Raw genomic sequence first — 288,358 nt, forward strand, 5'->3', positions numbered from 1 at the left:
AAAGTAATATTATTACAATTTTATTTGATTTAGTGACAATACAAACTTTCAAGATTAGGGAGAGATGTGTTAGTTATGTGGAATAATGGTTAATTCACAACGATATGCTAAGTATGTACTCATCTCATCGTCTGTTGGTGAAGACGAGTGCTTCAAACCATATTCGTCTATAAAAAACAACATGATTACATATAAATATTTCATTTCCAAAAGTATTTCTGCTCACATCTATTTTTGAATTTCTCAAACCAAATTAATAAATTTACTAACATTTGTTGTACAATTTCATATAATACGGTACCAATAAATAACAAACAATAATCATTAGACAATCTAATTCATTAATCCTACCGACTATATAATAAACATCTCAACAAACAGATCCACTGAGGCAGTCTGCCAACTACACAACATAACTCTGGTTGGAGGCCACAATATTAAAAAGATTAAGTGGCATTCGCCAACCCTGACGGCACCGAAGACGCAGAGAAATGGGATTAAATTAATTGTCGCATCAGTCAGGAGGGCGTCGGGGTGTGTTTTTTATTAGTCGAGTGCCTCCCCCCCTCCCGGTCCCCCCCCAACGCCTTGGCGAGTAAATCACGTGGAGGCACGACGTAAGAAATTATTAGGATATGACATTACGTATTAAATACTGTGTTATTTGTAAATGTCTTATTTTTCGTGGATAATTTAGTTTTTCTGACGTACTTACTATTCGATTGATGATAGTTTTATTTTTTATATTCTGTTATTTCCTATATTGACTTTATTTTGTACAAATTTTTATTGTACAATATTTTTTTCTATTCTACAATACAGTATTACAAGCAGTAAATAAATAACGCGATGACTGCGAACAGGGATGAATGGAAGCGAAAAACATATTACGCTGACCCCAAATAAATGGGATAAGGAAGAAGCAGATGATGATGATGAATATAGTATTACAAACAAACGTGCTAAACCACTAAGCCATTGCGACCATCATAGATCGATATATATACATTTTAAAGTTAATAATTGTTATACTACCGCATCCATACAATTCGTGGATGAGCACAATTCCGCCCGACCGATTTGTTCGCGCTTTGATCTCCCGCGGGATTTATCGACATTATTTTTAACGCCAATGCCCCATCACTAGCCCGCTTGAGTGATGGACTCCGCGCGCGATTACGTGTTTTCGTTACATGAACGTGTTTTATCGTTTGTTTTATGTTCTATGTATTGACGCAATTGGTATGCAATTAGTGTATTAAGTTATACGTTGACTATCTTATTAATATTATAAACGAGAAAGTTTGTGAGTATGGATGGCTGTTTGTTACTCTTTCACGCAATAACTACCGAACGGATTGTAACGAAACCTTACAGTAATCTAGCTTACTAACTGTGCTATACTGTGCTTCGCCCGCTCGTATTTTACCCTATTTGTTATTCTTATATAGAAGCTATATTACTGAAAAGTTTCATCAAAATCCGTTCAGTAGTTTTTGCGTGAAAGAGTACCAAAAATCCACCCGTAGTAATAAACTTTCGCATTTATAATATTTATTTATTTACGTCATAGTAAGTGAGCTTTACAGAGTCCCAATATGACGACTGAGGAAGATAATGTACAAATACACACAATTATAAACACTAATTACATACATATACACTAATTACACAAGGAAACAAAAGAGAAAAAAATAAATAATACTTAATCTTAATTTAACATACTACCTAAATAATCTACTGCCATCCTACGAAACTCCAGCAAATTACAAGTAAAAATGTCTAGATCTGGAAAGCGACTAACCACCGTTGAGTAGACTCATTGGCAGAGAAATAAGAGCTTATTTGGCTAGCTCCGTTCTTCTACATGGAACATCATACAGGTTTCGTCTTGCTTGTACGTAATTATTGGGCGCTCTTATAGACACTGATGTTAATACCGCTTGGTTACATTTTACAATATTAATAAGATACATCAGAATAACGTATAGGCTATAAATTTAATGTGAGTAAAACCGCGGGCATAGCTAGTAATTTAATAAAATAAATTATAGCCAACAGTTAACTTGGCTTAGGTACAATAAATTATGGCCAATAAGCCTCTGGAACCGCTCTCCATTCGATCAGCTCAATACAACATTTAAAAATACACTAATATCCCATTATCTCTATTCATGGTATATATATGTTTTTCATTGGTTTTTCACTACATGCATATAAATATAAATACGGTACATACACCAAAATAACATTTTTTTTACAATATTTGTCTCTCTGTCTGTCGGTCTGTTTGTTCCGACTAATCTCTGAAATGGCTGGTCCGATTTTTACGGGACTTTTTTTGGCAGCAGCTGATGTAATAAGGAGTAACTTAGGCTACTTCTATTTTAGAAAAATAAATTTCAAATCTACGCGGAAGAAGTCGATAATAATATAAAAATAGAAAAAAAAATATCGATTCGATAAAAATAAATAAAGAATGTGATATGGTCGAAGTCGCGGGTAACAGCTAGTGTGACATATAACTTGGCCAATGGAAATAGACCCTGTCAGTGTTGGCAGTGCGCAGATTTATCGCATCGCACCGTACATGTTACTCATTCGGCATGTGTGAGAAGAATAAGAAGCTTCATTATAATACAACTACTAATAAAAGTGCTCTTGTCCTGTTGTATATCATTATTAATAATTATATTATTATTATTAATAATAATAATCTCAGAACAATTCACACAGCGCCATCGAAACCCAAGTTAAGGTAATTAAAGCTTGTGTTATAGGGGTACTTGACAACTGATAAAATTAAATAGATTTTTTTAAAATACATACATATTATACATAGAAAACACCCAGTCCTATATAAACAATCATACTTATGAATACAAAAGTTTATGCAGTGCGAGGAATCGAACCCGCAACCAAGACCATAATTATTCAAGTAAGGCGGTGTGCTAAACCATTGGACCACCGCGGCCGTCAAATTTATAAAAACATATAAATTTTATATTGTTAACAACACAAAAATTCTATTTTTCTATGACTTTGTACTTATATTTTGAGCAGTATCATTGTCACTATTATGTTATGTATATAGATTTGTTAATTCTCATTACTATGAGTATAAACAAAGATAACATAGTATTAATATCGCGCATACAGCTATGTCGCGCTCATCATCTACTGCGGCTGCGCGCCGTGAAATATTCTGCATCTGTGACGCGTTACATTTGCGCGGGAAAACTAAAAGACAACAAAATGGCTTCTTCTGCAAACATAATGATAAACTGTTGTACTCCTTGATTCTTAATTATTTTATACTATTCTACATGCTATTTATGACTGCAATTTACTTTTATTTCAATATTCTAATATTACCATCATTATTAACTAATTAATTCTTAACATATTATAAAATAGAGTCGCTGTCGCTGCCTGTCCCTATGTATGCTTAAATCTTTAAAACTACGCAACGGATTTTGAAGCGGTTTTTTTAATAGATAGAGTGATTCAAGAGAAAGGTTTATATATATAACACATGTACACCCGTGCGAAGCCGGCGTGGGTACCTCGTATACAATAAAATAAAACAAAAAATAAAAAGAATAAAAATTGTAAATCCTTTTTATTTCTTGCTTTTATACAAAATGTTAGTAAATTACAATATTATTTTATATATATATATAAAATAATAATATTTTGTTACTGTATTTGTTTATTATTATGACTATTTTTTATTATATCTACATATAAACATATATATGTGTGCACTTATTCAGCTTTTACATAAAACAAACCGGAATATAAATACAGCTTCTAGTATAATACCTAACAGAATCTAAATACAATTAATGTACAAGGGAAGCCACTACACAAGTCTATGCTAACGAGACCTTGTACACGAAATAGTAAAACTTTCCATTCCCATCGCGAACATAGTCTATAAACTCGTCACGAAATGATTTGCAGTTTAACAAGCCCTACACACTGCTACGAACGATGGCGAATCCATTCACGCAGGCAGATGCATCATTCCATACTCATCCATAAAAAAAATACAATTACTAACTTCTATTTACGAGCAGTTCGCTTTAAAGCGTAACATTCATAGGAGTTTAGACGCAAAAAGTTTATAAAATCCACTATGTCCGATAAACCAAAAGATAATAAACGATAAAGTTTTATCAAATTCGGTTGTAGTTTGGTCGCCAAACAGTTAATACTAGGTATCCATATTCTAAGAGGACTGAAACGCAGCGTAGGAAGGCCTCCAGCAAGGTGGACCGACGACCTGGTCAAGATCGCTGGAAGGCATTGGATGCGAGCAGCGCAGGACCGATCGTCGTGGAGATCTTTAGGGGAGGCCTTTGTTCAGCAGTGGACGTCTTCCGGACTGAGATGATAATGATGATCCATATTCTATTCGTATCAGGCAACTGATAAAAGGCCTGGCGTCTTAATTAAATAAAATTAATTTCTTAATTAAATAAATATTTATTTATTTATTTATTTAATTGACACAATATAAACTTACAGCTAATTTAAAATTAAACTTAAAATTATATGATGATAAATATATTCTTATTTTAGTAATTATGGAAGGCAAGGCTATAAAGATTATGGAAAATATCTGCGTATGCTCTTCGAACAGTGCGACCGTGTGTCCGCAAAGTTTTCATCACTGAGCCGTCAAATAAAATACACCAACGAGCTTCGCATATAAAGGGCTGAATATGTCGCTCCTTCGCCTAATGAACTATTTGAATGTAGGCCTTATTGGCCGCGAATAAATAAAGAAATAAATGTGAGCGCCGCGAGATGCGCGTGCGCAACTTAATCTGCTGCTTAATGCCGCATCCATAGTACGGACTACTAGTATAGAATATATTTTATAATTTATTAAAATATACAATTTTTACGTCAATTTATATCGCCCAATTATTTTTTAACTAAATTTCATACTCGTCCGTCTGCGTAGTTTTCGTGAAAACGGCTACAAAGTTTTTGTTTGTCGTATATATTATACTAGCTGTTCCTGCTATTTCGTCCGCGTGGAATTTAACTTTATTTTCTAAAATAAAAGTAGCAAGTTACTCCTTATTACAATAGCTACCTGCCAAAAGAAGTCCTGTTAAAATCGGTCCAGCCATTTCAGAGATTAGCCGAAACAAACAGACCGACAGATAGAGACAAAAATGGTAAAAAATATTATTTTGGTATATGTACCGTATTTATAGTTATATGCATGTAGTAAAAAACGGTTATTTCAATATTACAAACAGACACTCCAATTTTATTTATATGTAGGTATAGATTATATAAAAATGTCTAGAACAATGAAGTTTTCTTTTTTATATATTACAGCGCTGTTTCGTTCCATAGACCATTAATTCTTGCCTTTTTTGTGTTTTGTTTTAGATTTTTTTTTTTTGAGAAACGAAGACTCGGTCTATGAATGAGGCCTAGTAACAAGAAGTAGGTTCCACGTTTGATTGAATGTGAAAATTATACGAAGCGGACGCGATGCGACGCGACAACTGATACGCCCGCGGCCGGACCGCACCTCCACGCACACCGGTTCGATTCCCAGGCGCGACTGGATAATTAATCACTTCACAGTGATGTTTTCATTTGAGACTGGTGATCGTCGGTAAGTTTCTAGTCTGTAACCGACTACAAAAAAGACGGTTTTAAATAGTTAACAGTTTTTTAATGGATGAGACTTAGATATTTAAACTCCTTGGGTAAACTTGATGGTCTAAATGAAATCATTATATTAATACGAGTAGCAAAAACGTTGATTGATAGTAATGTGGACTGATGACCCGACCGTCAGCAATGTACCAAGTCAGGTTGAACTCCAGATGGATCCCCATAGAAAGCATCTTGATAAATTCCTGATGAACTTGCCACGATGGGATAACTGCCCTGCCTTCATGCTCTTATCATCCTCTAATGGTGCCCCTCGAGAGTTTACCGTTTACGCAGGCAATGCACCATTCCATTATCATCAATTAAAAAAACATACCCACCCACACGCTCATATAGTTCTAATATTACATACAAAATAAATAATTCCGAATTAATTCTAACACCTCGTTGTGGCGTGTAACCCTAAACTGCGCCAGACGAGTAAATATAAAAGTTGTAGAGTTACGATCGGACAGATAAACGCACTCGTGTCGTTCGTCGGTAGTAAAATCTGAGTTTTAACTACAGTTTTATGAACTACCCGTCTTGATTCGGGGTCGAGTTACTGCAGTCCACACAGGTTAAGATTGGAACTGATCATTTTAACCGACTTACATATATGATAATTCCTAATTAGATTGTATTAAATAATAATAATAATCTCAGGACAATTTACGCAGCGCCATCTAGACCCAAGTTAAGCCAGATAAAGCTTGTGCTATGGGTACTAGACAACTGATACAAATAAAATGCGACTAAAATAGGTGATACTGACCAACATTTGCTCAAAACTTTATTTCAGGCGTTACTATTATTATTATTGCATATATAAAACTTAACAAGAGATCACCTTAAGTGATTTTTTTACTCAATGAGCAACACGCAAGTTTCTTGCTCATTCTTCTTGTGATGAGTCTGCGTTCCGAATGAATGGTAGAATAAGAAAATATGACTATTCAAAAGTGCGTGTATTGAGTTTATTTGAATAAAGATTATTTCTATTTCTATTTCAAGGAATTACTCCCCCGTGTGTTCTCAGTGAATCCGGGACAGATATAAACGCAGTGTTGTGTTGTAACAACACAGCACTTGGGTGTTTAATCGTCCACATAAATACGTCAATTGTAATTCTGTACGTTAATTTATTTTATTGCCGTTTCGAACATTAATTTACAACTGTTTACGAGACGTGTTCAAACATGTCACGAGTTCATGTTGTACCCAATGTTGGACCACCCTGTACATGTATGTTTAGCCTAATTTTTTTTTATGTTCGGAATCGCAAATACGCTTTCGTCCCGCCTGATGATTCCCAAGTGGCAACTGTCGCCTATGTACATGACAACACGTATGTATATATAATAATATCAATCCTGAGATATATTATATACATTTAAATTATATTATGTAAATGGAATGAAACAGAGCAAGCTATACGTACATTTTTGTTTCGTTTGTAATATAATACTTTATTGTACAGTAAATACATTTAATAATCGTGAGTAATTACATGAGTAATCGTCTATCATGGTATGGACATGTAATGCGTAGGAACGAGGATAATATTTTAAGAAAGGTGTTACATATGAATGTGGATGGTTATAAGGGCAGAGAAAGGCCGAAAAAAAAGATGGATGGACTGTGTGAAAGATGATATGGTAAGAAAGGAAGTAAATAACGCGATGACTGCGAACAGGGATGAATGGAAGCGAAAAACATATTACGCCGACCCCAAATAAATGGGATAAGGAAGAAGCAGGTGATGATGTACAGTAAATACATTTAAAATAACAGGATACAATGATCTTAAGAAATAAGTTGTACAATGGCGAACTTATCCCATATGAGGGATTTCTTCCAGTTAATCTTTGAATGACTGAAAGGAATTGTGGAGTGGTGGAAATATATATACAATACCAACCACCGCCGCGCCATCTTAAACTAGGCTGGGGCCCTTGGGGCCCACACAAGAACTCGAGGCCCTTTTGGAAAATAAAAAAAAGGTATAAGAACATAGGAATAGGCGAAGTAATCGGTATAAAGGCGTAGTATAAGCCTTGTGATAACCTTCTGATAACATAACTGATTTGTGAAAAAGTGTAGTGTGCCCGACAAAAATCTTTTGAGAATAAATGTGTGAGAAGAATTGTCAGTCCTTCGGGAGCCCCCTGAGAACGAAGGCCTTGGGCTCAAGCCCCGTGTACTTTTATGGTAAAGATGGTATTTATACCAACAATATATACACAGGGGGGAAAGGTAATTGTTAGTAATGTGGATTGATTACCCCATTGCTAGCACTGTACCCTGTCTGATTGAGGCGGTTCCCCCTGGAAACCTTTCTGACAAATTCCTGGTGAATTTGTCCTTTTGAATCGTACACTGGTGCCCCGCCAGCGTAAACCGTTAGCGCAGGCGGGTGCATCATTCCATTATCATCTAACTGTGGTCTAAATGTACATGACAATACCAACAATTGGCAAGCGGGTGCACCATTCCATTATAAAAAAACTTACGTAACATTTATAAATTATGTTATTATATATATAAAAAAAATCTATTAAAAAGAGCAACACACAAGTTTCTTGCTCATTCTTCTTGTGATAAATCTGCAATCCGAATGAGTGGTAGAATCAAAATAGGACTATTCAAAAGTGCTTGTAATGAGTTTATTTGAATAAAGATTATTTCTATTTCTATTTCTATGAATCCATATTTAAACATCATAAAATACTTAGCAAGATATAGTAATAATATATTACCTACCTTTATTACTAGCTACTATTAATTATAAAGCATTAAGTAGCAAATGATTATCATTGGATCCGGTCATCTCGTATCTACAGATTTAATGTACTGGTTTTGATTTAGTGTAATTTATATTTAATGACAGTGTAGTGTATTTTTATAATCATCATAACTTCACGTGAGTTGTGATGATGATAAAATAAAGATCTACTTGTAAATTATTAGAAATAGAAATAATCTTTATTCGAGTAAATTCAATATAAGCACTTTTGTATAGTCATATGTTTTCCCCTCCGATCGATCCCCCGACCAATTCAACGGGGATCGACGTTACGACGGCCTGAGCCGAGGTTCGAACCCCTAGTGGTTCCCTCAGACTAAAGTCGTATTCGTCAGGCGGGAGTTGGCCTTCAGCCGCTCTATAAGTCCTTCCGCGGGTTTGGAATACCATCTGCACTCGCCCCCTATCGTCCGGTGAAGCTGTAAAGGCCAGCTGCGCACAACAGCATTAGAGAATACTAGTCCGAAAAAAACAATTTTTTTCTCTACCACTCATTGGAAACGCAGACTAATCACAAGAAGAATGAGCTAGAATGTTGCTTGTTGTTCTGTTCAGAATTATAATTTTAAGATTCCGTGAGAATAAACTACCAAATAGAATAACAAATTAATAATCAATCATATAGATTCTTGACTAAATAAAAAATATTTAGTAGAATATATAATTTTCAAAAAACTATACTATTATATCAAGAATCTCATGAGAAATGTTTCTCTTATACAAAGGGTAATGCACGATACAGATTTATTTATGACCTTGCAATTCTATGGCATATTAAAAACTCTGTGGTATGTTACCCAAGCTACCAAAAGTTACCAAAGCTAATATGACGATCGCATTGCTCGGGAATATTATATTATCTGTGGCTCGGGTCATTGGGCTCCCTAAAATATGGTTGAGCGCAGTGATGGCTAGCTCGTACATCATACTCGTGAACGAGTGCTGCTTGTAGGGACTGGTCTGCTCTAATCACTACGACTGATTTAATCCTATTGTGTATTTAATATCTGACCCTAATAAATTAGTGCTAGTTGGTGGTTTGTATTCGCACGTTTCGAATTGAAAATGTAAAGTTACAATTATTCAAAAGAGCAACAAACAAGTTTCTTGCTTGTTCTTGTGATGAGACAGTTTTCCGAATGAGATGTAGATTAAAAAAAATATAACTATGATTATTAAAAAGTGCTTAAATTAATTTTAAATGAATAAATTCTTTTCTATTCTATTCTAAATCCACCTTCCATATAGTATAGATTATACATATAAATAAAATTTGATAAAATTGTAATATTGAAATAATCGTTTTTTACTACATGCATATGAATATAAATACGGTACATACACCAAAATAACATTTTTAACAATTTTTGTCTGTCTATCTGTTTGTTCCGGCTAATCTCTGAAATGGCTGGACCGATTTTGACGGGACTTTTACGAGGTAGCTGATGTAATAAGGAGTAAGTTATGCTACTTTTATTTTAGAAAAATGAAGTTAAATTCCACGCGGACGAAGTCGCGAGTACAGCTAGTCATTACTATAACCCTACATTATCAGTACAACAAAATCCTACATAGATGACACTGTGAAACATCAAGGGTACTAAAAATTCACCAACCGTCAGCGAAACGAGACTTGAGCACGATTATTGGGCCCACCATACCCCGGCCGCATCCAAACTGTTCAATTACACTGAACACAGGGTTGGGAAAGCTGGTGATTGTGTAATAAGCCAGGTTATAGTGGATGATTGCTGAGTAAACGGTTACTGCTGCATAGTCGATCGGTTTCGTGTGCAGATTACACCGGGTTGGAGGTAAATTGTGGCCGGTAGCAGTTTAGGATTGATCGAATTAAGTGATGCAAGAATGCACCATTGTTTGTTGATGGCAGTCGCGTTTGTAAAAGGTTATTACACTGTCATATACAGGTAGTCCTTTATATGATAGTGTAATAATCCTTAAGTTAATTTTATTTAAAGTTAATTATGATATTTAAAGTTATAATAGTGTAATAAGCATATAAAATTTATAAAATATCTAAAATAAAAGTTGCATATATTAATATGCTTCTTATAACGTTAGCTATCTGATAGTGAAAGTCTTGTTTAAATATATTGAACCATCACTGATATTAACTAGAACAAACACGGATTCTATATTTATTTTTTATGTATTTAGTTAAAATCCGTACATATATAAAATACTATATCTGTTAATTTGATGTATGCAATATTATCTTATCTGTGATTTAAAATTACAAACAGACACGTCAATTGTAATTGTTTGTATAGATATATGTCTCGACGGCATTGGTGGTATAACTGTTTAGTACACCGCCTTCCGATGGTCGCGAGTTCGATTCCTCGCACGCTGCAACATTTGTTTTCATGATCATTTGTGTCGGTCTTTGTGATCTATAGATATATTTTATGTATACAAAAAATATATATATCTAAGTATTTTTATCAGTTGTCTAGCTAACACGAGCTTTGCTTACCGTGGGACTAGATGGGGCTGTGTTAATTGTCCAGAATTTATTTATTTATGCTTTATACTTTTTAATACTAAAATCAGCGTACCTAATACCATACGGCAGGATAGTTACGGTTCAGTTATAATGAAATCACCAATAATATGTTAGCATCTATTTATCATGATATCATAAAACAATACAACAATAATGGGTAAGTATAATTTATTACTCAATAAATCGTAATTACCGCATTAAATAATTATTATCATAACTCAATGATAATGTTGAGCAATTCATTGATGCTCGTAAATATAATGAGCACTATACTAGAGTATTGCTGCGACTCTCCTCGAATAGCGTTTTTAAACATACATATAGATAAAATTGGAGTGTCTGTTTGTAATATTGAAATAACTGTTTTTTACTACATGCATATGAATATAAATACGGTACATACACCAAAATAACGATTTTAAAAATTTTTGTCTGTCTGTCTGTTTCTTCCGGCTAATCTCTGAAATGGGTGGACCAATTTTGACGGGACTTTTTTTGGCAGGTTGCTGATGTAATAAAAATAATTAAATAAAAATATACAAATTTGGAATCATAAGTTAGAATAAATTTAAAAAACCTTTTTCAGATGTTTATGATTTTGTTTATTGCCATTATTTTTTGTATAACTCAAATGTTATGACCTACATTAAGACACCTGAACCTCCGTGACCTCGTTCGAACGTAACAAATAAAATCAATATCAAATAATATTTGATCTTTGATGTAATGTTGATCGATTTTAAGTTTATTTGTTTTTATTTACGCTCGTACAAGGTTATAGAAATTACTTTATTATATTGGTACCGTATGCACAACATTACCCAAATTCCTAATTCAAATATGACGTAATACGTCATTCAAATGTCAAATACGTGTTCTTTTTCATAAAAAAAGTTCTTTAAAATTCGAATATGTGAAACATGCCAGCTGCGTTCTTAATTCAAACACATGTTTAATATTTTTTTTGTCTAAAATTGCCGCCAAAAATAGATACTATAATTATTTTGATGTTGTTTAAATATTTTCTATGTATTAAAGTAATGTCAACAACATTGCAACACCTGACAGGATCTATCGCTTTAGACATATCGATATATCGTATTGTAGTGTTTAAAGTAATTTATAATTAATGCAATAAATATTCATAGTGTATTACAATATAAGTGCGTTATGATGATCATAATACCTTTTTAAATAATTGCCTATGTTATTCTTATACATAAGCTATATCTATTGTAAAGTGTCATCAAAATCCGTTCAGTAGATTTTGCGTGAAAGAGTAACAATCATCCATCTATCCATACTCACAAATTTCCTCGTTTATAATATAGCAAGTTTTTTTTTAACAATTCACACAATGTAACCTAGTCCCAAGACACACAGAGCTTGTGTTAGTGAGCTGTGTGTTTTGTGCTGTAAAGTTTCATCAAAATCCGTTTAGTAGCTTTTATGTGAAAGAATAACAAAGTTTAAAGACTGCTTTAAGTTAAGTTGGTGTCCCTAAGTATCGTTTAGAAAAAGTCAATAGGTCTTTTATGGGAATAGATATAAAAAAATTCAATGAGATACCAAAGGATATACTGGAATTACCTTTAAACAAATTCAAAACATCTGTTAAATCATATTTACTTGAATGACCAGCGCGCATAGCAATAGTTCCTGCACGGGATTTTCATTTCATTTAATTAAACTGGCTTTAAAAAAAATAAGTAATTCAATTGTGATATTGCCAGTTCTTCTCAATTGGATCTATATCCATTCTCAGTTTTGTTTTGCGCGTTTAATATTAGTGAGATCTATTCATATAAGTGTTAAATGATTAATCTATTCAAATTCAACCGCGCCTCGCACTTAGCACTCCATTACATATGAGTGCAACTTAATATTTAATTGTTAGTGGAGACAGTGCGCGCGGAATGTCAATGAACAGACCACCGGCTTCGAACCGCCACTCGCCACTGGAATGCTAATTATTACCACATCACCACCGAGGTCGACATCACCAGAGAGCATTTTCAGAAATTATTCCTTTCGTGGCTGCAATTAAAACTCATCGTTACAGGATTTATTTATTTGCTTTAAATAGGTTATGTTGTTCTTATTTGATGGGCTTATTCTTTATTTTAAAGTAATTTATAACCGCTGTGTGATTCTGATGCATAAGCAAATAGAATTATAAATCGTGCATTCATGTAGGATATTTTATGAACATCAAGATTTTTGTATTAATATTTCTCCCTCCAGTTCAGTTTAGTACACAGATTTAACTTAGAACTGGCAAGAAACTCAACTAAATTTCTTTCTTTCGCTATATTTTTCGATGCAACTCTACTTCAGCCCAAGAGCGGATCCAGCTTTGGCGCCAGGAGGGGGTCACATAGTCGTGGTCAAGTCAAGAACTCATAATTTGATTTTGATAACAATAGATACAAGTAAAAAGTAGGTATTTTAATAATGTTCAAAGTTATTATATTACATTAAATTAATTAAATATTGAAGGTTACAAAAAATCTGTATGGTGTCAAAATATATAAATAAAATCATTATGTTCAATTAGTGGTCCACCTAAGTCCTGGAACCAGCTCAGAACTCAGGGGGGATTATGACCCCCATGACCCTCTCCCACCCCTGGATCCGCCGTTGCTTCAGCCTTACTCAATAAATGGCTACACGACTAATACAATTTTCAATATTTGTTCTGTAGGTCCACAGATTACCTCCTACAACGTAACCCAAATTTAAACATCAATCTGAAGATTTTGTTTAGCAGAAGAGGAAACGCCACTGCACATCATATGTGGTTGTAGCCCTCTCATGCATAAACGAAATATCTCCTTTGGAAAGTATACACTCTATCCTGAGGGGATAAAAACCATCGCTCCTGAGAATATCCTTCAATTCTTGTCCCTTACGGGTCTAGGTAGCGAACCTTAAATAAGGTCAAGCACAATAGATCTATACAGATCGCAGTGTTACAGGCCATAATACAGGCACCTGATTATAGCCCAAACACACCCATAAAAAAAAACAAAATTGAACAAAACCATTGCTAGCAATGTAACATATCAGATTGGCGCGGTCTTCCACAGGGTTCTCCCGGGAAATTATCTTGATAAATTCCTGCTGAATGTATCACGATGAGTTAACTGACCTGGCCTCATGCTCATCTTATTCACATGCACACTTCTATTATTATCCAATTAAATCAAATACTTTGTGTATTTATAAACAACAATAAAAAAACTATCGGGCTGATTCTCCTAATATACAGAACTAATCTGAGAGACAGCAAAGATCACTGCCACGTTTGATCCAAACATACCGGAAGAAATATATAAAACTTTGACAGTGCCACAGACTAAATAGAGCAGATATGGTATGTGATAACAATCTTGATTATTTATATATATATATATATATGTAAAAAGCTACTTACATTCCACTATAGTGATGCCTCACCAAGATAAAACATCACTAAAGATTCCCATATATTTTTATTTACTAGTGACGTGCAACAACTGCGAATTAGCGAAATACCGATACATACCGATACCCGATATACACGAGCACATCCGCCGCAAATAATGAGGACCACACACCGACGGAAGATACCGATCTTTATAAAGATACCATACTGTTGGGACTGCATTGTGCTGCGTACGTGTCACTAATTGTATATAAGATTGCACGCACGGATTCCAAGACAAGCGCCGGTGAATATGGTGCCTTTAACCTTTGTTTAAATATTATTATCGACTATTATTTTAACAAGACAATAACAAATACATTTGTACGCATTATACAAATGAGATATTTACTGATGTAGTAGATTAATAGACCCGAAATACGTGGTCGGATCCAGAGGGCACAAAAAGTAATGATTTTTGACTTAAATTTATTTTCAACACTCGTAAAGTGGGTCTAATTTTGCCGGTTTTCGATATATAAAACAGCTCATAAAAGACGAGTGCATTATAAATGCCAATACTGAAGTTATACTCCATAATTGCACTATTTCCTTTTTTTTATTAAATTTTGAATTGACCGCCCAGGCGGCAACAGCCAATGGGAAGCGCGCTGATTTAAAAAGGATAAAACAGCGGGAAAGTAACACAGTTTTATAATTAAGTTTATATAAAATCAAGTATATTTAACACGTCGTACGATATACCTGCGTATTTAACACACTCAGCTTTATTACACCATCGTCTGCGGCTCGGGCTGAAGTTCCGTCTTGTGTCTTATAAACATCATAAAGCAGTTATTTGTAGGTTTGTGAGTATGGATGCTCTATACTCTTGCACGCAAACTACTGAACGGATTTTGATGAAATTTTACAATAATATAGCTTATGCATTAGAATAACATATAGGTATGGATTTTCGTTACTCTTGCATGCAAACTACTGAACGGATTTTGATGAAACTTTACAGTAATATAGCTTATGCATTAGAATAACATATAGGCTATATTTTTTATTGAAATTTAAGGCAGGTGAAACCGCGGGCACAGTTAGTATACTATAATAAAATAGTACATTTTTCGCAACAGATTGATGACACCATATCTCATAACCGTTCATTCCAATTTCGCAATAACCTAGTAAGCACTAGAATTATGTCTAAACCATAACCGCTAGTATTACCACATGAGTAAATACAGTCCTGTGGTATTACTATCTCATAAATCACGATCGCGACTAAAACAATGGGTTTCAGATACCAATTGCCATGGTACCGATACCGTAATCTTGTCGATAAAGCGATTTAACGCCCACCTCACTGACGCGGTAATTTCCATCAATCATTTTTGAAATTGTGCTCTATTCTTTATATTTAAAAAGAAAGGGAGAGTGTCATGGTCTAGTGATTTACTACCCCGAGTTATTATGATATAAATACTCAAAGCATGCAATAATTGTGTCAGTTTAAATATCCCACTTACTTTCCGAGATTGGGAGTGTTGGCGACCGACCGACGAACTCTTTTGATATTTCTATTATTTTTAAATTTATATTTTTGAAGAGTTCTTATTTATGTGTCATGTTATTTGATATGCTTCAATTTATTGTATCATTCTCTTATTGTCTTTCGTATAGTTCGTAACTATTTTCTAATATATATTATTGTCATACAAACTACGCGTTTTCCTCATTTAGACACCCATACAGTCCACCGATCCATTACAGGGGGGAAGAGGATTAAGTAATGAGGACTGATTACCCCTTGAAATATACTATAGCAGGTTAACCTCTACGCGATTTACCCTGGAAATCAATATAAATTCCTGGTTCCTTTCACTGGTACCCCGCCCTCGTAAACCATTAGCGCTAAGCTAACGAAAACGCTAAAAATACTTTAGTAATGGAAACTGGTGATACCATTCCTAACAGATTATGGTGTCAGGTCGATCTCCACGTGGTTTCCAATGGAAACCATCGTGATGAATTTCTGGTAAATTCACTATGATGATCTAACTCACTTTATGGTTATTTTCATCATACACTGCTTTGACTGCTTAAAAAAAGATGGTCCTTATTTCATATTTACAATCCACCACTGCCCCAAGCGTGTAAAAAAATCAGCCAATATGTTCCAGAACTCGACATAATCTTGGAAAAATGTTGACTATCAAATATTTTACGTCCCATCTCATTCACCAGCAAGTGTCGCCGGTTAAAGCAACATCAAAGGCGTAAATCGAAAACTGCTTTCCCGTCCCATCATTCAGTTGATACAAAACATTCAACAAAAACATCACCAATTCTAATTTGAAGCAATTGCTTAAACACGTCGAGTGCACAGTCATTGCCTCTCAAACACGCCGCTTTCCTGTTCGCCCTGCGACTCCCGGGCAATCAATTCGTAATACACGAGTCAAAGGGGCCGATCATCGAATCAACTGGACAAGCGATGCCGCTCGTGGTTAGGTTGCGAGCTCCCGTTGCGATATTACTCAGTTAGTTCCGTATTAGGTTATATTTAAACTATGAGCAGTTGTGGTATAGTAGTTTAAGAATTAAACCCTAATAAGCAATCATGAATTCGGATCTGATATAAATCTTTGTATAAAATCTATAATAATAATATAAATGAGTAAAGTTTGTGATTTATTTCTGGATCAACTGAACCAATTTTGAAAATTCTTTTAGTGATCAATAGCCAATTTTTTTTAGGAATGGCATGGTGCACCCGCCTACGCTAACGGTTTACGCTGACGGGGCACCAGTGGAGGATCAGGTCAGTTAGCCCATCGTGACAAATTCATCAGAAATTTATCACGATGGTTTCCAGGGGAACCGCGTGGAGGTCAACCTGACATGGTACAATCCCCTTCCCCCAATAGCCCATTTATCGAGCAAGAGTTATATTACGCACAACGACCAATAGGATGCTGCAATAAAATAAATATGTTAAAAAAAAGGCGAAACGCGGGTCAGCTAGTATATACCTACCTGTACTCCTAGGATAATATTTTAAGAAAGATGTTACAAATGTTAATATAACGAACAATGAAATTTATAGGTAAATAATTTATTAAACAAAAAATATAGTAAATTTACACCTTACACTAATATGTATACCTACATAATTAATATAGATAAACGGGAGTTAACACAAATAATTTTATGGTAAATAAAGGTTTTAGTTTTTTAATTTACCCCTCTCGACCTTTCGACTCGTTTACACTAGCCGTGGTCACAAGCTGACTAAAGAAGTACGTTAGACGAGTATTCGAAAAAACCTTCCTAATCAATTGTATCTTTTAATTTCACCCCTTTAGTTTCAGTTAATGTCAGTGTAAATCCAGCAGCTATGAATGGCAAAACAGCAAACACCATAGAAGCTATCCAATGCGGATGTAAATTAACTATAAAAGGTGCTAACATTGCACCAACTTTAGCTCCAGCAGAGCTCACGCCAAAACCCATATTTCTTAATGGAGTAGGAAATAACTCATTAGCCTGGACATAAATAACTGCAAATAAAATAGTTGCTGCTATTAAACCGGCTAATGCGAATACTGTGCTCGCCCAGTGATCATCTGGTATAAAGATCAGGATTGTCATGGAAACTCCGATGGATACAAAAGCGATCAATGATGAAATCTTCCTTCCAAACATCTTGTTAAACATCATGCCTACGAGCGTTGCTGGTATCTGTAATGTAAATGCAAATTGTTAGTTTTTTACCACTTTGTCTTCATAATAGTACTATTTGAGAGTATAACTGGCAATTTGGCACACCGCACGGTTTTACGTCCGACGATCGCAGGCTCGATTCCTTGCACGGTGCGACTACTTGTAGTCATGAATATAATTGTATTGATCTGGGCGTTTTCTATGTATAATATGTATATATTTACAAAAAGTTGTTTTGTACCAGGCGCTGGTTAGCTTGGGACTAAATGACACTATATGCATCATTCAAGATTGTTATTATTATAATTATTATTATAGAATAGTACAGTAAACACTCTACATTAGAGTAGGTAGATGATTATTCTGTTTGTTATTTCAGTTAAGTAAAAAATAAGTAATCAAGTTACACTTATACATCTTAACTAGTGTTGCATAAGAATATTTAGAACATATATATCAAAAATCACAATCATATAAAAAAAAATTTAATCACACAAAGAAGATTAAAAATAATATTTATAGTGTTAAACTAACCTGCACTAAGCCACTGATAACAACTACTAAATATAAATTACTTGTTCCCAATACTGTCACGTATTGATTTATACCAAAGTAAGACACCCCGCCGATTGTCCAAATGATTACGGAATTGACGGTTGTTAAAGCTAATTCCTTTGTTCGGAACAAATCCATAAAAGTAGTTTTAAGTGGTTCCTTTTGTTTGTCTTCGATATCTTTTATACATTTTGTAACGTTTTCTTTGATATCGTCAGTATTTAATTTATTCCTGAAATTTATATAAGAAATATAAACAAATTAACTGAATATAAACGCTTTTGAATAGTCATATTTTTTATTTATCTCACCACTCATTCGGAAGAATAAAAAACTTCTGTATTGCTCTTTTAAATAAGTGTTGTTCAGAATTACATTATTAAGAATTCCGTTTCTAAGTATCGTTTCAGAAAAATACATTACCTATTTTATAGTGTAGACATACAATTTTATAATAAGATACCAAAACATATTCTACAACTACGTTTAAATACATTTAAATAACACCTATCACTCACTAAACAATTACTTAAATGACAAATTTACATGGCAATAGTTCATGCAGGAGATTTTCATTTACTGAGGCACCTAAATGAGTAAACAATATTAAAAAAAAGGCTTTTAAAAAATCTGAGTTTATCGCCAGTTCTTCTTAACGAACGTTTGACGCAATAATGTTTGTTTAACTTCCTAATATGTTATTAATTAAAACACCGGTATAGATTTGACGTATCTGTATTAAAGACTGACTTTACAACAATCATAATTAAAAAAAGTAAATCAATCACCTAACACTAGAGCGCCATCTATGTTGAAATATTGTAACTAATTTTAGCCAAAGCGCAATAAGCGAATAAAATGTCCTGTCGAAAATTTTTGAATATCAATTAATATATTGTTTAAAAATTACTTACAAATTCGCAACAGTCGTCATCAGCTTAATAGCTTTATCACTTTGTCTATTCGCCACCAGCCATCTTGGTGTTTCAGGTAAAAATATTATTGGTATCAATATTAACAATGAAAGTATTGCATAAGAAAGTATGTAGATATTCCAAGTTGAAGCATAGTACGCGCAGATTGCCAAAACTGATTGTGATATTCCATCGCCTAAAATACTGGCACCGCCTGCAAATTCTTTATGTTCCGGTCCGACTACTTCCAATATTATAACTATGGTCGTAGCCATTATTCCACCAGATCCCAGTCCAACAATAAATCTTAAACCGGTAAAACTCCAAATGTCGGTGGTAAAGGAAGACGCTATTGTGAATACAACTGATATAACTCCGCTCAATATAATAGCGATTTGGCGTCCGAATCTGTGAAGGTTGTAAACATGTTATTTTCAAGGACATGTATTGTCAACTAATGCAAATTCTAATTAAAATTAGATAAAGGAGTAACAATTTAATGTAACACCACTGAATTTTATCAAGAAGATGTAGTTTAGAAACGACTAAGGGGAACAAACAAACATTATGTAAAGGAAATATTTAATAAAAACTACGCTAAGGCGTATGGTGAGAGTAAGAATATGAGTTAAAGGAAAGCACCTAGCAGTGGTCCACAGTTCCCGTTAGTTAGACGATTTATATTCATACAATGACGAGGATGTAGAATTTGAAATTAAAAAAATTTACTAATTTGGAACACCAACTTACATTTCCTGAAAAATACAAGCCGTAAAGATACCGTTTAACTTAATGGTAAATGGATATCTTATTACTCACTTCATCTTAGGTCTCGCCATCATTTTCCATCAGGTGAGGTGAAAAAATGCGCAATCAAATTTATAATAAAAAATATATAATAATAGCCTTCAACATATCAACAGAAGCGTACCTAGATAATATTAGGATGACAATATACTCTAATACTCTATACTTCTAAAATATAAGCATTATATATTTTTAATTAGATATAGACACTAAAAACTTACCTATCAGAAATCCATCCTGTTACTGCCACACCAATTAGCACGCCAAACATTAATACTGTCTGCACAAGACTCGCAAGCCAAGATTTCTCACAAATTAAACCAAACTCCGATATTATATTTGATTTAAATACATCATTATAATATTCGTATTCTAAACAACTTTTATAACATGTCGAATCCTCTATTACGTCTGGTTTATCTCTAAATTTAAGACATCTGAATTTTGTGGTAGATGTTAAGAAAAGTATTGATGCTATATTCCATATTAATATAGATCTAGCACTCATAGATATTATGCATATTATTGCTTGCCAAGTACCGAACGCTCCAATGGATTTAACGACGTAATCGACTTCTGAGCTTGTCATATTTGGAGATGATTCCGAGACTACATATTTCTTGATATTGGATTTATATTTCATTGTGCTGTCCACAACAATTCAGATTTTCTTTTATAGTCTGCAGGCTCTGAAATAATAAAAATACATATAAATTTATAGCTGAGTATAAAACACGTAAGCTCCCCAATTCGACTATTTTATTTGATGTCTATTAACACTATACTACACTATACTATACACTTTCTAATAAATCTAATAATTGTATTCATGAGTATGATTATATGTATTGGTCTGGGTATATTCTATGTTCCAAAAAATAAAAGTACAAAAAGTCTGTATATTTATATCAGTAGTCCAGTACATATAACACAAGCTCAGCTTAACTTGGGACTAGATGGCGCTGTGTGAATTGTCCTAGGATATTATTATTATTGTAGATGTATGTTTCTTACAATTACGCATAAACGCCAAGATGGGTTTCAATAGAAGTTGGAATACAGATAGATCACATCCTATATTGACATGTAGTTTCTGTCTGTATTTGCCCGGAAAACATAGCAAAATACAACTTATATTCTCCATCGACAAGATTGGATGAAACATGGATTATATTGTATTAGTACTGGAAAAGTTTCTTCCATAAAACTTTATGAAACAAAGATAAACAGTCATCCAAAAATATCAAAGGTTATCGAAAATAATCAAACGGGGCCGAGACCCCATCGTCATTTACGACTGGCCGTAACACAAGCTATTTCGCCTATAATTTCTGAGTGGCCACGGGGCTGGCCATCGAAGGCAGGTCGTAGGCACTGGCTAAACACCAGAATTACGCCTCTCAGTCCACTTTACTCCAAATTTATGGTCCCCTGGAGCGAGGGACTACCTATTAGCTTGATTTGCCGCTTGTAATTTTGTTCCTGGGAAAATTGTGGAACAAACTCGTGCAGTGTGATCTGCCGATTATAAAGTGCCTATTACAAACTGTTTAGATGGATGGAGTCGCTTGATGAAATCATCTGCGATTTTCAATACTATTATTATGGTAATAAGTGTAATATTACTGTACTAGTAATGATTTATTGTAATAATTACATATTCGTTTATAAATTTAGGTTGTTGATATAAGCCGCATGATACTCCTTCATTCGATGTGTTATTTTTTTATTAGATACTTATGTGTATATTAAATTATATGTTTAAATGTCCAATATTTTATTTGAAATTAATTATATTATTATACTAAACGTATTTATATTTTGCTATTTGTTCTAGTAGTATCATAACGAAGAAACTAACATTTTTCTTATAACATTTTCTATTTCGACAATAATATTTACATATAAATATAAATTATCTAAGTATATATATATGAAAATATACGTATCGATTACATTTAATCATTTTCTTAATTAATCTATAGATTGTTTGAACTAAAAATAATCTAAACTCAAATAAACTTTATATAAACCCTTATAAATTGTACTTTTTGACTGTATTATTATTATATACCAGAGATCTCAAAGAGCTCCGTAACCATAACCGAAACTATCGGATATCCGATATAAAAAAATATCCGTTACCGTAACCGAATCCGAAATAAATGTTTCGAATAATATCGGATAGGGACAGAGCCTAATTGAGACATGTTATGTAACCACTTTATTAGCTACTTGTATTTTACTTTTGAAACTCCTTAAAAAAATAATATAATAAACCGAAATTATCAGAAACTAACAGATAATCCGAAATAATTTCATATCCGCATCCATATCCGTATCCGGTATAATAATCATTCCTATATCCGAAACCTATCCGTACCCGAAATTTCAACCCTTAAGAATATAAACTGAAAATTACCGGTTGCTCGTTTAAACTAATGTTAATCAAGTTATGAATATTAAATCTGTCTAAAGGCTCGAATTCATCTTAATAAAATCCTAATCTTAATAATAATATTATAAAAGCGAAAATTTGTAAGTATGAATATTTGTTAATCTTTCACGTAAAAACTACTAAACTGAGTTGGCAGTACTATAGCTTATGCATCATAATAACATGTATGTGAAACTTGTACATTAAAATAAAAACATGTACGGGCACCGCTCGTATTAAATATATACAGTACTTGAGTAAAATGAAATCAGATATAGTGAGTTATAACAATATACACATATCTTCGCCACAGAGCAAATAATCACGTAACACCTCCAGTCTGTCAACGCAATTTCTATCACTACACTCAAATATTCCACCACTGTGGCGACTACGTACTTTTTATTCCTTATTTAGACGTCAGCCATTACTCACTCGTCAAAAACACAGACACTCGAGTCGATATTGAAAATTCGGAATTTATAATTTATTTTCTTAATTTGCCGCCGGATTCGAAACGATGCGGACGACGGGCCCTTTCTTTTGTCGTCGTAAATTTTTCAAAAGAGTTTTTAATCAGTCTTCAAGCATTTACAAATTAAACAGGGCCGTGTTATGAAGAAATATCGCGGGCTTGATATGTGTGTTTCCACAAACAATCCGAGATTAAGTATACATTCTTTTTATTTGGTTTGCGACTTTGGATGTCCGGAGTTATCTTAGATATTTTTAACGTCATATAGAAGAAGTAGGTAATAATTATTATGATAAAAAATATATTTCTAAAGAAATATCGACTTACGATTACTCAATGAAAATTATTAAACTCGTTTATGCATTATTTTAAACTAGCTACTCGCCCCGGCTTCGCCCGGGTATACATGTAAACCCGGTTATACATATAAACCTTCCTCTTGAATCACTCTATCTATTAAAGAAACCGCTTCAAAATCCGTTGCTTAGTTTGAAAGATTTAGGCATACATAGGGACGGACAGATAGCGACAGCGACTTTGTTTTATACTATGTAATGATAAATAAAAATATTATTTATATAAAACAATTTATTTATTTAGTTCATTGAATGGGGTATTAATAAATAAATAATTTTACAAGGAACCCCTTTGCCGACTTACATCAACAGTTACCTTCCTCGCTCATATTTCTCTCCCTGCCCAACCAAACCTGGCAGGAGACTGCTAATGCAGCTTTTGATACACTTTCTAAACATTCACCTAATTAATAAAAATTACTATAATTTGCGAGCAGCGCAGGACTGATCGTCGTGGAGATCTTTGGGGGAGGCCTATGTCCAGCAGTGGACGTCTTCCGGGCTGCGAAGATGATGATGGCTATAATTTGCACACGCTGATCAATGTATTCATCCCAAACCTTTTAATAATTTGGATAATTATGTATTACTAGCTGTGCCCGCGGTTGCACCCGCCAGAATTTTATAGCCTATGTTATTCTGATGTCTAAGCTACATAGTTTATACATCAGTATAACATTTAGGCTGTAAAGTTTCATCAAAATCAGTTCAGTAGTTTTTGTGTGAAAGAGCAATTAATATGCATCCATTCTCACAAACTTTTGCGTTTATAATATTAATAAGATTTATTATAATGATGTACAATTTCATTTAAAAAAAGTGAAAAAAAGTCTCTTATCAGTCCTTCTTGGCTCGACATACTTTCAGAACTGATGTTAGATTTGATTATCATAAGTATCTATAATAACTTCTACGTAGGAAAGATGACTTTATTTGGTAGACAAATAGTCCAAGTGCAAAATATTCCATTAAAAAAATAAATATCGTGCCGTAACAGACAATGGAAATGCGCAACAAACAAGAAATATAACCGGCAAGGATCTCTCCGCAAAAAGCTCGCAAATTTCCTCATCAATTATCATTATTAGGGAGCGAAGGCGAGCTGAGACGCGAGTAATTGAGTTTTATAAATGGCGACGGGTGCCGTCGACGCGTCTGTCATAAATAGCGGGGCGCGGCGCGGCGCTGACGTGACGCGTCCACAGATAATGGAAACAGACAACGCTCCACTGATAATGCCATTATGAACGTTATACGACTGTTTATAATAACTATTAACTTTTTAATTATCCTAATTAAATATAATAAATAGATTTGTTATTGTTTGTGAACGACGTGGATTAGTTATTTGTTAAGCTATTTGAACTGGAAGGTCGTGAGTTTGAATCTGAACGACATTATTTTTTACGTCAATTTATAATTTATATTACTCACTAACTTTCTGGTGATGGTAATATCGATAACATACTACTTGGCGGTAGGATTATATTTGACAGTTTTGTTTTTGTGATGGATGATGATGGAATGGTGCTTCCGCATGTGCAAACGGTTTACGTTGGGGGAATACCTGTGGAAGATGATAAGATGAGCATGAGGAGGTTTTTTGGACTGTTGATTAAATATGCTCTTCCAGGGGGTAAAAACAAATGCTATCTAATCTATCTACATTCTATTTAGCTGCAATTTTATTGCATTATCGATAAGATCATTTGACAAATATGTATTTATCTAAGAAAGAAAGTAAAAATATTTATTCGGTGTTTCTCAGTTACAATATAAACTAATCCAAACAAAAAACAAGATAAAATAAAATGTAAATATTATTAAACTTAATGTGTATATAGATAATGAAAAATATTGTATGTATAGAGGAATTAGCTGCAATTTTATTGCTTTAGTCATTGTTCTCAAGTTGACAGCCACGGACGTCACTCGCAGCTTCCGTGAGAGAATGTCACTCGTAAATCATTCAATTTGCTTATGTACCTACTGGTACTCGTATACAAGTGTTGTAGAGGTCGTTTGTCACACAGCACCCATTAATTCTGCTCTGCATTTAGGCATTGCATCCGTTTTGTATGTTACTTTATAGCAGAATACCTGGCCAATTTGCTTCGTTCAGCATTTTGTTGTAAAATTGTATTTTTCAGAGAATTTTTGTATGAATAGAGTTTGAATTCGAATTTTAAATTAGTCTGTGCAACATTATAATTATAATAATATTTATTGCAGTTAAAGGTTGTGTTACATAATTAAGTTGGACATAAGAGTCAATAATTTTAACATACAAGTGTAATTGTGCCATCTGAACTAGTATAAAATTATACTGTATCTCAGATGTCACATACCTTCCCAGGGTGCATATTATTTCATTTATTAACATTTACTTTTACACAGCACAAAATCATACATACTACTTAACATAACATTTCTTCTAACTTATAAGTAATTCGATAAGTCGTAATATGACAATTCCTTACGAATATTATAAATACGAAAGTTACTCTGTCTGTCACGCTAACACGCCAAAACTACTGAACCGATTTGGTACACAGATCGTCTAGACCCTAAGAAAGGACATAGACTACTTTTTAATGCGAAGAAAGAGTTATTAGGGATTGAAAGAGAAGATGAAAGGTTGTATGGAAGTATCGTCAAATTTAAAGCGTGAAACTTTTATTGCTTTAGTTTAGTTGCTTCCGTAGGAGAATATTACTCGTAAATCATTCAAATTGTTTATGTACCTACTGATAATCATATACAAGTGTTGTAGAGGTCATCTGTCATACTGCATCCATTAATTCTGATCTGCAATTTTGGCAGTGCATCAGTTCTGTATGTTACTTTATAGCAGAATACCTGGCCAATTTTGCTTCGTTGATCTTTTTTTTTTTTGTACAGTTGCATCTTTTAGAGAACATAATAATCCAGAAAGGTTATTGTTTTGTAGTATTATCGAGATATTTCGTATAGTTGTATTTTTGTAGAAATCTTTTAATGAGTTTGCATACTTTTTTATATATTTTTTAATCTGTTAAAAATCTTTATTAGAATTAAATCTGTATAGTATACAAAAAATACTAAAATTCGTAATAAAAAATACAGTATCTGAACTACAAAACTATATGGATAGCTCGTCACCATAGTAATATTGTCTTTAGGAATTACACCAATATAAAGATGATAAATATTATTTGTAAATTTAATAAATTATAAAGTGAACCCTTATCTAAATACAACATTGAGACAAATCGTTAGTGCAGTTTACAAGATACACACAATGTATACATATACTTACAAATGCTTTGTTTGTTTGTACACAAAAAAAATCAAGCTACTCGCCCCGGCTTCGCCCGGGTGTACATGTATTATACATGTAAATCTTCCTCTTGAATCACTATTTAAAAAAATCGCTTCAAAATCCGTTGCGTACGTATAAAGATTTAAGCATACATAGGGATGGACAGACAGCGACAGCGACTTTGTTTTATACTATGAGTGATGATACAATGAACCTAAATGAATTCGAACAATGACGAACTTGTTAACGGTCCTAAATAGTAGGATTTCGTCCAGTCAGCCTTTGAAAGACTGAGAGGACTTGCGGAATGTTGGAAACAGGTTCAATGAAGTAAATATAGTTAGTGAACCATAAAACTATCATTATATATACAGAATCCAAACATAACAAAAACAGACATTTAGTTTTCAAATAACTGTTGGAAATCTGACTAAAACTGTATAAAACCGCAAAGAACTGAATATATCCAGACAAATATTAATGTGCAATAAATCCACGTCGTTAGAGATGATAGTACACGATGCGTAAACAAAACAATACACAAGTACTACCGATTAATGTAATAACTCTCCACTATCTCGGCCGTTTCCTTTGAAATCTTCCAAGTTGGACGGCATTCATAAATCTTCTTTAACGTGCGCCACGAATCGTCACCGCTCACCCAATAGTATAGAGGTGACTTGAGGCGTCATGATTATTTAACTACATTTGAAGAATAGAATATCAACTAACTACTAAACTAACTTAATTTAAGCACTTTTGAATAGTCATAAATTTTTTTTTTTAATCTACCGTTCATTCGGAAAGCTCATCACAAAAAGAACGAGCAAGAAACTTGTGTGTTGCTGTTTTAAATAATCCTTATAAGTTCACATTTTAAAATTCGAAACCTATGAATACAAACTACCAACCAGCACTAATTTATTAGGATCAAATATAAAAACACAATAAGATTAAATCAGTCGTAGTGATAAGAGCAAACGAGCAGTACTTGTTCACAAGTATGACGGATGAGCCAGTCATCGACCATATTTTAGGTCGTTTGTCAAAAATTAACATCAATACTAGTATTATAAATGTAAAAATGTCTATCTGTCTCAATGTTTGTTTGTTACCTCTTCAGGATGAATCAACGAATCTATTGTAGCACTGGAATATAAATTGCAATTTTTCAAATTCAAAATATCTTTATTCATGCAGGTCTATTACAGACTCTTATGATATGTCAAATCTACAGTCAGTTCGGAATGAGTATTCTTCTCAAATTAATGTTATGCAATATATACGTTTTGCCAGTTTTATTTGGTACGAAATAGAAATAGAAATAATATTTATTCGAGTAAACTCAATATTGTATTGAGTATATTTGAATAATTGTATATTACTTTTGAAGTCATACTTTTTTTATTCTACCGCTCATTCGGAATGCAGATTCATCATAAGAAAAATGGGCAAGAAACTCATTCTTAATGCTGTTTTTAGCATTAGATAGAGTAATTCAAGGGGAGGTTTATATGTATTATACATGTACACCCGGGCGAAACCATGGCGGGTAGATAAGTTATAACTAAATTGTATGGTTGCTGGCTATTCACCATTGTTAATACAATTTTTTTCATAAATATTTGTATTATTTTAATACCTTTTTTATATGTCACTTTTGACTTCTTTGTAAGCCCTCTTAGAAAATATACATACACATATTCCAGCTTTTAATTAGATATTTGTAGTGTAATTGATCCCGCTCCAGTCACAAATATAATTCGTGCCTCCTTCAACGTCATTTTATCAAACGCGCGACATCCCCTCACAATAATCGTTAATTTTAACGTTTGAAACAATAACAGTTAAATTTACAACGTTATAACCATTAAACGGAAGGACAAGGTGTCTTGTGAGCAGTAAATCGTAGACCAGACCGTCCGATAACAGGCCACGACGTTATAATTGTGACAAGTAACTGTTATTGACCATATTTATAGCTGTTACCGACGTGTAACCGATTATTATTTAGTGCTGTGTAAATAGAAACAGTAAATAGTATTACTATATGTTTAGTTATGTGGAAAATCACTGCAGCTCCAATGGGATGGTTTGTCAATTTGTAAGTAATAATAATAATAATAACGGTTGGGATTCCGGGGCGGCTCACTCCCGGGAAAGATGCAGAAAGCGGTGCTGTTAGATTCTGCCCGCATTGTACGCCGGTTTCTCTCCCTGGGGCCTGAACCCCGGCCGACTGTGCTTCTGCCGGGGGTATGTTGCTATCTCCTTTCCTTAAGAGGGGAGATGAGAATATTTGGAAAAAAAAATAATAATAATAATCTCAGGACAATTCACACAACGCCATCTAGACCCAAGGTAAGCTAGCTAAAGCTTGTGTTATGGATACTACATAACTGATACAAATACATAGATATTTTTTTTCGTGAATACATACATATTATACATAGAAAACACCCAGACCGATACAAACAATCATAGTCATGAATACAAATGGTTGTCCCATGCGTGGAATCGAACCCGCGACCATCGGTTGTAAAGCGGTGTGCTAAACCGCTACACCACCGAGGTCGTCAAATAATTAATAATCTTATGATGACTTCACATAATAATTGATTCGTAATTAATATAAGTAAAAGGTTTAATTCTAAAAAAAAAGGCTAGTGCAATAGATACTTGTAGGTCGCAGTGCTACAGGTCTAAACAAAGCCCAAAACTTATTAATATTATCAAAGCGAAAGTTTGTGAATATGAATGGATGATAGATGGATGAATATTTGTTGCTCCTTCATGCAAAAACTACTGAACGGATTTGGATAAAACTTTACAGTAATATAGCTCATAGTTCAGAATAACACATGGCTATAAATTTTATCAGAATACGAGCTGAGTTTCTGGTCAGTTCTTGTCATCTCTAAATCACTCCAAACTGACGGTAGATTTAACATATCATAAGAGTCTGTAATAGACCTACATGAATAAAGATTTGAATTATGACTTATTATTTATAAAAAAAAATCTAACATATTTATTATTATATAATATATTTATTAATTGAAGTAGATTTTCTTTATTATACTTACAGATTTCTAAGATGTTTCATTCCATTCGTTTATTAATAATTGGTATATTAAAAACAAATCGCCAACAAAGCGTAACATCAAAAGATCAGAAACTCAATTTGTTAGTATTAATAAATCAAGCAAATGAATTCGTAACAGACAAACGGATATTAAATATGAAACATCAAACGCTAATTAAACTACGCGATGATATTTGAAGAGGAGAAAAAAACATTTATGACAATGAAAAATTGCCCGTCGGGTTTCGGGATATTCAATGAAATTAATTCTTAAGGGTGAACAATTTGTCTCGGCCGGGCAAGATTAAGAGCGCTCGTGAAAAAAGTGGCGGCCGGGCATTCGCTTCAATTAGGGTTGCCATCTCTAAAATTTGGTAAACAGGACAATACATGCATTGCATGAATATTATTGAATATGTCTTATTATGTGGGTGGATCGAAAATAAAGCAGTTTTTAACAAGCTATCTCATAGTTTACATCATGGTGACAGCGGTGGGATACGAACCCACGCCCTTTCGGACTGGTGGCTAAAACTACACCACCGAAACACCGGATTTTAGAGCCCAGAACCCGGATATGCCAACAGGTTTTTTTAAACATAGTCAGTGTAATAAATAACAGCTAAGAATGTCATAAATCACCTTTTTATTTATATTCCTGACCTTAAATTTAAAAGTAGTAATTTTTAATCATCAATTTAAATGTACTTAATAAAATAGAAGCAGTCCGAATTAATTGTTCCAAAAATATCACACAAATCAACACTCTAAACTAGGACAAATCCGTGGAAACCCGCCCGGATGGCAACCCTAGCTTTAATAGCTTAACTTTTCATCTGGCAAACAAATTAACAAGGGTGCTGCCTCTTAATGCAAATAAACACTGATTAATTGGCCACATTATTTTTAAGGCTTCACGGTTTCTGTCTAATGCTTGAACGGAATGACAGTACTGATGAGGGACATTGTCTTAAGATGAATGCTGCGTTTTGATGTATTATTTTGTTACGTTACGGTATACTCGTGGAACAGTACTTGTAGAAAAAACTCTGTGGATTTATTCGTGAACAGGTGTTGTTCTGCTCTAATCACTATATAATATATTACAATATGGTATGATACGATACGATACGGTACGACACGATACGACACGACACGACACGATACGGTACGGTACGGTACGATACGATACGATACAATACGGTACTATACGATACGATACGGTACGATACGAAACGATACGACACGACACGACACGACCTGGTACGGTATGGTACGATACGATACGATACGATGTGATATGATATGATATCATGTGATGACAAGTTAATGCTGGCTAAAGCTTGTGTTATGGGTACTATTATAGATAACTAATACAAATACATAGATATTTTTATTGTAAAAACATATTATACTTAAAAAAGCCCCAGACTGATACAAAGAATCATACTTATGAATATAAATATTTGTACCTTACAAGGAATCGGAAATAAGTTCTGTCAAAATCGTTCTAGCCGATTCAGAGATAAGAACAAACAGACAGACAAAAAATATTTTTTTAAGTGCCACATATTCTTTCTGTTATAAAAAGCTGGTACTTTGAAATTACAAACAGACACTTCCATTCATTTGTATAGATGTTAAATGAGAAATAATTCTTACAGTAATTTGAAACAAGGGCTAAGAATTTAAAAAGAAACAACCACATTATCACAAAACATAAAGGCAACACGAAAACCTCGTAAAATTATAGCGACTATTACAGTCTCGTCATAAATCACTCCATATCATAATATTCTAAATACAACGATAAGGGGCACGAGAAAAACTATTTTATTCGTTCTGTCAGCGACACCGTAAATTATTGGCGCGATAGTCGACATAAAGTTCACGCCGATAACTTGTTACTATGATAAGCAGAGATTTACGAGCGCTGAAACTTCGATAACGTAACTATTACACAATAATAATATTCAATGTCTGATATTTAGAGACAAGTTTATACTAATTAAATTGTAGGTAATATACATCAACTCGTTGAAAAGAAATAAGTGCTGTTAACTTACAATAGGTCATGTTTTATACACTTCTCTTTTGCCCCTCCGATCGATCCCCCGTCCAATTCAAACGGGGATCGAAATTACGACGACCTGAACCGAAATTAGAACCCCTAGTGGTGCCCTCAGACTAAAGTCGTATCCGTCAGGCGGGAGTTAGTCTCCAGCCGCTCCATAAGTCCTTCCGCGGGTTTGTAGTGCCATCTGCACTCGCCCCCTATCGTCCGGTGAAGCTGTAAAGGCCAGCGGCCAACAGAGTAGAGTAGTCCGAAGTAATAAAAAAAACTCTTCTCTTTTTAGTTATGAAACACATTTTTTATATCATTATTATTTTTATTTTAGTCAGTTTCAATCTTTAAATATTACATAGATATCGTTTAAGGAGTAACACATTTTAAACATAAAATCCCTTGTCTCAACAACTAATACCATACAACTTCGCTTGCCAAATCGTTTACAGAATAATAAGATTTTATTCAATATGTATTTCTTAATATTTTTTTTAAATTCATATCTTGCTAGATCCAAAATATCTTTTGGTATTATACTGTATAATTTAATGCCCATTCCCATAAAAGACCTATTAACTTAAATAAACAAAATTTGGGAACTGTAATTTTATATTTGTATCTAGTGTTAAAGTTATTAATTTATATTAAACTAGCTACACAGGTGTGTACAGGTATTATACATATAAACTTTCCTCTGGGATCGCTTGTTTTGTTTCTATTGCAAAAAACTGCATAAATCCGTTGCGTTGTTTAAAAGATTTAAGCGTAGATTAACAAACAGCGGTAGCGACTTCATTTTATACTAATTAAAGATTATTAATTTCACTGTCATACTCTTCAGACTAAAATAAAGATTAGCGGCTACTGTGTGGGTACATTTAACCAACCTCTTTCAGCCGGCAAGCTGTTAAAAATCACACAATCCAGACGTAACTTTCCCTAAAAGTGCTAATCTATTTTCATTAAAAAGCGACATTTTAATTAAAAACACTCTTTTGTCTCGTCAAGCGAAAGAAAGTGCGTCGGCGTCAGAATAAATTCCGGCCGGTGTAATATTTCAGCGAGTATATTTGTGCGCCATAACTAGGGTTGCCATCTCTACAATTTGGAAACCAGGACAAGACGCGTGAAAACCCCGAATTTTGAGTCCAGAATCCGGACATGATATGTCCGGATTCTGGACTCAAAATTCGGGGTTTTCAGGTTTTTTTAAACATAGTCAGCGTAATAAAAAACAGTTGAAAATGTCATAAATCACCTTTTTCATTATTTTTCTAACCTTAAAATTAAATGTAGTAATTTTTATCGTCATTTTAAATGTACGTAACAAAACGGAATCTTATTACAGTTTGTTGCAGATTATTTTCATAATCAGTTCGATTTATTTTCTTAAAATGAAACATCTAGCATACTTTAGTATTAAACCTAAAAAATTACATTACCTCCCCGGATGCCGTCTAAACTGCTTTTAAAGTAGACTGTCCCATTCTAAGACACTGGGTGGGACAGGTAATATGTTAAAAGTTACATTTTTATTTTATTATATATTTTATTACTAACATAGGATAAGTTATGTCATTAAGCTGTTACTAACACAATGGATCATGTTGTCTGAAATAAAAATTATTATTATTATTATAAACTAGGACAAATCCGAGAAAACCCGGACGGATGGCAACCCTAGCCATAACTCATGAATATCTCGGCGGGGGCGGGCCATTTAACGTGAGTAACGACCCGCCGCGACAGATTTCATAAAAGTAAGACCCGCGTGCTCTCCGCTGCTTTATTGCTAATGATATCTCTTACGGTTCGTGTTTTTTTCGAAATGGATATCATACAACTTCATATAATCCTAAACTAAGCAGATATTATCATAATTTAGTCTAGCTATCGTAACTTTGTACAAAGTTGTCTTCATTGGTACCTATTTATGTATTGAATCTTTTGCGCACAAAATTGTAAACATGGCGGACTTAATGCCTGATGGCATTCTCTACCAGTCAACAGTCGCGTTGATCAGAGATAGTATGTCGGTGCAATTTAATAAGTGGATAGTATTAGAATACTAGATAGTACATTATATATAAATACAAATACATACATATATACTAGCTGTCCCGGCAAACGTTGTTTTGCCATATAAATTAATAACGCTAAAAAAATAGGGGTTGATGATAGAAGGGTGAAAATTTAGGATTGTATGTATTTTTGTATGTTGTATCATAAAAAACTAAAAAAATTGTCTAAAAAATAAAAAATAAAAATTTAGGGGTGGACTACCCCTAACATTTAGGGGGATGAAAAATAGATGTTGGCCGATTCTCAGACCTACTCAATACGCTCACAAAATTTCATGAGAATCGGTCAAGCCGTTTCGGAGGAGTATGGGAACGAAAACTGTGACACGAGAATTTTATATAAAGTTTCTGCGCGTTACGAATTTAATTTCAGAATTTACAAGAAAGCACTAATTTCAGTAAGAAATATTCGTCGTTCCTCGTTCTAGCGTTCAACTCACTCGTTATTTTTTTTTTTCGGACTACTCTAATGCTTTTGGCCGCAACTGGCCTTTACAGCTTCACCGGACGTTAGGGGGCGAGTGGAGATGGCACTCCAAACCCGCGGAAGGACTTATGGAGCTGCTGAAGGTCAACTCCTGCCTGACGGATACGACTTTAATCTGAGGGCACCACTAAGTTCGAACCTCGGCTCAGGCCGTCGTAATTTCGATCTCCGTTTGAATTGGACGGGGGATCGATCGGAGGGGCCACTCGTTCATTCGTTTCCCTTCAGTTATATATCCATTCTCTCGTCATTCACGTTTCAATTCATGCATACATCATTCAGTTAACACAGTCGTTCCGTTACGTACCAATCCCATATATATAATTATATATACAATGTGTTATGTATTTTACAAACACCTTTTTTATGTCAAATAATATACACAATTATGTTGCTCTGAAAAGAGGTTATATTTATTACAAACAATTGTTTTTAACAATTACAATAGCGCATTACTAATAGTATCAATTTTAAACAACTCAACTGAAAAGAGAAACAACATCTTACGCTATTAATTAAAAAAATTATCAACTCAAATTATAATCAATTATACACATCTCATTCAGCAAAAACTGTTAGCAACATCTAGAAACTTCCTCGACAAATGACATATGTCATTCTGACGTTTAAATTTAATTCAACTACAAATGCGCGCCAAATTCAAATAATAAATGTCAAAGACTTTTATTTACATGTATTACCAATAACTAATGTTTTTTTTAACATTTCTTGTAATAGCAAGCGTTGAGACAAATAATTCTCACAAATGGACCTCCACCCGACCGAGCCGATGTAACGAACCACCGCAATGTTTCAACATAAGCCTTAACTTTTATGAAAGCTGCCTCCCACCATAGTATTTCATGTTAAATGGCGTAGCTTTTTGTCGTTAAATTTGTAAGTTATTGGTGGTAGGCTGAACACGCGCGCCGATAATGCACAGATATCCCTGAAAAGATGTAGTGTTATGTTCTTTTGAATTGAGGATATAGTGTGTTTGTTCGTTGTTTATTTATTGTATGTCAACTGTTATCATATTATAACTTTTATGTGACTTTGGTGATGAATTTTTTGATAAAAATGGGACACAGTTTTCTAGAGACTGAGTTTCACTACCGTACCACCCGCCAGAAACTAAAATACTATACTGATCATCTGGATGAATGGCGGTCCTCCACAATGCAACTTTCTAAAATCTTAGACAAATAAGCAAATCTAGAACCGAGCAGCCAGAATCATTGGTAATCAACGCCTTTATGACAGACCCGACTTTGCTCCGCGACGAGATATTACATCTCTATACATTTTTTACCGCATATATGACGGTGAGTGTTTAGAGGAATTGTTCGGATTCATACCAGGTGTTGAATTTCACCATCGTACCACCCGCCAGAACCTAAAATACCATCCTCATGATCTGGATAAATGGTGGTCCTACGCTGGATGATTTTCCCGAAACTTTTTGCTGCGCAGAACCACATTGTGGAATCACTTTCCAGCAATGGTATTTCCGTACCGATACGACATCGAAACCTTCAAGAAAAGAGCTTATTCCTTCTTAAAAGGCCCGCGACGCACTTGCAATTCCCCTGGTGTTGCGGGTGCTCATGGACAGCGGTAACCACTTACCATCCGGTGAGCCACAAGCTTGTTCGTCCCCCATGCTACAAATATGTCGTAGAAAAGAACAGACAATGTCACCAATCAATACATGTAGAATTTAAGATTAAGTCACAATTTGTTTTTTTTCCTTTTAAAATATATTTTATTAATGTCGATATTCATTCATTCATTCATAATTTAAGAGCTGTGCCCTTGTCGGTGGAGCTCCCGCCACCCTCCACGATCTTCTGTCAATCCTTTTAGCTGTTGATACGACACGACTCCAGCTTTTTCTTTAACTTGCTTGATATAGCTGTGTCTTGGTCTTCCCCTTCCACTCTTTCCATCTATTTTTCCTTCAATAATGTTGTTAATTAGTTTGTCGCGTCATATCAAGTGCCCCAATATTTTTCCCCGCCTATTCTCAATAATATCTATGATCTGTCTCTTTTCTTTAACCCTTTCAAGCACTTCTTCATTCCTTATTTTATTTTCATAAATTCAATAATGTCACACAAATGTTTTTGAAGGTAAATTAAATGAAGTAGAGTAATTTAATAAAAGTAGTTTAATAAGATAGGAAGAATATAGACAGTTTCAAAAGAGTTAGTGATTGCACCAATAAAAGCTTACGTAACAATAACAAACTGATTTTACCTAAATGTCGTTTGGCTAAAGTTAGTAATTCGTTTTATGGCAATTGCGTAAGGTTTTACAATAAAATACCAGAGTCTGTTATAAATCTGCCAGAAAAAAGATTTAAATGTCAAATAAAACAGATCCTTTGCAAAAAAGCTTACTATAAAAATGAAGAATTCGTTAACGATAATAATGTTTTTATTGTAAAACTTTAAATCCATAGCACTGACTATATTATCTAATTACATTAATAATGAGTGCGTAGTGATTTCTATGTTGATTATCGCATGCCTCTTACTTGTTATACTATAATTATTTATATAAAAAAACATCTCTTAAAAAGAGCAACACTCAAGTTTCTTGCTCATTCTTCTTGTGATGAATCTGCATAGCGAATGAGTGGTAGAATCAAAATATGACTATTCAAAAGTGCTTGTAATGAGTTTATTTGAATAAAGATTATTTCTATTTCTATTTCTATAGAAGGATCTTAATTTAGAAAATTTAAGGTCCTTGACTCGTAGAGTTCATATCTGCTTATTCCAACAGCTTCAATAGTAATAGAAGCTGTTGCTTCTAATCTGAAAACAGTACAGATTAGAAGCTGTTGGAACAGCAGACGAGACTTCCGTCCCATTAATTATCGAGTATGTGGGACGCGCACGCAGCATCCATCAGTAAGACAATATCTCATTTGAGCGGCATTTCCCTGTCGTTCGTGTACATCATTTGTAAACTGCATTTAGTTTGTCAACGAAAACAAAGTAAGTATAAGTGCTATAATTTGTTGATTTAGTGTGCTATAAAATTTATTACTAGCCTCGATAAAACTAAAATTAAACTAAACTAAATTTATTTCTAGGGCTCTATGCACATATAATGAGTAACAGTGCCTATGTTACTCATTATATTAATATGTGAAGTAAAAACTTTGTAACCGTTTTTACGAAACTTACTTGATCGGAGGAATATGAAATTTCGAACACATATAGTATAGTATATCTTATATATAAAATTCTCGTGTCACAGTTTTCGTTCCCATACTCCTCCGAAACGGCTTGGCCGATTCTCATGAAATTTTGTGAGCGTAACGTCTGAGAATCGGCCAACATCTATTTTTCATCCCCCTAAATGTTAGGGGTAGACCACCCTAAATTTTTTTTTTTATTTTTTAGGTAAAATTTTTAGTTTCTATTTTTTTATGATACAACATACAAAAATACATACAATCCTAAATTTTCATCCTTCTATCATCAACTCCTATTTTTTTATAGCGTTATTAATTTATATGGCAAAACAACGTTTGCCGGGACAGCTAGTATACATACATATAATATATATGTAAGTTTTGCAGAATGCTAATTTGTTTTTATTTCCCTCACTTATATTTATATGGATAAGGAATGCGGAATGCTAATATTTTTATTTATTGTCCAAAAAAATAATTAAATCAATAAAAAAACATTACACACTCTACCATGTATTTGATATACACGCATATATACTCTTATATGGCACACCGCTTTACTTCCAATGGTCGCAGGTTCGATTCCTCACACGGTGCAAATATTTGAATCATGAGTAGGAGTGTGTGTATCGGTCTGGTTTTCTATGTATATTACGTATGTATTTACAAATAAAAAATATCTATATATTAATATCAGTTGTGTAGTACCCATAACGTAGCTCTGATTACCGTAGGCCTAGATGACGCTGTGTTAATTGTCCAGGAATATTTATTTATTTGTTTACTAGCTACTGACTCCGGCTTCGCCTGGGTGTACACGTTTTAACCTTCCTCTATAATAACTCTATCTATTAAAAAAAAAAAACCGCTTCAAATCCGTTGCGTAGTTTTAAAGATTTAAGCATACATAGGGACGGACAGAGAGCGACAACGACTTTATTTTATACTATATAATGATGTGGCAAAAAATTCGTCTAGTACATTTTTAAAAATTATTATTGTTTGTCTACTCAGTAAAATAAGATAAAAACATAATTTCTGGCTATCCCATTCTGTATAAATTAGGGTAGCACAGTATCGGCCTGTAAGTTACAATTTTTGCCTCAGCTACGGCCTCGCTCCGGCTTCGTAAATTGCCCACTTCGGCCAAACGGTTAAAAAATGGCCCATCATAAAATCAGCTTACGTTGGCTCTGTTATTTAATACAAGCTATGTTTCCGACAATACCTTCTGCATATAAATTTATTTATATAGTTTTTATAAGTGGCTAGATCTTAGTGGTCTAGCGGTTTAGCAGCGCTTTACTTCCTATAATAGCAGGTTCGATTCTTAACGAGATTGCGATGTCAACTATCCTGTAATTTTTCTTTTTGTAGTCTGCCTCTATATGGTGGTCTAGGACTAAGACCTCAATGGTTTAGCGCTTTAACACACCGCTTTACTTCCAATGGTCGCGAGTTCGATTCCTCGCACAGTGCTAATATTTATATTCATCCTTAATGTATATACCTAAGTTTATCTATCAGTTATCTAATACCCATAACAGAAGCTCTGCTCAGTTTGAGAGTGACGCCATTCACTCTCAAACTGAGCAGAGCTTCTGTTGAATTGCCCAGGGCTATTATTATATAAATGACTCGCGGATAAAACTGCATATTTCACTTAGTTCATATATTGTAAAGTGGCTATATCTGTTACTGTAATAGTAACAATATTTAAACTTTCGCACAGCGAGCGATGGAGAGAGCTATGCTCGGAGTTTCTCTAAGAGAGATGATCCAAAACGAAGAAATTCGACGTAGGACCAAAGTCAAGACGACATAGCTCTCAAAGTATGTCAGCTACAGTGGGCTGGGCATATCAGCCGAGTCAGCAATGGTAGATGAGGAAGAAAGGTTATGGAGTGGAGGGCGCGTATGAGTCGAGGGAGTATCTTGCCCTCCTGCAAGATATACCGACGACATCACCAAAGTCGGAAGTGGTTAGACGCGGAAGGCAGAAGATCGCACATGGTGGAAGTCATTGGAAAAGTCTTATATCCAACAGTGGATAGACATAGGCTGAAATGATGATTTAGAATTATTAATAATTTAAATGTATACTTACATTTAGAACGCGTTTCATAAACATTCAATAGTACCTATTCACTCAAACCGTAACAGCTGAGACGAGTGACTACTGATATAATAAGAAATATAGCACTAAACATGTACTTATTTATTTTTATTGTCACAGACTAATTATAGGTGAATATAGATTAAACAAGCCAACTATGTACAAACCGGCACTCAACCTTGTCTCCACAAAGTGACTACGTCAATACCAGACAGATAAACACTTCGTTATTGTTTGTATTAGCATTTCGTTTCACACAATTAAATACTTTTGAAACTGAATACAGTCTTTAAATCATGAGTTTATTTTTAAATTAGCAATGCCAATTTGTACCCGTACAATTTCTTTGTGTGTAAACCAATTCGAATGAAAAAAAACAGAATTTTAAGCGAAATATTAGACAATACATTCGTGAATACCGCATCCAAAACGATTAAACCGTTTCTAAGTTTAGCGCGTGTTAGTGCGGTTTAAACTTTTTTTTTTTTATAACACAGGCGACAAACGAGCATGCGGCTCATCTGATGGTAAGTGATTACCGCCGCCCATGAGCACCTGCAACACCAGGGGAATTGCAAGTACGTTGTCGGCCTTTTAAAAAGGAATAAGCTCTTTTCTTGAAGGTTTCAATACCGTATCGGTTCGGAAATACCATTGCTGGAAGGTGATGCCATAATGTGGTTGTGCGAGGCAAAAAGTTTCTAGAAAACCGCTCTGTGGAAGACCGCCATTCTTCCAGATGATCAGGATGGTATTTCAGTTTCTGGCGGGTGGTACGGTGGTGAAACTCAGCAGCTGGTATTAATCCGAACAATTCCTCAGAACACTCCCCCTGATATATGCGGTAGAAAATGCACAGAGATGCAATATCACGCCGCAAAGCCAATGGGTCGAGTCTGTCACATACACGTTGATTACCAATGATTCTGGCTGCTCGGTTCTGAATGCGGTCAAATGGAAATAGCTGGTAATCTCAAATCTATCACAGAAAATCTCACAAAAATACTAAGAACCATTGCTTTGGAATCTATTACTTTACCAAAATACCACTTAGTAGAAATCTGCTGAAGTTACTCTATATATTTTTCATCATCTACTTCTTCCTTATCCCATTTATTCGTGGTCGGTGTAATATGTTCTTCTCTTTCATTCTTGGTGGTGTGTTTAATTCTTGGTGAATTCAACACAATGAGTGAACTCATATGACCTAGTTTCATGTTCATCTTATCATCCTCCACTGGTGCCAGCGTATGCCGCTAGCGCAGGCGGGAGCACCATTTCATTGTCATCCTTTAAAAAATATATATATAGCTATAAATAGTACAGTATATAAAATGTATAATTTCTAGTTCCAACCTATAATAAAGACGGTTATAACAGGCTGTGAATCTTGATATCCATTCAAGGACTGACGGACGCCCATCAAAACGCAATACAATAAAAAAAACATCAATTTTATCTAACAAGGTATCGGTTAGCGATTCACGCGAGCCATTTTTACTTACAAATTACACTTGGGACCCAATCATTACGGTTACCGTGTATTATTTGGGCATACCCTAATTATGTATAATACACGCCGTTTACAAATAATAACACACAGTTGGGCGATGTGAAAAAATAAGAAAATTATAGTGCTGAATAAGGACTCTTCCAAACTGACGGGACGCGTGACTGAAATTTATTTAACTATACTAATACTAGTTGACTCGCCAAACGTTGTTTTGCCATATATATTGATATCGCTACTATGGGGGTTGATGAAAAAAGTTGATGAAGGGTAGGTGAAAATACGAATATACGAAATATTTCTTTTTGGAGTTGGCCACTTTAATCACTTAAAGGTATAAAAATAGATAACCTACTTTGAAACCTACAATGTATACATATAAAGTTTTAAAAAAATCGGTTAAGCCGTTTTAAAGAAGTATGGCAACTAACACTGGAACATGAGAATTATATACATATATGTATATTATATATCATTATAAAGGGAAAGAGTGAAAGTAAAGGCAAGAACTACTGCTCCGATTTGAGAAATTCTTTGGAAGACATATTATTTAAGATCTCCAGAAGAATGCCAAAAACTCGTAACGATAGCCTGTATACATCCTAGTGATTCAGTCTATTTTCTTAATTTTCATTAAGATACGTTCAGTCTTAAAAGGTGACGAATAGATAGATAGGCAGACCAAATTTTTCATTTACAATAATAGTATGGAAATATAAAGTTAAAGTAAAGCTAGGGCGAGTCAATAGTTGCCGTGTGAAATATTGTTCTGCTGCATTCTCTTTTGGTATGAATAGATCCTTAGTGTCATTGAAATCCACTGATATTTTATATAGTAGACAGATAATATTGGCATGTTTTTGATTATGATTTGTTAATATGTCTATGCGGTTACAATCTAAATATATATAACTCAAAGGTGACTGACGTAGTGATCTACAAACGCACAGCCCAAACCACTGGACGGATCGGGCTGGAATTTGGCATGCAGGTAGATGTTATGACGTAGGCATCCGCTAGGATTTTGATTAATGCTACCCCTAAAGGGATAAAGTAGGGGATGAAAGTATGTATGAAACTTTTTAAATTTTAAACCGATCGAGCTGAGCCTTTGCATGCGTAAAGCTACTATGTAAGCATCCCATAAGAAGGTATAAATTAACGCGAGCAAAGCCGCGGGCAAAAATTAGTTTAAGATATAATTTACAGTTGTGTCATAAAATTGCATTGCGTGGGCTTTGTTGTTTTTAATATTGTGCAAGCCAGTGTTTATATGTAAATTCACTCAGAGACTGATTTAGGCTCGCACCATGCCGGGGATACAATTTTTTTGTTTACTGAATGATACTATAATTTTTTATTTTATTTATTTACTAGCTACTGGCCCCAGCTTCGCACGGGTGTATATGTATTATACATATAAACTTTCCTCTAGAATCACTCTATCTATTAACAAAAACCGCTTCAAAATCCGTTTCGTAGTTTTAAAGATTTAAGCATACATAGGGACGTGACTTTGTTTTATACTGTATAATGATATATACTATAATAGCAGCGAAGTAGTGATGCCTACATCAGATAGTAACATGTTGTTTGTCAAAACTTATGAAAGACTGCCCCCAAATAATAATGTAGAATTACATACAGTTAACCGCAAGTAAACTAGTGTTACAATAACATTCACAAAGAAAATAACACAATAGGCTGTAGACAGATGCAGAAATATTCAATTACAATATTACCTAAAATATAAAAAAAATTGTTATAAAGATTCGCATCCAGTGCAAGCTATATGCTTAAAACGAACTGAAGCGATATTAAAACTATAAAACGTATCAAATCAAATCAACATGTAAATTATATAATAATCAACGTAATACACTCATTATGCTGTCCCAGTGTGCTGAAGGCAATTGCTTGTAAAATAGACTGTCCCATTCTGAAACTATATGGGACAGGTGATACAGACAGGGCTTGTCCCACAACAAATTATTATTATTACATACTGAAAGATGTAAAAACACGCATAACATTATCTCTATACATATTAGAAATAAAGACCATTAGAGAACTAAAACAATTACAAGAATTATTTATTTATTACTTTTGCACTTATAAAATTGGATTTTTGTTGTCTGACAATAAATTATTATTTTTACTATGTATCCAAAGACGTGAAAATACCTATAATATAAGCTCCGTAATAACATGAGCTCCGTACAAATGAGAAATTGTTTCCATTAGAGAACTAAAACAACTGCAAGAATTGTTTATTTATTCGTTGTTGCATTTATTAAGTGGCGTGTTCAATGCCATATGGTGGTCTACCAGCTAAAATATTGGTAAGAACAGTTAGTGGTTGATGGAGAACGGTAGGAAAAGATAACCCTTATAACTTGACAATAGTGAACGGATGCTGCATGTGGGGACTGGTCTGTTCGGTTTACGAACAGTGATTGCACTATTTTTGACACACCCTTTGACAAAATTTGAAAACCATATTTGAAAAGAATACGAGCTGAGTATCTCGTCAGTTCTTCTCATCTCGAAAGCATTCCGAATTTACGGTAGATTTGACATATCATAAGAGTCTGTAATAGATCTACATAAATAAAACTATTTTGATTTGATTTGAAAAACTCTTTGAGAGGTGAGCAGTATGAGAAATAAGCGTAAACGTAGAACGAACTAATATGCTTTAAACTCATTTAGCTTCAACTTATTTTTAAGTACTACTATGTAATATTATGTTATCTGTGGTACTACTATTTGTGTACACAATCCTAAGGGACCATATTTCAACCAGCTTGTCCATTGACAAATGAACATTGATATTTGTGCAACCAAATTCTATAAATATAGGGATTACCCTAATCTGTGCCCATCACTATTATGTCACTTGATACCTCATATTGTCGAGTGCTTGTTAACTACTCTGCATTTACTGTGACATTATTTCTATATTTCAACGGAATATAAACCTTAATTCTAAAATTTAGAATTGGATTTACTTTGCAAGTGAAAATAACAAAATTACTAACGATCAATTGATAATACTGAAGCTATACTTATGCAGTTGTTCGAGTAATGCGTTTGTAAATAGAATTAAGAAAATGTGTTAAAGATTTTGAAGAATTTTTGTTGGTTGTCGATAAGAACAGAAAAAAAAAATTACAATAGATAAGAATCAATGAATGAATAAGGTGAGGAATGATTAATAATATTTTCGTGTAGTTCCTTAGAAAAATGTTTTTCTAAAGCTTGCTTTTTTAAGTTTCGCCCTTATTTTCCATAAACTGAAGGTTCATGTACTTTTTTTATTTTATTTTTATGTCCATTCCTTTTTCTTTTTTTCCTCGCTTTTCTTGCTACGCGAAAATGTGTATTGCGGCTTCCCGCAGATTACCTTACATAAATATATGGTTCATTTTTTTTTATTTATTTTTTTACTAAAGTTAGACACTTGGGCAGTAAAATTACAGGATCAGTGGCGTGACATCTTAGTCTTCAGGAGTTTAATATCAGCTGCTGAATTTCACCATCGTACCACCCGGCAGAAACTAAAATACTGTCTGTAGTGCTGTTCATGATTACAACTATCGATTACCAGTTACCTTCATTTGGACGGTCAGCTTGTTTGGTATTCAAATAGCATAAAAACACTATACCTTACAGCAGGGAATGTAGATAATATAGTTCCACCTTATATATCTGTAATTATCTGAATATCTGTATAAGGTGTACAATATTTTTAGTTATTTTTTTCCCAATTATATATATTTAAAATACACTAGCATATAATTACCATATGCAGTAATATTGTCAGCGTGTTACTAGTGCATGTTGATTTATTGGCACGCGATCCAAATCTTTCCTTATTATACAAACATAACATTAAGGTTGAAAAACCTACAACTAAATTGTATGCCTCACACGCGATTATACACTGGTCAATAATTAGTCAGTTAAATATACAACTGTAGATCTATTCCGTTTTTCTAAGACCAACTAAAACTAAATACATAATCCCGGCATGGCTTGACAAAATTGCAATAGACTACATCCGGACTATAAGCAACCTGACATTGAGGGTGACGTAGTTGGAATCGAGCCACAACGCGAGCTTCAAAGCGTTCGTGGCCCGGGTCCCCACCAGCATGCTGCCCACCATCATGAAGGAGGACTACTGGCCGATGGGGGTGGTCTATCGGCGCTACCGTGGCAGATTGCCGTCGTCAGTGCCGTGACCATAGAGACAATTTTATTTTTCATATTTTATTATTATTTCTTATGTATGTTAGTCTATAAGGTATTTATAATATGGGCCATGTAGCCTGAATTAAATAAATAAAATATGCTGGCGGTCACTCTATTCTCCCAAAGAATTAAAAAAATAATCTGTATTATTGTAAACAATATTTGAAAAGTTTACGAGTTAAGTTTCTTATTATCTCTCTGTATTATTATAAACATGTGGAACCTTATTTGAAAAGAATACGAGCTGAGTTTCTTGTCAGTTCAGTTCTTCTCATCTCGAAATCATTCCGAACTGACTGTAGATTTGACATATCATAAGAGTCTGTAATAGACCTGCATGAATAAAGATATTTTGATTTGATTTGATTTGAAACTTGTAAGAATGGTTGGCAATCGTCTAAATTCACACATTTCAATTTAAAAATGTAAATTAACAACAAAATTATTTAAAAGAGAAACACGCAAGTTACTTGTTCTTTCTTCTTGTGATGAGACAGCTTTCCGAATGAGCGACAGATTGAAAAAAAAGTGATGACTATTCAAAAGTGCTTCAATGTAAGTATATTTGAATAAATTATTTTCTATTCTATTCTATTAAAAAAAAATATAAAAGAACAAGGAACTCGAAAATTTTTAAATATGCAAGAGTCCCGCCTCAGTATTAAATAATATGTCAAATATCTTTTGAAGTTTAGTTACGCAAAAAAATTCTGACAATCGTAACCGTTAGGTTTTTTTGCGTAACTAAACTTTGTATGTGGAAATAAGATAGTTGTCTTGTATTTTCCATGCAATTTCTTCATATTTTCTCAACAATTAGGTACACCTTCCTTCGAGTGCTACAAATATTTCAAAACCAAAATTAGCCAAATCGGTCCAGCCGTTGTCGAGTTCTAACGAGAATAATAAACGTCATAATATTAAAAGATAAAATTAAAAATTCAAATTTGGAAATCAATATTATAAAAATTGAGCGGGAATGTTTTGAATTAATTTGAAAATTTAATTTTCGAACTTACTATTCTAGAATAATGATTATCATCATCATCATCATCGCAGCCCGGAAGACGTCCACTGCTGGACATAGGCCTCCCCCAAAGATCTCCACGACGATCGGTCCTGCGCTGCTCGCATCCAATGCCTTCCCGCGATCTTGACCAGATCGTCGGTCCACCTTGCTGGAGGCCTTCCCACGCTGCGTCTTCCGGTCCGTGGTCGCCACTCGAGGACTTTACTGCCCCAACGGCCATCTGTCCTACGAGCTATGAGCTAATGATTATGTATTCCATTTATTTGAAAATTATATTAATTAAAAAATCAATTTTCGAATTTCTGATTCTAGAAACGTTACAATGATGTGTTCTATTTATTTGAAATTCGAACGGGTCGATTTTCGCCCTGGGCATATGCGTCACTAGGAACAAAATATTTTTTATTTGATTCTGTGTTCAATGTATTTTTAAGACAGCATATTTGCAACCAAATGTTTACGTAGATTCATTGTTATGGCTCGGTCCACATGTGCATACCCGCCTGTACTTGAACATATCATTTTTTTGTATGAAACTGTGCAAGTTTTTCTTTCTTACAATCATTGTAGTTTATTAAATATATTATTTATTGATTATAGACACTATTTTTGAACCAGAAAGGTATAGCAAAGTACAGGAATATATTGAACGGTTCAATTCTCATATAGCCAACCAACTTCACCACTACATAGTATAAAACAAAGTCGCTGTCGCTGTCTGTGCGTCCCTATGTATGCTTAAATCGTTAGAACTACGCAACGGATTTTGAAGCAGTTTTTTTTAATAGAGTGATTCAAGAGGAAGGTTTATGTTTTTTTACATGTACACTCGTGCGAAGCCGGGGCGGGTAGCTAGTATAATATAAAATATAGTATTAATTGCTCTGTGTTTTTCCGACGAAATATGTAAATATCCAGATTTTTCTAGAAATAAATTCTGTAGAAAATCGTCTGCGTTTCTACGTCACGCACATCAACCAACCGCAAAACAGCAGTGTGCTTCAGTTTGAGGGTGAGATATGGCAGTGGAAATATAAGGTACCGAGTCATAACATCTTAATCTCACGGAATAGTAACGCATGAGAAATACTATGGATGATGAGGTGATGGATGATGGAGTGTGTGGCATCATGTATATATGCAACGGTTGCCATTCGGACGAAAGATAATTGTTAGTAATGTGGGCTACCGATCCCATTGCTATCAACGTACCATGTTAGGTTGACCATGCGGTTCCCCAGTTGACAAATCACCAGGAATTTAGGAAAAATTTGTCAATGGACTGACTTAACTGTACTGATGCTCATTTCCTCATACTCCAATAGTGCCATGCCAGCGGCAGTCGGGTGCACCATTCCATTATCATACATAAAAAAAACCCTAAAAATAAATCACAGCTTATGTAAAGTAGTACGATTATGTCGCGCGAGATCGAGTTTGATAACCAGACAAGCCTATTTGATTTGCCAGCAACTATTTCCCAAAACCCAATCCGATTTTAAACTTTACGCTATATGCAACAAGAATTAATTCTCTGTAACAATAGTGGGTAATAAGGTTGTTGATACACAGTGAACAGTATTGGAACGTGTGATGATGACGTCACGGTTTAGAAAAATTCATGAAGGTAGCACGTCTATATCCATAAATTTTCAACCAACATCGAAAAAAGGAGATATATGGTATCAAATCAAATCGCTCTAATCATAAACGAAGATTGTTAATGATCTATTGAAGTGATTTTCCTGAATTTGCAATAAGTGGTAACGGTTACTCTTCGCATTTAAGAGGCCTATTACAAAATGATGGCGCTCAACTTTAGGTTTAATCGCATGGATTTACGCACACACACAGTAGTACACGCACACAGACGCAAATAAACGTGTAGCTCAATCGGTGTGGATTTAGTATGAACCATTTTGATCCTTGCAATATTTTAATTAATAATGTGATATGTTTCTACTTAACTGAGTAACATAAACTACTTATTGGATTTTTTTAAATAACGTGATTTATCTTAATTATCAAAGTGCTAATAATGACCATATTTTTTTATGATATTATTTCTAGAGGGTTGATGTCAGGATGCTGGCCGATTGTACAACTAAAAGCCAAAACCTTAAGTAATATAAGTAACAAATAATTGGGATAAGGACAGGAAGATGAAATTACTATAACATAAATTTACTAATTAATTCTTCTTACCTATTAATTCAGTTTATTTATTAATAGATACAATATAATTTATTATAAGAGTCGGATACATTATTGCCATATTCACTTGTTCTAAATATTATACTTAGCAAATAATTATTTTATTTATATATAATAGTTGTGTTTTCAAGGCTTTGTTTTGATTTAAAGGTCCCATCTAGGGTTCATTCCCGGGAATTCTCGGGAAATTCATGGGTTTTGTTGCCGGGAAATCAAGCTCGAGAAAAGTCGAGAACTCGAGAAATCATGTACCTATATAGAAATTAAATTGCCCTTATTTTGTTGCGAGGCGGCGCAATAATTTAAGATATTAACGTTTTTGTTTTCTTTCATGTTATTTTTTTATTTTGTAGAAACTATTTTTGTTTACGTTGTTTTTTTTTCTAAATAAGCAGCCAAAAATGGTGCTGTCTTTATAAATATAAGCCCGAATAATTAGGTCCTAAAAAATTTAAATTGGCGTTTTGTAAGGGAATAACCTGAAGTATTTATTTTCAATATATATATATATATATTTAATCAAAGTATGTGCCATTTCTATTTATGCACTTTTGCCTTTTGTTTTTGCACTTTGGACTGCCCCATCGGAGTTTAATTTTTTCCCTTGCAAGAAGTTATCCAAATTTCGAAAAAAATGGTAATTTTTCCAATTGAAGCTCTTCTAATTTTGTAACTGTCTGTTGTGCAGTATGTGGTCAAGCGTTCTTGGCGATTGACCAGCCTCGGCTGTTTAGCAGCTAGCTTTTCCATCATGGTTTCTCAATTGCTGACAATACACATTTGCCGTAATCGTCTAGCCAGATTTAAGAAAGCTGAAGTGAACAACACCGGAAATAGTCCACCAAACGTTCACAAGTAACATTTTTTAAGCCAACTTTCGCTTGGGGCAGGATTAGGTTAGTTGGGGCGACGTGGTCGGACAACCTCCAAGTATGGGCCATCCATTGGGAGGCTTCCCCATCCTCGTGGATACGTCCGCGGGGAACGGTGGCCGAGCAATGGTTTGGTTCTGGTGCGCCCTGGGCGGGATAGTAGTCGTTCCTTCGGGATACTGCTACTATGTCGGCCGATAGTCCGGCGAGTAGGAGTAGGCAAATCTTTCTCTTTGACTTTGTCTGTCTTCGTCTTTTCAGAAAGAGGGAGCGTCCTATGCGAATATCCTCAGGGAGGCAAAATCCAAGATTGACTTGGGGCCCCTGGGGATAGACGCTCTCCGGTTGCGAGTCGCCGTGACGGGTGGCCGCATTCTGGAGATCCCCGGCGTTGACAGCGGGGAAAAGGCGGATGCCCTAGCGGCGAAGCTCCGGGAACTTGTCCCGGAGGAGGTGGCACGGGTCTCCAGGCCCACTAAACAGGCGGAAATGCGTCTAATGGGTCTGGACGACTCCGTTGGCGTTGAGGAGATTGCCGCTGCCATTGCTAGCGCCGGGGATTGCCAGGTCCAGGACGTTAAGGTGGGGGACGTTCGCAGGAATCCTACCGGTGCGGGGGCTTGCTGGGTCCGCGCCCCAATACGTGCGGTGAAGGCCATCACCACCGCGGCGAAACTTAAAGTTGGCTGGGTGGTTGTTCGGGCTGAATTGCTCAGACAGAGACAGCTGCGATGCTTCCGCTGTCTAGAAGAGGGTCATGTGCGCGCCCAGTGCACCAAAGCGGAGGATCGCAGCGGTCTCTGCTATCGCTGTGGGGAGAGCGGCCACAAGGCGGCCTCATGCGCGTCTGCGCCGCGGTGTGCGGTGTGTGCCTCTAAAGGCAGGCCGGCAGACCACTGGGTGGGGGCGAAGAACTGTTCCCCGCCCAAGGGTAAAGGTGTCGGCAAACGGTAGGGCCCCAAAGCCCCCAACCGTGAGAGCGGGCCGAGCAGGATGGACTCCGCCCAATAAGGGTGGCTCCATCCAAAGCGATCCGAGGTGGAGGGGCGCATGGGCACCTCAGATCGCCGCAAGGGCCTGAGATGTCACCGCGGGGGCGGTGGCATCTCCAAGAAAAGCCCGAGAAGGTGGCGCGCGTATCCCCACGCGCCTTGGTTTAGCCATTGCAATGAGCGTTTCCGATTATCGTACAAGATCCACTCTCCATCACAGGAAATGATTTGATTTAATATCCCTTCATTATTATGCCGGTTGATTAATGTAACGCAGCAGGCTATGCGCGTTTGTCGATTTACTACATTGAATTCATGAAGGACCTACTTTTCAAGCTTTTTCACCTTCCCAATTTGCTAAAGGATTAAAACAGTTTTGTCACTAACACCGCAGCCTGCAGCTAACTCGGACGGGTTTGCGATGGATGCGCTTCCACAATAGTCTTCAATTCTTCATTATCAACCTTGGATTCCAGCCGCCCACAGAGATTGCTTTGCAGGTCGAAATTTCCAGAACGAAAACGTTGGAACCAAAAATGCACGTGTTTTCTTTTGCGAGACCACTGCCATACACATCATTAATACTTCGTGCCGTTTAGCACCGTGTAGCACTGGTGCCACAGCGGAACTCGTACTCGTAAATAACGCGATATTTTAAGTTTTTCATTTTGTATGCTGTGAGTGACCCAAAGTGAATAGCTGTATAAATTTGGATATGGAATTCCTAACCAAAGAGGAGATATTTAAGATCAAAGTGGCCAGTACGACAAAACGTCAATTTCATATGTAAGGACCTAATATTATTTCTCTATTAAAAAAAAAAAATATTCATATTATTAATGCTTTTAAATATACTCAATAAAAGTTTAATTTGATACTGTTATTTGAGACAAAAACCACTGTATTTTTTGACGGTATTGGAACCAAATAATATGAGAAAACGTACGTAAATATAAATTTCTCGACAACCCGAGAAGACCCGAGAAATTGACCTCGAGAATTCTCGAGACCCGAGAAATTGAAAAGCTCGAGAAATCATGAACCCTAGTCCCATCCTTATATGTATATTAGGTGTGTCCGCGACTTCGTCAGCGTGGTATAATGAAATTGACCAAATAAAGAAATATGTTTAGATTATAACCTAAAAAAGTTTCTTTGTTTCACTTAAACAATGACGATACTTTTATACAACCTTTCATCTCCGCTTTTAATCCCTTACAATACTTTTTTCGCACTATAAAGTAGTCTATGACCTTTCTCAGGGTATACTATCTGTGTATATGTATATCTATCTATATAGACTACCTGTGTATATATATGGTAGTGAATTTACAAGGTACAGGGGAATAACACCCGAGTTTTCAGGAATGGCAACGCATGGGGGTCTCATGGGGGAAACAATATGCTGATATGAACATGGTACTGCTCATGTCTATAGGCGACGGTTACCCCTTTCCATCAGGAGAGCCGTCAGCTTGTTTGCCATTCTAAGTTGTAAAAAAAAGCTTCAACTGCTATCATTGCTGTTCCTGCATCATTGACGTCGCCGCATGATATTGGCTGATATTGCAGCTTCTCGTTCTTGGTTGGCCGATTCTTGATTCTTGATAAATAATTAATTGTTAATGTCAAACCTTTTTATAAATTATTATAAGACGCCTCATTGATTATATGTAATGAAATCACCATGAGCTATAGAGATTTTGGACAGAACCTTAAAAGACTTAGAAACACCTCTGCTCTCATTGGCGGGATTACTTTTATACTTTTGCTGGAGATTTCTGAAAGATTCTCTGTGTCATTAACATCGTCTCCCTTATGGACTTTAATTGAAAGTTTAAAACTACTGACAAATTTGAGAGCTCATTTATATGGAAGCACAGATAGGGATTTCCCACACTAACTGCTCAAACTTGAGAAAGGAATTTCTCAAAAGCATGATCCAGTCATGAAATTTAAGCCCGCCGAACATGTGCAATGGCGTCCCATTGGATATATTGCTTACTAAAGAATTGAAAGACAATTTAATTGTAGACCATTATAACCGGTACGTTAGCTGGGCAACCAGCTTATATACCAAGAATACCGATGATTCCAACTGATCTGCCAATACCATTTTAACGGCTTCAATTTCCGGTTAAAATATCATCTACACATGTAATAGATCTATGTATGTTTTGATCTTAAAAAACTACGCAGATTTTGATTCGTTGTTATTTAATAGACAGAATAGATAGACTCAAGAGGAAGGTTTATATATAACGTCCCAATACTGTACACGGATCTTTAAACGCGCGATAACCTATATATCCCATATTCACGCGGGCGAAGCCGCGAGCTAAAAGCTAGTCTCTAAATAAAAACATTTATAATGTTGTTGACTTTTCACCCAAACACGCATAATTATTTGACATAACTGTACAGTAATGAAAGTCCAACGAGTATAATAACAGAATAGCTGCAATTTAGAAATATCTGTATTGTGTAAAATAAAATAAAATTGGATAAAATATCTCTAAACATTAAGGAATATAATTTATATATAATTTGGTAATTTATTTACAATCCACATTGCATACTAGGTGATATAACACAAAACAAATGTACGTAAAAATAATAATGGTATTTTTATAAACAATAACCCTATTTTAATTTAGAAAAAAACTACAAAATAAACATAAAGTAAAATTGGTTTACATTTTTCTCTCAGATAAGCGTTATTTTTAAAAATACTAAAATGTTCTCTTTTTTAATTTTAACAATTAATTGCCATTAGTGTGACGAAATACCATGCTCTTGTGCTTTTCATAGTCCAGCAGGGTAGGTAGGTTTTATTTGTAGCATAACTGTACTTTTGTCTTGGCATGCTAAAATAAATATTATATATATTTAAAAACAACTTTAAATTAATATTCGTAGAAATAAGTATATATTAGCAAAATTAATTAAATATTACTTAAATTATCAAAATTGTTTAGTCGCTCTATACTAATGTTCACTGACGAATGTCTTATCGTAGCGGTGTTGTAAAAAATGGCATAGGTCCTACTTCGACGAGCGCTAGCGCAGCACTGAGAATTTACTTTTGGCGCAACGGAATTTATACAACTTTAAATTATTATTATTGTTTATTTTTTTCTTAGAAACTTATTTTTTTTTTTCATATTCCTAATTTACAAGTATATTAACTTTATTATTATGTTTTTTTTATGCAAAAATTTAGTTGTATTTATGAGAAAATTAGAAATGATTATGGCAAAGTTTTGTTGAAATTTCGGGTTTAATTATGATCAATTTTTTAGATATTTAAGTTGAAAATGAAAAAAAGGACGATGCTGTCTCAATTTATAAAGTAATTATCAAGTTTTAGTAAAGATATCATATTAATTTATGTTTGTTTATTAATGAACGGCGACCCCAAACTTCTGTCATTTAGCGTTTTTGAATAAACTATTTTAGAAATTAGGAAGACTAACAAAGAGAAAATTAACATTTCAAAGATGTTGTTTTTAAGATTAGATATCTATCTATATAATTCAGGAATCAAAATGTATATCCGACTCTTAATTTCTTAGAACCAGAACCCCAAAGACCCTGCTTTTAGGCCAAAAAATGTGAAAGGCCTCTTAACCTTTCATCTGGGTCGTTGTGCGTGTAGAGCCGAAACTCTCCAGAAGCGCAGACCCCACCTGATATCTTCACAGACTTCACGGAGCGACCGCACTGTTCCGAGGATTTGTGTGCGTTGTCGAGCCACTGCTACGCACTCCAGGATTACGTTCAAAGTAGCCCCGACAAAGAGGACTGTCTGTCCTATTGTTTACAAGTGTTTATTCAATTGTTGTGGCCTTATTATTATTTTAAGGTTTTAGGTTTTGTAGATGTTTTGTTAGTTCCATAATACTTATAATATTCTTTTGTAGCTCTTTTATTGCACTGAATAAAATATTTTTCTTTCTTTCTTTTAGCTCTGTACATATCACGGCAAAGAAGAATCGCAAGGCGTATAACCTCTAAAATGATCAGACCAACAGAACAGTCTGGCATCTTTAACACTTTTATTCCAAACCCAATCGCTCGTGTCTGAAACATCCACCGTGGCCATTCTCCCTTTATGTTTGTTTGCCGCAGACCCGTCAAACAGGGACTATTCATGCGCGTAATTATCGGCCGTCACACGACAATATATGATTTTGTTGACAATAGAACGTGTTGTGAATAGGGGCCCCTAATCCGATTTTTTATTAACTGACAGCTCAGATCTAAGTACGTATTGATACAGTGCCTTTCAACGACATATTCAATTTTTTTTCTCGACATTGCATCAAATGTACAACCATACAAACACCTTTGTGGCAAATTGGAAATAGAAATCGATGTTTGACATGCTTTATTTGATTTTATAGAAATAATTATTTATAAAAAAATTTTTTTTTTTTTAATATTAATTAAAAAATCCAAAACCGAATTATTAACTATTAGCTGTACCCGCGGTTTTGCCCGCAATAAATTTATAGCCCATATGTTATTCTGATGTTACTGTAAAGTTTCATTAAAATCCATTCAGTAATTTTTGCATGAAAGAGTAACACAAACAGTCGTCCAATCCATCCATCTATTCATACTGACAAACTTTCACGTTTTTGATATTATTAAAATTTATACAGTTTACTTTATTAAATGTTACTAAAAAAAGTAAATTAGAAACCTTTATACGGCGCCCCGAAAAACACTGCTGCCAATTCCTAGAGATTTCAGCAGTAACACCGTCACTGATAGTTCCAGTACATCCTCCAGCGAAGCCCCGGATGCATATACCATCATTATTTATAAAAAAAGGAATATAAATTATAAATTCAGCTATTTGGCAATAGAACAGCTTTAGGTTCGGTTGAAATACGTACTAAATAATAATAATCATATCTCAGGACATTTTACACAGCGCCATCTTGTCCCAAGCTAAAGAGAGCTTGTGTTACGGATACTAGGTTTAATTCTCATTAAATAAATAAATAATCTTAAACAATTAAAACTGCGCCATCTAAATCCGGGGTAAGCAGAGCTTGTGTTATGGATATTAGACAACTGATACAAATACATAGATACCTTTTGTTTTTGTAAATACATACACAATATACATAGAAAGCACCCAAATCGAAACAGACAATTATATTCATGAATGTAAAATTTTTGAGGATTCGAACCCGCGACCTTCGCAATAAAATCAGCGTGCTAAACCGCTAGACCACCGACGCTAAATAATACATTTTCAAATCGAATAGAAATCCATTATGTAAATCCTTATCGACATCAAACTCAAGTTGACACTACTTCCTCCGCGCCCCATTCTAGTAGCGAGATCTTATCATCTGTCACAATAACAATAGGATAACAAGGTTTCGGTTTACATCCACCAAACATCGGACAATAGCAGCGTTACGTGTCCGGTTTAATTTGACGCACGTCAAACTTATCGTGACGCGTTAAGGCCTAATTTTGAACGTGTCAAATAATACCGGATTAGGGAGCTCGCTCGGTGTGCAAGGGGCTTAGTATTCGAGTATGAAATTGTTATTTTTTGTTATTGTAATACGATAATTACGTTTCGGGTTGCTTGTTTGTGGGTTGGGCCAATGTCTGCTCTATAATTTTAGCATTTGTGTAAGTGGATTGGAAATCTGAAGGCTGTCTAATGAAAAGTAGTAGGTTAAGAATTGTTAGTATGCAATGACATTAGCACGCTGATTTTGTTCCGAAGGTCGCGGGTTCGATTCCTCATAAAATTTACATTCATTCTATATGTATATATTTTTTTTATTAATGATAATGGAATGGTGCGCCCGCCTGCGCTAACGGTATACGCTGCCGCTGGTGCCGGGGCACCAGTGGTGGATGATTAGATGAGCATGAAATCAGATCATTTAGCCTATTATGATAAAATCACAAGGAATTTATCACGATTATTTCCAGGGAGGACCGCGTGGAGGTCAATCTGACATGGTGCATTACTAGCAATGGGGATATTAGTATTGCTATGTAATATTATATTATCTGTGGTATTACTAACAATGCCCTTCCCCCTAGTCTATGAATATTAAGTATTATTATGTATTTACAAAAAAATATCTAATTATTTAGATATTTTTTTGTAAATACAAAAAAATAAATATTGAATCAAAAAATAAACATAAATGTTTATTGAATCTGCGTTTTCAGCGAGTAGTATGATGTGTATTATGGCGTTGGTAGTCCAGCTGTTTAGTTTAGCTCGAACTCGCGGCTTCGATTCCTTGCACTCATTTGGATTCATGAGTATGGTTGTTTATATCAGTCTGGATTTTCTATGTATATTATGTATGTATTTTCAGAAGAAAATATTAGATATTAAATATATATATCTAAGTATTTATATCAGTTGTCTAGTACTCATAACACAAGCTCTGCTTACCGTGGATCTAGCTGGCGCTGTGTTAATTGTCCAAAATTATTTATTTAATGGGAATTAGTTGCTCCATTGTAACCATCAAGAACTTATACAGATTATTGTCTCCAAAATGTAATATCCATCCAAGTTAATATACTAAGCTATCTATTAGAACTAATTTGATACAATAAATACTATATCTAAGGTCATGGGTGATTGGACTCCTTAAAATATGGTCGAGCGCAGTGATGGCTGGCTCATCCGTCATACTCGTGAACGAGTGCTACTTGTAGGGACTGGTCTGCTCTAATCACTATGACTGATTTCCACTTACTAATTGTTTAACCAGTTGGTTATATATTCAATATTTTTTCTATTTGAGTATTTAATTGCATTAGTGCTAATTGGTGGTTTGTATTCACACACTTAAACTTAAAAATGTAAAGTAATAATAAAATTATTTAAAAGAGCTCTGCTCTTATCACTAAGACTGATTTAATCTTATTGCATATTTATATTTGACCCTAATAAATTGCTAGTTGGTAGTATATATTCACACGTTTTGAATTGTAAATGTGAACTTACAAGGATTATTTAAAAGAGCAAAACACACAAATGTCTTGCTCATTCTTCTTTTGATGAGACAGCTTTCCGAATGCGCGGTAGATAAAAAAATGTTATGACTATTCAAAAGTGCTTAAATTTAGTTTATTTGAATAAATAATATTCTATTCATGGATACACGGGAGAATACATCTTTAAGTTAAAAACAGATAAACAATACCACAGAGTGTCATTAATACATTTAAATTCACAGCAGATCCCATATATTGTAATTGTTAATGATATATTTTTAGACTGTGGTACCTATTTATTTAAGGACAGACTGATGATAATGACTCATGTAGTCAAATTCACAAATCCTCCGCTATAAATATAACGAGTGTTATATTTATAGCGAATCATCATGTTTAAGTGGAAGCTTCTCATAAAGATGAAGTTTTACTCACTCTCCAATTGAAACACAGCTTTGTGTAACATATCAGAAATCAAAATAGATATAAATCCTTTTGTATAAATTATAGAAACCATTTATTAAAAACATATAATCTAGAAACTTAATAAACATAAAAATCTTGTCCTTATTTAATAGTATTTAATACTTAAATATTGTAAAACGGAATACTGTATTTTATGTGTACAATACTGTTTAAAATAATATATAAGCATGTACCTATTGTAAGTAGATAAGAGAGAACTACGTGCTTGCAGACAAACCCCGACAGGAGTTTTGCAGGATAGTAGAATAATAATATGTAAAATTTGAAAAAGAAAGCTTTTTATCTATCTATCTATCTATTGTATTGTATGTTGGACTCTGTTTTCCGCTTTTAGACCGTTATGTGTGACCGATACTACTAGAGTAGCCAGCCAAGCTCCTCCCAGAAGCGCAGAAGCCTCCTATTGTCTTCACAGGTTTCACGGAGCGACCTCACCGTTTCGGAGGGGTAAGATTATTGTTAGTAATTAAGGATGATTATTGCAATGTACAATGCCAGGTTGACCTCCACGCGGTTCCCCCTGGAAACCATCGTTATAAATTCTTAGTGAATTTGTCACGATGGGATAACTGACCTGACCTCATGCTCATCTCATCATCTTCCACTGTCAGACCAATATTATTATTTTTATATCATTATATATACGCCCTCTTAAATACAATCTCATTGCTAAACCATCTGCTCAATCCAATTACCATCAAACGAGCAGCATTCAAACTATCAACTAACAATATGCTAAAGTCCACATAATACCCATAAATCTGAGACAGACAGACGGACAGGCAAAACAAACGTATATATTAACAATAAATCTAATATATTGGACGGCTCGGCCCGTTTATCGTCGTGATTGCATACATTGTGTCCTTATTGACGATGTAGTTATGTATCTACTTTGAGTATAACACATATGTACATATATATATTAAACCTTATATGCTAGAAGCAAAAGGGAAGAATAATATTGAGAGGGATCGTCCTCCCAGTCTTTCCATATAATTATATCACACATATTTCATATTTTTTGCAGTTGAAAAAATATAAATAAATATGACATTCAAAGTTTGTAACCATTTTACCCTTAAAGGGATAAAATTAAATAGGGGATGAAAGTTTCTATGGAACTTCGTTATTTTTAAGCTTGTAGCTTGATAAGATGAACGATGAAACTTTTTGCTTTAGCTTTTTTTGGTTAGATTATTAAATATTTTTTTTTTTTTGGTCAAATTCAATATTCCACGCGGACGAAGTTGCGTAGCAAATTTTTCATAGCAAAAGACATACAAAATGCCACTTTTAGACATGCTATTATTTACTATTAACATACCACACGGATTTAAATATTATATTTATTAATAATAATAATAAATAACCCCTTTCATCTAGTCCCACGGTAAGCAGAGCTTGTGTTATGTGTACTAGACAACTGATATAAATAATTAGATGTTTATTTAATGCATACGTAATATACATAGATAACACCCAGCCGGTACAATCACATACTCATGAATATTTGTATTTATAAAATAAACACTAAACAAAGAATACATATATATTTTTATATACTGAGATATTTTTTTTTAAATATATCCACAATATTTTTTTTTATTTATTGTAACTTTGCATTCCATAATTTTATATTCCATATTTTATATACATAGATAATAAATACCCAGACCGATACAAACAACCATACTCATGAATACAAATGATTACACCGTGCGAATCGAAACTACGACCATCGGAAGTGAACTAGCGTGCTAAATCGCTAAACCACTAAGGCCGTCAAATATTATTAACTAGCTGACCCGCGCAACTTCGTCTGCGTTTCATTTTTCCACCTTATGCAATATTTTTAATTGCAGCTGTGTAATGTTATATAGCTTAAAGCCTTCATCTACAAATGGACTATCCAACATAAAAATAATTTTTCAATTCGAACCAGTAGTTCCTGAGATATGCGCGTTCAAACAAACAAACTCTTCAGCTTTATATATTAGTATAGATTTATTATACATCATAGGTCGTACTACACTAGTAGTTGTAACGCTATCTTTATCTAATTTCGCCCTACAAATTACCGACGTGTAATTACTTAATAATGCCCTATATGGAAAGAATAATTACAAGCCACGAAACATTGATGTATTATTAAAAATCAATTACTCATTCCTTCAAGACAAAGACATCATCAAACATACGTATTGTTAGTTTAAGTGGCAGGTAATCCGTGGACGTGGTCATTTTACAATTATACCTACAAACGGTCAACGCGATGTGAGTCATTGGAAACTAATTTAGCATTTATTTCTTAAAGAAATAACAAAAATAAATTAAATAGAAAGAAATAACAGAGTTTAAAATAAACGAAATGGAAAGATTATTGTGCAAAATATTTACGTGTAAAAGATTTGTTTCAGATTACCTATTGCATCTTAAATAATTTGCATAAAAACAGTACTCGTCTTAAATAGATAACAATTAGTTTTCTCAAGCCCTTTCATCGTCTATTTTACTAAACTGTTAGAAAAATCAGAACAAATTCAAGACAAATACATGAAATATTCGTATTGTTAGTCTAAATGGCAGGTAATCCGTGGACGTGATCATTTTACAATTATACTAATGGTCAACGTTATGTGAGTCATTGGAAACTAATTTAGCATTTATTTCTTAAAGAAATAACAGAGTGTAAAATAAACGAAAGTATATTATTGTAATATAGTTTCGTTTATTTTACACTTTGAAACTATATTATTGTATTGTAATGTTATTGTGTAAAATAATTGTGTAAAAGATTTGTTTTAGATTACCTACTGCCTACTAAATTTCATCTTAGATTTTCGACTGATTGAACTGAAATTAACGATTGGAGCTACTATGATGAAGACGTTCGCTTAAATAGGATTTTGATAAATTCAACCCCCATGAGGATAAAATAAGGGATGATGAAGGGTGAAAATGTATTAGTTTTAACCTATCAGTACCTAATGGAACAAATAAATTAAGACGAAGAAAATAATTTTTAGTTCTTTAGGCTACTCTTATTTTAGAAAAATAAAGTTAAATTCCACGCGGACGAAGTCGCGGGAACAGCTGGTTGTCGTATAATAATTAATTATCTATATCCTGTATATTGTACCTATATTTTTTTATATATAGATAATAATAATTATAAATTATTTCTGTGACATCCGGACACTTTTAAAAACCACCAAATTTGAACTTCCATAGGAGCGTAACGACTTCATTCACTTTGTAATTAGTTCAGCTTGAAATTATCACTTCCAACTGCGACAGGTATTTATTTGTGGGTCATAATGACAAAATCAATCGCTCGTAATGACAGACTGTCAGACCTCGACTAGATAACTACACCGCAATTTATCCATCATTTACTGTACCTGTAGTATCATTATCTCAATTAAAATATTATGTATCCAGTATGACATAAAATTATGTCTTTATATTGAAATTATGTAGTTTTCAAAAGAGATTACAAATGAAATTATACAGTAATCATTTGTTTTACGGTCCGGTTTGGTGAAATGAAACTTTTGTATTGTTACTAGGTGTGCGTAGACCAAATAAAAAAAAATTTATATATTCTAACCAATATATTCTAGCCGGAGAAATAAATTTCATCAATCTAGCTTCAAAAATGACGAAATTCCATACTAACTTACATCATCTATTACATTTTAAACCCATAAGAGTAAAATTTTTGTAAACTTTGAATGTCATATTTATGTATATTTAATCAACAGACTAAAGAATAATTTTCAAGCTCATAGCTTTAAAAATGACGATTCTTCTATACAACCTTACATATCCTCTAAGAATGTTAAGGAAGAAGATCAAAACGAGACCAGCAAAGAGAAAGATACCGGTATAGTCGCAAAATATTGTAATGACTTATGTTACACGTAAAACAACATAGTAGTATTATAAAAAAAAAACATAGATAATAATAAATGTATAAAAAATAGTTCGCAACAGGGGTCGATCGAAGGGGTACTGTTTTTACATTTATATAGATGACTGTGACATTATAGTTAGTGTCCTTACTTATAAAAACCTATTTTCTAAATTTAAATTTCACACGAGAACTCTTCTTATCTGGTCGTTAGATTCGTCTCCTAAAGTAACGACTGAACCCAAATAATATTCATAACATTCATGATATTTCTGTAACTATTATAGCTTTATAATAATAATAATTGGGTGTCGGAGTGAATAAGCGATTGTTTTATCTTTTTTTCGTGTGTTACCACTGACACGGCATCTGTCGTGTAACACGGCAATTTAGGTCCAATTTTCAACAAAGTATTGTACGTATTTAGTGCCTCCCTGGCCGTGATTGATGACATGACAATGAAGGTAAATTATACCGCTACATAAAATATTGCTTGTAAACTACTGTCTATATAGCGAACGATATCGTTGACCATCTAATAATAAAATAAATTAAATCACTGGGAAAGTCTTTTCAAATTCTCATAGCATAAAGTCTTATTGCTGCAATTGCTTGCATTATTTCGTCAGGCGTTACAGTTATGTCTACATTGATTTTTGTTATCTACCTTAACATTAACTTTAGGTAACTTACTTTTGTATCTTCCTGATGTAGTAAGTAGTAATCGTCACTTGTAAGCATGAACAGCACTACAGCCTTCACGGTGTGACATGACGCCCGTGATACCTACCCCACATCTGTTGTCGGAAGGTAAAAAGCCTGTTACCCTGTAATTTCACTTTTTTTCCCCGTTCAACTGAAACACAACTTACAAAGCGAGCTGTTTGGCGGTTGAAACAGCTGACTTTACCTCACCTGATCACGCTGTCAACTTTTTACAAAATCTACTTCTGTTTTTAAAATCTAAATATGTCTAAAAACAAAACGGTAAGTTCATGTTTTGTATGCGCATTAAAAAAAAGTAACAAAATATACGAAATCTGATATTCATTCATATAAGAACAAGTGTAAACCTTAATTTATTGCAACATGAACCCTCAAAACAAGTTCAAGAATCACGACACCGAACGCAAATCCGCAAAATTTAAGCTCAGAAGTTGGTTTTAACCCAAAGTCGATGTAAGAGTAATCCCCGTTCCGCCCCAAAGTGATGTATGGCCGACCGCGGTTCACCCTGCGCCCTGCCCGACCCAACCCCATATTTTACCCTGAAAAGTAACCCCAGCGAATGCTTTATTACCTGATGAAAAGCCTTGTCCCGTGGATGAAGAGCGGTACTAAATCCGTCCCGTTTGACGCCTCTAAGGTTTGTTGAAAGAACTAGACAGGTTTTAGGGTTGCTAAAAATCAACTTAAATATAATAAAACAAATCATTTTAATATATTTTCTCTGCTTCTCACTAACTACATGTAATTATTAAAATGTCAATAGAAATAATTAATACATTCTTGAACAGTATTATTATTTAATTCGTTATTTAAATTATTAAATAATTAATCAAATAATCTTTACTTTTTTTGCAACCGCGTGATTTTTACACAGTATAAAAATTTCTCGTTTCTGCTGTCTGTACGCTTAGACCTTTTTAACTAAGCAACGAAATTTAATGCAGTTTTTTGCAATAGTTACTGTAATTTAAAATTAAGGTTTGTGTTGTATCTGGTTAATCGGAAATGTATTTTTTTTACTGCAATGTTTGTATTTAATTTTATAGTTACTTTATAGTATTTACCCTTCAATGTTTTGTCAATGTATATCTAGTCTTTTTCGATATAATTTCCCTTTTACCTGTACACATATAAAATAAATCTTATTGTTAATATTATAAACGCGAAAGTTTGTTAGTATGGATGGATGTTTGTTACTCTTTCACGCAAAAACTACTGAATGGATTTTGATGAAACTTTTCAGTAATACTTATGTATACATCAATATAACACATAGGCTATAAATTTCACGCAGGCGAAGCCGCAGGCAGTTAGTATAAAATATAACTACAACAGTTTATATGTACTATATGATACTTATAATTACACTCGAAAAGCTAGTCTAATATAAACATTTCGATGTCCAAGTAGACAATAATAGTGGAACGAACGTCTCCATAAATAATACCTAGTGTTTGGTGTAGTAGTAAAAATACAAGATTATGAACGTTCAGTGGATGCAGTTAACAACATTTCGCCTGAATATTCATAAAGATAAAGTGGAATTTATGCGATCGTAAAGAGCGGGAGCGCACTATAAAGAAGCTGGGATACTTTAGCAACGGTTTTACTTTGTGTCTGCTAGCTTTTTACCGTACTAAGTACATATCATTATTACAGCTAACAAATTACAATTTTAAGAGAAATAGTCGGTATGATTTTATTTTTCAGTTTTCGGGTATTAAAAGTAAAGTTTTTTATTAAACCAATTTAAATAACGCAATTTGTAAATGTGGAAATCGCTACAAATAATGCCACCACTGTAGGAACAGAATGACTAATCAGGGACACTTGCGGTCGCCGTTCGCTATTTTTTAAATATGTCACCTGTACCACAGATAACATAATATACCTGTACCAAAAGGATAAGTAGTATGTTCCTTGCAGTTAGTTAGACCAATGCAATTTGGTCGGCATAAAGTTTTGTGTATTTTACAAAGTAAAACAGCTTTCCATAAGAGGACCTTTAACTCACACCATACAAACCCTGAGATCTTCACGCCCATAAAAAGAAATAATAAAAAATTGTGTAATCACCGTAACCAAGCAATGGTATTTCCAAACCAATACCTTCTAGTAAAGAATTATTCCTTCTCAAAACGCCATTAACGTACCTGCAATTTCCCGGGTGTTGAGGGTCCTCATGGGTAATCGGTATTAATCACTTACCATCAGGTGAGCCGCAAGCTCGTTTGTCCTCTATGCTACATGTTGCGGGTGAATATTACGATGTTGTTGGTCGAGACGATGTATATTACAGATGATAATAAACTGACAATATGTACACAGAAATATTGATCTTATATACTAAATAACAATAGGAAAATGTAAGGTGGGGTGACACAGTTTAGACACAGCAGTGCTTAGTAGACAATATTGAATTTGTCTTACTAGGCATTATTAAATGCAATTATTATTTTGATGTATCTAGGTGTCCCATATTACACAAGAAATACAGTAGAATAAAAAATATTTTAACATTACTTTAGTATGTTGTGTTTTAAAGATTAGCAAAAACAATCAGATAGACAAAAATGTTTAAATTATTTTTTTTATATAAGTATGTATGTACTATATTTCGTGAAAAGCTGTTAATATGAAATTGCAAACAGATATTTAAGTTTTATTTATTTCTTCACATTTATTCAACAATTAAACAAAAACTATCCTGAAATAGTTTACATGGATTTAGAATCTTACAAACTTATGAAAAATATTTCAGAATATAATTGATCGTCACCTTATCCATTAATATAAACATGAACCAATAAATAACCGTCACCATCCATAGGTTACGGTAACTGTATACTATCTGACGGGCCGTATGCTTAGAAATCGTTACAATCTGTTCATAACTAACGAAGATATTCTAACACACACTACGTTTCTGCCATACAAAGAACCTTTTAAAAGTCACTTGTTATATTCTGAAAGTCGAGCGAAAGTTCTTGCACATAAAAATACAGTGTGTCGCCGAGATTAGCACGATGTCTCCCCAAAAAGGGGGTGATACAGTGCAAGGTGTCAAGTGGGGAATGAATTTGTCAGCTTGTGATTCTTCCCGGCCCGCCTCGCAATATATCACTCTGAGCATGACTACACGGTTCAAATATAATGGAATAAAATTTATGTATAGAAATAAAAATAGTCCTAATTCAAATAATTTCAATACAAGCACTTTTGAATGTCATATTTTTGCAACTTGTGATTCATCACAAGAAGAAAGAGCAACTTGTGTGTTGTTCTTTTGAACAGATGTTTTTTTATACAAATAAATGTGTCAATAAATATATCTTTACATAGTATAAAATGAAGTCGCTTCCGCTCTTTGTCGCTTAGGTCTTTTAAACCACGCAACGGATTGTAATAGTTTTTAGTAATAGATAGAGTGATTCAAGAGGAAGGTTTATATATATATAATACATGTAAGCGTTAACTAACCGTTAATGTGCTAAGTTAAGTGCCGAACGGGTAGCTAGTTAGTAACATAATTGAAGGAAGGGAATTGTTAGTAAAGTGGACTACTGACCCCATAGCTAGTAATATACTATGTTAGATTGACCTTCTCCCTGGAAAGAAAAGAAAATAAATTCCTGGTGAATTTGTCACGAAGGGCTAACTGATTTGACTTCATGCTTATCATCCTCCACTGGTGTTCCGCTAGCGCTAGTCGGAATTTGACCACCAATAGAAAAGGTCGTAACGCTTCCAGTAGCGTTGATTAGGTTTCCGCACTGAATATTTGTGTTCTCACAGATTCTAATACAGTGGACCCGCGGTAATCCGGCCCCTGTCTAATCCGGCCCCCCTTGTAATCCAACATTGTCTATTATTTGTTATTGAATATTACTTTGACAATATACTTCAGAGTGCATATACATACATACATATATAACATAGAATCTTATCACTGGATCTGTAATTTGTCGGATTACAAGATACTCTTTTGTAAAAAATTGCTTATAGTCCGGAATTTTTTACAAAAGAGTATAGTAGGGGACCCTTAAGCAGCACTCTATAATCCGACAAATACGATGGTCCGACACTGCCCTGCAAAACATTTGTCGGATAACCGGGGGTCCACTGTATATGTATATAATACAAAGAATCATCATTGGATCTATAATTTGTCGGATTACAAGGTACTCTTTTGTAAAAAAATTCGGACTATAAGGGGTCTTAGGCAGTACTCTATAATCCGACAAATTCGATAGTCCGACACTGCCCTGCAAAATGATTGTCGGACTACCGGGGGTCCACTGTAGTAACGAAACTAAATTATACAAAATAATGCAAATCTGTAAAGTATAAGTTATGTGTTTTTCTTTTAAAGGTGCTCCTTTCGCGATCCGGGTGGAAGTCTGCGAGGCGTCCGGAAGATTTATCGCGTGATGAATAACTTCCTTCATAAAACACGCCGGCCGAGCCGCGGCCCGGAGCCGCTGACACCTTGCTACGTCCATGCCAGCTTTATATTTGACACCCTGAATTCTGACGTCACATAGTCATTTGTTTCAGACTATGTTTATAGATGTATAATTAAATAGCTGAGCTAACGACTTCGTCAGAGTGGAACAATCTAACACAAAAAGCAAAAAAAAAGAAAGGTATATAGGTTATAGCTTCAAAAATATCGAATTTCCATAGAAACTGCCATCTCATATTTTATTTTACCACCTTAAGAGTAATTATTTTACAAACTTTGATTGTCTTACTTATTATTATAATATTATTTATATTTAATCAACAGCATCCAAAATAAGTCTCATGCTTCTTTAAAAATAATGATACTTCCATACAATCTTTTATCTCTCCTTTTAACCCCTTACAGCTCTATTTTCGCATCAATAAAAACCTATGATCTTTATCAGGGTCTAAACTATTTGTGTACGAAAATTCATTTAAATAGGTTCAGTAGTTTTTGCGTAAAAGCGTAACAAATAGATAGACAGAGTTACTTTCACATTTATAATGTAAAAGTAGTGCACAAGTAGTTTAACAATCAGTAAAACCACAGATAACATAATATTACATACAGATACCCCATCCCATACAAGAAAATGGTTCCTTCCTAACTCGGGCTATTCTTCGGGCTATTTTATTTCGCCACCGTAGCCGCTAGATGTCGCTAGATCTGAAGCAGTTCGGATTACTAGTGGGTGCTTAGTAACAAAGCATGAAAATAGATGGCAGTGAATTCAGTCTACATGACATCTGTTTTGCAAAGATATGTATATAATAGATATGTAGGTAACTGTATCGTGTACCTTAGGGACGATTCAAGATTCAATGTAAATGTGTAGGTATAATATCGTTAGCCGACACTCTGCAGATATGGCTTATGTGCCAATGTATATACCTATTGTGTTATGGTTTATTTTACATTCCATGCCTATTTTTTTTGATATGTTGTAACGCGTCTGCGCTATACGTATAGCCTGATTTTGATACATTTATACTCGTACGTATCAAAATCGGGCTATACGATTTTTTATTTCAATCGTTATATGTATGAGACTGATTTTAGCTACAATTAATTTACTGGTATATACCTCATGTATTCTACGATGTACCCCTCTTTTACCTAATGAGAATTCCGCTATATCTTATATATAAATTTTGTATCACAGTGTTAGTTGCCATATTTCTCCCACATTTTGATGAAATTTGATATGTATACTTCCCAGGTCTGAGGTAGGGTTGTTATCTATTTTTTATACCCCTAAGTCATAGGGGTGGCCTACCCCGAAAAAATATTTTTTTGTATTATGGACAATTTTTTATTTATTTATAATGTTACATTGAAAATACATACACGCCTAAATTTTCACCCGTCTTTCACCAACCCCTATTTTTAATAGCGATATTCTTACAAATATTATAAATGCTAAAGTAACTCAGTCTGTCTGTTTGTCTCGCTTTCACGCCAAAACTACTGAACTGATTTAATTGAAATTTGGTAGACAGATAATGTAGACCCTGAGAAAGGCTACTTTTTAATGCGAAAAAGTATTGAAAGGGGAAATGAAAGGCTATATGAGGATATCGTAATTTTTAAAGTCAGATCTTGTAAGATTAAGTGAACAGGGTCGGTCTAGGTTTTTCATTATTAGAAATGTGTAACGGGGTAACACGTTATTTAGTGCGAAATTGTGTATATTACAATAAAATTTAACGAGAAAATATTATAATGATATCACTGGGACACTCATTGCCTTACTACTATATCGTCCGTTAGGAGCGAACTTTCTGGAAACACGAGAGGCGCTATCCTATTGGTCGGTCGGCGCGGTTACCGCGCGTAGATGAGTAGATGAAGTACTTAGACGAGTCTCACGGCGCCGCAGCGTAAGTACTTACTATACATACGTAGTATACATATGGGTATTACAAATGTTTTTATTACTAGTAATATTACTCTGTTATCTAAGCAAGTAATGTGTGCTTATTTTGAACTTGATAACATTCTGAATTACTCGTATATCTTTCAATATCTTTAGCGGTATAAACCAGGTTATGTACTACTACTAGTATTGTTAGTGAGGGATAAAGTTGATGAACAAAAATAAAACAATATTCGTATTAAAAATATATTCATCTAATATTTTTGGCATTATTTTTAAGTTTCTTCCAAATATAAGGGGTCTGACATGGGGTGTTATGTACCTACATTAAAAAATACTTTTTGAAATGTATGAAAGAAACGTATTGTATGAAATTTTTGAAATGTGTGAAATGTATGCACCTACATTAAAAGATAATTTTTGAAATGTATGAAAGAAATGTATTGTATGAAATTTTTGAAATGTATGAAATGTAAGGACCTACATTAAAAGATAATTTTTGACATGTATGAAATGTATGAAAGAAATGTATGTACCTACATAAAAAGTTCATTTTTGAAATGTATGAAATGTATGAAAGAAATGTATGTACCTACATTAAAATATAATTTTTGAAATGTATGAGATGTATGAAAACAATGTATGTACCTACATAAAAAGTTCATTTTTGAAATGTATGAAATGTATGAAAGAAATGTATGTACCTACATTAAAAGATAATTTTTGACATGTATGAAATGTATGAAAGAAATGTATGTACCTACATTAAAAGATAATTTTTGACATGTATGAAATGTATGAAAGAAATGTATGTACCTACATTAAAATATAATTTTTGAAATGTATGAAAGTAATGTATGTACCTACATTAAAATATAATTTTTGAAATGTATGAGATGTATGAAAGAAATGTATGTACCTACATAAAAAGTTCATTTTTGAAATGTATGAAATGTATGAAAGAAATGTATGTACATTAAAATATAATTTTTGAAATGTATGAGATGTATGAAAACAATGTATGTACCTACATAAAAAGTTCATTTTTGAAATGTATGAAATGTATGAAATAAATGTATGTACCTACATTAAAAGATATTTTTGACATGTATGAAATGTATGAAAGAAATGTATGTACCTACAATAAAAGATAATTTTTGACATGTATGAAATGTATGAAAGAAATGTATGTACCTACATTAAAATATAATTTTTGAAATGTATGCACCGTACAATAACAATACACGTTAAACATCATACCACAGAGTCATACGCAAGTTAAAAACAAACTGCTATGATATTAATGAGAAAGGAAAATAAACTTTATGGTATTCGAGTTAGGGTCGATTTCTCTCTTTTTTTTAAACTATTTTAATCTTACCAGTTGCCAGTATTCGAAGACAGCTACGATTCGTACTCGATATTTTAAATTATTATGTAATCGATTTTTCAGTACAAATGTAAATAACCAACGACACTAATAATGTACTACTATATTCCGTTCTTTGAAACGGAATACTGCTATACTTAATACAAAATAATGAAAATTTACTGTTCACAACGACTCATTAAAAGCATCATCGAATAATGCGCTGTAATAAAATCCTGTTATCGATTATTAAAAAAAATCGATAATACATGTATTTATTTTTAATATGACAACACTTCATACATAAGTATTATTGGAAATAGTATTATTTGCTTGTTCGGCTATTTTTAATTTACTTAAACTTTTTTTATATGTTAAATTTACCATAATAATATATTAAGTGCTTATTATTGGAAAATATAAAAAAGACATTTAATTAGGCCGATACAAATGACAACAATGCCATCTATGAAAGCATTTTGAAAACATTGAGCCCCGTATTAGCACTGATTAAAGTGTAATTAAGTACTGGAAAATAACAAAATGAGTAAATATATGAAAATTACTTTTCTAAACGCATTATTTCATTTTAACATGTATATATATTTTTTTATAAATGGATTAAACTATTTTGAAAACACAGTTTTGTTTTTTAAAACGTTTGCAAAACTATGAAGAATTCCATCGATACCAATCACGCCATCTATATGCAACTTTTAGCAATAATAATAGCTATTTCCTCATTGAGTGCCACTGGTAAAACACAAACTTGAACATAGATCTCATACACGTATAAGACGGCACCTTCCTACCATTAACTACACAAAAATCCCTTAAACCTTTACATCCATCACGACTAATAACCAAGTCATCTCGCACTAACGCTCGACGCGTCATTTCCACCGAATAAAATATATTGGTCGAATAAAACCAGTGAAATTTTCCTCAGCGTAAGGATGTGAAAAGAATAAAACATAATACGATTAGGAAAAATATCGATTATTCAATAATAAATTCGATTTAGTCACTTAAGAGGTCAAAAAAATCAAGACCGAAATAACTTTCAACTTGGCCTTAATTAAAAAAAGAAATTGACCTAAATGAAAAAATGAATTAACTATATAAATAAAAAAAATGCTGAAAATAATCGATTCTAAATATACCATAAAAACTCGGTTATTAATCAGATTTATGCACCCAAGTGGTTCAAAATCAAGACTTACAGGCTAAGGTGTTTTTAAAAAAATCGATTACTATAAGTCAATTTAAAAAGTCGAATACCAGTCGAGTAGACTTTTCCCTGCCACGTCAGATTCAAATATTTAGTAGGTATAAGGCAAAATATACTCGTAGATATGTCAAGTATTACCTTCACTTTGGTCACATCAGTGGTCTATGCTTCTGACTATGCCGTCTAGGTTAGCAGTCGCGGCGGTATGTTTTAATGTCATTATAAAAACGAAATCGATTGTTTATACAGAACTTCACAAAATGATATTAAAAAAAAAATCTAATGTTAAAAAATATAACGTTCAAAAAAGGAATCGATTAACCGTTTCTCTATACCGAATGTCACATCACTACTTAGGCGGAGTCCACATTTTTTCTCCGGCGGCCATAAATTTAGTAGACACTAACGGAAGGGATGGAACACCCGCTGAAATATGCCGGCTGGGAGAGCCATCCGTCACTCGAGTGACCTGCCCGACAATATCATTTTTACTGCGAGGTTCAGACGTGATTTTTGCAAGGTCTCAAAGAAAATGGCTACCGTTTTCAGACAAAGTAAATACTCGAATATTTCGAATCATTTAATGTTAGTTTGACAGTTACTTCTTAACTATCTTCATGAGAGAGAGATTTGTCTCGTGGAGTAGGCAGAGGAAGCAGAATAGCAAACAACTCTTGTTTAATTTACCAGCCTTTACACAAAGTTATCTACGTGGGTGCTTTAACTACACCCATTTTAATGAGACGTGATTTTTGGAAAATATCAAAGAAAATGGCTACTCTTTTTGATAATACTTGGATATTACGAATCAGATAGTTACTTCTTCTCTATATTCAAACGCCATATTTCTTATGGGGCAGGCAAAGAGATAAAGCAAGCGCCAAATGGCAAACAACTCTTGTTTAATTCACAAGAGGCATTTCACATAAGTGAGATTGGGTAGTAAAATTAGTTAGTTAATTAGTAAATATGTCGTTTGTTTTACAAATTAGTTTAATCTGTAGACGCGGGTTTGATTCCTCGCACGGTACAAACATATATATTAATGAGTATGATGGCATTGTTGACATTAGTCTAGGTGTATTATAGGTATATTATGTATTTATTTTCTATCTATTTATGTCTAATACCCATAAAACAAGCTGTGCTTAGCTTGAGATTAGATGACGCTGTGTGAATTATCTAAGGTTATTATAAATATATATTACACTACTACACTCGTTGTGACATTAATCTCATAAATACAAATTATAATCAAAATAACACAATTATAAAACCCACTAATTCTTCCATTATTTCTAGTTATGAACGCTGCAATAAACCGGACCATAAATTGCCGGCCAAGTGCGCACTGTCCGGTGTAATGGTCGAGTGTAATAAGTTGCAGGTAGGCTTGTGTAGTTCGCGAATGAACTAGTTCCGTAGAGTGCTAAGAGCGAAGGACACGAACTACACAGATCTATTGCTCTTTAGTTGGCTTGATAAATTAATATAAAAGTTGAAGTCTCTTTTAAGAATAATCCAATAGTTCTCCTGCCAAATATGGGGTCTTGTTCTTAACCCGGAAATATGTTCTTATACGGAATTATTAATAATGAGGACTATTGACATGATTACTAGCTATGTAATCAGGCGACCTCACGCGGTCCTCTTGGAAACCATTGTGTAATTAGTTATGATAGGTTGTTTTATGGATGATAATGAAATGATGCACCCGCCTGCCTTAACGGTAAACCATTCAGCCTCCACCGGCATAAATGCTGGTCGGGTATCGGTGGAGGCTTGATTCTTTGAGAACCGACTTCATGCTCATTGTGTAATTAGTTATGATAGGTTGTTTTATGGATGATAATGAAATGATGCACCCGCCTGCCTTAACGGTAAACCATCAAGCCTCCACCGGTATAAATGCTGATCGGGCATCCGTGGAGGTTTGATTCTTTGAGAACTGACTTCATGAGCTTGAAGTCAGTTCAATTAACCTATCGTGACTAGAGGGAAGGAGATTGTTAGTAATGAGGACTAATAATTATTTGTCAGATTGGGTCAATCTGACAAATAATTCACGTGGTTTCTTCCTAGAAACCATCGTGGTAAGTTGCCATTTTCCAAGATGCAAGGGCTAACTAATCTGACTCCATGCTTATTTTATCATTCACATCATAATCACACCAGCGTAAGTGATCCGTGTGATCACTAGTCTGCATTGCTGACAATCCCCCTCTAAAAAGAACACAGCTGTAAAGGCTAGCTGGTGCCCACATCGTTTGGGCTAAAACAAGAACACTTAGAACTAAAAGATCACGTATGCGAACTGCGAACTAAATTAAACGAACTATTCTCAACACTAGTCACAAGCATCGCCAGTGGTTGTATATCACAGGCTCGCGACAGGTAACTCGCTACTACTGCTAGCTGACCGAATGTCCTAACAATTCTTCGAGTAATATATAATAGTAATAAGGACAATATAATTAGCTGTTACCAGCATGCGTAATGGATTGCTATTCCGTAATAGGAGAGGTCTAATGTTGCCAACGTCAAAAAACGGAATAATGGTAGAATTTACGACTGATTGCTACGCTCATTTTCAAGATATGTTTAAGTCCAGATTGAGGTCATATTTATTGAATAAGTGTTACTATTCCGTAGATGACTACTATAATGATGGACATAAAGACTTACAGCACAATGCTGGCTGACATACCTAGATTTAATATTTAAGTTGCTATTAGGTTGTTGACAAAAATTTACTGTAATGTTGTAATTATGTTATCCTACACAATTTGTATTGTTTTGGATGAATAAATAAATAAATAAAAATAAAATAAATAAATATTAATCTCTGATCAACGCGACGATTGACTGGTAGAGAATGTCTATAAGTCTGTCGTATATTAATTTTGTGTGCAAAAGAAAAATAAATTGTAAAAACAATGTGTCTTATAGTATTGTGAGCATCACATGATAACGTGATGAAAATTTTCTGCAATACAGTGTACATTTTTAAATCATTTACGACCTCTGTGATTTTTAGACATATAGAAAAGAGTAGTTTTGGACGATATATTATTTAGTTTTAGTTTTGACTAGCTACCCTCCCTGACTTCGCACGGGTGTACACGTATTATGCATATAAAACTTCCTCTTAAATCTATCTAATCTAACAAGACTTAGGATGAATAAAGATATATTGAATTTGAATTTTTTAATTTAAACTACATTAAAATCTATTACGTAGTTTAAAAGATCTAAGCAAAAAGCGAGAGAATGAAGAGCGGAAGCGATTTCATTTCGTGAATCCATTTATAAAACCGCATATTTTATCTTAGTGCATCCTAGTCTTATGCAGAATCTCTATATATTTACATATGAACTACATTGTAGATTAAGTGTGCTTCATATCTCAATCAATTAACTAACCTGTATCTTTGTACAGTCTACATTTCAGATTTGTAAGTAGTTATCCTATTAATAATGGAACACAATGCCAAATCTATCACCATACATCACGGCTGTATGCGGTACAAACCGCCAGCTAATCTCCTCTCCTGCTCGCAGACCATAACTCAGAGCGGGACGACATTTTTACGAGCTCTTAATCAAGAAATATACGATTGCACTGGGCGATTAAGAGTGCGCGATTTAGCCGCGTACTAATGCAGTTGTGTCTGTGATATACCGCCTTTGTTGCTGTTGAATGTTTCGCGCCTAAATTAAATTCGATATTTGAAAAAATATTTTTTTAATTTATTTGTTAAAAAAAGTATTTTCTACAAAAGAAGAGTTGATACATAAAATCACACAATTTTTTTTTTTGGTTCGGTTTTTCTCATCTCAGGGAAAGGCAAAAGGACTAAGCTTATACAGCCATTGTCTTTGGTTCACCTCGTACTGCTATAAATATGGTATAATTATGGACAGTAGGGAAAAAAATTGTAACACAAAAAAATTGCGTTCATAAGCGGCTAATACATGAATAAATTATTTTTAATTTGGTTTGATATGGAGGTGATTTATTTTTGATACAGGCAAGAAATACAAAGCCAAAACAAAAACAAACAGGCTTTGTTAGGTTCTAATCAAACACAAACATGATAATAACGTGGTAGTCATATCTCTATATGACTTAGGCAACTTTGATCAAGTTAAGTAATCATGCTGATGTATAGAAACAGATGAAATTAAAACGACTGTTTGTAATTTCATATTAACAGCTTTTCACTATAATGTAATGTACTTACATCAGTATTCATAATTAAAAAAAATACACTCTGTCTCTTTGTATGTTTGTTTGTTCTTTCCACATATAATATTACATACTTCTTGCTAATCTCTGTAACGCCTGGACTCATTTTTACTTGAAAATAGATACTGTTATAGGGTATTTAATATTAGAAATTGTATTTATTTTAAATAAAAAGTTTAATTCCACGCGATAGAAGTCGGGGGTATCAGGTAGTTATATATAACGAATCAATTTTTCATTATATTTACCACATTCTTAGATTCTAACTACAATTTATGAAATAACATTGTATCCCAAACAATACAAATGCGCAGTGAAGAGCTCCCTCGCAATCGCAACTAATGAAGACATAGTTACCATTAGAAATAGTTTATTGCGACATCTTATAAAACAGGTTTCTTTCCATAGTCATTCTCAGCTAATAAAGCAGATAAGATGGAACGATATTTTACATTTCAGTGGCTGTAAAGTATCTCTGGGCGGCAAACCGACCGAAATGAGCCATCCAAATGTGGAAGTGCTACAATTTATACAGCGCTCTAGCTTACACGAGGCTGGGCTAAGTTAAAGGCGACACATTTTTCTCAACTAGTAATAATAATAATAACTTTATTGTGCAAAAAAAACAAATACAAAATGGTACTCCAGTCAGCTCGTGACCACGGCTAGTGCAACCTAGTCGAAACGTCGAGAGAGGTAAATACCTTTATTTGCCATAAAATTATTCGTGTTAAGACCCGGTTAATAATTTAAATAATGTATATTAAACACGAAAGTTTAAAAGCCATATATAATTAAAAAAAAACTGTTTGTTGCACTAATATTGTATTAGACTAATAAAATAAATAAATAATATAACTATATTTTACGTTTAGCGACTAGTTTTGAATCAAAGAAACATATTTGTACTTGTGAAAATCTGCGACTAGCCAACCCAATGGAAATTAAAAATATTCGCGCCTTTTTTTGACGTACCTAATTAATAAAATGCACAGAGTAGTTATTTTAAATGTTTAGAATCTGCGCCTGTACTGTCAGTTTGCCTTCAACGCTGCCGCCAATGCTTCGGAACACAGTGTTAGTTACAATATTTTACAGTGAGGAGACATTTTTATAGGTATTTAGCGAAAACGTCCCCTCTACAGAGCAATTTGCAACTTGTTTGCGTGTCTAATAAATTGGCGGGAACGACTGCGCTGCCTTCATTCCGAAATTAGGTACTTTGTTAACTGTGATATCGTAATTACAAAACAGATATGCTTATTAAAACTAGTATTTGTTTCCTTTACACTTTTCTTCCTCTAAAGTACGATACTATAAGAACTATATATCTTCTTTCGTCTAATTCTAACTAATATTATAAACTAGTTGTGTCCGCGTGAAATTTAACGTAATTTTTATAAAATAAAAGTAGCATAAGTAACTCCTTATTATATCAGCTACCTGCCAAAAAAAGTCTGGTCAAAATCGGTCCAGCAATTTTAGAGATTACCCGGAACAAACAGACAGACAGACAGACAAAAATTGTAAAAAATATTATTTTGGTGTATGTACTGTATTTATATTCACATGCATGTAGTAAAAAACTGTTATTTCAATATTACAAACAGACACTCCAATTTTATTTACTATTTATATTATATGTATAAATCTGAAAGTAGGGCTGTTTTTTACGCTTTCACGCAAAAACTACTGAAACGATCATCATGTAAATCTGTACATATGTTCTTGGAGGTATTAGAATTAACATAGGATACTTTTTATTTAAAAAAACATGCGAACGAAGCCGCGGGTAAAAGCTAGTATGCACATAAAATTCTCGTGTCACGGTATTAGCTGCCTTACTCCTCCAAAACGACTTGATCGATTTTGATGAACTTTTATATGTAGGTATATTCGGTAGTGACAAGGGTGATTAACCCCAAAAAAGAGCTACTACGGAATTCACTATATTTGTAGGTTAGTTTTTTTTTATAAATATATATATTTAAGTAAAGTGGTACATACGTATTACAGCTCACAAATACAGGTACTAAATTTTATTAGGTATTTGAAAGTAAGTAAAGTAATGATTAAAAAAAAAAATAATATGATGACTAAAATATATTATTAAAAGGGGTCCCTTTAGGCAACGTTCTGAAGATACTGGCAGCGTTCCCTCTTTGAATAGCTAGACTAATTCTTTGTCCAAGGTAGCTGCCAGCTCTTCGGTCTTCTGTGATGTCGACTAACCTTTTCGTTATTTCTTTGAAAAGTCTTATAGCGCTGTAAAAGTCCTATAGTAATGATTTATATCCTTCGTGATATGTGGCCCTATAGAAGAAGCAAGTAAGAATTTAATAAATATCCTTACAAATATATAAATTACTAACGAACATTTATAATATTTTACATTACCATTACGACAGGCCAAAGTGGCAACATCTAAAATAATTTATATAGCAAGCAGGCATCTATTCCCATTAGGGCCGTTGAGTTATACCCTCGCACGCTATATTTTTCGGCAATATCGCATTATGAGAGCCCGCGAGACTAAAAAAGCAACTCGATACATGCTCCCTGGCTTTTAACGTGTCATTCGTGATCGTCGCTAGAAAGGAGACGTGTGACATTTATTTTAACTAACACTTTGAATATTGAAAGATCTCTTTTGGCATATAAGATATTCATGAATGCTGGCGATTTCATGGATGATAATGGAATGGAGCACCCGCCTGCGCTAACGGTTTACGCTGGCGGACGTCAGAGGAGGATGATATGAGCAGATCAGTTTGCCCATTGTGATTAAATAATTAGGAATTAACCACAATGGTTTCTAGAGGAAACCGCGTGGAGGTCGACCTAATATGGTACATAGCAATGGGCAGCTCCGGCGATTGTTGACGACGAAATGAAATCGTTTTTTTAACATCAAAGTGCAGTTTAACTTTGTTTTCTGACCACTGCTACTAGCTACCGCCAATAGATTGCTGTAGGCCGTAGCTGGCCTTTACAGCTCCACCGGGGGGCGACAGGGGCGAGTGCAGATGGTACTCCAAACCCACGAAAGGACTTATAAAGCGAATGAAGGCCAACTCTCGCTTGACGGATACGACTTACGATACGGTTATAAGGGCAGAGGAAGGCCGAAAAAGAGATGGATGGACTGTGTGAAAGATGATATGGTAAGAAGAAGGAAGAAGGAAGTAAATAACGCGATGACTGCGAACAGGGATGAACGGAAGAGAAAAACATATTACGCCGACCACAAATAAATGGAATAAGGAAGAAGCAGATGATGATGACACTATGGTCTTAAATCATATTTACTGAGCAAGGCCTATTACTCACGAAACGATTTCTTGAATGACAAGCGTGCATGGTAATAGTTTTCATGTTCGGGATTTTCATTTAATGTTAGACATAGACACCTATATAAATACCTATGCATTGTAAATAAACTGGATTTAAAAAAAAGTAATTCAATTGAGTTTCTTGCCAGTTCTTCTCAATTGGATCTATATACCGAACTGGACGGTAGGGAAAAAAATTATAATGTAAAAACTTGACGTTCATAAGCGGCTAAAATGTCCTACATGAATAAATGATTTATGAATTTGAATTTGAATTTAAAGTAAAGAGTAATTTTATATCTTCTGACGTAAAGTGTATTTTTAAGCAACGGCCAGGCAATGTCTGGCTGACATCGACGACGGAACTGAAAAAACAATCTTCGTAATTACTTTGATCTACTGACAGTATGTGATACCGGTGATCCGTCCCATTTGTCGCCACGTCCGTCGATCGGTAACATTAAAATGGGAAAATTTGTCTGCTTCTATGTTTATTCAGATCACAATATCATTATCGTCCTTAATCCATACATCATAAGGTACAAAATATTTAAATTTCCAAATGATATCGCGGCCTCCAACACCCTGTACGTCACATGACAGCTCCAACAATATTGTCACGGTTTGATGTAAAAAAGATTTTTTCACATCTTCGTCCCTTCTCTTTGAGATGTATCGAATTTTTATTTGATATCTTATGAGGAAACAGCGACAGTTTCCATTACAGTGTACCTTACAAACCATGAGGGAGCGGGATGATGTTTGCGTTTTAAAATATTAATGTTTACTTTGAACTGAATATAACAAGAAAGACAGAATCAACCTGGCTGTATTTTTATGTAAGAAATCTTACGGTATGAACAAAGACTAAACCTAACTGAATATAACAAAGAATAGAATAGAATAGAATAGAAAATAATTTATTCAAATAAACTTAATTTAAGCACTTTTGAATAGTCAACATTTTTTTAAATCTACCGTTTATTCGGAAGCTGTCTCATCACAAGAAGAATAAGCAAGAAACTTGTGTGTTGCTCTTTTAAACAATCCTTGTAAGTTCACATTTTACAAGTCGAAACGTGTGAATACAAACTACCAACCAGCACTAATTTATTTAGGCTCAAATATAAAAACACAATAAGATTAAATCAGTCGTAGTGATAAGAGCAGACCAGTCCCTACAAGCAGCACTCATTCACGAGTATGACGGATGAGCCAGCCATCACTGCGCTCGACCATATTTTAGGGAGCCCAATGACCCGGCCCACCACGCCGCCACATGTCTGGACATTTTAGTGAGCATGACTACTCATTCCACTCGACCACGTCACAGCTACAAAAATTACTATATAGTAGTTACAGTATTCGCACTTTACATGAGGATGCATGCGGCAATCAATACAAAAGCCGCTACGCTATCATCAAGAAAGCAGTATGAAAAATAAATTATAACGTTGTCCGCAAATAAACTTATACTTGCTATATATTGCTATCATCTATAAATTATCTATCCTATAATAGGCTTTTTTACATAACATTTGTTTAATATAAAGTTTGAATTGCCTCTCTGTCAGATTTAGCGTAGATTCTGGCAGTTTATTATAGAATCTTACGCAATTACCATAAAATGAATTACTAACTTTGTGTAGACGGCATTTAGGTAAAATTAACTTATTTTTAATGCGTAAGTTTCTACTTGTACCTATATCTTATATATTATCGATATCTTTTAAAACTGAATAAGTAGAACAGGGTGTTTTCCTTGTTATATTTAGTTAAAACTAAATATTAATATCTTAAAATAGAGTGTTCCGCTCTATTTTCATGTAATAAATCTTAGACTATATCTAACTTACTAGGCTGTAATCAGTTTAATATATGTCTATAATAAATAATAATCTCAGGACAATTCACACAGCGCCATCTAGACCCAAGTTGAGCTAGAAAGCTTGTGTTATAGATACTAGATAACTGATATAAATCTCTATCTAGTAATAAAAATAATAAAATAAATAATAGTCTATAATGTCTATAATAAACTATTAATATTAAAAAGAGGGCATTTTTTTATTTGTAAAACAAAAAAAAAATAACCGCATTTATTTATTTTTTCTAACTTTAATTGATACTACAAGAGAACATTGCCTGTATTTTATTAAAAAAATATTTGTATTTTTTTAATAAAATACAGGCAATATTTTAAAAGACCTTTGGGTCTCTACTTGTATTATTGTTGATAATTACTGTTTTCTTAGGATCCAATCCTAACAATAGTAGGAAGAACAATAAATTACAATAAAAACTTCTTTTATACCACTATGGTACAAAACTATAATATCTTGCATAAACTACTAAAGTATTCTACAGGAATTAATGATTATTGAATCTCAATTTGAATCAATGATAATTTACTATCATTCTTCTAGGTGTGTTAAAACAAGTAAAAAATATTTATGTGTCAGGATTCATTTTATACAGTCCAGGATTTTAAGCACAATCACGCTTAAAGAACCTTAATTTCTTTTTACATCGGCGATCAATCGTAGTACTAGAGTAACAGCTATCTAAATATTTATATTTTTAATAATAATAGGATATCACAAATAATTCGCATTCTATTAAATAATTTCTTCCTCATAGTAATGTTTTGATAGATATACATTTACTCGTAGCAAATGGCAATTGTCTTTCTGTCGGTATCTAAATAGAACTTCATTTCACAACTAAATGTGTAGACAAGGTAGACACAAACACTAAAAGAGCAAACAGAATCTAGAGCCGCAAAAATAAAAAGATACGTAAACGAACACCCCGCCGTCACACTCGGCGACAGCGTCGCTACGGAAGGCTTTACTACTTCCGTTGACAAGATGGCCGTACATTCACAGCGGGCGGAAACTGCGGCGAGCACCCCTACAACGCGATAAAACACGCGCCCCAGTCGCACCAACCCTTCTTTTCGCACCAAATGAAAGCAAACTCTATTCAGACGCGCTTAGAATTGACTAAAGCGTTCGACACGGTGGCACATCAAAGGCGTTTCGCGCCCTGAAGGAAAGCAATGAGAGAGCTGTTCCCGTCAAGTGAGATCGGTTATTTCCTTCATCTGGTATGATGTAAAGTTTTCCGCTGTCAATGATAACACGTAATGGCGATCGTTTGCCCTTTCATCGCACCAAATGGCCGTATGACGGCGCGCCTCCGAAAATCATTCGTTATTGAAATAAATATGTGCTGTTATAGATAAGCCGCAACGAACTTTTTAACCGTACAACGGTGTATTTAATGGACACTTTTATTTCAAATAAAATTTACACTGTTATCTCCATTATCTAATATATTTAGCGTTTTTTAATATTATACTTATTATATTACTGTACTGTATTTAAATATTAATTTAAATAAAAACTTAATTTGCGTTTCACATTTAATTTGCCCGTTACCGCCATTTTAGAATACAGACTCTGTCAACTGCACAGAGTGCACGTTATAAACAACAACATTAATTATACCAAAGACTATAATTTTGTCGTTGTTGTGCTCGCATACTAGCTATTTTGTGTGTAAAAATCCAATCACTAATATTATAAATGCGAAAGTTTATGGCATATGGATGGATGGAGCGCTCTTCTTTTTCATGACATAAATTACCAAATGGATTGATGGAATGTAAAAGATGCACTTAGCCATTCTTTCCTCCAATATAGCTCATACATTTAGAATAAATACTACAATCACTAATATTATCTTGGATGGATGGATACATAATATAAAATAAAGTCGCTGTCGCTGTCTGTCCGTCCCTATGTATGTATGCTTAAATCTTTAAAAATACGCAACGGATTTTGAAGCGGTTTTTTTTAATAGATAGAGTGATTCAAGAGGTAGGTTATATATAATACATGTACACCCGTGCAAAGCCGGAGCGAGTAGCTAGTAGACTATGAATATCGAAATTCGGAATCGCGGGCACAACTAGTAATTAATTGAACTGTTAAAGCACTAAGAATAAATTCGCAAACAAAAATACACTAATATTTATAATTAATGTATGCTTTATAATGTTATTTAGAATAATTATATTTTATTAAGACGAATAAAATATATTTGACTCAAGTAATCAAACATTTGGATAGAAAGTCTCATTTCAATTATGACAGAAATTTAAGAGGATAACGATCGTACCAATTTCGCTTTTTATATTTCTTGAGAAATCTTCAGTGATTATTGGTTTACTTCGGTGTTTCCCAATTAGTGGTTCGCGTACACCCAGGGGTACGTGAAGTTGCATCAAGGGGTACGTGCGGCTATCAGTAAAACAAACATACACACACACTCACAAATTTCACATTTATACTATTAATGCGATTGCTACAATAAAGGGTACGCAATGTTTGAGGTCTTTTTTGAAAGGGTACGCAGCAAAAACTGTTGTAACTGTGTGTGTAACTCTGGGAACCAATGATTTAGGTAAAGAAAAGATACTTGGATTATTAGAAAATTTTGATAAATTCAAAATGGTATTATATGATGGGTTTAATCGGTGTTTAACCAATATGTGATAGCGTTATGTGTTGAGTTGGATACCCTAAAGTATAATTGATAGCAATAAAGGGTAGCTTATCCATCACACGCTCGAATGGGTGGTACTTGCGAAATGATTTCCTTTGTTACTTAAATATAAGATCCTCATACTTATAATTTTATGATTTTGATAATTTGTATATGCAAAATCTTAAACATCCTTACTTCTACAGTTAGAATACATACCTATTGGATTAATTAATTATCTTCTGGTGTGGAGGATGTTAATAACTCTTTAGTTTATATAAAGAAAATATAAATTTGAAAATTGTACATTCCTTGTCATCGCTAGAACAATAGAAAATAAGGACTGTAAATTTAGACTTCATCGTGAAATATATAATTGTGATATAATATTTTACTTTCCTCTTTTATTGATGCCCTATCTACGAACCTAATTATAATTCAATATCTACTATTATTATATATATGTTGGGTTTGCTCTACTGCCCAATATTATGGCATTATAATAACTATTAAAATCCGTACCATAAATGTGAATGTAGAGATGTTTGTTACGCTTTCATACAAAAACTACTGAACCGATCGTCATGAAATTTTGTACACATGTTCTTAGAGGTATTAGAAAGACTTTTTATTTAAAAAAAAACATATATTTTTATAAGACACATAAAGATAAAATATCAACATTTTGTTACTTCAGCAACCAGTAATGAACTTGCTGCGAAGCCGCAGGTAAAAGCTGGTGTTATAATATAACGCTTATTCTAAAGAACTAGAAGAACATAAACTCAAGAAAAAGTACGAGACTCAAGACAAGATAAGATAAAAAGTACTTGAGAATTATTTTATGTTTAAACTTTATTTAATCTATGTCACATGACTTATTTTTCAGGAGATAGATAATGTAATAATGATTATGTGGATGGATGTAAAGGGAGGGGACGCCCTAAGAAAAGATGGATGGATTGTGTGAAAGATTATATGAATAAAAGGAGAGTATGCTCAGATATGACGGCCGATAGAGAGCAGTGGAAGAGAATGACGTACTGCGCCGACCACAAATAATGGGATAAAGGCAAGGCAATGATGAGATACAATTCTCCTTCTACGCTTTACTGTGTTATTAACTTTTTAAAACTTTATAAAAACCATTATATGTACGTGAGGCAAACAAACGTACGGCTCCGCAAATAGCAGGCCATGTTAATAAACATGATTTTTATACTGGAAACAGTAGATAAGCCGTTTGAATGGCGACCGAACAAATAAAACCGGATGAAGTGTCGATTTTATGTAGAAGGGTGGTACGGAACGATATTTTCCTGATTTTTATCAGAGTCCCAGTGAATGCTAACGTGTGTTTACCGAAACGCTGAGCAGGCAACTTTATTTCTTTATTGCGCAAAAATGCTAAAATTCACGAGTTGTACTCGGTGACCATCATTTACATTGCAAATTATGGATAAGCTTAAAAAAAATATAGTTATTTTATCGTCTGGAGTAGATGTTAGAAGTATCATCAACTGTGGACGAAGTGGTAAACGCTACCTTGTAACTTCCACACTGCTCGTTATATTTGAAACCAACGTGGCAAATTAATTTTGCTTCCGGGGACGCCTCTTCCGCAAAATTAAAACAAGAAAAACCTTAACTACTTTATATGTAGAGCCAACAAATGATTTGAAAGCAATTATAGTACCTGTAATAGTATCTACTATATATTTGGATGACGGAATTGTCAGTTATAGTACGTAGTATTATGTAGTATCTATGGTAATAGGACCTTTATACGAGTAGGGACCCATTGCTAGCTATATTCATGGAAACCTATCAGGTTCCATCTAGAAACAATCGTGATTAATTCCTGGTAGTTAATAACTGTCCTGACTTTACGATTTCGTATTCGTCAGGCGGGAGTTGGCCTTAAGCCGCTTCATAAGTCCTTTCGCGTGTTTGGAGTGCCATCTGCACTCGCCCTCTATCGTCCGGTGAAGCTGTAAACACCAGCTGCGGCCAACAGCATTAGAGCAGTCAGAAAAAAATAACTTTTAACGCAGACGACAATTCCATATTCAATAATTAGTAGTGGTTATTGAAAAAAAAATAGAAAAGTGATATATAATATATACTTAATAGCATTTCTTTATTAATAAGTAATGATAGTGCTATATTATAGGGCTTGTAGTTTATTATGTTTAAATTGACAAAGTAGTTAAAAAAATTGTGTATTTATACGTCAACAAACTGTCAAGCACTTTGGGAGTAACTGTATATCGATACATATATAAATCCTCTGTAACTATTGTTAATTCATCATCTGCATCTTCTTTATCCCATGCATTTGGGATCGGCGTAATGTTTTCCATTCATCCCTGTTCGAAGTCATCTCGTTATTTACTCCCTTTCTTACCATATCCTTATCCACACAGTGCATCCATTTTCTTTTCGGCCTTCCTCAGCCCTTGTAATCATCCACATTCATATGTGTTAGGAACTGTCAAGTACAAGTATTATCTGTGCTAGATTTGTAGCATTATGTTTGTGTGGTCTGTACCTCCCCCTTTGCTTTGGTCTATGGTCTGTGACATTACAAATCTATGTATGTTCTGCATTGTATTTTTGTTTGGGAAACTACTCTGCTACCAAAATGTTAGGGAAGCGTCAGTCATTTACCTTTATGGTCTGCGGATTTCTTGGGCTTCAGGGTCTCGAAGGTATCTTCGCTAGCTCTCACACACTTTCACAGTAGGTTTAACACAGTTCTAATTTATTTCAATTCACAACAAACGCGCGCGCGCGTCAAGGCCGCTGTACAGTCCGTTCAGTACTAGGTGAGGGAGAGGAAGGCAAAGCGCGGGAACACAAACTAACGGACTCTAATATAATAATCTGTGCTTACGATGATACCGGGTAGATTTTGAACAATTTTCTATTAATTAAAACATACAAATATATAATAAAGCTCTCTATTATTATACATACAACTCATCATAACAATATGTAAAACCTTCCTAAATATTAAAAATGGATAACGGATAGAAAACACAGACAAAGGTCACCCTACACGACCACCCTTTTAATATTCGCGCGGCGAATTTGAAATTAATTCCAGCCGTTTAAATATTATCTGTGAACTCGGCGGGCCGTCGGCGGTCGCTCTAATTATTGTTTGAGTTTCGCCTCCTGTTAACTAAGCTTGTGTTTGTTCGCCATATTATTATGCTTTCTACCGACTGCAAAAAGGTGATGATGCACCATTTTAGTATTTCTATTTAAAGTCGCCATTTATGCTACTAGCTAATCGGGCCCGGCTTCGCACGGGTGTACATGTAATATATATATATAAACCTTTTTGAATCACTCTATCTATTAAAAAAAATCCCTTCAAAATCCGTTGCGTAGTTTCAAAGATTTAAGCATGCATAGGGACAGACAGCGACAGCGACTTTGTTTTATAATGTAATGATTACGTAAATTAGTTTGAGGCGAAAGTTTGTTTCACTTTGAGTGTTCTACCGAATATATAACGGACTGCGTTCTGAGGAATTGTTCGACATGATACCTACGGCTACCTTTTACCATCAATAGGGAATCGATCCCCACACGCTAGAACCTAAATGGTCTCGGACAGTGCGGTTTCCGAAGAGCTTCTTCCTGAACTACCTGCTGAGGTTTTCTCACGAGACTACAGCATGGGGTTTTTCAAGAAGGGTATATTAAGGTTTCTTAATGGTCGGCAACACGCACGTGACACCCCTGGTGTCCTGGTTACCATTTACCATCAGATGGGCCGTATACTTGTTTGACACCATTGTGTAAAAAATTAATTTAATTTGACAACTTGTTAATTTTCATATATACAAAAAGCTTAATCAAATTAATAATTAACTTATTCATGTACATTTTAGACATTTTTTTTTATATTTTTCTTTTGTTTAATCAAATTCAATATATAATTCAATTCTTGCAAGGACATTTTAGCTGAAATCTTTTTTTTGTTTTTATTAACATTGTTTATTATATGTATCTGTCTAAAAAAAATTGTAAATTTAATAATAAAAATTGCCGGAATTGTTAATTTTAAATAAAACACAATTCAAATACAAATCATCACATATTTATCATCAAATAAGTGAACACATTTTTTATCACAGTATATTTATCTAAAATCAAAATTATAATAAAAAAAATCCAGATTCGAGATTTTAACAATAAATGCATTACATAGTCCAATTAGTTCTTTTATAATGAATATAATGACGTATATCACACAATTGATATTGTCAACCATCTAGCACTCCAACTTTTAAATAATAAAGCTATTGACATATTTCATTTATGTAATACTAGTTGTTACAGGCGACTACGTCCGCGTGGATGTAAAACAAATAAATTTTCCAAAATAAAAGTAGCCTAGTTACATTAGCTATCTGCGAGTAAAATTCCCATCAAAATCGGCGGTTTAGCTGTTTTAGAGATTAGCAAGACAAAAAATACATTTTTTAAATACATACATTTTTTATGCAATACCGTACAAAAATATCAAGTGCATTTAGTGAAAATCTATTAATTTGAAATTGCAAGCACATTTTATATATTTGTATTGATAATGAAAGAATTTCAGTACTAACATACCTTCACGACTATTATGGTAAACGAGGTACTAAGAGCCATTGGTAACTGTCGACATCTTGGTGAACACAAAACTTGCATGCCCACATTAAGCTGATCTCAAACCTACTATCTGACTATATTTTAATTGCCGGCACCGCTTTTTCGTGACGAAGGATTTCTATATAGAATTATCAACCCTCTTTAATCGATCCAATTCAAACGTGGATCGAAATTACGACGGCCTGAGCCGAGGTTCGAACCCCTAGTGGTGCCCTCAGACTAAAGCAGTATCCGTCAGGCGGGAGTTGGCCTTCAGCCGTTCCATAAGTACTTCCTTTAGTTTGGAGTGCAATCTGCACTCGCCTATCGTCCGGTTAAGCTGTAAAGACCGGCTGCGTTAGAGTAGTCCAAAAAAAAAAGTTTCACATCAAACATCTCTAGATTTACTATGTTAATTTTATTTTATGGATATATACTGTTATGCCTTTGCAATAACATATGCTGGCGGTTACTCTATTCTCCCAAATTTGAATTTAAAATGAATCTGTATTATTGTAAACATGTACAACATTTATTTGAAAAGAATACGAGCTGAGTTTCTTGTCAGTTCTTTTCATCTCGAAATCATTCCGAATTGACATATCATAAGAGTCTGTAATAGACCTACATGAATAAAGACATTTTTAATTTTGAAAACACATTATTACATAATTAATTTTAGTACTCTCTCAGTATTCTGCACTGCGCGTTACACTTGGGAGTGCCTTGTGGTCTATTTTTAATGGACAATGACTCCAGGTCCAAGGTTCTGAGGTGGTCATGCTGTTCAGCTCCCGTCTTGAGGACGGGAAGGTCTTCTTGTTGTAGCACTCCAGCCTGCAGGTATCCCACCAGGTGAGGAGCGTGTTCCTGCAGGATCTGCTTACGCTCCGTAGCAACTTCTGAACGCCTACAAAATTAGTGAAATGTGAAATTATAATAGTAGATTTTTTAATCTTATTAATATTATGAACGCGAAAGTTCGTGAGTATGGATGGATGTTTGTTACTCTTTCACGCAAATACTACTAAACGGATTTTGAAGAAACTTTACAGTACTATAGCTTATACATTAGAATAAAATATAGGCTACGATTTAAAAGGATATTATGCAAATTGGGAAATATAATGATAAATGTTGCAGGAGAAACTGCGCGGAACAGCTAGTAAATAACATAATAGAAGATTCTTTATTTTTTCTTTCAAATACAGGAACTTTCGTACAAACTAAAATTACATGCGAGTCCCATTGTACTCTAAAACTGTTAGCCGCAACTTCGTTTACATTTCGACGGTTTCGGTAGTCTAGCAGATTAGCACACCGCTTTACTTATATTCGCGGGTTCAATTCCTCGCACGGCACAACCAATTGTATGAGTACGATAGTTTGTATCGGTTCATTCGAAGACACTGTGCTCAACTTGTATAGTTCGAGTTAAAATAAACGGCATTTGACATGTTTATGAGGGCCTTGGTGGTGTAGCGGTTTAGCACACCGCTTTAATTATGATGTTTTCGATTCCTCGCACAAACATTTCTAATTATAAGTATGATTATTTGTATCGGTCTGGGTGTTTTCATGTATATTAATATATATATATTTTTCATGTATAAATATTACATGTACAAATGTATATTCTTGCCATATTTACAATGGTTGTATGGTTTAACTATAATAATAAATTGAATATTAAATGTATGAGAACAGAAGCGATTAGGTACCAAACTGACAGGCTTATTTTCTGTCTCCCAACGTCGGTTGGCAACGGTAGTGCCACGCGCTATCCATAGATTCGCCACACTAATATAAGTATTTATATCAGTCGTATAGTACGCACAACACAAGCTCTACTTAGCACACCAGAAATCTCATAGAAATACTTAAATACGTTTTTAATATAAATATGTACATAGCAAAATAAATAGAACCAGAAAAAAATCTTTATATAAGCACTTTTGAATAATCATATTTTCTTGATTTGATCATATTTTTCATTCTACTACTCATCTGGAATGCAGGCTAGAAGAATGAGCAAGAAATTTGCATACTGCCTTTTGAAATAAATATACAATACAAACAATCATATTCATAAATACAAATATTTGCATAGTGCAAGGAAATCGAATCCATAACCAATGGCTGCAAGACACTGTAATAAGTAAGTAATAATAATAATATCTTAGTACAATTTACACAGCGCCATCTAGTCCCAAGCTAAGCAGAGCTTGTGTTATGAGTACTAGATAACTGATATACATACATGGATACATTTTTTTGTAAATACATACATATTATACATAGAAAACACCCAGACAGATACAAACAATCATACTCATCAATACAAATGTTTGTGCCGTGCGAGGAATCGAACCCACGACCATCGGAATGTAAAGCGGTGTGCTAAACCACTAGACCACCGAGGCTGTGCTCACTGTGCTCAACCTCTGTACATCTAGTTATAAAGTATAATATTAAACGGCATTTAACCTGTCTTATACAAATAAGATAGTGATTCTAACCATGCTTTGTCCGTATTCCAAACGTTAAGAGCTTGTTGTTCTTCGCGGCGTCGCTCGAGTTCCCTCCGCCGAGTATTGTCTGCGATCTGATCTCGCAGCTGCTTCGCGTACTGTCGCCTCTTCTCCTTCAAATGCCTCTCCTTCTCCCGCTCTTTCTCTTCTTCTGCTGCCATCTTTGCTTCTGCCTGTAAGCGAAAGGTTTTTAATGGATGATAATGATATGGTGCACCCGCTTGCGCTAACGGTTTACGCTGGCGGGGCACCAGTGGAGGATGATAAGATGAACAAGGTCAGGTCAGGGGGCGTATTATGAACTCTTATTCCCATTCAGTTTACGGCTTAAACTGAACTGCCTGGCGATTTCGTATTACGAACGCTATTAGCCAGCCAGTCAGCGGTCACGTGACAGCTGAACGTCTTCTGCCCGAAAACTGACCGGCTATTTCGTATTATGAGCGTTTCATTTGACAGATCTACGCGGACGCAACTGTCAAAAAGACCGTTTAAAAACAATTCAGTTTACGGTGGCTTCATATTAGCTTTTATAGAATTGTTTTCTAATTTATAGCTTCATTATTGTAATTTGGTTATTATTTCTATTTCTATGTCAGTTTTTATTATGTTTATAACATGTTTGTGCAGTTATTTCGATTGTTTTTGTTTCGTTTTAATTTTAATTATGTGTGATGAACTCGAAGTATTGGAGTTTTTGGAAATGTGTGCACCCTACGAAAAAGAAGTAAGGAAAGTGAAAAGACGGCGATTACGCGACCAATCCAATCCTATTGATATAGACAATGAACAATTTAGAAAACGTTATAATCTAAATAAAGATTTGGTGCGTAATATGCGTGCGAACTCATATGCCGATATCATCGAAATTTACAGACCTACCAGTGGAAACTAAGGTATAATGTATTGTAATTATTTCACTAAATCACTAGCTGACTATGTCAGGTTTTAGTAGGATTATTATTTATGCTACAGGCATATTTATCAACGGCCTATTAGTGATATTGCTGTTCATTCTTTAGCACAGCCAATGGCAAATAACCGATTTATTGCATTTACCCAACATCCAAAAGTAAATACATATATAAAATTCCAAGGACATCTGAGTAAAGGATAGATAATAAATATTCAAAGGTATCTATTTCTATACAATTAGCAACTGTTATTGTTGCAAATACATCTATGAGTACCATGTACCATACCATATGATATAGTGATAATATATATAGTAAAATGTATGCATACAAGTAAAGCCTAGAAAGCAAGTATACAACAATCTGATGATGTGCAGTCTCTCCGGCACTTTCCTCCGAGGACAATTAATTAAATTAAATTAATTATATTTTAGGTTTTATAATTGGAATTTGGAATGCTGGGTGTATTGGGCTGTATTTGACTGTACACATGCCACCCCATTGTAAATTAAGAAGAGATATTACTGTAGAAAACAATACCATTCATTAAATATATAATTGGTAAGTGAAATATAAATTAAAAGACATGTTTAATAATATAAGCATTTTTAATATCTTTTTTTAATATAATTATATAAATTAACAATAAACAAGATTTTAGACATGCAAAATATGTTAATGAATATACATCTCTAAAGCTACTTATATACTAACAATAAATTGTTTACTTAAATATTAAATGACCATAACACTTGGACATATGTTTCAAAGAATCTGTATCCATGCAATTAATCTCATATGTTTCAAATAATATTTATCCATTAATTATTCTCTTATGTTTCAAATAATCTTCATCTATGTAATTAATCTGGAAAAAAAATTTAGGTTAGTAATGCTGACATGGAGATTATAAGTGTGGATGCCAACTGGAACTGGAGCTACTCATGACATTTGGGCAAAACAGAGGCATTAAGCAACATCTAGAGGACTTAAGCTGGAATAAATCCTTATGATTACTTGGTAAGCACAAAATTTTATTATGAAACTACAAACATCATTACATCTAAGATCTAAACTTCAGTAATTTAGAAACATAGTTATTTATCAGCACCAACAATTATTGTGCTGTGTTTTTAATGAAATAATACTTTTTGTAAATAAATATTAATATTATAGTATATAATATGTTGTTTTTTTTTAGGAGATCCAGGATATGCTTTAGAGAAGTATACTCCCATCTCAAATGCTATACCAGGACCACAAGAAGCATATTACACTGTAAGAACATGGAATATCATTGAGAGCACAATTGGGCTTCTAGATTTAGAAGCCTACATGTACTTTGAGCTCTTATAGAGAACTAAATGAAGGTCTAGCTGCTAGACAAACCCATGTTGTTTAGTTGTGGAACTAAGAAATTGAAACATTTATAAATAATAATATTGTTAATAGGTCAATGTTTTAATTATTTGTTTTTATAATAAATGATATAGGTACATTATTTATGTCTTTTATTGGTAGTTATAATTAAAGGGATATGATAATTTTATTATATCCTAGTTATTACCTATGACTTTGTCCATATGGCATACCTAGTTTTTGTTAAAATAAATAAAATATCTCAAATAAAAGCAACTTGTTACTCCTTTACACAACTCATTATATATGACAGTGAAAGTATCCCTCAAATTTGGTCCAGCTGTTTTAAAGATTAGCAAGAATAAACAAATGGACAGACAAATATATATTTTTTTTAATGTTATTTATCTTACCTTATATATGTATGAATTTAATGAAAAGCTGTTGTATGGTGAACTTCAAAATTACAAACAGATACTTCAATTTGTTTGCATAGATACATGTATTTCAGATTTTACTGAGATTCCTATTAAATGAAATAAATTAAAATTCAGATGGTTACCTTATAACTCTTAAACTTGACAATCCTTTACAGTCTTTAAAATCCCCTTTTCCTAAGGAGTTTAATTGTTGAGCGACGTCCTCACACAAGCGATTGGTATGGTATTCTTGGGCGGACTTATTAAAGCCACTTGCCATTTCCCTATGGGATTTTAAAAATCCCATATAATTTTAAATTACCGGTACGACGATACACGACGTTGGCGAGAGGTTTCAGTCCGTGATCTACAATTTAGTTAGATAAATATACAAATATAAACAGTTAAATATTTGCATCATTTTAAAAAAACATTACTAAGAAAATGTTAGGAATACTTACGTTACATTAGGTATATTTTTCACAATAATTGAATTATTAAATTTAACTTGCGTATAAAGTCATGGAAAGGCTAAGTTTCAAATTGTACATTAAAATCAGAATTAAGTACTTTGCGCGGAATTTTAAGTAGATGCACAAAGTTCGTTTGGATATTACAATGAAAATATTTTTACAAATAAATCCGAATTATTAAAAAAGACAATAAAACTGTCTGGAATATTTTTGTATATTACACAAATTCTACCATTGTATCTTAATTACTGTTTTCTATATTTAATTTACATTTATTTAATTAATATTTTGTCCAAAAAGTGACACACAAAAACTCAACTTAACATTGCAACGAATGTATGCGTATCCGAACGCAGCGCGAGAAAATCCACTAACCAGCCAGAGACAAACTATCCAGGCAGAATACGGTTTGAATTTGGACCCTCATAATACGAAAAAGAACAATTCAGTTTAAGGCCGTAAACTGAACTGCCTGGAAACTGACTGGATTTTAAAGAGTTCATAATACGCCCCCAGTTAGCCCATAGTGACGAATTCACCAGGAATTAATCACGTTGGCTTCAAGAAAGGTCGTGACATATACGAAATAAAATTTGTGCATACTTGTCTTGCCTCTTTGTCGACCTCGGTGGTCCAGCAATTTAGCATGCCTCTTTACTTGCGATAGTCGCCGGTTCGATTTCTCGCACGGTTCAAAGAGTTGTATTCACGAGTATAATTTTTTGTATAGGTCTGTATTTTATATATATTATTATTAATAATAATAATAATCTTAGGACAATTCACACAACGCCATCTAGAACCATAGCTAAAGCTTATGTTATGGGTACTAGACAACTGATATAAATACATGGATGCATTTTTTTTGTATAAATACATATTATACATAGAAAACACCCAGATCGATACAAACAATCATACTCATCAATACAAATGTTTGTACCGTACGAGGAATCGAACCCACGACTATCGGATAGTAAAGCAGTATGCTAAACCACTAGACCACCGAGGCTGTCAAATATCAAATATTACATAATATTATATATATTTACAAAATGTATGTAAGTATTTAATATCCGTTTTCTGGTACCCATAACACAAGCTCTGCTTAGCCATATACCAAAATCAGGTATAAAACCTTTAAAATAAAAATACTAATTAAAAATAACAATACATACTTGTTTTCTAAATTGTGCTTCCCTCTCCCTCTGCTCTTTCGCCAGCCGTTGCCTCGTCTCCATTTGGTTTGTTAACGCTTCTTTGGTATCAGTTGTCACTCTTGTCAACTTCTCTTTGGCGGCGATATCGTCTTGCACATTCTTCTCCAGATATTCCTGCTCTTGGAGAAGCTTAATGATGTTCTCCCGTTCTTGACGAGTCGCCTGTAATTACGAAAAAGGCGTATAAATATGACTTGCGAGACGTTTATGTTGTAACTGGCTAATCAGATATGTATTTTATATTCTAAATTTGTATTTGTATTTATAGTTCTTTTATATTACATTCTTGTTTTTGATACTTCAATTCCTTCTTTTCTATTCTGTTATGTCAGTAGTCTAAATTAATATATATATTTTTCTCCTTTTACCTAGTCTTTTTTCTTGTTACTACATGAATAAACTACAAGTTTATGGAGGCCCTTTAGATGTATCCCCAGTTCAATTCAAACGAGGATCGAAATTACAACGGCCTAAGCCGAGGTTCGAACCCCTAGCAGTGCCCTCAGGATAAAGTAATATCCGTAAGGCGGGAGTTGGCCTTCAGGCGCTCCATAAATTCTTCCTTTGGTTTGGAGTGCTACCTGCACTCGCCCCCTATCGTCCGGTGAAGCTGTAAAGGCCAGCTGCGGCCAACAGCATAAGAGTAGTTAAAAAAAGGTTATTGGAGGAAAAGATATTGGATGAGAGGTTCAATGCAATGTTTTGATGTAACAGAAATAGTGCTCATTGATGAAATATTGGGGTTTTCCTATTTAAAATTTAAATAATATCAACCACAAAGAAACGTATTTATTTATTTTGAAGGCCTATCTGGGAATGTATGAAGAGTATCAGACAACATGTGTAGTATCTTATGTATAAAATTCTCGTGTCACAATGTTAGCTACCATACTCCTCCGAAAAGGCTTGACCGATTTTTATGAAATTTTATATGCATACTCAGTAGGTATGAGAATCGGCTATCTATTTTTCATAGCATTATAAATAACTTCATGAAGGAGGACCTCTGGCCGAAGGGGGTGGTGTAACGCCGCTAACGTGGTAAATTGCCGTCGGCAGTGCCGTGACCAAACAGACAATTTTATATTAGTATTATAATATTAATTCATACATATGTTACTTTATATAGTTATATATATAAAGTATTTATAACATGGGCCTTAGTAGCCTGAAATAAGTCACTATATAGTATAAAACAAAGTCGCGGTCGCTGTCTGTCTCTATGTATGCTTAAATCTTTAAAACTACGCAACGGATTTTGAAGCGGTTTTTTTAATAGATAGAGTGATTCAAGAGGAAGTTTTATATGTATAATACATGTACCCGTGCGAAGCTGGGGTGGGTAGCAAGTAAATAACTAAAAAAAAATTATAGTGACATGAGTGGTGAAAGAAAATTAAAAAAAAATTACCTCGTCAGACAATATTTTATCGCCAATCCGAGCATTAAATTCTTCTCTCTTTCGCAGTTTTTCCTGCCTTGCTGCTATACTGCAAGAAAATTATTTTATTTACATTACCTTCATTCCCGAAAAAATCTATATTTGTATTATAGAATGGATTTATTATCTGTACATATTATGTAGCTGTTGTTTAATACCGGTGTTACTGGAGCGGGAACACAACTACTATTTTAATAAAAACCAAATACTAGTAAAAATGTGTATTCTTCCCAAAATGGCTCACAGCGAGAAGTAACAAAACAATATAGATAGTCAAAAGTGACGTAATATAAAAAATAGATATAAAAAAAATAAAGTTTATAAAAAGAATGGTAGACAAGCTGCCAGTAACAACCGGTACTACATTTTTTTTTTTTTTTAAATTGCTTTTTATTAATTGGAATAGCAAACAAGCTGACAGCCCGCCTGATGGTAAATGGTAACCGTTGCTTATGTACATCTACAGTACAATGGATATCAAGTTATCATGTGACACTCGTCATACCAGTCATGCGTTGCCATTCCAGGGGACGCTGTTATGCCTCTTATCCTGTAATTTACTGCCTCATCTGCATCATAGAACCGACTGACAGCTTACAAAGCAAACTTCTTGGCGGCTAAAATAGGTGACCCACGCAGACAACTTTTTACAGTCTAACTCTGGTTCTTCTTCTTCTTTCATTTCAATGGCAACTGAATGTCACTTTTCACACATTCGGTCACTTTTTAGGATCTTCCTTTGTGCAGGATGTTTTATAATATTAATAAGATTATTATTATGAAAGTCTAAGATGAGGCCTATATAGGAAGACAAGTTGTGGATGAGGTCTAAGAAGGAGTAAAAAATCAGTCTTATTTGATGATGGTCATATTAATGTACTCACACAGTCAGACTCCTGTCGGCTGCTGCTTTCTTCTGCTCTTCAATCCGCCGTTCTTCCACGATCACCATGTGCTTCTGCTTCTGTCTCCACGCCTCGCGGGCCTTTTGAAACGTCAGCATTTCGTTGCGAATCTTCTCCGTTTGCTCGCGTTTGTGTTGCAGTTCTCTGATGAAATGAAGTTAACTTATGTATTATACTTAGAATAGTGGTCTACTGACTCAATTTACATCGAAAAGGCCGTGATATCAAATCTGTGGGTCAGCCACAGAAAAAATGTGTTCATATATATTCCAGTGATGGAATACTCTAAAAAAACCAAATTCATCATCATGATATCAGCCTAAAAACGTCCACCTGAACAAAGACCTCCCCTAAAGATCTCCACGACGATCGGTCCTGCGCTGCTCGCATCCAACGCCTTCCAGCGATCTTAACCAGATCGTGGGTCCACGTTGCTGGAGGCCTTCCCACGCTGCGTCTTCCGTTCCGTGGTCGCCACTCGACGACTTTTTTGCCCCAACGACACCTCCGACACTAAGACGGTGAGCTAACCCGCTAGACCACCGAGGCCGCTATTAATTTACAAATTTAAAGAAATACCTCTGGTCTTCATCCGCTAAAGTTCGAATGACGTCATCCAGCATCTTCTTTTCAATTAACGTGTCCTCGTACTGGCACTGCTTCACTCGCTGCCTGTTGACTAACTGCTGCTGCAGTTCTTTGCAGTACTGTGTGTTACGCTCCATCTTCTCTTTCTCTTCTTGTTGTTTTGCTTCTGTATCATTGTATAGAGCGTTTCGTAGTACGCTTTGAGCATGTCGTTCTTGAACCTGAAGAACGAAATTAAAATAGAACACATCATAATTTGAGATAGTATAGTGTCTTTATTGCAGTTTAAAAAAACTATCACTCAAATGAAGCTGATGATGACAACGTATAGTAAATACATCATTTTGTATTTACTATATGTTAGTTTGTGTTCAATTTGGATCAGTATAGCTATCGCAATAGTGATCCAAATTGATTAAAAAGTATTTTGAAAAATATTATACTTCTCATAACACGACACTTATGTTATGAGAAGTATGATAAGTTTGTCTGTCTGTTTTCTGCACAAGATTATGTCTGAATTGTGACTTATCCATATCCTGTAGGGCGCTACTTACTAAAGGAAGGATATAGCACATTAATGATTTTAAAAATTCAATGCCGACTTAGTCTGCAGTATAATTTAGGCTAAAAAATTAGTTGAATTTTAATATTAACTTACCAAATACTATCCTGGTAGGCAAGAATACATAATAATATTAGAATTTATAGATTTAATATAAGCAATATATGTTGATAAAATCAACATACTCTGTTACAATGTTAAGCAATGTTAGTAATAATGTTATTAAGCTAAATGATATCACTGCATCCTCATCTTATTAACTTTAATTGGTGCTCCATCACCATGAACCGTTAGCACAACGGTGCATCATTTCATATTCATTAATTACTAAAGTGACTAATGAAGATTAGTCCCTTTAGTTTAACGGGATCTATTACTAGCTATAATACATAGTTAGCATAAGACCAATGCTGGTATATGGGGCCTTGGTTTGGTGGACAAGGTCGAAACTTACGACCACAGTCAACAAACTAAGATCTTTCCAAAGACTTGCGTGCTCCTCAGTTACTGGATGTATGAAAACAACCCCAACAATGGCAATGGAAATAGCCCTTAACATAACACCCCTTGACCTATTACAGCAAGAAGCAGCTATAGCTGCCACAATATTATACCATCTTGGTCTATGGGGCAAAAACCATTACAGTTTTCACACAACCATCCTGAACCAAGCAATCATATGAACCTTTGATTGCCGCTCCGTGTGACAGAACTCAAGCATACCACTCGTTCAACAGGAAATACCAAATACAATTGAAGGAGGAGGAAAGGGACCAATCTGCAGTAAATGAACTACGCATATACACAGATGGCTCCAAAACACAGAACGGTTCAGGAGCTGTCAACATGAACATATCATACCGCTCGGCAAACACAGTTCGATCTTTCAGTGCGAATGTGTTGCCCTGACCGAGGCAGCAAAAGCCGTGTACAGGTTAGGGGTCAACAATTTTGCAGCCGTGCTTAAAGCACTACAGAACAGAAAATCCAACAACAAACTAATAATCGAGTGCCACATGTACACGCACACGGAGTAATTATCCAGTGGTGACACATCACAATGACGCCGCGGACGAACTTAGGATGTATATGCTTATTACTTTGTTTATGTTATTATTATATGTAGAAAATATTTAATTTTCTACAGACAGCCCCCTTTGTTGCTTTTGAAGAAACGGCGGCTCACGTAATCCTTCTTCGGCAGTGGCCCAACAACGAAAACAAATCCTCGGAACGGTGAGGTCTCTCCGTGAAGCCTGCGAAGACACCAGGAGTCTTCTCGCTTTTGGGAGGAGCTTGGCTGGCTATTACTTTAATACTCCATTTCTTCCTAAAAACTATATTTTCCATAATTATATTCATGAGCATAATAAAGTATTTTCGTCTCGTAAGAGGCTAAACAAACAAATTATACCCGCTCAAGCAGGTGTACCATTTGCTAATCAATTAAAATATTCTTTATTACTTATGCTTAATATACCTTATCCTGAAGTCGCCTATACTCATTATTCAATATTTGCTGCTTCAAGTCCCTGCAGACATACCCAGCCTGTAGTTTTCTAACTAGATCTCTGAGACTGGGATCTCTCTCTCGGAGATAGTGCCTGCGTAGAAGTTCACATGTCTCCTCTTGTTGTACTTTAGCTATCTCAATACCGAGGGCTGTTTCTTTCTGTGCTCGTGCATTAACTATTGCTGCATGATCTGTTCTCTGAATTTGTTTAATAATAAACAGATGAATTAATTGATATTCTTGAAAGAAATTATTAAAAAGTTTTTTTTTTGTTTTAAATTAATGTTTCAAGTCACATTATAGATATTCCAGTGACACAGCTTGTAGAAATTTTTTAATTGGCTGAGTTTTAGTTATAAAAAATAAACTATTTTAACTAAAAGCAATGTGCATTCCTCTTTGATTTATTGGGTGGTTTATGAGATAAAAAAATCCACTATTCTTACATAATTACCACTAATAAAATTTCTTGACATATTTGAGGTTTTTTTTGGTATTACAAAGCGTGGAAAACTATTAAAGTACTTACCACCAATAAAAGAACCAAACTCTATCCTACCAAAAACATTATTAAATTATAAAATAGTATAAGAGTCTTAGACTGCAACTGTAATCAAAATACATATTAGAACTAATAGCAAAAAAGGTAAATACAAGTGCTAACCTCTTGGAATTCCTTCTCCATCTCAGCCTCTTTCTGTATGAGCGCAAGACATCGACCCATTCTGCCATCTTCCATGCGATTGTTCAACCATTGAATATCCAAAGCCCTTTCGTATACCTCCAATTCCTTACGTCGAGATTCAGTAATCGCATTACGCTGCAGTTCATTTTTTGGTTCCTAGACATGATATAAAAATATTTTAGAGTTCTATAAAATGAACGGACTAATTTCCATTTTAGTAATCAAATATAACTACCATATTTAACTATAAAAATGTAGTGTAAAGTTATGATAAAAGAAAATGTTAATAATAATTTATTATAATATGGGTTTTGTTTATTTACAATACTAACAATATCTTGTTTTGTAAACAGAACGAAAACAAAATTTGGACGTCAGTTGTTGTCAGTCCAATACAATCAAATGTCATGCAAGCCGTAAAAAGCCAGAGTTGCCAATTTATTACGATAATAAAATATCGTATTTTGACCATCTAGGAAACTTCTTTTTTCTCTAGAAACAACAAAATCTAGACCTCCCTTATGTTATCTGTTTTAATTGTTTATTAGCAGAACAAGCTGGAAATTAGCAACATATTGAAATAAGGGTTCAATGTTGTATTAGTCTAGGATTAAATTCAACATAAACTAATGTGACACAAATAAAAAAATATTGTCAAATTGAACGTAGACCTTTACAGATACCCACACTGACTGCTAAACAGCTTATTAACTACAAATTTTAATCAGTATTAAAGTCATAAATCTATTTTAAAACTAATTAAACTTTTTTCAGACATCTGGCGATAACTCACTATAACTAAACCACAGATTGTATTTTAATCGTAGGTTAAAGCCACCTATTGGAGATATTAAAAACTACGCAGAATTGCGCATTCTATCCGCCCGGTTGTAGGGCGCTAGTTGTAGAGTTTTCTTTCACTCGCCGCAATACGGCACGCTGACAACACGTATTTGGATTTTAACTTGTGACAGCGAACAGCTGCAACCAAATTCGGTTGCAAATTGATAGTGCATAGAAATAAAGACGGTCGGTTATGAAAAAGTGATAGATATGGCTGAAAGTAAAGGTGCGTTAATTGCGAAAACAGTGCAAAAACATGCGGGACGAGCGAAGGAAAAGGTATTTATCGTTTATGTTCACCTTACGTGTTGGATTGATGTTGTCTTTCGAGAGGTGATGGTCAGAGCTGAGCCAGCCAGTGCCGTGAAAGTTAGTATCGAAGGGATCTGTGTCGCGCCGGATCGGGTTTCGCGGCTGTCTTTAGCCGGTTTCTGTGTGAACTCGGTTTCACCTGTTGCTCGCAGCTCCCTAGGTCATATTTACTACCTGTAGTAATCTAAGTAATTTGTTTACAACTAATCAGTGCTTGTAATTAGTTCACGAAAGTTACGACACGCGACACGCAACTTATCATTTCCAGGGTAATACTGACAACTATTTTTAGTACTCTGTGCCAGATGGGATAATTTTGGACTAAACCAATTAAATTAATTTTTAGAATTGATTAATTTATTAAACCCCATAACCATTTGTCTTTACAAAGTTAGTTTAAAATTTATATAAGAGAGTGTTAATATATGAGACATGTCTAGGGAAGTGGTCAGATTTAAAAATAACATGTGTGGCAGCAACAGTTTTGAACGGAGACATCTGAACGTCTGTGCTAGTTTCACAGAAATAATGTGGTTATTTCGACTCATCTATTTTTATGTCTACTTTGTCTATTGCCACTTATTTTTATCTATTATATATGATTTGGCAGGCTTATATTAATTGAGGTGTGAATGAATCTTTTATATATTTTTTTCCTTTCTCACCATCCAACATCAGCCTTATAACTATTATTAGATTTAGTAATAGGGGTTACAATTAGTAATAGTCCATCAATGTGAAATGCCTTTGATTTCAAATGTACCTCAAATTATAACTTATAAAGTTAGTTATCTTTTTCAAGACTATCTTCGAAACAATAAAAGCAGATCTCTGTAATCATAGTCTCAATACATAATGCTATTTTTTATCATTAAGATAAAATGATATAATATATATATATTAACCACTTCTGTATTTCTGTTCAGTAGATAATGTAGCCACTTTTGAAATAAGAATAGGGGAAAAATGTATTGATTACATATGTGAAGATAATTATTTTCAACTGAATTATTAAAGAAGATGCACAGGTATCATAATTATACAGGTATAATTCAGTTAATGTTTTTTTAATGTTAGTACACTTGTTACAAGTAATGTTAGAAATTTGTTCAATATACATATATGAATAGAGATGGTATTGAATATATATATTTTTATTATAGTTGCTGAGTTATACTTAGTTAATTTATAACACCAAATTTTAAATGGTGGTGTTCCCCTATACAAACATGATATTTCTAATTTTAGTAGAATTTTCAGGAAATCTATTCTTAACAGCCTATTACAATTTATGAACATACTGACAATCTCAATATTTGTTTTACAATATCTTATATGGTTTTAGTGGACATGCCCTGATAACTTATGGTTTATCACCTACTGTAATGACTCTTACATAATTATAAGGTTATATAGTCTAACTTACATTATAACATTAGCTATCTGCGAGTGAAAGTCCCATCAAAATCAGTCCAACAATTCCAGAGATTAGTAAGTAACATACAGACAGACAAATTTTCTAAAATTATTTTTTTAACTTTTGAAAATACTTTCTTATTTATTGAAGAGGTACATTTATTGAAAAGCTGTTAATTTTCTAACTATATATAGAAGCCTAAATTTTATTAATTTGTATTGATAACGATTTAAAAACTATCACTGTACTCTAAGAATTACAGGTAAAAAACATTATAATAAAAAAATAAAACAAAAAGCATCTATAATATTTATAATGTGATAAATATTATATATGATAGCGTAATAAGGGCATAAAACCGTCTACTGGAATAATTTAAAGCAGACAATTTTATCAATTTCCTAAAAATTTCATTAGAAGACGTTTATTACGTTTATTTACATTTCATAAGCGTTGCAAATAATTAATATAATTGCAGGCATAAAATCATAATTATATTACTAATAACTTCATTGCAAGGTCTAGAATTTTCCTTCACTAAAACATCGTTTTTTTTATTGATGTTGATGGAATGGATGCACCCCTATGTAATAAGATATCAGAGTGCAATATTTTTTACGAAGCCGGTCGTTTTATGTACCATTGGAATCAACAATAAAGCAACAAAAAATAATATATATTACGAAATAATTAACGAGTAATGGTTATTTAACCACATTTACTCGTTAATTATTTCGTAATATATATAATTTTTTTTCGTACCGCATATTTATATCGTAATAAATATGCGGTAGAAGTGGTAGCGAGAGGTATACCAGCGAAATCTCTATACAATCTTCTAAAAGATCTTGTCCTGTCTAGAACTGCTGTAAATCCTAGACATGTATCTAATATGTAATATTAATCTAATTGTTATAATGTAGATATTAATATATGTAATTATTAGGTTTATTCATAAAATTTTCATGTCTACTGAAAAAAGGCATATTACAGCGCAGCCTACTACTGTCACTGGGGCTTTATTGTTATGTGCATATCTATCTGTAATGCGAATAAATGTCTTACTTACTTACTTACTAAACCAGCCTAGCGAGCTCCGCTATGCTAAGAAATTTGTAACGTCTCTTATTTATAATCAAAATAAGAAGTTTTTACTTGACGGCGAAAATAGGTGATTCCCAAAACGGTTTTTCATAAGTATATGTAATTTTTTTTTATATATATCATGCGATGACTTAGCCAAAACTGACAGCTTTTAATGATTCTTTATGCTGTCTTTATTATTTTATTAATCATTTGAAAATTTAATAATATTGATGATAATAATAATAATGTCCCTGAACAATTTACAAGCGCCATCTCGTTTTAAAATAAGCAGTGCTTGTGTTATGGGTACTAGATAACTGATATAAATACATGATATAGTAATTGATGGTTTATTACTTTATGGTTTAGGTGTACATGTGTAGTTTAACGATGGTTGGATTTTTGTATTAATAAAAATAAACACTACTATTAGTTTATCAGCCCTGCAAACTACAAATCTAGGTTTATTGGACAGAAACATTGTCACAAAAATGTTATCGGCACACATGCCATTACTATCAGCAGTCTATTGTATGTTCCACATATATTTGAAACATGGATGTTTGTTCTACATCCCAATAGTTATTTTTATCATATAAAGAATATATTGAAAGTTGATAGGATGTCGAGTAATAATAATAATTCACACAGTAACATCTAGTCCCAAGCTAACAAAGCTTCTGTTATGGCTACTACACAACTGATACAAATACATAGATAAAAAATTTTTCTCCCGTGAGATGAATTTCATAACAGTTAAAATCATATTATTTGTAAAATACATATTTTTATCGTATGTTCATACGATGTTTTTAGAAAATAGAACAATACGTACAATTGTCTAAATGACTTCAGTAATACCATCAAATCTATAATTATTATTTGCTACTGATTTCTTTAAGCATGCTCTCGCCTGCAATATATGTTTGCACTGGCGAGGCACCAGAGGAGGATGATAAGGTGAGTATGCGATCAGGTCAGTTAGCACATCGTGACATATTCACTGATGGTTTCCGAGAGGAACCGCGTGGAGGTCAACCTGATACGGTACATTGCAATGAGGTTATTAATCCACATTACTAACAGTCACATTCCCCCGCGCTATTCAGTTAGTAATATTTTCTTCAGTTCCGCCATTATCACTATTGGTATGCGTGAATTCGATTCTTTGGCAGGACGACCTACCTTAAACACAAAAAGCATCATCAATGTCAACAAGTATATCTCCACAGATAGTAGCTAATCCTCCAGTACTCACACTAGTGACAACTGAAGTGACGTACAGACAAACATATTTATCTTCACGTGCCAATGACTTACATTTTCATTCACTTTCATATCTCCTCTCATTTGTGCACTGCAAATATTGAGATGTAAAAGTTAGTAGATTGCGCAGTTATGGGGCAAGTCCTTGAAGTGATGTCTAGTATTTATACAGCTTACTACAATAAACACTTCATGCAAAAAATAAAAAAATAACATTGAATTGAAACATTTACTCAGGCAATGAGTAATTTTATTTTATACTGAAGAATAAAATTACCCGCGACTTCGTCCGCGTGGAATTTTATTTTATTTTTCTAAAATAACAGTTGCCTAAGTTACTCCTTATTACATCAGCTACCTGTCAAAAAAAGTCCCGTCAAAATTGGTCCATACAATTATAAAGTAGAAGTTCATACAATTCAATCAACAGTCTAAAAATAAGTTTCAGGCATCTAGCTTTGAAAATGACAACACTTCCATACAACCTTCCATGTCTGCTTTCAAACCCTTGCAAGGGTTGCAGGTTTCTTTATTTATATTTAATCAACAGCCAAAAAAATAAGTTTCAGACCTTTGAAAATGACGATGCATCCATACAACCATACACTTTTTCAATCCCCTTACAACCCTTTTTGTCATTAAAAAGTAACCTACATCCTTTCTCAGGGTCAAGACAATCTGTGTACCAAATTTAATTTCAATTAGTTCAGTAGTTTTGACGTGAAAGCGACACATGCAGAGTTAATTTCGCATTTAGAATATTGGTAAGGATCAGTTTCTAATGAGTCTTGGAAACGGTTAAGCTTAAGTTTCCTTTCAAAATATTTAATATTTCACAAAATACACCACTCACCACCACTACAACGTTTTTTTCTTTGCCACGTTTGTACAGTCGTACCGTATCATATACAATATATATTGTATGTGTAATGTGTAATGATATATTATTTTCTATGTTAACACCAAACCATCTTACTCATAGTTATTAGACTATAACCATATAATTGCCTATCACTTGCGGTAACAAATGATTTGCGTTTCTTATTTTAACTGTTACTAAAGTTTAGACACCTTGACTTACTTGTAACGGGGGCACCATGCAAAGGTTGATATGGGAAATAAAAAATTGAGAACACCATACAGAATCGTAATTATTTTATTGTACAAAAACCGATGTTCTGCTAAGCAGAGTATAAAGTTATTAAAAAAAATTGAGGTCGCTGATGAACATTTAACTTTTGCATTTTCGATTATCTACAAGTAATTTGGTGTGATGATGGATTTGATAATGACGGTGCGTAAGAATACAATGTATATATACTTCGTTTCACGTGCAGTTTTTTTTTCGGACTACTCTAATGCTGTTGGCCGCAGCTGGCCTTTACAGTTTCACCGGACGATAGGGGGCGAGTGCAGATGGCACCAAACCCGCAGAAGGACTTATGGAGCGGCTGAAGGTCAACTCCCGCTTGTTGTATACGACTTTAGTCTGAAGGCACGGATAGGGGTTCGAACCTCGGCTCAGGCCGTCGTAATTTCGATCCCTGTTTGAATTGGACGGGGGATCGAACAGAGGGGCGACCGGGGCACCAGTGAGGAGCGCTCGAGGTCACGTGCAGTATGGCACAAAATACACGTAAAGCTAATTAATAAACTAATAGATCACAATACAGACTGATTGATTATTTTCTCATGCATATAAACAAATTGAAAGTAGCAATTTCTACCGTAGATAAAATACTTTAAGACATTACAGGTCTTATTCACAACTTCATAATGTACTACACATTAAATTCTTATAACTGCCAGTGAAAAATATCAGTGACTTCTTACAATATTACATACTAGCTGTGCCTGCGATTTCACCCACATGAAATTTGTAGCCTATGTGTTATTCTGATGTAGAAGCTATATTACTGTAAGTTTCATCAAAATCCGTTCAGTAGTTTACGTGTAAGAGTAACGAATATCCATACCCACAAACTTTCGCGTTTATAATATTATTGTTAGGTGTATATACGGCCTCCTCACCGATTACGATTTAAAAAAAAAATCTTAATCGGCATTATTGTATAAATTAAAATCGTAATCGGCATTATTGTAGAAAATTAGAAAAAGACAACACAATTCTTCTGCTGCCAACGTTCATATTATTTATCATCTCAACACAAAAGACTATGGACCTCTAAGAGAACGAATACTTCCAGAAGTCAGTAAATGAAATAGTTCTTTATTATATGTTACCAAATTATAGCAAACTAGCTGCCGTCCCGCGTCCCGCGACTTCGTCCGCGTGGAATTTAACTTTATTTTTCTAAACAAAGAGTCTGTCTGTCTGTCTGTCTGTCGGCCGGTTTCTTCCGTCTAATCTTTGAATTGGCTTGACCGAGTAAAGTAACACTTTATTATATCAGCTACCTGCCAAAAAAAACCCGTTAAAATCGGTCCAGCCAATTCAAAGATTAGCCGGAAGAAACCGACCTACAGACAGACAGACAAAAATTGTAAAAAATGTTATTTTGGTGTATGTACTATTTGTAATTTTTGTTAACTTATACGATAGTTAATAGTCATCATATTAAAAGTGTGACCTAAAATATACCTGATGCGAAAATATGATTTATTTAAAAAGAAATTAATTAATTATTCGATTGTAAAACATACAACGGTGATAATGCTAATGAACGGGAAATTGGCAATCGCAATATTTCCAACAAAAAATGGGTGTTGGCTACTGTTTGGTGCCTACATATCCAGTTATAATTCGCTCGAGTATTTATTTAAACCATGCTAAATTCTTACTTGCGATGTGACCTATCGTGAACTCTTAACTGGTTACTTATTTATAAAGTTTTTTATTTACTACGTTCTTCTTTTTCTAAAATTCGAGTAACACCAATATTAGAAGAAACTGTTTTGTTTAAACCATTAGGTTTGGAAATAACGTTTAAAAGGAAATCAGCACTTTCATGAAAATTACTATGTAATTCTAAGCTCAGTTGGTAATTGAGTTACTAAACTTATGCGCCTGCGCAGACAGTTTACGCTGGCGGTGCACCAGTGGAGGATGATAAAATGAGTATGAAGTCAGAACAGTTAGCCTATCTTGACAAATGGCAATTTACCACGATGGTTTCCAGAGGGAACTGCGTTAAGGTCGAACTGACATGGTACATTGTTAGCAATGGGGTCAGTAGTCCACATCGCTAACAGTCTATTAGAGTAAAGGTCATTTTAGGATCGTAGATGGCATTTGTAGGTCCATTAAATTTTGTATTGAAACATTTATATTAGAGATAAATGAAAATATCCAAGTAATATTAATAATATGTTAGACATTTAACGTCTTCATATGCATTTTATACTCTGTACCTATTACAGCCAATCCTTTTTAATGTCTGCTTGGTATAATCTCTATTATACACTAAAACTATAAGTGTAAAGTTTAAGTGTAATCTCACAAGTTGGCAGACACTCTCGATTCATGTGTCTTTTTTTATTCAAACAAGGCTAACTTTCACTCGCAGTCTTTCGCTAAACTTATCACTTCTAAATGTGTTATTATCAACATTTATTGAGACGTCTTTATTTATATACTCAGTGTAATAACCAATGACTTTATTAATTTCTAGAACGTTACACGTATTCAAGATTATGCGCGAATTAGCGTAATGTGTAGCAATTTGGCCAGATTAATTTGTATTTTGATAAGTTCCTCCGTTAATAACATAATCATTTCTTACTCTTCGTTATTTTCCTTGATATATTAAATCTGTTGTGTGTTTTAAACACACTTTATCCCTTTCAGATTCTCACAAATTTTTAAAGTACTTTGTTATGAGATACATATAGCAATATTTGCGTTGTTGTTCTTGTAGTTCATGTATGAATAACATCGCCTACATTTATTCGAAGGTAAACTTTCCATCAGGTGGGACGTCAACTTTTTTTGTCATTCCACTCTTTGCCATAATTTTGCCATTAAGTCTTGGCTTATAACAGTTGTGGGAATGTCGGACGAATCCGATAGCTATTGTCTCATTCAGCATCAACGTTGTCCCATAAAATTCTATGTTCAAATCAGCGTGTATATTAAAACAACTACGAAAGGTGTGCCTGCATTGTGATGACCCTGAGATTCCATAGCACTCAATGACTTCTGTATTGACCTACATAGAAAGGTTTCAATCAATTTAGAAAACTCATTTAATAGCAGTTTCAATAATTCATTATGCAATTTAATCATGAATAACAGATTATATGGATCTTTATGCGTACGTATGGGAAAAAGCGGAAACCAGTACTCGTTAGTTTTTTTTTTTAAATCTATAATGATGAAATTGTGCAACCGCTTTCGCCAATTATGATTGTGAATTTAGTCATCATCTAACTGAAGCTATTCGTGAAGAATACAGCAATTATTAATCAACACAGTTTCGAAGAGGGATTGAAGGTACCACGAAGATGGAGATACCCTATCTTTTATCTCAAAAAAGTAGGCGTAGTCGCGAGTATTGTTTTTTTAATGTAATTGGATAAACAAACATAAGTACTATGGTAATAGCGTTATCATGTGACACCCGTGATGTTTATGCGTCGCCATTCTAGAGGACTAGTGTGTCATGCCTTTTTACCTGCAATTTCATTGCCTAAATTGCAACCTATGGCCGAAACACAACTTACAAAGCAAGCTGCTTGGAAGCTGAAATAGGTGTAACTGAGGTAGCCACGCAAACGCATTTACATAGTCTATCTTTGGTTAAAAAGATAACGAAAAACGGTTGATGGCATAAGGCGTAAAATAAAAGGATTGAAAATTTTGTCTGCAAGCGTTTACGATGTTACATGAGACATGTGCGCTAGTAAATCTAAAAATAACGTCGACTAACAGGGAAATATATCCCTGATACAAAATGGAAAGGTAGAATTGACAGCATGTTTATTTTTCATCAGCCGGCCCCCGGCAGTGATGTTCCATTAACTCAAATAAACCCTTTTTAGACGTTACGACTGAATTGTTGAACAACTTTATGAGGCTACTGAGCCGCCGAGCAGCTGAGATGGAGCCGCCGCGGCATAGAATGGGTAATTATTCTAGAGATGACTTTTAAATGGAATATAGTCAATGTTATCGCTGATAAAGTACCTTTCTATTGGTGAGATATTTTTTAAAATTGTTTTTTATATTTTTTTATTTTATCGACTGCAAACCAATATTTTCCCTGTATTAATTAGGATAATAAGAAAACTAAATCTATTCTTTATTATAATAGGTAAATACACCTGCGTAGAACACATCCTTTAGAATTTTTGTACGTCTGAATCTCTTTATAGACGTCTACATTTCATAAAGGATTAATGCAAAACTGTATGTAGTAAGATTGATTTCCGCAAAATAACTGATTAAACTAGAAAATGAGCAATTCATTACTTGGATCCATCATCGGTAAACAGAAAGTTCTGTGACAATACTGACAATGGTAACTGCAAATGGTTGTAACTGTGCAATCGTCATGGGAACGCCCATGAATGCCCGTACAACGCCCACGGTAGACATGTATGTACCTTAATTAATTGTTTGTTGGGCTCCTCCAATTACGTTTATTGAATCAACCTGTTGATTTGTCTTCGAAAAACTTAATTATGATTCGCAAATCGTGTAACAATCCTTAATCTGTACAGAAAAGATCTTCTTCTGACTTACAGTCAATTAGAAACTGGACTGTACACAAAATCTTAAACATGCAAGTTTCTTTCTTGATCTTCTTGTGATGTGTCTGCTTTCCGAATGAGTGGTAGAATATAAAAATTATATGACTTTTCAAAAGTGCTTATATTAAGCTTATTTGAATAAAGATTATTTATATTTCTAAATAGATAGACGATTTACGAGACACTTTTTTGCATATGTAGGTTACACAGAAGAACTAAATGAACTTTTGAACTCTTTTCTTTGTATATTTTCTTTAGGAGCTTAGTCACGAAATTTTGTGGTGGAGTACTTGCTCCATCACAAAATTTCGCTGCAGCTCCTAATTAAAATTAGGATTAAAAATCTACACGCAATGCTGAAATCTTTTTAATTCATTTTAGTTTTTGTGTGTAAAAGAGATTTCTCCCTTGTATATTAATACTGACTGACATCATGCTTAAAATACGGTAGATTCGTTCATGCACATAAATTAATATAAATTTTACATGTCATAACTCTAATTTGATCACGAGAATTATGATTATCTGTTCAGTCAATTAATCTACCTAATACAAATTCGCTTTTAATGGTACGTTTGAAACATTTGCTCGGTTGGGGCAGGTCTCAAATAACACCAACTGGAAAGTGATAGCAATCGATGTGTTTGTAATGCAAATCCATACCTACGCTATTCCTGTATGGTCAATTTTAGCTTGAACAAGATAAAAACTTTCTACATCCGTAATGTTTCTGTGTGCTCGACGCGTCGCGAGTCACAATGGTCAAACAAATACTTCACATATGTTAATTTGACCACTGTTTAGGTTGCGTTCGATATTGAGGGGACGTTTCTAAACTGTGTCCTCTGTCACGGCAACTTCTGTGACCTACTCATTACCGTCTACCATCTGGCACAGTGTTTTTGTCACAGCAGTCGCAGGCACTTTGTCTTTTTACACCGGTATCTATCAATCAAGGTCAAACAAGATCGTAACATTACGTTTTTTTTACGTTACGTTTATCGTGAACAGGTGTTCGTAGAACAATAATAATTGGATATTTAGCCGACCTAGTTTATTTACACGGCGCATGTGAATCATCTATTACGTTAGCTATCTCAATACTAGATTCAAATGCGAGTAATTTATTGATAATGGAAGAAATAGAGCTTTTTGCTAATGTGATTGTAACTTCATCAGTACCTACACAAGAAACAAGAATCGATGTACTGAGATCTTTGAATTTATTATTATATATTATATTTTGATAGCAATTATCCTAATATACTATGTAAATATGTAATGCATCGTAATTCAATTTTCGATGTCCTTAGACAGTTACTGTCTACAGTTTATTTTTTAATAGCTGTACCCGTGGTTTTGCCCGCGTGAAATGTATAGCCTATGTATTATTTTTATATATAAGCTATATAACTATAAAGTTTCATCAAAATCCGGTAAGTAGCTTATGCGTGGAAGAGTAATAAGTGTAAGTAAAACAAATATTCATCCATCTATCAAATTTTCAAGTAGTAACTATATTGTTAATGCAAGGAATAAATAAGCAAACAGTTGAATTCCAATAAAAATGTATTTCCACAAAAATTGCAATGGTAAAGTTACGATAACTGCGCGTACGCATATCTACTGCCAATCATGAGGTCTACGACCGATGACATCATCGTCACTTCAATTTGCTGATTTTTATATAGCGACATATCGACAGTTGTGGGTTGTCGTGTCGTCCTTGCAAATGAATGCACCCACATACAAACCACTTGCTATCCCACGCTACGCCCACCCATACGCCGGGGCAGGCACTTTCATTTAATCTGATTGCTTAATGCGCTCATATTTATGCGGGGAAAATGGTTAATAGAAATAATCTTTAGTCATATATAAGCAGTTTAGAATAGTCATACTTTTTTATTCTACTACTCATTCGGAACGCAGTCTCATCATAATAAGAATAATCAAGATTGCGTGTTGATCTTTTAAATAAATTTTTAAGAATTTAGTGTGAATACAAACTGCCAAATAGCAAAGTTGATATAAATAAATAAATAGTTACTCGAGTAACAAAATAAATCTATCGATTATACAGAGATATAAAATAAATTGTCTGTTCTCTTTTAAATTCTGATTTATTCAGTACTAGCTATTACCAACGGTTACGTGCGCGTGGAATTTAATATTATTAAAATAAATAAAATGTCTAAAATAGATACTAAGGCACCCACTAGTTACACTTTGTAAGATTAGCTATCTGCGAGTTAATCTCGTCAAAATTGGTCCATCCGTCAGAGATTGGAAAGGACAATCAAACATACAGACAGACAAAAAACAATTAATTTTAATGTAAGTTTCATACCATATATACCTACTGTCATAGTTATTTAGAGAATAGCTGTTACTTTGATATTACAAGCAACAAAAGATACTTAATTTTTTTTTTGTATAGATATATTTTATGTGCTCAACTTTTTCTAAATTTTATCACCATCGATCTTTTTTTATCTTGATACCATCAAGGTTATCTCCGCCACTACCACTCTGAACGTGAGTTACATTTCGTTCTTCACTCTCATAAAATTCAATTTTCTACATAGTTTCGTCATATCGCCCACTTCCTAAGATTGCGAAACGATACTTTTGAACTAAATGAATAATATAACGGTCAGCTATTAAAAAGTTATTTATAAAATGCAATAGATCACGCATTGGTCCAGTTTTATAGAGCTAGTCATTAAAGGTTCTTGTTTTCTACAATCAATTTTACACATGCTATAGTAATACAGTGCAACAATGCTGGAGGTCTTTTTATTCTCCCAAATTTTCAATTTAAAAATGAATCTGTATTATTGTAAACATGTAGAACATTTATTTGAAAAGAATACGAGCTGAGTTTCTTCTCAGTTCATCTCATCTCGAAATCATTCCGAACTGACGGTAGATTTGATATATCATAAGAGTCTGTAATAGACCGACATGAATAAAGATATTTTGAATTTGAATAGACAGTTTCATGGAATGACAATAAATCATATTCACTAATAATAATATCCTTGGACAATTCTGATTTGACCACCATGTTTTCTATAGGAACCGTGCAAAGGTCGAGGTGATGATAAATATAATAATAATAACTCAACATTCACACAGCGCCATCTAGTCCCAAGCTAAGCAGAACTTGTTGTTTCAAATGTCAATACTTTTATAAAGACTAGTCCTAATGTTGTATGGTGTACCTAAAACGAGTACTATTTTGTTTATTTAGTATTATCGACCTTTATGACTCAACAGCCATTATAAAAGGATATCTCTTTCAGCGGAAACGAGAGATAGCGGGTTCCGCAAGAAAAAAATGAAAATTGAAGTTAAATATCCAACGTCTGACTTGAGTATAACGCTCTTGATGGGCTAGCAGTTTAGCACATCGCTTTACTTTCCGATGATCGCGGCTTACATCCTCAGTACAAACATTTGTATTCATTACTACGATTGTTTGCATTAGCCTGGGTGTTTTCTATGTATATACAAAAAACATTACACTAGCTCTACTTAGCTTGGGAAATAGCGCTATGTGAATTGTTCAGGGATATTATTAAGTACCAATAAGTCAGTTAAAGTGAAGCTTATATTAATAAATTTGTTAAGTAATTCAGTCTGACCATATTTCAAAAATAGTGTAAAAAAGCTGAAAGGTTAAAATATGCCATACATGCACATGTAAATCATTCTCAAGTATACATATATATAAACTAGACGCGAAAATCCCCAATTATTAATCTGTTTCGATGTTTTTCTACAATATTTCCTCAGACGAGGATATTGGATGCGGTTTTAGGAAGACGTAAAAAAACATATTCATATATATTTAGTATAGTTCATACTAGCTACTCGCCCCGGCTTCGCCCGGGTGTACATGTATTATACATATAAACCTTCCTCTTGAATCACTATCTATTTAAAAAAGCCGCTTCAAAATCCATTGCGTAGTTTTAAAGATTTAAGCATACATAGGGACGGACAGACAGCGACAGCGACTTTGTTTTATACTATGTAATGATAATCAGCAATTGGGTTTTTTATTTTGAACTAGTGGCACGACAAGATTTCACATGGTTGCTTTGCGATTACAAATTGAATTTTTCGTATTCTCTCTACTATAATTACCATGTACGACACATATAAACCTCACCCTTGAATCACTTTATGTATTGCTAAAACTGCATTATGATTTGTTCGTAGTTCGTTGCGTAATTTAAGATCTAAACATAAGGACATCGGCAGCGACTTTGCTTAATACTATATCTAAGGTACGGTAAATTTGACATGTCATAAATAATATATCAGGACAATATCATACAGCGTCTAGTTCTAAGCAGAACTTGTGTTATGGGTACGAGACAACTGATATAAACACATATTTTACAAAGAGCCCTACAGGGTCGCCAATATTTCTTTCATTTTTAATTCGTGAGTTCTCACGCCATTATATTCCCCAAAGCTTAAAACATTTCGTGTTCACACGACCGACTCCCGCGCAGTTCGCGCTAAATTCCGATCCTATCCAACTGTTTGCGTCCACGCACTTTCATCTTACTTGTACTTTCTCAAACCGACCGGCCGGTGCGATCTTAGTTTTAAACGTTAACACCTGTAACAATTCTTGTGATATCAGATATTTAACTTTTATGCAGTATACACTTTTCGGTAGCTACCTTTCTTATAATTGGGAAATGTGAACTACGTATAGTTTCCAACAAAACTCCTTCAAAGTATTCCGTCAAACGAAAATCATATGTTAGTATCAGTGCATATATTCTCTTTCAACCCCTCACTCTTATTTTGTAATGGACGTCAATGAAATGGGGCTTTCCATAAAACAAAAGGAAGGAGGTAAACGCCTGGCCCAAAAAAAATTGAACTAGGAAAATGCGACCTAATTTTATTTTATACTAACGTTTTACATTCGGTTATATTGTATCCGCGCATGTGTCTGAATACATCATCCTTTCTGAGATACGTAAGACTCTTAACGAATCCAAATTTTAAGTTATTTTTATATCTCTATCCCCCTCCATTCCACCAATATATCTCACTTTATAATGTGAACTTTTCAGGATTACCGTTATTTGATGTACTTTTTTTTTTAATTGAATAGAATGTATTTTTTTAGATTCAGATTAAATTAAAGTGTCTTTCTTCGTGTGGGTCTAATTCAGGCTCTTGTGATATGTCAAATCTTCTCTACTCACTGAACTGTAATAGTTCATAACATCTGGTAATTATTTTGAGGACTCCCGCGATACAGGTTCGCCTAGTGCGGGATCCAATGTACCATCAGCTCTGTTGTGTTTATAAATTATAAATTAATATAATAGATACTGGCAATCAAGTATCTGATGGTAAACGATTACCGTAGTCACACGGTGGACGCAGTGTCACGTGCGCATACAATTATTTAAAGTACTACACTAGTTGCGTTAATAAAACGAAATGTGGTTATAATATTCTTTATTTTATTTCCAGGTACGTTAATTTCCGCAGTATGCCGTTATATGCTTCGTAAGTTTTATTATGTGTGTATATATCTCATAGTCGTGACTGATTAAGTGGATTTGTTAGCACAATTGACGTCTCTACACTTTGGTAACCAAGATCCCGTGTTTTTCCTCGTCATTTTATGTGATAAGATAGGTATACTTGTATATGACATCTCAATGATGAAATTACATATTTAGAAGGTTGCTTTGACTAATTAATTTAATTTTTACATAGAAATTACTACGGGATCAATTATTACCTTAGTAGATTCTTGCTTCAATGTAATTAGTTGCAGTGTTATTCTTAAGAATATAACAGTTATTAGGTTAGAATTGTATTGTATAGGTCATAACACCGATCTTGTGTATTCTTTGTTACTGCCACGTGATATGCAGTTACTTAATAACTACGTCCAAAGGTTAAGGTCTGGTAACTCTTGTAACAGAAATTACACATCGAAACACCACAATCAAAGTATATATGCAAGTTAATTTAATTTAGAAAGCCATATGTTTTTATGGAATATTAAATGTGTCATTGAATTGAAGAAAGTTTACTACATACGCCACAGCATTTCTATGTTAATCTTTGCTCATTCATTCGTATCGATTATTTCCATGTTATCAATAAATTTTCTATTGTCATTTCACTAGTTAATATTTTGGAATTGCTTTATATTTTTATTTATAAATAGATATTTTTCAACAAAAAATCGAAAACAAAATATACTGGTAAAGAATAGACACTCCTTGTCTATTCTTTACCAGTATATTTTGTTTCCCGTATCAGTAAAACAGTGTAAGATAAAGTTCAAGTACTGATTAAGAGTTTCAGCTTCTTTGATTCAACCTTGGATACAATGTTTTAGAAGGATCTTTTGAGTCGTCTTGTTTCTTGTTTTGACCTAAATTGTCTTATTATAGGTACGCGTGTTACTTAGTCCTAATCAGCTATTTATCATATGCAATATACTCGTAGTATTGTATATTTACTGGAGTTACTGTTCGTATTGTATATAACATGTTTTTCATTGTTTTTTTTTTATTATCAGTAAATAAAATTATGTCAATCTTATCTGCCGTACTTATTTGTAGTTCTACCTACTGATGACTCTTTCTTTTGCGTATATCCTCAGTTATCGAAATTATGCTAGCGAGTCAGTTTCAAAGGCGTTTTAGAGTTTTATTGTTTATGCGCATTTTCGGTCATTGCACAGGAAATAATTTCACACATTATAAGTACGAAGGATCTGCGTAATGAATTTCCTGTTTCTTAAGTAGACAGGTAATCAATTGACAATTAAAAAGTTGTCTTTACGTTTTTAAATCTTAATATAGTATTATGCAATATGTTTAGATTAGCGCATTAGATTTTCTTATCTTATCTGCTTTTTCTATCTTGCATTCTTTTGTGCGTAGCAATTTATTGTATGCTTTTAAAGGGATTCATTGCCATGACTAATACGAAAGTCACATCTTACTCAGGTGGGTTTCTGGGATTCATAAATTTCTTGGCGCTATTCTTGTTTATTTACTACTTTCTACTAACATAAATATCAACTCGTTTGCCATTTCTAGTAACTAAGCTATCTTGACGTGTATTTTTTAGGTTACCTACTGAAGAGAGCTTGCTCTTGCGTCTTTTACGTATCCAGTACTAACTTAGGAAATTTGATCGCGTTAGTGTTCATTACATGTTTTAATCTTGATCTTTTTAAATAATGTTTTTGTTATACTGTGTTAACAAGCAATACCACGGACTAAAATGTAGAATTAAAATATAAATAATCAATTATCACAAGTGGTCATATCGTAATTAGAAGTTAAAACAGCACGTGTCTGTTTTTGGATTGACTCCAAGTTGATTAGTCAGGGTCCTTAGGTGAACGGCCTCAGGTCCCACGCAAATTCGCGAAATCCTTACTGTGGAGGTTTTATTGCCGTTCGAAGACCACAATTATGGTCATTTAGCTACTCAAGATCAAGGTAACAATGTAACAGTATATATCCGTCGTGGTTGCCAAGTCGTTGTTCATTTACGACTATCATTTCATTAATAGATGCTTTCTAGTAGACGTATTGTTGGAATATTCAGTGTTCACTTATTGTTATGTTCCACGTATAACTTCTTACGTCAAGAGTATTTAAATAACAGAAAATATAATAGAAGTTTTATCTTAATAAACTTGCTACCTTGGGACTTTGCTTAGAATAAGTTTACGCTAAAGATTTAGGTAAGTAAATTTCGTAATGCAGTTGTACACTCAAGAAACAATTTTAGTACCTACGTTACGCAAAGCTTGGAACATATAAGATGGCGGTCGTTTCCTAATAAAGATATCACGATGTAGCTACTGACGAAAATGGCCAAACATTAGCTGCTACTCGCTAATACGTGACAAAATGTAAGGCGAGGATGATATTATTATTGAAACATGACACTGTGACAGGGATTTATATATCGTAGATACTGTTAATAACATTGAATTCGATCTAATATTACTATCTTATGTACTATTTGAATTGAAAGTTAAAGATATTGTTGATAGAAAAAAAAATATAATGAATATTCAGACGAACAATCGAAAGCAATAATTAATCAAGAACTTTTCGTATTCAATTTTCGTTTCATGATTAACGTTGCGTACTATTTATAACCAACATCCTCCACATTGGAAATTTATTTACGCCTTCAGACGTTGGGCAATCGAGTGGACTCGACGCAGAACTAGCGTAATTTAACCGAAAGATAGCCGAAATGGGTTAAAATATCACTGAGCTGATGTTACGGTCCGATGCATATGGACATGTAGAACGGATGGATGACGAAAACCTTGCGACACAACGGAAAGTCGGACTGCAGGACGAAATTCTGTACACAGTAAAAACTGAAGTATGCAGCAGTAATGATGCACGTAAATCATTTTAACCAATTAAATAATTGCAATAATTACAGAATCTAATTACCAAAAGCCCAAATTTTGTTAGCAAGAACGTTATATTGTAATGAACGTGACTATAGATATAGTTATATTTCTCTCGCTGAGTATATTATGAATACACTGTTGCACGGCGATGCCTAATGCTATTTTAGATTAATTTTAATTTGTTAGGTGTGGACAATTAGTAAGACATAGTAAAATAAGTTTTAATAACTGTGTAATATTGTATTCTTATTATCATTATGTAATAAGCAAATCTTTCCCTTTTTGTTTACTACTTCCATTTTCATCTATTGTGTCAAATTTACTTTTTTGTTTCTAATATAGTTCCGTTATTTATTAAACGAAGTTTTGTATTTAACTCTCTTTTATAAAGCTCTACAATCTCAAATCATCTTCTAAATTTATATTATATTCGACTCCCGAGTTTTCAATCAAAATATTATAAATCGTCTGTGCGCTGATGCTTCTGTTATTTCTAATATTTTATCGTTAGTGTCCGAGCCATATGTATGTGTTTATGATTTTTCACTGCGATAATTTAAGTCATTCCAGTTACAGCATATTTTTGTTTAATTGCATCCTAGTAGTTAAATTAGTTAAGTTTAAATACAATCTCTTTAATACTGAAATTAGTATGCTATTTCACTTTTAATTAAGGTAGGTATATCATTATCTTGTCATTGATAGGTTAGGGAAGTTTCCATTATTCATAATACATATGTATTTTTCACGTGTGCGAAGCATATGCAAGTGTACGAAAGTCCTAGCAAAACTAGACGCTCCTCGTATTTGAAGTGCCACATCTTATAATGGGTCAATCTAAATTTAAACTCCACACAAGGTCGCACTAACCTTGTACCTTTTAGTCCTTTGATTTATGACAATAGACCATATAATATTGGTCATCCGTTATCCGGAAGTACGACCAGTGACGTATTGAGTTCATCGTCAACCCAAAATTACGTAAGGGCCCGCTCAGACACGACTTATATCCGTCTCTAGTTTCTCACCACGACGTAACGTCTCAACGTTGTCAAAGTAAACGGAACTTTAATTCTAATGAGCAAGGTATGAGATTAGTGTCGCCGTACTGATTGTGTTAGGCCGTTTGCAATGTTGTTTCAGATATGGACGATCGCCAGGCCGGGCAGTAATGTGACTATTCCCGTCTATTAGACTGGTTACTGAGTCTCAATGGCTCGCGGACGTCTTTTTGGCACGTATCATTCATTTCTGGCGCCTCTGCATTGTATTAGTCTTAAACTTTCTTCAGTATCAGTAATTTGAAAGTGCAACAAATTTATCCACGGGATAACTAAACTGCTTCAGTTCAATTACTATTTGTATAAAAATACATCATACTACTGTCACCATATGAAAATTATTACAGAGTTAAGCGAATATGTCACGTGATGTATAACAAGTCCAATATTTGAGAACCTCACCTATTTGTCACGTCTGTTATAATTCATAGAATGACTACAAAAGTATAGAATGACGAAATTGATATTTTGCTACGCTAAGTAATTTTATTTAATAGTCATAGTCTCACATTACGATTGCTCAGTAATTAATTCTTCAACAACAACTTTAATTACTAAATTAAAACGTATGAAACGCTATTATGATCTTCATTAATATGTGAAATCACATTTAGAAGATATCACTCTACTTAATATTGTGCATTATCGTAATAATGTTTTCAAGCATTAAATGCCCGTAGATGAATAACTGTAGGTGGTCTATCATAATGAACCGTCTTAAATCATCTCATAAAGTGACCTCTTGTTACTTGCATTTGTCATTCTATGAATTGGAATTCGCTCGATTGCTTATATGCAGTTAAAGCTCGAGAATCTTTCTTTACAAAATACAAATGTTGTTGGTTCTTTATACCAATGAAACCAATTTTCAACTGTCAGCTCAAAGAATTCTTTGGGCTCCTAGTGTTTGAAAATTTATTCTCAAAGAACTTGCAACATTGGATTAAGTATGAAAACATTGTAATAGGTTTCCGTAGAAAATTGTATCAATCAATTATATTGCATCTTCCGTCATACATAATTTATCAATGATCACCTCTTGCTTTGGCGAGCCCATCTTTTCTAATGGCACAAAATCCATGAAAGGGCCTCACGCTCTCATTCTCAAGATAAACAAGTTTATTGATATTGCTATCAAGAATCTTTATAAAAAGTACCTACCCCGTAACCTGTCTATAGTCAAAGTCAATACGGCGCTTACCAGATCTCACCAAACAAGTTTTGTTGCATACCTTTTATATCTACGCCTTTTCCAATGCATTCTACTTGATTGGATTTCTTTCGTGTATTTGGAATCTTGTTGTAATGTAAATGGCTGGTTTTCATAATGTATATATATACATTGTTTTCTAATATATGAACTTTCTGTCCTACAGACATATGTCTACTAGAGATGGGAGTAGATTCTAGGAAGGCAGCGAATTGTGATTAATAGTAGAGAAAAATATCTAACGCCAACCTCAAATGATTATGGATTAATGGCAGCAGTTTCTATATATGTTTGTTTAATACAATATAAATGTTAATGTATATTAAATTATGTTATTCTTACATTATATATATCAGATAAATGTTCATAACATTATAATTCGATTTCGCTAAGTATAGATACGTCAAATTTTTCAATTTTTTTATCACCTCATAAATTCATACTGTGATAAAACACAATGAGCACTATAAGCTCATTTTGTAGGTTTTATGAACCTTTGCCACGCCTACTTCGTGTTAAAACGGATAGCTTTATTACTCTATTTCTTGTCTTCCTCTACGCTCTACTTTCAACATTCTGCGTATAATTGCTTCCTATAAAGCTGGAAACGTATACAGAACTAAATATCTTTGGTAGTATACATCTTTGAATTGGGTTATCGTGTAATAACAAATTATTCAAAGAAACTGACAGTTTTTAAATCTATTTTGGTCGTATTAATAGGCTAATTGTTCAGTTAACTGTATTTATATTTTGAAGATTTTAACCATTATATTATATCTAACGTTTTTGTTGGGCTTATTATAAAGTATTTCCTGTAAAAGCTGTGTTGTAATTTATTCAATTTTATAAGGTGACTAGCTTTTGCCCGCGGCTTCGCTCGCGTTAATTTATCCCCTTAGGGGTGGAATTTATCAAAATCCTTTCTTAGGGGATGCCTACGTCATGCTTTATGCATGCAAAGTCTCAGCCCGATCGGTTTAAAATTGACAAAGTTTCATACAAACTTTCATCCTAAAAAATCGTTTCTTACCGTGTGCCTACGTCATAACATCTACCTGCGTACCAAATTTCAGGCCGATCCGTCCAGTGATTTGGGCTGTGCGTTGATAGATCACTATATCAGTCACCTTTGAGTTATATATATTTAGATTATCTATATTTTCCTTCAGTCTATTTATGAATATCAATATTTCTTTGTAGTTTCCGTACAGACGTATATTAAATTTAATACTGCGGAAAGGGGACCTGTCCCAAATTGTGTGTATTAGAATAATCCAGGGCAATTCACACAGCGTAATCTAGTCCCTAACTTGTGTTCTGGTACTAGACAACTAATAGAAATTCTTTAATACATTTTTTAAAAATACATACATAATATTCATAGAAAACACTTGGACCGATACAAACGATCATATTTGTGAATAGGAATGTTACGCGATATATTCACCAATTATTAACAGATTCTGCTGATTGTTTCTTTTAATATCAATAATAATGTAATACTAAACTTAGATGAGGTAAATACTAAATATATTCTAAAAACGTGATTCATATGACACGTGTACATTTTTTTTATATTCGATTGTTTTTTCAATATTGTATGATACTGTATATCTGTCCTTATGCGATATTCTAAAATGTAGCTTAACCGATTTGGACGTGGTTTACATTATTGTATTTTGATAAAGTTCTTTTAAAACTTTATATTTTTTCTCCATTTGTTCCAATTAAAAAAAACTATGAACTATTTTCTTACTTTAAGTTCTTACAGTACCGTTCTACAAATACGATGTCGCGGTTCCAAACCAGTTATTGTCATATAATAATTATGTTATTATAATAATTAATTATATCAATTATTAGTTCAGTCACAGTCCAACGAGCGAAACGGTCGTCGGTACGGTTTGTGCCGACCTAACGAAAATGAAAACAAGGTCGATACGGCACACGGATATCTGAGTATCTATCACGGTAATATTAGCTTTTTGCTGTTGTAATCAGTATATTTAAGTCACGATTATTTTAAATGTGTCGTGGCCAATTTTTACCCTTAGACTAAAAAGCCGTTAGGTCGACTCTTGCACGTACTATCATCATCATCTGCTTCTTCCTTATCCCATTTATTTGGGGTCGGCGTAATATGAATCTTGCGCGTACTATAAACTGTGTAAAATGGATTATCCCTTGATGCAAGTACTGAAATAATTCCCCAGTTCTTTTCGCTTTCAAACTTAAAGTCTTACAATAATAGTATGATTTGAAAATATACCCTCACTAGTGTAAGTCTAGATGAGGTTGTCAGAGTAGGTACACTTATCCATCGTGGTGATTTTACTACGAATTAAAATCAATATTTTATTATAATTATCCTGACAGAATACATTGTTAATTACTACATTCCATATTACTAACAAGATTTCATAAATAATAACAGTACGGTTTCAGGCGAGCTTCTTCCCATATACTCTTAGACTGCCGAGGTTTTCTTTAGAGACTACAGCATAGGGTTTCTCAATAAGGGTATATTAAGGTTTCTAAAAGAGTCGAGAAAGTGCACGTGACACTCTTAATATTTCAGCTGTCCTAGTACGGTAATCGTTAATCATCAGATGGGCCGTATGCTTTTTTGCCACCTCCGTGTTATAATAATGATGAATAATACTTGGCAGTCCTACATTTTAGAATATATACTAATAATAGCCCAGGACAATTCACACAACTCCATCTAGTCATAAGCTAAGTAGGACTTGTATTGAGTACTAGACAAGTGATAGAATACTTAAATATATATGTTTTTGTAAATATATACGTACAATAAATAGAAAACACCCAGACCAATAGAGACAATCATACTGTGTGCAAAGAATTAAACCCGCAACTATTGTATAACCATGCCGCTCATGGTAAATTGTTAGATCAGCGAGACCGTCATTTTACTGGTATATATTTGAATCTGACGCGGCGACAGAGGCTAACCTACCGCAATCTCTCAGATGAAATTGTTTCAAATTGTGTTTACATTACTGAAGAGTTAGTACATCTTGATACACAATTTATTTCGAACCTACGACCTTTGGACCAGGATTGTGAACTACTAGGTCATGACGCGTAACTTAAGGGCTTTTAGGTCAATGATCTCGGTACACCCAATGTTCTTAGCTACACGCAGAGTCGCCCGCGGTGCCAACATAGTTCGTACACAATTTTCGCAACAATGCAGTCGGAATGCGGCAAGTGAACGTAGCGCCCGAGGCATCCCGCGTTACCTTTGAGATGCCAAATATCACTGAGGCAATCTGTGAGCACCCGCCTACGGCTATGACGACATCTACAAGGCCCGATAAGCCATATAATAACTAAATAATAATCTCAGGATAATTCACGCAGCGTTATCTAGACCCAAGTTAAACTAGCTAAAGCTTGCGTTATGGCTACTAGACAACTACAAAAACATAGATTTATATATTTTTTGTAAATATATACAAATATTATGCAGAGAAAACACCCAGACAGATAGAAACAATCAATAATAAAAAGGAAAGATTTACTATGAATGAACTCTATTTCAAACAAAAAGAAATGAAAATACTTGATCCACTTGAAAATAATATAGACTCAATTTGAAATGGGCAGCGCCACGGGATAATGTAATCTTAATCGTCCAAAACTGTCAAAATTGTCGTATTCACTGATTCTAAAAATGTTAAAGATCCTACTGTTGGTGCCAAAATTTTTAAAGTACTTTCGAAAACTAAGATGATGTAACTAGAAATTACGGTATACTATTGAACTTATGCATATAAACAAACGAAGTTTGCACTATAAAACATGTGGGCGAGATAACAACGAAATTTTATCGAAGCTGTTTCATTTTACTACATCTGCAAATACCGTAACACGATAGTCGTAATCAGCTGGTCAAACATTTGTTTGCGAGCTCTAGTTTAAAGTAGCTGTTTTATAGTACTCTTAAAACTATAATAAATATTGTTTGTTAGTTTTTAAATCATGTATATTTTACTAACATTGAAATTCTCCAAAGGTGTCAGAAAGCCTGTGTGTGTGGATCCTATTCATCCAATTAATGCATCCATGGTTTAACCTTGAGGAACTTGCTAGCACATACTCGAAATACAAGATACGGCTGAGTGTCCACCCTAATGAGCTAGCACAGAGGTTACTCTCTAAAAACCCCTCCAAAATGCCTGAAAAGAACACTATAATTGGGTAAAAAGCACTCCAGTTCTAAATTTCTAAATAAAACGCCAAAGAGCTTCATTAAGGAAAAAAAATGTCGACTTTATCTTGTAGATTCACATCCATGTAATCCCTGATCACTATCATTGTTAATTCTTACAATTTCTTATGATAGGAAAGTGACCTAATTTCATCCTCATCCTTGCAGACTAGTACCCCAACAGTTTTCCATTAGCGCGGAACAGAACTCCTTTCCGACGTCATCTGTAAATAAATATCACTTGTAAATACATATAATTATTGTTGCTGGCAGCTTGTCCACCATTCTTTTTATAAATATTCACATAATTTTTTTAATATGCCAAATTTAACGGTCATACCATGTATATATTTCCCAAGAGGGTTCCTCCTGGGAAATATATACACGTTTATTCCTGATTTTTATTGAATAATAGTGTACCCCCGGCTCCAGCGCCAATTATTCACGCTACAGCTTTCTTTAATTCTTTTATTGTATAAAACATATACAATAAAGTGTTAATCAGTCAGTAATCCGCCATTTTCTACACCGGACCCATAAACTTCAAAGCATGTCAATACATTTTCCTAGTTACAGGGAAAGCCAGATTTCCTATGTGTGGACCCTGATAAACTGGGTGCGGGTGCTTCTGTCCTTTCTCTATTCACATAAGGTCAATATTTCTGTCTCTTTCCACTTTTTTCCCGTCCCCCCCTCATCCGCAAATCCACCTGCGCTTGAGTCACGCACGACACACATCTCAGTTCTGTCCAATGCTTTCTATTTTCGCCGATACCACTTGTCTCTCTGTGTGTTTATATATATATGATGCTCATCGGAACAGTTTTTAAACGAGATGTTTATGCTAATGTGTCTTATCAGAATAATCGTGTTTCTTTTGTATCGTACCAGCTGTCACGGCTTTGGCAACGTGGAGCTTTGAGAAATGTTTTACTAATAAATGCCTGTTACTTGTTATTAATTTTTTAAATAATAGACAATCTAATATATTTTTATCTAAGCATATTTAATTAGAAAAATAGCTACCTTTTTTCAAGTATACATTCAGTTACAATTGTCGTTCATCTGATTTTACCGTTCTTCTTTGTTTTATACATTAAAGCTACTTAGCTTCCTAATACCATAGTTCTTTTATAAAAACTACTAGCAATCAGCATTATACCATGGTGATCGGTCATTTACAAATAGATAAATTTATAGACCTTTTCTTCATGTCCGAAAAGTCACTTCTAACATAATTGCGTTTCACCGCAACTGAGAGATCGACATTATGACAGCCTGACCGAAAGTCAGAACCCCCAAAGGTGCCCTAAATCGTATACATCTGGCAGAAGTTGGTCTTCACCCGCTCCATAGTCCCGCGGGTTTGAAGTACCTTCCGCACTCGCCTCATATAGTTCAGTAAATCTGTAAAGATCAAATGTGGTTAACAGTAGTGCTGTTAGCAGTTTAAAAAAAGGAAATATTTTTGATGATCACACTATAGTCCATATAACAGTATCAAATATCATAATAAAACCTTGCATGAGAAAAATATGAGGATACATAGGTTGTTATTTCTATAATACAATTTTATATCCACCTCATTGCGCAGTGTCAAGTTTACGATCAGCCATTGTCTGCAAATGTTTTCACTGACTTTTTCTCATATTTAATATTCTATTGTTCTTGCTTTGTGTGTATATGCTTGTATTATCACTTTCGACTTCATGAACGTTTCTATTAAATAATCATATTTCAAACACTTATTCATCATCACCACATCCTATTTATCTTCCACAGCTGGAACCTGGGTCTCCCTTAAGTCACCCTCTAGAGTAATAATGAAAACTAAGCAGATCTTGTATTGTGTCCACATAATAAATGATATACATAATTTGATGCTTTTTTATTCCTAAATATATGCGTACGCAATATGTTTGAAAAATACGCATGCAGTCAGTTATCGATATAGATGTATTTATTCTTCGAGGATTCAACCCATGATCTTCGGACTACGGCATATTCAAGCTACACCACAAAGGTCGTTGAAAATTATACCGAAAATGAATCCATGAATGTGGATTAAAAAACAGGCAAAAATATATCCGCATCAAAGACATAACTCATGTATCATGACTATCACGGGACTCTGCAAATTAAATAGAAACTTAGTCTTGTGTTAGCAAAGATTTGCAGATTTCGCCAAGCTGAACAGGAAACTACACATCCCATGTGGTTGTAGTGCACTCATGTATAAACGAAATATCTCTTTTGGAAAGTACGTATTATTCAGAGGAGATAAAAAACACCGCTCCTAGTAATAGACATTGAAATAATCTTTATTCTAATAGACTTAATATAAGCACTTTGGAATAGTCATATTTTCTTTATTTTACTGCTCATTCGGAATACAGAATCTTCACAAGAAGAATGAGCAAAGAATATCCTTCACTTCTTGTCCCTGACGGGCCTTGGTAGGGACTCTGAAAAAAAAAAGGCGAGCACAATAGATCTCCGTATGCAGCGCCACAGGTCTAAATCACCTAGTAATTATAATAATAATAATAATTCATTTATTATCAGGCTTACTTTCCCATTTTGTTAGTATTACAGATTTCTTATAATTAAAATTACAACGTACAGACACGAATAATACAATAATAATAAGAGCATCACCCAAGTTTTTTGCTCATTCTTCTTGTGATGAGACAGCAATCCGGATGAGCAGTAGATTAAAAAATTTGTGTTGACTATTTAAAAGTGCTTAAAGTTTATTTGAATAAGGATTTTCTATTCTATTCTAACAACCCAAACCCTTCAATAAAAAATACATAACTCAATTACTGTATATGATACTGTAACAACATTTAGTACAACTAATTGTGCAAACTGAAGTGACCTGTGACTGAAATATAGCACATTGCACTACACTGCTGTTATGAAATATGGGAGCGTGTTTAATGTTCCATTCTATACGTCTAACGGCCTCGTTGAGCACTACTTGGAATTGCAATCCAATATTGTAAAACATAAAATTTAATTTCATTTGGCGAATATATCAAACAACAAACAAGTTATCTTAATTGAGGACCTGTTGAAGAAAATTTAGCAATTAATTATATATAATTATATGTACTAATACGTAAAGCTAAAACTATGTAACACTTTTTACGAAAATTGAACGGACGTATGAGTATGTAATTTTACAGACATAGTATATACAGATAAGGAGTTCAGAAAGCTAATATATTTTTAAAGATGCATAATATATACATTAGTTATATAAAAAAACTTTGAACACATATATTTGACATATACGCATAGAAGTCTTTGAAAATAGAACTTAATAATCTTCAAACAATTAATTATGGTCAAATTTCGATCATTGGGCGACCTCACTTATATAAAACACTAGCTACCCACCCCGGCTTCGCACTGTGTACATGTTCTTGAATCACTTTCGCCCGAAATTAATATTCAATCCTAATCCATTTTTAGCAATCTAAGATTGAAATTTCAATCTATTTTTGTAAAACGCGTGCCAATAATCTATCTATGGATTGACATTGCAATCTTTCAATGCAATCTATCTTTAGGAGGACGGATCGCAATCCTTGGATTGACATTTGTATGAAAGTGACGTTTGTGGCGTATTAATAACCAATCTGTGCGTTTTGACGTTTCTATCGATCGAAGTAAACAATCTAAATTTGCTATCCTAGAAATACTTGGGATTGCGACTTGTGTGTACAGATTGAATTCATAGATTTTTACCAAAATGTCTTTTGAAATGTCGTCTAGTGATAGTGACAGTGATTTGGAACATTTAATTCAGTTATCCGACTGGGATACTAATTCTAGTGACGATGATAGTGACAGACAACGCGTTAGTTCACGGATAATAAGAAGGGTTAATTACATGCAGACGCTAGATGATGCAGAGTTCACCTTCAGGTTTCGACTTACAAAACCTGCCTTCCAATTGTTATTGACTGAATTAATGCCCTTTGTTCGGGTAACCTCAAAAAAGTAAGTAAAATATATCAATACTATTGCCTCGTGCCGCTTTTAAAATAACATTAGTAAGATGTAACATATCCACAATCAACTATTTTTTTGCAGAAATTATGGCGTGTCTCCTCTACATCAACTTCTCTTGACACTCCGGTTTTATGCTCTCGGCACTATGTTAATTTCTGTGGCAGACTTTGTTGGAGTCTCAAAATCGACTGCTGGTAGAATCATGAGAGACATGTCAAGAGCCATAGCCCGATTGTATGACAAGTATATTTTTGTACATCAGGAAGGTGCAGAAAATTTTTATAGGATTGCTGGCTTTCCTCGTGTCCTGGGTGCAATTGACTGTACACACATTCGCATACAATCTCCATGTTTGTATTAAAAGATGTTTAATATGTTATTAACTGTTCCTTTGAGATACATGCTATTTCTTTTCTTTACATACTTTCACATACAATCTCCATCTTTGTATTAGAACATGTTTAATATGTTATTAATTTATTCCTTTGAGATAAATACTATTTATTTTCTTTTAAGGTCAAACAATAGGTGAAGAGTTCAGGAATCGTAAAGGTTACTTTTCTTTAAATGTTCAAGCTGTTTGTGATGCTGAACTGAGGTTGATGAATGTTGTAGCTCGTTGGCCAGGTTCCACTCATGATGCAACAATATTCAATAATTCTATACTGAGAGGTAACAGGTTTTTCTAAATTATACTATTTTTATAAAATTGATTTTGTTTTTGAGATCCTAATAATAATTATTATCAATCTTTATAGCTCAATGTGATGCTGGTGATTTTGGAAACAGATGGTTGCTTGGTGACAGTGCTTATCCAAACCGATCATATTTGTTGACTCCACTATTAAACCCAGTTACAGAAGCAGAGATTCGTTACAATGAATCACATATTAAAACTAGGAATACTATTGAACGGTAATGAACTAACCAGTAACATATTTTATATACATTGGTAGAAATATGGCTTTTAATTAAAATATTTTATTACAGCACATTTGGAGTTTGGAAACGCCGCTTCCCAGTGGTAGCACTGACATTAAGAGTGTCAATATCAAATGTGCACGCTATAATAGTAGCTACAGCAGTTTTGCACAACATGTGTAGAAACCTGAACCTACAAGAAATCCCACCAGAAGTTGAGCTGCCACCTGCTGACAATATAGAAAACAGTGGTGCACAAAACATGATTATGCTAGACATGCAACATCGAGCAGATCTTATAAATAATTATTTTACAATTTAAGAGAACAGATGAAGACTAGTAATTAGAATATTGTAATAATTTTATTAAGTAATTTACTGTTAATATATATGTGTAATTTTTTTTTCTTCGATTAGCAACACCAACGACAGTTGTCATTTTCAGCTGGCCGTAATAAATAAATAATTTTTAATAGTCTATCACACGAATATTATATTTTCAACATCGTTATTAGTGATATAATAGTGCAATAAGTGTCGATTATTGTTTGTGTACAATTTGGTAGTGTATTATTTGCAAAAATCGACATCAAAATAGTGTACCGGCCATAGAATTAGTGCTAATTGGTGGTTTGTATTCACACACTTAAACTTAAAAATGTAAAGTAATAATAAAATTATTTAAAAGAGCAACACGCAAGTTTCTTGCTCGTTCTTCTTGTGATGAGACAGCTTTCGAACGAGCGGTAGATTAAAAAATGTAATGACTATTCAAAAGTGCTTCAATGTAAGTTTATCTGAATAAATGATTTTCTATTCTACTGTTGAGATTTGATTAATATCATAATAGTATTTATATATAAGGACAAATTTAAAATAGCTGCGCTATATTGTAAAAAATATTTAATATTATGCCTTTTCTACCAACCTTTATGATGTACAGAAATAACAGAAAAAACAATAGTTTGGGAAACATGTAATGTTATAGAAAATAAAAAGAAAAGTGTAATTTAAAAACTATTTTTATTAAAAACCTATACTTAAAATCACTACAAGCAATTAAATTAGCCAGTTAAACCTATATCTTACAAAGTTCCTAATTATTTAAAAAGAGTACATTAATTACAATAAAAATTAAAAAGATATTGTGAAATTAATTAATTACAACTAATGATTAAGTCTAACTAATGTTTAAGTCCTATTTCTTTAAATTAGCAATTTCTAATTTTAATTTTTCATTTTCTAATTTGTAATATTCGGTTTCTAATCTGTTATTTTCTAATTCTGGTTTTACTTTTTCATATTCTAATTTTAATTTTTCATATTCTAATTTTAATTTTTCATATTCTAATTTTAATTTTTCATTTGCTATTGTACTATTGGTTAATTTCTCCTCTATCAACTTTTTTTTAACTATGAAGTATTCTGCAATTGCCGTATTTCTTGCAGATCTATTGCTATCTCCTTGTATTTGCCTTTTCCCTGAAAATACACAAAATAATTAATGAATAATATTAATGATTATTTTCTCTAGTACATTCCATAAAGAACTTTATATTCATAAAACCCACCACCTATAATAATATCAAAAGACAGCATTATTACTATATTAATTGTATTTGTTCCATAACATTAAAGTTAAACAATACCACAGTGCAAAACATAAAATATAGTATAGGGGATTGTATTATTGTGTACACAATTTGTAATCATATGAAATGCAAACAGATCCTGTTATCAATGGAAAGCCTGCCATGTTGCCAAAGGACTGAATACTATAAGATACGATTATATAGAATTATTTAAAATAAAAAAATCATTACCAGCCCTTCTAGGAGTCTGAAAAGAATTAAATGTAAATGGCTTTGGTCTCTCTGGAGTTGGCAGCATGAACGGGGGCACCAGAGACAGCTATATCCTCAGACAAGGATACAACTGTTACTATTTCATCAGGCAAGATCAACATATCCCGACCCTCACTATCGCTAGCACCAACAATACCATCACCAACACCACCACTAACACCATCACCAACACCACCACCAACTCCATCACCAACACAGATACCATCACCAATATATTCCTTGTCGCCTCCAAAGGGTACTGTGAACCCGCTAACTGTACTCCCCAGGACACTAGCGACACGGTCCAATATATCATCTGGGGGTATGTAATCAGGAGCACCTCCACCAGTCTGCAAAATAAAATTTATGTAAACAAAAACACCACTACAATGTATGTAAAAAGTTATATGTATGTGAAATATTAATTTATATTAGAAAACATAGTATGTACCTGTATGTTGTTCATTCTTATTTTCGTTGCTCGTTTACGGGATTTTTTTTTAATGTTTTACCATTTAAAACTAAGCTGCTGAGGCGTTCTGCGACAAGTTGTAGCCGTTGCGTTGAATTGTTCCGTTATTTTGGTCCACTCCTCTATTTTTAATTTGTTGTTGGTGGTGTTGGTACATTTAGTAGTTATAATGCGACTATTTTCAATAAGTTGCAGCAAAGCCTTAGTTTCATCTTTAGATAATGGTTTGCCCTTCGCCTATAATTGTTAAATTCATGTTAGTTTGTTTTTACAAAATTAGCGGGAAATTGTAAGCGTCATTAAAAAAACTCACGCTACGCAGCATTACATGTGCGCACGCATCAATTTAGTTACAATACGTAAAATAAAAACGATTTGACTTACCATTACTGTATCCATGTTAATTTAATTCAGAAAATCAAAAATAATAACAATTAAATATTGAGAGTCGGTAGTGTAACAGACTGTAACTGGAAATAGTTTGCACTGCTGTCAAATATCAATCGTAGTCAAAGTATAAATCACGATACGTTTCACACGAACCAATAAATGATTAAACACAAAAATGGTGAATTGAAATTTTGTAATTAACATAACAAATAATAAACACAGTATTTTATTATATGTAATATATTAACATTACATTGTATATTAATATCAAATTATATACTTCGAAATTCTAAATACAGAAATGTGAGTAGCGGCATACATTATGCGTAACACAGAACGGCGGGAGGGAACGGTCGATCCAAGGATCGATGCCTATCGAGTGTCAAAAAAAATAGAGTTGTCATTTTGGGACGCAGATTGGAGATCGATCTGGAGATAGGGATCAATCTAAGATTGGTAGCGATCTTGGATTGTGGATACGTTATTAATTTCGGGCGTTAATCTATTAAAAAAAAACTTCTTCAAAATCCGTTGCGTAGTTTTAAATATTTAAGCATAAGTACATAAGGACAGACAGCGACAGCGACTTTATTTTATACTATGTAATAATGATTTCTAAACACTGAACTAAATATTATGGAGCGTCTGTCTCCTAACTATTATTCAAGGATACTTAAAAATAAATATATATATTCAAAGCTGAAAATATTATATATTTATTTGTTGAACTTTTAATGTTACAACGTTGATCTTTTATTTCTTCCCACATATAATAATTTTTGTTTAAAATAGTGACTTCTCGGTCATTGTCAAAGTAGAAATACTGGCAACTATAAAGTTATTGTTTTTTTTTATTTTTCTTTTAACGGCGATGTGTGATTTGTATTTGTTATTACTGGATTTCGATGTTTTCTGTTATTATTAAGTTAGTTAATTATATTAACTAAGACGTTAGTTAGTTAATATATTTGGTTAGAAACATGGGTTATATAAAATTATGTGTTATAATAGTAGTATCTTGTGCTATTGGTATATTTATATTTTATAATTGGTATATTTCGGTTATTTCCGTTTCTACATATTTGTTTTACTTTTGCCGTATTTACAAACTCACTACATACATTACAACCTTATCTTTATTCAAGTTTTGTAGAAATGTGATATCCTTACTATAATTTGTATAGTATAGAATAGAAAAAGGCTTTTGTTCTTTAGATTTCATATGTTCAAGAAATCAAGTCACTGAAATGTGTTTCTTTTATTATATTACTAGCTTACCCGTGCAACTTCGTCTGCATTAAGTAAGTGACTTCACATTTCTCGTTATATTTCGCCGAATTTACATAATATCTTTTTAAATTATAGCCTATATGTTATTCTGATGTAGCAATGTTACTGTAAAGAATCATTAAAATCCGTTCAGTAGTTATTGCGTGAAAGAGTAACAAACATCCACCTATAATCACAAACATTTGCGTTTATAATATTAGTAAGAAGTAACGCGGTGAAAAGTAATGCCTCGGAAGCCATGCCTCGACAGCCATGGAAAACTGTGCAGTGTTGCCAGTACATAATATTTATAGTATTATAATTTATTAATAAATGTTATTTTACCTTCCAGCGTATACTATAAACTTAAGAGTTTATTTTTGGCACGTCCGCGTTGTCTGGTATAATTAGACATAATTAAATCTCGAAAAGTTATCGAAAGTTTGAAACAACTTTCATTGACCGATCATACAAGAGTGAATGTAGCAATGAATTAAGTATTATAAGTGTGAATTCATTAATAAATAATATTACAATCAGCATTAATGAACCGGTTGAACTTGACAGTGGAAGTTCATTCAGATTTAATGTTATTCTAAACTTTCTCTATATATCATTGCCTACTATAACTCGCGGCTTTGCTTCTAGAATTTGTGCATTAGGATAAAAAAAGAATAGGTGCATGTACACTGTTCTTTCATTTAAAAATTCATTTACTTACAAACTGTAAATTTAATTATTTATTCAAGTATTATTACAAATTGCAATGCATCATCATCATCTGCAAAGGTTTAAAACATATTTTTTTAATGTTTTATTTTTATTTATTTATATCGAGCAACTTTATGGCTATATTTATTTAAATAAAAAATACAACATTATAGCATGGTTCCGAGCCACAAAAGCCTCTCAATATTAGGTTACTTTTGATTCAGATGAAGTTGACATTGTCCAGTTCCAATAATAACCATAAATTAATATTGAACTTACATTAATATTGTTAATATAGAATTCATTAGTCAATATATTTAAAAAAAAAAACGATCGACGAATCGACATTTTTATTTAATTATTATTTGCACATTTTGACCCACTCAACACTTCCTATGCCACGCTCTTGGGGTGACTGGAAGAGATCTCTTTTAGAGATAAGTCCTCCTTTGTTAACATTAGTTGTAATTAATATAATTACAAATGCAATAATGAATATTAAAAAAAATATAAAATTGTTAAAGCCACTGAGTAAAGCAGATATAATAATAATAATAATCTCAGGACAATTCGCACAGCGCCATCTAGACCCAAGTTAAGCTAGCTAAAGCTTGTGTTATGGGTAGATAGATTGGTTATGTTGTTAAATATGTTAAGCTTGTGATATGGTAGATATGATTTAAAATATTATCTTGTATAGTTGTATAGCTATAGTGAGTACAGTAAATGCATTTGTATGGATGCCCAGTAACCCACTGCCGATGTACTGTTGAAGGGCAACTAGTTGGTTAGCTAGTTTCTCTACTCTAGGTAGTTCAGACAAAATACTGAAATACTCTCTACAGGCTCTATGATAGAGTCACCTCTGACATTTCTTACAGAATACTTGTCTCTTGTCTAAGAAATAAAACCATCGCTCCTAAGAATATCCTTCAATTGTTTGTTCTTGATTTACGAAAAAAAACTATTATCTATGTATTTGTATCTATCGGATCTCGGTAGCTAAGATAAAACCATCGCTCCTAAGAATATCCTATATCCTTCAATTCTTGACCCTGATCCTGACCCTGATGACGGATCTTGGTAGCGAACTCTGAAAGAGGGCGAGCACAATAGATCTATGTAGGTCATAGTGCTACAGGTGCAAGCACCTGACAATAGCTCAAACAACCTAATAAAAAAAACCAGTCATTATGTTCTTTTCCTGCGTTAGATCTTTTTTTTTTCAATTGCAATGGCGAATATACTGACGGGCCACAATGGTAACCGTCACATATAGAGATCTGGTATTGGTAATAATGTGGACTATTTACCTCATTGCTAGCAATGTACCATGTCAGGTCTACGCGGTTCCCCTTGAAAACCATCGTTAAAAATTCTTAATGACTTTGCCAGGATGGGCTAACTGACTTGACCTCATGCTCATCTTATCATCCGCCACCGGCGCCCCGCCAGCGTAAACCTTTAGCGCCATTTAAAACACTTAGCGGGTGCACCATTCCATTATTATTCAGTAAAATACCAAATGGAGAAATAGAGGTGTTAGAGTATCCAAATACTTAATATTTAGAAAAAGTTATTTCATTATTTTGTACTCTGTGCTTAGATTATTTTCCTAATGTTGTCGTCCGTTTCCGGTGCTCGAATAAAGAACATACAATCGTCGTCGTCCCTCTTTATTATTTTATATAAAACCCAAGCGGCTATCCTCACAACGCAACACAGACCACTAGTACACATTGTACCTTTATAAAGTTCACAGCATTACGTTTAATTACCACTTCCATGGTTCACAAGGCCGACTGGCTGCATCATTGATGGTTTTACACGTGTGCTGTTTTAACAAGGTTGTAATAGTACTACTCTATGTGTAATGAAAATTAACCTATCTGTTGTAGTTTCAATTACACTCCTATTTGACGGCCTCGGTGGTCTAGCGGTTTAGCACACCGCTTTGCTTCCGATGGTCGCGGGTTCGATGCAAACACTTGTATTAATGAGTATGATTGTTTGTATCGGTCTGGGTGTTTACTATGTATATCATGTATTTACGAAAAATATATATCAATATATTTGTATCTGGTACCCATGCCAGTAACACAAGCTTTAGCTAGCTCTACTTGGGTCTAAATGAAGATGTGTGAATTATGCTGACATTATTATATTAATACTAGCAGTGCCCGCGGTTTAACCCGCGTTAAGATTCAATAAAATATATGTGTTATTCTTAAGCATAAGCTATATCAGTATCAAGTTTCATCAAAATCCGTTTAGTAGTTTTTCCGTGAAAGAGTAACAAACATCACTACTTCCGCATTTATGATATTAATAATAAAATAGGATTATGTTTAATATTAAGGTTATTTGAAGCGATTCATAACTGAATTAAACGTAACATAATACACAATGTTGTGAATTTCTATTAAAGGAATTGAAACAATAAAAGGAATGGATTGAAACCATCTCTAAACTTAAATTAATTAGATGTTTAATTGACTAACCTTACCGGCGTTTATAGAAATCAGACTAATGGAAAATTCAAAATATCTTTATTCATGTAGGTCTACAATGTACCGTCATTTCGGAATGATTTCGAGATGAGAAGAACTGACAAGAAATTCTGCTCGTATTCTTTTCAAATTAATATTATACATGTTTACATTAATACAGATTAATTTTTAAATTCAAATTGCATTTATTGTTAAAGTACATATCTTAGTATTAAAAAATTGCTAGCTATTATTATGTTTGTATATTAAGGTGTAAAGCAAAATCTTTGTACCGCCTTTTTACGAAAATTGCGCGGCGGAGGAATATAAAATTTCCCGCTCTTTTATTTTATATCAAGAAGGAGTGCAGAATGTTAATATTTTTTTAATTACATGTAACTAGCTTTTGCCCGCGGCTTCGCTCGCGTTAATTTATACCCCTAAGGGTGGAATTTATTAAAATCCTTATGGGATGCCTACGTCATAGTAGATTTATGCATGCAAACTCTCAGCCAGATCGGTTTAAAATTGACAAAGTTTCATACAAACTTTCATCCCCTATTTTTTCCCCTTGGGGGTAGAATTAATTAAAATCCTTTCTTAGCAAATGCCTACGTCATAACATCTACCTGCATGCCAAATTTCAGCGCGATCCGTCCAGTGGTTTGGACTGTGCGTTGATATATCTCTATGTCAGTCACCTTTGAGTTATATATATAGATTAAAAAACAATACATGACACAGACCACAAAGTATTTCAAACTCGCATATATACTCTTTTGTTTATGGTTAAAGTCTGTGGTCAAATTGAGAATAGATTAATATAGTTTGTCCTTAATATTATTTCTCTATAGTCTTACTGAATGTTACGTTAATTATGATATGATATGTTTTCGACCACTGGCGACCACTATTACTCATAATTATTACTATTAAACTATAATATTATTGTTACAAAGTTACATAATAAGGACAATACTCGAACATACTGAATGTCATCCCAGTTCAGTCAGTTCAAACAGTCATGTATTTTTTCTTACTGGAAATAAATGAGGAAAACCACTTATTGTAACACTTAAACTGTGGACAATAAAATGACTTCAATAAGTAGTTACATTATTATTATTTTATTTCTATTGAAAACAAATTCATTCATATTTCACAATATAAGCTTATAACTTAACTTATAACTTAAAAAAAAAATTACTATACTTTTTAAACAACAGTGTCCTATATTATTATAGATTGGAAAAGAGATGATATTATTACGTCAGCTGTCTTCATGCCTTCTCTTCTTAAATTACATTGATGGTATATGGACAAATTCAAATTCAAATTCATTCATTTATTCATGTAGGACATTTTAGCCGCTTATGACCTTAAAATTTTTGTATTATAATTTTTTCCCTACCGTCCAGTAACCTAGATCGGAACTAAACAGGAATCTAGATGGGTTGTGAACATATTAATAACATTAAGACTAGATTTAAAGACACTTGCTGTTCCTAAGTATCGTATAGAAAAAGTCGTGAAGTCTTTTATGGGAATGGGTATAAAAATTTACAATAAGATACCAAAGGATATACTGGAATTACCTTTAAATAAATTTAAAACATGTTAAATCATATTCTTGAGCAAAGCCTCACTAAATGATTATTTAAATGTTAAAAGTACATGGCTAGTTGTTCATGCAAGGCATTATCATATAATGTTAGACATATGAGTAAACAATAAAAACAAAGTAGCTTTAAAAAAAAGCTGTTTAGTTTCTTGCCCTTTCATCTCAATTGAATCTGTATTGAACTGTAGGGTAAACAAATATTAATACAAAAACTTACGTCATAATCAGAAGTGACAAAAATGTACATGAATAAATAATTTTTGATTTGATTGGAATAGAATTTGTCAAGGTAATTAATAATAATAGCAATAAAGAAATAGTATCACTAGACTTCACGTTCACAGGCGTAACGCGTATGGAATTTAGTCGACTCGGAACATTGCCAATGTTTGAATCCTTCGTCTTTTTTAAACTCGCCTTATTTCTAATTTATGTATTCAACCTCATTTCTATCGGTTCACTTTCGCACAATGCGTGCATTGAATCATTTATGATGTATATTGCATTCGTTATTTATGTTTTTACCTTCATACTTGTCCTATAATAGATTTAGCATATAATCTTACTTAATATGTTATTCTCAATTGACATTAGTTTCATAACTGTCTTTCACATCAATCATTATATTATAACTATATAATCTTGGACAATTCACACAGCGCCATCTAATTCCAAGCTAAGGAGTGCGTGTGTTATAGGCATTAGATAACTGATATTTTTTTTTGTAAATAGATACATAATATACATAGAAAATACTCAGTCATGAATACAAATGTTTGTACCGTTTAAGGAATCGAACCCGCGACAGTCGGAAGTAAAGCGGTGTGCTAAACCGCTAGACCACTGACGCCTTCAAATATTAAATTCTTATTTAAAAAACAGTTATAAACAATTTAACCAAATTATTACTAACCTATTTTTTGAGAAATGATTTATAGAACTCGTTAACTGCTGTAATACGTAAATAGAATTTAGTAACGCCTTTGACCCAATAAACACAACCAATTTGCACTTGTCAATCACGTGAGGTTACATACATGTGGTACATTTACTGTACTATTACAGCGAAGACGAGCAACAAGAGTTGATTGATGACTACATTGTACACCTAACAATAGCAGTGGCATCCGTACCAGTGGCCTCACAAGCGGACACATCGCCGACAGTGTTTTGAATCGCCACAACATGAATAGCCTCTTATAGAAGTTTTCAAACACTTTCTACTTGAGCGATGGTCTATAAACTGAATTTTTTGACGTTGTATTACTTTCCTTTCACTATATTAACTTAAACATGTTCAACAATAGACATTTTCAGTTGTAGTGCTAAAACACAATGTATATGTGTTGTAAATTTACAATGGTTTACATAATCTTATCGCGCCATCAAATATTTAAGAAAACTCGGTCGTCATTATCTTGAAATTTATACCTTACACTAATATTTTTCTGCTGCCATATAATATTACCTTGAAAATAAATTTAGATACTTGAAAGAGATCTAGGTCATTTCCTATTACAAGTGGGCGCTATTAAATATGATTCTCAATTGAAATTTTAAAATTTAGCAAATTAGTAAACTTACTATATATTGATTACTATATTGTTTATTTCTGATGGCTCGGGATATCAGATATAAACAATTTATCTCTGTCTATCTATCTATCAAATACGAATGCTAATTCAATTAGATAGAGCTGCCAAAACGTTCAATTATTCAACGTTATATTTTTAATTTTATTAGCTTACTAATATATTCAAAATAAATGAAATCCATAAACAATATTACTGGCTCGTGTTTAAATCTAATTTTATAGACCTATTTGTGGTAATACTATCCCATTGTGGTTGCACTTGTATCCTGAGATCTAGAAATATCTAAAGTTTTGTTATGAAATCAAAGTGAGCTATAGTCACGTTTTCTGCGTAACAAGTGGTTATTTCTGTAACTTCAAATAATATTGCATACGCACTTGCTTTTGCTTTATTATCAAAAAGCAATCTAGGTATGTACCTAGTACATACTAAAGATATTAATTTGATTTACTCTAATTTTAACTTTCTCAAGGGAATTCATTTCATTAGTTTGGCATACTATACAATATTATTTAAATAGCTGTATTCTAGATCATTGATTAGAACCAGTTGTTTACAAAACATGGCTTAAGTAGGATATCGATAGTCATCGATAATGACATTCAGTAGACCTTAGACCTACTTATATTTAATGCACTCTGTTATTATTATTTAATTGTCTATATATACTATATTCCATATCTGACTAGTTGTTTTGTCTATAGATGTAATTAACAAAAATCTCTTATCACAGTGTTTGTTATCGAATTCCTGCAAAATGGTTTGACTCTTTTCTATGAAATTTTTGGCCTATTTGCAACGTTTGCGGGACAATCTTTATTTGATGCCTTTGATTGACTAGATTCTGTCTAAAGCAGAGTATCAAAATATATATTCGTAGTTATCCGCAATAATTCATACAATACGCCAAGGACACTCGGTGTGCAGAGCTATCATCTCAAGAGTTTTATTGCGTGATTGTCGTCAATGGCAGAGTTGCAAGCCAATTACATAGTTACTTGGAGCATAGCGACAGACGTGACGAATGTGGGTATAATAGTTGATCTTTATGCTCTATGTACATACACAACCTCATATAATTTTTGGTATATATATTTAAGTTATTTTCATCTCAAATAGTGTAAGTGTCATAAATAATGTATTGATATGTTTGTTATAAAGTAAATAATTGTCAGAGTTATAAGATTATCTGCAATATATAATGTATTTATTTTTTATGGAACAGCTGTAATAATTTTGCACGAGGCATTACGGTAGAGTGGGATATTGACTAAAATTAAAATAATAAATACAGATAACAACCAAGGTAGACATGCACAAATGTCTCGATGTATAAAATAACTCGTCGAATAGTAATATTAAAATACTAAATTTAAAACTAAACCGTGTGAAAACTAATTACCCGCTTCTCCAGATTTCCAAAGATGAGAAAGTAGCCTGACCCTGGACCAAGGAAGTATAATTATATATAATTTCATACATAATACGTTGATTTCACACATAAGTTGTTTAGCGGTTTGCGGTATTTACCGTTTTCCTTCCTAAAATAAACTCGTGTTAAGGCCGGTCGTTCTGTTTGTATGTTCATCGAAAATATTGGTGTTAGGTGATGTAGTATGTGTAATAATATTTTTATGTGAACTCATACGTAGATCATTATGGAAATCAAAATTGTCTCATTTGCATACATTCGTTGAGTAATATTACTTACCTACCAACTATTCTTTGTATTCAATTACATAGGTCAGCCTTGCCGCAATCATTCCAGCATCACTATGTATCTACATGTATTATAATATTCTGTTAATCTAATAAGGTCGTTATTGAAATATATTTTTAGATTTAAAACAATATTCTTGCTGTTCTTATAATGGTCTACTGGCCTTTTCGTAATTCGACTTTTTTAGAATTGTACACCATGCCTGTGCTAACTACGCTTGCGGGGCACTAATGGATGATGATAGGATTTTAAATAAATTGAATTCTAATATAGCATTAAATTTCAAGCAATTTCAAATATAGATATTGTAAAAGTATGTAATTGATTCTATGAATTTAAAACATACTGAGATACTGCTAGTACACATACTATGCTGAGTTCTATTGTATTATTTGGTATCTTACCTTGTTTACTATATTACCTATTATATATGCTGCGATAGAACAAGAATGCTGTTTTGGTCTGATGAATTAAGAAGCATAAGTTAATATATATACCTTACTAACCTTAGTAGCATCGCCTTCGCGTCATGGTGGAGTGCTCACGGTCACATCTTGCCATAATCTGTAAAGTTCACGATATTATCTACTCACATAGTCAATGTACTAACAACGAATTAATAACATAATTACCAACAAAAATCGTATTTGTCACTTATGCATGTAGGATGGGAGAGGTTGATGCATGAAGTGGAACGTTGGATGAAAGGGAAAGAAGGAATGTGCGAGAGAGAGGAAAAAAGCGGGAAAAACAAAAAAAAAACGGAAGTATAACGTAAAACAACAGAATAGGGACAGTAATAAATGCAAAATTGCTGGTATTAGTGAATACTATTATTTGCTCCCACTAAATCCCATATATATTTGACCTGTACATCAAAACGCAATAGAAACTATAGACAACGACATAACTCCGCTATAAAATTATTTTTAGATCCACCAACTGTTTCTCAACGCCATAGAAATGCTGCATTATGCATATTCATAGAGATGCCAAATTCATTTAACGTTATATCGACAATTTTATCACCGTCTGTAGATTTTATATGTATTGGTCACTATAACTAGTTTTGAAAACTTAATCTGTGAATAAGAAAACAGAGTTTTTTTATTGTTCATTGACCTCATTGGGCTTTTATTGTAATATTGTTATTGCTAAAATTTCAAAACTATCCGCTTAAAGAAATGTCTTTCCAAACCTTTTTGTTATTTATTAAGAACTGTTAAATTACAAAATAGATAAATAGATTGTTTTTTAAATCTACAAATGAGTTGTAACCAAGATAAGCTAAGCTTAGCTTTGGACTAGATAGCTGCATCTGTCTCCTCATCCTCATCATTTATATATTTTTCCTTAAACAAATAAACGTTTATAATTATCCATATTAACCTATAATTTTGTAGACAAAGACTTAAATAGAATTTAATGTTTCATAAAGTACGTAATACATTAAACAATCATTAAATTTCTATCGATATTGATGTACACACTTGATTGTTTAATCGACTAATTTAACACTACTTCCCAACCGTTGTGTTTACAAAATTTAAATCCGGCTAAGCTTTGTTACATTTGTATATATCCTACTGGATATAAGTTCAGTAAAGTCTATAGTACGATCATTTCATTATTACAACATATTAACGGTCATTTCCTGGTTGTGATCGAATATTTGATTAAAGTCTGATAAAAAATATTATTTAAGATATAACTACATTGAAACCAAGTTTTCCGCTAATTAGTAACTACAGATAATTATTGCATTAAGAACTTTTTTGACCGATTACCACAATTTGAGAAAGAATTAATATTCAAATGCATTTATGATCTATATAATAAAAATCTCTTTTAACAAGCCATCCTACCGACTCTAATAATGTTATCAATTACTCAACCACGCCAAATAATTGATTGGTACCCAAATCATCTCTCAGTGGAACCTGTAACGATATTGAACCTAAAGGCGTAACTATAAGGCTTATTGTAACAGTCAAATGGAAAGACGCGTGCGCAGAGACAATAGTGTAATTGGAGGCCTCGGTCAACAATCGAAAACGAAAGGAAACGCCAGCGGATATGACGTGACGAACAACGTAATGATGGTAATACGCTTTACCTAATTATGATTACCGAACATGGAATGTCTTCAAATGATACGCGATGGTGTAGGGCTATTTGATGATACTATTCTTTAATTGAACGTTTTAGTACTTTTAGCTTTCTTATATAGCACAGAGGACAAACAAGCCTGTTGGTAAGTGATTACCTCCGCCCATGAGCACCCACTACACCAGGGGAACTGCAAGTGCGGTGCCGACCTTAAACAAGGAATAATCTCTTCTTGAAGGTTGCAATATCGGCACGGAAATAACATTGGTGGAATGTGATTCCACAATTTGGTTCTGCGTGGTAAATAGTTTATGGAAGAATGCACGGTGGACGACCGCCATTCATCTATATGATCAGGATGGTATTTTAGTTTCTGGCGGTAGTGCGAGCTGGGTAGGAATTGATTAAAAGTGAATTTATTCAAATTGTAGATTTAATAGAATAATTTTAATAAATATGCTAATTTTAACCTTTAATCAAAGAGAGTGCTGTCGATACGCCCCCATCTATATTGAATTCGATTATGCTAAGTGAAACGTGAGTAAATTGATCGTTATGTACATTCCCTACAACGGCAACTGTCAGCTATATATCTCCAACGTCCCTCTGATGGTGACTTCCCTCATAAATATAATAATAATAATAATTTACTCAGCATAGCATAACACAGTAAAAAATATAGTAGGACTTAAAAGCTAACCTCGCACTAGGAGCTGAAAAGGCCACCAATCAACTGGTGCCGCAGCGTGTCACTACAGCGCTGATTTTTATAAGAGCCACTTTTTGGAATAAAAGAAATATAATAAAATTTAATATAAGAATAAGTTAATTGGATGAATTTGAAGTAAGCGTCAATATTAGTATAATTATAGTCAATGAAAGAAAAATATATAGCGATAAAATATCGTTAATGTGTTTTACAGAAAACATAATGGAGTGTTATAACTTGATAACAATAGTGATTTATACAATAACATTTCCTTATTCATCCCTCATACTACTAATACTATAAATTGACGATAGTTTATAAAGAGATTTGGAGGTTTATTTATATGTGATTTTTTAATTTATGTAAGCAAAACTGTAATACACCTAGTTAGAAATAACTCATGCTATAATTAGTCAAGAAATATAAACATTTATTACGAGCAATGAATCAAATGCCGTACATCGAAATTCTTGGTAAAACCAAGTGCATTTCATTCGTGGTAACTATTATCATAAACTATATTGTCTGCAAGAAACAATGGTTAGCCATAGGACGTTGACACAAAGACATATTAGTAAGTAGTGTGTATTAGTAGTGAATACACTCGAAGAATAAGCATTTTAATTAGGTACAGAGCCGAACACAGTAAGCTTAATCTAAACGAGTAATACGTAATAGAAACATATGCTATTGATCATTAAATAATTGACAATACTGACTACGAATATTGTGATGCTACTACCGATCTGTTAAACCAAACAAAACTAAAACTACTCTCGAGACTGTTCTGTACAAAAAATAAATCAGGACATCACATATCATCATTCAGTATAATAAATTAAGTAATATATAAATAAGAAGTATGTATCAATTGTTATAAATTATATTTAATATTACTATGCCTTTTTTTTTTTCTGTTGTCCATTGTTGCGCCATTTACAACTTTCTGTCTTCTCTACTCTACTACTACTTCTACAGCCTTTGTGTTATCTGGAAGAGATTGCTTATGCGATAAGACTGCCTTTTGTACATTATTACTCCTTAATTGTTATTAATAATTTAATTCCGGTGCAACCAAGAGTATATAAATAAATTAATTAAATTGTTAATGGCATCTCTTCTCCACATGTTACTTTCATCAACAATGTCAGCGGAATTTGTTACAGTTGCCATTAATTGGTTACTATGCTTTTTAGATAAACAAAACACTGTCGTGGCTACTGAAGATCAATGCTTTGCTACTAAAGCAATTACAGGCCTATTCATACCCCTATAGCAGGTATAATACATGTAATAGCATAATGGTTATAGTGCTTCTCTTTTCCTTTTACTCAGATTTAGTTGATACGCAATTGAGAGTCTGAATCTTTTTGTCTATCAAATATTTTATTCGAGACCCTTCTGCGCTGGTAACGAATCCAAAAGAGTCTTGATTTATTAGTCCTTGTTTCGACAACTGCGTCATGCAACCCATAATTGGAGATTCCAAGCATTATTAGCACCCACCAAATTATTCAAGTCATAATACATTTCCATATTTATTAGTGGGTTATCCATATTAGTCCGTTGATAGACCACAAAGTGAAATAGTGACTTGGTGGTGTCTATGGGCAAAATGAATAATTTTTTAATATAAGTATTAATTATAATGGGTCCACGAATCTTTTGGTTCTGTCTCGTGGTCTTAATAATATAATATCTCTGGACAATTCTTTCAATTGTATATTTGAACAGCATTACGGACATTTAACCCAGGACAATTCACGCAACATCATCTAGTCCTATACTTAACTTACTTTACTTACCTTTAGTATTATTTATTTATTTTATTTATTCAGTTATTCTTTAATGCACAATATAACTTGTACAAAGGCGAGCTTAATGCCGTATGGCATTCTCCACCAGCTAACCTTTGGGTATATGCGTTGTGGGGCAGTTATGTCAAAAAACAATCACAAGATTACTAATAAATATTATATAATATATATGAAATGAAAATAAATATATACATATAATAATATATATAGTATACCTGATATTATATAATGTCATACATTAATACTAAATATAGATAAATATAATACTAATACAATTATACTTAAATAAATTTTGTTTTGTATATAAATACATAATAAATATAGAAAACACCGGAACTATACAAACGATAATACTTATGATTACAAATATTTGAACCGGTAAAACGGTGTGCTAAACCGTTACACCACCGAGTACTAAAGTAATGCTTCTACGCCAAATACTACGAATATAAGAGATTGCTGAAGCGTCAAATAATATTTATTCTTTCGCGTTTATAATATTATTTATTTGTTCATTAATCCAAATATTTACTGTGTAGGATTACAAAGTCTAAAGACAAAATAATGACTTGAATAGTAAATTTTGTTGTCAGCAAGCATAGTGCAATAAATAGATCAACTGCCTTTATGGTCATCATTGTAATAATAATCATTTAAACATCAGCTAAGTGGTTGATCACATATAAACAAGAAGAAAATATTGATTTCACTAGCATTCGTCCGCATCGGCTTGGAACGGGTATTAAATAAAAATTTCAAAAATGATAAAGACAAGCATAATGTAGCCTAGTTTGTACCGGCGTTCCTAATTCATATTTTAACATGAAAAACTAGTTATTGTGACATAACTGTATCAGATATATGCTATTTACCGGTATATGGATGACTTTTTTTTGTGGATATTGGTATCCTCTATAATCTTATATAGAAAATTCTCGTGTCACAGTTTTAGTTCCCATACTCCTCCGAAACGGCTTGACCGATTCTCATGAAATTTTGTGAGCGTATTGAGTAGGTCTGAGAATCGGCCAACATCTATTTTTCATCCCTCTAAATGTTAGGGGTAGTCCAACCCTAAATTTTTTTTTATTTTTTAGACAAAATTTTTACTCTATTTTTTTATGATACAACATACAATCCTAAATTTTTACCCTTCTATCATCAACCCCTATTTTTTTATAGCGTTATTAATTTATATGGCAAAACAACGTTTGCCGGGACAGCTAGTAATATATATAGATACATCATAACGTACATCACTTTGCTCCCAAATTTGATTACCATAAAAAAGGTTATAGTGAGTCAATCTTAAAAGATTTTTAGATCACTTAAAGAGGAATAATTCTTTCATACATATTATTTGGGTAACTTGAACCGTTTACGCAGTGCACGCAACGGAAGCTCAAATATAAATAATTTTTCCAGTTTTTGCAACATTTTTCGCCGATGCTTCGCTTCTAATGGTCATAGCGTAATGTTATATACTTTAAAGCTTTCCTCGATAAATGATCTATACAACACAAAAATAATTTTTCAATACGAACCAGTAGTTCCTGAGATTAACGTTCAAACTAACAAACTTTTCAGCTTTATAATATTAATAGTGTGCGAAATTTCGTACTCCTCCAGTCGCGCAATTTTCGTAGTGTTTAACATGTAGATAAGTGGTCATCAAATAATACTTGTGTTGAGTAATGGTCTCGTCATTTTGTATGCGTATAGAATACCAATTGTATTCTGAGATGTAATCAGCAAGTTGAAGGCAGGTGTAGGTACCGCACACAGTTTGCAAACAATGGGCCTTGCAACGATTGTCTGTGACAAGGTCAACTTGATGACAGATTGCATGCTCTTACAATATGGATGTATGTATTGTACCGGACTCGTTAGAACTACATACGTATGCATTCGTTCTAGAAGTTAAAATCATTTGAATAGTGATTCTACTAATATCTTCACTTAATCCATCATACTCGTGAACGAGTGCTGCTAGTGGGGACTGGTCTGGTCTAATCACTACGACTGGTTCAATCTTAATATTTGATCGTGACTGAATTAGTGCTAGTTGATAGTTTGTATTCACACATTTCAATTTACAAATGTAAAGTCAAAACAATTATCTAAAAGAGCAATAAGCAAGTTTCTTGCTCGTTCTTCATGTGATGAGACTGCTTTCCGAATGAGCGGTAGACTAAAAAAAATAAGTATGACTATTATAAGTGCTTCAATGTAAGTTTATTTCAATAAAGATTTATTCTATTCTTACGGCTTCTCGTTCCTGACGGGTCTATGCATCGAACTATAATATAAGGACGAGCACAATAGATCTCTTTAGGTCGCAGTGCTACAGGTCTAAGTACCAACCTTAAAATATCAGCGAATCCATTAGGAATGAAAGGTTTCTCCTGAAAAACTAAACCCCTCCATTGTTGATATAGAGTCAATTGTCAACAATGCTGTTGTAGAGAACACATTTATTTGTTTATTTCAGGCTACTAGGCACATATAAAAACCTTATAGACTAACGTACATATGAATTAATATTTTAAAACTAAGATATTGAAATTGTCTGTGGTCACGGCACTGCCGACGGCAATCTGGTAGGTAGCGCCGATACACCACACCCTTTGGCCAGTGGTCCTTCATAGAGAACATATACTTTACATATGCGTATTTCCTGATATTTCAATCTGTGAGTGGACTTATCGCAATCTCCCGGATTAATTCCATAAGGCGGACAGCATGAGTGGACGGCCTCAGTAGTGTAGCGGTTTAGCACGCCGCTTTTCTTCCGATGTTTTGCGGGTTCGATTCCTCACACGGTACAAACATTTGTTGTTAGACCTACAATGAGAGTCACTGGTAGTTTTTATATTCGTTCATCCGTATTTAAAATTGAGAGTTCTTTTTATACATTTTGTTTTATAACACTGCGCTCTGCTATAATAAACGTCTTTGTATTCATGCGTGTGATTCTTTGTTTTATTTTGGGTGTTTGTTTACATTATTCTATATGTATTTACAAAAAAATCTAATTATATCAACCAGTTGTCTAGTATCCTTAACACAAGTTGCGATAATAAACCATTAACGGTCCCGAGACATTATCTTATTAATATTATAAACGCGAAATTTTGTGAGATGGATGTTTGTTACTCTTTCACGCAGAAACTACTGAACGGATATTGAAACTTTACAGTGATATAGCTTATACATCAGAATAACACATAGGCTATGAATTGCACGCGAGTAAAGCCGCAGGCACAGCTATCTAAATATATATAACTCAAAGGTGACTGACATAGTGATCTATCAACGCACAGCCCTAACGACTGGACGGATCGGGCTGAAATTTGGCATGCAGGTAGATGTTATGACGTAGGCATCCGCTAAGAAAGGATTTTGATTAATTCTACCCCCAAGGGGATAAAATAGGGGATGAAAGTTTGTATGAAACTTTGTCAATTTTAAACCGATCGGGCTGAGACTTTGCATGCATAAAGCTACAATGACGTAAACATCCCCTAAGAATGGATTTTGGTCAATTCCACCCCTAAGGGGATAAATTAACGCGAGCGAAGCCGCGGGCAAAAGCTAGTTTTGATATAAAAAAGAAGTACCTAACTCGATTTTCGACACAATATTTATTCTAATTTTTGTTTGGATTGATTTCACAATCTAATGCCTATAGTAGGTAGTGATACAATACTAGTTGGCTGTGACAAAATTTACTGAATAATATTAAAGTGTAGTGAAGGCGTTATGTTAATTAACAACTTAACTGGTAACACAATTAATGCAACATGCTAATTGCAGTGAAACTTGCAACCTAATTCTTATTGAAAGATATTTGTTTGTTTAAGATAACTAGCTGATCACGCAAACGTTGTTTTGCCATATAAATTAAAATTTCTATTAAAAAATGGGGGTTGGTGATAGAAGGATAAAAATTTAAGGTTGTACGTATTTTTAATGCCATATGATAAAAATATAAATATAAAAAATTATGTCGAAGAAATTAAAATATAATTTTTGGGGTGAGCCACCCTTAACACCTAGGGATATCTATCTTTCTCTGATACATATAAAATTTCATCAAAATCCGTCAAGACGTTTCGGAGGAGTATATAACACGAAACCTGTGATACTAGAATTTTATATATTATTTTTTTTTGTTTCTAGGAATAATCGGTAAAACCCAATATCGATTGTAATAAATATTGTGGCATATCTTGACGACTATTAGTCTTCAAGATATGCCACATATATCAAACAAATTGACACTACTGTTGACCCATTTATAATAATAACTAGCTACTCACCCCGGCTTCGCACGGGTGTACACAATATATATATAAACCTTCCTCTTGAATCACTCTATCTATTTAAAAAACCGCTTCAAAATCCGTTGCGTAGTTTTAAAGATTTAAGCATACATAGGGACAGATAGCGACAGCGACTTTGTTTTATACTATGTAATGATATATAACGGTGCTCATAATTATCTTTTGCTTGGTTCCAGTTCCTCCAGAACCTTGGCAAGGTAGACCGCACCCTCGACGATATCTTCGAGGAGCATCTTCAGAACTTCAACCGACAGCACCAGCAGGCGCTGCGGCTACAGAAAGAGTTCAACAACTACATAAGATGTATACGAGGTGATTTTTTTATATTCATACACTAGCTACTCGCCCCGGCTTCGCACGGGTGTACATGTATTATATATATAAACCTTCCTCTAGAATTACTCTATCTATTAAAAAAGACAGATTCAAATTCTGTTGTTAGTTTTAAAGATTTAAGCATATATAAGGACGGACAGACAGCAACAGCGACTTTGTTTTGTAGTATGTAATAATGATAAGTACTATCTTTTTAATGGATGATAATGGAATGGACCTCTCTCCTACGTTAATGATTTACGCCGGTGGTGCACCAGTGGAGGATGATAAGATGAGCATGAGGTCAGGTCAGTTAGCCCATCGTCGTGGCAAATTATACAGAAATTTATCAGATGGTTTCCAGGGGGAAAACCTGAGGTGACGCGTGGAGGTCAACCTGACTTGGTACATTGCTAGCAATGATAATCTCCTGAATTCCTCCTTGAATGGAAAAAAATCAGCCTAGTTTTTGTCTTGATTAATGTCAGGAAGACATTGTCTTGATTAATGTCAAGTAGTAAAACAAAATAAAGACTAGTAGATACGAAGAAAAAATCTCTTGTATACCTACAATGATTTAAAGATTGCTACGGCTTAGCAATATAGTACTCCACCCCACATTCCACAGTCGCGAGTTCGATTTCCTTACATTATATGCATTTGTTTTCATATAGATTTCTTTATATTGGTGGTCCAGCCCAGTGGTCGAAATTCAACAATAATTTAATTTAGTAAGATTATATACAAATAATAAATAATAAAATATATATATAAATAAAACAAACAATATTAATTTATTGTCAATTTGACATATACGTGTATTATGCCAAATATATGATAGTGTAGGTAATGTTGTTTATTGATTATTTATGCATAATTCAAAAAATATATATATTCTGCTCTCCTTCTTTCTACATTAAGTAAGTGTATGAAATTTTATACTCTTCCAACTGCGCAGTTTTCTTAAAAAGGGGTACAAAGTTTTTGCTTCGCATATTAATATTATCATGTATTGATTAATATTTAAATGTAACTATTTTCTTTTACTGTACAATACAAATAAAAATATAATATTCTATCTATCTATACTTAATATTATAAATCTGTAGTTTGTTTGTTTGAACGCACTAATCTCAGGAACTACTGGTTCGAATTGAAAAATAGTATTTGTGTTGGATAGTCATCTGTCGAGGGAGTACGTGGAAAGACGTATATAATATTACGCTATGACCAATAGGATGGGAGCTGTAATGAAAATATTTCCAAAGGTGGGGAAATGAAAAGCAGACGAAGTTAGTCTATCTATATAAGTATTTGATCCAATTGTACATAATATTTCCAGCGGTCCAAACAGCATCAAAATCCTTGATGGAGGCTATCACGGAGGCGTACGAGAGCGGCTGGTCCGGCCACGACCTGCTGTACGTCCAGGCTCAAAGCATGGAGATGCTGTGGCAAGATTTCTCGCACAAACTCGGCGACCAAGTACTCATACCGCTCAACACGTATACCAACCAGTTCCCTGAAGTCAAGGTGAGTTTAGATCATAAGAAGGCCGACAACGCACTTGCAATTCCTTTGGTGTTGCGGCAAGGCGGCGGTAATCACTGACCATCAGGTGAACCGCAGGCTCGTTTGTACCCTGTACTATAAAAGAAAAAAGAAAACGACTGTGTTCTCATGAATTGTTCATATAGTGCCCCCGGATATCTTTTACCATCACATCGCTCGCCATCGACAGGGAATTCATCTCCACACGCTGGAACCTAAGTAGTCTCGGACTACGGTTTCAGAGCACAAAAACTGTGTTTTAATGAATTGTTCGACATGATGCCCCCGGATAACTTTTACCATCGCACCGCTCGTCATCGACAGGGAATTCATTCCCACAAGCTGGAACCTAAGTGGTCTCAGACAGTGCGGTTACAGAGGAGCTTCCCCCCGCGTACACTTAGATTGTGGAATGAACTACCTGCTGAGGTTTTCTAGAGAGACTACAGCATGGGATTTTTCAAGAAGCCCTGCTTTATATTATTATATTAAGGTGTTATTACTTAAGTCATATTATATTACGGTTTCTTAAGGGTAGGCAACGCGCATATATTATCGTCTATTATCAATATATTTCACTTGAAGCGTTAGATAAAGCAGTGAAATTACAGGAGGCCTAAAGGCTTAGTCCTTATTAATACCTTAATATCAGTACGAAGACCAAGCAACGACATTATGTCTATGGTTACTGTTCATGTCTATAGACGACGGTTACCGCTTACTGTTAGGTGGGCCGAGATCTTATTCGCCATTCTAATTTCAAAAACACTTTTTCTTTAAGGTCTTTAATTAAAGCTTGTTCTTATATTAATGTTACTAACTTTTAAATAAAATATAATATTCAAATTATTTGCTTCCAGAAAAAAGTTGAAAAGCGAGGACGTAAATTAGTAGACTACGACAGTCAAAGGCACAGTTTCCAGAACTTGCAAGCAAACGCCGCGAAAAGAAGGGACGACGTTAAGGTAAATGATGAGACCAGCAGTGTATAAGATCTAGCTGTAAAGGTCCCCATACACGGTACGATTATTGTTTTGATCCATCAAATTCATGTCAAAATATAGTTAAATAGCACGTGTGTTGGTATGATATAGCATCCAATTTTGTATCAAATAATGGAAAGATGGATCGTTACAATTATATTTTCGATTGATACGACAAATCTACCTGTGTATGAGATTAGGCAGTGGAATTACAAGTTACGAGAATTCACTAGAATATATTGTTACAATTTATTGCTCTATTTTTTTATAATAATAATAACCTGTAGGCCAGGTCCAGCTTCAGTCCAGTAAGGCAGTTATGTGTACTAAATATATACATAATATACATAGGAAACATCCAATAGTAATAATCATACACATGAATACAAATAATTGTGTTTGTGTGTACGAGGAATCACACCCGCGACTATAGGAAGTAAGGCAGTGTGTAAACCGCTTAGGACGTCGTTTATGGATGATATTTATCAAGGAAATGATGAGACAATTTCCTAGAGATCTAAATCGGGTAGTGATAGGTTGTTCTCTCTGTTTCAGGTGACAAAAGGACGTGAACAACTAGAAGAAGCAAAACGGACATACGAAATACTGAACTCGGAACTGCACGACGAGCTGCCAGCGCTGTACGACTCAAGAGTACTCTTCTACGTGAACAATCTTCAGACTCTGTTCAGCGCCGAACAACTGTTCCACTCGGAGAGTTCGAAGGTAAGGTCCTGAAAAAGTTGATTGTAGAACGTCATTTGTGTTTGTAATTCTTCTACATGAACAACTTTCGCCGAACAACTGTTCCACACGGAAATTTTGAAAGTAAGATTCTGAAGTGATAAGACTTTAGAATGTTGTCTGCATCCGTAACTCTTCTATGTGATTAGCCTTCAGACTCTGTTCAGCGCCGTACAACTCTTCCACTCGGAGAGTTCGAAGGTAAGCTTCTGAAGTAGTAGGCTGTAAAATGTCATCTGCGTCCGTAACTCTACTAGTTGAACAACCTTCAGACTTCGTTTAGCGCCGAACAACAGTTCCCCTCGGAGAGTTCGAAGGTAGACTATAAGACGGCGTCTGCTTCCGCAACTCTTCTACGTGAACAACCTTCAGACTCTGTTCAGAGCCGAAAAACTGTTTCACTCGGAAAGTTTGAAGGTAAGGTTCGGAAGAGGTAGATTGGAAAAAACATCGTCTGCGTCCGTAACTCTTCTACATGAACAACCTTCGCTGAACAACTGTTCCATTCGAGAGTTTCATGGTAAGCCCTTGAAGAGGTAGACTGTAAAATGTCGTCGGCATGTGTAGTTCTTCTACATACTAGTCTTTCAAACTCTGTTCAGCGCCGAACAACTGTTCCACTTGGAGAGTTCGAAGGTCTTGAAGAAGTGGACTGTAAAACGTCTGAGTAGGTACCTCAGTCTCACTGTCCAAGTCAAACGGAGATCAAAATTACAACATACTGAGCCATCGTTCTAACCCCTAGCGGTGCCCTTGGTTGTCCTTCAGCCGCTCCAGAAGTTCTTCCTTTGGTTTGGAGTGCCATCTGCACTCGCCTTCTTTCTTTCTGTGAAGCGATAAAGGCCAGCTGCGACCAACAGCATTAGTGTAGTCCGAAAAATTACAGGATAGGACGCATGACATCATAATCCTCAGAGATAGCAACGACTGAGGAGTTTGACGTGAGGGTGTCACGTGATGACCTGATGTGCTGGTGATTCATGATTATGATACATCTTGTTTATCAATCCATTATTATAAAAAAATGCACTAAAATTATGTCTAGAATATCTATAAGTTATATAATGAATTTGACTACCAAAACAGAATTTTATCAGTTTATAAAGTGCCTGCAATATATATATATCACAATTTATCAGCAATTTCTCTATAAAATTATTATACAATTCCTTTATATCTTAAATAATATTAAAGATTATTTATATCTTAATAATGCTTCATACAAGTGTTATACAATGCATTTTCTCAGAAATCTAAATATATATAACTCAAAGGTGACTGACATAGTGATCTATCAACGCACATCGCAAACCACTGGACGGATCGGGCTGAAATTTGGCATGCAGGTAGATGTTATGATGTAGGCGTCCGCTAAGAAAGGATTTTGATTAATTCTACCCCTAATGGAATAAAATAGGGGATGAGTGTTTGTATAAAAACTTTGTCAATTTTAAACCGATCGGGCCGAGACTTTGCATACATAAATCTACTATGACGTAGGCATCCCCATAGAAAGTATTTTGATAATTAAATTCCAACCCTAAGGGGATAAATTAACGCGAGCAAAGCCGCGGGTAAAAGCTAGTATAACATATAAGCCGCTTTGTAAGGTGCATTTTGAAATATAATATATGAAAATAATAATTATTATTGTTAACTGTACGGTTTAGGATGGTTCTGATTCACGTAGTAATGTATCTCTATGATATCCTCATAATAATAATTTCCAGGTGTTCGCGGAGCTGGAAGCCATCACTGACAAACTGGCCAACGACTGCCAGCGCGGCTCTTACAACAAGAAGACAGTGCTGAACAACATCTCGCCGGCGGCTTCGCCCATCGCCAACTCGCAGATCGCCGCGCACAACGGAAACTCCGCGCCGGCCGTGCAGAGTGAGTACTATTGCATACAACATCGGTGTTGGATACACGGCTTTTATGATGGTGTTAATTGTATGGAGTCAAAAATATCTTCCAGCAACAGTATATCCGATAGATACGATATTTTAGAATGTACACCCATGCACTAACGGTACGCCAGCGTATACCGTTAGCGCGTGCGGGTGTACCATTCTATTCATACGGGGCACCAGTGGAGATAAAATGAGCATGAAGTCAAGTCAATAGCCAATATTGGCGATGTCATAAAATTGTACTTTATTAGCAATAGTAATAGCAATGGGGTTATTAGACCACATTAGTAACATTTTGACTGATAGTTGACAACTTCAAAATAAAATATTTTGTGAATGCATCAGCTTGTTCTATACAATAATTGATAATATGAAGGCACTTCGATATAAATGTAGACGAAATATATGTTTTTTATTTTAATCTAGACACGCGGTAGTGTGTCAAAGCCGAGTTCAAGTAAGAGAACTGGCGAGCAGCACTGTGTTTTTACACTATTTACTATACTGAACATAATCTAGAAAATATGGGTGCAGGGTATAGTTATATAGAAAAAATTTTGTTTAGCGTAGATTGCTCTGTGCACTCTGAATAATATTTTATTACAATTAATTTTCCATAGGAACTATTGAAAATTTATTCTATGCTTTTTTTCTGCACTACAATACTGTATAGGAATTATTTTTAATCAGGGGTTATTTTTAAACTTGCGCGTTTGGTGCACATTATGAATGTAGTTAAACGGGTTTTAATAAGAATAATTTTATGGTAAATACATTTATTTACCATAAATTTATTCATGTTCATGTGTTTGACTATATAAATAAATAGTCCCTGTCTATTTACCAATTCGAAAATCAATCTATTAGTTTCAATAAATATTACTGGTATTTTAGTTGAAAAAAATATTTGCTATCAATAAATAGTCTTTGTAACAACTACAAAGTGAAAAGGGTGAGCACAATAGATCTATGTAGGTCGCAGTGAGTACAGGTCCAAGCACCAGATAACAGCCGAAACACCCTAATAAAAATAAACTACACAGTGAACATATCAAAATATATTTCATACATTCAATAAAAGAATTTTTCTAAAGTAAAAGTAGCCCAAGTTACTCCTTATTACATCAGCTACCTATCAAAATCCGTCCAGCCATTTCAGAGATTAGCTGGAACAAACAGACAGACAGACAAAAAAATGTTATTTTAGTTTATGTATCGTATTTATATTAATATGCATGTAAAAAAACAGTTACTTCAATATTACAAATAGACACTCCAATTTTATTTATATGTATAGATAAATTAACTGCTTCATCCATTTCTGTCTGCAGTTACTGAAATAAACTCTATTTCGAATTGGTATAATCTGAAAAACTAACCTTGTATAGGAAGGTAACATGTGGTATTCTGGTTAGATGGGTCTAGCACTGTAATATGAAATCACACCTCTGTCACTGTATGTACTAGTGCACACGTGACCACCGGGACCTGGAAGTCCCAATACATAATAAGTACTCTGCGATAGCTGCGCAATTGAGAAATACTTAAACAATTATAGATTTACGTAATGTAGACGCCGAGGCTGCAGATAAGATTTAATGCACTGCGCACATAGATCTCTGTTTGCCCAATGGTTGACTGGGAGAAATATGCATATATTTGTGTATTTGTGCATAAAAGATTTAATAAATAAATAAATAAGACTAGATTATATGACATTCTGGGGTATAACGATATTGGGTTATTGATTCTACGACCAGTTTCTCACTATGGACGTGATTCCAATCTAGAAGAGAATTACTTGTAATCCCCTCATAAAGGTGATACGATAAAGCTATAGGGTCTGTTAATAGTCTGTGGTCAAATTGATGAGTTGTAGTTAAAATTATTAGACAATTGTGTCTTTTAAACTTCGACGGTGAGAAACTTTTTTATTAATAATGGGTTTGAGCTTCGTCTTATCTCATCTGATGGTAAGAGCTAGGATGTAGCGCGCTTACCCAGAATAACTTTTATACTATATAATATAGACCTAAGTAGAACTATCTGCTAAGATTTTCTCAGAGACTACAGCATGGGGTTTTCAAGAAGGATATATTAAGGATTCTTAAGGGTTGACAACGCAATTGTGACACCCCTGGTGTATCGAGCGTCCATAGGCTACGGTAACCATTTGTTACCATAGGATTGTTTGCCAACTTCGTGGTTTAAAAAAGATATAATATTAGGGTTAGCTACGATACATATAATTCTGGATAGTTTACGTATTGATTTTATATTTATTAATAAAATTTTACGGTAGGAATCACTCACAATAGCACCACTAATCGAAAGCTTATGTGTTTGTGGCGTTTCCCTATTAAAGATTTATTGAAAATGTTGTATACATTTTTGCATTATTAAAATCCTGTTACTAATTATTGGTTTGATTGTTGTTTCTATGGTTATTACGAGACAGCGACGTAAATTTAACTTTATGTATAAGTTATTAGAGTTTATTGTTAATAAGCTGTTGTCTTTGGTATAGAATTAATAATGATTAAGTCTCACAATAACCATGCGTAATTCGCGATCTAAATGTGTCCTCAGCGACTATTTAGGTCGTCGTGTTACCTTGACTCATTTCTTAATCCGAGTGCACTGTTTGACATTATTTATTGTATTACTCATATTGTAATTTGAAACATACTCGTACCGACGGACATGTTTCTGGAACTGATTAAATATAAACATAGAGCAACGTAATATATATATTGTTACGCTTGTTTCTCATTAAGGTAAATAAAAATATTGCGTCACCGAACTTTCTCTTACCTTCGACTTATTAACTGCCTTTACGCGTCTTTATGCCTTTACGCGTACGCTCTTTTACGAAGAAAAAATGTGCATTTAAATTAAAGAGAACGAGAAAGATCGCAAGCGCCGCCAGTGAGCGCATTGTCGCGTTCTTTAATCGTAAGTGCTTTAGCGCCTTTTTGTAATAATTAATTTATTAATCATTTATAAATATTAAACGTGTGTTTAGAAATTGAAATCTATAGTGAAATAAGATATACATTTTTAAAAGATAGGGAAATGATTTGAAACGTGCATACTATCACGCACGAAAGACTGATCACAAAAAAAATAGTAAAATGTAATCACACACGATTGCGCGTGCTCTAGATCGCGCGTTATAGAACGCATCGCGTAAAGGCAGCTATCGATACAACGATAAAACGAAGGGTAAAGCAATAAATAATAAGGATACAGTCGCTGTCGTTTGCGTGTGGCGTTGCATGGTGTGTACGTGTGTGTAGCGCCCCCCTCCCCCGCGCTCAACGGCGACGCGCCCCCCTCACCCTCCTCGGAGGCCGCCGCGCCCCCCGCGTCGCCCCCCGCCGACACCAACGGGTCGACGACCCCCGCGGGGGAGCCCACGCCGGCGACGCTGTCCGTGTCCGCGCCGTCGCCGTCGCCGCCGCCGGAGGCCGCCGAAGCTCCGCCGGTGCCGGCCCGGCACTCCGACGAGGAGAAGACCCCCAACGGGGGCGACGCCTCCCCCGAAAGGAAGGTCGAGGAGTTGTATGACATTCCAGTCGGTGAGTACGCTGCTATCTTTCGCGACCGATTTAGGTCTTTGGTGGTCGCATTGTATATTTTGAGGGTTACGATGGGAAAGGATGGTCGAAGTATCGACGACTAATTTTGAACTTGTGAATATAGGGTATTATGCTTATTAAGCGTCTTCCACACTTAACCCCGGTTCGGTTCTTGTCAGAGCCGTTCGACTGTACTAAAGGTAAAGGTAATGAGCAGCGATCGGAGTAGGTATAGCTATTTTATATACTTGTCATATGATAGAATAATATGGATGTTCCCCGAATACCAGGATTTGTTTTCTAAGTAGAAAAATAATAAAAAGATATTTACGCTTTAGATAATAATCTCCCTGAGGCATAAATAGCTAGACATAATCAAAGTAATTGAGTGAGACAAGATTGAACAACAAGGTACTTTCGGTAAACAATTGAATTCACGACTAATGTCAACAAAGAGACAACGTCGCGCGTTTGTCAAAAATTTTTGACAGTGTTGCTAATGTAAAATTTGCAAACTCGCTCGCACGGCATTGTAAATTTATATATTATTGTTATGGACTTACATGTACCATTTTTTTTTTATAATATATTGTATTTTTTATTATTTTTATATTTATTACGAGTGCTGCTTGTCGGGACTGGTCTATTCAGGTTACGAACATTGATTAGACTTTTTGCTTTTGCAATAGCATATGCTGGTTGTCACTCTATTCACTTAAATTTAAATCTAAAAATGAATCTGCATTCTTGTAAACATTTACAACATTTATTTGAAAATAATACGAGCTGAGTTTTTTGTCAGTTCTTCTCATCTCGAAATGATTCCGAACTGACGGTAGATTTGACATATCATAAGAATCTGTATTAGACCTACATGAATAAGGATATTTTGAATTTTACTCTTATGGATAAAAAAAAAAATTATAATCGAATATCGAATTACGAGTATTTGTTGGAATCCCGTGGAATATCCATATTAACATCAATGTTTGAGGCCAATGATCCTGAATAGCTTTATCTACTCCGATCAGTGGTAATCAGCTACCTGCATTAATTAGATGTTAGTTGTAAAGAAATGCATGGTTGTCCATACACGAGTCATTACTAATTTATCATCATACATTTTATCGCCCGATGTACAAAGACCTCCCTATAAATACAATGTACATACAAAGCTAGGTCCGGTTATGATTTGTAGACAATAGTACGCAATTCTCCCAGGATCACCGACGCCCGTAGTCCCCGAGAAGTCGCCTAAGAATGAAGAAAAGAGACAAGTAGATGTAGAAAAGCTGAGTGAGAAAGAGAGCAAAGATAGTGCAATTGAGCACAAGGGTGATGAGGTTTACGACATACCCGTTGGTGAGTTTAGATTTTATTGTAAAAGCCTCTTCACAATCAGAGTGGTATATAGTATAAATATATTAAAATCGTAATATAACTAACATATTATTGTATTATTATTTATATAATTTAATATCGATATTAAATGAAACAAAATCATTATATAGAATAATATCTTATTTTTATTATTATTTATACCGTGTCTACTATATAAATTAAATTATTATTTAAACGACAATAAAAACTTTAATGTGTCAATTTATATTACGGAACGACTCTTCGGTGGTGGCAACACCGAAACCGATTCTGCGAAATATTCTCTTCCATTTGACAATTAAACCCACTTTGGGATAATGTAATAATTATATCAGATTTGAAATTTATATTCAAAGCCAAGTATTAATTTGCATTTTTATTTTAAATACCAGTGGCTTATATATGGATACTTTTGTGATCTTTTTGTTATTCCCTATTGTTTCTTACTTCTACTTGATAATTATTTGATAATCACAATACTGTAGTAATAATAATCATATATAAACATTTTGTTGTTACTATATTATTGTCTATTTGTTTATAAAACGATGATTGTGTTTAAAATGTCACTCTTAATGTGAATAGGTTTATATATTCATTTTCGACTCACGAAACATTCTATGTATATATGTATTCTGATAAAAAGTTCCATCGGTGGGGGTTTAGTTTGGCTCTTTCTATGGTAAGTGGTCCTGTAAATATATATATGTATATGTATATACTTTGTGCACATTCCTTCTATTCGGAAACACATTAAAATTATAATTATAAGTTGTGAAACTACATGCAATTTTTAAGTTTAAATATCATTTACAAATTGTATGAACCTAGCTAAAAGTACAACTAACAAATTTTGTATAACAAAATATATAAATTAGAATTCGAAAATCAACAATCATCAATCATTTATTCATGTAGGATATTTTAGCCGCTTATGAACGTCAAATTTTTTATATTATAATTATTTCCCTAACGTCCAGTTCAGTATATAGATCCAATGAGTATATAAATCACTATGAGTATTTACAAATCTATATTAATTTGAAGACTGTTTTGTCATATTTATTACCAAGAATTGCAAACAAGCTCACTGTCCACCTGATAATAAAGAAGGATATGAAAAGAAGTGAAGGATGCTAGGATGAGTGTGAGGTCAGGTCAGTTAGCACATCGTGACAAATTCACCAGGAATTTTTTTTTTCTCGTCGTTCATTTCGGAGCTTAGGATCACAATAGTGAGTATGTTAGGTTCTTAAATAGTTACATATTTACATTACATCTAAAATTTATTTGACTATGAATAATCACCAGGAATTTATCACGATAGTTTACATGTGGAACCGCGTGGAGGTCAACCTGACCTGCATTGCTAGCAATGTTATTATAGCTTCAATCTCTTTTCCTACCTTGTACAATATCTATTTGAATCAGAGAATATTTGGATAGCAAATAAAATAGGTTTATAAATGGTTTGTAATTATTTTTTAGAGAACAGATAATATAGGTTTAAAAGACGTTTGGTATTTTTTTATATTTAGTTCAAATATTGTATTACAAGGATTGATTTTTTATAATAATAATTTTATGTGTTTATATTTTCCTCATCTCTTATTTATATTGTATATATTAATATTCTTTTTATGTTTAGGTGAACTTATTGTTTACAAAAGGTATCCCGCTATATATGTATATAGGTTTTTGAGTGTGTTTTGCATGTTTAACAGCATTTTACTGTTGGCTTCTTTATATGCATATATATGATAATGTTTGAGTGTGTTATAATTCTTGTTAATTTATTAATTAATTGTACCTTGCCAAAAATATACTTACGTATACAAACATAATTGGTCGACACTAAATAGGTTTCAAGTAAGAAATCTTCCAGAAAACTTAGTTTTATAGGAATACAGCAGGGTGCATGATTTAAGGACATAATGGGACATATTCTGAAAGAACATTGTCTACTTTTGTTCTAATCTTTACATAGTATAAAGTCGCTTCGTTGTCTGTTCGCTTAGATCTTTTAAACTACGCAACGGATTTTAATGCAGTTGTTAGCAATAGATAGAGTGATTCAAGAGGAAGGTTTGTATAATACGTGTACAGTCGCGGGAAACCGGGGCGGGTGGTAATATAAGATTAGGAGAAAATTCAATAGTAAAACTCTTGAAATTGTAAAATGTTATTTAATAATTTAATGATCTATTAGTATTAGAAAAAAATCAAAAGTAAAATTATAAAATATTTTTTTATAATATTTTTGTAATTAATGGTTTATTACAGTAGTAGTAAAGTATTAAAGGATAATCTGGTAAGGTTCCATTCGGTGTAATGGTATATGGTAACACCAGTGTTAGTGATGGATAAGGTTCTTTACAGGTCAGACTGAAATCAAATTACTACGTCATCATACAAAATCATCATAAAAAAAAGAGATTTATTTCCTGGGTCCCTTTACGGTACAAACTATACAATAGTTGATGAGTATGATTGTTTGTATCTTTGTGGGTGTTTACTGTGTATATCATTACATAGTATAAAGTAAAGTCGCTGTCGCTGTCTGTCCGATTGATTGATTCCGCTGATTTTGAAGCGGTCTTTTTTAATGGATAGAGTGATTCAAGAGGAAGGTTTATATATATAATACATGTACATCCGTGCGAGTAGCTAGTTTTATATGTATTGAAAAAAAAACTAAGTATTTGTATCAGTTATGAGCGTCGTGATAATTTCACCAGAAATTTGTCTCGATGGTTTCCAGGGAAACCAGTTGGAGATTAATCTGACATGGTACATTTCTAGCAATGGGTACACTACTAGGAATCCCCCAGGGAGTAGGTGACGTTGTGTGAATTGTCCAGCATTATTATTAAGTAGTATAATTAAAAATAGAGTAATTTATAAGGTTTTAGTGGAGTTGGTAGGAATGTGTGTATGTATGTTCAGGAGCAACGCTGGCCGGTCTCCCGTCGGGGACGCTGTACCGCGTGCGGGCCACCTACCGCTACACGCGCGAGGACTCCGACGAGCTCTCCTTCGACGTCGGCGACGTCATCCGCGTCGTCGAGTATGACGACCCCGACGAACAGGTACCCTTTATTCCGTATATCGTTAGGTATATAATTTTATTATTAATTTCCTTAAATAATTACCCTTAAATAAATTCAAAACATCTGTTAAATCATATTTACTGAGCAGGACCTATTACTAACTAAACGATTACTTGAATGACCAGCGCGCATGGCAATAGTTGTTCATGCACGGGATTTTAATTTAATGTTAGATATACATACCACCGCTACTAGAAGCGTTATATCTTTCATATTAGTGATCAAACTCGGACCGTTATTGAGTCTACACTCATACTGAGATACGTGTTTCGCCTCTAAACGAGGCATCGGGCAATGTGGCGGCGTGGTGGGCCGGGTCGTTGGACTCCCTAAAATATGGTCGAGCGCAGTGATGGCTGGCTCATCCGTCATACTCGTGAACGAGTGCTGCTTGTAGGGACTGGTCTGCTCTTATCACTACGACTGATTTAATCTTATTGTATATTTATATTTGACCCAAAAAATATAGTGGTTGTTGGTAGTCACACGTTTCGACTTGTAAATGTAAACTTACAAGGATAATTTAAAAGAGCAACACACAAGTTTCTTGCTCGTTCTTCTTGTGATGAGACAGCTTTCCGAACGAGCGGTAGATAAAAAAAATTTTATGACTATTCAAAAGTGCTTAAAATAAGTGATTTTGATTAAATGATTTTATATTCTATTCTATTCTAATCAGTAGAGTTCGGATATAGTTTGTAAGCCTAGTATTTACTATACGGCGACCAGACATAGTCATCTGATTACGGTCCAAAATTGATCACTAAGAAGAACAAAGGAAAATCCAGTATAGAATTGAATTGAATAAATTGAATTTATTTTCTTTTCATAATTTTTTTTAAACGCATTCAAGTATCTTTCCACTTCCCAAAAGTTGACTGGGAGAGAATGCTATAGTTATAAGTCCACCTTTTGTACCAATTTTAGTAGTCAATAAAACAAATAAATAAAATAAATTCACTTAGGTTTTATTTGTTTCTTCTTAATAATACTACAAAAAAATTTTCTTTTACAGGAGGAAGGCTGGTTAATGGGCATCAAGGAGTCAACCAACGAGAAGGGCATGTTCCCCGCGAATTTCACGCGGCCCATATGAGGTGATCCCAACACAACCCCGCCGAGCTATAACGGCACCTAATTATATGGACACTGGGTTTAATATTGCTCGATTTATACTACGTCACATTGGGCTTATTAAAAACAAAACAATAAACTCAACGGTCGAGTAAATAAACCACATTCAGTGTTGCGAGCATTCAAAAATAATTTATTTAAAATATAATATCAATGAATCATTATTTTTTTATTTGGATAGTGATTAAATTTGACGACGAAGGAATGCTCGTGGCACTGTGTTTTAGATTTTAATTGTTGAATGTTTATAGATATATATTATTTATTATATTTTTTTTTCGTGTTGTATTGCAACGAATTATGAATAAATCAATACCCGTTTACTTTATTTAACGATTTTGTATATAAAATGTATGTAGTTGATTTTAGTCACTATCAGTTAGGTGCAGGGTTGAATTGAATCATTTAATCTAAATATTTATTGATTTTATTAATGTATCACATTAAATATTATGTTGTATTAAATGCATATTCGATTACTCATGATGTTATGGACGTACATAGAAGTATTTTTATATAGAATAAATAAATAACTTGGTAATTTCACAGCGAAAAACACATTTAGTCCGAAACTAAGTTGAGTTTGAGGTTTTCTCGAGACATTACAGCATGGGGTTTATTAAGAGTCGGCATCGTACACCCCTCGTGTTTCAGGCGTCCATATACTTAGTGTAAAAAAAAACCGAATGATGAGTAATAGACAATTAACATAAATGCTTACATTGACAAAATATTTATTTTGTTAATACATGCATAACATGTCTAGAAAGAACCTAGGCCATAGAAAAGACCCAGGTGAATAGAAACAGACATACTGATGAATACAAATGTTTTTAAATTTAAATCGAAGAAACGACTATTCAAATATGGCTGTAAAACTAACTTCACTAAAAGTCGTGAATAAAAAGTCGTATTGACAGCAATTATTAATATATTAATCATTTTCTAGATTGTTAACATATTGTTAGCATTTTACTTAAAAAATTATTATACTATTTTTATTGTCTATGTACGTGCATCATATCCATAAAGCCGGCGTCAGACACAGCTTAAATAACTTGTATGAGGTTTTAGCAAATGTTCAAAATTTGACATTTGTGCTTTTGAATTCTTATGGGTTTCTGAACGAAAATCAAATGCTTCTAAATTCAAATCTGTGCATAGCGTATTCTGATAAGCAATGTTTATTATTTATACATTATGTACGACGTTACAATTATAATGTGAATGTATAGCACTGCAGTGTTGCCAGTACCAATTTAGTTTTTATTTGAAAACTCCCATAGAATTGGGAGATAGGGCAACACTGAATTACTGCTACAAATATTTTCATCCAAACATGAAAATATTTAAAAAAAGTACACTCTTATTTACAACTTGTAATCAAATACTTATTCAAACCTTTGAAGCTTTGTCTGGTGCCTGGGCTATATATAAGAAATCGAATACAAATGTAACATAATGCTTATTTGAACGAGTTGACAATAATTTTGTAGGTATATTATTTATTATATTGTAATTCGGTGTTCGGGAGATATTTGCTCAGTCGTAAAAAATAATAATGTAAATGGGAAGTGACCTTATCTGTAATATAATGATTGGCAATCGGTTATCTATTAGAAAACTTCTTTTTTTCACAGTATTATTTTTTCTGACCTATCTTTAATTGCAATCGAGCGTTATAGAAATTTTCAAATTGCTAGTAATATTATTTCTTTAAAATTAAAGAAAAGTTATGGTTTTTAAACACATATTTCTAGTATTTGATATTATATTAAAATGTAGAATTGTTCACTGAATTTTTTAGCCAAATTATTATGTCTTATGATCGGTTTTTTATAATGAAAATTGTGGACAAATGACTATTTAATGTATTGCAAATTATTTATGAATATTTTTATAGTTTCCTATAACTAGACAGCTAAAGTGGTAAATATTGACACTTATAATATTTGGAAACTATGAAAAAGTTTATTCTTAAACCGAAATTTACATTACGAAATTATTTTCTGATAGAAATTGATTTCGTAATCAAAATTAGGTTTTATGAAAGCAATATTTCCATCATAACAGTGCATTTCACTATTATAATCACGAGGGCCTTATTATGTAGCTCTGTTATTAACAGTTCTCAAATGTAACACATTAATATCAATGAGTTTGCTATTTTTATAACCAACTAAAATTAGCAGAGTTAAACTAAATCGTTTGTTACTGCAACTGTGAATTGGACTATACATAATCGCAGATTTCTATGTTTCAAATGAGAATTGTTAGCAACAATATTACATAATCAAGTGTCAGTTGTGGTTGCATTTTTTTTTAAATCGTGTTAACCCTAGTTTTAGTTCACTCACTCACGTTTTAAACTCCAAATTAATTCTTAGTCCGATCGCAATGTCATGTTATATGGGAATTAGTATTAATGTACATATAGATTGATTTTAGTTTTGTTGACCCTTATATTATTGTTAATACGAGTATAACATAGCGAGTAAAATCCATTCGAATATGTAGTAATCTAATTTGTTAAAATTTTATTTAATTAGGAATTTAATTAAACAGTTTTTTTTATTTAACTTTATTAGTGAAACATATACTAACTATATTGTATTATAAGATGTGCTTTTGATTAACAGAAATATAGGGCATTTCCAATTTTACCTACCCAAAAAAATATAGGAATTATCTATTTCTAGTGTTCGTGATCATAGAGCGAGAACAATATTTTTATCAATTTATTTATATTATGCTTAAAATGACGATTATCGTGAGTGAACGCTATATTCTATAAACTATTATATTAAGCTAACTAATTTATTCTTTTATTGTATAAAATTTGTTTGTAGACCAACTTGCTGTAGTCCAGTCGACTTATTCTAATTTCACTTCATATTTGCGACATATATAAGTTAAAAGTACTACAAGACTCGAATATTGTGTCCAAAATATAATTTGATATTAACGCCTGTGTCAAAAAAGGTGCTTTTTAAATGTATATAAATTATATATTTAACATTTTTATCCCATTTATTGTGTAAGCAGCGGTTGTATTGTGTGTTCAAATTTACATTATCACAGATTTTTTCAAATGTACCGTTAATTATACAATGTAAAGACCCCCATATATAAAAAAGATTATTTGTTTCGTATTTTTTTGTAAGAAACTAGATTACGTAATGCAACAATCCTGCATTCTATACAATTAGAATACTATACTACCATACATTTATAATTCTATACAACATATCATGAATATTACAAAATATAATTAATAAAACCGTTCCATCTCTGCGTACACACTTTTACAAAATAAAGGTATTTCTACATTATCAAATATTGAATCTATACTACATTTTAATCCATAAATGTAGAAATAAAATGTAATTATATTATTCAAACACTATACAAGATATTATAAAACTTTATCAAGAATTTAGATAAATACGGTTTTCAGTAGAAACTCTGTGTAAGGGGGCTTTACGTATACAATTCTTCATATCGTAATATGTAAAAACGAAACAATTTTTTTGATCAAATTTTTAAAATCAGAATGATTGACTGATGTTTTTATAAAAACTTTGAATAGTAAGTTGCAACATGGTGTAGGAGTACAATCCAACATATTGACGAGTTGTGGCTTATATTGTCAGCAGTGCCATGCGAAAGGTCCATAATATAATGTTAATATATAAGTTTGTTAGGAATGTACAGTTTTTACAACTGCAAATAAAATGTTTCTCACAAGTTATGACTTTCATTTATTAATCTAATCACCCCTTGTATTACCTTTTAATCTTATTTATTTTTATATAAAATAATAATATGAGGAAGTGAAGTATCTCGATTTATATTAAAGTTTCACATTAAAGCATTGTATTGTATTTTTTACATTGCACTGAATAAAATATTTTTCTTTCTTGCTTTCAAAGCTGATGGCGGAATTAGGATGCAATCTTCACAAAAATGTTAAATATGGAATAACATTATTCAATAAGTCTTTAAAAAATGCTTTCTAAAGGTTTGAATTCATTGTTTTATTAATTTTAAATGCTCCATGTACATTGTTATTTGGGGTGTTAATAAAATAATAGATGGCGCTGTTAAAATGCTTTAATTATATTTGGCTTGTTATGAATAGATGACGTCTACGATGTATACACAGCAAATTAAGTAGCGTACCTACGAATATGAATATGTGGATATCATTACTCAATACTTTATTGTATTCCATTATTTATAGCAACTTAATTGTTTTTGGTTTTCGGTAGGAGATACATCATACTGTGGAGGCTTGTACGAAACTAATGCTGCGAAAAAGTATGAGTAAACTTTTTAATACAACCAAAATTATATATGTATTATATATTAATTTTATCAGATTTTTAACCATTACCTGAGACGATATATAATATATAATTTTAAGGTCGGCAACCCTGCATAAAAGAGACCATCTTTTTAAACAATCTGTCCCGTTCCTACAGTGCTAGAATATTACCATAATTCCCAGTAGAAAAAGTAGGACTGCAAAAACCAGTCCTCTGTTTTTTTGTTTCACAGTTATTATTTTCAAATTAATTATGAATTTCAGCTTATGTATAATTTTAACACCTATTTTTATTTACTATCGACGATAAAAACATGTCAATAATATAAGATCATTAAAAACTAGATGACGTAAATTTCCGAACGCAGTCTATTACGTTCCAAGTCACGCATTAGTAGCAAATTCTACGGTTGAAATTTACTACGAGAAGTCATGAAATAATCCAACCATGACTTATTAAGGAAACGGAAAACGGAATCACAGGATTTTGAATTTGATTGATTGATTGTAATTTTTACAAACCAAAACAAAAGAAAATTGTGAAAATACACAATATTAAATTCGATTCATCATCAGTATTTGAAACTGTCTTTTGTTCTCTGATTATGATTCAAATTAATTCTAAAAGAAAACATTGTTTTCAAATCAAAACACAAAGGACATACGATGTTAAATGTGTTGTTGGTACGATTTAATATAATAATTAAAAGAAAAATTAAATAAATTAAAAATGCGGCTTAAAAATGTGCTACAATAACATACAAATGGAAGTATGTGGTCGGCGTAATTAAATAAAGGTGTGTGTACGTTTTAAATATGAGATAAATAATGCGTACGTACATATGTATCTTTCTTAATTAAAGCATATTACTTTAATTTCAGGTGTTTCGTTGAATTTCTTGGAGTAGACACCGAAGTAAGTAAAAATATTTTATTACTTTTTTTTTACAAACATCAAATGTTTTTGTATTTTTTTATTCTCGTCTTTGTAAATTATTATAATAGTTCTTTATCACGCTATATCATTAGTAAGATGATGAGTAGTATGCTGTGATAGGGAGTTTGAGTTAAAGACAGAAATTTACAATTAGTTAGAAATTCTTCCATCATCTCAGTTGGTTTAATAATACAATATATCAGCAACCAAATCCAACATCAATTGTATTATTACCAATAACTTTTGGTAAAATCTTGATTTATTTTATATGGGACCAAACAAGCTAGTAAAATACAGTTTTCAAATAAAAACAGAATTATAAAAATTGTATAATGAGGGAAGTCTGAGGTAAAATATTTAAAAAGAGAAATAGAGAACTTTTACTCCTTTTTTTATCAGTTAATATTCGAGTAAACTAAGTTAAGAGATTACATTACTTGCAATTACATCTCCTAAGTTTAAAAAGATCAAAATGTATCAAATATCTTTACATACACATATATACTTAATAATAGTATAAAGTGTAGTATTGATATTGGATTTTTAGTTGTTTAATTTATATTTTATTACATCATTATTTTTATTTTGTTTACTTTTATTTTCTTAATTAACAGGTATCTGAGAATCTGAAATGGCATCCATACAGTTTATTCCTGTTGTAAGTTTATTTTTTATTTATTTTCTTTTATGTCGTAACTAAATGTTTTATATACATTCCGTTTATAAGGGTGCTTTATAATAAAAATATATGAATAATCCATAAAAAATATGTAATGGTGCTTCTAATACCACTACCGGATTACTGCCGTCAATGGAGGATGAAGACCCATAGTGGTTTCAAAGGCACACCATGTAAAAGTTGATCTCTTAAGGTACATTGATTGCAATGGTGCCACTAGTGCAGTATGACAGGATGAGAGTAAGTCTGGTCAAGTCAGTTAATTCATCTTGGCAAAATCAGTAGACTTCTCCCGATGCATTGTGTATTTGCGAACAACTAACTTAACTTCATACTTATCCCTTATTGGTGCCTGCCAGCAGCGTTGGGCAGGCAAGTGTACCATTCTATTATCACTTATTAAAGAAACATTTTAAGTAGCTACAAAAACAGTTTTAAGTAATTAAATGCTAAAACTAGACTAAAAAGGCCTCTTCTAGCCAGCATCATCATACATACAATAGAATTTACTTGTGTACTAAACAAAATGATGAAATTTAACGGTGTTTAAATGTATAAATATAGTGACATGATAAACCGACTGCAAAATCTCCAAATCTTATTAATAATATAAACTCTAGAATTTCTTAGAATGGATGGATGTTTGTTCCTCTTTCACGTAAAAACGAATTTTAATGAAACTTTACAGTAATATAGCTTATATATATGAATAAGATATAGTCTATAAATTTCACACAGATGAAACCGCGGTCCCTGCTAGTAAAAAATAAAAGTAATGTGAGTATATTCTCTTTATAATGAAATAAAAAAATTATTTATAATTAAGTAAAGAAGTAACAAATATTAAAAAATTCTTTTTTGGAGTCGGTCAAAATTTTTAATAGTAAAGAATTTTTTTATTTTTTTGTTTAACTAACTGTATTTTTTTAAGTCTACTAAACTGGGTACACTAGGTTTTAAACCAAAATTAAGTACCATATCGAAAAGTTACTCGAAAAATGATGAGATAAGTTGTAAAATTCTAATTGTAACTATGAAATGGATGGTTCATACAAAATCTGAAAACAAAATTTCGTGTTTATACTCCTGCGAAACGGTTTGACCGATTTTGAGGATTTTTTAAATGTATATTCAGTAGGTCTGAGAAATGGTTTGTAATTTTTATACCTCTACGTGTTAAGTGTGGCTCACATTAAATTTTTTTTTTTTATGTGGCATTAAAAATACATACAGCCTTAAATTTTCACGCTTTTACCATCAACGTTTGCCGGGACAGCTTGTCTATAGATAAAATGATTATTTACGTTAAATGCACACACATACATACACACACACACACAGTAGGATTATATGTACATATTCCACGTGGATATTAAATTTCAACATTGGCTAATTGACCTAAAATGAAGTTTGATAGTGTAACGATCTCATCTCCCTTGAGCATAGACATTATATATAATTCAGGTATACGGACATTCTGGAGATTAAGTTAGCTTTGAACTAGATCATCCCAAGTGTCCTAGGTTATCTATATATCTAGGTTATCTATATATCAACATGCGAAGCAAAAACTTTGTACACCTTTTTATGAAAATTGCGCGGAAAAAGGAGTATGGAATTTCGCACATTTATAATTTATATAGAGAAGGAGTGCAGAATTCAATTTTTTTTTTAAATTATGCATAAGTAATAAATAAAAAACATTACACATGTATTTGACACGCACATGCAAGGCTTTGAGAGTTTTTTTTATGTATGATAATGGAATAGTGCACCCGCCTATGCTAACAGTTTACGCTGGTGCCCAGTGGAGGATGATAAGATGAGCATGAGGTCAGGTCAGTTAGCCTATCGTGACAAATTCACCAAGCATTTATCGTGATGGTTTCCAGACGCAACCTGACAGTACATTGCTATCAATAAGATCATCTGTCCACATTACTGACAATCCCCTTTCCTCCAGGCTTTGAGAGTAGAATCATAATAATGTTCAAACTTATAATTTTAATTAATTATGATCGAATTTCGACCACTGAGCGTCCACTGGTAACTAGTAGTGGTTAGTTTATTGTCCAGTTTGTAAAAATCTCTGTTGGGAATTCAACTTACATGCAGTTCTTTATCGCATTCATTGTTCTTTACAAAGGTGTGAATTATAAAAAAAGAAATAAATGTATATAAAAAGTATATTTTCGCGACGATCTCTTTCTCTCAATCGTTTTTCATTATATACGTATACTAGCTACTCACCCCGGATTTGCCCGGGTGTACATATATTATACATTTACCATCCTCTTGAATCACTCTATCTAATAAAAAAAAAGTTCAAAATCCGTTACGTAGTTTTAAAGATTTAAGCATATATAGGGACGGGCAGACAGCGACAGCGACTTTATTTTATATTATGTAATGATTAGTTTGTAAAGCATATATTACATGGGCCTTTAAGTAATAAAAAAAATAACATAAAGACAATTAGGGGTCGCATAAACCTTCCAACACAAGAAGGTCACTTATTTATATAGTATGAAAAACACTGATAAAAGTTTCAACCAAACAAAAGAAAAATACGATATAATAAAAAGAAATTTATAAATGCAATTCTAATTTGGTAATCATATGAAATCGTGGAAGAAAAGAAAGAATAAGACGTCTTCGACTTTGCAGTCGGTTGAAAGGAAAACAAAATGGCCAACGAGTTACGTATCTATAAAATAGTGTAATGTACAGTCCGAGAAAAATACGATATAATAAAAAGAAATTTATAAATGCAATTCTAATTTGGTAATCATATGAAATCGCGGAAGAAAAGAAAGAATAAGACGTCTTCGACTTTGCAGTCGGTTGAAAGGAAAACAAAATGGCCAACGAGTTACGTATCTATAAAATAGTGTAATGTGCAGTCCGAGAAATGTACGATATAATAAAAAAAAATTTATAAATGCAATTCTAATTTGGTAATCATATGAAATCGTGGAAGACAAGAAAGAATAGATGACCTCTTCGACTTTGCAGTCGGTTGAAAGGAAAGCAAAATGGCCAACGAGTTACGTATCTATAAAATAGTGTAATGTACAGTCCGAGAAAAATACTATATAGTGAAAAGAAATTTATAAATGCAATTCTAAATTGGTAATCATATGAAATCGTGAAAGAAAAGAAACAATAAGACGTCTTCGACTTTGCAGTCGGTTGAAAGGAAAACAAAATGGCCAACGAGTTACGTATCTATAAAATAGTGTAATGTACAGTCCGTACAATGGTGTACTTAACATAAAGCTAGACCGTAAACCTAAAAAGCTGTTCACCATCTTCTTTTACGTGCACACCTAATGTCATTTAACCTTTTGATTGCGGGCACAACGTTCATCGTTAGTTTTGGTCTTACACCAGTCTGAATAGGCAGTATGTCTACCTAGACTATCTAGAGCAGGGGTGACCAACTTAAAACCTTAAAAATTTAAATTTAAAAATTTTTTTGATTAAATTAAAACGGGGACAAACTTTTGGATTTCTTCCTTAAAGCTTATAATTGATCTATCTACCCATCCCGGCATCGCACGGTTGTACGAGTATTATACATATAAACATTCCTCTTGAATCATTCTATCTATTGCCAAAATTATTAATAGAATTTAATGCAGTTAAAATCTGTTGCCTACTTTAAAAGATTTAAGTTAACAGTCAGCGGAAACGACTTCATTTTATACTATGTAAACATGCTGAATAGTATGCCGTACTTTTACCGTACATTTGAGGATAGTCCGAACATATATTCTTAGAAAGTGGGGTTGAAATTTTATAAAGGAATCCTGATTGTGCAAGATAATTGCAAAGCAGGATGTGAACGAAGGACTGTATGTACATATATATGGGGCTGGTAGATGTAATTATGCAAACACGGGTTTTAGGAAGCAATAATATAATATTATGTACAAATGTATAATAATTAGCAGAACAAGAATGACTATATCCTATATATTTTTCTATATAAAATAATAGACAAAATACATAAATAATAAACAAAGAGGTGCGTCGTGCACAAGGAAGTAAGAGAATAAATAAAATAAACTAGCCAATACCCAACGATCAGACATCCAGTAACTATTAAAGAAAAATAAGAACCTTCGAGAACAAGGAGGTAAGGACATTGTATAAATGAAAGCAACCGTAGAAAAGCAGATTGAAAGCAAAGACGGAGCATATTTTTAATGGAATATAGAAGCTAGAGAAACGTCTGAGACGACTGAATTGAAAAATATTTTTTATTTTGTATTTTCTCTCATATTTTAATACTCTTGTACCACGTAATTCCCTAGAATATTAGTGCCATTTAGAGCAACGAGTTCACAAAGTTTTATAGCAATTGGATATACGCAGAAAGTCTGTATGTTAATTAATACGTGAAGTAAAAACTATGTATCAATTTTTACAATTGTGCGGACGGAGAAATTTCGTACACTTCATTACATAGTATAAAACAAAGTCGCGGTCGCTGTCTGTCCGTCCCTATGTATGCTTAAATCTTTAAAACTACGCAACGGATTTTGAAGCGGTTTTTTAAATAGATAGAATGATTCAAGAGGAAGGTTTATATATATAATACATGCACTATCGTGCGAAGCCGGGGCAAGTAGCTATCTTTATATATAAAAATTACGTGTCACGTTGTTTGTCCTATGGACCGATGGACTCGTAAACTACTGAACCGATTGGAAATTTGATTTGTACATTGTGTGCAACTTGATCCAACTTGAAAGATAGGATAGCTTACATCTCAATTTATAGTCGCAATATTATTTTATTCAAGAACCTTAGCCACAGCAACGCGTGACCGGGTCTGCTAGTAGTTTTTATAGAGAAGAAATGCAGAATACTATTTTTTTTTAATTATGCATAACAATACGTTAAATTTTCTTATATAATATTATTCAATTTATTTTTCATACTAGCTTAGCTTTCATATAGATTTCTTGATATATGATAGCGTAGCGGCTTTTGTATTGATTGCCGCATGCATCCTCATGTAAAGTGCGAATACTGTAACTGCCATATAGTAATTTTTGTAGCTGTGACGTGGTCGAGTGGAATGAGTAGTCATGCTTACTAAAATGTCCAGACATGTGGCGGCGTGGTGGGCCGGGTCATTGGGCTCCCTAAAATATGGTCGAGCTCAGTGATGGCTGGCTCATCCGTCATACTCGTGAACGAGTGCTGCTTGTAGGGACTGGTCTGCTCTTATCACTACGACTGATTTAATCTTATTGTGTTGTTTGAGCCTAAATAAATTAGTGCTGGTTGGTAGTTTGTATTCACACGTTTCGACTTGAAAAATGTGAACTTACAAGGATTGTTTAAAAGAGCAACACACAAATTTCTTGCTTATTCTTCTTGTGATGAGACAGCTTTCCGAATAAGCGGTAGATTTAAAAAAAATGTTCACTATTCAAAAGTGCTTAAATTAAGTTTATTTGAATAAATGATTTTCTATTCTATTAATATACATTAATACTGGAGAGGTCAATTCTGTACCTGTAATATATTTCCAAAATAACTATCAGGGGTGATTAGTAATCACCACTAATCTCTGTTTACCTCATGGTCGACTGGAAGAAAATGCCTTAGTAGGGAAAAAAAGTTATAATGTAAAAACTTGACGTTCATAAGCGGCTAAAATGTCCTACATGAATAAATGATTTTTGAATTTGAATTTGAACTTATGGTGTTAAGTCCACCATTTGCACCTTTATTTTTTGTATTTGTGCATTAAAGTTTTAATAAATAAATAAATTAGTGATCGATACTGATGCCAAAAATGCAGTCAGTAAAAATTTTGTCTGTCTGTCTGTATGTTCGTTATAGAAACAAAAACTACTCGACGGATTTTAACGAAACTTGGTACCAATATTCTTCATACTCCTGGGCAGGTTATAGTATACTTTTCATCACGCTACGATCAATAGGAGCAGAGCAGTGAAGGGAAATGTTAGGAAAACAATCAAATCCACTGAACCGTGAGGAAGGACATGGGGTACTTATTTTACGACAAACGACGGAAACGCAGACGAAGTCGCAGGCAACAGCTAGTTATTAAATATATTACAAACACTACCATTATATTATTGATGCTGATAAGAAAACGTCAATTTCAAATAATGTCAATATTGTTAATTATCAATCGAGAATCGAGGTTATCAAAGTAATCTATATGATGCAAGTCTTTGACAATAGAACCTTAATAAGGTTCAAAATCATAATTTAAATTAATATAATTTAACATAATTAATTATAATTTAAATTAATTATATAAACTAGGCGACCAATTTGTATGAACAAACACACACATTTATTTCGAGTCAATAGTTGAATGTAATCTGTACATATAAATAAAATTGTTTGTAATATTAAAATAACCGTTTTTTACTGTATGCATATGAATATAAATATGTTACATACACCAAAATAACATTTTTTACAATATATATCATGAATAAATATTATTATTATATTATCTATATTTGTCTGTCTGTCTGTCCGTTTTTCCGACTAATCTCTGAAATGGCTGGACCTATTTTGACGGGACTTTTTTTGGCAGGTAGCTCATGTAATAAGGAGTAACTTAGGCTACTTTTATTTTAGAAAAATTAAGTTAAATCCACGCTGACGAAGTCACGGGAACAGCTAGTATACCCATAAACTTGAGGTTCTCGGTGATCTAGCCGTTTAGCACACCGCTTTACTGCCAATGGTTGCGGCTTCGAATCCTCGATGCATGTGTTTTCCCAAATTTATCGAAGTAAATATATATAGCTTGAGACTAGATGGCGCTATGTGAATTGTCCAAGAATATTATAACATACATATAACTAATAATAAAATAATGTATGTATTTACAAAAATATATATCGAAGCATTTCTATCAGTTGTATAATACTCATAGCACAAGCTCTGCTTAGCTTTGGACTAGATGACGCTGTGTGAATTGTCGTGAGATATTATTATTATTATTAGGTTCTTAATAAATTTTATTTTAAAGAAATTAAAATTTTGAATTTCAAATAATTCACGTAGTTGAAGTCACGTGTACGTAATAAGTACATGAAAGTTTTATTAAGTTTTATGAACGCACACCATTGGCGTACATCGAATAATTAATTTATGTTGCGTAAAACAACACGCGTATACACTAGGGTTTAAATGTTGACCAAAGTTAAGGTAGTTCTACAGCGAATAAATTTGATGACCAACTACACAAGGTACAGTTATGAGTGTAAGATTATAGTAATTTAGTACCAAATATGAATTGTTATTTTTATTTTTTTAATATCAATGTAATTGAGTATATAATATGATCTATATTGGATGTGTTTGACTTTTGCAATAACTGTATTTTGTATTAATTATTGTTTCATGTAGATATTTATAAAACTTTATAAGCATTGTAAATTAATTTTAGTTCATGTACCTACCTGAAATTAATTAATTGTAAATTAATTTCAGTTAACGAAATAAGTTGTTTATCGACTCACAGGATGTCTATAAAAAGAGCTCCATTATTCTGAAAGCGATGGTTGATTTTGAAATATGAACGAAGTGGTTAATGTCCGAAATAAATCCATTTTGAAGACCTTTAACTCCAACATGAGTATGCATATAAATCAGTAAGGTACTCACGCAGCATAGTAAGTTACTAACAATCTCCTTTCCTCTGGTATGAGGATGTTGATGATAATGATTATTTTTATTAAAATATTTTAAATTGTGAATGATGCATTTGATGTGCGCTGTGATGGTGTCGATGGTGAATTGAGTTTTGATAATTGATGTAAGATGATGTGTTTTTGGGTTTTGATGAATGATGTAAGAAGATGAGGATTTTAGGATTATTGAGAATTCCAAATAAGCAGCCAACTTGAGAACGTCTTCATTTATTAATGACTTACACAAATCCGGGCATAGACTAATACTCATAACATAGACCAATAATTGCACAGACTATAACAATACGCAGACTTTTAACAGTCTTTATTGTTTAACCAGTTGTTGTGTATTCAACATTTTTTCTATTTGATTATTTAATTGAATTACTGCTAATCGGTAGTTTGTATTCACACACTTAAACTTAAATTGTAAAGTAAGAATAAAATTATTTAAAAGAGCAACACGCATGTTTCTTCCTCGTTCTTCTTGTGATGAGACAGCCTTCCGAATAAACGGTAGATTAAAAAAAATGTGATGACTATTCAAAAGTGCTTCGATGTAAGTTTATTTGAATAAATGATTTTCTATTCTATCCACAGCGACCAAATTTTACAAGACAATAAACATTATGAATATCATCATCATCATCTGCTTCTTCCTTATCCCATTTATTTGTGGTCGGCGTAATATGTTTTTCTCTTCCATTCATCCCTGTTCGCAGTCATCTCGTTATCTACTTCCTTTCTTACCAGACTGCTTCTTCCTTATCCCATTTATTTGTGGTCGGCGTAATATGTTTTTCTCTTCCATTCATCCCTGTTCGCAGTCATCGCGTTATTTACTTCCTTTCTTACCATACTGCTTCTTCCTTATCCCATTTATTTGTGGTCGGCGTAATATGTTTTTCTCTTCCATTCATCCCTGTTCGCAGTCATATCGTTATTTACTTCCTTTCTTACCATATCATCTTTCACACACATGAATAGAATAGAACTATTCATAATGTTTATTGTCTTGTAAAATTTTGTAGCTGTGGATACGCTTTAACGGTGAATGTAACAGGGGACAACTAGTTAAGCAAGGGTCTTCACCAACTGCGGGTACTTATTAGCTGACATTAAAGTTGACATTTCGACCTTTTGTTTAGCAAGTTGCAAGTTATGTCGGATGGACACACAGACGGATATACATCCGTATTCTCACAGCAATAGTTTCATAAACATATAACTGGTAAATAAATAAATGGGATATCATCATCTGCTTGTACCTTATCCTATTTATTTCTGGTCGACGTAATCTTTTTCATGGTTAAATAAGACAAAATAATAGAAACATATGTAATCTTTATTTAAATAAACTTTATATAAGGACTTTTGAATAATCATATATTTTTTATTCTTATTCTGCCACTTATTCGGAACGCAAAATCGCCAGCAAAACTTGCGAGTTGCTCGTTTAAATAACGTGTTTTTCAGAATTACATTTTTAAGAGTTTTGTGTGAATACATGTACGCCCGAGCGAAGCCGGGGCGGGTAGTTAGTCATTCATAAATTCTTCAATTTAGTAGTAAGCTTTTTTGCAAAGAATGTTTTTTAAACAACAATTGAACCTTTTTCTGTCATATTTAGACAGATTCTGTTTTTTTTTAAACCTTACGCAATTCCGGTCAAACGAAGTAAAAATAACTATTATCGTAATCATTTAATTATTTATATTATTAACCGGGACTTACCTATATGTATAATATATTAAATATAAATAATCATTATTATGTAATATAAATTAAAGTAGGACAGTGCAGTTTCAGAGGAGCTTCCTTCCGTGTACACTTAGATTGTAGAATAAACTACCTGCCGAGGTTTTCTCGAGAGACTACAGCATGGGGTTTTTCAAGAAGGGTATATTAAGGTTTCTTGAGGGTCGGCAACGCGCATGTGACACCCCTGGTGTTTCAGGCGTCCATAGGCTGCGCTAACCGTTTACCATCAGATGGGCCGTATGCTTGTTTGCCACTTACATGGTATATAAAAAAAACAGTCGCTGTCGCTGTCTGTCCCTATGTACACCTGAAACACCAGGGGTATCACGTGCACGTTGCCGACTCTTAAGAAACCTTAATATACCCTTCTTGATAAACTTCAAGTAGTCTCTTGAGAAAAAACTGGTACATTTTTTTATTATCATCATCATTACATAGTATAAAATAAAGTCGCTGTCGCTGTCTGTCTGTCCCTATGTATGCTTAAATCTTAAAAACTACGCAACGGCGTTTTGAATTTTGAAGCGGCTTTTTTAAATAGATAGAGTGATTCTAGAGGAAGGTTTATATGTATAATATATGTACACACGTGTAATGCCAGGGCGAGTAGCTAGTTACGTATAATAGATTAAAATCGCTGTCGCTCTCTGTCCCTATGTATGCTTAAATCTTTAAAACTGCGCAACGGATTTTGAAGCTTTTTTTTTTAATAGATAGAGTGATTCTAGATGAAGGTTTATATATATAATACATGTACATCCGTGCGAAGCCGGGGCGAGTAGCTAGTAATGTATATTAAACACGAAAGTTTAAAAATAATTATCATAATTTCGGTTATTGATAGTTAATGCGCGAATTATTTCATTCGGTCATTTCAGTATTCATCACTCGCAGTGGAAAAACAAACGTACGTAAGTCTTAATTAAGGTTTTATTGTATTATTAAATTAATAAATTAAGTATGTATATAAATTTTTGTCACGAGCGGACGGCATTCGTTTTTAATTGTTTCATCCCCATAGCCTAAGAAACGTTTCTTGTTATTTCTCCGTTAGACACCTTTTTTTTACAAGTTTAATAATCATTACATAGTATAAAACAAAGCGGATATCGCTGTCTGTCCGTCCCTATGTATGCTTAAATCTTTCAAACTACGCAACGGATTTTGAAGTAGTTTTTTTAACACATAGAGTGATTCAATAGGAGGTTTATGTGTATTATACATGTACTCCCATGCGAAGCCGGGGTGGGCAGTTAGTAACTTATAAGATTCCATAAATTGTTAAAAAAAACACATATTTTACTGATTTCAAAAAGTTAATGTTAAATTAGAGGTCCTCATTGATGTCGCACAAATTATTTTTACCACTGTTGTATTGTATTCAAATATAAATTACAATAACGTCCTTACATTAAAAATCTTTGTGACAAAATATTCACGCTTTTTACAGTTGCGCCACAAGTTACCGGATTTAGATTTTAATTGAGTTTTCCAAGTTTTCCGAACATATTTAATGTAAATACGATCGCAATGCACCTGTCCGGTCAGTTAGCGACAGATCGGCGCGAAAAACGCTCGTCGCCGTCGCCAATCTGTGTCGCGTTTGATTTTCCTATAACATATATATATATATTCGATACGCTTATTTGTGCCCGTTAAGTGCAGTGTTTGTTATTGATATTAACAAGTTAGTGTATTTAATGTTTTCTATAAAAAATATTATATGATATGAAAATATTTACTCGATATTGTACCTTGGTAGGGGTACACAAACATTTTGGAAAAATATTTTACTAGCTGGTTTTATTGTGTACATAATATATAAGTATATTAATGAATATAAATAGATATCATTAACTGTATTAATTAATTTTGCGTCCTAATAATAATAATAATATCCTACACGTTATCTATACTTATAAATAAAATTGGAGTGTCTGTTTGTAATATTGAAATAACCGTTTTTTACTACATGCATATGGATATAAATACGGTACTTACACCAAAATAACATTTTTTGCAATTTTTGTCTGTCTGTTGGTTCCGGCTAATCTCTGAAATGGCTGGACCGAATTTGACGGGACTATTTTTGGCAGGTAGCTGATGTAATAAGGAGTAACTTATGCTACTTTAATTTTCTTAGAAAAATTCTTTTATTTTAGAAAAACAAAGTTAAATTCCACGCGGACGAAGTCGCGGGTACAGCTAGTTGGAAATCAATTTCATGTAGAAACTTCCAGAAGAAATGTAGAATGAAATTAGTATTTAGTTAAATTACTAATAATAATAATAATAAAAATCATTGTACACGATGTTTAAATGCAGAAAGTAGTTTGATGTCGATAAATATCTACATTTTTTTTACAATTCACACAGCATCATCTAGTCTTAATTTAAGCTTGTGTTATGGGTACTAGAGGACTGATAGATTTTATACTTTTTTTTGTAAGTAACACCCAGACCGATACAAACAATCATATATTATGTATATCAAATGTTTGCAACGAGCGGGAAATCGAACCCGAGACCATCGGAATCTGAAGTATCGGCGAGGCTGCGTAATTTGGAGTAGGTACTCACGTCGTCGTCGTTTAGATCTCATCTGTCTGTGATCAGTTTTGTTGTACCTTGATTTAATATTACATCTAAATATATATAACTCAAAGGTGACTGACATAGTGATCTATCAACGCACAGCCCAAACCGTTGGACGGATCGGGCTGAAATTTGGCATGCAGGTAGATGTTATGACGTAGGCATCCGCTAAGAAAGGATTTTGATAAATTGCACCCCTAAGGGGATAAATTAACGCGAGCAAAGCCGCGGGCAAAAGCTAGTATGTTAATAAAATTTATGACTTATCTAAATTGCCTACAAAGTATAGTCTTTTGTTATAACACGCTTGTTCTACATAGGTAGAGCAAGCGTGTTATAATATGGTTGATGTAACATTCTGTCCCACACAAACAACCTAAAAGTGGTCATCTTTAAAAAAAATGCAATATTATTGTTGTCATGTTTTGATTTTTTTTAAGACGTTAATATGAATGTCAAATTACTATATATACGGGTAGGTAATGGCTGGTATCGACCGTTTATTCGTACAGAACGTCAATTTATGAAATGATGAATTTTATTTTGATGATTCTTTCCGTGGTGCTGTTCATGTAGATGGGCGAGGGTTACCACTTACTTTACTTATCTAATGGGTCGATAGTTTGTTTGACATTCAGTACTCTTCTGTGGTGCTATATAACAAAAAAAATGTACCAGTATTTTCTCGAGAGACTACAGCATGGGGTCTTTCATATTAATTTTTTAATTTCATGAAGGATTTCTTAAGGGTCGGCAACGTGCACGTGATACACATTCATGCTCATTTATCCACATTCATGTGCAACATCTAGAAACAAATCCTAAGTGTAAACTTACATGTCAAAGATATGTATGTATGTATAATGTATGATTGTTTGTATCGGTCTGGGTGTTTTTCATATATAATATATATGTATTTACAAAAAAAAATATCTATGTATGTGTATCAGCTATCTAGTACCCATAACACAAGCTTTAGCTAGCTTAACTTGGGTCTAGATGGCGCTGTGTGAATTGTCCTGAGATTATTATTATTATTATTATTATTATTATAATGTAATTTCGAAATTCAGTAAAATAGTAGCCTTGTTTATTTAAATATGTATATAACATTATTCTATCATATCTATTATATATACTGGTGTAATTAGCGTGATAAGATTTATATATTTTTATTATAATTAAGGTTTTATAAGGGTCGGCAACGTGCACGTGTCACCCCTGGTGTGTCATGTTTCCATAGGCTACGGTAACTGTTTACTATCAGATGAAAGAAAGAAAGAAGAAGAAAGAAAAACGTTTATTGACAACCATTATTACATTTACACATTTGACAAAGGTACATTTTACATATATATATATATACATATATATGCACACACACTCATATACATATATACATATACACATACATACATACACACTTAGAACAATTAAAGATAAGCGGTGTGTTTGTTTGCCATCATCGTACTATAAAGAAATAAAAAAAAACCAGTTGAGTTCTCGCCAGTTCTTCTCAACTGAAGTGCATAATTGACCTGGACGGTAATTCGGAACGATCACAAATATGATGTTCAAAGGAGGCTGAAAGGTTCTATATTAATAAATTATTTTGAGTTTAACTGTTCCCACATACCATCAGGTGGGACGTCCGTTTGTTTGACATTTAAGTTAGATAAACAAATTGTCTCCAGATCAAATCTATCACATAGAGGTGCGATATTTATCTACTGGGTCTTGGAATTCTTCTTGAATAGTTGCAAGCACAAAGTACAGTCACGCGTTTAGGACACAAGATTTTTACGTTAAGTAAACTATCTTAAAATACCTGGAAGTACTCGGAAAAGTCGATTCTTTCGGTAGGTGTTGATTTTTTCAATGCTTTTGTGAACGGAGGTACCGTTCAAATAGTGTAAAAAGAATATTAATTTTTTTTATGGTACTACTTGCTGTATCCTGCGGATTTACTCGAATTCGAATTCCGACTCGCTTGAATTCGAGTAAAAAGTATCGTACATGTTAATCTATAATATAATCTACCTTTGTACTAAATTTGATTGGATTCCATCCAGAAGTTATTGAGTGAAAAACTAACAAATATCCATCAATATTTTAATGGGCAGGGCACATAGCTCGTAGGACAGATGGCGGTTGGGGCAGTAAAGTCCTCAAGTGGCAACCGCGGACCGGAAGATACAGCGTGGGATGGCCTCTAGCAAGGTGGACCGACGATATGGTCAAGATGGCTGGAAGGCATTGGATGCAAGCAGCGCAGGACCAATCGTCGTGGAGATCTTTGGGGGAGTCCTTTGTTTAGCAGTGGACATCTTCCGGGCTGAGATGATGATGATCATGATGATGATGATATTCTCACAAACTATCATACTTTTATAATATTAGTATGATTATTTTCAGAATTAATCATACTTTTAGCAAAAGTAATAACATATATGTTACAAGTTTTTTTTTTCTAATCTCGAATAGTGAAAAATGGAGACATTACCTTTAAAACGAAAATTCTCTTGCTAGTTTGGACCTTTATAATTGTGACACGATTTGAACTGAGGTGCTGTTGTTCTCCTACAGTTGTGTAAAAACCTTCTTGTTACGTAGCTACCGTCTTCGTTCTTAGCTTGGTTTGGGCTAGCCTTTCCTCCAACATGTCAAAATTATTCGATTTGTTTAAATCATCCATCATCGCTTCAGTATTCGCCTGCGTGGTGTCCAATGCTTAATGTGCAATACGTGTGGTATTGTATCGACTCTACAAATGGTGCACCCTCCTATATAATCACCAGTGCAGGATGACAAGATGAGAATGAAGTAATGAATGAATCAAGTCAGTGATCATAGCGAAATCATCAGAATTAGCCATTTTTTAGTGAGGTGATCAATGAATCAAGTTAGTGATCATAGCAAAATCACCAAAATTTGTTAGTCAGCACAATTTGTGACATTGCTGACATACCTATTACTAAGAATCTATTGTCCATCTCTTTAAATGTATTCTAGCCATATGACGGACTTACTTCCAGTTCAATTAACAGTCTTCCTGCCTTCGTAATAGGGATGAGAAACCATTTCTATTTATGTACCTTAGGTATGTTATGTTAATGTCCACACAATACTTCATGCCAACCAACGTGGTTGATTTCTCATAAATTTACCGCTACAGCTAATGGGATTGAAATCGTTTTATTCATCATAACTACTCCAACGTACATGGATACATAATAAAAAACTCCTAAATCAATACAAACAGACTCATAAATACAAATCTTTGTTATTGTACGCTATTGAACCCGTGTTCATGTCAGGCAAGTGTGCTAAACCGCTAGACTACCGAAGGTCGCCATTCATTACACGCCTTGCTATTAACTAGATGAATTTCTATTACAGATTATCAGAAATGAAAAATGTATTATTCTTTTTATAGTATAACTTTACCCTTTTTTATGTGAGATATCTTCAAGATTATAATTACCTGCCGAGAGAAGTAGAGACTCGTACATATAAAACATACGGTCATGGTCAGTTATGGGGTCTCGTCGTAGTATTCTATTGACTCTTTTGTTCTTATCGACCTAGTGTATACATCACCATATAGTTTAGAATAGAATAGAATTCATTAAAACAGACTCTGCAACACCTTAAGATGTACATATAATATGTACATCTTAAATGCTAGGTGTTGCAGAGTCTGCATTTAACAAATAATATATTCAGATGGAAAACATGTAGAAAATAGAATAACAAATTATGTAGTAAATGTTGAAATGAGGCATTGAAAGCATAAATTAGATTAATTACCAAAATACAGAGGCAGTTGTGTCTTCTGTATAGATGGTGATGGAATAGTGATAGCGCCTGCGTAAAGCTATTCACTGGGCATCAGTAAAGTAGGAAAATGGATTTAGGTTTTGTTTATGGATCATATTGGCATAAGGCACCTGCCTGCGCTAACGGTTTACACTGGCAGTGCACCAGTGGAGGATGATAAATGCATGAGAGGTTAGTTTACCCCATCTTGGCAAATAGCAATTTACCACGATGGTTTCCAGAGGGAACGGCGTGTAGGCCAACTTGACCCTACCCCCAAATAATTTAGGATATTTAGTGACAGTTTGTTACGAATTTGCTGCGAATTATTCGTTTTAAGACGTGGCTATGAGTCTAATATATTGATAACGTTCCTAAGAATCCCTTCTCACTCACCTCTCTCTACAGCAATATATATGGAAATTTCGATATCTTAGTAGAGGTAAACTACGTTACAATAATAACTATATCCCTGTAGAATATACACCGTCACCAGCGCCATCTAGTCCAAGCTGAGCAGAGCTTATAGTTATGAGATTATATTATATTGAATATATATTGTAAATACATATTCAATATAATATAATCTCATTCCGATCCGATACATAATTATGTTATGTATCGGATCGGAAGCACGATTTAAAGCAGAATAAACTGAACTCAAACCGCTAGACCACCTAGATCTTCAAATGTTATGGTGTCTGTAAACTGAGTTTCGGTGAGATGTGGCAGTGTTACAGTGCATTTCTCTTCCATTCATCCGTGGTCGCAGTCATCTCGTTCTAATTCAAAAATCATTTATTCATGTAGGACTGTTTAGCCGCTTATGAACGTCAAATTTTTTCCCTACCGTCCAGTTTAGTGTGTACCAATGTATTTTAGATTTAGAAATTCATTAAATTGATTTATTAATTAAATTAAATGAAACAGTAAAAGTAAACAAGTAGCCTTGTTTATATAAATATGTTTATAACATTATTCTATCATATCTATTATATATCCTGGTGTAATTAGTGTGATAACATTTATGTTTTTAATCGCAATATCTTTAGAATTAACATGATTGAAATTAATTGTCTAGATATTATTTGTATTAGTCATCAGTCATATTATCACAGTCACACCACATGAATTCGACATTATAACTTAACTCACTAAATTTAAGTTTCGGAAACAAAAATCTGAAATACTTAGCTTTCTTATCCGGTGGTCTAGCGGTTTAACACACTGCCTTATTTCCGATGGTCGCGGGCTCGTTTCCTCGCACGGTACAAAAATTGTGTTCATGAGTTTGATTGTTTGTATTGGTCTATGTATATTATTGTTGTCTTTATATCTGTTGTCTACTACCCATAAATACTTTATTAACTTTTACGAATTTACTACAGTAACAGTAAAACAGTTTTATTGTAACAAAACTGTAACTCCACCGTTCGATGGAAAGTTAAAACGAGTTGTTGAAATCCGCAACACCATTCACAAAGAGCTGTGCGAGAGAGTTCATTGAAAATTTGCTTGTTTGCAAATTTGTTTCTGTTGCAGACTCGTTAGTGGAGGTAACTCCAGTTACTGCACGTAATTAAAAATTTTGTACACAATACCCGTGCACAACTATTTACTTCCGTTTCCTATAAAATAATTTAAATTTAACATTATTATTATTTATTCATGAACAATGTACATTGTATTTGAATGTTGATATGATGGTTGATAAAATTAATAAATTTACATGTTGTCATTTTAAAGAATGTTATTAATAACAAAAAAAACATCAATAATCGTCAATTGAGTACAGGCATTTCTCTATTAGTAGTGACTTCAATTTTTTTGTAAAGCAACTCAAATTATTCAATAATTTAAGATCCTTCGGTAACTTATTATAAAGTATCACCGCTTGATTTCTTGGGCAGTGTGATTCTACGTTTAGTGTAGGAATTATTACCTTCTGTATATTCATTCTCCTTGTTATTAAACGTTGTTTCATGTTCTCTTCAGATTCATACAGATATTTGTTTTTGATTAAGTCTGTCAACAAAACCTGTATATAACAACGCCAGGACAATTCATACAACGTCATCTTGTCCCACGGTAAGCGGAGATTGTGTTATGGGTACTAGACAACTGATATAAATACTTAGATTTCTTTTAATACAAATTATATATATATATATAGAAAAATATAGAAAACACCCAGACCGATATGAATCGAATCGAACCCATGGTCTGTGAATTAAAGCAGTGTCCTAAACTGCTAGACCACCAAGTCAACTATAAAATTGTTATGTTATATGATTTTAACAATTTTATGTTAGTAAATTCTATCGGTTGGAAAAAATATCATCAAATTATCGAATTAATGGACAGGCAATCTTATATAATATATACTGATAATGTAATAATTAGCTGTCTGTACGTGGAAGATAATGAAAAAAATAACTAATATCGACGGACTTTATCAACGTAAAGAAAACAATTGTTAATATTTTTCTGTCTGTGCGTTCGTATGCTCGAATCTCAAAATCGGATTAACCGATTCGAGTGCGGTTTTCATTGCTGTATGGATTATTAGCTTCAAATTTAGTATTTGTTTTAATTTCAATTGATTTACAAACCATAAACTATAACTTTTAATTTGTTTGTAAAGAAACAAAAATTATTTTAAACTTCGCTTTTTAAAAAAAGAAATTCAGTTGAGTTTCATGTCAGTTCTTCTCAATTCAATCTGTATAATGAACTGGACGGGAGAGAAACAATTACAATACTAAAAAAATTTGACGTTCATATGTGGCTAAAATGTGCTACACGAATTTGATATTTGATTTGATTAATAATATTTTTAAACATTATATATATCGTTTGCAAAAAGAATCAAGTTGATTATCACATGCCTTTTACTTGTTATTGTGTGTTAATTATTCTTATAAAAAGAAACATCTATTCAAAAGAGTATACAGAAGTTTATTGCTCATTCTTCTTGTGATGAATCTGGATTCCGAATAAGTGATAGATTAGAAAATATAACTATTCAAAAGTGCTTGTATTGAGTTTATTTCAATAAATGTTATTTCTATTTCTATTTCTACACATCCACCTCAACATTCGAACTGAAATCAGTTGCATGCACATGAAAGACTGCATGCAACTGAAATGCGAATGTTGAGGTGGATGTGTGGTGTGACAATAATGGATAAGATAAAGAATGAATACATTAGAGGAAGTATGAAAGTGGCGCCGGTGTCGGAGAGGTTGAAGAGTAACGTGGTCGTCTATTGTGGTATGGATATGTAATGCGTAGGAATGATGATAATATGTTCAGAAAGGTGTTAGATATGAATTTGGATGGATATAAGGGCAGAGGAAGGCCGAAAAAGAGATGGATGGACTGTGTGAAAGATGATAAGGTAAGAAAGGAAGTAAATAACGAGATGACTGCGAATAGAGATGAATGGAAGAGAACATTTGTGGAATGCAAATAAACTTGACACATGTAAATATCATGTAACATACCAACGGCAGAGTTAAAAATAGCAATAACATATGTGCATAATATGGCTACAAATGTACGCAAATAAATACAATTTTAGTGTCTGTTTGTAATTTCATATTAACAACTTTTCACTAAATGTAAATTTAAAATGCTTTATTCATGTAGCTCTATAAGAGACTCTTCTGATATGTCAAATGTACCGTCAGTTCGGAATGATTTCGAGATGAGAAAAACTGCAAAGAAACTCAGCTCGAATTTTGTTCAAATAAATGTACATGTTTACAATAATACAGAGTCATTTTTAAATTCAAATTTGTGAGTATAGAGTGACCTCCAGCAAAAGCTATTGCAAAAGCAAATAATCTAATCAGTCAGTAAAGTACGTTTTTTTAACGTGTGGTAAATCTCGAAAAGACTGTCACTGACTGGTGGTTTGTGGTAATGCCACCAAAAAGAACACGACTTATACATGTCGAAACTAGGAGATTCGCATGCATTCCATCCCGGTTCCAAAGTTATATACGGTATTTACATCAAAATTTTGATCTTATAAATGTATCACGCTTTCTGCCTGTCTGTTTATACTAGTAGGCTTGACTAATTTTAACGGAACTTTCACTATCAGATAGCTAATATTATAAGGAGTAACTTTTAGCTATTTTTATTAAGCAGAAAAATTAAATTAAGAGTAAAGAATACTGCAGGACTGATTTTGATGGAAATTTCACTCTCAAATAGCTAATGTTATTAGGAATGACTTAGGCTAGTATAATTTTGTAGATTTTTATCTAATTTCATTAAAAAAGTTCAATTCTACGAATACAAAGTCGCAGATAACAGCTAGTGTATAGGTAAATGGTTTTAATTTGATATTATGTCTAAAAATGTCGAATTCGGTCAACAGTTTCGTTATATTTGTTTACGATTATAAGACAATTGACCGTTTGTCATTGCCCAGTTTCTAGAACTTGTGATATTTGTATATATTGACATAATATATACCCTACTTGTTGTGACTTCGCCTGCTGTTTATTTTTAGGTAAAATCCTGTATGTCCTTCCTCGTAATACAGTCTATGTTCACGTCAAATGTCATTACGTTTTGTCGTGAAAAGGTCACACTCTGATTTATTATATTAGTATTGATGTTAGACTGGAATTTTTTAAATTGAGCCATCTCTCTTAAATCTCAATCAAGATCTCTTCTCGCTATCTCTTCGTTTATTCATGTAGGTCTATTACATACTTTTATGATAGGATCATACTCTCTTTTTATAATATTTGTTTATATATATAACTCAAAGGTGACTGACATAGTGATCTATCAACGCACAGCCCAAACTACTGGACGGATCGGGCTGAAATTTGGCATACTGATAGATGTTATGACGTAGGCATCCGCTAAGAAAGGATTTTTGATTAATTCTATCCCCAAAGGGATAAAATAGGGTACGAAAGTTTGTATGAAACTTTGTCAATTTTAAACCGTTCGGGTTGATACTTTGCATGAATAAAGCTACTATGACGTAGGCATCCCGTAAGAAAGGATTTTGAAAATTCCACCCCTAAGGGGATAAATTAACGCGAGTGAAACCGCGGGCAAAAGCTAGTTTATAATATATATTTGCAAGACAAAAATAGTTTGTTTGTTTGTTTACGATACTTTATTGTACAATAGGAATTATAAATAAAAGAACACAATCGACTTAAATAATAAATACGTGCAATGGCCTAGAAGAGGGATTTCTTCCAATTAACCTTGGAGTGACTGAGAGGAAGTGTGGAGTAGTAGAAATAGGTACAATAAATAGTACGTGATACAATGAAATCATACATTTATTATTATATATAATATATGCAAACATACATACATATATGTAATGGTAATTGTCTATAGCATTCACATCAGAATGAAGCCACATTTTCACGGATCAATGCAGTTTTTCCTTTACGTCGACACCCATCATTCTCGTTAAAAATTGCTATTTCACGAATAATATCGTCGGACTCCAGCTTATGGCATTCTGTTGCACCTCAAACTGGAGGGCAATGATCGCATTGGTAAATATTAGTCTGGCTGTGCCCAGGATACCGACCCCGCATCGATTTACCAGCTCCCTTACTTCAAATTCACACAAATGATGTCCTTATACAAAAATGTAAAATATTTCTCTGCGATTCCACAGTGGTAGTTCGATCTCTACATGATGTAAATATTCCTCTAGTATAATTAATAATATATTATTTATACATCTGTACATATAAATAAAATCAGAGTGTCTGTTTGTAATATTGGCATAACTGTTTTTTACTACATGCATATGAATATAAATACGGTACACCAAAATTTATTAAAAACTTTTTTTACAGTTTTTGTCTATCTGTCTGTCTGTCTATTTGTTCAGGCTAATCTCTGAAATGGCTGTACCGATTTTGACAGGACCTTTTTGGCAGGTAACTGATGTAATAAGGAGTTAACTTAGACTACTTTTATTTTAGAAAAATAAAGTTAAATTCCACACGGACGAAATCGCGGGAAGAGCTAGTAATATAATAATGTATGTACATATATTAGTATTATAAAAATCATAATAAATTACTGTATAAATTGTTCGACTTAACATGTTTAGTGGTAGTTGGTAGTTTGTATTCACACATTTCAACTTAAACGTAAAATTACAACTATATTATTTAAAATATCAACAATCAAGTTGGTATATTTTCACACATTTCAACTTAAAAATGACAACTAAATAATTTAAAAGAGCAACACGCTAGTTGGTATAAACTATTCATATACATTCGTCATACTCGTGAATGACTGTTGCTTGTACGGAATGGTCTGTTATAATCACTAAGACTGATTTATTCTTAGTTAGTTAACCAGTTAGTTGTATATTTTGACTCTAATGAATTAGTGCTAGTTAGTAGTTTGTATTCACAAATCTTAACTTAAAAATGTAATATGAGCAACACGCAATGTTTCTTGCTTATTCTTGTGATGAGACAGCTCTCCGAATAAGCGGTAGAGTAAAAAAAAACTATGACTATCCCCCTTGTCAGTAAAAGTAAGCAAAGCTCTTACCCCCTCCCCCCATGCTTACGTAAACATTTTTCAATTAATGTATTGTTTTTTAGCAAAGACAATGTGAGGGTTGCCATTTGTGTAAAAAAGTAAATAATTACCGATGACGTAATCATCATCTAGACTGAACATCATACCCCATGTCATCCAAATAAGCAAAGCAAAGACCCCCTCCCCCTCCCCTCTGCATCCCCCACACCCCCCATAGTACTTACGTAATACTCGAACGACCCCCTATACGTAATTTTTTTATTTTAATTATGAATGGCCCCTTTCCTCTCCAGTTACATAATAAACAGTAATAAAAGAAAATCTGTATATAATTAAGTATTTTAATTATCAACAATCAAGAGATGAGGTTTGTTGCATTAATTGAACTAACTTTCTCTAATATGGAAATGAAAGCAAGAATCGCGGGTCAATATGTTGAAAGGGCATATAATGTGTACACACAGACAGACAAACAAGATATATGTGGTATTTGAATTTGTTATGGAAACCTGTTGATGGCTTACCTAACGAAATGTGGTAGGCGTCGCCTGTATTTAAGCATATACAGCGCGACTGGTATACCACATAGGTATAGAGTTATGAGAGGGAATGTATTCTGTAATTAGAATAGGATAGAAAATCTATTATTCGAATAATATATACAAACCAGCTTTTGCTTGCGGCTTCGCTCGCGTCATAACATCTACCTGCATGCCAAATTTCAGCCCGATCCGTCCAGTGGTTTGGGCTGTGCGTTGATAGATCAGATAGTCAGTCACCTTTGAGTTACATATATTTAGATATTATACATATATACAAATAAATATATACATATATACCAAATAGTCTGACATTAATATTCTTGTTCTAGTGTCATATTTTTTATTATTTCTATATAAAACTTGCTATTTACAATTACTATTAACTTGAAATCTTACCACATGATTATTTAACGATCTCTATAGTCACACAGTTTAGCACACTGCCTTACTTTCTGGTAGTCGTGAATTTAATCGCGTATCATCAGTATCCGGCAGAAGTTGGCCTTCAGCAGCTTCATAAGTCTTTTCCCGGGTTAGGAGTGACCTCTGCACTTAGACCCCATTTTTATCCGGTGATGTTGTAAAGGCCAGGTAAGGTTAGCATTGTTAGAATAGTTGGAACATATATACATGTAGGTATATTAATATGTTGACTCTATTTGTTATATTCTTTATTAGTTCTTCTCATCTCGAAATCATTCCGAACTGCCGGTAGATTTGACATATCATAAGAGTCTGTAATAGACCTACATGAATAAAGATATTTTGAATTTGAATTTGAATATATTTTAAAAGAATTTTTATAATACTCATAATGGGGTGAAATCACATAGCGCCATCTATTCCCAAGGTAAGCTTAGGTACTAGATGACTGAACGAAATGTTTAAAAACATATTTTTTTTAAAAACATACATAGAAAAAACCCAAACCATTACATACAATATATGTAAATATATCTCTGAATACAAGCGTCTGTATTTTTTTTTTATGGATGATAATGGAATGGTGAAAAAAGATGGATGGATTGTGTGAAAGATGATATGAATAAAAGGAGAGTATGCTCAGATATGACGGCCGATAGAGAGCAGTGGAAGAGAATGACATACTGCGCCGACCACAGATAAAGGGATAAAGGCAAGGCAATGAATAAATGATGATGGAATGGTGAACCTGCCTGCGTTGACGGTTTACGCCGGCGGGCACCAGTGGGGGATGATAAGATGAGCATAAGTCAGGACAGTTAGCCCATCGTGACAAATTCACCAGGAATTTATCACGATGGTTTCCGTGGAAGTCAACCTGACGTGGTACATTGCTAGTAATGGGGTCATGAGCCCACATTACTAACAATCCCCTTCCCCCCAGTCTGTATTGTTTGACGAATCGAACACACGTCCATCGGAAGTAAGGTTAAAACTCTAGATGACCGAGGGCGAAGTTCTACACAGTTTGTGTTTAGATGGCGCTGGGTGTACAACTATTTTATTTAGTACTTACTACTATAAATTAATTAAATCTATTATCTATTTAATTATGTATTTATATACGCGCAAGATTTATTCATAACAGGGTCACTGTGATAAACCTTGGTGTATACAAATCTGAGTTGGAAATTGATGGTTTTATATCACGTTATTTCAATTATCGTTAAGAACAGTTATAATATTGACAATTGTAATAATCGAGTATTCGAGACCTGAGAATGTATGATTCTGAGTTTGACTGCTAGGTATACTTGGTCCCGTACCAGGTACGCTCTGTAAGTTCTTATCTAATGTAATCGTACCTGACATTATTGTATATATTAATTATATATGTAATAAATTATTTTCCATTTATAAACCTTTTTTAATTATTATAAAAAGTATATGCAGTAGTTAATAAAATACTTTCAAAGATGATTTATGAATCTGTTGAAGATGAGTGGACAATGCAAGGACGTCGTGATCGTTTTATCTTGTATTTACTATACTTCTGTCGTAATACTTGAGATCTAACGAGGCGCTGTATATTATGTACGTTATAAACAACAGTTATTAAAGATAGAAAATAATTTTGGTATGTTGGTGGTTTGGCAAATAAACTGATGGCCATCAAGATTGTAAGTTGCACTCGTCGCCTGTGTACATGAACCGTACCCTTCGATCGATCCCCCGTTCAATTCAAACTGGGATCAAAATGACAGCAACCTGAGCCGAGGTTCAAACCCCTAACGCTGCACTCAGACTAAAATCGTATTCGCCAGGCAAGAGTTGCTCTTCAGCCGCTTCATGAGTCTTTCTGCGGGTTTGGAGTACCATCTGCACTCGCCCCCTATATTTGGTGAAGCTGTAAAGGCCAGCTGCGGCCAACACCCTTAAGAATAGTTCGAAAAAAGGATATTATGTCGTCATATGACCCGTAAAGTCAATTATAGAAGATGAGCAAGGCTTCTATATTATGTTTCACATAAATACATCTATTTGGATGAAAGTTTACACTACAATCTTACTTTAAATAGTTTTTTTAGGAAGATTATGTATAATTTGACGTGACAAAGGGCCAAGGAAAAGGTTAAAAGCCTAGCCTATAAATGGCAAAATCTAAATTCACCTAATTTAAATTTCCTGCTGCACTCAGATGCAGGCGGACGCCGTGCATTTATAAATTATTTCGAAATAGTCTCTGAGGCCTTATAAATCTTAGCACTCGTCACCTAGTTTACTGGGATAATCCTTCTATTACGCTCATCAGTCACGTACTGTCTTGTCTCTGTTGTTTACAATCTTACATAATTATGTATTGGCTTTTGGAAGTTCGGTTGTCTATCGATTTATGACTTGACGCAAAAAAAATTATAGAATTATAGAAGTGCGAATGCCAGCTTTTATGTGAAATCTTGAGAAATTTATCAAGTTTTCACACAAATACTAGTTCTCGCAAAAAAAATGTCTACTAGTCACATTCAATATGTCTTCCTTTTAAAGTCGGTTAACGTCGTTCCTGAATATTGATTATGTAATGAAGGTGCCGTATTGTTTTACCTCTGACCTTACCAAGAAACAATGCGCAATGGAAGCCTAGCCTCCGTCTCGTTTCAACAAACAGCTGGCGAATTTTAGCCATTTTAATTGAACTAATAAATTATTTATTAAAATTATAATCGCCATTCGAGTCATGATTCCTCTTACACCGTTGAACGTGAGTTAAATTTTACTTTTATCTGGTGAGCGCTAGGCTTACAAATTTTTAATCGATATGCGATGCAAAATGATCCGAAATCAATTTCTCCTTTGTACGAATTCGAAAGAAGAAAATGCCAATTATGTTTTTATAGATTTATTATGTCCTTTCTTTATCTATTTAGTTCTGATACAAGAAAGTGGCAACAAACTGTAATAGTTTTTATTTGTACGTTTTTTAAATATCTCATGACATTAGCTAAATTGGGGAGGTAATCAGAAGTGGCTTAGGGCGTTCAGTGCAGCAAACATTTAGAAATTTTGGTGGCATAAGCGTTCCTTCCCTTAATCTGCTATAAAACATACGAGTACTTCTTTCTCTTTTGAAGGCCTCATCGGTTTAGCACAACGCTTTACTTTCTATGGTGGCAGTTTCGATTCCTCGAACTGTACAAACATTTGTATTCAGAAATATGATTGTTTGTATCGGTCTGGGTGTTTCTATGTATATTCTGTATTTATTTACAAAAATACAATATTTATATCAGTTGTCTAGTACCCGTAACACAAGCTCTGTTTACCTTGGGACTAAATGACGTTGAGTGAATTGACCAGGGATATTATTACTATTCTTTATTTAGAAGGAATACTAATATACCTTCAATTAGTATTAATCTAGCAGTAATAGGCACTATTGTCACCATTTCTGGCAATGCATTGTGACAGGAAAACCTCAAGGAAATCATCTTTGTGTATTTCTTGGGAATAGCGACATAGGGTCGATTTCGTCCTGTCATCATTGACTGGTGCCATTGCTGCATGAGCAATCATTATTTCTTCAATCGTCCATAATATTATGTAATCTAGTTCATTCAATTCTCTATAGTATAAGCTTTAGTCTCTTGCGAGTTGTGTAATTTTGTATTCGCACAACACGTTTACAGAACAAAGCACCAATTGTTTTTAATCAATACCATAATTGTAGTACATTATACAATTATGGTATTGATTAAAAACAATTGGTTTCGCAATAATCTTTTAGGTTTATACCTATCAAAGCCTGTAGTAATTAGCTAAAGTACTCGTGTCACCAGATTCATGAACAGGACTATGAAACATGTTTAAATGATCAACTATCTCCGGAAATTTTAAAGGATTGTTTACAATGACTCCCATAAAAGCAGCGCAAATACCAATCGCAAAAAATACGATTCAATTATGAGCAATTGTATTTGTATTTCAAAGGTTCTTGTTTTTTCATTGGGGTCTTTCATTTTATGTTCTTGTTTGTCTGCTTTTCTTTTTATTGGGTTTTTAAAATGTTTGTTACTGTTTTCAATTTGTTGTTTGTATTTATTTTACACTCTTTACACCGAGTACCATTACTGTTTCACTTTAAACGGTGAGCTTTGGTAGCAAAAATATGAACTGTGGTATACTTATCTACGCATAACCCGTGGCGCCTCTTATATGGGTCACGTCACACTGTCTCTTGTACTGCGAATTTGTCATTTCCATGGTGTCTATCATGTTTGGCAATTACTACATTCCATCGGAATGTTTGTTTGTTACGCGTTCATGCCATAACGGCTTGATCATATTTAATACTGCATGTAAGAGGTTGAAATTTCGCACACTTACAGTCTACTAACTACTCGCCCCCTGCACAAGAAATATCTGCAGATTTTGCCAAACTGAAGAGGAAATACCATTACACATCCTATGTGATTGTAGTCCACTCATGCATAAACGTAATGTCTCCTTTGGAAAGTTTATACTCTATCCTGAGGAGATAAAAACCATCGCTCCTAAGAATATCCTTCAATTCTTGTCCCTGACTAGGTAGCGAACTTTGTAAAAGGGTGAGCGCAATAGATCTATGTATGGTCCAAGCACCTAATAATAGCTGAAAAACCCCAATAAAAAAATATACTCACCCCGGCTTCGCACGAGTGTATATGTATTATGTTTTGTGAAAAAGGAGTCTAAGTTTTTGCTACACGTCTTAATATTAATTAATTAATTTGCTACAGAATGCAGGTGGCGGTCCGTATACTGGGCATGTTCCTGCGGCTCCTCAACTTGGTGCTGGCACCAGTTTTCTGGCTGCGTGCTCGGCACAAGCGGCCGCTTCCACCAGCACCGCAGCCGCTGCTCTTGCGAAGTGCAACCAGTCTTGCAGCCGCAGTCAGACAGGGCGAGGTGGGTGATACTATTTTCATATGGTTGACTAGTGCCGGCTGCTTTGTCCATAAGTACATTGTAAATACCATCTATTGACATTTATACCAGACATATATTATTTTATTAATAAAATAAATAAAATCAGTAGTTGGTAAATTTCAAATTAAAAAAACACTATTATATTCCTTAGAAATACACACTATTGTTTAAAGAGTGTTTCTTCAACAAGTAGATTAGTGAAATTTTCACAGAATATATTCTGTTAAAATTTCATTCTAATTTTACGTAATTTGACACACATACAGACAGTTGTCGTCTTGTTCCATTATACAATTTTATTGTGCACATTATATGTATGGAAAGATAATAAATAAGATGAAAGTATAATGCTTCAATTTTCTCTAACATTGTATACTGGCTAATGAATGTATACGCTGACGCGGCACCAGTGAAAGATTGTCAGTCAGCTCAGTTAAGCAACCGGGACGACATCACCAGAAAGTAACCACTATAGTTTACAGGAAGAACCACGAATGACCTAACATTGCTAGCCACTAATTACTATTTCAACCAAACATCTCCCCCCGGGCAATAGTTTGTACCAAAGACCAAATAGAATATTTATCTATGAGAGCATCGATATTACGACTTGGATGATGGAGCTATGCAAGAGCATGAGTCTATGGCGTCATTGGTGAAATGGATGTAGGTACTATGATGAAATTATGAGCAAACATACATACGTTTACCCATAATGTTTACTCTCGTCGTGGTTTGTTTTCGTAAGGGACATCACTAGCGGAACTCGTATGTGAGTTACGTCACTATTACGTTTTACTATCATTATTACTAGCTGATTCAGCAAACGTTGTTTTGCCATATAAGTTAAAATCGCTATTAAAATGTGGTAAGGGTGAAAATTTAGGGTTGTATATATTTTTTAATGCCATATTATAAGAGAAACTGGCTATAAATTGAAGATTCAATTTAGAAGTGGATAACCCTTACCCTTAGGGGTGTGAAAAATAGATACTAGCCTATTCTCAGACCTACTAAATATGCATATGAAATTTCATAAAAATTGTTCGTTCCTACTGAATATGCCTAAATTTCATAAAAATCTGTCAAGCCGTGTTAGAGGAGAATGGTAACTAACATTGTGACATGAGAATATTATATATATAAGATTCTTTTCACTTTTTCTTGTAACTTTTGGTTCTATTTATATAAATCAAAAGTTGTCAGTTAATATGCTAACACTGTGGTACTGTTAAATGTTATATTAATGTTGATTTACACTAATAATTTTATTTGCCTAATATTATAACTGGTAAAGTGAGATTGTTACACTTTCACGCCTAAGGGTTAACTAACGTCATGTCATAAAATAGACCTTATCCATATCATCATATAGACTATTTTTCATCATGGTCATGTGGACGAAGTCGCAAGCAGAAACTAGTGCTCCATATTAACTGCAAGCTTTAATTATGGCATCGTAAATTATTTAGCCTCATTGGATAACATTAATTTGTTATTGGTACTTAATTTAATTACCAATATTCCTTGCGTTGCATATTACCTACTTAATACTTTACTATCATAATCCATTACACAGTGTAATAACGTCTTTTCCAAATAGTTGATACAAATAATACTGGCAAGTTAGTATGCAGAAGCCATATTAAGAAAAAAGAATTATAATTTGAAATTGGAATTGCGCGCGTTTATTTTGTTTCGTTTTTTTTTTTCAAAGCTATCATGCAATAAAAATCAGAAGGACTACTTTAAGTAAGACGTTATGAGTAAGTTTTTTATATGTATGATAAAATCTGATGGACTGTATTAGGATATGTCTTGGTAGGGGTTTATTAGTAACGTGTTTTTTTGTTTGCACGGCGTTTATTTTAGAAGAGCAATGGTACAGTAAAAAGGAAATGAATTGACCAATGTTACCCGTAATACAAAAGTGTTGCCAACAAGTATTCACAAATTTACCTAAGTACTATATTTACCTACTATATTATAAATATTTTATATGCTTAACAATGTAACTGAAATTTTAGTTTTTAGTAGGTAGATATTCAAATCTAAATCATTTATGCATGTAGGATATTTTAGCCGCTTATGAACGTCAAATTTATATTATAATTTTTTTCCTAGCGACCGATAATTCTTATATAATGAGATATAGACTACATAATGGACAAATCTGAAACTTCTCTTTATAGATCAAGAGCGAAGAGCTTGTCTTTGCGTACATAGACCACATAAAGGCGGTGAATCCATTCTTGAACGCAATAGTCGAGGAGCGTTACCGGGCAGCAGTGGATGACGCGAGGGCCGTCGACCGTAAAATAGAAGAAGCAAAGAAGAATGGAACATTCGAGACGCTCGCAGCAGAGAAACCCCTGCTTGGTGTACCGTTTACCGTTAAGGAAAGCTGTTCTCTTGCTGGTGAGTGAATGGAAATTTAACTTTCTCAATAGTTATATTAAAACTGTTGTGTTTGTTTAATATATTATTTAGATAGATACAGGGGCGGATCTGCCTAAGGGTTTTTTGGGCTGCAGCCCAGGGCCCGAGGATACGAAGGACCTCCAGTCCCCACTACTATATCTAGAATGTTAAAGAACCTATCATAAGGTTGGCAACCCTGAGATTAATCAACCCATGCAAGTGCGCGTCTATTGAAAGGAACGGGGAATTTCTGGTCGCTTGTCTTTTGTCGATGTATTTTTTTAGTTGAGTAATATAATTAGGTGGGCCTCTAAGTAGATTTAGCCCAGAGCCCCATAAATTCACGATCCGCCCCTGGATAGATAAATAGATAGATAAAAAGCTTTTTTTTCCAATTTTTACATTATTTACAATGCTGTCCTGCAAAATTCCTATCGGGGTTCGTCTGCAGGCACATTTATATTGTTAACCGGATCTTAACACAAATATTTTTTAATTTTTAACACGTTAGATTACAGTATCTTATATTATGAAATTTTCATACGGATCCCCAACGTTTTTGGAAATAGTCTATGGTTATCAGCATAATGTTAGGATTCTAATGGTATATTTTTTTTTCAAATCGGTCCACTAGTCGATATTTATTCAATGCAAACAAGCAAATACGAGTATATCCTGTTTTTCTTATATACCAACATATGCATTAATAATAATATGCATTCGCCCCACGTGATGGTAAACGGTTACCGTAGCCTATGGACGCCTGATACACCAGTTGCCGTTGCGATGTCGATAATGTAGATTTATAAGAGTACTGTCTACGCACCCAACGCACCGCTACCGCGAGCTGCGGTGCGGTGTTGCGCATCGGCAACTACGGCCGATGACTTATTGCCCGCCCGGCACCGACACTTCGTACTAAATCATCCCACCATTCTAACTATAATGTGCATCTATCTGTATTCCATAACAGTTTTTATATTATATCTATTAACACAGTCCACTAGTTTTATTGGCTATCCAGGACTAAACAAGAACAGATACTATTTTACAAGTCTCGCCGAGCAACGACAAAGTCATAAAAGTTGAAGAAGACATCGTTAAAAATAGAACATCATAAAGTTTTATACAAGTCAATAGAAATGATACATTATGACAAAGAATATAAGGTATAATTGGCTTCGCAACGCTGCGCTCCCGAGAAACTTGAGCAAACATTCATTAAAATTTCAAATGCTAAAATGATTCGTACTCTAGCACAAGTTTAGTACCTACAGCTTACTGTAGGTTGCAGTTTGTTGATAAAGCACTTTGAAATAAACTATTTTAGAATTTGTTGTCTAAATAACTACTTGTGAAGGGTAGACTTTATATAAAGTCGTCTGCGTCCAATTCAAACGATGATCATAATTACGACGGACTGAGCCGAGGTTCGAACCCCTAGCAGTGCCCTCAGACTAAAGTCGTATCCGTCAGGCGGGAGTTGGCCTCAGCCGCTCCATAAGTCCTTCCGCAGTTTGGAGTGCACTCGCTCTTCTATTTTATTTTTGATCTAATTCATGCTTTAGATGAAAGATAAGACCGAAGTGATAAAAAAAGGAAATTGTAATATAACTATTTAATACTTAGGCTCTAATTTTTTATTACTATCTAATTATTTTTCAAAACTAAGGTTTACGACCAATGTGTATTGCCAGTGATGATTTACGGCATAAAGACGTGGTCGCTAACTATGGGCCTTATGAACAAGCTCAGAGTCGCTCAGAGGACAATGGAGAGGGCTATGCTCGGAGTTTCTTTGCGTGATCGAATCATAAATGAGTAGATCCGCAGAAGAACCTGAGTGACCGATATAGCCCGAAGAATTGCGACACTGCAGTGGCAATGGGCGGGGCACATAGCTCGTAGGACAGATGGCCGTTGGGGCAATAAAGTCCCCGAGTGGCGACCACGGACCGGAAGACGCAACGTGGGAAGGCCTCCAGCAAGGTGGACCGACGGTTTGGTCAAGATCGCTGTGAAGTATGTGCCAGAAGGCATTGGATGCGAGCAGCGCAGGACCGATCGTCGTAGAGATCTTTGGGGGAGGCCTATGTCCAGCAGTGGACGTCTTCCGGACAGCGATGATGATGATTTATTTTTGTAACTATTAATAATACTAATCTCAGGACAATTCTCAGCGCCATCTAGACCCAAGTGAAGCTAACTAAAGCTTGTGTTATGTAGGTGTATGTGGGTACTAGATAACTGATATAAATACATAGATTTTTTTTTCGTAAATACATATAAAACATTATACGTAGACCCAGACCGATACAAACAATTATAATGATGAATGCACGTGCTTGTCCTGTGCGAGGAAACAAACTCGCGACCATCGGAAGTAAGGCGGTGCGCTAAACCACTAGACCACTGAGGCTGTCAAATTAGTCAATTAATACTTTAGTTACTTGTTTATTTTTTTTTTATTAATAAAACTATGCAACTTATTATTTTTCTACCTATAGCTTATTCTATACAAACTTAGTTATTTTACTTTTTTAATTATACCTTTTTCTTATTAACAAAACCATGTAACTTATTATTTTTCAACTTAATTAAGTAGAATAAGATTATTACAGGTGTGTACAAATTACTCAAAAACTATTTTTCTTTGACGCCGGGTAATTACACGCATTAATCGACCGATTGTTTGCAAATTGATTGAATATCCAATGAGGGTAATTATGAATGTTGTCAGTTACTGAAGGCTAACGGAATTATCACTATGGATATATAGAGTCACTGAAATATGTGTTATCATATCAAATAGCCTTGTTAATCATACTCAATGGGTATATAACCACGTTCAACACGCTGGTTTCTTGATCATTCTACTATTCTAAAAATAAGGACAACCTTATTTTTACATTTTTCTATTGAAAACATATAGAAACATGTTTTCAATCGTTACTAAACCTATTAGAAAAGTATACTAAAAGAAGAATATCCTGCTTCAAAATTTACTTTTTTCCAATATGGTGTTTGCAAAACGATGGTGGAAATTTTTCTGGCCGCTCTTATTGTACGGCAACAGTTCAAACTTTAATGCCATTATTTAATAATTCTAATCATTGGCCGTAATGGGTTAAGTTTATTTGAATAAAGATTATTTCTATTCTATTCTATTCTATTCTATTCTATTCTATTCTATTCTATTCTATTCTATTCTATTCTATTCTATCCTATCCTATCCTATCCTATCCTATCCTATCCTATTCTATTCTATTCTGTTTAATTCTAATCTATTTTATATTACTTGCAGGTATGTCAAACGCCGTGGGCTGCCTAGAAAATGCTGGCCGTAAAGCCACCAAGGACGGCGAAGCTGTAAGACTGGTGAAGGAAGCCGGCGCCATTCCCCTGCTGGTCTCCAACACTCCTGAGCTGTGTCTCGGATGGGAAACAACGAATTTACTACGCGGGACCACCAACAACCCTTACTGCTTGAACAGAACGCCCGGGGGATCGTCCGGGGGTGAGGTTAGTAATAATATTAATCAATTCATTTGTAAAACGAGACAAAGTCTATCAAAAGGCACATACTAAAAAGTATATAAAAAAAAAAAATAACGAATCCACTCAATGGCAGCTAGTCCCGAGGTAAGCAAAGGTTGTGTTCAGGCAGGAGTTGCCTGAACCACCAGCCTTCTGCCGTTCCATAAGTCCTTCCGCGCGTTTGGATTGTCATCTGCACTTGCCCCATATCGTCCGGTGAAATTATAAAGACCAGCTGCAGAGTTTCCTCTCTGCCACACGATGATAATCCATGGAATGCTTAGAAACCGAAAAGTAAGAAAAGAAAAGGAAAGTAAGAATAATTGCTACATGTAATTTGATACAATTATACTCACGAATACAAATGTTTGTGCCATGCAAGGAATCGAACCCGCAACCATCGGATGTAAGACGGTGCGCTATACCGCTAGACCGCTAGAGAACGTTATAGTTCATCTCATTATATGTATATTTATAACTATAATCCTGTTTAGTTGGGTAAATAACAGAGTCACGTCATTACGTTGTCTATGGTTACCTTTGGAGTCTTATTTCTTTTACGTTGTAGTCATTACCCATTTGCCGAGATCAATACTCTCGCTGTATACTCAATGATGTGCTAACGAAGTATGTACTCTGATTTTAACATTACGTAAGCGCAAGTGTAGCGAGTGGCATCTGTAAATAAGTATGTGGGTTCATGACTGATATGACCATGCGTCCTGGTTTGGATGGGACAATCCCGTTTTTGTAGGGAAGGGGATTGTGTCATGTGGACTAATGTGGATAAATTCCTGGTGAATTTACCACGATGGGCTAACTGACCTGATTTCATGATCATTTTAGCATCCTCTGATAACCCGCCAGCGTAAACAGTTAGCGCAGGCGTGTGCACCATTCCATTAACATCCATAAAAGTCACGTTTTAGGGGGTAAGGAATTGTTAGCAATGGTGAACCCCTGGGCTTATTAGGAGACATTTATACTTCCGTGACATGTTAAGAGGGGTTCAAAAGTGTCATTGTGACAGGGGTGTAAGGTACACAAAATTCGTTTAATAAAATCCAATGTGCAAATCAAACGGAGATTGAAATTATGACGGCCTAAGTCGAAGGTCTAAGCGGTGCCCTCAGACTAACAACACGTAATATAAGCACTTTTGAGTAGTATTTTTTTATTCTACCACTCATTCGGAACACTGACTCATCATAAGAAGAATATGTGAAGTATATAATTTAGTGGTAACTTTACATTTTTAAATTAAAATGTATATACCAACTAGCACTAAGTTGCAAAGTTTAAATAAATAAATAATGAAAATATCGTACTCAGGCACTTGTTATTTATTTGTCCCATTTAACATAACAAATGTATGGTCACATTATTCATGACATAGTGTGAAATGTAATTATCACTTGTACAACGTTTAATATGTTGAGACGAATGTGCGAAACAAGGCAGGAAAAAGAACTAAAACTTGTACGCATTTGTGTTTTTTACGTAATTGGAATGTCAAACATTTGGCCACCTGGTGGTAAGTGGTACCAGTCGCCTATATATGTACATATTAACAGCACTACGGGCATCATGTTATCATGTGATACCACTCAGGCGCTGGCATTCCAGAAAACTGGGATGTCATGCGTCTTATACATTAACTAGTTGTTCCCGCGACTTCGTCCGCGTGGAATTTAAGTTTATTTTTCTAAAATAAAAGTAGCCTAAAGAACTAAAGATTATTTTGTTAGTTCAAACTAATACATTTACATCCTCCATCATCCCTTATTTTATCCCCATGGGGGTTAAAATTATCAAAATCCTATTTAAGCGAACGTGTTCATCATAGTAGCTCCAATCTTTAATTTCAATTCAATCAGTCGAAAATCTAAGAACATTTATACAAACTTTCATCCCCTATTTTATCCTCTTAGAGGTGGAATTTATCAAAAACCTTTCTTAGGGGATACCTACGTCACAGTAGCTTTATTCATGCAAAGCCGGATCGGTTTAAAATTGTCAAAGTTTCGTCCCCTATTTTATCCCCTTGGGGGTAGAATTAATCAAAATCCTCTTCTTAGCGGATGCCTACGTCGTAACATCTACTTGCATGCCAAATTTCAGCCCAATCTGTCCAGTGGTTTAGGCTGTGCGTTGATAGATCACTATGTCAATCACCTTCGAGTTATATATATTTAGATATATACACCCTATAGCAATAAACACAGCTAGTAATTTGCTTAGCAGCTGAAATGAAATATTTTCAGATTCTCCTGTGTGGCTCTGGTTTTCTAAAACGAATCTGTTACTTTTTTTTTTTTTTTTCTCTTTATTTTTTTTTTTTTTGGGATTTTTGTGCACATAATGTGACGATGACAATCCCATCGTACCTATACTAAATAACAAAAATAAACTAAAAAACTTAATCTAGTATGATACCATCCAGAACAATAACTTGGCTGCATCGGAAGCTGGTTCTGCCAAGAATCTGTTACTTGTGACAGTCTGAATGGCGTAGTGTGTTTTTATATTAATTCAACAAGTGTATAGTTAGGATTGGTGTTTGTTTAATAAGTAAAATAAGACCGTTGGTCCCAGGGAGCGTTGCTGGCGTGCGGCGCGTCCCCGGTGTCGGTGTCGTCGGACATCGCGGGCTCCATCCGGCTGCCGGCTGCCTTCTGTGGCGTCTACGGACACAAGCCCACGCCTGGTCAGACACTTACACCATTTTACTTATATATATAACTAGCTACTTGCACTGGTTTCGCCCTGTATTACATGTACCTGTATTATACATATGAACCTTCCTCTTGATCACTCTATCTATTAAAAACCATATCAAAATCCGATGCGTAGTTTTAAAGATTTAAGCATACGTAGAGACGCACAGACAGCGACAGCGACTTTGATTTATACTATGTAATGATTACAGGTATAATATCAATAGAAGGTCACGTGCCAACGCTGAGTGATGAGAAGTATCCGCTGTTCTTAACTGTGGGCCCGATGACGCGGAAGGCCGAAGACCTACCCCTCATGATGAAGATCATGGCCGGAGAGAATAGACAGAAGCTGCAGTTGGATCGACCGGTCGACATGAAAGATATAACAGTAAGTTTACTGAGGAATTACTTTTATCATATAATAATAAATAAATAATCCTGGACAATTAGCACAGCGTCATCTAGTCACACGGTAAGCAGAGTTTATTTTGAATTTGAATAATACTCAAGCACACAAGGTTTTCTGCCGAGGTTTTCTCGCAAGACTACAGCATGAGGTTTTTCAAGAAGGGTATATTAAAGTTTCTTAGGCGTCGGCAATACGCACGTGACACCCTTGATGTTTCAGGCGTTCTGTAGCTTAGGCTACTGTAACCGTTTATCATCAGATGGGCCGTGTACTTGTTTGCCACCATAGTACTATAAAAAAATACAAATGTTTGTACCGGACAAGGAATCGAATTCGCAACCACCAGTGTGAATCGATGTGTTAAACCGCTAAACTACTGTAGAAGATAATCCCTCTCAAGCTCTATTGATTTGGATACAATTTGCTTAACAGGTGTTCTACATGACAGAAGCGACGAATTCACCAGCTCTCCTCCCCGTAGATGACAGCATCCGTGATACGATAATAAGTGCTGTTCGATATCTGGAGACAGGGTGTGGCTGCAAAGTGAGCGAGGTGAGTGGTTTTTGTTTATGGTTGCTAAATATGATGGTGAGAGAGTGTAGCTGCAAAGTGAGCGAGGTGAGTGGTATTTGTTTATGGTTGCTAATGGGATAGTTAGGGAGTATAGCTACAAAGTGAGATAGTGTAGCTGCAAAGTGAGCGAGGTGAGTGGTATTTGTTTATGGTTGCTAATGGAATACTGAGAGAGTGTAGCTGCAAAGTGAGTGAGATGAGTGGTTTTGTTTATGGTTACTAATGTGATGGCGAGAGAGTGTAGCTGCAAAGTGAGCGAGGTGAGTGGTTTTTGTTTATGGTTGCTAATGGGATAGTTAGGGAGTATAGCTACAAAGTGAGATAGTGTAGCTGCAAAGTGAGCGAGGTGAGTGGTTTTTGTTTATGGTTGCTAATGGGATAGTTAGGGAGTATAGCTACAAAGTGAGATAGTGTAGCTGCAAAGTAAGCGAGGTGAGTGGTTTTTGTTTATGGTTGCTAATGGGATAGTTAGGGAGTATAGCTACAAAGTAAGATAGTGTAGCTACAAAGTGAGCGAGGTGAGTAGTATTTGTTTATGGTTGCTAATGGAATACTGAGAGAGTGTAGCTGCAAAGTGAGAGAATGTAGCTGCAAAGTGAGTGAGATGAGTGGTTTTGTTTATAGTTACTAATGTGATGGCGAGAGAGTGTAGCTGCAAAGTGAGCGAAGTGAGTGATTTTTGTTTTGTGGTTGCTAATGGGACAGTGAGAAAGAGTAGCTGCAAAGTGAGCGAGGTGACTGGTTTTTGTTTATGGTTGCTAATGTTGTGTTCCCGCGTGCCAAAAAAGTATATGTTGGCGGGACACCAGTGGAGGATGTAGCCTGGTCAGTTAGCTTAACGTGTCACATTTACCAGTAATTCATCCATATTCATTTCCATGGAGAACCACATGCAGGTCAAACTACTTTGTTAGTCTGATCCCATTGACGGCATCGTGAAAAATCTGTCCTGGCTGGTGCTGTGTTTATATTTATTTATTTTTAATTCAGAGAAAAAGTCGGATCGAGGGCGTAGAGTCATATATATTTTTGTATCCTCATATTTCCTCGTGTATTACTGTAGTAAGCAGTTTTTTTAAATAGATGATTTAACTTTCAGAAAAAGTTCAAAGAGTTGGAGAACTCTGTGGAGATATCGGCGTCGGTTTTCTTCTCCATGAAGGACATACCTAACATGCTGCAGGACCCCGCCGACCCGAAAGTAAGTGGTGATACTACTGTTGTGTTTACAGCGACTCGCCCCTCCGATCGATCCCCCGTCTAATTCAAACGGGGATCGAAATTACGACGGCCTGAGCCGAGGTTCGAACCCCTAGTGGTGCCCTCAGACTAAAGTCGTATCCGTCAGGCGGGAGTTGGCCTTCAGCCGCTCCATAAGTCCTTCCACGGGTTTATAGTGCCGTCTGAACTCACCCCCTATCGTCTGTAAGGCCATCTGCGGCCGACAGCATTAGAGTAGTCCGAAAAAAATTGAATTTAGTATTGTTGTTGTTAAGAAATGAAATGGAATGTGATGAAATCAAGAATAAATTCTATATTCACTTATCATCATCATCATCTCCATCATTAAGTACAAAGGGGAAAATAAATAAATGACTTACCGATCCTGTAGTAATTAGTAACATATATATATACATATATATGTGAAGGATGGAGACCAAGACGACGAGCAAATAAAATGGCAGCGGTATAGTCGTAGAATATTGTGTAATAATGACTTATGTCTTATAAAAAACATAGATAATAAAAAAGGTATAAAATATAATTCGCAACAATATATGATACAATAATAGCAAAAGAATGTAATAAAATATATATAGTTTAAAAAAAGAAACAGCTTATAGCTGTTTCTGTTAAAGAGGTTTGTCGAAATCAAAAAATATGTTTATTTATTTATTTATTTATTTATTATATTATACTAGCTACTCGCTTCGGCTTCGCCCGAGTGTACGTGTATTATACATATAAACCTTCCTCTTAAATCACTCTATCTATTAAAAAACCGCTTCAAAATCCGTTGCGTAGTTTTAAAGATTTAAGCTTACATGGGGACGGACAGACAGCGACAGCGACTTATGAAGTTAGATAATACCGTATTATCTGTATATTTACAGCGTGACAAAAGCCTGGCACTGGAATTATTAAAGTATTTATTCGGCGGCGCCTCTCGCTCGTTGCAAGCGCTCGGGTTTGCGCTAATAAACCGAACGAAACTGTTCATACCAGAGTCGAGGAACGCTTACTACAGCCAGAAGGCGCAGAAACTCAAGGAAGAGTTCCAGGTATGTTATGAACGGTTTTTTAAAAATGTATTATATAGTTATATAATAATAATAACCCTGGACAGTGGACAATTCACACAGCGCCATCTAGTTCTAAACTAAGGAGAGCTTGTGTTATGGATACCAGACAACTGATAAACATACTTAAATACTTTTTTTGTATATGAATCACATAGAAAATACCCAGACGAACAATAATACTCACGAATATAAATGTTTGTACAGTGCGAGGAATCGAATCCGCGACCATCAGTGTGCGGCATCATAAAGCGGTGTGCTAAACCGCTAGACCACTAAGGCCACTAACATTGCACATAATAATAATTGAATTGCTATTAAGTAGTTCCAGAAAGTTCTGTTCGACACATGCTAGGCTAAAACTCGCCACCATCGGCAGGAAGGCGGTGTGCTAAACCACTAAACCACCGAGGCCGGTAACATTGTACATAATATAATAATTGAATTGTTATTGAGTAGTTCTAGAAAGTTCTGTGCGACACGTGCGAGGTATCGAACCCGCTACTATTGGAAGAAAGGCGATGTCCTAAAACCGCTAGACCACCGAAGCCGTCAATAATAATTAATATGTGTATTATAATTGATTAATTCTAGAAAGTTCTGTGCGACACGGGCGTGTTTCTATACCCGGTGTTCAACGGGCCGGCTCATCGTCACAACGAGGTGTTCCTGAAGGCCTCCGGAGTTATGTACTCGATGGTCTTCAACATCCTCGGCATGCCGGCCACCACAGTGCCCCTCGGTTTCCATAACGGTCTACCAATCGCTATACAGGTATATTTCTTCTCAGTACCATTCATACAGCGCCATCTAGTCCCAAAGTAAGCAGAGCTTGTGTATGGATAACTGATATAAATATAAATAATACTTTTTTTGTAATAATATACTTAATATACACATACAACTAAATGCTCGTCCGGTGAAGCTGTAAAGGCCAGCTGCGGCCAACTACATTAAAGTGGTCTGAAAAAAACAACTAAATGTAGAAAAATATCCAGACTGATTCAAGCAATCATACTGGTGAATTGGAAGAATCGAATCCACGACTATCATTCATATTTATTCTTATTAATCTTACTAATATAATAATACTAGCTGTCCCGGCGGTGTTGCCTTAAAATAAAAAAAAAATACCGCTAACATTTAGGGGGATGAAAAATAGATGTTGGCCGATTCTCAGACCTACTCAATACGCTCACAAAATTTCATGAGAATCAATCAAGCCGTTTCGGAGGAGTATGGGAACGAAAACTGTGACACGATAGTTTTATATATAAGATTATATAAAGAAAGTTTGTGAGTGTGGATGGATGGATGTTTGTTACTCTTTCACGTAAAAACTACTGAATGGTTTTTAATGAAACTTTACAATAATGTAGCATAGCCTATAAATTTCAAATGAAACCGAGGGCACAGCTAGTGAATAGAATAGAATAGAAAATCCTTTATTCAAATAAACTTCATTTAAGCACTTTTGTAGCCTATTGTAGTTCATTTAAGCCTTATAGTCATAACATTTTAAACTACCGCTAATTCGAAAAGATATCTCATCACACATTTAAGGAATCAAATATCCTCACCGTTGCTTCTCAATACATTTATGAAAATATCGTCTATGCCAGAAATTCCTTCTTAGACAGTTTCAAAAGAGTTAGTGATTGCACTAATAAAAGCTTACGTAACAACAACAAACTGATTTTACCTAAATGTCGTTTGGCTAAAGTTAGTAATTCGTTTTATGGCAATTGCGTAAGGTTTTACAATAAAATACCAGAGTCTGTTATAAATCTGCCAGAAAAAAGATTTAAATGTCAAATAAAACAGTTCCTTTGCAAAAAAGCTTACTGTAAAATTGAAGAATTCGTTAACGATAATAATGTTTTTATAGAAAAACTTTAAATCTATAGCACTGACAATATTATCTGATTACATTAATAATGAGTGTGTAGCGACTTCTATGTTGATTGTCGCATGCCTCTTACTTGTTATACTGTAATTATTTATATAAAAAAAATCTATTAAAAAAAGCAACACACAAGTTTCTTGCTCATTCTTCTTGTGATGAATCTGCATTCCGAATGAGTGGTAGAATCAAAATATGACTATTCAAAAGTGCTTGTAATGAGTTTATTTGAATAAAGATTATTTCTATTTCTATTTCACAAGAAGAATGAGCAAGAAACTTGTGTGTGATATTTTTTTTTTCTCTTTCCATCTCCCATCAGCCTTATGGCTATAATCAGATATATTGATTTTTTTTGGGACACTTCGTCCATTGAAGTGAATACCTTTTATTGTATATAAGTACTTATATTTTGGCCAGACGCGTGTGATAATTTAAATTATCTATTTCAGGTAATAGCGGCGCCAAATCAAGACAGACTTTGCTTAGCAGTCGCAAAACAGCTGGAGATCGGTTTCGGCGGGTGGCGACCACCAAATCTACACAAATAAATACTTATACTTAATTATAAGCGTACTATATCAACAATCACATGTATGACGTGGTTGCTTTTCTACTGGGAACTTAGAGTTTAGGTTGTCTCGCTCTAAACTGAAGTTTTTATGTCAATATTAAATCACAATTAGACCAATTTAATTGGTGATATGTATATTCTATTTCTTGGAGCTAGAGAAAGTCAAGAAGGGACACGTACAAGGAAATTGTTGATTTTATTCTGATATATGATAGTTAACTGTTCTATAAACTCATTGTAGGTATTTTTTATATATATATTGATATATGGTAAAGACATTGTATGAGATATACTTATTAAATTAGATTCTTTCACTATTTACCTTAATCATCATATTCAAATCTTATAGACATCGAATCGTCTACAAGATTTGAAATTGAATATACGATTTTTACCAATTAATAATTTTCAATGATAACTATTTTTAATAGGTAATATTTTGATTTATTAATAATGTTTTTGTAATGGTTACAATTGTAAAGTAAAAACTGTAAAATGTAAATGCAAGTATATTTATTTTTTATGACCGTTGTTAAATTCCGTGTTTTGTTCTAGATAGTGACTTCTCCCTCTTGACTTTTATCTTGCTTTGAGTTCTAATTGTAAGTCTATTAGTGTAAGTTCGGGGAATCTATCTCATACGAGTTCATGCGGTTTGCATTGGTTCGGTCAGAGACTGCACAATGTAGTAATTGTTAACATCTCAGCATTTATTTATCCACTTACTATATCTTATACTGTGTGGTAAATACCTAAGGTAGCCATAGGTACTGCAGACCAAACATTTTTTATAGTCTTCAATGCGATGTTCGACCCAAAATTAAGCGAGCGGGTTAATTTAGTTAGAATGTTTTGTAGAAACTCATATCAAAACAAATCAATATATTTTTATTCATCTGTTATATGTAAGTACAGAGACACACTTCAATACTTCACTTATTCGTGAATTTTAATTATATATTTTACTCAGTAATTAACACTATGAGTATATAAAATATATAGTCACTGGTTGGGTTAAAATCGCAATGTGACATAACTTTGTCAAAATATATATATACTTTTAATGGAGGTCGGTTATATTATGAAATAAATCAAAACAAATATTTTATATAGAGAAAATTTCCAACTCAAAAGATACTTAACATATTTTTACTATTATTATTTCACATGTAGAAAGCCTTGTAGAAAGCATTCAACCTTGGAGATCCCTGCGTTAATTGTATACGTGCGAAGTCACGGTGAGTTGCTAGTCAATTTATGAAGCTATTGATACATTCTCGACATCATTACAATGTTTGATAATATCTGTACAGTGAGACAATTTTTCGTTTCTATACTGTATTTATCTTCAAAATAGTAAATAATTTTGATATCCCCCTAAAATGATTTATTCGCAGGGAGTAAGATAATTATAGATGTGTAAAATACTGATGTATACATGTTATTTATATAAGAATATAAAATAATAATTGATGTGAATAAATTCTCGTGTAATTTTCATATTTATTTCATCTCGTCATGAGGTTTTATCTGACTATAACAGGTACAAAAGCGAGTTATAGTCCAAGTAACATAACTGTTAAGTAAAGCAAAGTACATCGAAGTTGCGTGCAAATTCAATGGGATTTACATTCAATTAAACTTTTACCGAATTATCTAGATTACCATTAAAATAAAATTATGAACAGCTACTAAAAATAAATAATATAGTCAGTGAATATCGACACACAGAGGCAGAGACATATTAATCTACAATTTAGTCAATAGTTTACCGCCAAAATATCTGTCATATTTTTTTATTTTTATTTGACTAGAGCGGCAAGCGCTTTTAATATAAGATAAAAAAATAATTATAAGTAAAAATATTATAACAGGCAAAAACATAATATGCCTGAGATTAAAAAGTTTAGAAAGTACATAACTTCAAACTGGATGTTTATTACAGGATAAATGGGATAACACAAGTGTTGGTGTTTACTGTAAATAGTTCTAGATAATATATCGTCAGATATTAATGTACACAATGTATTTTAAGTAAGTGCCCAAATAATGATAAATCATTAATTTTTGAAATGTGATGTGGGAAAATTAATTCTATTTTCTATGTATTTAATTGTACTTCGAACTTCTTTTTCGTTCTAAAGTGCTGTGAAAATATAGAAGTTTTGGATGATTGTATTACATGACACTATGAAATTATTCTGTAGAAATTATTTGTATACATGCTGTTCAATATGTAATTTTGTTATAATGACAAATAAACGCCGCGTCGGATTTACTTGTTTATTTATATAAAACTTAATGACTGTATCAATGAATTCCCTGAAAACCATAGTGGTTAATTCCTGGTGAATTGGCCACTATAGGCTAAATGACCTGGCTTTAACCTCATCCCGCTAAATTCTACTGGTAATCTCCCATTATATACCGCTATTCAGGTAGTCGAAGGCCGTCATGCTCACCAAACAACTCAAAGGTCGCCATTTGAGGACATGCAGAGATACTAAAGTAAAGACGGGATATACATAGATCTCAAAAGCAGAGCTGATATCTAGATTAGTAACTATTTCCCTGTTGATAGAAAATACTAAAGAGTACAATAATCTTAATAATATTATAAACGCAAAAGTTTGTAGGTTTGGATGTTTGTTACTCTCACAAAAACTACTGAACGGATTTTGATGAAACTTTACAGTAATAAAGCTTATACATCAGAATAACACAGGCTATAAGTTTCACGGGGGTGAAACCACGGGCATAGCTAGTTGTATAATATAATCTGAATAAATGTTAAAGAAAGGCGAAGGAGCGAAGATGTGATGAGTAAATGTCGTAACATACTTTAAAATTTACATTTTATGAATAAATCGTGCGCTATAATTGTCTATGATGTCAATTCATATTTCATAATATGAAGCAATATTAACTTCAATTAACATTTAATTACGTCACCGGTTTTAGATCACTCGTACATTTAATAATAATAAAAAAAAATTTAATACCGATTTTAAGAGTTTTAATGCGAAATCGTATTTTCTCAATTCTTTTAAATAATGCTATCTTCATATTAATATCTAATAGAGACGTAGTGAATACTTGCTCAGGTACATATATGTTATTAGTACGCCTACGACAATTCAAGCAATTTTAATAAAAATAATGCTTTTACATTAACACAATTTAGGAAATAATAGTAAGTTAATTAATAATGTACAAATTATTTTTTTGTTTACCTTGTTTCTGTATTCTGTATTCTGATGTGTATTATTCTTTTGAGTACTATTAACATTATTATACTTAAAAGTACAGTACATTCTTTCTTTTCATTTTATTAAATTTCTTTAAATTAAAAAGAAATCAAATTGATCATATACATTATATAGTCAAAGTGAAAACACGACTTTATTCTTGTTTTACGTGAACCGCACTTTGTTTTTTTTTTAATTCACTTAAAATGGTAACACTGTACAAAAAATAACGACGATCTAGCAAAGCGAGTGTGTGCGACATGACGCGCCGGTGAACTTTTATATAAATTTGACGTAATTTTCTGTGCATATCTTGAAAATAAGGTGATATGATCTATCTCATTGATAATTTTAAGAGTGTTTTGTTAGTGAATTCGATACTATAATACACTGTTGTTGCAGATTTCACAATGGCCGATCAAGTAGATTCAATGTCAGATGCTGAATTGCGGACGAAACTCGCCGAGCATGGGTTCCCTATTATGCCTATAACTGCTTCCACAAGAAAGCTTTTGGTGAAAAAGTTAAAACTCGTCCTAGATAATAAGAGTAAATCTAGAAATAGCGTTGATAGTAAGGCGGAAAGTCGACGCTCGTTGGCGCGATATTCCAGTGGGGAGGAATCTGATGATACTTCTAATAATGTTAAAGACAAAAGGGGTCGTCGCGTGACCACCAGCGGGGCTATGCTGCCGCCAGTTACAAGTAAAACCCGCCGGCCTCCTTCGAAAAAAGAATCGCCGGTTAAACGTGATGCCGATGATAAGTCAGAATCGGAAGATGAGAAAACACCTCTGCGTACACATGAGGAAGTAGAAACTGTAACAACGAAGCGTATCACTAAGACCTATACCAACTCCAATGAACTGGATGACTATGAAACAGGTTCAGACAGCGATGTGGACAGTGACAAAAAGACATCTGTGTTTAGAAGCAATTCAAGGTCAAGTGACTACATATCCAGCACCCATCCTACTAATGATGCGTCAACTAGTCCACCAAAACCATCTATTTTCTCTCGACCGTCCATATCACCAACAGGCTTCACCTCATCACTGACATCTTCTGACCATTTGAATTCAATCCGCAGCAGGCTTGGACTAACATCATCATTTGGTGATAGACCATCGGTGAGCAGTTACACTGATAGACCTTCTGTAAGTAGTTACTCATCAAGCTTTTCAACTACGAATTACCAACCTTCGACATCCACAGTTGATGAAGTGGAATCTCCATATTTAAGTAACTTCACTAGACGTCTGTCTGCACTGAAGGCTGACCCACCAAAACCCACATATTTAGACAGAGACACAAACAATGGAAGCACAATATTGACACCACGTAGATCATACATCACTGGAGTATCAAGATCTGATGCTGTTGACTATAAAACTGCAAATGACAGAAAATTCTTGAAAAATAACCTTGTGTCTCTTGCTTTGGTTGGTTTGGCTATACTTTTTTTTTTTTGCTTATTTTTTATGTATATACTAAAGAGAAATGATATCACATCAGTAGTGGATGACCAGAATAGCATCATCCCATTATGTCAGCTGAATATACCTGGCAACAGGCCAGGCATCAACTGCATACCTAAGGAACAAGTGAGCTATGCAAAAGATCTTCTCAAAGTCATCCACCCTGAACTAACGGCTAGGGCTGCCTCATACAAGTGCAATGTGCCCAATGCTGTGCCTTACTTGACGGAGCGGGAAATACTTGACATTGCAAATGCTAAGGCTGAGACTGTAGATATCAGCCAGTGTCGCACCGACCTTAATAATCTGCAAGTGCTACTCGTAAATAATCCAAGGTGGGGCCTCAGTGTTATTCAGTTAAAAAATCTTTACACTAAAGATGTTGAATTTTCTATTATATCTTCAACTGATGTTGTGGTACAGCAACGCAACAAGGGCAGTGTAGCCCTAACTATCACTGATCCATCCACACCATTCACTTGCTTAATTGTCAACACCTTATACTCAGCGGGGTCCACTGTTATATTAGTCTCGATAGTTTCAATTTTATTGCTCGGACTGCATAGACTGTACAAATATTATGTGGCATATCAGAAAAGAAAGAGTGAGGATATATATTCCATGGTGGAACAAATAATAGATGTTATATCTCAGGAAACTGAGGATAGTGGAGAACCATACATATCTGTAGACCATGTTCGTGACACCTTGATATCACCACAAAATAGAGAGAAAATGGCATCAGTGTGGGATGCTGCAGTTAAGTTTATTCAGAAAAATGAAAGCAGAGTACGCATGGAAGTGCAGTCAGTGGACGGGGAAGACTGCAGAGTTTGGAGATGGATATCCTCCCAGAGCAGTCCCAAACGTAGTGCTGCGTGGCAAGGACAGGCTTTCGAAACCCAGGAGGGCTCCGTGAACAACTTGACCGTGTCCCCAACACCATGCTTGAAAATCCGCTACATGTTTGATAAAAATGATACAAACTCTAATTTGAGGGCTGTAATTCAGGATGCTATTTTGGACAAGTGTGGTGAGGTATGCAACATTCTGCATATCGATATCGAGAGGTCTTCCTGCTGTGTGTATGTGAAGTGTGCGACGCCGACTGACGCGGGCGTGGTGTACCGCAGCCTCCACGGCTGGTGGTACGAGGGCCGGCTCATTACAGTCAAGTACTTACGTTTGGAACGCTACATGCAGAGGTTCCCAAATTCCCCCTCAGTTGGCCCTTACTTGAAGTCGTCTCGTTCTCGACGCGGTTGGGACGAGTAAAGCTGTCAAAATTACTTACAGTTTCGTTACTGTTAATACTGAACAAAATAATAAGTCTTATTCGTTTGCTAATTATTTATTGCAAAATTAAAAGCACTGTAACTAAATGAAATATTTTGGACGAGAAATAATTATAGTTCAGTAGGTACTAATTTTAATTTTTTGTATGGAATGACGGTTCTGTGTTCAAGAGATGAATAAAATTTAATCATCTAAGAGTGATTAATAGACTGTTACATTATGGAGTAAATCCAAATTATTCATCTTCAACAATTTGTTCATAATATTAATTATAAATGTTTTAGCATAATTGATATTTGTAAATTATCAATACAGGTGTAAGTATGTAGTTGATATTTCCAATAGAAATGTTGGTTCTGAAATGGCATATTACATTGTTTATAACTCAGTGTAGTGCATTATAAAATTAATTCCAGTCGAAAATGTCTGAAATACATTCAGCAGTGACACATCATTGTTGTTCTTAAAATGTACGATCTAATGATACCTTAAGTATATTTAAGCTTATTAAGATGTAAGAAAAAGAGCATGGCTAATTTCGCACATTGTCAATTAAAAATGAAAACATTTCCGAAACAGGCATTTATGTTATACCTACCAGATGTGCCTCTTCTAAAATTGTTAATCTTGATCTGATTTGTTCACTAAAGTGAGGCGCTGGTCGTGATCGTCCCTGTCTAGCAGAGCATGATTTTAGATGTTGAATAAAATTCTGCTAATTTCAACTTGTAAATATAACATCACAATAATTCTTTGTAGTTACTTCTTAGACCTATGGCTTATATTTGTTACTGATTTTACTAATGTTTTGGAACAAATTGTTAAAAAAGTAGACGTAAGTAGGTTAAGATTCATAGGATATTTCCAGAGCATACAAAAATTCTGTTTAATTTTTATAAGTGTTTGATAGCACAACGTAATTGTACGAAACATGTGTGTTTTAATTTCTTAAGGTTGACATGTATTTTATTTTATTTCTACTAACTACAGACCTTTAATTTTTAGCTTCATTTTTATGGGTTGATTTTCATTTTTTTAATAAATTGATATAAGTAATAAAGTATTTTTTTTTCTACCATATTGTGATGGCCGTCGTGTTTACAAGAACATGTCGTTGCCTCTATAAGCTTACCAAACGCTAATTGTATACTGGACTTGTAAATAAGTATAAACCCTAAAGTCCCAGTTGCTGTTAATGCTGAGGTTTTAAAGCAATGTAATGGTATAGGATGCAAAAGCAAAAGACCGAGACGGCAAGTCTCTTACTCGTTCTTGTAACGAGACACATTTCGAATGAGCGGTAGATACAAAAAAATACTTCCAAAAGCGCATAAATTTATTTTAATAAGATTTCTATTCTATTTGGGTTCGACTCCCTCACAGTCCAAACATTTGTAATTTATACATATAAATAAAATTGGAGTGTCTGTTTGTAATATTGAAATAACCATTTTTTACTACATGCATATGAATATAAATACGGTTCGTGCACCAAAATAACATTTTTTTACTATTTTTGTCTGTGTTTGTTCCGGCTAATCTCTGAAACGGTTGGACCGATTTTGATGGGACTCTTATTAGCAGATAGCTGATGTAATAAGGAGTACCTTAGGCTATTTTTATTTTAGAAAAATAAAGTTAAATTCCACGCGTACAAAGTCGCGAATACAGCTAGTCATTAATATAACTTTTGTATGGATATTGTTTTCCAAAGAACCATCGGCTATTAAATAAAATGAAACTGCTTTGTTTAAAACTAGACGCTTGGAGATATGTACTAGCTACTCTCGATCTGCTGCAATACCAACAAATATACTAATGTCATTGAATAAAAACAACATAATCACTCTGTACATCTTTATTTTAAAAAGGTCGCAAGTATAAAAATAAAACTACGTGCTAACGCCATTCAGTTTCACGCGTATTGAATTTAGTAACTTATATCATTGACAAATAAACATAGGGGATTCTCTTTTAAATCGGAAACTAATTATGTAACAATATTAATAATAATTCTCTACTATGAGTAGAATTGGTAGGTTAGCGATTTTCTAAGAACCATAAGAGATGCAAATGCGAGCTAATGTTCGCATTGCAACTGTAAAATACATAACTAAAATTGTAGATTTTATTGAGAATAGTTAACAGCATCGTTACAGAATTAGGGACCTAGTATCTATTAATAGTGCATTATTTAGACGATTTTTGTATCAACTTTTATATTTAGTTTCCATACCATATTTTTCATAGAAATATTTTTAAATTCACAATTATTAATAACAAAACAATGACCTATACAACACTATATAAGTATATTAGCCTAGAGGTCTGTAGTACAGGTTTCGACCTAGTTCAGAGTCCAGACTATATATAACTTGAAAATATAAAAATATATATAAAATAGAATAAACAACAAACCACTCGTGCAAATTCGGGCCGGATATAAATCTACGTTTTATAAAGAGGAAATATTACATAATTCGGCATTTTATTTTATTATATATATTTATTGCTCTATATATATTACTATCATATTAATATATATACGATTGGCAAGATCACCTACGACTGATCGTAAAGACCATCTTTCAGCTGATGGTAAGTGATTACCACCGCCCATAAGCACTCGCAACACCAGCGGAAATCCAAGTGCGTTGCCGGCCTTTCAAGAAGAAATAAGCTCTTTTTAAGGTTTCTATATCGTATCGGTATGAAAACACCGTTGCTTGAAGACGTTTCTATAAAGTCTACCGCCATGTATATATATTGTTTTCCGGCTTTGCACGGGTGTTTTTAAGTTGATTTTCTTACATCTGAGATTACAAGACAGAAGTGGAGTTGAGAAGAATAATATTACTTGGTGCTTATAACACTAGAATAGCGGGAGGAAAGGGGAATGTTAGTAATGTGCATTGACGACCATGTACATGCAAGCAATGTACCATGTCATTTTGACCACTATGCGGTTCTCCCTGGAAACCATCACGACACACTCCTGGTAAATTGATCGTGTTGGGCTAACTAACCCGACATCATCATCATCCTTTACTGGTTCCCCACCATCGCTAACAGTTAACGAAGATGGGAGAACCATTTCATTATCATCCATTAAAAATATATATACAAGGACAGAGAAAAGCGGCAGCCCTTTCTAGAATTTTCCGGTTTGATTTTAAGGCGAATTTATTTGAAAATAACACTAGAATAACATGCTTGTTGAGTTGTTTTCTTATGGATGATAATAGAATGGTGTATTCATCTGCTCTAACGATTTACACTAGCTGGACACCAGTGGTAAATAATAGGATGAGCAAGGACAGGTCAGTTAGCCCATCATGCTAAATCCACCATGAATCACAATGGTTTCCAGAGAGTAAACCACATAGTGGTCAACCTGACATGGTACATTGCTAGCAACGGGGTTATCTGTCCATATAACAATACCCTCCCCCTCCTGCAAGTTGAATATGATCAGTAGTCTAAAAGTCGTTGCAGTTCGTGGTAGCATCGCGGAACGCCGGGCAAGTAGAAAGGTTCAAACACGTGGGGGAAGGGAGAATCCCAGCCGGCTACGCGGCTTATAGGGGCCTCCAGATGCAGGAAACACTCTTCCTGTTAAACACATATATATCATTATTATTATTACATAGTATTAAAGAAAGTCTCTATGTATGCTTAAATCTTTAAAGTCACCTAGATACATAATAATAATAATAATAATAATCTCAGGACAATTCACACAGCGCCATCTAGACCCAAGTTAAGCTAGCTAAAGCTTGTGTTATGGGTCCTAAACAACTGATACAAATACATAGATAATTTTTTTTTCGTAAATACATACATATTATACATAGAAAATACCCAGACCGATACAAACAATCATACTCATGACTACAAATGTTTGTGCCGTGCGAGGAATCGAACCCGCGACCATCGGACGGAAAGCGGTGTGCTAGACCGCTAGACCACCGAGGTCATCAAAATAATAATTGCATTTAATAATGTCTAGTAAGACAAATTTAATATTGTGTACTAAGCACTGCTGTGTCTAAACTGTGTCACCCCACCTTACATTTTCCTATTACTATTTAGTATATAAGATCAATATTTCTATGTACATATTGTCAATTTATTATCATCTGTAATATACATCGTCTCGACCAACAACATAGTATCACTCACCCGCAACACTACACAACAGATTTTGAAGCGGTTTTTTAAATAGATAGAGTGATTCAATATGAAGGTTTATATATATATAATATAATACATAAACACCCGTGCGAAGCCGGGGCGAGTAGTTAGTTATATATATAATGTGAATATAGTAGTTTAATACTCAATAAATATTACTATGCTTCATATAAGCAGATTTTGTAAGGGTCTTATTAACATCTCATACTCGGTAATCGTTCATAAATATTTTTTTTTATAATTAATTAATTAATATCTCACAACAATTCACACAGCGCCATCTAGTCCCAGGCTAAGCAGTTTGTATTATGTGTACAAGACAACTGATATAAATACATAGGTATATATTTTTTTGTAAATACATAAAATACATCCAGACTGATATAAACAATCATAGTCTTGAATACAAATGTTTGTATCGTGCAGGAATCGAACCTGTAAACATCAAGAAAGCGTAACAAATATTAACGGTCTCGTTTGTCTAGTAATCTAGTAATTTAACACACGTATATATAACATGTATTTAAAAGAAAAAAATATTTAAGTATTTGTATCAGTTGTCAAGTACCCATAACACAGGCTTTGTTTAACTTGAGACTAGATGGCGCTGTGTAAATTGTCCAGAATTATTTGAGTTTCTTGGTATTATTGTTCATTGTAATCATAATAGTCATTATTGTGTATACCTGCACAGTAGCAGCGATTTCAGCGCCAAAACCTGAAGTTAAGGGCGCTTCATGGGCTATCAAACAGCGGCCGGTTTTCTTAACTGACTGTTAAAGAAAAACAACTGTTATATCTTCATCTATAGATAGATAAATAGATCATTTATTTGAACTTTCAGCACCCATACAACAATCTTAATATTATTATAAACGCGAAAGTTTGTGAGTATGTTTGTTACTCTTTCACGCAAAAACTACTGAACGAATTTTGATGAAATTTTACAGTAATATAGCTTATATATCAGAATAACATATAGGCAAATGTTATATAAATTGGACGAAACACAATGTTAAGGCCAAGTAAGTGTAATGCTGAGGAAGTTGCGCGGGTCATCTAGTATATATATATATATACACATATATATATATATATATATATATATTGAATTTAAATAGATAATTCATTCTCACATTACAAACTGTCTCCTCGTCCCACGGCAATATCGATTGCAGATCTATAACTTCGCAGCGGACGCCCAGCTTCTCTTCGGCCATTTGGGCCACTTCCAGCAGCACGTGGATTTGAGTACCCCATGCTACCAGCGTCACCGCGTCACCTAGCGGAAATAGAAGTGAAATATTTTACTGCTTGTAATTCTGAAATGAGGACCACCCGTAGAAGAAAGAGTGGTTTTGATTGTTGGCTTCGGTGGTCGCAGGTTCGATTCCTCGCAAAGTGCAAACATTTGTTTTATGTGTATATTAGGTAGGTATGGGACACAGTTACTTCGATGTAATACTTTCAAATAATAAACCTGTACAAAAGTCTAACTAAATAACCATTGCTAGCATGTACCATATCAGGTTGACGCGCGGTTCCTCCTGGAAACCATCGTGATAAATTCCTGGTGAAATGGTCACGATGGGCTAATTGACCTGACCTCGTGTTCATCTCATCATCTTCCACTGGGCACCGCCAGCGTAAACCGTTAGCACAATGGGTTCACCATTCCATTATCATCCATAAAAAAGAGACAGAGTAGACACATTACTTATAATTATAGACTATAATTTTATTGAGTCGATTGACACAATGACATAAAATATACAAGCAATACTTTACACATTAAAAAACAGAGTCAATTATAAGTAACGATTAGACTTCTTGTTACTGTTACCACCAGATTTGGTGGTTAAAAATAGCAGGGGGTAGTAATAGATTGCAAGTTCAGAATTTGATAAATTTATATCAACAAACATTTATACCTTCTCTCAAGACTTGTGCTCTGCCCAGTGGGAGCGTATAATCCTCAACTGGCACATCTTCAGTCGCAGACCGGTACAAGATCTTCGGCTCCAGGAATATGCATGGATCCTTTTCTCGTATGCAGGACAGTAAGAGACCCTTGGCTGCAATTGGACCTCGGGGCACCACCACCTAATTGGTATATAAGGTATGTGCTTTTTGTATACCGTATACAGGCTGATTCAAATAGTGACGCGCAATTTTTTAAACATTTCTCGCATTTCGGGATTAGAATAGATAATGTATCGAATACAGATGCGTATGGTGTGGCAATACGGATTTACACGCATTTTTTAGAGAGCACCCCCACCTGCTTGCAGGAAAAAATGTACATGTAAATGTAGACATATAGAACGAGACGTAACGCGCGCATCGCCACCTCGCGAATTCCTGCGTCCTCCGATGCTGCTTCAGCGCCTTTTTATAATATAGCAAAATGGCAGACATCTGTCTACGCTCCATAGACAAAATTATAGACTTATTAGTAATTTATAAATCTTTAACGTGTCTTTGAAAATAAAATAAAACAATTAAAATAATCTGCAATGATATGAAACATGTGTGTTATTACGTGCGATAGAGTGAACACAAAAAATAGTAAAATGCAATCATTTTAGATTTGACGCGTTAGGTTTCCCGCATTAATTCTGAAAGAACGTGTTGTGTAACCCTTCACACAAAGCTCCCTAGTTTTTGTACAAAACCATCTTAGGTAGCGTAGGACAAGGCCTCATATATTTCACCAAGGAGCTTGTTAACTGTATTACTTAATGGGTTTAGTTGTTAGGTCATCAAATTATTATAAAAAAAATACGAGAATGTTAAAATAATAAAGAATTTTACAATTAGAAGGATTGGGCAGAAGGATAGTAATAATAATGTGGACTCTTGACCCCATTGCTAGCAACTCGGTTCTCTCTGGAAACCATCTTGATAAATTCTTGTAGAATTTGTCAAGATGGGCTAACTAATCCGACTTAATACTTATTTAATCATATTCCATTGGTGCTTGGCCAGGGTAAACCGTTAGCGTAGGCAGGATCAAAAAATAGATAGAAAAAATCTGAAGGCTTTTTTGAATCACGTACTCTGAGTCCGGGCACGTGTGCGAACAGTCCCTCTGGTGACTGCGAGTGGTACAGCCCCCCGTGACCCACGGCTCCGCCGGGAGCCCGGACAGTCAGTCCCCCGCACGCGTACTGACCCCCAGAACGATACCGGGCCTTTGCTGCCTCGTTCACTAGCTACACATTTCAAAATGAATTATTAGGTAAATTCTTAACCACACTACACTGTTGAGCTTACACACAAAACAATAATCTTAAAACATTACAAAAATTAAAAAAAAATAGGAGAAATACTTTTACTATTGTTGTATACACAATGTGTATATCATAAGTATATATTACATAAGTAGTTATAGAGGTGGTTGCGTCCGCCTAACTGTGCTACGTTTACATTCAGCCGCTTCCCCTGCCACTCGCGCTGCCTGCAATATTGCAGTGCGACAACTGAGCGAGAGGGCTGAATGTAAAAACACGCTGCCACTCGCGCTGCCAGTCCTTTGACTCGCGCACGTAAAACCGACAATCGAAGGAGCGTCGGGCAGCGCGAGTAGCACACTTGGTGTTTACACTCTCGCGGTACTCACTTCCCTGGCCATTCGGGCTGATTGTAAATTAATAATAATAATAATAAATTTTATGAAGCCACAATCATGTACAGGTATAAATTCATTTTTTATAAACAATATGTTGTGATTGTATGAGCCTGGGAACTGAACTAGGCACGAGGCCTGTATCTCAGTAGACCAGTACTCACCCCTCGGTTGTGCGGTTCTACTTAGATTTACACAGTAAGATTATGGCAATATCTAGTTATCTGTAGTGTCTAACATATTAGGTATAGTAAATATATATATATATGTGTAGTAATGTTGTGAGTGTATGAGTGTATGTGTGCGTGTGTATGTGTTTGTGTGTGTGTGAACCTGTAATGATATGTAGTAAGTATGTTTATGCAAGTAATAGTTTCTCAGTGTCTTGATTTGATTGAAATTGGGCATTAAACAAATAAAGCATTGCGTAACAGATCGTCTTTGTATTTGCTTGTGTCCCCCGTATATAACAACCATATTGTCTATAGTGTATTTCAAATAACAAATTTCTAAATTTGGAAAAAATCACGACTTAACTCAATAAAAATAATTAAAACGAGGTAACATCCAGTGATTTTTCCTCATTGTACGTACGTACAAATAATGACCGCATCAAATTTAAAACAGTATCTTTCTAATTGTGTCCCAATTTCTTTTATTATAATAATAATTTATTTCAGCTTTACTCTGCTTAGCTTGGAACTAGATGGCGCTGTATGAATTGTCCAGGAACATAATTATTGTCGTATTTATGATGGTCGCAGTTTCGAGTCCTCGCACGACGCAAACATTTGTATTACATGTTAAGACTAGTATTCATTATATGTACATAGTATTTATTACATGTTTAGACTAGTATTCACATGTTTCGACTTGTAAATGTAAACTTACAAGGATTATGTAAAAGAGCAACACACAAGTTTCTTGCTCGTTCTTCTTGTGATGAGACAGCTTTCCGAACGAGTGGTAGATAAAAAAACAAATTGTTGACTATTCAAAAGTGCTTAAATTAAGTTTATTTGAACAAATGATTTTCTATTCTAATCTATTCTGTTTATGTAATGATACCTGATCAAAAGCTGGAAATATGTAATCAGCAAACTGTATCTCAGCTATAGCCGTCGCTCCCGCTGTGGCCAGGCCAATGCCGAAGCCTGCAATACCCTGCTCACATAATGGAGTGTTGAACACTCGGTCCTTGCCATATTTCTCCTGAAAATGATAAAATAACAACTATATTTACATAGTTATAGTACACCAAAATACTTAAACTAATTTTCAAGGTTGAGTGAGGTGGAGATTAGTAATGTGTATCAGATAGTGATTCCTTTGCTAATAATGGAATGAGAAACAGAAATGTGCTTTGTCGAGAAATAATTATATTTCAAATATGTAATTATAATAATAATAATATCTCAGGACAATTCACACAGCGCCATCTAGTCTTGTGTTATGGGTACTAGACAACAGATATAAATACATGGATGCATTATTTTTGTAAATAAATACATATTGTACATAGAAAACTCCCAGACCGATATAAACAATCATACTCATGAATACAAATGTTTGTATTGTGCGAGGAATTGAACCCGCGACCATCTGATAGTAAAATGGTATGCTAAACCACTAGACTAGGTTGTCAACTGTCTGTAATGATTATCAACACTCAATTAAAAGAGCAACATGCAAATTTCTTGCCCTTGCCATAACATTCTTCTGATTCAATAAAAAGTAGAATCAACTATTATATGACTATTTAAAGTTATTTTTACTTTTAAGTCATTTTTATTTGTCTTACAGCTATAATCTGATTTCTGTCTGATTCTGAAATGTCTGTTCATAATTTCAAACTAACAGTTCTATATCTAACTAATCAGTAAATTTAATTTTTAAAAATGTCTGTTTGTTCTTGTTAATCTCTGAAATGCTTAGACCAATTTTGATGATAGTTTCACTCGCAGATAGCTAATGTTATAAGGAATAACTTAGATTGCTTTATTTTAGAAATTTTTTACTTTAATTCCCTGCAGGCCAAGTCACAGGAAACAACAGTTATATAATAAAAATATTATATCTACTATGGATTAAAAGACATTTACAAATAAGAATCATGTTTTAATGTGAATTGATGTGAATACTCATCTGGTTACTTATACAGACTACATTCAAGTACCCTATATATATTTAACATTTTTGATAAAAAGCTATTATAGTGAGGGTGACAATAAAATATATTGGTATATGACACTACTATGACAATAATATGATATTGTTGTATACCAATATATGACAAACATATATTGGTATACAACAATATCATATTATGATAAAAGTCTATAAATTATCTAAGAATAAAACAAAACAATAGAAGGAAATAAATATGTATGATTATGCAGCATACCTGCAATCCCAATGCACATCTGAAAACTCCACCAAAAGCTACGTCTTCACCGAACACCACCGCGGTGGGGTCATTCTTTAGGGTGAGGTCCATTGCATTGTTGATGGCTTGCATCATGTTCATTCTTGTTGTATCACCTTTATTAAAATAAATTGTATATATTATATTATAGATAAATTGTAAATATAAGAATATTTGTTAAAAACCAGAAGCTATAACACAAAAAAAAAACAATTTTAACAATTTTCTTGACACACATTTGTGTGTTTATTTTTGCAAGAAATATTAACAAACATCTTTCCTGACAAACTTTCGCATTTATAATATTATTGGAATTTGGAGAAATAAATCAGTTTGAACTGGATTGAACTAAAATAAAAATCAAAACTAAATAGGTAACTATGATGTAAATTTACAGATTTTTGATACTAATTGCCCTACATAAATTATTAATATGTATATTTCACTGAAGTGTATATTTCAAGAAGTTAATTCAAGTACTATATAAATTTATTTTTGTTGCTATATTTATTCTAAATGCATACCAGCATTTGTAGCAGATATCTGCTTTGTTTTGTCGATTTAACTGCCTTTCGTAGGTTTATGTTCTTTTATAAATAAAAATAGAAAATAATAAAATAATTGTAGTTTCTCATTTTAATTATTCATGTGGTTATATTGGTGAAAGTATTGCGTATCTTTCGTGAGATGTTGAAAATTACGCCAGAATTTCATATTAAAACTATAACCTAGATAAAATAAATTTCACAATTTACATACCTTCCACGGGTTTCTCATTGTCAGGGAAGTAAGTAAAGTGCGAACTAAGTCGTTTTGTACCGCAATTTGCATGTTTTATTAATTTTGTAAGTAATATAGACTTTTTTACTAGACTCGACATGTTTATTGTACGACTGAGAAGGGTCAAATGAAGAAGCCGAATGAATTAAATAGTACATCTTATCTGCAATTGTAATTATAGTTTACTTTGATTCTTTAAATATTCACTGATAACAAATACAATGATAAATATTTGGTCACATGTCAAAATCAAAATTTGACAGTATTGAATGACAGCTAAATTTTGGAATGACAAATGCCAAACAAACCAAATGTCACTATTATTATTAGAATGACTGCAGTTCATGGCTGTATGGGTGCAGTTGCCTTTGTCTTTACTTTAAAAAATAAACAAAACCAAAAAAAAATAATTACTGACTATTAACACTACGCACTATTCCTGGAAAAAGGAAGTAAGTGATTTTCACCAACTTTTCAGGAGCTAAAAAAAACTGTCCCATATTTTTTGTATGAGTTCTAGAAATAAGTTTCAAAGAGAAAATCGTAGGTCACAGTTGCCTTCAACTACATGTGCTATTTAATTTAGGAACAGCTTCATGTACTTCCAGATAATCTAAAAAAACACGGTTACTTCTGTATTCCACGAAACACAAAGAACATTTGCAGGGGTAACTACAATTATTGCTTATTAACTGAATATTTAATTCGTATCATGTAATACCTACTTCTTATAGTATATAGTCCATTATGTGCGTGCATGTAAGTCAAAAGTATAAATATAGGGTCAGATTAATTTAGAGAATATGAAAACAAGCAGGGTTATTATTATTTTTTTATTATTTTTAAAGAAATGTTTATTGCCTCCATAATCAGCTTAATCAAAAAATGTTCAAAATAGTGATATTTTTATTAACCTTCATTATCCTCAACTTTGGAATCGGACTCTGTGGTAGCAGATTTAGTACTTAAGCTCTTATAAAAAGTCTGATAGTGTGGTGGTGTGTTATTATCTTTATATAGATTCATCAAGTCTTTATATATATTTTAGGTATCGGTAGCGGCGCATCATACTAATGCCTGATTTCAGAAGGCTCGCTGTGTGCAGCTCTTTTTTTCTCATAACTCTTCCGCTTCTATTTGTCTACAATGATTGGTGTCTCGTCAGCGAATGCGTATTTTATTTGGAATTTCCCCGAACATTGAGGATCTGCCGAAATCTCTTTAATTTTACTCCAACTCGTGTAGTAAATATATTAGGTCCTAACATATGAAATTTGTAAGGGAGTAACTCCCTTACAAAACGCCAATTTTAGTTGATTTTTCAAAATATAATATACCTATTTATTTAATCAAAATATAGTCCATTGCTATTTATGCACTTTTGCCATTTGATAGGTAGTTTTATTGATCCCTTTACTAAAAAACCAATAAGACGGGAATCGATAAATCGGACTTGAATTTTTTCCCTTGCAAGAAATTATTCAAATTTTGAAAGAAAGCAGCAAGATCCGGGAAGTACGGTGGATATATTGGACATTTGAAGCTCTTCTAATTTCGTAACGTTGTCCTGAAGCAGCACGGTGATTGACCAGTCTCGGTTTTAGCAGCTAGCTTTTCCATCATGGTTTGCAATTGCTGACAATACACATCTGCCGTAATCGTCTGACCAGATTTAAGAAAGCTGAAGTGAACAACACAGGCTCTGGTCCACTAAACGCTCACAAGTAACTTTTTTTGAGTTTGAATTATATCTTGGGGCAGGATTTGGTTGATTTGCTAGGATTCAGACATTGCGATGAGTGTTTCCGATTATCGTTCAAGATTCACTTTTCATAACAGGTAATGATTCGATTTAAAATCCCTTCATTATTATGCCGGTTGGCTAATGTAACGTCTACGCACGTTTGTCGATTTGCTCCATTCAATTCATGATCCACCTTTCAAGCTTTTTTCACCTTCCCAATTTGCTTGAAGTGGATTAAAACAGTTTTGTTACTAACACTGCAGCCTGCAGTTAACTCGGACGTGGTTAGCGATGGATCCGCTTCCACATTAGCCTTTAATTCTTCATTATCAACCTTGGACTCTGGCTGCTCACGGGGCTTGTTTTGCAGATCGAAATTTCCAGAACGAAAACATTGAAACCGAAAACGCACTGTGTTTTCTTTTGCGACACCATCACCATACACATTATTAATTCTTCGAGTCGTTTCTGCACACTGGTGCCACGACGGAATTCGTACCCTTAAAAAACGGGATATTTTATGTTTTCCATTTTGTAAACTGAGTGACGTAAAGAAAAAACCAAAGATGGAAAAACATATAGATTACGGTTTTCGAAAAACAAATGCATGAGTAAATAACTGTACAAATTTGTAATTTGAATCCTGGCGAAAGAGGAGATATTTGAGATCAAAGTGGCCAGTACGACAAAACACCAATTTCATATGTAAGGACCTAATATTATAGTACCATCTCTCAGAAGTTGGAGTAACATTTTCATAATCTGGGTTTTTCTTAATGCACTATAAGTATAAACGATGAATTTTAGTGCAATTATGCTTTTCATCTAGAATTTATCTTTGTTAGATTGCGGAGATAATGCGATTCTTTATGTATTGGTCTATTAGTATGTTGACCTTGCTGATCAACACAAGTTGAAATTATGATGATTAGTACTTTAATAGTTTTCAGAAATCTTAATCTTAATATAATATTCTAAACGCGAAAGTTTGTAAGTATGGATCTTTGTTGCTCTTTCACGCAAAAACTACTGAATGGATTTTTACGAAACTTTACACTAATATAGCTTATGCATCTGAATAACACAGGATATATTTTTTATTGAAATTTAACGTGGGTGAAACCGCGGGCACAGCTAGTAATTTATAAGAAAGTAACGTTTGCGGGATCAGCTAGTATCTATTATGAGCAGTGGGAATTAATATTGAATATTACTGCTAGCAGTATAAGGTACATTCAGTTCTACGCGGTCCATCTTGGAAACCATCGTAGTTCCATCGTAATTCCTATTAGACCTACAATAAGATTCACTGCCAATTGTATATTCGTTTATCCATATTTAAAATAGAAGTATACTTTTTATCTATTGTTTTTATATACACTTCTATCAATTCGCTCTGCTATGGTAAATGTCTAAAAGCAGATCGATTTTTCTATCATTTATTATTACTATTCCTGGCAAATTCACCTGGTCTCCTGCTCCTCCTGTCATCCATCATTGGTGCGCCGTCAGCTTATACAATTAGCTAAAAATAGTTTATTTTTTACTTAATTTTAATTACATGAACGTATTCTTAATTTTTTTTTCTTGCATGTATTCAAAATTACCCAACATCAGGTATGAAATGTTACGTGTAATAAAGAAGTAACTACAACTACACTTTACGCATTGTGAAATTTTGCTGGGCGGAAAGTATGTAACAATAATCACACATAAACTATCAGCTAAAAGTTTCGTAGAAGAAGTAAGTAATTAGAATTACACAATAGTCCTAGATTGTAAGATATAGTAACAAGTATTTAAGTATATTTACGTTATACATTTTCTTGTAAATCTTCTTTTAAAATTTACGTAAATACAATTATGACTTTATGAGCGGGATAATTGTAAAGCGAATAAATGCAAATATGCATACCTCTATTTTATGCTGGAATTTTATGTTTTCTAAAGTCGCAAAATTTTAGTATTTTTGCATTTATTCCTTCATTTTTGTCGATAGCTTCATGAGATTTTGACAGAAGGTGTAAACCGTGAAGCTCGATTTATTTATATAATAAAACATTTTTGACGCAAGTGTAGTTGCGGCCTTTTTACACGGGATGTCCGACTAGATGATTTCATCTTTTACGTTCATTTCTATCTCCTTTTCACATATCGCAGTTAAACTGGAGAGTAAGTGATAGAAAATATAAATGTTTTTTTTTACAAGCAACTTACAATAATGAATAAGTATAAAGAGTGATGTACGTTTGAACATCGTTTACGGATAAATAATAAGAAATATATCAACTTTTCATTTCGAGTTCCTAATTCCTATTAAACATTTTATTAATCCTTTATTCTGTTACTTTATTTTTATTTCTACATTCTGTGTACGTATCCCTTCAGCTCAACTTGACGCGTGTAGTTTTATTTATGTAACCGGAATTTATCGAACTATTTTACCGAAAACTATAAATATAGCGATTAGTGTGTACAAATGAAAATAGCGTATACAAGAATAATTGTCATATAAACTATAAAATGTCACTCATTTTCGCCGCCAACATTATTAGGCACATGCAACTAGTTCGAAATGGTTTCATTGTATGATTCATTCATAAATAAAATAGTTCGGTAAATTCCGGTTACATAAAACAAAAGTACACGCATCAAGTTAAGCTGAAAGGACTATTGTATTGATACAATCAAAAAGAGACAACTGAATGAAAATCGTTAAAATTCTTGTTTTTTTGTTCCTAATTAATTATTATAAGTACATTTATTAAAAGACGCAAATTTACTGCAGGCGCAATCTTTGTAGAATATAATCTTTAAAAATACAGCCAATATTATGCTGTGATAAAGTAATTTTTCGTAGGTGGTGAAATGATTAAAATCGCTTAGTTTTTTTCCATTACAATGTTTTTGTAATATTTATTTAGTCTCACCTATTTCAGATGTCAAGCAGCTTGCTTATAAGCTGTGGTTCAAGGGTGAGATATGGCAGTAAAATTACTGGGTACGATATGTCACTTAATTCTCCGGTATGCCATAACAAATTGTTATGACTATTCAAAAGTGCTTAAATTAAGTTTATTTGAATAAACTTAATTTAAGCACTTTTCTATTCTAATCTATTCAATTTTTGGACTATTATAGAATTATACCCCCGCCTGCGCTAAAGCTTTATCCTGGAGAATAATAAGATGAGACTGGGTGATAATGGAATGGTTCACCCACCTGCGCTAACGGTATACGCTGGCGGAGCACCGGTGGAGGATGTTAAGATGAGCATGAGGTCAGGTCAGTTAGTCCATCATGACTAATTCACCAGGAACTAATAACGTTTGTTTCCAAGGGGAAAAGCGTTGTGGTCAACATGGCAGTACATTGCTAGCACATTAAATAACATTCCCTAAGCTCTGCTTGCCTTGGAACTGTGTGTATTTTCTAAGTGAATAAAAAAATTGAATTTTATTATGCCTAAACAAAAATTACAGTGTAATAGACAATGTCCAAATTTCTTTAGTGAAATTGTTTATTCACAATTCCTTTCCTGGATCGTTCTTGAACATGAATGCGGTTGATATGAGACCTGTATAGTGGTATAGTGTACACGAACAGTAACTTTTACTTTCATGCGGGAGCGCGGACGGCCGATGACTCCTGCGCACGGCAAGAATAGACAAGTTAGCAACAAGTGCACTTATTACAACATACGTACAATTTATACGCGTTACGTTTTTTATGGATGATACTGGAATGCACCCGCTTGCGCTAACGGTTTACGGTTATCAGTGGAGGCAGAGGGTGATAGTATGAGCATGAAGTCAGATCAGTTAGCCCATATTGGCTAATGTCAATTTACTGCGATGGTTTCCATGGGAACCGCGTGGAGGTCAACCTGATATGATATGGTACATTGCTAGCAATGGGATTTTTAGTCTACGTTACTAACAATCTCCTTTCCCAACATTTATGTTCATCTTATCATCCTCCACTAGTGCTCCACTATGATTAGATGAATATAAAGTCAGATCAGTTAGCTTATATTTTCTTTTTTATGGATGATAATGGAATGACCCCGCCTTTTTTTTTTCTTTTTTCTTGGGGAAATCCGTCATGGAGACCCGCCCGCTCCAGAGGTTACTTCTGGAGCGGGCGGGTACTGCCGGACTCCTACCGGCTAAAACCTCAAGGTGTACCTCTACTGCTTGTTGCCGGAGCTCCGGGTGTGCGCGAGCATTCTTCCGCAGCTCCGACGGCGGGGACCCATCTCAGTAGACGGGTCACTACTCTTCTTCAGGAGAAGTAGCGCGGGTACACGCGCGCAACTTCTCAAGGCTGCGATGTCGACCCCCTACGGCCGCCACCCCTGGCCCTTGCGGAGGGAGAGGAACAACATCCCTCCTCCGTCTAGCTCGTCTCCGACGAGTTGGGTCGGCGGAGGGAGCAATTTCACGTCTTCTCTCTGCCGCCTCCTTTTTGGTCATTACCGACTCCAAGTATGCGACGACGGCTGACCAGGACCTCTCCTTACTCACCATCTCACGTATAACTGCTGGCAACGAGAGGTCGGAATGAACCCGCCTGTGCTAACGGTTTATGCTGACGGGGAATCAGTGGAGGATGATGAGATGAGCATGAATTTAGATCAGTAATCCCATATTTTCTTTTTTAAGGATGATAATGGAATACATCCGCCTGCGCTAACGGTTTACGCTGATACCAGTGTAGGATTATAAAATGAGCATGAGGTCAGGTTAGTTTGCTCATCATAGCAAATTAATCAGGAATTTATGACGATGGTTTCCAGGTGGGACCGCCTGGAGGTCATAAAATGATACATTGCTAGCAAGGGAGTTATTCCACATTAGGTACTAACAATCTTCTTTCCACTATTTGACAATTTTAGTGCTATTTCTCAGAGCTTTGATTGCTCGAGCATAGACGCATCGCTTTTTGATGATTGTCGTGTATATTTCAAGAGGGGACAGCGTGGAGGTCGTCCAGACATGGTAAATTCTGTCTTATTTTGAGAACAGATGTAACTGTCTGAGGTTGTGTAAATATAATGCATCATATATATTTTAGGAGGTGATACATTCTCCTCTTTCATACATTTTAATACACGTAACACATTATAACACCGATATATTATTACGATATTAGAATTAAATAAAAAAAAAAGATTCTCATCAATATAATTACGTAATAAATACAAATGGATGCACGTATGACGTAATTTTGGATAGTTATTTGTCATCTCTAGTGCGATATCATCAAAGTGTAAAAGATTTCAACGCGCGGTCTACGGGCTACGACAATCTGATAATTAATAATTGGCACTGTTCTTATGGAAGGGAATATGATCTGTGGGAAATAAATCTGTAACACTATGTATAAGTACTTAGTAGTATTGAAATTATAGAAATAGATATAATCTTTATTCAAATAAACTCATTACAAGCACTTTTGAATAGTCATATTTTTATTGTACCACTTATTCGGAATGCAGATTCATCACAAGAATAATGAGCAGGAAACTTGTGTGATGCTCTTTTGAATAGATGTTTTTTTAAATAAATAATTACACAATAATAAGTATGAGGCATGCGATAATCAACAAACCGCAACGCATTCATTTTTAGAGCAATCAGATAATGTTGTCAGCGCTATGGATTTGAAGTTTTTCTATAAATGATTCTATTCTACAAAAACGTGGTTCCACAGTTTCATATACAAATAGTTTTATATATGTACTAGCTACATATTTAAAATACAAATAGTTTTCTATATGTCCTAGTTGTGTCCGGTTTGACTCGTGTTAAATTTCAATATATGTAAAATATAGTCTATGAGTTATTTTGATGCATACGCTATATTACTGTGAAGTTTCATCAAAATGCGTTTAGTAGTTTTTGCGTGAAAGAGTAACAAACATCCATACTTACAAACTCTCGAGTTTATAATATTAATATGTACGAGATGAAACTGAAAGTGAAATGTAAAGATGTAACAATTATTTAAAAGAGCAACACGCAAGCTTCTTGCTCTTTCTTCTTGTAATGAGACAGGTTTCCGAATGAGCGGTAGATAAAAAAAAACGATGGCTATACAAAAGTGTTAAATTAAGTTGATTTGAATAAAGGATTTACTATTCTATTTTGATTTTTATTTGCATATAACTTCCCTTGAATGTTATGCATGACGCACCTTTTTAGATATTTATATTTTTTTATATATACGTTTTAAATAGCCTTCTCTTTCGTTCCTTTTTTATAGTTAATTTGAAATACATGTCTTTTACCCTTAGTTTCTTTTATAACTAAAAATAAAATATAAAAATACAGTCCTTATAAAACGTATGTACATTAAAAAATGTAGTACAATGATGTACCTAGGTTACCTTTAAAATTTGTTTTATTCTAAGCGATAATATCTTATCGTAAATTTGTTATATTTAGAGATGTTTTTTATGGATGATAATGGAATGGTGCATCCGCTTGCATTAACGGTTTACGCTGGCGGGGCACCAGTGGAGGATGATAAGATGAACATGAGGTCAGGTCAGTTAGCCCATCGTGGCATTTCACCAGAAATTTAACATAATGGTATCCAGGGGGAACCGCGTGGAGGTCATCCAGACATGGTACATTGCTAGCAATGGGGAAGGTGATTGTGAGTAATGTGGGTTTTTTTTGTGGATGATAATGAAATAGTGCACCCGCCTGCGCTAACGGTTTACGCTGGCGGGACACTAGTGGAGGATGATAAGATGAACATGAGGTCAGGCCAGTTAGTCTATCGTGGCAATTTCACCAGAAATTTAACATAATTGTTTCCAGGGGGAACCGCGTGGAGGTCAACCTGACATGGTACATTGCTAGCAATGGGGTTAGCAACCCACATTACTAACAATCACCTTTCCCCCTTAGAGATGGGTTCGATCTAACTTCTAAATCATTACAGATCCATTCAAACTGTTGCATTGTTATACTATCGTCTCTCGGATGAATTAAATTTGTTCGCAGTCCACCATAGTTTTATTTTATTTCGGACGAAATCGAACCTATGACCTTTAAAGTGGTAATCCTCTAGGCCACAGCGCTATCATGTAACATGTTCAAATTACCAGATAAATGAGGTATCAATGTTAAAGTGAAAGTGAGTTCGTGTAATTTGTAATATCGTCTAACAAGGCCTAACTGTGTCCATATTGATTCGAATAATGAGGTACAAAATCGATGGACTTGTATGATTTATTGTGACTTCATATATTGCTTAATGTTAATAAATAATATGTTATATGCCTATTATATATATATGTACCTGCACATCTATATATATAATAGGCATATAACTTCGTCCGCGTAAATTGTCGATACTTCCATATAACCTTTCATTTCCCCTTTCAACCCGCTACAACCCTTTTTTCGGATTAAAAAGTAGCCTATGTCCTTTCTCAGGTTCTAGACCCGCGGTCTTCAACGTTTTACAAATCGAGGGCAAAAAAATTTTTTTACTGCATAGCGGGCCGCATCATAGGTATTTTTATGAGGATTCTTTTATTTTACATTAAAGGTATTTTTTATTACTTAATTGTTGTCGTTATTGAGAGTGGGCCTATGCTGTTGGCGGGCCGCAGAAAACATATCGGCGGGCCGCAAACAGCCCGCGGGCCGCGGGTTGAAGACCCTTGTTCTAGACTATCCGTGTACAAATTTCAGTTAATTCAGTTCAGTAGTTTTGGCGTGAAAGCGAGATAGAATTGCTTTCGCATTTATAATATTAGCACAGATAATATAATATTACATATAGTAAGGATATTTGCGACTTTGTATTCGTGTGCGAATACCACAATTCAGAACAACAATCTTTTCTTAATAATATTATAAACGCGTAAGTTTGTGAGTATGGATGTTTGTTACTCTTTCACGGAAAAACTACAGAACGGATTTTGATGATACTTCGCAGTAATATAGCTTATGCATCAGAATAACATATAGGCTATAAATTTCACGCAGGTGAAACCGTGTGCATAGCTATAAGATAAAATTTTTTTGTCTGTAATTCGATTGACGTAAAAGTAAAATTGATACATTTAATTAGTGAAAATTGTGACATCAGCGTTCACAAACGTAACAAACAATTTTTCTATCGTTCAGTTTTCATATTATATTTTTTCTATTCCTAAAACGCGCTCAAATTTAGAAAATTAGTAAAAGAGCTATACACAATGCCATCTTTTTGATACGTAACTCATTAAAAATCATTTGACATTGGTAATTTCGTGTCTTTGTCAGTTCGTATTCTCGTGACTTTGTCAACTTGTTCAACATTATATATTAATGTATTAAAGATCGCAAAAGTCACCGGATCGTGAATATGATCTAGGCACATGTTAGAACAAGTCTGGTGATATTTAAGAGTTTAGGTATTCGCAGGCGTCGGCCAGCCCTGGCGCCTATTTACATATGGGTTTGTCATGTCGTTGTCTGATACACGGTTTTGCAATATACCGTTGGATAAAGAAGAGAGTCGTATGTGTTTTAGACAATGAAGTAAAAAAATGCTTTACTGGGTATATAAAGCACATCTGAATTCAGGTAAAAATCAAATCAAAACAAAAGTCATTTATTGGTGTCCTACACCAGCCAGTTTTACCAGTTAACCCAATTTTTTTGTATTCACATTTTTTCCCACTGTCCAGTTCAGTATACAGATTCAATTGAGAAGAACGGGCAAAAAAAGAAAAGTATCAAACTTAAGTGTCAATTTAGGATGTGATCTATCTGTATGATCGAATTTCATTTTAATCCATCCATTAATTATTGCATGAACTGGTAGTCTGTTACCGGATAATTACTGTATAATAATTTTTGGAAATAAGAGAAAGCAGCAGTAGATTAAATATTGAATTCGTTGAGTTTCGGTTGAAAGGTGGACATAACATAATAACGCACAACCACACAATGGAATTACCTTCCCGAACCAATGCGATATTGACACCTTCAAGAAAAGAGTATTCCTTATTAAAAGGCCGGCAACGCACTTGCAATTCCACTGGTGTTGCGGGTGCTCATGGGCGGCGGTAATCACTTACCATCAGGTGAGCCGCAATATATTTGTACACTATGCTCTATAAAAAAAATGGGAGTGAAATTACAATATTAGAGGCCTGATATCTTAGGCCTCCTGAATGGCTAACCACCAGCGGTTCATGCATGCGGCTCTTAACCTCAGGTGAGCCGTATGCTAAAGAAAAGGCAACGCATGTAACATGGGGGTTATATGATGATGCCCGCCGGTTCATGTATATAGGCGACGGCTACCGTTTACCACCAGGTGGCAAAATGTTTGATATTCCAATTACGTAAAAAAAAAACATCAGGTGAGCTTGTTTACCGTTCAAAATATAAAAAAGAATCTTTAGAAATACATCTTCCATACAGATAATAATTAACAAATGGGATCAGCTGTTACATTATGATTAAATAACGGTCTAATAATATCTTTGGCGTCTGTAATATTAGGATTATGTCATTTATTAAATGACTATTTATAGATAAAAGTTACACCGATTACAGCGACCGGAAAAACAACTATTCACTCGCTCTCAATCTTCTTATGTCAAATGAATCATTGTATATACACTTTATAATCTCAATGGGTCATTTTTAATGCTGTGGTTTTTACAGCTTCACCGGACGATAGGGGGCGAATGCAGATGGTACTCCAAACACGGATTGACTTGTGGAGCGGCTGAAGGCCAACTTCCGCCTGACGGATATGACTTTAGTCTTAGAGCACCACTAGGGGTTCGAACCCCGGCTCAGGCCGTCGTAATTTCGATCCTCGTTTGAATTGGACGGGGAATCGATCGGAAAGCCTGATGGGTTGGGTGTAGGTGTGATAGTTGTGGAGTAGTAATGTGGAGTATTGCCATTGCTAGCAATGTACCATGTCAGGTTGACCTGCACGTGGTTCCCTCTGGAAATCATCATGTTAAATTCATGGTGAATTTGCCACAATGTAGTAATTAATCTGACCTCATGGTCACCCTATCAATCTCTACTGGTGCCCCGCCAGCGTATACCGTTAGCGCAGGCGAGTGCACCAATCGATTATCATACCTTAAAAAAATCCCAGATGGAGGTTTGATTATGGGGATGAGGATTGTTCGTAATATGAACTAGTAACTCCATTGCGAACAATGTACTGATGGCCTCGGTGGTCTAGCGGTCTAGTATACCGCTTTCCTTCCGATAGTCACGGGTTCAATTCCTTGCACGGTGCAAACATTCGTATTTATGGGTAAGATTGTTTGTATTAGTCTGGGCATTTTTTGTATACATTTTGTATGTAAAAAATCTAAGTATTAATATCAGTTGTCTAGTACCCATAACACGAGCAATGTTTACCGTGAGAATAGATGGCGCTGTGTTAATTGTCCAGTGTTATTTATTATTATTATTGGTGCTAGCAATGGGGTTAGTTTTTATTAGTCCACATTACTAGCAACCCCCCAGTTAATAGAATTATGTAGAATAATATATAATAAACCTAAATATCTAACACATAAAGTATGCAGTTAAATAGAAAATATCTCGTCAAAAGTGGCTAAGTAGGTACGCTAGCTGGCAAGCGGGGAGCACACAACGCCGAGATGTAATTTGGAGGCATACCAGCGTAAGTGTATTCCTAAATTACTTAAGACCACGTAAAGAAGATGGCTGGCGCATTAGCATACTCTTTTGTATGTTAAAGCAATTTGCGAACGTTAAAAATAATAACTGCGCACCTACATACATATTAAAATTGGTGTTGGGAAATTTATGTAACAACTAAATTGCTGTAACGCAATATTAAGGGTTGACAATTGGCTATGACTCTGAATACTCCGTCTGTGATAATTGTCGTGAATATATCAAATCATAAGTCCTTGTTCATGTACGTCTATACAGACATGTCAAATTTATTAATCTATCTTATATATAAAATTCTCGTGTCACAGTGTTAGTTACCATACTCCTCCCAAACGACTTGATATTTTTTTTTGAAATTTAGTTGCATATTCAGTAGATCTGAGAATCGGCTTCTATCTATATTTCATACTTTTTAAGTGATAAGGGTTGTCCACTCCTAACATTATTTTTTTATTTTTTTAGTCATTAAAAATACATACAACCCTAAATTTTCACCCTTCTATCATGAACCCCTATTTTTTTATAGCGTTGTTTGTTAAACAACGTTTGCCGGAACAGGTAGTACTTATATATTAAATAGTTTTACTACTCGAGATTTTAGCTGCTTTTTTTTTTAATTTTTACATTTAAAATACGAGGATACAACGATCTTATAGACTTTGTCGATAATCGTAATATCTATTAATTTTTAACTAGCTAACCTAGTGAACGTTATTATCCTATATAAATTAATAAAGCTATTTAAAAATAGGGGTTGAAATTTTCACCATTGTTTACCAGAAAGGTGAATTTAGAGCTGTATATAAAAAAATATTTTGGACCAACCGTATCACTTAAGGGTATGAAAAATAGCCACGTCCTATTCTTAGAGCTACCAGTAGCCAATTCTCATGAAATTTTGTGTGTATATTCAGATATATACACAAAATTTCATGAGAATCGGTCAAGCCGTTTCGGAGGAGTCCCTTACAAACACTAAAATTTATATATTAGATAGTATTATTAGATCCGATAAGTTGTTTAGTCACAAATGGTAACAAACAGACAGACAAAAATATATATATTCTTATTCATAATATTAGTATGGATTCTCCTGCCCACAGCAATATGTACTAATTTAACTGTGATGTAGTATGTACTAATAACGTAATAGTAATCCTCTTAAGGGCGGACAGCCGTAACCAACAGTGGGTAGTCACGGTTTGGATTTTTATGGCTTTACGTTACAACAATGAAAGATAAAACTGCCGAGTATCAGCAATGTGCCGTGGCAGGTTGACCTCCACGTGGTTCCCCTTAGAAACCACCGGAAAACTCTAATAGTGTAAGGTAGTAAGGTAAGGATAGGTAATTCTAAGGTACAGGTTACTGAAATACAAGTTTCAAGAAAAATTAAGTAAACAGCAATAATACTACTAGTATAGGACATTATTACACAGGGCCATCTAGTCCCAAGTTAAGCAGAGCTTATTGGTACTGGATAACGGATATAAATACATAGGTACATGTTTTTTGAAAATACACACATAATATATATAAGTATATAGAAAACAATACATACGATACAACAACATACTAAACCCGCGACCATTAGAACAAAGGGGGTGCTAAGCCGCTAGATCACAGTGGTCATGTATGAGATTGTAAAAAACCTGTTAAAATTAGGATGAGATTTTATACAATCATATTGTAAAAAGAATTACTTTGGTCTATGGTTTATTGCTATTATAATTTTATTTTTTTGTGGTAAATCGGTTATCTTCTCATATCTGTAATCTGAAATGAAGATTAGCGAAGTAAATAATACAAAACAACTTGACATGTGTTAGTGACCAAAACATCGTATATGAATAAAAGCTTTTTTAATTTGAATTTATGAACTGGTTCTGAAGTACTGCCAATGGATACCGTTAGCGCAGCCGGGAGTACCATTCCACCATCATCCCTAAGGAAAAGATTAAGGTAGAATTCTAATAGTCAACGTCTACCGCTACCCAAACCACTGCCGCAATCCTCTATCTTATAATCCTAATAAATAAAAACGTTGATTAGAACCAACCACCCGTGTTAAATACGAAGGGACTTTCCATTACCACAAAATTGAATATTCATAAATGAGCCGTCATTTTTCGTAATCCCATTTCGTCGATGGGCGCGCAAATCGCTCGTGCGACAGGCGCGTTTCGTGCGATCTCTCGAATATCGGAGCCCTACAGACCGCTCCCGAAATCGTGACATCGATTAGACGCGAACGGCGTACGGTAATCGAGTAAACTCGGTTACGAAACTATAAAATATTGTGGAGTTAAGTTACGTTGGGTAGGTATTTTAGTTGGGAATTGTCCGCTCGCCGCGGTGCGATCGTACCTACGAGCCCAGTGGCACCGTCCGTCGCGACGCGCCGCACTCCGTGCGTACGTTAACAGAGCTGGCAGTGCCGCGCCGACCGCCGCGCAAATTGCACGTATATTTTGAACAGTGTCAACTGCCGCGACTCGACTCGCGCTACCTGTGCCCGTGTCCTGTGTTATACCTATAAAAAGTACGTAAACAAATCAGCATACTAACTAAGCAGTGAGTCGAGTACAGTCGCAGTGAGAGCCACGAGTGCGTATCGAGGAACGTTTGTTTGTAGCGAGCGAGTGGTAGACGGAATCTGTTGCATTCTGCAGGTGCTTGGTTCTTTATTAATTGAAAAGTGATTGTGAACGAGGCCACGGTCGCGGCACACATGTCCGGCCTAGTTTTCACGATCGCTGCCTCCGTCTTGTGAGAATTCCACAATTTGTCGTTTCTTTGTTTACGGAGACGAAGGGTGAGATGTTTTCATCTGGATGCGCCGAATCTCGCATGCACTTGTTGATTCAACTCCGGCCGAGCTCTGTCTATCGCGATTTCACTGTATCATTGACGGCGAATCCACGATAACTTTCCATTAGACGAGACAATCGATTCTGATGAAATACCAACACAATTATTATTTCTCCAATTACCCTCACTTAAAATAACATCCTTAACAATGGGAGGGCTTCTAAAAATATTGACGAAATGTCTGAGCTTGAAACCGATGAGGTTAGGCCCCGTCACGCGTAATGATTGAAAGTAAACTGTTCTTGATTAGGAACGAAGCAAATAATCTCGATCCGAATATTTCCCGTACGATTCAATAATTCAAGATATTTGCTATTTGTAATGTAGCCATTTTGCGTGAAGAAACTGAACATGGAGGCTGTAGAAAATTGGCGGCGGCATCATTAATCTAGGGATTTGTATTCATTGCTACGTTCACTGAAGGCACGTCTTATGTAGATACCGAAGCGAGTAATGTTTCGATTCATTTGGCTATACATAATATAAGAAGAATTAGTGTTTTTTAACGCTAGTAAAGTTCAAGCAAAATGGAGATTAAATACCAACCTCTATTATTCTTTATTCACCATTTTTCTATTTTAAATTTCAAATAATTATATCACGGATTTTTTAGAAATAAACGCATTTATAATATTGCGTCATAAATAGATTTTTTTTACTATCGACGTAGCTCGCAGAAAAAATAAGTGCGTTTATAGTAAACATTCCTTAATTACTCTTTCTATTACTTATGCCAAATGACTATTACGAATACAATAACATTCTATCATTGTCATTTATTGAAATATTTCAGAATATATTAAAAATTAAACATCAGGCATTCTAAAACCTCAATGAAAGTAATCGAGGCATTAAGGGACTTTGAAACCCCAAATAACAGCGTTTTGTTTAGAATGACAAAGATAACTCAATGCAGAGAATTTTACCTGAAAAGGAGCGCTACGCGTAATTAAAATATTATACGATATAACCATGAAGTCTTCCATATAATTCTTTCATATTAAGAAAGGTTTTTATCAAAATTTGAAAGGTTTTTATCGAAATTGACAATTCTTCCCTATATCTAGTACTATTCATACATTAGTATTCCAGAAAATGGTCTGTAACTATCATTCGTCTATGCCCTGTTACAGTGCCCTATTAAACTAAAATTATCTTTCAAACTTAAGACAAAAAAGCAATAGCATATTCTGGTGGTCACATTTCCCTAATTGAAATTAAAATTGAATCTGTATTTTTGTAATTGTACAAGAACATTTGCAAAGAATAAGAACTGAGTTTCTTGACAGTTCTTCTTAGCTCTACAAAAGTCTGTAATAGTCTTACAGGAATAAAGATATTTTGATTTGATTCAAATTGAACAAATAATAGAAATACATTCAAAATAGGCAAATATTCAAAATTGTAAAAGCTTCATATTAGTTTCATTTATGTTAATTTTGAAGACCTTAATTTGCGAAACATATCATAAACGAAAGACATAAAAACTCTTTTGTATTTTTGAATTTTGAATGCCTAGTATTCATTTGTTTTATGAATAAAAATATTATTATGGAGATGTGAAAATACCATTACAGCGTTTTTATTTATTTCCACAATTTAAAGCTATGATTTATACAATGTGTTATCAATTTCAGTGCACCATATTTAATGCAAATAAATGGTTAACAGTAAAGTAAACTGCTTCACGGAAGGCACAGATGAAGCATGTGTTACCACCGCAGAGGAATTTGCACAAAGTTGGTTGAAAAGGTTAAATAACTTTACAATTGCGCATACTTATATTGGAGCAGTGTTATGCGGTTTATCGTGAATGTTTTCATTATGCTATAACAATAGTAACACTGTTACATCCATTCTTTCTTCCTTCGTCCATCCATTGTTACTTACAGTTTGTTGAACGTCTAACCAAACTAATATACATATGAAGAAAGAAGTATTGGAAAATCTTTCAAGTATAAGTTATATTATATGAGAGTTAAATAGATGGATAATAATTTCTATACACACATCGTACATACATATAGGCTTAATTATAACATTACATAACAAGTATAACAATCCGGTAAGGGTAAACCTGCATGTGTGTGCTACAGAAAAAAAAAGTTATATTGGATGTAACTTATTTAAAAAAACTTAGGTGCTTAAAAATAGAGATCACTGCATTAATTGCAATCTGTGTGTAACCCTCATGAGTGTCTAGTATCTATCTGTATAAATAATGTTAGTATTTATTGCAGGTACTAAACTGTGTTGTACTTTTTGGTTTAGATTAATAAGTCGGTGTATTATTAAAGAGCAATGTATAAAGTATTAGTCCTTAGGGAAGATGGCATTGAGTGTATTACGAAGCTATATAATGCTTAGAGTTGTAGTGAGCAATTAGTTTCCGTCAGTATCAGTCTGTTTGATATTTAGAGTACAACTAGCTGTACCAGCGATTTAGTCCGCGTGGAATTTAACTTTAATTTTCTAAGATAAAATATTTTTTCTAAAATAAGAGTAGCCTCAGTTACTCCTTATTACATCAGCTATCTGCAAAAAGAGTCCCGTCAAAATCGGTCCAGCCATTTCAGAGATTAGCCGGAACAAACAGACAGACAGGCAAAAATTGTAAAAAATGTTGTTTTGGTGTATGTTTCGTATTTATTCGTTCATATGCATGTAGTAAGAAATAGTTATTTCAGTATTACAAACAGACGTATCAAATTTTATTTATATGTATAGATGTATAGATAAAAAATAGTATTAAGTTCCATTTTCATCCACAATTTGTCACAAACATCCAATTCCAGTAGTGTAATTACAAACTTTTTGGTACCTCATACACGTACATCACGTACTTTTGGTCCCTTGAATTTATTATCCTATAAAATATCCACTAACATACAATTATTGGTGTAGTAAGCACTCTGGTTTTATGGCTCCGTGTTAGAGCAACGTTGGGATACGATCTAGGATGCGATAACTCCTCGGAACCGGTCGAAACCAGTTTTATAGGATAAAAAAATTAACAAGCGGCGAGCACAGATGTTTTAAAATTAACATACTGTTACTAATCATCATTGGAGCGTCGCTATAATGACATTTACACATATTAATCGAAGCATTCGAGCAAAAATGTTCTAACTGCAATGAATGTAAGAAAGTAATGAAAGTAAATATTTCACATGGAATATATTCCATATTCGAGTTGAGATCGTTGCAATTGTATTTACTACACAGATTTAGACTATATCGCGAAAACGTTTGGTTTTTAATTAACATTTATGACTGACTGTTCGGTGATGGAAACATCGAAAGCAAAGCAAATCAATTCGGAAAACGGCGCTAGGATCTCGGTATCGTTGGATTGAAATATACCAAGCTAGATGTGGTCATATCAACTGTTGCATCCACAGAACGTCGACAGTTGATGTTTTAAGATAACAGCATATATTCGATTTTTTTAGATAGCAGCTGCGGTAATGGTATATACAGGGGCTAAGATGAGATGTTTTTTAAAATAATTTTTGGATGCACCAGTGGAGGATGCTAAGATGAGTATGTGGTCAAGTAGTTTAGGCCATCGTGGCAAATTCACCAGGAATTTAACATGATGGACGCTGGCGGGGCACCAGTGGAGGATGCTAAGATGAGTATGAGGTCAAGTAATTTAGGCCATCGTGGCAAATTCACCAGGAATTTAACATGATGGATGCTGGCGGGGCACCAGTGGAGGATGCTAAGATGAGTATGAGGTCAAGTAGTTTAGGCCATCGTGGCAATTTACCAGGAATTTAACATGATGGTTTTCAAGGGCAACCGCGTGGAGGTCAACCTGACATGGTACATTGCTAGTAATGAGTACTATCAATCCGCCTACTACTATCAATTCCCCCGAGAGGAGGGTTATTTTTTTTATTGGATGATAATGGAATGGTGCACCCACCTGCGCTAACAGCCTACGCTGACGGGGCACCAGTGGAGGATGATAAGATGAGTATGAGGTCAAGGCAGTTAGCCCATCTTGATAATTCACCAGGAATTTAACATGATGGTTTCCAGGGGAAAACGCGTGGAGGTCAACCTGACAAGATACATTGCTGGTTATGGAGTTATGACTCCACACTACCAACAATCCCGTTCCCTAGGGGGGAATAATTGTTAGTAATGGGAATTAGTGACCCCACTGCTAGCAATTTTCAGGTACCTTCCATACGGTTCTTGGAAACCAACCTGGTTAATTCATGGAGCTTCCGTTTTAATCTTATCATCTTATCTAAATCTGCCAGAAAAAAGATTTAAATGTCAAATAAAACAGTTCCTTTGCAAAAAAGATTACTATAAAATTGAAGAATTCGTTAACGATAATAATGTTTTTATAGAAAAACTTTAAATCTATAGCACTGACAATATTATCTGATTACATTAATAATGAGTGCGTAGCGACTTCTATGTTGATTATCGCATGCCTCTTACTTGTTATACTGTAATTATTTATATAATAAAAACATCTATTAAAAAGAGCAACACAGAAGTTTCTTGCTCATTCTTCTTGTGATGAATCTGCATTCCAAATGAGTTGTAGAATCAAAATATGACTATTCAAAAGTGCTTGTAATGAGTTTATTTGAATAAAGATTATTTCTATTTCTATTTCATCCTCCACTGGGGCTCTGCCAGCGTATACTGTTAGCACAAATTGGTGCACCGTATTCATCAATAGAAAGACTTCTTACTTACTTAAAACAAAAGTTATTTATTTTTATCTTTAAGTTCCTGTAGTTTTTCCCTTCATCCCACAGTTATAACTAGATATGCTTGAACATCATGTTGATACGAGTCTCGTGCTCCGCTTTCTGAATTCGAGACCCTTTTTGTTATAGGAGACGTAAATTGTGTTCCCCAAGTGAAATGATGGACTGAGTGTGCTCGGGGGTGTTTTAAGTCTCGAATAACTCATATTGAGATTTCTATAGATGTTTGTTTTCTTTTGAAAGCAAGCTCTTTAAATAAATAATGTCAATTAGTTTTTCTGATAGTGGTTTGTGATAAAATTACAAGATTTTTATGCGTTTCATTTATAGAACATAATTAATATAAAATTAAAATAATAAATAATCAATACTACACGATATGGCAGAAATCAAATCTGGAACAAATAAAAAAAAAACCGATCGTAATAATATATCGTGTACTAGCTGACCCGCGCAGCTTCGTCTGCATCACACTTACATGATATTCTGATAGTTGTATTATTATAAAATTCCATCGAAATCTGTTCAGTAGTGTTTGCGTGAAAGAGTAACAAACATTCGTCTAAATATATATATATATATATAGTCGGTGTTTCCCAATTAGTGGTACGCGTACCCCCAGCTGTACGTGAAGTCGCATCAAGGGGTCGGCTATCAGTAAAACAAACATACACACACACTCACAAACTTTTACATTTATAATATCACACTATGATTGCTACAATTGCTTCAAAAAGCTCAAACCTTGCGTTCCCGTTGTACGCAAGGTTTGAGGTTCTTTTTGAAGTGGTACGCAGCAATAACTATCTATATCTATACTCTATCTCTCAAATAGATCTATACTCACAAACCGTCGTGTTTATAATATTAGTAATAAATAGGAAGTGACATTCAAATCGTAAATAGTAGTAGTAGTAGTAAATATTACTAACTACTAGAATTTTACTAACTGCAATCTCGATTTCCAATAACTTTTCGAGTACTCAAAGCCGGATAACGCGGCAATATCGGAGTTAATGTTAGCTCACGAGTTGAAAACCGGTCATCACACCCTCATAGATTATTTTCTGTAGGAATGTAAAGTTACTAGTATATGATTATAAAACAGACATACTTTGAATACTTTATGACATCAGTTTTAGTAAAGAAATAGTTAAAATTTAGATGTCAATTTGTATAAATGTAAAAGAATTAAGTATTAAAATTTTTACTGTAATTTGCGTGAGATCGTGTAAAAAAAATGATGTATAGATATAAATATTAATAATACTTATAATATTCATAGATCAATGTATATATATATATATATATATAAAGGAAAAATGTACATTTTTCTCTCCTATCGTCCAATTCAAACGATGATCGAAGTCGGTCTGCATTCAAATAGAGTTGCCAACCGTTTTGTTTTCCCAAGACATGCCCTAGTTTTCGAAGTGTCCTGGGAAGTCCTAAATAGTTATATAGCAGCGTCCTGGATTTTTAAAATATGCGCGCCTCTTAATTACTGATTTTCTACAGTATAATTTTATCAAATACTTTTTATTAAAAACCTGATATTAATTACTTAAATTTTAAGTACTATATATTAATGTAACTATTTTTTTAAAAAAATGATGTATAGATATAAATATTAATAATACTTATAATATTCATAGATCAAAATGTATATATAAATATAGGAAAAATGTATGTGTATATTCATGTATACATATCATTTTTACTCCACATTTCTAACAATCCCATTCCTCCCTTAATGTAAATATTGCAACACTATTACTGCGTTCTATTTTTAAATAGGCCTAGTTTTATGAACTTTCTATAAGATTTTTTTTTTTTCCCAAGTCCTTCCGCTGGTTTGGGGTGGCATCTGCACTCGCACTCCTGCGGCCAACAGCATTATTAAAAAAAGTTTTTGTTTACATTGACTATTTAAACAGTAAATATATAATACATTACAAGTTAGTAACAAGTAATCTATGCCATAGATTAACACAAAGGCAGAAGCAATAAAATCAAAGATAGATAGCTCGAACGAATCACTTTTTAAGAGAAAATTAAATGGAAGTTTCCAGATGTAACCTTTCACCTTTTGCCTTGAATTGGATATAATCTTCATACTAATATCATTAATTTACGTTAATTGTTACTAACAAGTAGATATTAAATAGTACTAACATAGGTAATAAATATTTTCGTGGCCCTGATATGACTGGTTAATTTTCTATAAATTTTAAATTTTAAATATAAAAGCAGGTAAAAATTAATTTAAGTTGTAATTAACTTATTATTGCTTATTTACTGAAAATATCAAAATAATAAAATTCAAATTTATGTATGTACTAGTAGATCTCATACATAGGTATACATACATCTCATACAAATATATAATTGCAATATTAAATTAAATGACGAATCTCTGGAATTTATAGAATCTACTGTCTTTCTAGGAATCACACTAGATAATAAAACACAACAGCATTAGCCTTATTGTTAAAAGTTTTTGTTTACTGATTGACTATTTAAACAGTTAAATATATAATTACATTGGGGAAAAGGCAGATATTAAAAATATATTCATATTACAAAAACGTGCCGTTAGCGATCTACTGTATGAAGAGTCGTGACTCATTAAGAGAGAAATTCAAAGAGGCAAAAATCAATTTATATATTCAAATATCCTATATGTTCAAAAAATGACTTATTTCCAAAAAACAGCAATATTCATAATATTAATACAAGATTTAAAGATGTAACCTTCCAAGTATCGTTTAGAAAAAGTTTGCTTTTTGAATAGGTATAAAAATTTTAAGATCATATGTTGGAATTATCATTAATTTACGTTAATTATTTACTATCAAGCCTATTACTCACTAAACGATTACTTGAATGACATAGGTAATAAATATTTTCATGCACTGAATGACTCATTTAATTTTCTATATAAATATACATTTTAAATATAAAAGCAGGCTTTAAAAAAAATTTTTTTTAATTGAGTTTCTTGTAATTAACTAATTATTCTATATTTGGACGGTGAAAAAAATAAAATAATAATGTAAAAATATATAAGCTAAAATGTACATGAATAAATGATTTTTGAATTTGAATTTGAATTTACTAGTACATACAAATATATGAGATGTATGTATTACTTAAGTTGTAAACTATTGTTGTTACTTTACTAATACCTACCATTTTTAATATTTGCGTTTCGGTTTACAGTTAGAAAAAGTAAAAAGTTTGACGTAAATTAAAATTACAATTAAATTTCATGGTACAAGTCATGACACCTTAGTCCTTAGTAACTTGACATGATGCTTACACTGTTCTTATATTATATATACAGTCAATTTGCGACGTTATTTTCCCTTAAGTGAGCCGCTAGCTTGTTTACCATTATAATCACAAATTAAAAAAAAACAACGATTTTTTTTCTATTTTTTATTTCAATATACATATAGTACAAAGTAAAAGAATAAACATAGTGATTTCTATTGGACTTTTTATTCCAATAAATAGACAAGTAATTGGCATATTGGGCGTTTTAGTTTCGATGGTCGCGGGTTCGATTCCTCGATGCACGATCCAGTTACATAATAAAGTGAGGTAAATTTATATCAGAATAGTTGTTGATATTAAATAATGCGTAATGCGTAACTAGTAGCGTAATAACAGGCGGGGCGAATCGAGAATGCCAAGGTTGGGGCATTTTCTTTGATACATTAATATTTATTGATCGGTCAAGATTTAGACTTTTTTTAAAATCTAGGATTGGATTCTATAGATCCTTATATCTGCCAGAGACTATCAAAATAATAATACCTCAGGACAACTTACACAGAGCATCTAGTTCCAAGCTAAACAGGCTGTTTTACGGGTCTTAGACAACTGATAGAAATATTGATATATAGGTGAAAGTATTTCTAATATTACAATTGGGTGTTTTCTATGTATATATATTACAATAAAAACAATAATACTCATGTATACAAATGTTTGCATCGTCCGAGAAATCGATCTCGCAACTTTTGGAAGTAGGTTGGTGTACTAAATCGTTGGAGCAGCGCGGCCGTCAATATGGATGAAATATTAGATAATATATGCTAACATTACTAACATAGGTTATCTATAAATATAAATAAAATTGGAGAAGCTTACTGCTAAACCACTAGACCACTGAGCAGAAACGGATGCATTATTCCATATTAATCCCTAAAAAAATTTTTATAATATATTTTTTAAACCTATATTTCTCTGTATAAATCAGGTATTCCATTTTATTACAAAAAAAATAGACTATAGTTTGTTGCCTGTAATTTAAGAGCGAATCTGAACGATTCGAATTTAAATTTCTGACAAATTATCAAATAAACCAAGTTTACTAATGTAAATACACATATAATATTACAACTGTAATCCCGAAGGTGTGCAGAGAGATTGGTAACTTTTTTTCGGACTACTCTAACGCTGTTGGCCGCGGCCGGCCTTTACAGCTTCACCGGACGATAGGGGGCGAGTGCAGATGGCACTCCAAACCCGCGGAAGGACTTATGGAGCGACTGAACACCAACTCACGTCTGACGGATACGACTTTAGTCTGAGGACACCGCTAGGGGTTCGAACCTCGACTCAGGCCATTGTAATTTAGATCCCCGTTTGAATTCGAAGGGATATTGGTAACGGTCGACATTGCAGTGCACGCAAAATTTAATTAACTTGGCCGTTATTTATAAATGACTTATATGTAGACGTAGCTATCCTTGATCACAGCGGCCTTATGTAGTATGTTAATTATATACCCTACATTATTTATTATACATCTTTAGTTAATTAGAGTATCACTAGCCCCGATAACTTAGTTGTTAATGCATAAAGTTATAGAGTTCAAACGCCGACCTCGTATTAAAAACTAGTAAGTAAATGTTTATAACATTGTAGTGCTTGTAAATCTAATATTTTATAAACAGTAAATAAAATCTAATTACTTAATGGATTCATATTATTTTGTTTAATTCCACTACCATTAGCATGTGTGAGCACAAATATTCAGTGCGGAAACCTGACCATCGCTACTAGAAGCGTTAAGACCTTTTCTATTGGTGATCAATTTCCGGCCGTTATTGAGTCTTGAGTATACACCCATATTGCGACACGTATTTCGTTTTCTGTATGAGGTATCATCAACCACTTGTTTGCTGTTTCAGACATCTATTTGATTGATATCTAATATACAATATCCTTGTGTTACAGTGTTGGTAATGGCTTCTATGAAATCGATTCCCATGTTCCTATTTTTCATATCCCGAAGTGATGAGGGTCCTATCCACCTCAAAATATTTTTATTTTATGTAAGGACAATTTTTTTGAATACGTGAAGCCAAAACATTGTACTTTTTAAGAAAATTGCGCGGACTGAGTAGTATTTAATTATGCACACTTGTAGCTTATACAGAGAAGAAATGTCGACTGCTAACATTTTTTAAATATTATGCATAAAAAAGACTTAAATCAATAAAAAAAAACATTACACACACTACCATGTTTTAAAAAACACACGCATATATACTAATTTTAGTTGTTAACTCTTTTGTTTATTGTTAGTCTATGGTCAATTTGACCATAGACTTTAACTTGTTTGTCATTAATATTATTAAGTCTGTGGTCAAATTGAGAATAGATTAATATTGTTTGTCTTTAATATTACTTGTCTATAGTCTTACTGAATGTTAAATTAATTACGGTCGAATTTCGACCACTGGCCGACCACTAGTAATTTATTATTGCTACAGGAAAATAGTTTATAACCTACATGCAATCTGAAATATAGGCTGTATTGACACTTTACGCCTACATATATTACTATCGAACCTATCTAGACCACGTCCGCGTTCATGATATGTACCTATATCCACATTATCTCCGTCTGTCCCCGCCCGCGTGGGCAGATATCAACAATTATCTTTTCGCAAAAACTTCTTACCCAATATGGATACAGCGAAAAAGTGCAAAAGTTAGTAGTTACATAGCAACATTGTAATAAAGATTGTATTGTAAAACTTCGTGTGTAGTTTATTAAGGTTGGTCTCAAAAGATCTTGTATCCAGTGCCGTAAAACATAATCTATCCATAGATCAGAAAAAAAGAAGTCAAAAGAAAACAACATATTACGAATGCAAAAATTTGTGAATATGAATCGGTCTATTATGCCTGGTCTATCCAGAATTGATGGCCACACTGGTCTAGCGGTTTAGCACACCGCCAACTTTCGGTCACGGGTTCGATTCCTCGCAGGGCACAAATATTTGTTTTCGTGACCTATGATTGTATATATGATGTACGAGTAGTGTTTAATTCCGCGTTTTCCTTCTCTTGCCTTGATTCATGCTCGGTTTTCCTAGTCGACACTTATGACGTTCTTAGATTGAGTAGTAGCTATGACACACTAATTAGTCAATTCAAATATTTGCTTTGTGTTGTACGTACATTTACACTTATTCATAAAAACTTAAAAATAGTAGGTATATGCCTTTTAAGTATTGAAGTGATTTATTACATACTTTGACAGGAAGAAAGTAGCACTTAAAAAAAGAAAAATGACAACGCTTCCATTTAAGCTGATTTTTTAATATTACTAATTTGTTTCATAAACCGTATATCGTTTATGGTCAGTGTAATATAGACTACATTAATATCAAACAAATCACAACTTTTAAAATAGAGTAATTATGTATATATTTTTTATAAAAATACGCGCCTTTTTCTTTGTCGCAAATATTTAAATTAAGAATATCCCATATAAAGATTTTTTTAAATAAGCATAGCTGTTTACAATATATATAATCACGGATACAAGAAAGAAATAGATAGTTTATGTAGAAGCGTTTTAAATTTTAATTACTGTATTTTTATTATACATCTTCTACAATTCTTACAATAGTAAGAGTCTTTGATCATATAATATAATATAACTTAATATTGGTCAGAACAAAAATATCAATGAATCGATATAAAAAAATTCTCCTAAAAATTACAACTGTACTCGTAATTGAAATTTTAATTACACATTACTCTGTAAACATGACTGTTGTAACTAATTTCCATAGTATTTTATTTCATACTCGTTCTGTACCCTATAAACGAAAGCTAGTAAATTGCATCATCAAAACTAATTATGATACAGTTACATCTGACGCAACTATACAAGTACGTATTCGCATCTCGAATTTTATCGCACGCCCGCCACAGAATATTTAAAACAAAATGTCTTTACTGCATCTAAGGTTTTACTGTCACACTATCTGAGAACCGCTTCTTGTTCTTAGCTCTTTATGTAATTGGGAGCGTAATGTAGTGTTCGCCCGCCACAGAATTCTTAAAACAAAATGTCTTTACTGCCTCTAGATAGTGTGACAGTAAAGTCACTGTCACACTATCTAAGAACCATTTCTCGTTCTTAGCTCCTTATGTAATTGGGAGCGAAATGTAGTGCTCTGTGCTTACAAATTTTAAGTCACATCTGTGAACTAAGTCTGCATATTTATTACTTTTAATTTCCATTTCGCCAGTTTTTTTTTATTGAGAACACATAGAGCGTACTAATGAGCAGAGAGATATATAAAAATCTATATATATATATATATATTGCAAATTGTCTACAATAAATAGAAGAGTTTTTATGGGTTGATCAATCTAGTCTAAAAATTGATATAATTATATGGTTCACACTTGACCGGTTTTTTTATTTTTTGTTCTTGTATCTATACTTAACCTATTGTTAAGGTTGCTGTTCTTTTAAGTGTAGCAATTGACTTCTGCGCTCTCGTTGAGGGTTAGCGATGTAACCTTTTTTTACATTGATCTATTTTTACCGTTTATCATTCTAGACTTTTTGTATAGAACCTTATTATTATGCTAATTTTGCCTATTATTTATCTAAGACCTATACTTAACTCAAAATTAAAGTATTTATTTATATAGAACATTTTTGCAACTAAAGTTCTCACTTTCGTCGGATTTTTAATATAATTTTAGACACTATCGTCCATTTCAAGTGACAATTTCAATTCAAAAGCATTGGCAAGAATCTGAACTATTTTTAAAGAATATGTAACTTATACGGGCATGCATGATTATTATTTATAGGGAATAATACGGTTTACAATAGCAAAGTCGCAAAATTAAGTAACAAATGCTAAAAAACTGGGACACCCATACTTGGAAACGGTGTATTATCGCCGCTTTATTATCAGATAAAAATGAATCTGTTTGCGTACAAAGTTGGACTAATATAATGGATATTGCAGTAATATTGGACACACGTTCATGTTTTTAATAGATATACCAAATTCACTACAATGCGTGGGCAATTGCGATATTGTTTTTTATTAAGTCGTTTTACGGCCCTGGAAATTCCTTTTCAGCCAAACAATTACATTTTATTTTAATATTATAAACGCGAAAGTTTGTGAGTATGGATGGATGTTTGTTACTCTTTCACGCATAATATACTGAACGGGTTTTGATGAAACTTTACAGTAATATAGCTTATACATCAGAATGACATATAGGCTATGATTTAAGGATATTATGCAAATTGGACGACGCAGGCAGACGAAGTTGCGCGGGTCAGCTAGTTATACATATACAAGTAAACTATCCATTACTAGGTACTACTAGAGCGTCCTTATGGTATTCAAATAGGGTTGCCATATCTACGATAAATGACGACATCAAGTTGAAAAATAGTATTGAATTAAAACACGGATATGAATTAAAAGTAAATTATACCAATTAATGCAAAACTGTTGGCTCGCTCAGTTTGTGTGTTATAATAGTTTTAACAATTTGTAAAGTATGTAACACAGAGTAATTACTACATTTTATCATTCTACATGCAACCGTACATACATACATATATTTCTGTGTAATGCTTTAAACGTCATATTTAGTTGTATGTGATAAATAAATGAAATTTGTGTAATATTTAATCTGAATTGTTTATTATTATAATATTACTATTATAATATTAATAACGCGAAAGTTTGTGAGTACGGATGGATGGATGGATGTTTCACGCAAAATTACCTACTGAACGACTTCTGATGAACTTTTACAGTCTTCTCTCTTCTAGCTAGCTTCTAACTGGTTGGCTTCTAGCTTCTAGCTTATACATGAGAGTAACACATCTTTAATTAGTCATTACATTATCAATTACACCAATAGGATATATGGATAGACACACGGATATCATAATCCTTACTTCATTACTTAGTACAAAACAAAGTCGCCGTCGCTGTCTGTCCGTCCCTATGTATGCCTAAATCTTTATAACTACGCAACGCATTTTGAAGCGTTTTTTTTTTAATTGATAGAGTGATTCAAGAGGAAGGTATATATATATATAATACATGTACACCCGTGCGAAGCCGGGGCGAGTAGCTAGTATTATATAAAAAGAAGTCGCTTCCGCTGGCTGTTCGCTTAGAACTTTTAAACTACGCAACGGATTTAAATATAGTTTTTAGCAATATATAGAGCGATTAAAGAGGAAGGTTTATATGTATAATACATGTACAGGCGTGAGAAGCCGTGGCGAGTAGGCAAGCCTATAAATTTCGCGAGCATAGCTGGTACAAAATATTTATTAAAAAGTTTAAGCGTAACCTAAAGATATTTACCCAGGTTTGTCGACGACAGATATCGATAACTCGGAGGTATAATATCCCTATACTCGATACGATATTATTGAATATTCTAAATATGGCAAACAACGGGCCGTAAAATATCACACTGGCGTGTAAGTGGTACAAAGGGCTGTCAACTAAACAGGTACAGCGCTGCGGTCGGTTAGGTCTACCCAGGATTTTCGACGACAAATATCGATAACCCGGAGGTATAATGACCCTATAATCGATACGATACTATTGAATATAGTAACTGTGGTAAACCACTGGCCATAAAATATCGTACTGGCGTGCAAGTGGCACAGTACTGATTTTCGACGACAAATATCGCCGGAGTGTGCTATAATCGATACGATACTATTGAATATAGTAACTATGGTAAACCACTGGCCATAAAATATCGTACTGGCGTGCAAGTGGCACAAAGGGCTGTCAACTAAACAGGTACAGCGCTGCGGCCGGTTAGGTCTACCCAGGATTTTCGACGGCAAATATCGATAACCCGGAGGTATAATGACCCTATAATCGATACGATACTATTGAATATACTAACTGTGGTAAACCACTGGCCATAAAATATCGTACTGGCGTGCAAGTGGCACAAAGGGCTGTCAACTAAACAGGTACAGCGCTGCTGGCCGCCGCGGCCGAGTTAGATCTACGCGCCAATCATGACCGCTTCACTTTCACTGCGCGGGCGCTGACGCAATGCGAACAGGGTTGCCAACCGTGTATTTGTTTTTTTTATTCTTAGTTATCTTGGCCTTTCTCAATCTACTGAAATTAACTAAGACCCAAATACTACAATATTATTATTTGTTTTAGGGCTGCCAACCCTATTTTTGTTTTTTTTTTATTTTTACTAAATTTGTTCTTAGCCGATCTGCAAAAATAAAATAAGGTGCAACAATATTTATATTTCGTATTTAAGTTTATAAAATTTCGTTTGTTTTTAAAATAACGTAATTTAAGTTGATCTGAATAAAGGCTGTAATAATAATCTTACTAATATTATTACCATGACAATCGCTCTTAAGGATATCCTTCAATTCCTGTCCCTGACGGGTCTAGGTTGCGAACTTTGAAAGATGGTGCGCACAATAGATCTATGCGGATGGCAGTGCTACGGGTCTACCTGAAAATAGCCCAAAACCTTCAATAATAAAACGCGAGTTTGTGAGTGATGGATGCTTTTTCTTCTAAAATCAATGTGCCTAATTTTTATTAAGTTTATTTGAATAAAGATTTCAATTACTAAAGGTTGGTAACCCTAACCGCAACTGACACCGGCGCGAACGGCGAGTTTTTGTCTCCCTCCAATGAAACGTTTTGTTTATCTGCCACTGTTACGCGAGCCATGCGTTAGTTTGGTATTATAAAAATCAAACACCCATTCGTTATAAAACAAAACAAACAGACGTGTCAAGTCTCTGACTAAATATGGAGATTCTTAATTCTAGAGTTGCAGGTTTTTTTTTCAGCCTATAAGGGGCAAACGCTTAAATAGACAAAAAATACGCGAATTTAATTTTTTACCCGGCACATATATTATAGTGACATTTTTTTTTTTTTTTTATATAGTTTTCTGAGGAGCAGTCGGTTTTAACATATTTTTATTGGTTTTGACATATTTTTTATATTTCCACTCGCTTTTTATTAAATTAGGGGTACGAACGTTGCGTGCGTGAATTATAGTCTAGCGGTTTAATAGACTGCTTTACTTCCTGCAGTCGCGGGTTTGATTTCTCTCACGGTACAAATATTTTTCTTGAGTATGATTGTATCTATTTGTCTGGGTGTTTTTTCTATGTTATGTAAGTATTTATAAAATAAGTATATATCAAAAAATGTGTCTATGTTTTTATATCAATTGTCTAGTACGTATAACACAAGATCTGCTTAATTTGAGACTAGATGGCGCTGTGTGGATTATCCAGCGATATTATTATATATACGTAATTTCTTTGCGAATTGTGGATCTATTTGAGTGAGTGTTTTTAGGGTGCAATCGCTCAATTAAGAATATTCACATATTAAATTGAAAAGAAATTCCAATAGGTACGTTTTTATTTTGTTTTTTCTTCACTAAATGTCATACTTGCAACTGCAATTTCATATATTTCTCTAACAGCTATACGTCAATCGATCGTATCGACACCTACTCAAATCAAATTTTGAAATGTGCTAAACGCGCGATTTTTTTCAATTTCGCAATACAATGTTTTGATGAGCCGTATTTGTTGAAATTGATAGGTAAGTAGTGTATGTAAGTGTGAGAATTGATTTTAGGTTCGACGCGTTGACCTTTCTTTCATAGGCACTCTTGCGCAATGCAAAATTCCGATGACATTCTCAAGTACAGCGATGAGCTCATTTCATACAGTTTTCTTATATTGAAGGCGTTTTGCTGTGCAATAAATGAAACTTGAAACGACTTATCAAATGTCAATTATACGTTCCCAAATAGACACTTCAATACTTTTTTTGGACTACGACTCCAGCCATGCATAAATAAATAAAAAAATATATCCCTAATTATCAATATAATTTGATTTCTTACATGATACGAATCTATACGTATTATTCTTATTATACTTAGCTACATTAGCAGACTCAGTCTATATATGTCTGTTAAAACAGTGAATTGTTAATGATATAATAAAATAATCATTTGCATATTCATGTCTAAGTTATAAGTTTTAGAATTTATTAATGTCCAGTTCTGTAGAATTTCATTTAGTTCCGTTTGCTTGTCATTGAACGGGCCAGACTCATAAATTTGTTAGCAGTTTTATTACTGCCGACCGATTGCCTGTGTTTTTTTTTATTTTACAATACATCCTTGTTTATGCTACCGTACATAATCCTTAAATATGTATGCACTTTTTTTATTTTGGATCTATAAACTTTGGGGTATTCGGGATTTTCCATTTCATCTTGAATATTGGTATAGCGTTAGTTTGGAATAATTTAGAAGTTTTTAATATTCTCCTATAAATTGTTATAATTATTATTTATATTTACACGGCCAATAGTTTTTCCTGTTCTACTAATGGTTGACTGGTAGTAAACGCCGCAAGTTCATCGAAATGCGCTTTTTCCGTTTGTATTGTGTGCGTTAAATTATACGAAAGGACTTTCGAAGATGCTTTTCCGTTGAAATTTTATGAATTAAAGTTATGCCAGTTAGTAACGTGTTTTGAACTATTCAATATAAATTTTTAATATTCCTGTGCAGCCTATTTATATAAATCATATTGAAAATTCTTTAGCAGTATACATTCGTTGAGTCTTGATACGTAAGAAGTACGACTTCCAATTTGTCGTCCTTATACGAAATGAAATTCTAAAATACCGATACTTAATTCTCTAATTTTAGACTTAAAGTATCTACAGTTTATATTCAAGTATAAATATTATATATTTGTAGCAATTTTAATATCTTAGCGCACTACTTAAAGATGTATTATCGTAATATCTCAGAACATTTCACACAGCGTCTTCCAGTTCCAAACTAAACACAGCTTGTACTATGCGTATTAGATATAAATACATACATAATATACCTAATATACATAGGAAACACCCAGACCTATACAAACAATCATACTCATTAATAGAAATATTTGTACCGCGCGAGGAATCGAACCCGCAACCATCGGAAGCGGTGTGTAAAATCATAAGAGGTCATTAGCGCCTATAATTATAAAAACCCCTCTTTGTCATATATTAGAAGTAATTTGGGGTCGGCGTAAAATGTTTTTTTTTCTCTTCCATTCATCCCTGCTCGCAGTCTTCTCGTTATTTACTCCCTTTCTTACCATATCATCTTTCACACACTCCATTCTCTTTTTCGGCTTTCCTCTACCCTTATAACCATCCACATTCAAATGTAACACCTTCCTTAAAATTATATCTGGCAATAGTGCCCGTAGTGAATTGCTTTACTAAATTCATCAGCCGTTTAGATTATAGTTAGTCGTAGTACCTATATAGTTAGTCGGTCAGTCAGTCGATCAATCATAAAACAAAGTATGTGTTTATATGAATGTTAAAAATTATGTATAGCTGTGCAGTGTATATAAAAACAAAAGAATTTATCAACACTCATAATTAGTTGGATTTTAAAATGTCAATTAGTATCGACCCAGATATTTTCTGTATCACACACAACGCCGTGCCATTACCAACGTTATCATTATTGTAATAAGAGTTGTTTTAAATGTTAATCACAGTCCGTTCTACCTCCAATCATGTATTCATAATAAATAAATGGTTTACAAAAGTGAGTGTCCCAAGGCTATCTAGTTTTCACGCCGCTATTGAATTAGTGCGTCAATCTAAATTATTCTTTATAATATCACACATATAGGGTATATTCAAGGTTGATACATAGTCCGGTTTTTGTTGGATATCACATTATTGCTGTGTAGGTACATGGGAGTGGCTTGGATTGCAGCTCTGTTCTGTTATAGCCGACTTTATAAAGGTTGTTAGCAATTTTTGTAAAAGGAACGGTGCATCTGCTTGCGCTTACGGTTTATACTGGCTCGGCACCAGTGGAGGAAGATATTAGGTCATCCTGGCGAATTCAGTAGGACTTTATCACGATGGTTTCCAGTGAGAACTAGCAATGGATTAGTTAATCCACATTCTCTTTAGATTGTTTGGAGAATTTGAAATTGTGAACTACCAGGGAGAAAGCTCCCTGGTAGTTCACAATTTGTATGTTTTGTATTCGTGTTACTTGGTATCTTCGTTATTTGGGTACCGATTGTTGATGATTCTTTTCACAATTGATAGAATTTAATCTACTTATTTGTACCGTACTAAATTTAGAAAGATTTCTTGCTTATTTTCGCCTAATAACGTTACTATAAACATAATTGTAACTCAACTTTTTTGTCAAATTATATTAATAAACATTTAGTTCCAAAATTTATTCGACAAAATATTTATTAGTTTATTGTGCTAATAGAATATGAGTAGAACGTTCCAGAATACTAATTTCTTAACATTTATATTGCACAATAAATTAACTTAAAGCAACCTCCATTAATTATGTGACTCTTGTATTTTTTACACATTGTATCCGCCCCTGCCCAATGGCCAAGGTAATTCTTTAAAGAATTTTAAATAAAGTTCATTTAGGGTTGCCATTTATAAAATCAACCATTCAGACTATCTTTGGAACTTTAGATTTTTGAGGCAGTAGTGTACAGTGGTTGATTATTATATTTATCAATACCTATATTGTATAATAAAATATGTTATGTAGTAAATTAATATATATATATATATATATGCATATGTATATCTACTGTACTAAGTTGCAACACCGGTTTGGTTATACTGTAATGGTGTTGTAATATTGAATTAAATAATAAATAAATAATTCTTTTCAAATATATGGATCTTAAAAATAAGGAATATGAAGATATAGTCTTTGAGTATACTTCTTGGATTCTCTCTACATAATGAAAAATCCGAGAAAATTTATTACACCTGTTTTTCTATGTCGTGTTTGTGGCACATACCCATAGAAATATGTTTACTTGACAATAAATAAAAAAACTATTTTCAAGCCTGAGATATTACAAAGCCACATACAGTCGTACTCATGAATACAAATGTTCGTTTGCTCGTATAAAATCAAACCCATGATCATCGGAAATTGAGGCAGTGTGTCAAACCGCTATACCACCAAGGTTATCGTAATCAGCTGAGTGATAGCTTGAACCCTGTCTATTGAAGGTTGCATTTATCAGTCTAATATTTTAGATATCTATACTTTTTATTGATTTGCATTTATTACATTACCAGTATGATACAGTGTTGCCAACAACGTTACGTGCAAAAACTACCATTTTTTTATTTAATGAAACCAAAATGCAACAAAATAAATTACAGAAATATAATTATTATAAAAAAAGGTTATGTATGCTGTTCAAAATTGCCCAAAAATAATTCCATCATACTTCACCATTAATAAATAGAAATACAAATATAGTAACCATTCTACGCAAGTTTTTTGCTCGTTCTTTTTGTGGTGAAGCAGCTTTCCGAATGAGCGGTAGATGAAAAAAATAAATATGATTATTCGAAAGTGCTTAAATTTATGTTTATTTGAATAAAGAATCTTCATTTCTATTCTATAGTTTAGTTTGATCCGAGAATATAGTTCATTTAAGCGGTACTTTCCTATCAAAATTCTGATGCCTGAGTGTTTTCAATACCAATTTTTGTACTTTTAATAGTTCGTTGATAATGGAAAGTGTATAAAAATATGTATACCTGCCCAAAATTTGCTCACTAAAATCCACTAACGACTAGAAACATTTTGCCCACGAAAAGGACGGTCGAAATCCCCAGATTTAATGGTGAAACCACAAAAATGGCAACACAGGATATAAAATCACCATTATTTTAGGACTTGTATCCAGAGCCGAAAAACATTAATAAAAAAAAATCACCATTATTATCATTAACGTTATATCGATAACAGTCACAGTTTCGTCCATGACAGCGATTGTGGTGTTTATAAAATGGCGGTCGATTAAATATGGCTGATTATGGCCATAGACCGTGGCGTGTGGAGAATTAGCACGTGTCGACTTTATATTGTCAATCTGGAAATATTCTTTCTTATTTAATGAAACAGAAATAATCTTTATGCTAACTTAATAAGTTTTGAATTTTCATATTGTTATTCTACCACTCATTCGGAACGCAGACTCATTACAAGAAGAATGAGCAAGAGACTTGCGTGTTACTCTTTTAAATGAATATTGTACAGAATTACATTATTAAGAATTTTGAGTGAGTGAAATAGATACATTCCCTAATTCCCACAATTGTGATGCTTGTGGGAAAGATCTGCATCATTTATTGATGTGTTCGCAATGCATCTAAAAGAGACTATATCATCCAATCTTTGAATGGTCTAGACTTGCGTGTATTCCATGGAATATTGGCAGATCTATCCTTCAGATATGTTTAAGTTATTCTGTCTTTTATCACATTAATTTAAGTTAATTTTATTGTTATTTAGTTGCATTTCCTATGTAAATTATGTATGTATTAAAAAAATATATATATCGAAATATTCATACCAGTTGTATAGTATCAACATCCAGACCGATACAAACAATCATATTCATGAATACAAATGTTTGTTCCGTGCCAAGAACCCGCGACCGTTAGAAGTAAAGCGGTGTGCTAAATCGCTATCACCAAGGGTGTCATAAAAGGCAATAATTTGTTATTCCAAATGAATTATTCCATTATTATTATTATTATTTATTATTTTATCCATTATTGCACTATTTAAAATAATATACAATTGGCGAGCTTAATGCCATATGACTGATTTCCTCTTATTAATTGTTTAACCAGTTGGTTATATATTTAATATTTTTTCTATTTGAGTATTTAATTGAATTAGTGCTAATTGGTGGTTTGTATTCACACACTTAAACTTAAAAATGTAAAGTAATAATAAAATTATTTAAAAGAGCAACACGCAAGTTTCTTGCTCGTTCTTCTTGTGATGAGACAGGTTTCCGAACGAGCAGTAGATAAAATAAAAATGTAATGACTATTCAAAAGTGCTTCAATGTAAGTTTATTTGAATAAATGATTTTCTATTCTATTCTATTCTATATAGCATTTTCTACCAGCTAACCATTGGGTAGAAACAGAAAGTGTTTGAATCCAATAGAATCATATAGCCTGTTTACGAGGTGTAATAATTTTTCCGCTGGATGCATTATGCCACAGAATATAATTATACAAAGATACTGAATAGGAAATTTTAAAGTAGGTAAATGTGGTGTTTTTAATAATTACAGCTCGTTACGGCTGAGTTTTGTAAGTGGCTAATTTGTTCTTATGACAGAAACGAATACATCCAATACATTGTAATCTTAGTAAGCACATTTATGTTATATTGTAACATACTTATTTGCTTTTAAATTATAACCAATCGTTTTCTGACTCTTTATGGCCTCGCTGGTCTAGAGGTTTAGCACAGCGTTTACTTCCGATAGTTGCGGGTACTATTCCTCGCACGTACAAACCTTTGTATTGATCTGTACTATTCTGTGTATTCTTCTTCTTTGGGTTGTTATTATTATTTTTATGTTTTTGACTGACTCTCCGGTGAAGTAAATACCGCTAGTAAACCGATAAATAATCGGAATTTTTTTCATTGATATCATAAAATAATCTCCCCCGCCATGTCTGTCTCTATGTTCTCTATAATCTCAAAAACTGCTGAACGTATTTTCATGCCATTTTCATACATCAATAGAATGATTCCTAAGAAAGGTTTCGGTGCAAAATTAATTGAAATACTCGTTGAAAGCCGGGGTTGTAATTTATAGACCCTCGTTCTAGTCACCCACACCATAACAGGACGTAGGCCTGTTTTTATAGAACTACTAGCTTTTACAAGCGGCTTCGCTTGCATTTTTTTTTCTATGTCCATTCTAATACTTCTAAGAACATGTGTACAAATATTCATAATGATCGGTTCATAGTTTTTGCGTGAAAGCGTAAGAAACATCCCTACTTTCATATTTATAATATTAGAAAATATTTCAAGGGAGACTGAAAATTTAATTATTTGGGATACCAGAGTAACAATGCCACAGATGTCATGTTTTAGACGTGGGTCTACTGCACGAGTTTACTCTGTATTTGGTGGCCTATGAAGTCAAACGACCTTACTTCCGATGGTCGCGGGTTCGATTCCTCGCACAGCACAAACATTTGTATTCATGAATTTGATTGTTTGTGTCGGTCTAGGTGTTTTCTATCTATAATATGTATGTATTTACGGAAAAAAATATATTTGTATCAGTTATCTAGTACCCATAACACAAGCTTTAGCTAGCTTAACTTGGGTCTAGGTGGCGCTGTGTTAATTGTATTTAGCTTTAAGTTTTAGCTTTGGTACTTATAACTCTTATATTCTAGAAAATTCGTGTCCCGCGGTTTGATATATAGTAATGACAAATTTCCCCCATAATAACGCAATATGTGTCTTTGTGGTGTACGAGACGAGATTATGAACTAAATTTCGGGTTAATTTCAATATATTAGTTTTTGTACTTACATCCATTGCAAATGTTATACCTATGGGGATTGTTATGGGTTTAGATTCGATGGTGGAAGGGATAGTTGCAGGACGGTATGGTTTTTTAGTGAATAACAATGCTACACATCCCTTAGCACCCCTCTCTGACCTGCGGACGATCTTTGAAGATTTTCCACAAGATAAAAAAGGATAGCTGAGTAACTGTTGAAAACATAATGTTGCCATCGTAGAATTAATCTGTTGTACATTTATAAAATATCACATCATATTGTCTTATTTCCAAAGTAACAATCAATATCGTAGATGTCATATTTTAGACGTGGGTCTACTGCACGAGTTTACTCTGTACTTGGTGGCTTATGGAGTCAAACGACCAACAGCATATCGTAATGACAAATTTCCCCCATAATAACGCAATATGAGTCTTTGTGGTATCCGAGACGAGAATATGAACTAAATTTCGGGTTAATTTCAATATATTGGTATCTATATAAGTATATACAATCCCTATAGCTTTGATATTTACAATAGTAGGAAGCTTCTGTTCTAAACATCAACCTAACTTAACTTACTACTTAAAACATTAGCTATCTGCGAGTGATAGTTCCGTCAAAATAAGTCCAACCATTTCAAAGATTAGCAAGAACAAACAGACAGACAGATATTTTAATACTTTTTTTATGTTATTGCTAGCTGTACCCGCGACTTCGACCTCGAGGAATTTAATGTTATTTTTCTAAAATAAAAGTAGCCTAAGTTACTCCTTATTACATCAACTACCTGCCAATAAAAGTACCATCAAAATCGGTCCAATCATTTCAGAGATTAACCGGAACAAACAAACAGACAGAAAATGTTAAAAATGTTATTTTGGTGTATGTACCGTATTTATATTCATATGCATGTAGTAAAAAACAGTATTTCAATATTACAAACAGACACTCCAATTTTATTTATATGTATAGATTTACTTTCATATAGATGTAGTTAAAAGCAGTTAATTTGAAATTACAAACAGACATTTCAACTTTATTTATTTATTATATACATAGATTCGCTCTCTGCCCTAAGTACCTATACTTTCGCTATTGGAGCAAATAATTCGAACCGAACATTTCTAAGATCAATTCAATTCTTACATAAACAAGTGAGCGAGAAAAGGTCAAAATAAACAGCTGGCCATCGTAATAACCACTTCCGTAAATGAAGGGTGAACGACATACATACACACTTAGTAATTTCTATCTACATATATAACAGAAAATATTACTGATCGTCTGTATGTACATGGAAATGAAGATGATTTATAAAAAAAACTATTATTGGGGAATTTTTATTAATGTATTAGAACCCAAAACAATGGTTGAAAATTTTGTTTCTCCTTATGCGCAAATCCCAGAAACGGCTTGATCTTATTGCGTGCGATTTGCATGAATGTATTGTATTATTGGTAAGTTACTCGTAAAATAATTATTATTGGGAGATTTTTATTAATATATTATAATAGAACCCAAAACAATGGTAAAGAACATTTTTGTCTATATTTATGCGCGCTAATCTCAGAAATGGCGTGACCGATTTGCGTGCGGTCATTATTGTATGGTTAAAAGCTTCGCGTAAAATTCAGTGTTTATTGATTTCAATCAGTATATAAACAAAAAAGTTATGTGTATAAAGTCGCCGGCACAGCTAGTATACGTAATACACTCTCGCTCTCCGCTGTGAATTGCTACTTAGTTCCTACATAAGTGCTATCAATTTACTGAAACATATATTATCACACGAAATAACGTAATGTTTTAACGCAATAAAGGAATGGATTAATATATATTTATTGTGGGGGTTTAAGACGAATTATTTATCTATATAAATAACTAGCTGACGCGCGCAGCTTCGTCTGCGTTTCATTTCCTCAACTTTTGCAATATTTTTCACATTTCATGGCAGCTCCGCTCCTATTGGTCGTTGATTATTGTTGTATAGCGTAAAGCCTTCATCAATAAATGGACTATCTAACACAAAAATATTTTTTCAATTCGAACCAGTAGTTCCTGAGATTAGCGCGTTCAAACAAACAATCAAACTCTTCAGCTTTATGATATTAGTATAGTTTTACATACTTAAATAATTATTATTATATGTACGAGAATTGAACTCCTAGCTGTACCATCAGACTAAAATCGTAAACCTCAGGATTATGTATATAAATAATAAAAAATATATACTTATAATTTAAAATAGTTATATATATATATTATATGAGGTTGTAACCTTAAGGCAGGCTTTGGCCTCCAACTGCTACATAAGTCCTTCCGCGAGTTTGGAGTACCATCTACACAGGCCCTCCTATCGTTCGGTGAAGCTGTAAAGGCCAGCTGCGGCGACTAGCATTAGAATATTAAAAAAAAATCCTTTGCACTGAAACATATCTTAGTAAAGAAGAAAGTGAGCTGCTTGGCAGCTTTCATACATAAGGCAGAAGTAATCAAGCAGATGTTTTTTTACCAACCTCACCTACTTGAGTTCCATTAATATTTCATGGAGCTCCCTATGCCGTTAAAAATGTTAACTTTTGCTATTAACTCCAGATAACTCCAGATATGACCGCATTTAATTCAATATCAGAACCTAATCATAATAATCCTAATCATTATTTAATTGATTTATATTATTTTGTTTAATTCCACTACCATTAGCATGTGTGAGACCACAAATATTCGGTCCAAATAATGCAAGCGAATTAATCCTTACAAAACACGAAACAGAACTTCACCATCACATAATGACAGCGGAATTAAATAAAATAAAATGGACTTTATTTTATTTAATTCCGCTATCATTAGAATGTGTGAGACCATAAATAATCAGTTGGGAAACCTGACCACCGCTACCAAACTAATGCTAATGATAGCGGAATTAAACAAAATAATATAAATGCATTAAGTAATGAAATGGATTTCGACAAAATAATACCTATTTCGAAAAAAGAAACTAATATCATTAGCGTCGGACAGTGTACGAGCTGACCTGAAGCAAGCCGGATCGATAGCACTAATTTTGCAGTCTTGTTTGTTGTAGTTGTACGCTGTGATTAGAGACTTTACTTGTAATTAATGTTACTATGTTAGTTCAGGAAATTATACGTTGAACCTTTGTTACGTTACAATACTCGAAAGCTACTTCAGTAATAGTCGAAACAAAGAGACAACTAGTCGGCGACTTGTGTATTGCACTGGTAATAGGACTACACACTAATAATAGGAAAAATTGCAAAACATGACGCTACTAGGAGTTTACTACCCGACTTCGACTTCAAAGGTCAAGAATTCGAATTCACATCAAAACCATTTTTATGTGTAAATATTTAATTCTGACAGACTGGTAAAGTTCTATATTTTATTGAAATAGATGTGATTTTGCGAAAGTCCGTTTCATCACTTGAGGTCACAGATATTATTTTGTTTAATTCCGCTACTATTAGCATGTGTGAGACCACAAATATTCAGTTTGGTAGCGGTGCTCAGGTTCCCGTTTTCTCCTATTTGATTCGGCTAATGGTTGTAAATTAAAATAAAATGTAAAAGTGACTTTAATTATAATAAAAATGTATAATTGTGATGACCTAACTTAATAATTATTTGCTATAGATTTCATTGTAAGTTCAGGTCCATTGTAGTAATGATATTGTCAGCTAAATAGAATGTCAGCTATGTAGAAAAAGAGGACAGTTTTGGATGTAGACAATAATAAAAACATCATGTCGAATTACAACTCTATAAAATATACGGTAAAAAATTGTATTAGTACATTAGTAATGCTGATAGAATTTCGTGTCCATTACGGATATATTTTTTCATTCAAAATAAATGCAAATATTCTGTAGGATTATATATCTTGGCCTTTGGCCTTTTATAACATCTGTTGCCGCTACGGTTATAGTATGATTTGGAAGGTATCATATGGAATCTACGATCCCATTTACATGCAGTGAAGAAATTTTATTATGATACATATGTATACATATTTTTTACATAATTTAATGGTACCACGTTATAATATTCCTTTACTATTGTAAAATATACTATACTAGCTTTTGCTCGCGGCTTCGCTCACGTTAATTTATCCCCTTAGGGAGGGGTGGAATTTATAGAAATACTTTCTTAGGGGATGCTTACGTCATAGTAGCTTTATGCATGCAAAGTCTCAACCCGATTGGTTTAAAATTGACAAAGTTTCATACAAACTGTCATCCCCTATTTTATCCCTTTGGGGGTAGAATTAATCAAAATCCTTTCTTAGTGGATGCCTACGTCATAACATCTACCTGCAAGCCAAATTTCAGCCCGATCCGTCCAGTGGTTTGGACTGTGCGTTGATACATCACTATGTCAGTCACCTATGAGTTATATATATTTAGATAACTGATACTATGCTCCCGCGGGGAATGCAGATAATTTATACTAAATATAATATATGAACAACATCACAGACATCATTTCGTCACGTAACTCCTGTGCACGTTTACCAACCTCAAAACACTTAGCATTGTACGAAACAATCTGTTAAATTTCCTTAATTTGGGTGTTTAACTTTTTTTAATGTGTGGGAAATCATTAAAAGTCCGAGGAAGGACTTTGGAGAGGTGATAAGGGGGTGTGCGGGATTCTTATCGACTAAACTACAAGATATACCTCCGAGCGTCACTGCTGAAGCCGCGAGGACACGTTAGTATTCTACCGCTACTCTAGCGGCGTTGGTCCGGCCTGCAGTTCATCTATAAAGGCCCCATCTCATTGTCAGGGCGATCTATTTCGCCCTACTCAATTAAACCAAACTTAAAACAGGTTTTCTTTGTTTTTTGTTACATATAACATTGTTATATTTCGTATTGTCTATAATGTCACTCAGCTCACACATTTTGATGAATTCATAAGGTATCTATTGGCTTTAATAATAGTGTATACTAAATGACAACATATTAAGTAAATAATTAGTTTATTAGCATACAACGTTATAATTTAATTTTCTCATTGCTTTCTTGATTTAATTGATTGATTTTAGAAATATGAAAGCGTAGCGGTTTTTGTATTGATTGCCGCATGCATTCTTATGTAAAATGTGAATACTATAACTATCAGATGGCAATTGTAAGTAGCTTTGACGTAGTCTAGTGTTTTGAGTAGTCATGCTCACTAAAATGTCCAGACTTGTGGCGGCGTGGTGGGCCGGGTCATTGGGCTCCCTAAAATATGGTCGAGCGCAGTGATGGCTGGCTCATCCGTCATACTCGTGAACGGGTACTGCTTGTAGGGACTGGTCTGCTCTAATCACTATGACTGATTTCCTCATATTAATTGTTTAACCAGTTGGTTATATATTCAATAATTTTTCTATTTGAGTATTTAATTGAATTAGTGCTAATTGGTGGTTTGTATTCACACACTTAAACTTAAAAATGTAAAGTAATAATAAAATTATATAAAAGAGCAACACGCAAGTTTCTTGGTCGTTCTTCTTGTGATGAGACAGCTTTCCGAACGAGCGGTAGATTAAAAAATGTAATGACTATTCAAAGTGCTTCAATGTAAGTTTATTTGAATAAATGATTTTCTATTCTATTCTATTCTAGTGTATACTAAATAATATCTATAATTTGCATAAGCTGTTGATTACCTAAATAAAAAAACGTAAGTGTTTTAAGGTTGGTTCTCGCCTCTCTCATAAAATCCTATACATTATTTTAATTTGGGTGTCTAATTTACTTTATATCTAACGTATATGTATATATATCTTATCTGTGATCATTTAATTTCATTTCATTCGTAGTATTTTGACTGATTTTTGTAGATCTAAAATCTTATCTTTACGGACCCTCATAACTCCCGTGATAATTTAATGTACCATCATTCCTTAAGGCTAGGCTCATCTCATGCCTCCGTATCCTGTAATATCGGTTTGACACATTCGAGCCGCTGCTCATTCCGACCACGTGGTGTCGTGAGCGGTTTTTCTTCTGGCAGTAAGCCAGATGCAACAAGTTTATCTGCGACCTTCGCAGTTCGTCATTTTTTCATTACAAGTTCACGGCCGTCTGTCACTCGCAGTGTTGTCAGTTTGGTTTTATAAACGACGCGTTTAACTTTAAGAGTTTAGGTGCCATCCACATATTACGTAGCATCCATTTTAGTCATATTTTTAGTTTATGTATATTTAAATTTTATTTATACGATATATACGACCACGGTGGTCTAGCGGTTTAACACACCATCTTACTTCCGATGGTCGCGGGTTCGATTCCTCGCACAGCACAAACATTTGTACTCATGAATATGATTGTTTGTGTCGGTCTGGGTGTTTTCTACATATAATATGTATGTATTTACGGAAAAAAAAACTACGTATTTGTATCAGTTATCTAGTACCCATAACACAAGCTTTAGCTAGCTTAACTTGCGTCTAGATGGTGCTGTGTTAATTGTATTTAGCTTTAAGTTTTACCTTTTGTACTTATAACTTTTGTATTCTAGAAAATTCCATTATCATTCATTAGTTTGAAATATCTACCATTTACTAGTTATCATCGAGTTAAGTTGCATATATTCTTTAGTCTGAACTTTCCTAGTTCTATCTTTAGATTTTTATTATACATCATTGTTCTTTAATCTGATTTGACTCTAATCAATATCAAGGGCAATTTAGACTTTATTTTGCGATCTTGACATCTTGTTTTCGAGCGAGAATAGACATCCAATTTATAGACGTGAATACATAAAAGACAAATTGACATTTTGTTCCGGAAAATATTGAGGATGTTGGAATAAAAGATGAGTTGATATATTCACGAATCTATGATGTATACTTACTTATATATAATACTAGCTGTTCCCGCGACTTCGTCCGCGTGAAATTTACCTTTATTATTCTAAAATAAAAGTAGCCTAAGTTACTCCTTATTACATCAGCTACCTGCCAAAAAAAGTCCCGCCAAAATGGGTCCAGACATTTCAGAGATTATCCGGAACAAACAGCAGACAGAAAATAATTATAAAAAATGTTATTTTGGTGCATGTACCGTATTTATATTCATATGCATGTAGTAAAAATGGTAATTTCAATATTACAAACAGACACTCCAGTTATATTTATATGTATAGATATACATAACCTTTAGGATTCCTAGACTGTAAGATGCCATTATTACCTGGGATATAAATAATGCGGACCCATATCAAAGCAAGATCCTCTTAAATCTATGTAAGCTTTTCTCTGAGACTCCAGTCGTGTTCAAGATTTACTATGATAATGTTGATAGTAGAGTTTTACTTTTAAATTGAAAGGTAATCCTGTACATATTATAAAACAATGTCTCCTGCTACGTCTATCTGTATGTTTGCTATAATCTCAAAAACTGAACGATTTTCACCGACCAACAGAGTGATTTCTGAGTAAGGTTTTAGTGTATAGTTAGTTATTTGGGTAAATTTTTATATCTATACATATAAATAAAATTGGAGTATCTGTTTGTAATATTGAAATAGCTGTTAGTTATGAGGTAAAGCCTAGATTTTAAAGACATATACAGGTAGCTGGACATACATTAATTTAATCATTTATGTACTACTAGCTGTGCTTTCGCGTGTATAATATTAGTAAGACTAAATTAGTGTATTATTTTGAAAAGTCTTTTTCAATCAATAATAATATTTATGTAATTGTGTACGTGTATATTGGACACAATTACCGTATTTAGATTCTCGTTTGGGCCGAGTGTAGTCCGCCTAGCTCCTTCCAGAAACATCGAAGGCTCCTAATGTTCACTGGCTTCACGGAGCGATCTATCCATACTCACAAACTTTCGCATTTATAATATTCATAAGAGTTAGAGAAGAAATTTATGCATTTTTAGTTCATTTTTGCCATATTTTTATTTTTTATTTCGCAACAGAGAAACATGGGACGTAAAGCAACCCCGCTATATAGAGACATCTCGCAGCAGCTATATGTGTCAGTCTCACTTAGACATATGAAAAGAGGTTTATTGCAGAAAAATTGTCGCACTGGAGTTTATGGCAATAGCTATAAAAGAGAGACATAACCTCGAATTATGCTTTAAAATATGCAATTTCTTAAGAGATCTATCTTTTCTTTTACCTGGCCCTAGTCCCAATTATTTCGGTGCGGTCGTCTCGTCAATCTTCACCTGAGTTTTGGTTGTCTGGGGTGTGAATTCGGCGTTTCTAAAGTCCCTATTTTTTTTTAATTGATGATTACTGAATGATGCTGTCGTCTCGCTAATGGTTTACGTTGGCGGTGTACTAGTAGAGGATGATAAGATGAACATGAGGTTAATGATCCTCCCACCCCATTGTCACATAATGTCACAGTATGCTAACTCCCTCCCACCCCCTTGGCCCACAATGTCACAGTATGCCAACTCCCTCACGACCCCTTGTCACTTAATGTTTCAGTATGCCAACTCCCTCATACTCCCTTGTTACACAATGTCACAGTATGCCAACTGCCGCACGCCCCCTCGTCACACAAGGTCACAGTATGCCAAGTCCCTTCTACCTCCTCGTCACACAATGTCACAGTATACCTCCCTCCTACCTCTTTAACGTGTCACGTAATTAATGTTCCCTTATCGACGATAGAAATAGGACTTCTATACATGTGGACCACGTGGAAGGTATCGCGAGATAGTTACTATTAAATAAGTCTACATTGACCATTCTCATTTCAAGCTTTCATGTATGTTGCATCACTTGTTAATCTAACCGTGCAGATGAAAGATAAGATCAAATATGTATATTCGATTGCACTGACGGCAGCCATTTCTGAATTGCAGTGCTCTGTGCCAGTATGTACCTATTAATATATACGTCGGAACTCTACCATCTGTGAATTGTTACGCAAGCGTTCTTAAGATGCCGTTACTCAATAGGGTTGCCTTGGGGGAAAGGGGATTGTTAGTAATGTGGACTAATGATCCCATTGCTAGCAATGTACCATGTCAGATCGACCTCCACGCGGTTCCCCCTGGAAACCATCGTGATACATTCCCGGTGAATTTGTCACGTTCGGCTAACTGATCTGACTTTATGTTCATATTATCATCCTCTACTGGTGCCCCGCCAGCGTAAACCGTTAGCGCAGGCGGGTGCATCATTCCATTATCATCCTTTAAAAAAAAAATAGGGTTGCCTTGGGGGAAAGGGAATTGTTGGACAGGTTGATCTCCACGCGGTTCCCCCTGGAAACCATCGTGAAAAATTGTTGGTGAATTTGTCACGATGGGCTAACTGACCTGACCTTATCATCTTATCATCCTCCATTGGTGCCCCGCCAGCGTATAAATCATTAGCGCAGGCGGGTGGAACATTACATTATCATACATAAAAAAAAATAGCGTCGCCAGTTATCAAAAAAATCCCTCTTATCTTGTTATCTCTACAACCAAAAATATCTTAACAGCTAGCAGCTTGGCAGCTGAAGTAGGCGAGACTGCGTTACCCATGAAAACGACATTTTTCAAAGTATTCCAAACCTTTCTTCGGTTAAAACACAAGTAAGCGCTAGTAATAAAAACAAACCAAAATCAGTTAGAAATTGACGAAATAGACACATCAAGAAATACTATCGAATTCGTAACTTACTTGTTTTAAAGTCGAATACCGTGCTAGGTATATTTTTAATAGAGGTAGTTATGATTTTAAAGAGGCATACACAGAAGTCATACATAAATTTAATAATTTATTTGACGACCTTGGTGGTCTATCGGTCTAGCACACCGCTTTACGTCCGATGGTCGCGGGTTCGATTGTTGTATTAATGAGTATGATTGTTTGTATCGGTCTGGGTGTTTTCTATGTATAATATGTATATATTTACGAAAAAAATTATCTATATACTTGTACCTATTAGTTATCTAGTAACACAAACTTTAGTTAGCTTAACTTGGGACTAGATGGCGCTGTGTGAATTGTCCTGAGATTATTATTATTATTATTTACCATTCACACATCAAGAAATAAATCTAACTCGTAACTTCCTTTTTTTCAAGTCGGTTAAAAGGCAAAGGATACGTTGTCAGCCCTTTAACGAACTACTGCAAACATAGGCTGGTGAAGTTATAATGTTCTAGAATTAGTCGTTTGTTGTTCAAATGACAACGAACTCCGCTGGCGCAGCGCCAGAACTGTTTGGCAGTTTGTTTTACTACTAGTCCGCCGGTAGTAAATAGAGTACTCGGAGTTTGTTTACACTAGTCTGTATATGTATGTTACGTTATAGTTATATTATATACAGTGATCATATCAAATCAAATCAAAATATCTTTACCCATGTACCTACGTCTGTAATAAACCTTTGTTATAGACTCATATGATATCTCAAATCTACCGTCAGTTCGGAATGTTTTAGAACTAAGAAGAACTGACGGTAGATTTGAGATATCATAAAATTCTGTTATAGACCTACATGATCAGTGATCACATCAAATCAAATCAAAATATTCATGTAGGTCTATTACAGACTCTTATGATATCTCAATTCTACCGTCAGTTCGGAGTGCTTTATAGCTAAGAAGAACTGACAAGAAACTTAGCTTTTTATTGTTTTCAAATGAGCTTGTACAAGTTTCTGCGTTCTATATCTTAAATTATCTTTATTTACTTTTTATTTCGTTCTACTATTAACAGATTAAAAATTATTTTGACTACAAAAAGTCGGAACTGTAGTCATACGTAGACTATACGCGAGTTACTTGCTCGTTCTTCTCATCAAGTGAATTATAAATTTTTGAATAAAAACACTTATAAAATAAACTTTTAGATTTATTAAACTCACTGAATAAAGTATATAATTCTTTTCATAATTGGCTATGCATAAAAAAGAGCTCCACCGATGTGAGCGTGGCTCTGAAATTATGAATGGTATATAAATCTTCTCATAATTGGCTATGCATAAAAAAGATCTCCACCGATAAGAGCCTGGCTCCAAAATTATGAATGAATGAATAAATAATTTTGACTCCTGTAATTTGTCTGGCGTAATAAATAAAATAGAACTAAATAAAAATCACTTATAAAATCATCATCTACATCATCATCCCCTTTATTTGTGACGTAATATGTTTCTTTCTTACATTTATCCCTGTTCGCAGTCATCTCGTTATTTACTCCCTTTCTTATTATACCATCTTTCACACAGTCCATCCACCTCTTTTTCGGCTCTTATAACCATCCACATTCATATGTAACACCTTCCTTAAGATATAATATTCATTCCTACGAATTACATGAAAATCACTTATGAAATAAAGTATTTTTTAATTCTTCTCACAATTGGTTATGTATAAAAAATAACTCCATCTATAAGAGAGTGGCTCTTGAATTATGAATGAATGAAAGACTAAAATAAACTTTTGAATGCACTGAGCTTTGGGAAACTTCGCTGAATCAATGGCGAGACAATAAAAGCGCAGGGGTGGCACTTGTTGCATGAAAGCAACCTTGGCACGAGGAACTGGGTCACTGGAGTAGGGTCACCACCTGTTGGAGAGATTGGGGACTAGCGTTGAGGGAGAGAGATGCATGCTTCAATGGAATAGTTCAGTGCGCCCCGAACATGAGGTTATTGCATTTTGTTATTGACACATATGTGTGTTTTATTATTTGCCTCGTCGGTTTAGCGGTTTTAGCTTTACTTCCGATGATCGCGGCTTCGATTCCTCGCACGGTAGATACATTTGTATGAGTATGATTGTTTGTATCGGTCTGGGGGTTTTCTATGTATTTAAAAATAATATAATCTGTCCGTGTAAACTAGTTGTTACCTAGACTTCGTCCGCGTTGAATTCAACTGTTTTTTTTTTACAAATGAAATTTCTGAAAAAGGTAGTCTAAGTTACTTCTTATAAGATTAGCAATTTGCGAGTGAAAGTCATAATCGGTTCAGCCGTTTCAAAGAAAAAACAAACAGACAGATAGACAGACAAAAGAATATATAAGAAGGCACTGTTTATACTTTTCATATGCGTTTTGTGAAAAGCTGTTAATTTGAAATTACAAACAGACGAAACGATTTTAGTCAGTATTCGTACAATCAGATAAAATTGTCAGCGCTATGAATTTTAAGTTGTTTTTTACAAAATAATTATATTAATTATTATTATATTATTATATATTATAATTATTATATTATATTATCGTTTACAAACTCTTCAATTTTACAATAAGCTCTTTAGAATAGACTCTGGTAGTTTGTTGTAAAACCCTATTACCATAAAACAAATTACCAACTTTAGTTAAACAAATAGTTAAAAACAGATATAAAATAAATCTATACATATAAATAAAATTGGAGTGTCTGTTTGTAATATTGAAATAACCATTTTTTACTACACGTGTATAAATATAAATACGGTACATACACCAAAATAATATTTTTTACAATTTTTGTCTGTCTGTCTGTTTGTTTCGGCTAATCTCTGAAATGGCTAGACCGACCGGCAAGTAGCTGATGTAATAAGGAGTAACTTAGGCTACTATTATTTTAGAAAAATAAAGTTAAACTCCACGCGGATGAGGTCGCGGGTGTAGCTAGTACACAATAAAAACAGTCAATTTGAGAGCTCCATTTACCAAGTCGGTTATTAATAGCTCCCAACAGCTCCATATATATTAATAACAAGCGAAAAACTTACGCGAATATCTTGGGAATAAATAAAAATAACACTTCATATTCGTTTCGGGGAACAAAACATCAGTTTTCATTTTTGCAGCTTCATTTCATTACATACTATAAAACAAAGTCGCTGTTGCTGTTTGTCCGTCCCTAATTCCCTATGTATGCTTAAATCTATAAAACTACGCAACGGATTTTGAGGCGGTTTTTTTAATAGATAGAGTGATTCAAGAGGAAGATTTATGCATATAATACATGTACACCCGTGCGAAGCCGGGTCGAGTAGTTAGTTACCAGATAAATCTCGGTCGATTTTTATTTTGATATTTTGCATCTGGTTCATAATTCGATGGGCGCGGTTTCGATTCCTCGCACGGTACAAACATTTGTTTTCATTAGTATGATTGTTTGTATTGGTCTGAGTGTTATCTATGTATATTATGTATGTATTTATAAAAAAAATGTATCTAGAAATCTATAACAGGTTTCCAGTACCCATAACAGAAGATCTTAATTACTTGGGTCAATTTTTCTGTTATTCTAAAACCTTTTACAAATAAGTTTTATAAAAAGATTTTTTGAAATTAATAATATAACTCGAAAGAAAACGGACAAAGTTCAACGGGCAGAGTTAACTTTTTTTTACTTAATTTTTATTTATTTCATTAATCACAACAATAAAGGAAGGCTATTTTTAATGTTTATGATGAAGTGGCTCCATTCTCCTAACAATTGTTTGCGCCGCTTAAATGACGACTTTGAAAGTAAATAAGGCTTAAAATCAAAAGCTCCTGAAACATTTTTTATTGCATTTTACGAGGACTTTCTGAAAGCACCCCACTTAATTGAATGAGTCGACTTGGGGTAATATTTTTTAACGGAATCATTTTTGTCTCTACTTCTACTCCGTAATGTAAAGTTGTAGATAAAATAGTGTTATTATTAGTTATATATAAATCTCGTATATATACATTACATGGATACATTGTACATAAAGGGAAGACAAGATAGTGTTGTATCAGGCTACAGTAGTACATCAATTTTTTTTAAATGGCATATATATATATAATTTTACGCAATACTATTATTCAAATATCTTAAAATAGTAATGGTTTATTATAAACCTAGGAAAATTATTAAATCATTGTACTTTAACAGTATAAAAATAGGATTCCTACCGGCGGATATAAACAGAGTAGAGAATTGTATTCGTTAAGAAACGATTATGGTTAATTCCTGGAGAATTAGTCACGAAGGGATAACCGACGTAACTTTATGTTCATCCTATCATCATCACTGGTGTCCGGTAAGCGAGTGAATGATAATGGAATAGTACTCTCGCCACCGATAGCGAGAGTACTATTCCATCATTAATAAAAAAATCAGTCTGAGCCAAAATTTGAACCCATAGAGATGCTATCATATTCTCTTACTAAAGTCGTATCAGTTAAAAAGAGTTAAACTTTACTCACGCCATAAGTCTAAATATGTAACAAAAAAATACACAATTATTATAGATCATACATTATATACATTACTAGCTTTTGCCCGCGGCTTCGCTCGCGTTAATTTATCCCCTTGGGTATAGAATTAATTAAAATCCTTTCTTAGCGGATGCTAAGATTTTGATTAATTCTACACCTACGTCATAACATGCATGCCAAATTTCAGCCCGATCCGTCCAGTGGTTTGGGCTGTCCGTTGATAGATCACTACGTCAGTCACCTTTGAGTTATATATATTTAGATATATACATTATAGTAGTAATTTTTTTTTTTTAATAATAATAATGTGTTTTATAACCTTATTATTTTTGTTCCAGGTCGCAAACAGCGTAACGATATGTAGTGGACAGTGTAACGAAAAAAAAAGTTTAAAAAAAATCAAAATGGTGGACATACTTGAAACGGAGGTGCTCGATGATGACGTCGGCTACGGGTACGACACGACGAAAATACCCGAAATCGTCACCCCTGATGACATGAACGAGTCAGGCTACCAGGAAGGGTCTGATTACTCTGACAAGAGTTACGGCGACCGCAGAGATTCCAAAGAGGGTTTCGGGGGTGAGGGCGACTCTGATAGTGGTGTGGATGTGGTCAGCAGTGGTTGTAGCACCTCTGATGACTGCCCAGTGGTGTCCATTAATGATGTAGTGGCATATTATGATGATATACGGCCTAGGAAACGGTATGTGCCGCAGCTCAACTTCTACCACGTGGACATCGAGAGGATGACCATGGAGGCCATTGCTCAGGTAAGTGCTATTCTTTATTGAATGCCTTTATATTATATGTCAATACAATAATTTTGTTTTAATGTAACGCCAATAGATGGCACTGCACAAAAATTACAACTCGCTAAAGTTGGGTTTTAAAAATGCCATATATATTTTAAATAATATTGTTTTCATTTTATACCAATGGATGCCGCTATACAAAAGTTACAACTCGCTATAATTTGATTTTAAAAAATGTCATATATATTTTATATTATACAATTTTTGTACCTGGATTGAAATCGACCAATGAACCCTTGTTTAGTTTGTAGTGCCCTTAGGACCTTGTTATGTTATGATTTGGTTTGAAGAGAAGACTACTTTTTTTTAATTAGTGAGTTTATAAAATTGCAAATAACACAAATAAGGATCGTAACCGTTTACCATCGTATGCTCGTTTGGTTTGATGGGTCGTATGCTTGTTTGCCACCGTAGTGGTATAAAAAATCTGTAATGGATTTTTTTAAATACACATATCTGTTTGAAAAGGATCACGCAAAAGGATTATAATATATACAGCTTTATTTATAAAATGTTAAATATAAACCCAATAGGCTACTTTTTACACTTGTAAGGTTAATCGTTAAATTTAAAATATCTCAATCGCCATTAATTAATTCTAACTCGTTAGTATGTGTGCTGTGGTTAAAAATATACGACAGCATTGGGTTTTAACATAGACGTGTAGGTTAATCGAGTTCAACCAAACAAAAATTACCATATTAATGTTTAAATTTAGTTTCCATAATGGTTATATTGTGGTTACACGAAATGTATCCTTTCACTATTAGATAATGAATTTTTATGTAAGAGAATGTGCTAGAAATTTCTTGAACCAAGTAAATGCAATGACTAATTTCACCTTGAATTTACAACAATGGTTTCCAGAGGGAACCATGTTGAGGTCAACCTATGGGGTTATTAGTCCACATTACTAAGAATCCCCTTCGCCTTGTTGTGGTCAATTATAAAGGCCGAAAAAGCG

At 33.8% G+C, this 288,358-nt stretch overlaps 8 protein-coding genes and 1 long non-coding RNA gene across 13 annotated transcripts in view; 6 read left to right on the top strand and 3 right to left on the bottom strand.

Annotated features, from left to right (window-relative positions):
- Nucleotides 1-17,588: 17,588 nt before the first annotated feature.
- Nucleotides 17,589-40,291, bottom strand: LOC131843175 (solute carrier family 22 member 1-like). 2 transcript variants are annotated; one of them, XM_059191789.1, is made up of 5 exons: nt 40,044-40,291; nt 20,660-21,127; nt 19,632-20,039; nt 18,697-18,949; nt 17,589-18,180 (listed from the first exon to the last, which is right to left on the bottom strand). In XM_059191789.1, the coding sequence occupies exons 2-5, from the start codon at nt 21,079-21,081 to the stop codon at nt 17,770-17,772; spliced, it is 1,494 nt and encodes a 497-aa protein (XP_059047772.1). In that variant the 5' UTR covers nt 21,082-21,127; nt 40,044-40,291; the 3' UTR covers nt 17,589-17,769. The 2 variants fall into 2 exon arrangements, with proteins under 2 accessions (XP_059047772.1, XP_059047773.1); XM_059191790.1 differs by lacking the exon at nt 40,044-40,291 and adding an exon at nt 28,650-29,102.
- A 49,197-nt stretch (nt 40,292-89,488) lies between these two features.
- LOC131843187 (meiosis-specific nuclear structural protein 1-like) lies at nt 89,489-101,907 on the bottom strand. The gene is made up of 9 exons (XM_059191802.1): nt 101,881-101,907; nt 101,415-101,591; nt 100,718-100,948; nt 98,664-98,893; nt 98,064-98,228; nt 97,150-97,228; nt 95,697-95,900; nt 91,342-91,526; nt 89,489-89,732 (listed from the first exon to the last, which is right to left on the bottom strand). Exons 1-9 carry the CDS (start codon nt 101,905-101,907, stop codon nt 89,501-89,503), a joined length of 1,530 nt encoding a protein of 509 aa, XP_059047785.1. The 3' UTR covers nt 89,489-89,500.
- LOC131843177 (uncharacterized) lies at nt 92,158-93,768 on the top strand. The gene is made up of 4 exons (XR_009357528.1): nt 92,158-92,249; nt 92,702-92,828; nt 93,153-93,287; nt 93,469-93,768. It is a non-coding gene; the product is annotated as an uncharacterized LOC131843177 (long non-coding RNA).
- A 430-nt stretch (nt 101,908-102,337) lies between the features above and the next one.
- On the top strand, nt 102,338-168,441 carry LOC131843172 (myc box-dependent-interacting protein 1). Of its 2 annotated transcripts, XM_059191785.1 has the most exons (10): nt 102,338-102,557; nt 153,250-153,385; nt 154,731-154,921; nt 155,800-155,904; nt 156,478-156,648; nt 158,397-158,559; nt 161,879-162,160; nt 163,382-163,522; nt 166,487-166,629; nt 167,666-168,441. In XM_059191785.1, the coding sequence occupies exons 1-10, from the start codon at nt 102,489-102,491 to the stop codon at nt 167,744-167,746; spliced, it is 1,482 nt and encodes a 493-aa protein (XP_059047768.1). In that variant the 5' UTR covers nt 102,338-102,488; the 3' UTR covers nt 167,747-168,441. The 2 variants fall into 2 exon arrangements, with proteins under 2 accessions (XP_059047768.1, XP_059047769.1); XM_059191786.1 differs by lacking the exon at nt 163,382-163,522.
- On the top strand, nt 130,704-132,707 carry LOC131843173 (putative nuclease HARBI1). The gene is made up of 5 exons (XM_059191787.1): nt 130,704-131,048; nt 131,142-131,410; nt 131,577-131,732; nt 131,819-131,975; nt 132,051-132,707. Exons 1-5 carry the CDS (start codon nt 130,798-130,800, stop codon nt 132,301-132,303), a joined length of 1,086 nt encoding a protein of 361 aa, XP_059047770.1. The 5' UTR covers nt 130,704-130,797; the 3' UTR covers nt 132,304-132,707.
- Nucleotides 168,442-172,631: 4,190 nt separating the features above from the next.
- LOC131843169 (fatty-acid amide hydrolase 2-A-like) lies at nt 172,632-217,706 on the top strand. The gene is made up of 13 exons (XM_059191781.1): nt 172,632-172,908; nt 172,994-173,027; nt 173,663-173,706; nt 201,902-202,070; nt 204,284-204,509; nt 207,817-208,034; nt 210,645-210,756; nt 210,979-211,157; nt 211,611-211,733; nt 212,854-212,955; nt 213,869-214,036; nt 214,649-214,828; nt 216,410-217,706. Exons 4-13 carry the CDS (start codon nt 201,903-201,905, stop codon nt 216,506-216,508), a joined length of 1,575 nt encoding a protein of 524 aa, XP_059047764.1. The 5' UTR covers nt 172,632-172,908; nt 172,994-173,027; nt 173,663-173,706; nt 201,902; the 3' UTR covers nt 216,509-217,706.
- Nucleotides 217,707-219,998: 2,292 nt separating this feature from the next.
- Nucleotides 219,999-223,596, top strand: LOC131843174 (inner nuclear membrane protein Man1-like). Its single transcript, XM_059191788.1, has 2 exons — nt 219,999-220,103; nt 220,182-223,596. The coding sequence occupies exon 2, from the start codon at nt 220,190-220,192 to the stop codon at nt 222,530-222,532; it is 2,343 nt and encodes a 780-aa protein (XP_059047771.1). The 5' UTR covers nt 219,999-220,103; nt 220,182-220,189; the 3' UTR covers nt 222,533-223,596.
- A 1,113-nt stretch (nt 223,597-224,709) lies between these two features.
- LOC131843170 (2-oxoisovalerate dehydrogenase subunit beta, mitochondrial) lies at nt 224,710-233,802 on the bottom strand. The gene is made up of 8 exons (XM_059191783.1): nt 233,560-233,802; nt 232,780-232,916; nt 231,444-231,587; nt 229,807-229,962; nt 228,679-228,850; nt 227,884-228,029; nt 227,434-227,520; nt 224,710-226,165 (listed from the first exon to the last, which is right to left on the bottom strand). The coding sequence occupies exons 1-8, from the start codon at nt 233,678-233,680 to the stop codon at nt 226,025-226,027; spliced, it is 1,104 nt and encodes a 367-aa protein (XP_059047766.1). The 5' UTR covers nt 233,681-233,802; the 3' UTR covers nt 224,710-226,024.
- A 14,661-nt stretch (nt 233,803-248,463) lies between these two features.
- LOC131843179 (uncharacterized) overlaps nt 248,464-288,358 on the top strand; it is a 195,316-nt gene continuing 155,421 nt past the window's right edge. Inside the window, exons 1-2 of one of the 3 annotated variants that reach the window (XM_059191792.1) lie at nt 248,464-248,687; nt 286,918-287,352. In XM_059191792.1, the coding sequence (XP_059047775.1) occupies nt 286,984-287,352 (369 nt within the window). In that variant the 5' untranslated portion in view covers nt 248,464-248,687; nt 286,918-286,983. Of the gene's footprint in view, nt 248,688-248,742; nt 248,785-286,917; nt 287,353-288,358 lie in introns of those variants that run through there. The other 2 variants (XM_059191794.1, XM_059191795.1) reach the window with 2 other exon arrangements.

Source organism: Achroia grisella, unplaced genomic scaffold, assembly GCF_030625045.1.
Source record: "Achroia grisella isolate CSIRO2021 unplaced genomic scaffold, CSIRO_AGI_Agris_v1 utg283, whole genome shotgun sequence".
Lineage (NCBI taxonomy): Eukaryota > Metazoa > Arthropoda > Insecta > Lepidoptera > Pyralidae > Achroia > Achroia grisella.

What these genes read in the sequence shown, in the direction of transcription:
- LOC131843172 (XM_059191785.1), top strand. Translation starts at nt 102,489, where the DNA reads ATGGCTGAAAGTAAAGGTGCGTTAATTGCGAAAACAGTGCAAAAACAT. An exon ending in CTACATAAGATGTATACGAG is followed by an intron (nt 153,386 to 154,730) that starts GTGATTTTTTTA and finishes TAATATTTCCAG; the next exon opens with CGGTCCAAACAGCATCAAAA. An exon ending in GGTTTACGACATACCCGTTG is followed by an intron (nt 163,523 to 166,486) that starts GTGAGTTTAGAT and finishes ATGTATGTTCAG; the next exon opens with GAGCAACGCTGGCCGGTCTC.
- LOC131843175 (XM_059191789.1), bottom strand. Translation starts at nt 21,081, where the DNA reads ATGAAATATAAATCCAATATCAAGAAATATGTAGTCTCGGAATCATCT. An exon ending in ATGACGACTGTTGCGAATTT is followed by an intron (nt 18,950 to 19,631) that starts GTAAGTAATTTT and finishes TATAAATTTCAG; the next exon opens with GAATAAATTAAATACTGACG. An exon ending in TTATCAGTGGCTTAGTGCAG is followed by an intron (nt 18,181 to 18,696) that starts GTTAGTTTAACA and finishes TTTACATTACAG; the next exon opens with ATACCAGCAACGCTCGTAGG.
- LOC131843174 (XM_059191788.1), top strand. Translation starts at nt 220,190, where the DNA reads ATGGCCGATCAAGTAGATTCAATGTCAGATGCTGAATTGCGGACGAAA.
- LOC131843173 (XM_059191787.1), top strand. Translation starts at nt 130,798, where the DNA reads ATGTCTTTTGAAATGTCGTCTAGTGATAGTGACAGTGATTTGGAACAT. An exon ending in GTTCGGGTAACCTCAAAAAA is followed by an intron (nt 131,049 to 131,141) that starts GTAAGTAAAATA and finishes ATTTTTTTGCAG; the next exon opens with AAATTATGGCGTGTCTCCTC. An exon ending in ACTAGGAATACTATTGAACG is followed by an intron (nt 131,976 to 132,050) that starts GTAATGAACTAA and finishes ATTTTATTACAG; the next exon opens with CACATTTGGAGTTTGGAAAC.
- LOC131843169 (XM_059191781.1), top strand. Translation starts at nt 201,903, where the DNA reads ATGCAGGTGGCGGTCCGTATACTGGGCATGTTCCTGCGGCTCCTCAAC. An exon ending in CCGCAGTCAGACAGGGCGAG is followed by an intron (nt 202,071 to 204,283) that starts GTGGGTGATACT and finishes TTCTCTTTATAG; the next exon opens with ATCAAGAGCGAAGAGCTTGT. An exon ending in TCGACATGAAAGATATAACA is followed by an intron (nt 211,158 to 211,610) that starts GTAAGTTTACTG and finishes TTTGCTTAACAG; the next exon opens with GTGTTCTACATGACAGAAGC.
- LOC131843187 (XM_059191802.1), bottom strand. Translation starts at nt 101,907, where the DNA reads ATGGTCAAAATACGATATTTTATTATC. An exon ending in TGGAGAAGGAATTCCAAGAG is followed by an intron (nt 100,949 to 101,414) that starts GTTAGCACTTGT and finishes AAACAAATTCAG; the next exon opens with AGAACAGATCATGCAGCAAT. An exon ending in TTAGCGGATGAAGACCAGAG is followed by an intron (nt 98,229 to 98,663) that starts GTATTTCTTTAA and finishes TCATTTCATCAG; the next exon opens with AGAACTGCAACACAAACGCG.
- LOC131843170 (XM_059191783.1), bottom strand. Translation starts at nt 233,680, where the DNA reads ATGTCGAGTCTAGTAAAAAAGTCTATATTACTTACAAAATTAATAAAA. An exon ending in GATGTGCATTGGGATTGCAG is followed by an intron (nt 231,588 to 232,779) that starts GTATGCTGCATA and finishes TATCATTTTCAG; the next exon opens with GAGAAATATGGCAAGGACCG. An exon ending in ACGAGGAGACAGTTTGTAAT is followed by an intron (nt 227,521 to 227,883) that starts GTGAGAATGAAT and finishes TTTCTTTAACAG; the next exon opens with TCAGTTAAGAAAACCGGCCG.